General features: G+C 42.7%; 6 protein-coding genes across 20 annotated transcripts; 2 read left to right on the top strand and 4 right to left on the bottom strand.

The window, feature by feature from the left end:
- Nucleotides 1-56,277: 56,277 nt before the first annotated feature.
- npffr2a (neuropeptide FF receptor 2a) lies at nt 56,278-102,256 on the bottom strand. 2 transcript variants are annotated; one of them, XM_077000852.1, is made up of 4 exons: nt 101,872-102,256; nt 100,485-100,822; nt 75,918-76,017; nt 56,278-59,093 (listed from the first exon to the last, which is right to left on the bottom strand). In XM_077000852.1, exons 2-4 carry the CDS (start codon nt 100,813-100,815, stop codon nt 58,253-58,255), a joined length of 1,272 nt encoding a protein of 423 aa, XP_076856967.1. In that variant the 5' UTR covers nt 100,816-100,822; nt 101,872-102,256; the 3' UTR covers nt 56,278-58,252. The 2 variants fall into 2 exon arrangements, with proteins under 2 accessions (XP_076856967.1, XP_076856968.1); XM_077000853.1 differs by having other exon boundaries at nt 100,485-100,597.
- A 22,158-nt stretch (nt 102,257-124,414) lies between these two features.
- Nucleotides 124,415-168,426, top strand: gc (GC vitamin D binding protein). The gene is made up of 10 exons (XM_076998487.1): nt 124,415-124,543; nt 133,415-133,626; nt 159,324-159,456; nt 161,875-162,770; nt 163,531-163,657; nt 164,120-164,322; nt 166,039-166,174; nt 166,968-167,062; nt 167,639-167,750; nt 168,186-168,426. The coding sequence occupies exons 1-10, from the start codon at nt 124,415-124,417 to the stop codon at nt 168,225-168,227; spliced, it is 2,085 nt and encodes a 694-aa protein (XP_076854602.1). The 3' UTR covers nt 168,228-168,426.
- Nucleotides 168,427-170,279: 1,853 nt separating this feature from the next.
- On the bottom strand, nt 170,280-214,729 carry slc4a4a (solute carrier family 4 member 4a). 4 transcript variants are annotated; one of them, XM_077000851.1, is made up of 27 exons: nt 214,391-214,729; nt 214,066-214,175; nt 210,592-210,662; nt 206,545-206,709; nt 197,208-197,343; nt 195,641-195,801; nt 194,137-194,316; nt 191,241-191,317; nt 186,829-186,986; nt 186,466-186,553; nt 186,135-186,289; nt 185,456-185,569; nt 185,147-185,321; nt 184,232-184,365; nt 183,747-184,018; nt 181,608-181,675; nt 180,721-180,906; nt 180,449-180,562; nt 180,087-180,248; nt 179,049-179,227; nt 178,232-178,304; nt 177,762-177,830; nt 177,480-177,653; nt 174,750-174,914; nt 174,016-174,109; nt 172,917-172,990; nt 170,282-172,002 (listed from the first exon to the last, which is right to left on the bottom strand). In XM_077000851.1, exons 2-26 carry the CDS (start codon nt 214,083-214,085, stop codon nt 172,953-172,955), a joined length of 3,228 nt encoding a protein of 1,075 aa, XP_076856966.1. In that variant the 5' UTR covers nt 214,086-214,175; nt 214,391-214,729; the 3' UTR covers nt 170,282-172,002; nt 172,917-172,952. The 4 variants fall into 4 exon arrangements, with proteins under 4 accessions (XP_076856965.1, XP_076856966.1, XP_076856963.1 ...); XM_077000849.1 differs by having other exon boundaries at nt 170,284-172,002; nt 194,164-194,316; nt 214,391-214,726; XM_077000848.1 differs by lacking the exons at nt 214,066-214,175; nt 214,391-214,729 and adding an exon at nt 192,377-192,472 and having other exon boundaries at nt 210,592-210,677.
- A 6,225-nt stretch (nt 214,730-220,954) lies between these two features.
- mob1ba (MOB kinase activator 1Ba) lies at nt 220,955-228,350 on the bottom strand. Its single transcript, XM_077000847.1, has 6 exons — nt 227,992-228,350; nt 225,065-225,231; nt 223,544-223,637; nt 223,203-223,336; nt 222,955-223,118; nt 220,955-222,653 (listed from the first exon to the last, which is right to left on the bottom strand). The coding sequence occupies exons 1-6, from the start codon at nt 228,003-228,005 to the stop codon at nt 222,576-222,578; spliced, it is 651 nt and encodes a 216-aa protein (XP_076856962.1). The 5' UTR covers nt 228,006-228,350; the 3' UTR covers nt 220,955-222,575.
- A 1,004-nt stretch (nt 228,351-229,354) lies between these two features.
- Nucleotides 229,355-232,125, top strand: grsf1 (G-rich RNA sequence binding factor 1). Its single transcript, XM_077000846.1, has 10 exons — nt 229,355-229,694; nt 229,970-230,111; nt 230,225-230,380; nt 230,508-230,642; nt 230,729-230,867; nt 231,081-231,178; nt 231,290-231,369; nt 231,520-231,655; nt 231,900-231,957; nt 232,040-232,125. The coding sequence occupies exons 1-9, from the start codon at nt 229,458-229,460 to the stop codon at nt 231,953-231,955; spliced, it is 1,179 nt and encodes a 392-aa protein (XP_076856961.1). The 5' UTR covers nt 229,355-229,457; the 3' UTR covers nt 231,956-231,957; nt 232,040-232,125.
- A 396-nt stretch (nt 232,126-232,521) lies between these two features.
- Nucleotides 232,522-249,310, bottom strand: rufy3 (RUN and FYVE domain containing 3). 11 transcript variants are annotated; one of them, XM_077000834.1, is made up of 18 exons: nt 248,856-249,310; nt 241,036-241,209; nt 240,833-240,950; nt 240,639-240,740; nt 239,322-239,445; nt 239,135-239,199; nt 238,959-239,024; nt 238,781-238,850; nt 238,476-238,568; nt 238,193-238,276; nt 237,832-237,999; nt 237,543-237,640; nt 235,676-235,795; nt 235,299-235,453; nt 235,071-235,146; nt 234,932-234,956; nt 234,668-234,745; nt 232,522-234,274 (listed from the first exon to the last, which is right to left on the bottom strand). In XM_077000834.1, exons 1-18 carry the CDS (start codon nt 249,133-249,135, stop codon nt 234,131-234,133), a joined length of 2,040 nt encoding a protein of 679 aa, XP_076856949.1. In that variant the 5' UTR covers nt 249,136-249,310; the 3' UTR covers nt 232,522-234,130. The 11 variants fall into 11 exon arrangements, with proteins under 11 accessions (XP_076856949.1, XP_076856948.1, XP_076856951.1 ...); XM_077000833.1 differs by having other exon boundaries at nt 235,071-235,144; nt 235,270-235,453; nt 248,856-249,309; XM_077000836.1 differs by lacking the exon at nt 248,856-249,310 and adding an exon at nt 246,297-247,061 and having other exon boundaries at nt 235,071-235,144; nt 235,270-235,453.
- Nucleotides 249,311-250,404: the final 1,094 nt, after the last annotated feature.

Raw genomic sequence — 250,404 nt, 5'->3', positions numbered from 1 at the left:
ACCATTGTCATGATTTGACAACTAAGTGATTGCATAATTTGTTCATATTGTTTTTATATTTAAGTTATTGTGTAGTGTATTGTGTAGTATCCCACCAAAGCCGCACTCCCCTCCGGATGTGCGGCTTACAGCGGCAGCACACAAAACACAACAAAGGGGCGGGAGGGTGGGGACAAGACAGGGACCTGTTCCCTGCCGTCCTAGAGCTGAAACACAAAACACATAAAAGCTCATCGTCGCAGGACGCAGACCAGGCAGGGACCCATTCCCTGCAGTCCTGGAGCTGAAACACAAAAAGGACAAACACATTAGCTCGCCTCCTGGACGGGACCCTGGACCGACTAGGCCATCAACAAGACGATAACCACGCCCCGGTCGGTCACAGTGCCCTCGCGCCCTAACCGGCCATTAGGCCGCTTAAGCTCCACCGCTGTGTGCGGACCGGGAGCACATGGCCCAACATACGTCATAGGTGTGGATGTGTGCAGGCCGCCACACTGGGGTGCGGCCACCTCCCAAACCTACCTCTTCGCTCGGAGCTGACCCCTGCCTTTTTCGCTAGGGGTCACCCCAGACTCCTGGGGAGTGAACCCCTCCCGGGGCCCCTCATCTCAAAGTGGACTCCTCCACCCAACCCAGGAGCGCCAGAGACCAGGGCCCTGGCAATGCGCATCAGGGACACACTGGTCACCCCGAGCTCAAAGGAGAGGGTCTCCTCCTGGAGACCCCACTAGGTCCGGGAGTCCACCACCAGGAGCGACCTGCAACACATCACACACACACGCACACAGACAACACATAACACAAAACGCGCACTGCTCTGACCACTGACCCCCCTTTTACACAGGGGGGAAGGGACCCCTTCTTGGCATGAGGAGACACCCTGTCCATACACCCCAGGCATCTTCAGCCTACAAAGGGGTACAGGGGCTCCTCCCTGCTCAGGGGTCCCTCCCAAAGGTCAGGTCTCTCTATGGAGCAGTGCCTTCTGAGCCACCTGTCGTGGCTCAGGAACCCCATAGCTCCCCCCCAAAAACATATTTAGGGGGGGCCCTCCGGGGAATAACAAAACAAAAAACACAGACACAAAATATAACACACACACACCTAGGATGCCCAGGTGGCACGGGACCTCAAATGGGCCCCTCCCCACACACAGTGAAGAGGGGTGCAAGAGAGGAATTACATAAAACAAAGCACGCTACACTCTAGGACAAAACGAACACGCAAAGACAGAGAACACAAACAAACGGACAGGACCCACCAATGTGCGCGCTCTGTAGAGCGTGACGCGCCTACTCCAGCTCTCTCTCTCTCTCACCATGTTCACCATGGGATCCGCAGACCTTTGGAGAGAGAGAGAGCTATCCACGAGTGGCTTACGCGTCACGCCCACAGCGATGCGTCTCTCGGGCTTGCGAGGCGAAAGGAGCCGAGAGACTCTCGCGTCTAACGCGGTCTAGCGTGCGGCACGCATCGGTGGACCCGTCTACATACACACACGAGCACCACCAGTGAAACACACACACCACGGCACACTCACACACTCGCTCCCATCCGCGTCGTTATTAAAACAAAAACACAACGTACACACACACACACCGACGATAATGAACAACGGACGAGCGTACTGTGAGGTACCGGTGGTCTCGCTGGGCGAGAGCGGAGTCTACTGGTCCCCAACTCTAGTCACCACCGTGTGATTTTACGGGTCTTACACAAAACATTTAAACATGGCGGGACGAGTGGGGACAGACTCAACACTCTCTCGGACAAAACACGACAAACACACAGCACGTAGACAAACACTTACCACGAGACATGACCACGAACGAAGGAGAAAGCAAAGAAGACTGGCGGCTTCCGAAAGGTGGCTGGTTATTCTGTGACGGGTAGTGTGAGCAACTAAAAAAGGAAGCGATCACGCCAAGTCTCAGGGAAAGAGGATGGTTTAATAGAAAGTGCGCAAACCAAATACCCGTGACATAGATCCAGATTAAGGAAATAATAACCAGCAGTCAACTGGTACAAAGACAAGACATAGATAGACGAACAAACGACCCTCAGGTGAGACGGATCACGGGTCCCGCCCACCTGAGGGACGAACATCACGTGACCAAAAACAGGACATCTGCCGCTGTAAACGGGGGCGACCGGCAGGGGGCCCCCCCACAACGTGACATAGTGGCTATAGCATCCCAATTTTGGTTCACCCCCACTCTCTTGACAAAATATGTACCCCTGTAAAGCAATGAACATATCATTATCAAAAATGAATAGCCTTATATATGCTTTAGTTAAGAATAGTTAAGAAAAGGGTTTTACGGTAGACTGGGGCGCTGGTGCTGTCATCCTGTCACTGTTCGAGGTCACTCAAGTTTGTTGACAGTGCAGTGGACAGATGCCATTGTCTCAGGATGCCCCCAAGCCTATGTTACCTTCTGGTTCTGCCTTTTTTTAGCTAGGCTGTAATAGTTTAACTTAATGCCGGAGTTGCTGCCACACTCCAGAAATGTTTATAATTTCACCTGTCCTGTATATGTCCCCATGCAGCGCTAATTTTCCCTTTCATTTCTCCACATGGCTGCCCGCCTGCTTGAGGAATAATGAGATGAGGAGACCAGCGATCCATCCTGGGCCAGCCACCTCCTGCCTAACCAGATGCCTACACCACAGAGGTGGGGACTCGAGTCACATGACTTGGACTCGAGTCAGACTCGAGTCATTAATATTAAGACTTTTGACTTTACTTGAAAAAATATTCAGAGACTTAGACTTGACTTGGACTTTTACACCAATAACTTGGGACTTGAATTGGACTTGAACCTGTTTACTTGCAAAGACTTGATTTTTTTTTACCTCAAATCTAAATTTTAAAACGCATATTAATATTTATAAAGTGCGCCCCATTAATTTCATTTCCATCCTTCTGACGCAGACCGGTGTTACACCAGATTCTGTGACCGTCAAGTTTTGTGACCACAGGGGGCGCTATTTCACAGTTTCTGTTCAGAGGCACAAACGCTTTACGAATGCTACGTAAACTACGCTGATGCACTTTCTTTACTCGTTTTATTGGTGTCCACGAGCCAAAATATGACAGATGTTTATGTAACCTTCCCAAGCTGGACGGACTACGTAAACCCCGACTACGCCACCTAGGAGGAAGAGAGCCCTAGGAACTCTTAATAAAATGTTTGCGTTTCACCCACAGGTCACGGCAAGAGTCTACCGGCAACCACCGGAGGGGACGGTCCACACAACACAATACGTGATTAAAAATAATTTAAAAATAATAAAAATCCAGGGGAGGAGGCGACGAGGATTCCACCACCAATCCAGTTGGACCCGCATCACTGTTTCGGTCACGGCTTTTCAACTCGCAGCAAATACTCACGCTTTGCCCGGGAGCAAGTAACGCCTACTCCCAGTGAAGCGGTACACAGCGCAGGTAGAACTCACTCCGGCTGTCTCAGCCAGCGGCATTACCCACGGACTCCTCGCTCAGGCGATGTCACTATGGTGTATCCTGATGCCCGCTGTCTGCCATTCCACAGTCAAACCGACGTGTCCCAGTAATAGCTCTTGTCACGGTTTTTTCAGTTAAAAACCACGGACGAAACTGCTTCCATGTCCTTTAAAAAGCGCGCTCCGCTCCATTTATCTTCTGTCCCCATTTATAGGGACAACGTCCAGACTCCTCCCCTCCTAACAGTCCACACCAGATAACAATCCCATCAATTATTACAACCAGAATTGCACTACCTAAAACAGTCACTCCTCACATTTATATTTACATTTATCGTCTCTTAATTACATAAATGTACTTAAACAAGATTTACCATCCCCTCACCATTGCAGCCAACAAAGAAATCATGAATGGGATGTACAGGTGAGCCTCTTTAACTGGGATCACCAATTCTGACGGCAGCCATCAGAATATGTGACCCCACTGAATCTCCAGGTAACAATAGTAGCCTACACCGTGACCCCACAATAACAGAAAACAATGAAAAAATAACCCTAACCTTTTATTAGTCTATATTTAAACATTTTATCCAAATGTTTAGAATAACCATTCGTAATGACAGCATCTTGCTTATGATGAAGCTTGCTATTTTCGTGTAAAATGATGTAACGAAACATTCTTGTTTATGTACATTTATGTAATTAAGAGAAGATAAAATGTAAATGATCTGTCATCTTTTGGCTGGCGGACACCAACAAAACGAGTAAAGAAATGCATCAGCGTAGCATTCATAAAGCGTTGGTGCCTGTAAAAAAAAAAAAGACTCGAAAGGACTTTGGGACTTGACTTGACGGTTGCTTGTCTTGACTCGAGACTTGACTTGAGTTGACTGTCTTTGCTTGAGACTTGACTCGGGACTTGAGGATAAAGACTTGGACTTACAAAACACTGACTTGGTCCCACCTCTGCTACACCATGATGGACATTATTACATCTTTTTCCTTTTCTTTCTCTTCTTTCTGTATAAATTGTTGTTGTCATGGTGAGCGGTGTCGGCCAGAGGAGGATGGGTTCCCCCCCCTGAGTCTTGGTTCCTCTCAAGGTTTCTTCCTCATGCAAAAAACTAGGGAGTTTTTCCTTGCCACTGTCGCCTTTGGCTTGTTCACTGGGGGCTAGGACTCGGCACTTGTAAAGCTGCTTTGTGACAACAACTGTTGTAAAAAGCGCTATATAAATAAAATTTGATTGATTGATTGATTGATTGATTGATTGATAGTCCTATTGCATTTTATTAGTAACTCTGTGCCCAGTACAATGAAGGTTAATTACAAGCTGGTGAGAATACTGTCACTGCAGCAAGCTCTTTTTCCTACGATGAAAATTGTTCCGATTATGTAAGTGAATACTTGGCATACACAGTTTCCTGAGGAGAAACATGAGTCACGATGTGTGGATGTTTGAGGGAGCATAAAGCTCTGCTACTTGGCACATCCAGTGCTTGGCATGTGGTTTCCTTAAAACAGTTATACAACAAAGCAGTTGAAATCCAACCATTAAACCAATTTCCAGCCCTTCCATCTGTCCTTTATCAAGTGTTTACTCAACCTTGCTCTTAAGCAGCCAAATGTATTCCAAGCTTCATTCACAGGTTCTTTTGATGAGAAGCTTTCAAGATCTAGATAGTGCCCTCTGCTGGACACAATGTACATGTCACATTAATTTGCTGCAGGCCCACTAATGCACATACAAATACCCGGTTGTCATAATTATCACCAATTATACAAGATTTCAGTTTCCCCATTAAAGGTGAAGTGGTACACAGTGCTGATACAGGATTATCAAAGGCATATGCAGGAAAAATGAGAACTGGGACGATGAGGGAAGAGGTGACTAAAGGAGAATTGTATGAGCAAGCAACAGTTAGGAAACTACTGAGGTCTACAGAGATGTGTGCTAATGAAATAACTGAATTAAGATGAAGTGCAGATGGTGATGAGTGGCTAAGTCAGAGAACTAGTGAAAATGTGAGGAAAAATTTCTTTGGGTGATACTCTGACATTGAGCGGAAGCAAAGGCCTGAGTGGATGCTTGTTGGTTTGGAGTACTGTGTACAGAAGCAGGGCATTGAGGAGTGTGACGGTAAGAGATCCAGGTAACACACACACACACACACACAAAGGAGTATACTTTAAGAGTTCTGTGATTTGATGATGACAGCAAATATTCATCTGTGATGGACTAGAATGTTTGGCGAACATAAGTTGTTGAGCGGGGGGGGTGGGTTGGCGAACGTAAGTTGTTGAGCGGGGGGGGTGGGTTGGCGAACGTAAGTTGTTGAGCGCGGGGGGGGGGGGGGTATGTCAGAGTCATACATGTGTAAGTGTTATACGTGCACTGTCTTCGCTATCTTTGTATTAAAATAAAGTTCGTCTGTGTTTGCAAGAGTGGACTATCCTTGTCCTTCTCGCCGCACCGATATATATACACTACCGTTCAAAAGTTTGGGGTCACCTAGACAATTTTGTGTTTTCCCTGAAATCGCATGCTTTTATTTATCAAATGAGTTGCAAAATGAATAGAAATATAGTCCAGACATTGACAAGGTAGAAATAATGTATTTTTTTTGTTTTTTTTTTTAATAATTTACTACTTTAAACTTTGCTTTCGTCAAAGAATGCTCCCTTAGCAGCAATTACAGCATTTGCAGACCTTTGGCATTCTAGCTGTTAATTTGCTGAGGTAATCTGGAGAAATTTCACCCCATGCTTCCAAAAGCCGCTCCCACAAGTTTGATTGGGTTGATGGGCACTTTTTTCGTACCATACAGTCAAGCTGCTCCCACAACAGCTCAATGGGGTTGAGATCTGGTGACTGCGCTGGCCACTCCATTACCGATAAAACACCAGCTGCCTGCTTCTTCTCTAAATAGTTTGTGCATAATTTGGAGGTGTGCTTTGGGTCATTGTCCTGTTGCAGGATGAAATTGGCTCCAATCAAGCACTGTCTACAGGGTATGGCATGGTGTTGCAAAATGGAGTGATAGCCTTCCTTGTTCAAAATCCCTTTTACCTTGTTCAAATCTCCCACTTTACCAGCACCAAAACAACCCCAGACCATCACATTACCTCCACCATGTTTGACAGATGGTGTCAGGCACTCTTCCAGCATCTTTTCAGTTGTTCTGCGTCTCACAAATGTCCATCTGTGTGATCCAAACACCTCAAACTTTGATTCGTCTGTCCATAACACTTTTTTCCAATCTTCCTCTGTCCAATGTCTGTGTTCTTTTGCCCATATTAATCTTTTTCTTTTATTAGCCAGATATGGCTTTTTCTTTGCCACTCTGCCCTGAAGGCCAGCATCCCGGAGTCGCCTCTTCACTGTAGACATTGACACTGGCGTTTTGCGGGTACTATTTAATGAAGCTGCCGGTTGAAGACCTGTGAGGCGTCGATTTCTCAAACTGGAGACACTAATGTACTTGTCTTCTTGCTCAGTTGTGCAGCGGGGCCTTCCACTTCACCTTCTACTCTGGTTAGAGCCTGTCTGTGCTCTCCTCTGAAGGGAGTAGTACACACCATTGTAGGAAATCTTCAGTTTCTTGGCAATGTCTCGCATGGAATAGCCTTCATTTCTCAGAACAAGAATAGACTGTCGAGTTTCAATTGAAAGTTGTCTTTTTCTGGCCATTTTGTGAGTTTAATCGAACCAACAATTGTAATGCTCCAGATTCTCAACTAGCTTAAAGGAAGATTCAAGATTCAAGATTCAAGAGATTTATTGTCATGTGCCCAGCAGAAACAGGCAGTTACACTGTGCATTGAAATTCTTACTTTGGTGTTCCTCCATTCACCATTAAAAAATTAAAATATTTAACAATACAATAGTAAGAAATAATACAAGATTAAATAAGTAATTAAATACAGAAAATAAAGTGAATTTGAATATTTCGCACGATGGCGAAATATTTAAAGTGTTTTGTGCAAAGTGTGTACAAATTCTGTGCAAAAGGACTGTGGACATGTGAACATTGGGAGTTACTGACGTAAAATATTCGAGATGTATGTGTAAACATTTCACATTAAGGGCATTTAAATGTGGTAAGGTGCAGGAACATGTAGAGCGTTGAGGGGGGCTTGAGAGGCGTTAACGAGCCTGATTGCCTGTGTGTAAAAACTGTTTGTCAGTCTTTTAGTCCTGGACTTCACACTCCTGTAGCGTCTGCCTGAAGGGAGGAGTGTAAAGAGTGAGTGCTGTGGGTGTGTACTGTCCTTGATTATGTTGCGTGATCTCTTGATTACTCTGGAGTGATAGATGTCCTGTAAGGGTGTGAAAGTAGTTCCTGAAATGGACTGTGCAGTTTTGATTACCCGCTGGAGAGCCTTCCTGTCCTGCACAGTGCAGTTTCCATACCAGACCGTGATGGAGCTGCTAAGGACACTCTGGATGGTGCTTCTGTAGAAGGTGCTGAGAATTGTAGATGGCATGCCAAACTTCCTCAGCCTTCTCAGAAAATACAGGCGCTGCTGGGACTTCCTGATAATGGTGTGTGTGTTGTGAGACCAGGTGAGATCCTCACTGATGTGGATACCAAGGAACTTGAAGGTTTTCACCCTCTCGACCTCAGTCTCACCGATGTACAGGGGTGAGTGTGGCTCCTGCTTTCTCCTGGGATCAATAACCATTTCTTTGCCCTTGTGAAAAAGTCGTATATTTAAATATAATAATAGTATACTTGAACTATATGCGGAATAATTAAAGTATACTTTTTCTTCTTATACTTACAATTTTACCTACTTAATCAGTCTTTCAGTATACTTTGAAAATGTATACTTTATTTGGCTGTGCTACTTTTGTACTGGCTATGTACTTAATAAAAATATACTTAGTATTAAACTGTGCTTTTTTATAATAAACCTATCATTTTACTAAATGTGTCCTATGAGCCTATATTTTTGCAATAGAACTTATTGTATTGTACTTCACTGAAAGTATCTATAAGTATTTACAATTTCAAATGAATATTCCATCACAAACGTTGTGATAATAGAATTTAACATCTTTAACAAAATGCAATTTATAACAAATGATTTGGAAATGTGAAAGCATATGTGTGAACTCATTTTTAATACAACACATATTTCATACATAAATACATATACATTAATATAAAAATAAAATTGAAAACTCAAAAGTACACTATAAGGTCAAAAGTATTACAACAAATATTCCTATTCTAATGGAAGTTGTGACGAACGGGGTGGAGCGAAGGACGAGACACGGAATCCTTGCTAATAGCGAATTAGCAAGGGAATCCTTAATAGCGCACGAGGAACATATAACGTACTCACAGAAACGTGTAGACTATAGACAACGACAAGCACAGGACACTGCGCGAGCGCACATTAAATAGACAAACCACATTAGCCCCACGTGATCACAAGACGATTCACAGGTGAGACTTATTAATCACATGACATAACCCCAACCACGAATATCCACTGACGCAGACAAAGCACGTGGACAACGTTGACACACGCCCAAAAGGGAGGGGCCGGGGTCCTCAACTTGACAGAAGTATATTACTTGGTCAGTATTTCTTTTCTTAAGTTGCTTTCTTGGAGTCGGACAGTCTTCTTCTAGGTCTTATATTGACCCCTATTTTTAGCCATCCTGAAATGAAAAAAACAAAACAAAAAAACAAAACAAAACATGCAATTATACAATTAATTGCTTGTTTTTAATTCTTTCTTTTCCTATTTGAGATTTGTAACAACACAAACTATATACTTCAGAAAGATATACCAATAGGGATCATGACTGAGATATATTCATTATTGTTCTCTCTGCTTCTGTTTCTGTGTCTCTAACACATACACTCACATGACCCCCCCAACACACACAAACAAACAAACAAACACACACAAACACACACACATGAAGGGATCTACATATTATTGGTCTTTGTATAACTGTATCAGAAAAATAGGCTATGACCTTTCAATTCTTGTAGGAGTACATTAATTATACTAGTTAGTGTATTAGAAGTATATTAATTCTAGTGTACTAGAATTACATAAATCACACTAAAGTAAGTGTATTAGAAGTACCTGACTTATCCTACAGAAAGTATACTAGGAGTACATTACTTGCACTAATAATAGTGTAATGACATCCTACAGAAAGTGTACGTCAATTATACTGCAGTATATTAGGATTACATTACCTATACTAAAGTAAGTATATCACAAGATTAATTTAATCACACTTAATGTTTTTAGTTTTCTGTTGGACAGCTCACACAAATATACTTAAATTATATTAAATAGTGGCGAAAATAACATATGTCTAGTATATTTAGTATACACTTAGTGCAGATTTATATCACTTTAATTACAAATAAGTAGTAATTAAGTACAAATTAGTAGTTCCAAAATAGCACAACTTAAGTACATATATATTTCAGCATAATTTTAGTATACTTTTTTTTCACAAGGGTGGTCTTGTCAGTATTCAGGGAAAGGTTGTTGTTGTGACACCAGGTCACCAGGTCAGCCACTTCCCTCCTGTAAGCCGTTTCTTCCCCTCCAGTGATCTGTCCAATGACTGTCGTATCATCAGCAAACTTTATGATGCTGGTGTTGTTCTGGGAGGCCACACAGTCATATGTGAAGAGTGTGTACAGAAGGGGGCTTAGCACACAGCCCTGGGGAACCCCTGTGTTCATTATTTTTGTGCCTGATGTGCAGCTGCCAACTCTGACAGTCTGCGGTCTGTCCGTGAGGAAGTTCAGCACCCAGCTGCAGAGGGCGGGTGTCAGTCCGAGGGTGATGAGCTTTTCTACGAGCTTGCATGGAACAACCGTGTTGAATGCCGAACTATAGTCAATGAACAGCATTCTAACATATGTATCCTTGCCCTCTAAGTGTGTCAGGGTTGTGTGAAGTGCGGTGTTGATTGCATCGTCAGTGGAGCGGTTTTGACGGTATGCAAACTGGAGAGGATCTATGGAGTTTGGAATGGTCTGCTGAATGTGAGTCATGACTATTCTTTCAAAGCACTTCATTGCAATTGGGGTGAGTGCTACAGGTCGATAGTCATTCAGGCAGGTCGCAGTATTTTTCTTTGGAATGGGAATGATGGTAGTGGTCTTAAAACAGGTTGGCACAACAGCTTGTGCGAGAGAGAGGTTAAAAATGTCAGTGAACACGTCTGCCAGTTCTGATGAACAGGCCCTGAGTGCACGTCCAGGGATGTTATCCGGGCCAGCTGCTCTCCGTGGTTTTATTTTCCTGAAGTTCTTGCGCACATCTGCTGAAGTCACTGTGAACTTTGAGTCCTGCATGCTCTCTTTGTCTGTAAGATCTTCCAGTTCCAGTTGTCCAGGGCACAAGTTGAAGTCCTCAAAGCGAGCATAGAACTGATTCAGTTCATCAGGTGATGTTTGTTGGCTGGTTGTGATCGCCCTGCTTGATTGCTGGTGGTTGGTGATATGCTGCAGTCCTTGCCACATGCGTCGAGAGTCTGTGGTGGTGTAGTAGCCCTCAAGTTTCAGCCTGTACTGTCTTTGGGTTCTCTGATGGATCTACGCAGATCATATCTGGACCTCTTGTAGTCTTCAGCACTGCCAGTGAGAAATGCAGTATGTCGGGCACGTAGCATGGACCGAACGTCGCCATTTACCCAGGGTTTCTGGTTGGGGTACGTTATGCAGTGCTTTGTGGGGACAGTGGCTTCGATGCAGCAGCTGATGTAACCCGTTACCCCAAAAGCATAGTCCTCTAAGTCCACAGATCCATCCTCTCTCATAGCAGCAGTTCTGAACACATCCCAGTTAGTACTATCAAAGCAGTCCTGAAGCACTAAGTCAGTCTCTTCATTCCACATTTTAATTATTTTACTCACAGGGGGTCCTTGCTTGAGAAGTTGTTTGTATGCTGGGTAGAGGAACATGGAAATGTGGTCGGACTGTCCGAAGTGCGGCCGAGGCACGGCTCTGTAGCCACCCTTCACGTTGCTGTAGACCTGGTCGAGTATGTTCCTCTCCCTGGTTGGAAAGCTCACGTGCTGATATTTGGGCAGCACAGTCTTCAGGTTGCAGTGGTTGAAATCGCCGGCCACAATGAACACGGCGTCTGGATGTGCGGTCTCTTGTTTATTAATGGCGTCATGCTGTGGCCGAGTTCGCGCGTGGTGGGTTATAAACAGCCAGAATAAACACAGCGCTGAACTCTCTCGGTAGATAGTGGGGTCTGCACTTCACCAGCAGAAATTCTAAATCCGCTGAACAGTGTTTCTCGACAGTCTTTACATCCAAACACCACTGTATGTTTACAAAAACACAGACACCGCCGCCTTTGTTCTTTCCCGACGCCTCCGTACGGTCTGCACGATGAACGGTGTGTGTTTCCAGCTGGATCGCTGATTCCGGTGCACTGTTTGAGAGCCAGGTTTCCGTGAAAATAAGCGCACAGCACTCTCTGGTCTCTCGCTGAGTTGTTGTTCTGGTTCTCAGCTCATCCAGCTTGTTTTCAAGGGAGCGGACGTTAGCTAGCAACAGGCTGGGCAGCGGTGGTCTAGTAGCCCTAGCCTTTAGCCTAGCATGTAGCCCACCTCTCTTGCCACGTTTACGCTTTGGCCACTCTGTTCGTCGGTTGCGCTGCTCACCTGAGGCCGGTGTTGTTGAGCTGGTGGTGGAGTCCAAGCATAAAAGAAAGCTAGGGTGTATATAATTAATATACATTTTTTTATATATTATTAATATATAATATAGTTTTATTAATGTTGAAACATCATAACATCATGGTTGTAAGTCTTTTCATGCACAGCAGACGCTACTGTTTACACAGAACGGTGCAAAAAGCATGAATGAAGAGGCATTTCAGATGTGGAACCTCCTAATGAAAGAGGTCAGGAGGGACTGTCCAGACTGATTTAAGCTGGCTGGAACAGTATTGCACACTTTATGATCATAGTGAGCAGCAAAGTAACTTAGAATGCGTAACATGAGATCTTGATGGGGGTGGGCTAAAGCAGCAGGAATCCATATCAGGCTTGGAATAGAATCATTCTCACTGAAACTGGACATATTAGAGAAAAAGCTTGTCTGGTCTGATAAATCTCAATATCTGCTGCACCATGCAGAGTTGTGTCAGAATTGTGCATAAATACCATGAACCTATGGACCCAACCTGTATTGTCAATATATCAAAGAGACATGAGGGATCAGGCAGGATGCCAAGAGAAGTGTACATTCAACAGCACTTTTAATAAGCACAAAAGCTACGCCAACCAAGCATAACATTGATGAGATAAGTCATCAGGTGAGATGGATGAACACGCGCACATTGAACCACACCCAAAGGAAATACATATATGTATATAAACAGACAAAGTCTATACACACACTCTCCAGAGGGGAGACCTCAGGGGCTGTACTGTGGCAGATCCCCCCTCTAGGGGCAGCTCCTCTTGGAGCGTGTAGCATAGCCATAGAGCCCTGGACCCACAATGATGTGCAGGCCTGGGGCTAAGGGAACCAGGAACTTTTGGGATTCACCCTCCCCCATGGGAGAATCTGCCAAGGAAGCAGCTCAGAATACCCTCCCTGGGTAGATGGGAGAACACATTAGGAACACACACAGGGACAGTCACAAACACACACACTGGTACATTTAACACAACAGGCACAAATGGGAATAGAGGGTAAGGGAAACACAGGGACAGAGAAACACATTGGCACAGACACAGGCACGCACATAAATGGATTCCCGTGGGGGTCAGCAGGTGGTGGTCTGGGGGTTGCAAGTGCTGCTGCGGTCAGCGACCCTTGGGATCCCAAGGTCGACCCTCTGGGACTTGCGTTGCTCCTTGGCACCACTGAGGGCATGCACTGGCATTGGATGCCTGGGGGCCTGCACCTCTCCTGGATGCCAATGTACTGTGACAATCACCCTACTGATACTCATGTAGTGGTTTTCCTACTCTATGGGCCCCTAATACAAATCGAGCATTATTAAAATTCCTCAGCATAATTGAATAGTGCTGTTGGCCATATGCATTTTTATGACCACAATATACTCATCTGATAATAACTTCCAACATGATAATGCATCTTTAGAACACATCTCAGTTGATTCTGTGATCATGGCATTGAGTGTACTTCAGTGGCCTTCCTGTCCTAGATCTGTAAAGCACCCAGTAGCTGACACAATGTGAGATTTGCATCATGAATGATACATGGTTACAAATTTGCAGCAACTACATCATGCCAACCATGTCAAAGTGGACCAAAGTTTCAAAGAAATATTTCTAATTCTTTGTGAAATCCATGTTGAAAGTGTTCTGAAATGCAACTGTGCTAACACTCACTCACACCATGTCAATAATCTAATAGCCTAATCTTTATTTGTATAGCACCTTTCATACATACATGCAACTCAAAGTGCTTTACAGAATAAATAAAAAACATAAAAAGTAATTAAAGATAAAAAGGAAACAAACATAAAATAAGGCAATAAAACAAACCTATTAAAACAAACCTATTAAAATAATTAGAACAGAAATAGAAGGTAATTAAGTAAATTAATGTGATAAATTATTAATAATTTACCATTAGAGTTTCTTAACTAAATGCAGACTCTTCTTGAAGCTCTACAGGGATGAAATGTCTGAGCTCCTCAGTAAGAGAGTTCCAGAGCTTTGGGCCATAGTGGCTGAAAGCACCCTTGCCAATCTTTAATCGGCTTTTAGGAATCACAAGTAGATTACTGTTTGAAGACCTGAGAGACCAGACTGGAATATAACTAACCATCATTTCAAATAGGTCAAGAGGAGCAAGGCCATGAAGACATTTTAAAAACCATCACCAGAACCTTAAAATCTATTCTAAAACTGACAGGTAACCAGTGCAGGAAGTGGAGTGCAGGTGTAATATGATCTCGGTAACACTTTACAATACAGTTCCTTAATTAATGTACTTATTAACTAAGCAATAGGTAATGGAGAATTATCATCATAGTTTTACCTTAATTACTCTTCACTATAATAAACTACTATGTTAGGTCACATGTAAGTAATTAATTAGTAGTCTTCATCAATTTTCATAACTACTTACTTTTGGTTCCTTAATTAATGTTTAAGTACTTATTAGCTAAGCAACAAGTAATAGAGAATTATCATCATAGTTTTCATTAATTACTCTTCACTTCACTGTTAGGTCACATATAAGTAATTAATATGTTTTCATCTATTTTTGTAACTACTCACTTAAACGCATCCTTACATACAGGCTACATTTTACTATTATACACTGCGCACTATAACACTTGCTCATTGTAATTACAGGTCATTACAATGAGAAGTACTTAGTGTTAAGTAAACCGTACTGTTAAGTAAATACGTGATTCCTTATTCTGAAGTTGCGAGCAGGCAGGATACCGAGATGGGAGCAGCGTTTAAAGCAGTGACGAAAACAAACACAACACTCAACAAAGGCCGAACAACCACTGATGAAGGACATGGACAGGACACACACTTACATATCTCAACAATAATACATAACGTGTGTAACGAGACCAGAGATAGATGAGACAAATTACAAAGACGATTGTCTAGACATCGCTAGACACACACACACACACACACACACACACACACACACACACACACACACACACACACACACACAGGGGCGTACCCAAACCAGCGCACATGCACACAAATTCACGCCGGAGTGGAGGTTGGAGAGGTTGGAGGGGACAGATAAAGCCCCATGGTGAAGTCAGCTGCCCTGGGCTTCTATACCCAGGAGGTCTCGTCAGACCTATAGCCTGTTCACCCATAGAGGGTTGCAGCATTGGTACATTGAAGCAATGAGCTGATAAGAAAAGATGTGGCACTATTACAGATAGCAGCTCAAACCAAATATGTCTCAGTATTCCAAAATAAATAATAATTTAGGTCAGTTCCATCTAAATTATTATTACAAATATTTTTTTTCTGCTGAGCTGGGAAACATAGATGTCAGAAACTATAATAAAAATTAGATGAGACTAAATGTTCAATGTAGTACAAAATAAATGTTAGGTAACTACATACAGTGTCTGTAATTAAACCTTGTCTAAGAATATAGATTAATTGCCATCTAGTGGTGTGTCTATAATTTTTTATTAAGTTAAATTAAGTTACTTAATTTTATATTGAACATTTGAAATGTGTTTTTAGAGCTTATTTAGCTACAAATTATATTATATGAAGCAATTTTACACCAGTGATGTGGAAGATTTTATAAGAAGTAGTGAAGTCCGTTAACTTTCTCTGTAAAAAATGTAATGCCATGAGTTAATTCAAATACTAATAATCAAATTTCTGCCTTAGAATACTTGCACATTTCTTTTTATGTAATTTTTGCATGCTCAATACAGCTGAACAGCTTGGTATGAATTGTGGATTATTTACTATTATTAATTTGTGTTAAAAGCAGGGGGGGGAGTGAGACTGCACATTCAGAGTGTCTTTATTCTCCATAATAAAGCAAATGCAAACCACAGCAGTGAGCTGGCTAAATGCAACCAAGAAGGCAAAGCACTTGGAGTAACTGGAGATGCTGGGACACAGGCCAGGTCAGACAATCACGAATCAACATGAAACACTGCACAAGGGTTAATGTGGGCTAAAATAGTGAGAGAACAAAATGTAAACAAGGGCAGGAATATGCAGTCAATAATCAGCAGACTGGGACTGGGGAAAGTGTGTGTGTGTCTGTGTGTGGGTGGCAAGCAATGGGCATGCCCTTCAAGCTGGTTACTTGGCACACCCTGACATTATTGATATTTCTAATTCTGAATTCACTGCACATAAAAAAACTGTACAGTGAAGTGACATCATACATTTCTGAAAGCTGATCAAACCTGTCAAACAACTGATCAGAGATTGTGCACCTAAACCATGGCTTTTATATATGTATGAATGAATGTTCAATATATATAGCACCTTTCAAGATACCGAAGATACCAAAATCCACAGCCCTCTTGGGGACTGCATGGGGTACAGGAAGGCAGGAAGGGGAGAGAAGACAGACCCTAGTGACAGAGCACCATTCACCACTGGGCATACAATCACACACACATTCATGCACACTCAGACAACAGTTTTTATTGAACATGAAGAGACACACAGTCACACACTCAGGGAGAATTTGTCAGGGACTGCCAATTTACCTAACCTCCATTTTTTTTGGACTGTGGAAGGAAACCAGAAAGCCCAGAGGAAACCCACACAGACACAGGGAGAACGTGAAAAGTCCTTTCAGATAGGGACTTGACCCCAAGTCCCCAGTGCTGAGAGGCAAACGTGATAACCACCAAACCACCCTGTTGTCCACCCACATACTGTGGATGATGATTAACAATTACGAAAGTATAAAAAGGAATACTACTTGTAATCTTTATATTTTCATTTTGAAACAGATTTTGTTAGGATTTAAGTAATGAACAGTGTGTTTACATTTTTCATTAAAGTAATCCAATCATGGCCAGTGTAAAGTAACTAGTAATTTGTAAGGGTATGATATTCTCTAAATGCTATTTGAGAGGTTATTTCTAGTGGGGTTTTAAAATATGAGAATTACTTATGAGAATGTGATATGATATGTAATATGAGAATTACAATCATTGCAATACTGTATAATGAAAACTGAAAATGTACAGGGGCAAGACACATGATATTAACAGTCTGCAGGCGACACTGGTGAATCTGGGTCACTGCACAAATAACAGAAGCAAACGAAGGATTAACACTGATGGAAGCCAGAAGGGAGCTCACACTGAGATGCGCACACAGGAATGAAGACGGCAAAGGTCAGGCTGCAACAGACTGGTACCTTTACAGGTCTTAATTATAGACACACAGATGCAGGTGATAACCGGCACTTCCAGGGCAGACCCATAGCAGAAGAGGCTGTGACAGGACCCGAAGAGACCATGTGCAGTCTTATAGGAAAAAACTTTGTCTGTAAAGCTGAAAATCAAATTTTTTTTACATGACACTAATTTTGGTACATAATTGCACAGTAGTGGACAAACTACCTTGAAAAAAATTGCTGGCATCTGAGCTTATGACATTATTCTACCTTTGAGTCTTAAAACCTTTCCTTTATGGAGACATAAAGTCAAGAACTGGTCCATGAGACAGCATTAGCCAGCCGAAGATAGTAAGAAGGAGTAAGGAGTAATGGAGTAAGGGATTAATGAGATATAAGGGAGTAATGAGGAGTAAGGGAGTACTGAGATGTCACATGCTGGGAGTGACCATCACACCCACCATATGAAATGAAATCTACATTGTAGCGAGCTCAAAGCAAACACAGCATAGAAGAGCACATTTTCTCTCCTCCTCTCTCCTGAGTTAATGTTCTCAGAACAAACTGTTCCACAGGTGGACTAGGATAAATAAGAAGGAAACTGAATAAAAGATTTAATTAAAAATCTAGATGCAGTGTCATGCCCTGTAGAAGTCTTTTGTTTTTGTGTCAGTTTAATTACCTTTAGAAGAGTACACTTCACAGAATACATCAGCATAATACACTATAGCCCCCATACTCAAATAGCGGCCCGCGAGCTGTTTTGAAAAGTGTTTTTTTTTTTTTAGGAATCTTTTTTTTCAATCGCGCTATCCGCTCTTATTTTGAAATCGCGCACCGCGATCTCAAGGTGATGCTGGGGATTGCAGGGTACCCGCGGGTCCTTAAAAAGTCTTAAATTTAGTTTTCCATATTCAAGGCCTAAAAATGTCTTAAAATGTCTGGAATTTTATGAGGGGAGGCATTAAATTATTATAAGTGTGTGTTGTTCAGTTGTTCTGGCGCGATGTGAACTTTGCCGAATCTAGCGCTAATGCAGAAAATAACCGCTCCAGGGTCCTAGTGCCATATTCCTAGCGTTGGAGTATACAGCCTCAACGTCAACAATTTTCGTTCGCCAACCCCCCCCCCCCCCCCCCCCCCGTCAACAATTCTCGTTCGCCACCGCATTTGTATATGCAGTATATATGTCACGGAATGGAGGACCCCCTACTGGTCGCCCCCGTCTACAGCGGCAGCTGTCCAGTCAAGTGTTGCGTTGTGTTCGTCCCTCGGGTGGGCGGACCCCGTGATCGGTCTCACCTGAGGGTCGTTTGTTTGCCTATATATGTCTTGTCTTTGGACCAGTTGACCACTGGTTATTATATCCTTATTCCGGATCATGTCACAGGTTTTTGGTTTGCGCACTTTCTATATTAAACCATCCTTTTTCCCTGAGACTTGGCATGATCGCTTCCATTTTATTTCGCTCACCCTGCCCATCACAATATATATTCACCTCCGCGCAAAAAAAGCGGAGGACAAATTTCGATTGTGGTTTTAAAACCACAATCGAAATTTGTCCTCCGCTTTTTACCCATCTGTGCAGTTATAACACAAACACACACACACACACACACACACACACACACAGTGGAGAGGTGACAGAGTGGTGGGCAGCCCTTGCCCAGCGCCCAGTTGGGGTTAGGTGCCTTGCTCAAGGGGACCTCAGTCATGGCCTCAGGTCTGGGAATCGAACCCACGACCCTCCGGTCACAAGACCAGTTCCCTACCACCAGGCCATGATTGGATGGCAGAGTCTGGTGTGGAAGAACCTGACTGGTCTGCACAGAGTCCTGGCCTCAACCCAAAAGAACACCTTTGGAATGAATTAGAGTGGAGACTGAATGCCAGACCTTCTCGTCCAACACCAGTATGTGACCTCACAAATGCGCTTCTGGAAGAATGGTCAAAAATCCCCATAAATACACTACTAAACCCTGTGGACAGCCTTCCCAGAAGGGATGAAGTTGTTCTAGCCGCAAAGGGTGGACCAATGTCATATTGAACCATATGGATTAGGAATGGGATGTATAGAAAATGGTCCCCAGGTCGTGTAAGCTCCAACTGCAAGGCCAAGATCTGCGCTTCAAGACTGCACATTGGGTCCAGTCCTCCTTTGAGGAGTCAGAGGAAGACTCAGAGGAGGAGGAGAGCTCCCCTCTGTCCGTATGCTCAGCCCCCACCGAGTATTACGGTGAGGGTGAGGAAGAAGAGGAAAGCCATCCTCCTTCCGTGTGCTCCGCCCCCACCGAGTACTACGGTGAAGGCGAGGAGGAAGAGGACGGCCAGCCCCCTTCGGTGTACTCTGCCCCCACCGAGTACTATGGCGAGGAAGAAGAGGAGAGCCATCCAGTCGTGCGGCAACCAGCGTGTCCGCCAATCACGCTGCACCCAGCGCGTCCACCAGCCGCGCTGCACCCAGAGGAGGGTTCGCGGCAAGGGCGGGGGAAGGACCGCCTACGATAGCGCCTGCAGCTCCGGGAGGGTTTCCCCTCCTGACAGCCTTTCTACAGGCGCGGAGCATGGCTCCGTTTATATGTGTGTCTGTGCCTGTGTTTGTGTCCATCCCTGTGTTTCTCCCAAATCCCCTTTTCCCTCTCATGCCTCTGTGTTCATGTTCCTGTCTGTGTGTCCGTGAATGTTCCAGTGTGTTTGTCTAACGTGTTTTCCCCTGTCTTCCCAGGGAGGGTGTTCTAAGCTGTTCGTGGCGGACTCTCCACCGAGGGCAGTCATCTCTCAGACGCAGGACTGAGCGCTCCCATCGGTGTGGGTTCGGGGCACTTAGTCCTGTTGGCACCCCGGGACGGGTAGTGCCCTTGGTGGTGGGGTCTGTCACGTTATGGCCCCTGACCCCTCCCTTTTGGGCGTGTGTTTACATTGTCTACGTCCAGTCGTCTGCGTCTTTGAATCTCCGTGGGTGCGGTTATGTCTTAATGTGTTAATCCGTATCACCTGTGGCTCGTCTCGTCATCACCACTGTGCTCCACTGTGTAGTGTCTTGGATCTTCTTCTACATGAAAAATTAACAGATAAACTGTAAAGTGAAGTACAGAAAAATATAAACTCATTCCTGTGGACATTTTTCAGTCAGAAGGAAATGAGGTTGAATGAAAGGAATGAGAGAAAAATAAGCCACACACCGGTAAGAACACGAAGCTTTGAGCAGCATTCTGACATTTGATTCTGACTATTTTGGTTTTCTTTTTCTTCATTTACAGGACATTCAGTCTTTTAGATCCATTTGAATGCCATCCCTTGAAACCACTCTATCCTAATGGGATGCAAATGTCCCCAGAACTGCCCCCTGGTGGAGGCCAGGTAGAAAAAGTTTGGAATTAAAATGCTGGGACTCCTAGTGTTAACAGAATGGACCTGCTGCTTGAAGAGTGTACATTTCTTAGGTCACTGTTATCACATTCTGCAAAACACTTGCCTCAAGACTTCAATGTTCTATGTTAACTGACAGAATGGCATAAAATATCATCAAGATAAGAAGAGCAACATTAGTCATGGAAACTCTCAGGGCAGCTTCCAAATTTCTTTGAAAAGCTCCTGGGGCATTTGTATGGCTGAATGTCTTAACGGTATGGCCGTTCTCAAAGGAATCTTTGTCACCTTGGATACAATGCTTGGGACATCAACAAGAGGAAGACATTAAAACCATTTGGGCTCTAGAGTCGCCCGTCTACCACCACCGGGGGAAGCTCACAAGCCAGTCCTCAGCTAAATCGTTGCAATCAGCGGTGATGATCTGCACCTGTCCTCCTTACTATAATAGGAAGATGAATGCAGAGATTCACTGCTGAGTTGTTGGTAGTCCTCTACTATGAGCAGACAGCCTTTTCCCCGGTCAGTATCAGATTGCATTTTGGTGTTTCGTCACCTCGTTTCTATCTCCTTTTTGAGATTTCTTGCTATCAGTTGTTTCGAGTACTCTCACTCCTGCGCTGCTCTCGCTGGCCTACAGGATTTACACATTCTGTCTCCTTCTCTGTCAGGGTTTTTGTTTCAGTTGGGAAAATTGATTCTGTTAATTATCTCATTAGCGAGAGGGCCTGTGTTTTCCCGTACCTGTTACGGAAGGTAAAGCACTCCTTTCTCCTGTGGGCTGGCATTTGGGTTTGCTCTACTATAAAAATCATTGTCAAATTTTAGAACCCATTGTGGCCCACAAGTCAAACAGTTTGCCCACCCCTGCTCTAGACTAAACAATGAAATACCACATACCAGTTTTAAAAAAACTGTGGCTTGATATCTATAAGACAAAAATAAGGAATCAAATTTTCCAGTAAATTATATATCAGAAAATTCAGATTAGATGCCAGTCGTGCCTTCTGCGCTCTCACGTGAACTGCAGTGTGCTACGTTCATGCATTATTTATGGAATACTTCAGCTTTTAGCTGCTGTTCAAGACAATGTTCCTCTCAAATTACTACCTGCCATCATATATCATCATATATTTTCAAATGTGAGAATTTTGATATGCAAATAGGATTTCCACCAAGAACTGGCTTTAAGCACTTATGCATACCTTGAATTCTCTTACCAATTACCTCATCACTTATACACAATGAGGGAAATGGCAGCATAAACAAGCAATAAAGTCAAATACAATTAAAAAAATGTTGATGAAGCGCTGGCATTAGTGCTGACAATTACGTTCTGATTCATACTACTTTAATCAAATAATACAATGAGTGGCCTTCCATTAGCACTGCTCTATAGTGGAATGGGTAATCATTTGCACCCAATTCTTCACAGATTGACAGCACCAGTTATGAATATGAATAAATGTAGATATTTTATGGTATTTTGACTAATTTCCTTTGTTTTTTATTTGATCATTCTTTTGCTGATGAAGAGCTAAATATGTGTTCCCTCCCGTTTACAAGTCATGACTAATCACTTAGCACTTTAGAAAAAATTAGTTACAAAAGAAATAGTAAATTGGAAAGTACAAAATGCTTTTGAGGGGTACTTAGGTCACACACCTTTTTGAGAAAAGGAACGTTTAATCAGGGTTTTTTTCATGAATAATTTCATCATAATGAAACATTAGACTTCTAACATATAGTCCAGATGAAGCTGTTAAATAATGTAGGGGGTGGCAGTATGTGATGTTCTTGTGGGAGATGTAGGATCTGGTGTTCCTACGTAAAACCATTGGAGTCAACAAATGGTGGCCTTTCCCTGGAGGTCGCAGATAGGCACAGTAGGGGAAGTGTGCCTCAAGAATTTCCCATAGGACTGGGATAAAACTGACAATTTGTATCTTGAATATATCAGTGTATTTGCCTGGCTTGTTTGGCCTGTTTCCCATTGGTTAACCTCGTTTTTATGACTGCTGTCCCTTTGATATGCTGGGGGAGGGTTTTGGTGTAAGGCTTCTTCTTTTTCGCTGGCTCTTGGGGCTGTTCTTTTCTTTCACCATGAGGCACCCAGCACGAGTCTGTTTTACAGTTTACATTGAGTATATTATTGTCATGGTTAGCCCCTCCCCCAGCTGTCAATCATGTATATTTTGTTTTCTTAGCCATGTGCATATTCATAGTCTCTCATAGTCTCTGTAGCTTGTTTTGTCTCTTGTATTTAAACCTTGCATTTGGTCTTTGTTGTTGCTGTTTGTTGTTGAAAGTTTGTTTTCTCATACAGCTCCGTTTTGCATATCGTGTTTTATGTTGGCGCTTCAGTATTGTCACGTTGCGGTCCCCGACCCCTCCGTATTGGGCGTGTGTTTACGTTGTCTGCGTCTAGTCATCTGCGTCAGTGGATCTCCGTGGGTGCAGTTACGTCTCATGATGATCCGTCTCCCCTGTGGCTCGTCTCATCACGTAGGATTTATGTGGTCTGTCTATTTAATATGCGTTCGTGCAGTGTCCTGTGCTCGTAGTTGTCTGAGTCATACACGTGTCTGTGTGTTTCCGTGTTCTATGTGCGCTGTCTGCGCTATTTGTTCAATTTAAAGTTACGTCCGTTCAAGTCCAGAAGGATTTTCTGTCTCGTTCTTCGCCACATTCCAGACGTGACAAGTATGATATTACGGTTTGTAGTACCTCAAGTTACAAATTTAGTTCATTTCAGAGCCATGTTTGTGAATAGAAAAGTTCGTAACTAATTTTCCCCTGTTAAATAATGGAAATGGAATTAATCCGCCCCAGCCATGAGTCCCCAAAATTTCCTAAATAATGAAACAAAAAACTTTTTAAATTAAGAAACACACGTAAAACTTCAAATTACTCAAAAAAATGTGTAAAATACAGTAAGAAAAATGTATAAAATACGGTGTAATCTTACCTTGGTGGCAGATGAGCCCGGCTAATGGAGAGTGGCTGAGAAGAGAGTGAGAGAGGAAGGGATACGTACTGTACAGGTAGACAACAGACTGGCACAGAACGAAGTGTAGCTACAGCACTTACTGTACACTTTACAAAACAATTGCACTTGCATGCTAACATGTAAGAAGAACATGATTCACGAATGAGAGGGCATTGTGGAAATGAGAGCGATGTGCCAACTACTGGCAGCATCTGGTAACTCAGTGTTTCATAACTCGAGCAAGATTCGTAACACGAGCAGAAGTTTTGTTTGAACCGATGTTCCTAACTTAAAAAAATTCGTAAGTGGAGCTGTTCGTAACTCGAGGTACCACTGTATGTCTTTGTGTATGGTTTATATTAGTATTACAGACTCATTTTCAGATTTGACCAGTGCCTGTCTTTAGGACCCTGAGTATGGAATGCCCTTCATTAAATCTTGCTCCTCTCAATGTTTGTGTCTGTCTTATTGTTATTTGACACCGCAAGCATCACAATTGTCATTTTAATTTATAATAGTTGTTCTCCCTTGGTTATAGCTGTAATGCAAGGAGTGAGAGGAGCAAGATTGACTAAAGGGCATTCCAAACTCTGGGACATATAAACAGGTCATTTCTGAAAGGGAGTCCGACAAAAAAATACAACACAACTAACACGCAAAGACGTATTCAAACAAGATGATAAACCATAGCTTCTTAAACACATTTCCAAACATGGCAGCACATCAAACAATGACCAGTAAATGACAAGACTATATAAATAAACCAAACTAAACAAGCAACACATTCATCCAATAACGAGGGGGCTGGGTTACAAACTGTGAGACTAGAACAGGGATGGGCAATAATAATTTAATAATTAAAAGAAAAAAAAAATGATAGAGCAGGACTTTTTTGTTCTTGTCACGTAGGGCTACGCCCCCCTCTCCCGTGTCGGTGTTGTTCCTTGCCCGGTTATCCCGCCCTGCGTGTCTGTTGTCCTGGTTTCCCTCTGTCTGCCATGCACGTGTCGTCATTGTGTTCAGTTGTGTCTAGTTTAGTCCTGTGTACTAGTATCTTTGTGTTTTGCCCGTTGTCGGTTATTTGTGATTTGTTCGGTTTTGTGGATTATCTGTCATCGCTGTTCTGGTATTTTCCGTCTCCGTTGTGTTTCTGTTACGACTCCTGCCTGTCCTGTTGACCACTTGGACGACTCTCCCGTTTTGACCCGTGCCTGTACAAACGACTTCGCCTATGGAATTCCCCTTATTAAATCTTGCTCTTCTCAGCGTTTGTATACGCCTCATCGCTCCGCAGCGCGCTACGCGTTACACTTCTTTGATATGAAGTTCAAATTCAGTTCAAATTCCTTTTTGCACTTTTTTATTAAGCAAATGTTTTGTCTTTGTTGCTTATTAAGGACATGTTAATGCATTTATATGCAGAAAATAGATGTATGTTGGTGCAATAAACATACAGATCTGAATTCATTTAAAATGTGTTCTTATTGAGAATAATTTGTAGTGTCTTTCATATCCAATTATTTGAAGTGCGTGGTCATGTGGCCCTCCAATAATAGTGCTGAAAAAATTTAGGCCCCCTTTGTCATGGAATTTGCCCATCCCTGGACTAGAACATGCACATGGTGAACAAAACATACATGGTTGACAGCTGGGGGAGCGGCTAACTGTGACAATAGCATTAATAGGCCAGATGAACTCATAATTAGAATCAGATAAAGATAAATGTATGCTAACACCAACTCCCTTTAAAGTATCTCATCTGCTACACATGTTTATGGTAAACCAGACAAAGCAGGCTACTGATTATAGCAAGGTATATCTTATAACATACACTGAGCCATTTGAGAAGCGAGTTCCATTAGATTTTTGAGTCAGTTAACTTATTACGTTTTCCTGCACATCAATCATTTGTTTGCATCTATTTCTGTCCTTGGTTGTAGAGAAGCTGGCAAACCTCTACAAAAAGTCTTCATTTCACAGTCTTCTATTATGAAAAGCATTGCATTCAATTCTAGAACCTTTCCATGAACCTTTAGAGGTTGTAAGTGATACATTCATTCTAAATGAGAAAGTCCAGGTTGCTAAAGCACACTCCATTCAGGCAGGCTAGTCTGCCTTTCTGTGATGATTGTGATGGCATGAACCTGATTGGTGGCCTGTTAAATAACCTTTCCCCCAGCCAGGTCCTGAGTCTGTGTGCTACCAGATTCCATAATTTGTGTAGGAGGCACTTGTTGACCCCGATATGTGAGACAGACTACATACCTGATTCACCTGTACCAAGACTCCAAGGACAAACACAGTCTCTGGTCACAAAGTTATGTAGTCATGCTGATATGCAATGCAGTCAAACCCACTGTTTTACTTACCATTAGCTGCAGCATCTGTGCCACATGTGTGTAGGAGTGGTAAGATTTGTTCCTGTGGGGGATGCAGCATCTGGTCTTCCTGCATAAATCCATGGGGGGAAATAAATGATGGTTTGCCCCAAGAAGTTCCCATAGCATTGGGATGAAACGGACCATTTGTGTATTGGTTATATGAATGTGTTTATATGGCATGTTTAGTCTCATTTTGCAGCATGTTGTGTAGTGGGAAAGGTTATGCTACAGGGTGTCATGCTACAAGAGTTATATCACTCAATGGGAATGATTGTAGACTTGTAGACTTTATTGTGGCAAGCCATTTCAGAAATGCATTTTGTATGCAAATGTACTCTTTTGTCTGTGCCATCAGTCTGATTCCCATTGTTTAAAGTGGTTTTTGTAACTGCTGTACCTTTTGACATGCTGTACCTTTTGACATGAGTTTTAAAGGGAGTATTGAGGGTATAGGACAGTGGTCACCAACAGGTCGCCCACAAGGACGTCATGAGTCGCCCGCGAGCCTGTTCAAAAGCTACATCTTTTTTTTTTTTTTGCTACTATTAGAGATTGTCTGCGGTTGCCATGTGGCTACTAGCTAGCGGGCTATGTAAATAATGTACTCGTGGTTGCCGTGTGATACTCAACGCCCCCCCCCCCCCCCCCCCCCCCCGCTCAACAATTGACACCACCCCCCCGCTCAACAATCATAATACGCCGCGTATGTATCAAACTGGTAGCCCTCCACAATAATTGGTATCCAAGAGGTAGCTCCCAGTTTGAAAAAGGTTGGTGACCCCTGGTATAGGGTATAAAGGGAGAGGAATGTGGGTGTAGGGTATAAAGAGAGAGGATTGTGGGAGTAGGTGCTCTTCTTCTGCCTCAGGTCATTCTACCTTGCACCATGGGGCAACCTGCACCGGATTGTATTTCTGTTTCCATTGGGTATTGTCCTGTTTGTTTAATTTAGAATAGTTGTTCTATTGTTTCATATTTAGTTGGTTGTTGAATAAATGGTAAATTGCAAAACCACGGTCACAATTACACACTATAGCTTGGTTATAGCTATAGTGGGCCGGGTGAGCTCATAATTAGTATCATATGGTAATATCATATACATGGTAAATGTATTCAAGCACCAATTCCCTATAAAGTTTATGATAATCCTCAGACAAAGCAGGCTATTGTTTATAGCAAAGAACTTCATAGAAATGGTTAGGTATATTCTACAACCCATACTGAGCTATTTAAGATGTTGGAGTCTTTTGGAGTCAGATACTAAGATATTAACATTTTAATGCACTTCTTCTGCACCTATTTCTGTCCTTGGTTGTAGGCAAGCAGGTAATATCATAACTAAAATTCCAACATGGGCCACATCAGCAAGGCTAGCACTAAAGGCTGGTAGCACACTCTGCTCTTCACATAGATGCTTTTTTATTGTTAGGCTGGTTTGGATGATGACTTTCAGCCACATTTCCTTTATGTTTTATGTTTATGGGAAGAGCCTTTTCTTACAAGGCCCCCCAAATATGAAATAACCTTCCAGAATTTGTCCGGGACTCTGACACTGTCTTGATCTTTAAGTCTAGGTTGAAAACTTACATATTTCGTTTAGCACTTGGTACTTAATGTGCCGCCTTAGATAAAGGTTACAGATCCAGGGGTTCATGGGCGAAGGGTTTTATGGTAAACTTAGATGCTGGTGCTGTCATCCTGTCACTGCATTTGATCACTCAAGTTTGTTGACAATGTAGTGGATGGATGCCAATGTCTCACGTTGCTCCCAAGTCTGTGGTAATGCTGGGTCTGCCCTTTTAGTTAGTCTGTAATAATTTAATGGTGGAGTTGCTGCCACACTTTCCTACTATCCACCCTGGGCCAGCCACCTCCTGCCTAACCAGCTATAGATGAAGCATCAACATACTGCCCTGCCCCCTCTCACCATCCTGAATTCTCCCCTGCTATGACTGTATCTCCACGGCCCGGGACTACTATTACTGACAATCAAGAAGTCTAGGACTCTTAAAAATAAGAAATACATAGAGACACATAGCTTGCTCACTGGGGGCCTGGACTTGGACATTTTGCATTTACATTCTTTTATTTTTCGTTGTACAAACCCACTGTTCCTTGGACTCTGGGAGCTGAGCTTGCCTCAGCATGGTATGCACGGTGAGTGAAATCCATTGTGCTATCCATTGTAGTGTATAAATGTCCATTACTCACTGAACCTTGCTCTAATTCAATTAATAACAAAACTGCACTTCCACTCTCCTCAGGCAGTCAGAATGGGTGTGCTGGAAATGGCAGTCTTGGAATCACATTTCCTTTCTTCAAAGGAAGGTGGGAACTGGGTTCTGATTTTACAGTCTTTTTTGTCTTTCATAGCAGGATCTTTCTACTCCATACTCCAACTTTTAATCACACGTGGCATACTATATAACGCCAACTCTGATGACTGATGTTTTCTTCCGGATAGATTAAGCTAAAGCTAAATAAAAAATGCACGTATCTGTGGAGTGGTTGGATGCTCTTAATTTACCTTCACACTTCCTCTCTTCAGTTATCCAATTCAAACAAGCAAATGAGCACACTCACACTCCTGAACACACACACACACACACACACACACACACACACACACACACACACACACACACACACACACACACACATACACTCCTGAGATGAAAAGAGCTCTGTGGAGTCTTCATTTCCCTTTGTACCACTGGGGCTTCAAGACTTCTGTAAAAGGCAACAACTACTAGTGAAACCTCCAAGCAAAGCAAACGAGAGGAAACCAAAGGGGAGACTCATGGTGTGAGACTAAAAGGAGTGGCATACTGAGCGGTAAAATTGGGTCACAGTAAGGAGACCCTAAAGAAGAGAGAGCTGCAGCAGATATCACCACAGGGCTAAAGAAGATGTCAGACATGGAGCTTGCTTAGCAACTGGCTCAGTGACAGTGCATCCAGCACTGCAATTTCAAAGAGCCATTACCCACTGTAATAATCTCTCACACATCAGCAAAGAAAAGCTTCTTTCATATAAATCAAATCACTTCCTTTTTCATTGCTGAGTCAGATGCTGTCTGTTGTATGGGTATTGTAAGTTACATTTCACTACATCTGTTTTTTTGTTTGTTTTTTTTATTTTTTTAAAATACATTACGCAATGAGTGCAATTTCTAGACACTTATTACTGTTGTTATCTTCTGATGGATAACCAACAAAATAAAACTGCATTCTTAGGTGATTTAGAGATAGGTAAGAAAAGAGGAAAAGAGATAAGACAGAGACACACAGAGAAAGGGTAACTGATTAAATATTTGTGAAAAGGCAACAGATTTATTTTTGGTTTGTTACATACAGAATCTAATGCTGGTAGTTGGCTAATGTAGCACCTTAAAACCCTTTGATATATCAGATATAGTATATCAGTTGATTATTTGTACTTCTGCAGTAATATGGAGTCCTGAAATAGTCATGTACATAAACATTTCAGAAGCAGTAGCATATAGCTATACCCAGAGTGGTAGCTGGAGTTTCATATAATCCAATCCAGATTCATAAAGCACTCCTGGAGCCTCCCCACCTCTTCAGTGCACTAAATGCATGGTCATTTGCTGTGTATTTGAGACGCGAGTGAGAAGGCTGGATGCCAAGACTTGCGTGCTCTCACAGATGTGTTTATTTATACAAATAATAGTGGAGATTGCTGTTCACACCTCTAACCCTTTGTCATGTCTTGCCTCCACTTGTCAACAGTGTTGCGAATAACACCGTTAAAAATAACGGCGTCATTTTGTCAGTAACGGGATAATATAATTAATTACTTTTCTTGTCGTTACAACGCCGTTGACGTTACTGGTCATTAAAAGTGGTGTGTTACTATATATCGATATACTAACAGTAATCCGAGCGGATCGCTGCCCAGGCTAGTGAGGAGTAACAGATCTCGATAGGTGACAGTTCTCGGTGTAACACCTGTTTAACTTAACAAGTCAGTAAGCGATTGGTAAAGGCAGCGTTATGGTAGCCAATCAGAGCCAGTGTTTTTACACGCGCGCCGAAGCACGCCAGTGACACGGAGAGACACGCGACACAAACGGAGAAGAGGCTGAAATGGCGAGTCGGGAGCAAGCCGAAAAAAAATGTGCATTTTCAAGGTGGCGATATAAACATTATTTAAGAAAATACTTGAAGTTCCTGAATGTCTACCAGACTGGGTATTTGATTTATTTAATTAAGAATAGAGGTTTTATTGTTAAGTTTACTTCTGTTGTGAACAAACCAGTTGTCTCAGGTTGAGAGAATTGAATTTAATTTGATAGATGTAAATGCACTTTATATAGTGTAACTGTTTTACTTTTGCTTTTTTTTTTTTTTTTTTTTTTTTTTTTTTACAAAGATTTGGGATTTTAAAGGATTTTTTCCTGCACTGGTCTGTGGATGTGCAATAAATATCAAAAGTTAAACTCCTTTCTGATCTACTCATTTCAACTGACTGTGAAAACTGCTTTTTAAAAAAAAAATCATTATTCATCGGCATATAACTTTTTTTTCACTGTAACGCAAATAGTTACTTTCCCTGGTAACAAGTTACTTTTATTATAGAGTAATTCAGTTACTAACTCAGTTACTTTTTTGAACAAGTAGTGAGTAACTATAACTAATTACTTTTTTAAAGTAATGTTCCCAACACTGCTTGTCAATGTTTTTGTAACACATTGGCTTGTTGGGACACCCCCCTGTTGATCATTTGTCACCGTGGTTTTTCCCCTCCTTGAAGATCACCTATCCTAGTTCAGCCCTTCTTATGTATAATCTGTTTCACCTGTGTCCTGTCTCTACCTTTGTTTGTCGGGTATTTAGACCCCTTGTCTCTTCAGTCGCTGTCAGTCTTTTGATGGTTGTTCCCTTGTGTATCTCTGCTACACTGAGTTTCCTTAGCCTGCATTTGCTCCTCGTCCTGTTTTATCGCTTCGGGGTTAATTTGTTCTTTATGTTCCTGTTATCGTTCTTCCCTTTTCCCTAGTAAACTTGACATTTTCTTGCGTTGGTTGTGCTTCTCTAGGTGGGTCTAATTATCTCTATGCATGTTTACAGGGTTGCCAACTCGACACATGCATTTGACCGTCTTCACACACACTCACGCCACACTTCCGACTTCTCACGCTGAAAAAAAAAAGTTTACTAAAATAAAAAGTTTATTTACCTCTGATCCATATCTATGATTCAATGAGTTACTAGTTCGCTCTGGCACCAACCACTGGCGATCGATCGATCGCGAAATAATACTTAATTTGTGTCCATTTTACACCGCCCCGGTAACAACTCTGTTGGTTGTTTCTGTGTCAGAACCTATGTTGGTCCTGAAAATCCATTGCACTGTAAAAGAAAAACATGGTGCAAACATGCAAAGCAAATGCATCAAAATGACAACACGTGCGCTACATTTCGGAAATGCGTTGAAAATTCAGAAACGCTGCAAATCAAATCAAATTTTATTTATATAGTGCTTCCCGCTTAGCAATTGACACTCGCACACGCAACTTTCGTTTGCCACCCACCCCCCCACCCCCGCTCAACAACTTTTGTTCGCCGCCACCCCCCCTCCCGGTAGCCCTCCGCAATAACTGGTATCCAAGAAGTAGCTCCCAGTTCCAAAAAGGTTGGAGACCCCTGCTCTATAGGTTTTTAGCCATAAACAGTTGATATACAGTTTGTCATTACGTTGAACAGAACTTAAATAGTAAATCTCTTTAAACGTAGCTAACTAGCTACATTTTAAGAACTTTATCAAATGCCCTAGCTAGCTATTTAGATAGATGTTGTTTTAAATGGGATTTTTTTTATCAGGGGTTCAAGCCTTTGTTTCACTCTAAATAGCTAGCTATCTTTAAAGAGCATTTACTTAGTGATAAATAAACAATTTTATTATAGGTGAGCTAAATGATGCAGTATGTTTCAAAACGATTCACCAAAATAGACAAAACATAACCTAGTAAGACAAAGGGAATAACACTTGTTTTTTAAAACTAGAAACAAGCGTTGTTAGACAGTAGGGGTGACCTGCTATAGTCGCTGATTCGACTATAGTCGACTATACCCCCTGGTCGACTATGAACGTCATAGTCGAATGTACCATTCTAACAGCATGGGGGTGCCCAAGGATGCTGCTAAGCATTAGTTGTTACATGAAATGTCTTTGCTTTCGTTATATATAGCCTTTTGTCAAATAAAATCATCCTAATTTCTGTTAATATTTTAAAAAGATGTGTGCGCATTAACAATAGGCATCTTCCTTACTACACATTAATAAATCACACCCTGCAGTTGCAAAATCCAAATGAACGGAGCTGAACACGCTACAGGATAGTCAGCAGCATCTGCCGAGATTATAATGGCTACTAAAAAAACTTAAAAAGTGTGGGAGTATTTTGAAAATGATAAAGAGGAATCAAACAATGTAAAGTGCAAGTTATGTCATCAACATTTTTCCTTTCACACGACAACAACCAACATGGTTGTAACGTATTGATCAGACAGACAAAGATCCAAATGCGGATAACAACCGCTTTTATTGAAACAGCAGTCACAGAGCACTTGAACAGGCGAGATACTCCGTTCAGGGTGTGTTGTGCAGGAGTGCTATAAACGTAGTCAGGACAGTCCAGAGTCACGCTGGTGAGACAGAAGCTGTTCCTGACAGTGGCATACCATTTAAAACGGGTAAGGCAAAAAAAGGAAAAAAAAAAAAAAAAAAAAACAGTTCAGCCGTTTGTTGTTTTGGTGTCGTCTCGTTGTTTATAGGCCTACTTGCCGAGACGCACCGCAACGAGACTCGTAGCGTCTCGGCAAGTAGGCCTATAAACATTTTTTTGTTGTTGTTTGCTTTTAAACCCCGTTACTTGAACCTTTATTTCAAATTTTTTGCTGTTTTGTGGCAATTTTTTTATATTTTTATGCAGGCATATTTTATTTAAAATATTTTTGCCATTTTGCACAGTGCCTGTCTGACAGTTCGATATGCACACTGCGCACTGACTTTTTTTTTGTTAATGTTCTCTAACATTTCATAAAAAAATAAACAAGTAAATAAATAAAAGCTGAATAAAGCCAACCTACCATGTTTATTCATGTAATGTGGCTTGCGCCACGGAGCGAGGAGACGGACACAAATGCGGAGATGAGCGAGATTTAATACAGGGAATACCAAAACCAGGGTCGATAAAACAGGCATGGGTCACAACGGGCAGGCAGTCCAGACATGAAATACGAACAGACATAATCGGACAGAGTACTAAACACGACGGGGAAACACGGAACAGGCAGGAATACTGGCAGCGGAAACAATACTCACAACAAACAGGTTGGAACAAAGCACAAGGCACAAAGTAGACAAAATCACGGATACTGGACTGGGGAAATACTGGGACTTTATACAGTTGTGATCAAATTTATTCAACCCCCAATGCTGCGAAGGGTTTTATGGAATTCAGTGCACATTTGTAATTGTGTTCATAATGAAATCTTACAAGGACTTGTTAAAGAACTAAATGCAACTAAGATAGCATCAATTTTTTTTGTCATAAAGTATTAAATGGCCTTTTTGTGATTTCTTCATTGACACAATTATTCAACCCCTTTACGACTACCACTCCTAAGAACAGAGGTTCATTCCAGTGTTTTCCATCAGGTATTGAAAACATCTGTGGATGTCAACGAGCAGCAATCAAGCATGATAAGCACCAATTAGGCAGATTTAAAAGGACTGTGATACTCAGCTCCTTCTAGACATCTACTGGTGTGATTCCAAGCATGGTGAAGGCAAGAGAATGGTCCCAGAAGACAAGAGAAGAGGTTATTGCTCTTCACAAGAATGGCAATGGATATAAAAAGATTGCGAAGTTGTTAAATATTCCAAGAGACACTATCGGAAGTATCATTCGCAAGTTCAAGTTAAAGGGCACAGTGGAAACGTTACCTGGTCGTGGCAGAAAGAAGATCCTGACCACGACTGCTGTGCACTACCTGAAGCGTAATGTGGAGAAAAATCCCTGCGTGACTGCTAAGGAACTGAAAAAAGACCTGTCAGATGTGGGCACTGAAGTTTCAGCTCAGACAATAAGGCGCGCACTGCATAACAAAGACCTCCATGCCAGAACGCCCAGACGCACCCCCTTGCTGACTCCAAAGAACAAGAAAAGTCGACTGCAGTATGCCAAAAGTCATGTGGACAAGCCACAAAGGTTTTGGGACAGTGTACTGTGGTCAGATGAAACTAAATTAGAACTGTTTGGGACAATGGACCAGCGCTATGTTTGGAGAAGGAAGAACCAGGCTTATGAACAAAAGAACACCTTGCCTACTGTGAAGCATGGCGGGGGGTCAATTATGCTTTGGGGCTGTTTTGCTTCTAATGGTACAGGAAAGCTTCAACGTGTGCAGGGCACCATGAATTCCCTTCAGTACCAGGAGATCTTGGAGGAAAATGTGATGGAGTCAGTCACAAACCTGCGGCTTGGGAGACGTTGGACCTTCCAACAGGACAATGATCCGAAGCACACATCCAAGTCCACTAGAGCATGGTTGAACATGAAAGGCTGGAATATTCTAGAGTGGCCATCGCAATCACCAGACTTAAATCCAATTGAGAACCTCTGGTGGGACCTAAAGAAGGCAGTTGCAGTGCGCAAGCCTAAGAATGTGACTGAACTGGAGGCTTTTGCCCATGAAGAATGGGCTAAGATACCCATAGGTCGCTGCAAGACACTTGTGTCAAGCTATGCTTCACGCTTGAAAGCTGTCATAACTGGAAAAGGATGTTGTACTAAGTACTAAAAAAGAATGTCACTAGGGGGTTGAATAAAACTGATAATAATGTGAGCACAGTAAAGACATTTGTGGTTATTCCATCATAAATATTATGTTATGTTTGTCTAATTTATAAGTGCCTCTTTGATATAATTGTAAATAAGATGACTGAAATGATCAAAATCAATGTCAAACTGGCCAAAACACTTTATTTCAGTGGGGGTTGAATAAATTTGATCACAACTGTACATAGAAACTAACTAGGGACAGGTGATGGCAATGACACTGGGGCGTGGCAACAAACAAGGAATAAACACAACAAACGAGCAGGGCGGGACAAACAGGCAGGGAACACGGACATGAGGGAACCCAGAGTGACAGCTACGAGAGGGGGCGTTGCCCTACGTGACAGAACCCCCCCTCAAAGCGTGCCATTCCGGGGCACGCAAGGGCAGACAGGACAGGGACAGCGGACACAGGACAGACCGGAGGAACAGACAAGGGGAAAGCAGGGCATGGAGACCAGGGCACGGCAGGGACAGGGGGACCAGAGACGGGCCAGGAGCCGTGCCGGGGCATGGCGATACAGGCAGGGACAGGGCAAGGCACGGGAGCAGGACTGGACAGGACAGGACTGGGGACAGACACGGGAGTCGGGCCAGGGGACAGGGCAGAGGAGAACACGGAGGCAAAGACAGCATGAACAACAGAGACAGGCACAGGCACAAGGTGGGTCACAACTTGGGGAACAGACATGGGAACGGGGACAGAGAGGACACCACTAGACACCGACACAGGAACGGGCACAAGGACACGAACAGGTACACACACAGGAACCGGGACCAACACAAAACCAGGGACGGAACAAGGGAGCAAGGGGAGCAGGGGCAACGAGACAGGAGTACAGGGCAGAGCAGGGGGCACAAAAAGTCCAGGCCCAATAGAGGGCAGCACAGTCTCTGGGGTTACAGGCACGGCCGGGCGGCGGGCACAGGCGCGGCCGGGCAGCGGGAACAGGCAGCGTCCGCTGGCGGGCAGCAGGAACGGGAGCCGGCGTGGACGACCTCTCCTGGGTCGCGGGGACAGGCACCGGCGTGGACGACCTCTCCTGGGTCGCGGGGACAGGAACCGGCGTGGACGACCTCTCCTGGGTCGCGGGGACAGGAACTGGCGTGGACTGCCGACGGGCAGCGGGAACTGGAACCTGAGGTGAGGAGATGCGCTCGGGGGGCGGAGCCACCAAGCCGACGTCCTCGGGGGGCGGAGCCACCAAGCCGACGTCCTCGGGGGGCGGAGCCACCAAGCCGACGTCCTCGGGGGCGGAGCCGCCATACTGACGTCCTCGGGGGCGGAGCCGCCATACTGACGTCCTCGGGGGGCGGAGCCACCGAGCCGACGTCCTCGGGGGGCGGAGCCACCGAGCCGACGTCCTCGGGGGGCGGAGCCGCCAAGCCGACGTCCTCGGGGGGCGGAGCCGCCATACTGACGTTATCGGGGGCGGGACCGCCATACCGACATGGCCAGTACTCCCTCCCAAAAAATACTTGGGGGTGTCGTGTGGAGTAACTGGCGGGATCAGAGGCGGTGGGTCGTCTTCCTCAGGGTCCTGGGTGAGCCTGGAAGAATACACAAACACACAAGCCCCTCAGTGGCTCTCTCTGTGACGGCTCCGCCTCCTCCGAGGCGTCGGGAGCTCGCAGAAGCCATTGAGAGCCGACCGAGGGTTAAGCAAACGCTTGTCTGTGCACTCAATCCGTTTGCCCGCAACTTGCACTACAGGTTTCTCCTCCCTGCAGTGATCACCAAGCCAGGCAGACACGTAGCGTTCAACAGGAGTCACGACGCGAAAGCTAGTCGAAACCGAAAGTGACTGAGCTGTCGTTGGTGCGTGTCGAGACTTCCGTGTTCCCACAGCGCCAGTGGAATTTCTGTCTCTGGTTCGTTCACGCTGTCTGTCTCTGGTTCGTTCATTAAACTCACCAGAGTCTCGCTCCCTCGCTGTGTCCTTGTAAGATCGGTCTTTATGTAACGATCTGCGCTGGGCAGAACAGGGAGGCGGACACAAACGCTGAGGAGAGCGAGATTTATTAAAGGAAATTCCAAAGGCAGTGTCGAAGACACGGGCATGGGTCATAACAGGCAGGCAGTCCAGACATGAAATACGAACAGACATGGCAACGGGCATGGAAAACAACAAGGCAGACTAACTAAGGGAGAACAGGCAAAACACACGGAAGACAGATAACACGAAGACGCAAACTTACAAGCAGGTGTGACAAGGCACGGGTTTAAACAAAAAGACCGATACAGACATGGGAGACACAGGGACTTTTATACACAGAACTAGACAAGGATCAGGTGCAAACAATGACGACAGGGGCGTGGCAGGCAATGGGAAATCACAGAGACAAAGAGCAGGGCGGGATGAACAGGCAAGTAAACGCAGACACAATGGAACCCAGAGTGACAGCTAGGAGAGGGGGCGTTGCCCTACGTGACATGCACCATCCTGACCAATGACAACACCTGGTCCTTTCCACTCTGGACAATCCACTCTCTTGTAGTACACTTTATCACCCATTACATATTTTTTATCAGTGTGACGAAGCTGTTTTCTCAGTGCCTCCGTATCCTTTCTGAACATTCTGCTTCAGTATAGGCCTTTCTACATGCATGTAAAGCAGAGATGTGTTTTGCCACCCATTCACTTCGTGTAGTTCCCTCTAAAGCAGGTGGCTTGTCAGTCAGCACAGAGGGTAGATTAGGATTCTGTCCAAACACCAACTGATGTGGACTGTAGCCATGTACATTTTGCATGGTGTTCTTTGCCGTAAGAACCCAACCCAGTGCAGTATCCCAGTCACAGCCATTACTTGTCTTTACTTTCATTAGAATCTCATTAAGTGTCTGGTTGTGGCGTTCTAAAAGTCCATTGCTCCATGGGCTGTATGCAGCTGTGGTCTTCACTTCTATATTAAACTTTTCTGCCATATCTCTCACTTCATCATTATTGAATTCTCTGAGGTGGACCATGCACACTAATCCAATCATGAACAGTGTTTCACAATTTCAGAGGATCTCTTTGTGGTAATAATGCTGCCTGCACTAAATCGTGAGAACTGGTCAATAATGTGAAGATACCAAACACCTGGTTCAAGTTCATGCAGATCTATTGCCACAGTTTCATTGTACTGTGATGCCAGAGGTAGTCCCACTGCTGGCTTTGGGCTTGTCTTACTGTATCTCTGACATGTTTCACATTCATTAACAATTTTTTGAAGAATTATGCTACATTCCACATCTTTATTGCCTGAGTTAACTAGAAGCCTCTGCAGTCTATCTACAGAAGCATGTCCGAACTGTCTATGAAGCTTCATCAAGATTTTGTGTTTTTCTGCAGAGTTAATTTTCTTTGAGACTGTTTGGATTTCATTGTCACAGTGAGATTGCAGGCCTTCATTCTCTTGTTTATTTAAAGCGATATCTTCACCAGTTGTTAAGACACTGTCCTGAGGTTGAATGTTACTCTTATCATTGTTCATAATATTCACACAATAATGACCAGAGCTTGTAAAATCTAGTTTTACAGGTTGATTGAACATCAATGCACTGTCATTCTCCATATCCAGTACTGTCCCTGTTTTTTTCATGGATGCTTTACTCAAAAGTAGTGGAATCTTTGCTGGCACAACTTCAGTTTCAATTTGACATTTAGTGTGCCCAATTTTAGCAGGAATTTTTAACCTTTTGGTGGAGTACACTACTCTTCCATCTCCAAATCTGAAGGGTCTTTGACTCTGTATTTCTGTCTTTAATAGATGCTTCATTTCATTTTGATTTGATACTGTTATATAGCTGTCTAGCCATTCTTGTCCACATACAGTTTGTGTACATGCAGTGTCGATTATAGCTGAACCAAAACACTTGGTCATAAAGATTTCTGCCTCCGTAGGTGTCTCTTTTGCATACAGAGCAATGTTGCACTCTTCTATTTCATTAGTTTTACAATCTTCTGTTAGTTTGATTTGCTCACCTCTATGTGGACAGTCCTTAGCTCAGTGGAAAGTGCTTTGACAAACTGCACATTTTGATCTGCAAACATACCTGTCCAGTGGATTGGTGCCAGGCAGTGGTGTTTTTTGTTGATCATTTTGGGACCAGGGCTTGCTCCTCTGTCGTCTTTGCTCTGTTAAATATGCGCTTTCCTGGTTAATACCCACTGTTACCGCAGATAACTTTCCTCCAAAAATCCTCTTTAGTGCTGACTTCATAGACGCAAAGGTCAACTCTGTACATGCAGTACACGCAGTGTCCAGTAGCTTGAATGCTAATACTGCATCTGGAAGTTCCATGTTGTATTTACGCATCCGTGAGGACCGCTGTTCAAAATCGATTATATAGTCCGTCATGGACGTGCTACTGTCTCTCATTATCTGATCGAAACTTGAATATGCCTCGTATGTCCGGTCTTTTTCTTCTCGGAGAAACATACTGTCCAGTTTCGCAAGTAGCGTGTTCATGCCAGTGTCTTTATCCAAGTCATCTACCGCTCTTTCCATTGCCGTCTCTCTCGCTCTTCCAGATAGCGCCAATGCCACTGCAAGCGCCTGTTTATTTTTCTCCAATTCAGTAACTCTGGTCCAAATAGCGACTTCATTCTTCCAGCTCTCGTAAGGATTCCCTTCATCAAATGTTGACGGGACTCTGTAGTTACTAACCATCCTCTGCTACCAATGTTACTCAAATAAAAACGAACTTCATAAACTCAGTAACGACCTCTTTATTCGTTCACCATTCTCAACTACAGCCTTTTCCCCATTCCCGCCAACCAAACTCTCCTCCCCCTTCTCCCCTCTTCTCACTTCATATTAAAAGTCTTCCTTTTAAATAAAGGTCCTAACCTTTAAGACTAAACATATCACAAACAATTAGGGCTGGGTATTGATTCAAATTCCAAGAATCGATCCGATTCTGAAGATTAAGAATCGATTTTTTTCGATTTAATCCGATTTAATCGATTCGATCCGATTCGATCCAATTCGGGGTTTAGTGTTATTAAAATGTATTTGAGCTGTTTCCTGACTGTGTACAGAAGCAACATGTTAAAACTAGTATTATATCGATATTAATCAGCAAATAGTTACTGGTAGTTGGTAGTTACTGATGGCTGGAAGACTGGTGAAAAGGGTCATCATAAATCTACCTTCAAGAAAGGTAATCCAGGACAATAAACAGAGGACATCTTTGAGGTGTCTATATCTGCAACAGTGGGCTCCTACTGGGACACTAACCAGTGCATTATTATTATGATTGAAATAATTAAGAATTCACCCAAAAGCTGTTGCTACCAAATGCATTTTTATTTTAAAAGTGCTCACACTTAATAAACTGAAAGTATAAAATGTAAACGTGTATTTTTCTTTAAAGTGAGAATATAAGAACAGAACTCTCACGTTACGGTCCCCGACCCCTCCGTTTTGGGCGTGTTAACATCGTCTGCGTCTAATCGTCTACGTCGGTGTATCTCAGTGGGTGCGGGTGCGTCTTGTGATAGTCCTCACCTGTGGCTCGTCTCGTAATCACGTGGGGTTTATGTGGTTTGTCTATTTAATTTGTGCTCGCGCAGCGTCCTGTCCTCGTCGTTGTTTGAGTCACACATGTTCTATGTAAACGTGTTTTATGTGCGCTGTCTGCGCTTCGGTAAATGTAATAAACGTAACGATTTGGAAAGTGCAAAGGATTCTGTCTCGTCCATCGCCTTGCGCCCAACGTTACAAGAACATTTTAAACTTTTTTTAAACTGTAAAAACACTGGGTAAACGGTCATTGACACGGACTAACTGTAAATAGTCACTGACACTGGATAAACTGTCCTTCTGTTTTTAGATTGCCGATTTGACTATCGTCGTTACCGGCACTGTCCGACGCCAAGTCGTTTTACAGTTAGTTAGACCGAGCACGCCTGCGTGAATTGAGGCGGGGGTAAAAGTTCACTAAAAAAATTGATCTTTGGACGTACGAATCGATAATCAGATCATCATATGCGAATCGATTCTGAATCGGAAAATCGATTTTTTCAACACAGGCCTACAAACAATGTTAGGTTATATGAATAAACAAATATTGCCTGTCTATTTACTAGACTTAACACAAATGACTGGCTAGAAGATTCAGTACCTCAACGGTATAGTGGCTGCAGGCTGCAGAACGCACTTGTTGTACACAACCTTGAATCTTTTCATCTGTGGTCAGTTTTTTAATGAAACCCGTTTTTATCTCATGTTATCTGGTTTCGTGATGTTTTGATCTCTCTTGATGTGTCTGGGTCTTTAACATGAGCAACCACCAATTTGCTAGTGGAGTAATCTTACGTTTTCCCTTTAACTTTTAAAACCATCTGACCCTTAGCAGTGCGAAAGCCATAGGTTTTTGGACCTCCACTGTCAAATTCCACGATATGCTCGCCATGGCTTAAGATGTTTCTATTTCATTTTTTTAATTCTATTTTTTATTGCACCAAGAGGGGGAGGGGGGTTGTGAATCCAATTTCGTTGTGCAATGTATAAGTACAATGTGTAATGACAATAAAGGTTCATTTTATTTCATTTCATCAGGGGTCTGAGTCGGCTACTCTTGAGGAGAGTGGCTACTACTCCCCAAATAATTTTTTGGATCAGAGGAGGGAGGTTTTATTCATTCCAGGTACTGACCTCTTGAGACGCTGGGGCGGCAGGGCTCAGCTTCGAGTGTGGTCTTTCTCACCTGGTCCTTTTTGAGCCTGGAAGAACATACAGACACAACCGCTTCTCGGTGGCTTTCGTTGTGACTTCGCCTTAACGGATGCATCGGGAGTTTATATTGGTTTTTGAAAGCCAACCGAGAGCCAAGCCATACTCATCTGTATATTCATTCTGCCTGTCCAGATCTCGCACTACAGGTCACTCTTCCCTGTTGTGTTTACCAGCTTATCAGGGAGCTCGTCTTTAAAGCTAGTACAAAAAGTAATCTCGTTTTGTACTTAAAGCGACGAGACACACCTGTACCCACAGCGCAAGGGGAATTCCTGACTCTGGTTCGTTTGCGCTGTAATATCGGAGAGATAAACTGACCAGAAACAAGAGCCAAAGTTGGCTCTTTCGCTGTAGGCAGCGAGACCAGGGAGGAAAATAAAGAACAGTCTATGCAGATAGGTCAGGCTCGATTAGACCCACAAGAAAGACAGTCACGCATGATAGAGGGCCGGTGTCTATATTGTGGCAAGGAGGGCCACAAATGCACTGCATGCCCTGACTTACAGGGAAAAGCGCAGGTCTGCCGGTAGACGGGAGGCCTCCGGCGGGCCCTTTGGATTCTCCCCACCCAAACGGTTTAACCCTTCATGCAACCCTGTCATGGCGGGGAACTACCGGACACAGACAGCTTGCGTTTGTTGATTCAGGGGCAGCTGGGAACTTCATCAACGCTGCTTTAGTCAAAACCCTCGGGGTGCCTTTGGTCCCACTGAGCACTCCTCTTGCTGTGGCCGCAGTGGACGGCAGGTCTAACCAGGCACTAACCAAACCATACCGTTAGTGATGACTATGGGGGGCACACCGAACACATAGCCCTCTACGTCATCAGGGCCCCCAAAACGTCAGTGATCCTTGGCCTTCACTGGCTTCAACGCCACAACCCTGAGATCGACTGGCTCAACCTGACTGTCGGCCAATGGGGCCCTATGTGCAAGTACTCCTGTCTCCTGACCCCCAGGACCGGCACTCCCGATAGGTCACCCGAAGTAATTGACCTAAGCCGGGTTCCTTCCAAGTACTACGACCTCAAAGAAGTATTCAGTAAATGCCAGGCAGGTTTCCTTTCACCTCACAGGTCATATGACATTGCAATCGACCTGCTACCAGGTACCTGCCCTCCCCGGGGTAGGCTCTTTTCCCTTGCTCTGCCCGAACGTAAGGCCATGGAGCAGTACATCCAGGAGTCCCTGGCTGCTGGTCTCATCCAGCCTTCCACCTCCTCTGCTGGGGCCGGCTTCTTCTTTGTTGGGAAGAAAGACGGTGGGTCAAGGCCGTGCATAGACTACCGGGGCCTCAATAAGATCACGGTTAAAGACCATCACCCGCTAGACCTGCGGAGCGTGTACAATTTGATTCGGGAAAGAGAGTGGGAAGAGTGGAAGACCACTTTTATCACCCCGTCCGGACACTACGAATACCTGGTCATGCCGTTCGGGCTCATGAACGCTCCTGCGGTCTTTCAGAGGTTTATTAATGAGGTTCTGCGAGAGGTCTTAGACTGCCACGTATACATCTACCTTGACGATATATTGTTTTATAGCCGGTCACAGCAGGAACATGTCAAACATGTACGTCGGGTTCTCCAACCACTTGTTCGTTAAGCTGGAGAAGTCAGTGTTCCAGGCCAGGGAGGTGTCCTTTCTTGACTATTGTTTGCCAGAATAAGCTGGCTATGGACCCTGCCAAGACTAAGGCCGTGGCTCAGTGGCCTGTCCCCACAACACTTCCCTAGGTTTAACACTTTTTAGGGTTTGCTAATTTCTATCGACACTTCATCAAAAACTACAGCAAACAGCCACCCCTCTTACCGCCCTAACCAGGAAGTCCCCTGGGCCATTCACCTGGACCCCTGAGGCACAGAAGGCTTTTGACACCCTTAAGGCACTTTTCGTGGCTGCCCCTGTTCTCAACATACCCGACCCTGAACTCCCGTTCATCGTAGAGGTTGACGCCACTGACGAAGGGGTCAGGGTTGTGCTGTCCCAAAGGACAGGGGAACCACCTAAGCTCCATCCCTGTGCCTTCTTCTTGAACCGTCTGATACCCACCGAGCGCAATTACGACATCGGGGACAAAGAGTTGCTAGCTGTTAAGATGGCCTTAGAGGAATGGTGGCATTGGTTAGAGGGGGCTAAGCACCCCTTCTTGATGTGGATGGATCACAAAAACCTGGCCTACCTCCAACAGGCAAAGCGACTGAACACCAGGCAGGCCAGGTGGTCCTTGTTTTTCAGCAGATTCGACTTCACCTTGTCCTATCACTCAGGGTCCAAGGACACCAAGCCTGATGCCTGAACTGCAGGCTGATCCCATGGTCTGCAGGAATACATGGACACCGTATTATTTTATATAAAGAACTGCATTGACACTGTCACCATCTACAAAAATGTCAGGGTGTTTCCTAACCAGAAACCCTGGATGAACAGCGAAGTCCAGTACCTCTTGAAAAGCCAAAACGCTGCCTTTAAATCAGGGGACAGGGTCCGGTATAGCGCAGCCAGAGCTGACCTGACGAAAGGCATAAGGGAGGCCAAGACGGTGTATAAAAGGAAGATAGAGGACCACTTAGCTGGAAATGACCACAGAATGATGTGGCAGGGCATAAACAACATCACTAACTACAGTCTGTCCTCAGGATTTCACCCCCAGTCCAATGGCCAGACCGAGAGAGTCAACCAGGACCTGGAACAAACCTTGCGTTGTCTGGCCTCCGCCTGTCCATCATCCTGGGCCGATCGCCTGGTTTGGGCTGAGTACGCCCACAACACGCTGTGGCACTTGTCCTGAGGATGTCTCCTTTTGAGTGTCTCAATGGGTACCCCCCTGCTATGTTCACTGACCAGGAGAGCGAGGTCGCAGTGCCTGGGGCTTGGGCCCTTGTCACCGGTGCCAGCTGGCCTGGAAGGGTGCTAGTCGGGCCCTGTTGTCTGCCTCGGCCGCCCAACGTCGTCAGGCCGACAGGCCTCCCCGCTCACTCGTTCCGTCCTGACCAGCGGGTCTGGTTGTCCGCTAAGGACCTACCTCTGTGGGGATATGCGGAAGCTAGCCTCATGTTACTTGGGGCCCTTTAAGGTGGTAAGGCGGGCTTACCACCTGGTGCTTCTCCCTTCTCTGCGGGTCCATCTGGTCTTCCACGTGTCGAAACTCCAGCTGGTCCTTTGTGGTCTTCCTCTGGCACTTGCGTCGCCGGCACCGCACATCATTGACGGGGGTCCCACCTACACGATTAACCACCTTCTGGATATCCATTGGGTCCATGGGCGGGAGCAGTTCCTGGTGGACTGGGAGGGGTACGGGCCGGAGAAACGCAGTTGGGTTATGACTACCAGAGGGCGCTCGCGATCTACGTCATATAGACGCAATCAGCAAACATGACCTGCAGCTGTCTTGCTCCCTTCTTAGGGAGGCTTGCTGCAGCATCTCTTTGCTGAGTTTGAGTTCTCTCGAGTAGTCAGCCGGTAACTCTTTCTAGGTACGCGTTTCATGGTTTTTTGCCCTCTCTCTCTCTCATCTTTCGCTACTTTTTCAAGTGTGTTCACTTCTGCGCCCTTTTGGGTCTTTCTTAAGTCCCCCCCCCGCCCGCTGTATTTTTCTCTAGTTTTTCTTTCTGATCTTTTAGGGAAGTTTTTTGTCTTTTTGCCGTTTAGATTGGTGAGCCGGTTCTTCCCCTGGCGGTTTTTGTAACTTACCTCGCATTGATTTTTTTCTTTTGTTTCATTGTTTTGTTTTTTCTTTTGTTAGTTACTTACATGGCGTTGATTCTTTCCACGTTCCTTTTGTTTGTACGTCGCATTTTCGAAGGCTACTTACCGCACATTGAGTTTATCCACATCTATCTTTTGTTTTCTTCTGTTTGTGGTTTTCCTTCGTGCTTCCTTCACAAAAATGTTTTTTCTTTTGTATCTTTTCCCACGATCGTTTTGGCAGGCTGAAAAGGATAAAGAGAGCTGAAAGGATAAAGAAGCAGAGAAGCCGCAAGGAGAAGGCAAGGACACGCTTCTTCCAGGACCCCTTCAAATTCGCCCACAGTCTCCTGGAGGAGAATAAGACCGGAAAACTACAGGTCACCAAGCAGGAGCTGGAACAACACATCTCAGACCAGCTGAGTGACAACCTGAGAGGAAAGCCCCTTGGATCACCAGGCTATGTACCCTGCCCACCTGAGCCCTCCACATAGTTTGACACCTCCCCACCCAGGTGGGCAGAAGTCAAACAGGTAGTAAAACGTGCAAGATCTGCGTCAGCACCTGGGCCAAACGGAGTGCCATACAAGGTATTTAAGAACTGCCCAGGTCTCCTGAAGGTGTTACGGAGGCTCATGGTTGCGGCTTGGAGAACTGAGTCCATCCCTTCGGCATGGTGTCCTGCAGTCACCACCTTCATCCCATAGGAGAAAGACTCCCAACACCTCAGTCAATTCAGAGGCATCACTCTGCTGAATGTGGAGGGGAAAGTATTTTTCTCTATCCTGGCCAGACGGATGACGAGCTACCTTCTAGCAAATCAGTACATCGACACCAGTTGCCAAAAGGCAGGAGACTCAGGATTCCCTGGCTGCGTTGAACATTCAGCAGTGATCTGGGACCAAATCCAAACAGCCAAACGACGCAAAGACCTGCACATATTTTGGCTTGACCTGGCAAATGCCTTCGGCTCTGTTCCTCACCAGCTCATTATGTAAGCCCTCAGTTTCTTCCACGTACCATCATGCGTCCAGAACCTGGTAGCCACCTACTTCGACAACCTGTACGCTTGCTACACAACCCGGGATATCTCAAACGACTGGCATTGGCTTGAGAAGGGGATATTATTTACATTACATATGCTACCATTGGGCACAGTTATAAACAAACATGGTGTCAATTTTCACTGCTATGCAGATGACACTCAACTTTACATATCAGCCAAACCTGATGACAAACTGAGTTTAGGAAAAATTGAGGCCTGTGTAAGAGATATTAAATGCTGGATGTCTCTAAACTTCCTCCAACTAAATGAGGACAAAACAGAAGTTCTCCTTGTGGGCCCTAAGGCCGCAAGACAAAAAATTCCAGATCTAATGCTTAATCTTGCAGACTACCCCATTACACCTGGCACAGTAGCCAAAAACCTAGGCGTCATACTCGACTCTGACCTATCATAGATAATACTACTAGGATAGCTTTTCTACATCTCCGCAACATTGCCAAATTAAGAAATGCATTATCACAGGATGATGCAGAAAAATTGGTGCATGCCTTTGTTAGCTCTAGATTAGACTACTGCAATGCACTACTGTCAGGATGTTCAAATAGGAATCTAAATAAACTTCAAATAGTTCAAAATGCCACAGCCAGAGTTCTGACCAGAACTAGAAAATTTCAGCATATTAGACCAGTCCTATCAGCCCTGCATTGGCTCCCAGTTAAATTCCATATTGATTTTAAAATTCTATTATTAACATATAAAGCACTGCATGGGCTTGCTCCTGAATACCTCCAGGAACTTATTTCCTACTATGAACCCCCACGTCAACTAAGATCACAGGGTGCTGGTCTTTTATTAGTTCCACAAATTAATAAGGTAACATTACCTTATTGCTGCCACACTCCAGAAATGTGTTTAATTTCATCTGTCCTGTATATGTCCTCATACAGAGCTAATTTTCCCTGTTTTATTTTTTCCACATGGCTGCCCACCTGCTTGAGGAAAAATGAGATGAGGAGAACCAAGCGATTCATCCAGTGCCAGCCACCTACTGCCTGACCGGATGAGCCTACACCATGATGGACATTACTACATCTTTTCCTTTTCTTTATTTCTTTCTGTTTAAATTGTTGTTGTTGTCATGGTGACCGATGTTGGCCAGAGGAGGATGGGTTCCCCCCCTGAGTCTTGGTTCCTCTCAAGGTTTCTTCCTCATGCAAAAAAAACTAGGGAGTTTTTCCTTGCCACTGTCACCCTTGGCTTGCTCACTGGGGGCTAGGACTCGGCACTTGTGAAGCTGCTTTGTGACAACAACTGTTTTAAAAAGCGCTATATAAATAAAATTTGATTGATGGATTGATTGATTGGATAACAATGGGATGCGCCATCTCTCCCATACTCTTCACTGTGGCTTTTGAGGTCCTCTTGATAGGCTGAAGACAGATGGTACGAGGGGCAGTAGCACCAAAGAGCTGGTCCAAAGATACCAGGAAGGAGAGGAAGGATCTTGTGATCTCTGAAGTTGCCAAAATGGAGGAGGAAACACAAGATTACAGCAGTGAGCCAGCAACAGCAAGGCAGATGGACTACTTGGGAGGGTGTGCTAAACAGAACCATCACTTAGGCTGATTTGTGGAGAACTCCCCAAGCCAGACTGAGCTTTTGGATTAGGGCCACATACGACACCTTACCGAGCCCCCGGAACCTTCTCCCGAAATACCTATATTTATTTTTTTCAATTGTTTTGTTCTGTTATATACTTTGATATGTGCTGATTATATAGTAGAAAATTGGAATGGCCAAATAGTCATGTATCAGGATTTTACCATTATGTTATTTCAAAATGCTACAGTAAAAACACTTGCAAATCACAGTATTGATACACTAGGAAGTGTACTTCAAGAATATGGTGGATTGATTTAATAACAATTTGATTTGTGTATGTTACAGAGCCCCAAATACTCAACATAAGCAACCAAATTGTCATGTATCAGGATTTTGCCATCATGTTATTCCAAAATGCTACAGTAAAAACACTTGCATCAATCACAGGAATGATACATTAGTAAGTGTACTTCAAGAATGTAGTGGAGTAATTTGATAACAATTTGATATGTGTATTTAATAGAGTCCCAAATAGTGAATAAAAGCAACCAAATCACCATTTAACATGAATTTGCCATCATGTTATTTCAAAACGCTACAGTAAAAACACTTGTAAATCACAGCATTAATGAAATGAGTACTTCAAGAATATAGTGGAGTATTTTATAGAGCTCCAAATAGTGAAAATAAGCAACCGAATCGTCATGTATCAGGATTTTGCCAGCCTCTTATTCCAAAATGCTACAGTAAAATCACTTGCAAATCACAGCAGTGATACACTAGGAAGGGTGCTTCAGAAATATAGTGGAATAATTTGATAACAATTTGATTTCTGTATTTTATAGAGCCCCAAATAGTGAATAAAAACAACCAAATCTCCATTTAACATGATTTTGCCATCATGTTATTTTAAAATGCTACAGTAAAAACACTTGCAAATCACAGTATTGATACACTAGGAAGAGTTGTTCAAGAATATGGTGGGGGAATTTGAGAACAATTTGATTTTTGCATTTTATTGAGCTCCAAATATTGAAAATAAGCAACCAAATCGTTATGTATTAGGAATTTGCCATCATGTGTTTTCAAAATGCTACAGTAAAAACACTTGCAAATCACAGGAATGATACAATAGGAAGTGTACTTTTAGAAAATGGTGGAGGAATTTGATAACAATTTGGTTTTTGTATTTTATTGAGCTCCAAAATTAAAATAAGTAACCGAGTCGTCATGTATCAGGAGTTTGCCATCATGTGTTTTCAAAATGCTACAGTAAAAACTCTTGCAAACCACGCCATTGATACACTAGGAAGTGTACTTCAAGAATATAATGGAGTAATTTGATAACAATTTGATTTGTGTATTTTATAGAGCCCCAAATATTGAATAAAAGCAACCAAATCGCCATTTAACATGATTTTGCCATCATGTTATTTCAAAATGCTACAGTAAAAACACTTGCAAATCACATTATTGATACACTAGGAAGTGTTGTTCAAGAATATGGTCGAGGAATTTGAGAACAATTTGATATGTGTATTTTATTGAGCTCCAAATAGTTAAAATAAGCAACCGAATCGTCATGTATCAGGAGTTTGCCATCATGTTATTCCAAAATGCTACAGTAAAAACACTTGTAAATCACAGGAATGATACATTAGTAAGTGTACTTCAAGAACATAGTGGAGTAATTTGATAACAATTTGATATGTGTATTTATTATAGCCCCAAATATTGAAAATAAGCAACCAAATCATCACGTATCAGGAATTTGCCATCTTCTTATTTGAGTTTGGTATCATGACTTAAAATGCCCAACAGTTAAAATAACTGAAAAGCAAATTATGAGCATTTATAGATATATTTAATTAAGGTTCAGAATATCATCAATTCATGGGTTTTCAATATCCTGCGTCGTTTCCCAAAGCGCTACCGTAATACCGCGTGTATTCGCGTTAGTGATTTTCAGTGTTGATAGCGCGACCGAGCTTTTGCGAAGTGCAGATGGCGTGACCGCAGTGTGAAATTCCCAGCAGAGATTACTATAACATCCTTATGCCCAGACATCGTGCTCTGGTCAGCACCTGCCAAAACCGTCATCATGGTAGAGCTGACAGTCCCATGGGAGGAGCACATGGAGTCCCTGTCCGAACAGAAGAAGGACCCTTCTATGCAGAGCTGGCAGCAATGTGCTCAAAAGCTGCGTGGAGACCATTCATCTTCCCAGTGGAGGTCGGATGCAGGGGCTTCACCGGGACATCCACACAGAGGCTACTGAAAACTCTGGGTGTCACAGGCCCTAACAGGAGGCAAGCTATTTGCAAACTTGCAGAGGAGGGGGAGGAAGGGAGCTTCTGGCTATGGCTCAGAAGGAAGAATGGCACATGGGGGAAAGAAGGGAGGGAGACATTCTGGTATGTGGTCAGTACTTGTGCTTCATTCAGGGAGATGGACGTCCCTGCCATGCACAGCCCTGACTACGATTATTAAATCTCGCTCTTCTCAGTATTTGTATCCACCTACTCGCTTTGCAATGCGTCAAGCGTTACACAGACACTTACATGCAGTCAGTATATTCAATAACCAGCATTGAATAAAATAAAGAACAGGGTTTAAATACACTGGAATAACAAGGGAAACAACTAGAAACAGGTGGGAATGATAATCATGGGTTGGGGTTACAGGAGAAACACATGGGGAACCAAAACAGACACATGGCTAGAAAAACAAAAGGTACACTTTACAGGAGGGGGTGGGGCTAGATGTGATGCTGGGGATAGCTGACATGCTGGGGAATGCTGACATGGTTCTTCTCACACCACTTCTTGTATCAGGAGGTCTATGATCAGATTTGCAATGCAATCCCTAATAAAAAAAATATTTTGCTGCAAAAAAAGTCGAGACTTCTTGCAATTGTAAATTAAGAGTTCTGATATGTATGTGGTTAACCAGTCTATGAACTGTGGGAACGGTCTTTATGATTGTTAATGAAGCTTGAAAACCAGATGCCTCCTTCCTGAATTGAACTGAAACTATTTCAACAACCACTTTGAGACCACTTCTCCGGCTCAGCTAACCACCTCTGCACTGCCCCCACCCCCATCAACATTTACAGAGAACTTCAACCTTTCCCTGGCACAATATACCATTCCTGCTTGCTTTAAAGCCACAGCTCTCATAACAGTCCCAAAAATCCATCAACTCATGCAAAAATGTCTACTGCTCTGTCACTCTTACACCCATAGTGATTGTAACGTACTAATCAGGCAGACAAGGATCCAAGTGCGGATAAGAGCCGCTTTTATTGAAACAGCAATAGCAGAGCAATTGAACAGGTGAGTTACTCCGTTCCAGGTGTTTTGTGCTGTAGTGTAGTAATCGTGGTCAGGACAGTCCAGGGTCACGCCGGTAAGACAGAAGCCAGGAGGTACAGAGGGACTAGGCAGGGAACGAGGTCTAGGAGGAGAGCAGAGATCGGTACACAGGAAAGCAGTAACACAGAGAGAACGCTTGGTACGTGGCATGGCAACAATACTTCGCAACCCGGAAGAGTGAGGGGGAAGCTTAAATAGTTGTGAAGGGGAGGGACAATGAGCGGCAGGTGAACCTCATCACACAGCGATCATGTGCTGGTCCTGACAGTACCCCCCCTCCAGCGAGCGTCTCCAGCCGCAACAGATCGGCCAGACGGGGAGCGGCCACGACGCCTGGAAGCAGGGAAGTTAGGATGAGCAGTGTGGAATTCAGCGATGAGAGTATGGTCCAATACATCCCGCGCAGGGACCCACGCCCCCTCCTCGGGACCTTAGCCCTCCATCCTTCTTCTCCACAAAGAAGAATCCCGCGGCTACGGGCGACATGGAGGGACGGATAAACCCCTTCTGAAGGGCCTCGTCTATATAATTTTCCATTGCTGAATCTTCAGGACGGGTCTGTGTGGTGGTAGGTGACTGGCACTTTCTTTACAGAAGACGTCTGTGTAACTCTGGTACTGAACTGGAACGGCAGTTTTGAGAGGGGAATCGGGGCTTTCTATGGACGAGGACCGGAGAAGTAAGTGCATACAATGCTTGAAGCAGTGAGAATCCCATTTCGTAATCTCTCTAGCCTTCCAGGAGATAACCGGGTTATGTAAAGACAGCCAGGGAAAACCGAGAACAACAGGATCACGGGGTGACGGAAGGAGCAGGAACTGAACGGTCTCGGTATGAAACAGTCCTATCTGGAGCGTGACAGGTACTGTACACTGAGTAATCAGTCCCTCACCTATAGGTTGGTGGAAGTGCATTGAGACATTGATTTTAGCTCTTATTAAAAGCAATCTTTCTGCTTTTAGTACCTTGGACAGTTTGACTATTGTACACTAATGCATTCCAGTGTCCACACTGCTGAGTGTCTCACTTGGCCACTACACACATCACACATCACAGAAAGACCCAGCAGTGCCTCCACTACTTCAGCAGCCTGGGAAGAGGCAACCTGCAACTGCTCTTTTGCAATTTCTAAAGGTCCACCATGAAAAGTGTATTCACTAGTTTCATCATGGTCTGGTATGACAGGTTTATAATAATCTCACAGATTTTGTCCAACTACAAATGACTTATTCATTAATGACCATGCATTACATGCACATGCTTATATTGCAACATATGATGGGGGATAATATATTTTTTAAAATAGTTTTTTAATATCTCTGCTGAATTTAACAGTAACTTAGGGCTTAAGCTTGGGACCATTTTTCTGACTCATGTGGTCATGTTATTGTATGTTATCTCATACAAGCAGGATATTAATGCCATGTAGCATAGTGTCCAGCTCATCAGATCTGTATGTTATCTCTCCCTCGCTGTCTTTTCCTTTATCCATTATGAGCAGGAATTGAGCAGTTCATTAATCTTCTCAGCTTTGTTTGACAGGTGATCTAATCAAGAGGCTTGGGGTTCTTTTGGTGGACATTGCCACTGGTTGTGTGTTTCATAAGAATGTGATGGATATAGATATAATATGTGATTGTGAAGCAGTGTTGCTGTCTGTAACGAGGGTCCTCAGGGTACAGAGGACCCACTGGGTTTTTGTTTGATGGACTCAGGAGCAAACTCAAAAGCACAAATAGCGAACTGAGACCTCCGCGAGGAGCGGGAAACGCAGAAAATAAAAACAGAGAAAAGTCTCTGAAAAACCAAACTGAAAACACACGGAGGCAACAACTCAACGTGTCGGTAAGAACTGGAGCACAAACGAACAAAATAATGAAACCTGAGAACCAAAAACACACGGAGGCAATAACTCAACGTGTCGGTAAGAACTGGAGCGCAAACGAACAAAATAATGAAACCTGAGAACCAAAAACACACGGAGGCAATAACTCAACGTGTCGGTAAGAACTGGAGCACAAATGAACAAAATAATGAAATGGTACAGGAAGCGTACAGCGAGGGAAAACTTGAGGTAGGCCAGGAAGGGCGCAGGAGAGAGACTCGAAGGGAACAGGGGAAAAAACGAGAGACCAAAGTACGAAAGACTTGAAGAATACCGGCTGGCAGTACGTGCGAGAGGCAACAAACAACTCAGCAGTGAGGCACTGCAACTGTGCCTGTTAAATAGGGGAAGGCACAGCTGCAGGTCCTTACTGCTGATTGCGTCTCGTTAGGTCGTGAAGGCGTGCACTCCTCCTAGTGGCGACAGGAGGGACGGTCCTGGACCCAGCCCTGATTGGAGTGGGCAGAGCACGCCCTCTGTTGGCGACAGGAGGGACGGTCCTGGACCCAGCCCTGACACTGTCAGCATTTGGGTCCAAGTGAAGTTCCAATAAAACCTGTCCTTTTAAAAAGCTCAATTCAAAAAGTTCACCCTGTACAATACACATACTAACTCAATCCAGGTGTCTTAAATAATCAGCCAGATATATTTATATCACTCTGAGAAACAAAATTGAGATTTGATTGATCTTTAATTCCTGTTCACAGAAGACTTTAGAACAGTGCATAACCTGTCCATAAACACTTTGAATTGCCTAAAAAGGACAGTCTATTATCCCAGAATAGGTATACATTGTTATAACCCTTGTCATTGTGGTTTGTTTTGTGGTTTGCTTTTGTGTTTGATACCTGATGGATCCTTCCACCTGGTTGTTTCTCCCACAGTCTTGTTCATTTGCTCCACCAAGTACCGTCTATACAGCCGGCTGCTGAATCTACAGATAGAAAGCTTAAATGTTGTTTGTGTAAGACCCGTAAAATCACACGGCGGTGACTAAAACTGGGGACCAGTAGACTCCGCTCTCGCCCAGCGAGACCACCGGTACCTCACAGTACGCTCGTCCGTTGTTCGTTATCGTCGGTGTATGTATGTGTGTGTGTGTGTACGTTGTTGTGTTTTTGTTTTAATAACGACGCAGATGGGAGCGAGTGTGAGTGTGCCGTGGTGTGTGTGTTTTGCTGGTGGTGTTCGTGTGTGTATGTAGACGGGTCCACCGGTGCGTGCCGCACGCTAGACCGCGTTAGACGCGAGAGTCTCTCGGCTCCTTTCGCCTCGCTCACCCGATATCCCGTGGTGACGGGGGTGAGCGACTGCGAGCCCGAGAGACGCGTCGCTGTGGGCGTGACGTGTAAGCCGCTCATGGATAGCTCTCTCTCTCTCCAAAGATCTGCGGATCCCATGGTGAACATGGTGAGAGAGAGAGAGAGCTGGAGTAGGCGCGTCACGTTCTACAGAGCGCGTGCATCGGTGGGTCTTGTCCATTTGTTTGTGTTCTCTGCCTTTGCGTGTTCGTTTTGTCCTAGAGTGTAGTGTGCTTTGTTTTATGTAATTCCTCTCTTGCACCCCTCTTCACTGTGTGTGGGGAGGGGCCCATTTGAGGTCCCATGCATCCTAGGTGCGTGTGTGTTATATGTTGTGTCTGTGTTTTTTGTTTTGTTATTCCCCGGAGGGCCCCCCCTAAATATGTTTTTGGGGGGGAGCTACGGGGTTCCTGAGCCACGACAGGTGGCTCAGAAGGCACTGCTCCATAGAGAGACCTGACCATTGGGAGGGGCCCCTGAGCAGGGAGGAGCCCCTGTACCACTTTGTAGGCTGAGGATGCCTGGGGTGTAAGGACAGGGTGCCTCCTCATGCCAAGAAGGGGTCCCTTCCCCCCTGTGTAAAAGGGGGTTCAGTGGTCAGAGCAGTGCGCGTTTTGTGTTATGTGTTGTCTGTGTGTGTGTGTGTGTGATGTGTTGCAGGTCGCTCCTGGTGGTGGACTGCGGCACTCCCGGACCTAGTGGGGTCTCCAGGCGGAGACCCTCCCCTTCAAGCTCGGGGTGACCAGCGTGTCCCTGATGCGGATTGCCAGGGCCCTGGTCTCTGGCGCTCCTGGGTTGGGTGGAGGAGTCCACCTTGAGATGAGGGGCCCCGGGAGGGGTTCACTCCCCAGGAGTCTAGCGAAAGGGCAGGGGTCAGCTCCGAGCGAAGAGGTAGGTTCGGGAGGTGTCGGTGGAAGCCGTGGCCGCACCCCAGTGTGGCGGCCTGCACACATCCACACCTGTGACGTGTGTTGGGCCATGTGCTCCTGGTCCGCACACAGCGGTGGGGCTTAAGCGGCCTAATGGCCGGTTAGGGCGCGAGGGCCCTGTGACCGACCGGGGCGTGGTTATCGTCTTGTTGACGGCCCAGTCGGTCCAGGGTCCCGCCCAGGAGGCGAGCTAATGTGTTTGTCCTTTTTGTGTTTCAGCTTCAGGACTGCAGGGAACGGGTCCCTGCCTGGTCTGCGTCCTGTGAAAAAAAAGCTTTTATGTGTTTTGTGTTTCAGCTCAGGACGGCAGGGAACGGGTCCCTGTCTTGTCCCCGCCCTCCCGCCCCTTTGTTGTGTTTTGTGTGCTGCCGCTGTAAGCCGCACATCCGGAGGGGACTGCGGCTTTGGTGGGGGGGTCTGTCACGTTGTGGGGGGGCCCCCTGCCGGTCGCCCCCGTTTACAGCGGCAGATGTCCTGTTTTTGGTCACGTGATGTTCGTCTCTCAGGTGGGCGGGACCCGTGATCCGTCTCACCTGAGGGTCATTTGTTCGTCTATATATGTCTTGTCTTTGTACCAGTTGACTGCTGGTTATTATTTCCTTAATCTGGATCTATGTCACGGGTATTTGGTTTGCGCACTTTCTATTAAACCATCCTCTTTCCCTGAGACTTGGCGTGATCGCTTCCTTTTTAGTTGCTCACACTGCCCGTCACAATATATACACACACACACACACACACACACACACATTCTGTGTAATAGACAGGACTGGCAAAAGCTACTTTTGTCACAGGTTTATTAATCCCACACTAATTAAATGGTGTATCCATGACATAAGCAGCACTTTGAAGTACAATTGTAAATAATTTTTATTTAGTTTTTAAAATTATGTATTATGTGTAAGCCTGTGATTGTGTATAAACTATATGTACAATTTTCCTTATTAGACAAATAATTGCCCATGTGTATACGTATATTAAACCTTCATAAGACTACACTTTGGTGGCCCCTACACTTCAACATCTGTTTACAGAGTGTACATATCATTTTAGACAACAGAAATAGTTTGAAAAATATATACAGAACATGTCCACATCATTATCACAAATATTACAAGGGCCAGATGCCTTACATCCTTACATTTAGTAGAGTGTAAGTCCTAAAAAGACAATGCAAACATCTTTAAATTGATAAAGAAATTAATAGTTGCCCTTAGTGATGTTTTCAAGCCATCCGAGAAAGCTTGGTGGTATTTTCCCACCTGCAACCTAATGCCTAGTTATGTGCTGACCTCGCTTCAGAAGGAAGATATTCCCTCAAATGTTTCTCTGTCTTAATGTTTAGAGACTTCACCAGTCTTTATGCTGCCATAGCAGCAGCCAATACGTATAGTAGCACTGAGTTTTCTTGCTTGTTTGAAAGGGAGAAAGCAAAACATTGTGCTTCTTTTTCCCTATCCGTTAACAGAAGTGCTGTGATACTGTGTAGTATGAGCTAGTGTAATTTTCCAGTTACTGAAGAGCCTTTGAGATACCTCCATATCAAAAAGAGTACCCTGCCAAATTTAATTACCCATCTTCTGCGAGTATCTGGAGGCATTATCCCATGAAAGACAAAGCTGTTTAAACGTATGTACCAGGCAAATATGGTCTCCTGTGTAATCATGACAAACTTGTGTCACAAAACTAAAAATATATTTATTTGATTTACCACTCAAAAATAATTACCAATACATTTCATGAGTGACTTTTAACTCTGTCCTTATGTCAAAAGCAGTTCAAGTTAGTATGTAGCTGAAACAGTATGTCTCGGGTGTCAAATTATTTTTGATGTTTATTCAAGAATCAATCAACCATCTAGCTCACCACCTGGACTGGTATGTAACAATTCAGTCCAGATGTTTCTGCATGTATATTATTACAATACTGAATGGACATGCCTGAATATTACATGGGAGAAAATTAATAAACATGAAGTCCCATATTGCACTATTTTCAGATTTCTCAATGTCTTTGCAAATAAATCCAGCATTTGATTTTGCATTGTGTTGTGATAAATATTTGTGCTACATCAATGTTTCAGTAAGTTTTTTGATTTAATGCCCTCCCGATTTTAGCAGATTCATGGCATATTCATAGCTGTCATCAGTATTTCTGAATCCAACACATTTTTAAATTGTATTCATGTGAAAACAAAAAACCTTAAAAATAAAATGCCTCTGGTGTATTGTAGTTATAAATGAACAAAATTTGAATTCACACCACTTGTGAGTTAGTTGTCATCAAGCATGTATAACAAACTGCATTGCTCATTAAAGCCTTTATCCAGTAACTTGAAGACTGAGTATTCCACAACTTAATGAACTGTGTTTTAAGAATGATTACATAAAATTCCCTTAGACTCTATGCAACCAAAATCAAAACATTGTTTTTGTCAGTAGTAAATATTGATTTCTCTAACAATAAGCATATTATTGCATCATCAACATAGCTAGACAGCATGATAGACTGAATAAATCAGACATTGAATACTTGGTACAGGATGACCAGTGTGACTGGCATGCTGTGTTTTCCCAGTTCCACATTCCCCATCACCTGACTACTTTAACTGCTACCTAAATGACAGTGCCTGACAGCTCACACACAATGGTGTGAATTCACTTCTTATTAGCAAGTAAACCAGAATACAAGTCAAATGGATACTTCACAAAACACAGCTAAATCATCATTTAACACTACGTAACGGCATATGGCTACATGGCTGCCACAAAGTCACAGATGGGCTGCCTTCATTCCAAAATCCTCTATTTAAAGAGAACCCCCCTCCACGCTGCTTTCAGATACCTTTTCGAGGTCTTCCATGACCAAGTCTTGCTCATTGACATGGTTGACCCTCCTTGAGCTGTTGTTGTCCACACTGTTAAGAGAAATCGGCTCTGTAGAAGGCAGCAGGGCTGGCAGCACAGAGTTGCCCTGCACCCTGTGTGAATAAGTCTTTCGCCGGTGCCCACCTGCTGCACATGGCCAGAACTTAAAAATGGCTTGGAATCCACGGCGGAAGTTCTCATTGAAGAACCCATAAATGATTGGGTTGACGCTGCTGTTGAAGAATGCCAGCCAATGAGCAAAAGGATAGATATAGATGTTTATAAGCCTGTACTGGTGCTCGGTGAGCCTCACATAGTCTGTCAGCATCATCAGCGTCCACAAAGGGAGCCAGGACAGGACGAAGAGCAGGGCCACAATGAGGAGCATCTTAATGACTCTTTGCTTCTTCTTGGACACGCTGTGGCGGTTGTCGTGGCCAGATTTCCCACCTGTTGGAACGGCAGTTTTGAACAGAGTGATACCAATCCTGGCATACATGACCACTATGAGGGAGAGAGGGGCCAGGTATATGTTGGCAAATAGGACAGTGGTGTATATCTTTCGCATCTCCTGATTGGGCCAGTTCTCCCGACACCAGTAGAAAGGACTTGTCCTGTTGCCACTCCCAAGAAACACACGAATGCTTTGCTCTTTGGTGACTTGAAGCATGACTCCAGAGGGACACATAATTGATATTGCTAGGACCCAGATAATTGCAATGATAAGCATGGCTGTCGATATTGTCAGTTTTTGCTTGAAGGGATAAACAATGCATCTGAATCTGCAAAAGACAACATATGTCAGTTACGACTGCATCCTTGAATAAAACAAAGGACAGTGTCACACAGAAAGAAAAAGGACAATGACACAGACACACATTACATTGTTATTCAGTACATATCTTGTTTGCATATTATATGTTGTGTTTTTGTAGATATGGAATATCTACACAAAAATTTTGCCCCATACTTTCTGCTATATCTGTAAATGCCTAAATAGTTATTAATAATAATAATAATAATAATAATAATAATAATAATAACTGTTAATAATAATAATAATAATAATAATAATAATAATAACAGCTAACATTTTTCATATCTTAGGCTATGTTCAGCTCTTTGTACTTATGGTGTTGTGACGATGGCAGAGCGGCGAAGGATGAGACACGGAATCCCTTGTTTCGCAACAGACGTCACTTTTAATTTACAGATATTGTAAATAAAGTTTACCACATACACACGAAACACGTGCAGACTCAGACAACGATGAACCCAGGACACTGCGCGAACGCACATTAAGTAGACAAACGACATAAGTCCCATGTGATTACGAGACGAGCCACAGGTAAGACAGATGATCACAAGACATAACCGCACCCACGGAGATCCACAGACGCAGACTAGGAAACGTAGACAACGTAAACACACGCCCAAAAGGGAGGGGCCGGGCAGGTGTTTCTTAGGACTCCCATTTAGAGAGCGATCTCCTACTCAACATGTGAACATTTTAAACTCTGTGTAGCCTGGTTTTCTATCTGTCTAATTTGTTTATTAAAACTCTATGCCCTGTTATAGGTCTGATTTCAGTCAGGAATAGAGAGTTTGTTGGTTTTTTTTTATGACTCAAATTTTATTGGTTTTCCATAAAGAAAAATATACAACAATTCCAGATTCATATAACAAACATTAGTATTGTCACGGTCACAGCTCCGGACCCTTCCCTGTGGGCATGCCGTTATGTCGTCTGCGTGCAGTCATGTCCATATTAGTAGTTCCGTGGGTGTGGGTTGTTTGTGAGCGTGTTCGTTGTCGCACCTGTGCCTTGTCTCGAGATCACAAGGGTATGAGTTAAACACCTATTTAATGTGCGTTCGCGCAGTGTCTTGAGCTCGTATTTGTCTAAAGCTTGTGTCAGTGTGAGTCGCGCTATTAGTGCAGCACTTTCACTTTCGAAATTAAAAGAAGCGTTTTATGTCACCGTGCCTACTTGTTGTGCCTTCCTCGTCCCACCGTAACATAAAGACGAGCCGACAAGATGCCGGGATACGCTCCTCGGAAGAAGAAGGGGAAGAAGAAGGGCAAGCGCCGCCCTTCGTCCGTCCCTGCACCTGCCCGAGGAGCGTTGATGGTGGAGGGGACCTCCCCCCCCCCGGGCAGACCTGGAGGAGGAGAGTCCTTCCCCTTCCGAAGACTCAGAGGAAGAGACGGAGAGAGAAGCCAGCTCCGCTCCGTCCGATCGCTCCGCTCCCCTCGCAACTGAAAATATCAGTCCCTCTCCGTCCGTTTACTCGGCACCAACCGAGTATTACGGAGAGGGAGATACAGACATCAGTCCTCCGCTATCCGTTTACTCGGCACCAACCGAGTATTACGGAGAAGAGAATCCAGACGTCAGTCCTCCACCATCCGTCTGCTCAGATCTAACCGAGTATTGTGCAGAGGAGCCTGACGTCAGCCCTCTGCCGTCCGTGTGCGCGCCCCTCGCCGAGTCCTACAGCGAGGGCGAGGAAGCGGCTAGATCTCCCCCCTCTGTGCGGTCCGAGGAGACCGTACGTTCCGAGAAGAGGGAGAGACCGGAGAAAGAGGCGCGTTCTGGCTCTGGGGTAAGCAGGATGGACTGCTCGCCCTACATCCCCTCCGAAGAGGCGATGTCCCAGAGCCCAGGAGTCTCGGAGGAGGAGATGGAGATGTCAGGGGGCGAGGAGGTGCTGCCCCGGAGAGTGCAAGAGACGCGTAGCCCGAGCTTGTGTTTCGGGGTGACCCCCGAGGCGCCTGGTACCCTGGCCAGTGAGCGGCGTCAGGCAGACCCTCCGCCAGCACCCAGGAAGAAGCCAGACGCGCACAGAACGAAGCCAGCGGGGCGCGCGTTCACCTGGGGCGCCAAGTAGCGCTGCGCGCGCGGGAGGATCAGTCCCGAGGACCGGGGTGACTTCGCCCCCGGTTTCGCCTGCAGCCCTGGGAGGGTTTGCGTCGCTGGTCGCGCTCATGCAAGCGGGGAGAGCGATCTCCTGGCTGCCAGTTCCTGTGTGTGTGTTAGTCCCGTTGTGTATTCCGAATCCCTTTTTCCCACTTGTGCCTCTTGTTGTCCATGTACCTGTGTGTGTGTCTATAAGCGTGCCCGTGTTCAATGTGTGTTCCCCTGTCTTCCCAGGGTGGGTGTTCTAGAGCTGTTCGCGGCGGTTCCCATCATCGGGGGAGACGGCTCTCGGAGGCTCGTGATCCCGGCAGCTCCGGACCTGCCCGTCGGTGTAGGTTCAGGGCTTTTCCAGCTGCGCGAGATGCTCTGGGAGTAGCGAGCCCCTGGTGGAGGGTTCTGTCACGGTCACAGCTCCGGACCCTTCCCTGTGGGTGTGCCATTATGTCGTCTGCGTGCTGTCATGTCCATATTAGTAGTTCCGTGGGTGTGGGTTGTTTACTAATACACCGTAACAAGTATTAGTAAACTTTCTGGATTCTCCATAGAATGTGCTACAATAATTATATTATTTAATTTAACAAGAGAGCTTGTTGCTTTTAATATTAATCAAGATTGGTATGCCATTTGGCACAATATTTACATACATTCATATATTTCAAAGTGAAGCACAGCATTTACAAGGCCATGCCACACATATTTGATGAAATTGTCTAGTGACAAAAATTGCAATAGGTGCAGACATGGTTGGACATTATATCCATATGATTTGGTAATGTACTGACAATGTAGTTTTAAAAATTCTGTATGTTGTGCATATCCTATCTAATTGTTATGATGTTGAACATTGTTTTGTTTCCTGCTGGGAGGTAACTCTACCGTAAATTTACAGCAAAAAGGAGTTTTATTGGCAGCTTCTAAAAAACATATTGAATAATACGCCACTGTATTTCTTGGAAATCCTTTGTGAGACTTTTGTGAGAACCAAGCTTCATAAGGCAAAGTACACATAAAGATTATACAGCACCAGTCTAGCATGGTAATGTGCACAATAAGATCATCGATACTTCACAGGTAGTAGTATAACCTATGGCTTAAATAGAAAGACTTATGGCTACTAATGAAAAACAGGTGAGTGTAATAAACCTCTGGTGGTCAGAAGTGGTAATGCTGAGAAGATACTTCACAGTTAGAAAAGAAAAAACAAGTTATAAAACACAATGAAGAAGATAATACCAATAAAGCAGTGACATATGTAGGGGTTTCACCTACTAATCCTTTAAAAGTAGATATAATTTGTTTTACCTTAATTATTAATCAGTCTCATTAATTTAGAATCAGTCTCATATTCTAATTATACCAGAACCACAAGTTTAGTTATCAACTAAAGGTAATTAATGGTTTGGTATCTGAAGGATTTAACTATGAATTCTTTGGAGGTTTTGGCAACAACCACTTTTGAATGACATCAACACAGACAATTTGGTGAAAATAAATGATACATTTATTTAAATCAACTATTCTAAAACACAAACAGCATCAACAGGTATCAGTATATTAACAGTGAAGACTGGGTATCTAGTGTGTGTGTGTGTGTGTGTGTAAAAAGGGGAGGAGAGTAATGTGTGCGCGCGCTTGTGCGCGTGTGAGGAGGCGGGGGTTGTAGTCTCAGTTCTCCTATGGAGAACAAATCAACTGAAATGGCGCCGACTTTAAACAGTAGGGCAGCGCGACTATGTTAATGAGCTCAGCTGGTTTATTCCAACGTGGTCAGAACAAAGGGTAATGGTGCTGGCTTAATAACTAAAAATTAATGTGGTGTGTCTGAAAATGGGGAAGACTACAAGTTGTTCATTAATTAGATAAATAAAAACATGGAGAGATTGCATGCAAGGTGGAGAACTTTGTGTGTACAAATCTTAATGAAGATTATGAAAATAAAGTTAAGGATTTTGGGTAGTGTCGTTGTCCTCCCTGAATTAGGAGGGAATTTCCACCACAGGCTCCTCGTTGATTAAGGCGACGTCATCCAGGTGTGCTGGGAATCGTCCTTCTGGTTCTGAAGTCCAGGAATGAGAGTCTCGTTCACAGCAGGGAATTGATCGCCTTTGTTTCAGTCCGTGTGGCCACGTTAACAAGCTTGATTGAAGTAGTTTGGTGAATCTGTTGTCGCGGTAACATTGATCGGTTGCTGGTTAGATTGCACCGTAACTCGGGCTCGTTAATGAAGTAATACGACTTTCAGCTGTTTGCTGTTAGTCGTAGCAAAGTTCGCGTGTTCTCAAAGAAAACCGGAGAGAGAGAAATGACGGAGCCTCTCTTTAATAGGTCTAACCTCGGTGTCAGTCAAACCAGAGAGAGAGAGATGAATGGCTGTTCAGGGTATTTAAACACCTGAACTGTAGACACACCCTTACTTCCGTCAAAGCAAGCTTGTTCAATGTGTTGCCAGTGGTACTGCCACCTGCTGGTTTAGCATGGTACCTACAAATAGAATTAGATACAATTTGAGAAAAATGTATCAATTTCAGAAAATTTGAGAGTGGTGGGTAATTCATTTCAAAGTCATGGTTCTAATCCACTTAAAGGCTCACTACCCCATGGTTGAAATGCTGCGTTGGTAATTCGTAATAGACTTAAAGGTCTGAGTGAGTGTGATGTCTCCTGGGGAAGATCAGTATTGTGGAGAGTGATAAAGATGCCAAAGCTTTGGTGGTCATCAATTTCTTAACAAGTGAATGTATTTTAAGATTAATTCACTGACTATGAAGGATTTTAGAACAAAAGTGACATTTGCAGTCCAACATGTTTTTGTAATTATTGTATTAGCACATTATTTGTCATACTGCAATTGCTGTATCTTATTGCTTTGGGTGTTCAGCCAACAGGACATTATAATATCTAACCTAAAAGTAATGAATGGACACAACAGTGTATCTACTGTACATCAGAAAATGAACCCTAAGACAATGAGCACTGATACATAATAAACAGGTCTTACAGAAGGTAACAGTATGAAAATAAAACGAACGTGATGAGTCCGTCATAATCCAAGATTCAAAATAAATGATAATAATAATAATGAGATAGCATGATCATAGTTTTGTCCATTTCAAATGGACCGACAATCTCAACAAACATGGCTGACTTCAGATTTTCTAATTTCAAACATTTTCAACCCAGCAATGCAACAAGCTGTGAATTTGTCTGTGTCCATAAAAGAAAATTGTGTATCATGGTATTAGAATGTTTCTGGGTGTAGTCTAAAATGTAAATCTAAGAAGGCCGAAGCTACAAACCCCTAAAAGAAAGGCTTTGCGAAGGCCATCATCTGTGCAAAAACATCATTTGCTGAACCTCTGCTGCTCTCACTGAATGTGTTCACATTTCTTGTACATGTGGATAGTACTGTCCCATAATCTAACACCACACCATGTGGTGTTCCTCAGGGTTTTAATCTAGATGTCATTATTAAAAGTATTTATAAATATGAACCCAACTGTGATGTCTCATGTGTATCAGCGTTTATTTATGCCTTGATGTTCAGGCTGCTTTCAGTGTCATCCAGAACTACATATAATTCAAACTAGAAATGGAGATAACCATAATTATCATGTCAAAATTAGAAATTGCAGAAGGACAATCCTAATTTCTTTATTCACAAATCATTGTGTTTAGAGCGCATTGCTGCTCAGCCTATTCTCTGCTCCCATTCCCCCGTCCTTCATCTGAGAGTGCTTTACTAATCTTATCTAACATCTGGAATCATGTACTTGGTATTTTTGGTATGTACATGTATGTTTGACTACTTATTTGAAGTCTATGTCAAAAATAACTGTTATGATGCAATTGCTGTGTCCACAAAGTATAAATTCTCATGTTATTATATATAAATTTACCTGAATGTGGAATCTGCTGGCTTTGGTGAGGAAGCCCTTAAAAAAAATTCTGTTCAAACAGGAGAGACCTACACACCTTAGTGATGAAGGTGAGTATGTGCACTGAGAACCACTACACTGGAGATGTGCTTTTAGGAGAGCAAACATTATCACTCAAGAAGTTGAGTTACTACACTGATTTAAATATAGATTGCCCTTGTAATGTAGACTACCCTTGAAGGCTCGAAATTTTACTTGGACCTTTCTGGCAATGTGTAATTTTCAATTCTATTTAAAGAATAAGGGGTCCTGATTTGTCTCTGATCTGTTATGGTCTCTGATTCATCGCATAAACATCATAGTCATACATGCTTATGTTTATTATGCCTTGACCACATGTTTTCTCTATGGTTTCTTTTTATTTTTCCTGTGTTTGTCTGCATTTATTTAAATCAAAATCACCCAATGAGCTGGTCTGTTTTTTTTTTTTTTGGAACAGATAACCAATTTCAAATAATAAATAACTCGATGCAGCATAAACTCTAAGATGTCAAAAGGGTTTCGTTATTTGAAAGGTCACCTTACAGTCTGAAAGAGCATCCTTTATTATTTAAATTTATAATGCAGTAAGGTGCAGTTTCTCTGGAGGCTTGTCTTCATTTAGTATTTCTAAATAGTTGATGTTTTGTAAAGTGACCTCAGTTATGAGAAAAACATTTTTCCTTTTCTTATTTTTGATAGTACAAGGCTAAAATGCTTAAGTAAATAAAATCCTGCAAAATTTAAAGGGAATGTATGATGAAAACAAAACTGTATTTTAGCCCATGTCTGTATCCCTTTGCCACACCAACATACCTTCTTTTTTATTATTTTTACCTTACAGTTTACTCAAGGTAGTAGCAATACAGGTTGATGTGCTACTGCAACCACAGAACTCCTTCACTTCTCCACCCACAGCCTCCTCCACCCACAGCCACTTTCCTCCACCTTCAACTATCCATCTAATTGAAAAGAGGAAGAGAGACACACCGCGAGGAAGTAAAACTAAACAAGGCCACACACACAAACGATAAGATATGACAAACCATTAAGCAGACTAATAATGTACCTTCTGTTTCCATTTTCCCCTCTGTCTGCATGCCGTAATAACAATTACAGATAACTGCCAAATTCCGTGTTTTAAACTTTCTAAAAAACAATGTAAAGAAAGGAGAAGGTAAGAAAAAGTAGCTCTCAATATATTCAAAAAATTTTGGTTTTGGTTCCGTGTAAGCTGTTAAATTGTAGTTTGTCTGTAAAGTTAATTGCTGGTCATAAAGAAAATATCATTACATATATTTTTTGCCAGTTGAGACAGCAAAACTCAAACCTTTATATATTTTAGTTCTTTCAATAGAACTTTGTTATTGCACTAGAAATCAAAACCTGCCTGAAGGTATGGTGACAGAAAGTCTCTAGTATATATTGAGTTTAGATAGATGTTTGGGGAGATTAATGAATTGTGTGGCATGTTTACAGAGCAAATTTTCCCTCTTCATTTCCCAAATGGCTTCCCTCCTACCCGAGAAATACTGAGGCGAGGGAAAACGAGCCTTTCCTGATATCCACCCTGGGCCTGCCACCTCCTGCCTAACTAGTAATGGATGAAGGATCAACCCACTGCTCTGGCCCCTCTCACCACCCCGATTTCTCCCCTGCTCTGCACTATTACCAAACATCAAGAAATTTAGGACTGAATAAGAATTACATATGTATATAAATACACACAAAGATGAGAATTATTTATCATTTCCATCTTTTCTTTTCATTTATGTACCTAATTGTTGTTATGGTGACCGGCGTCAACCAGAAGAGGATGGGTTCCCCCTGTGGCATGTCTGACTGAATATCTGAGCATTTATTGCACAGTCAGGACCAGCTAGCAGTTCAATGAGAAACAAAACAATAATGGTGATAAAACATATTTGTTGACACTCTCTGAAGCTGAAGGGTTTATATGTATATTTGTTGACACAGACAAAGAGGGTAAGCTGTATTATATTGTTATCAAATTGATAAAAACCAAGGCTGAATAAAAACTGTTTGAGAGTAGTAATGAGAAAGGACCACGCTACCTTTTCAGCTATATCGATGGATGCTACTACTCATGGTCCTTTATTTGAAGAAGCACTGATGTTGCACATGTGAAGCTGAATAATCTTCATGCATTTTCTGAAGAATGGTTCCTGTTTGAGTGTGGATTCCAAGCTGATTTTTGTCTCAATATATTTTTATAAATAGAGGACATATGGAAGTTATGCATACATATACATCCCCCTAATGTTTCTCTTCTCCTGGCCTTCATCTCAACCATTAACGTTAATTAACACTTAATTAAAACAATGTTCCACCAGAGGCACACAGAAAGACAGCTGCAGATTCAGTCTGAACACAGGACAGCTGCTGAGTTGAGAAACTGCCTTAGTCTCATCAAAGCTTATTTGCAGATGCCAGAAGATGAGAAGTCAAACGAATTGTTGACAATACTAACTCACAAAGGCTGTTACTGTGCTAGTATTGTTTAAAGAAGAGAGGCACACACAGAGATAGTGTATCGTCAGGTGTGTATTGCTCGAGTGCCGGTACAGTGCTGACTTCCGGTGTCATAATAACATCCTCCATCCCGTAACATCCTTCTTTACAAAAGTAAAGAAAACCCAAAATACACGATACACAAGAAGTACCTGAACTTATTTCAGAAAGTAGTGAAGTGGTTACCACTCTTAAAAATGTTAAATAAACTTAACCCAGTAAACCTATGAAGACATACAGTAAACCTGACAGTCCGATAAGGTGTCCAGAGCCATACCTATCAAACTTCAATACAATCAACAACTTTTTTTTTTTTAACATTTTGATTCTATGAGTCCCACTGTCACGTGACCCTTACATTCTGCAGTTCAGTTCACAAATTAAGCCTCTCAGGTGGCTTCGACAGCCTCCCTGCTTTGGTGTAAGTGCCTGAATGCGGTAACGGCTGCTGTACTGGATCTTGCAGAGCCACCGGGGCAGGCCTGACAGGGCTTGACACATCCTTTGATGTTTGAAGAACAGGCAGGCTGACCTCAGACGCAGGTGCATTTGTGGGATCATTACCATCTATGACCACTGCAGCGGAAGGCTCTGCCACCCTCAGATCTACCCTATTGCGCCGATATAGAGTACCATCCACATCCACCAGATACGAGCGTGGTGCAACCTGGTGAATGCAGGTACCAAGTCTCCAACACCCGGAGGCATCACCATGCATGGGCTTCATTCTGATACTCTCACCAATTTCAAGCTCCGGTAGATCTCTCGCTGTCCGGTCATAAAAGTGCTTTGCGATCTGTCGGCGGTGACGCAACCTCTCCGTAACACCTACCACCACACAGAAGTTTGTTAGTCACAGGAAGAGATGTTCTGAGCCTCCTTGACATAAGGCGCTGTGCAGGGCTGTTGTCCATGTTCTCCGTGGGCGTGTTTTTCCAGTGCAATATAGCTTTCCATGGATCTGTTCCATCTCGTGCTGCTCTGTGCAAGATGCTCTTTGCTATCTTGACCGCTGACTCTGCTTTGCCATTCACTTGTGGGTGTCGTGGTGAAGAGGTTACATGGTCAAATTCCCACTCAAGGGCAAAACGCTTGAACAGAGAGCTAAACTGCGGGCCATTGTCTGAGATAACTTTGTCAGGTTGGCCATGACGGGCAAACTGGGACTTGCAGCGCTTGATGACTGTGTCCGCTGACATGTCCGGTAGTAGCTCAATCTCCCAAAAATCAGAATAATGATCAACTATAAGCAGGTAGTCTTTCTGGCGGTGTGCAAACAAATCCATGCTGACAATTTGCCATGGCCGTGTTGGCAGTTCGTGTGAAAGCATGGACTCTTTCTGTTGTTTGTGAGCATATTCATTGCAGGTTGAGCATGCCCTGATAAAGTCTTTTATCTCTGCCTGCATATTGGGCCAGTAGAGGGTGTCTTTAGCTTGTCTATAGCAGGCATCTCCACCAATATGGCTTGAGTGTATGCAGGCTAGCATCTCTGGACCCATTAACTTGGGGATAATGACTTTTTGACCCCGAAAAAGAATGCCATTCTGCACACTGATCTCATCACGGAAGGGCCAGTATTCATGTATGCAAAGTGGCGTGATGTCTCTTACTTCTGGCCAACCAGCAAGCACTGTGGACTTGAGAGACTGCAGACTGTCATCCCTATCAGTATGCTTCCTGATTTGTTCGAGTCGCTGATCACTCACATTTAGGTACTCCGCCTGGTTGATGTACTGCACGTCCTCCTGTGCTCACTGCAATGAACAGATGTCGTGTCGTACATACTCTGTACCACGGCCTGAACAATTTGTCATAGCTCTGCTGAGTGTGTCACTAATAAACATCTCAGGCCCGGGCTTGTATGTGATTCCTAAGTTGTAGTTTTGCAGTGTCAAAAGCATGCTCTGGAGCCTCTTAGGTGCAGACAGTAAGGGCTTGCTGAATATCGAAATCAAGGGCTTGTGATCGGTCTCTACTGTGATAAGGTCACGTCCATACAGATAATGGTGAAACCTCTGGCATGCAAATACGATACTAAGACACTCCTTTTCAATCTGAGCATAATTTCTCTCCGTAGGAGTGAGTGCCCTTGATGCAAAAGAAACAGGCTGGCCGTCTTGCATGAGGCAACAACCCAATCCGCTCTGGCTGGAGTCGCTCTGCACCGTGACAGGCCTAGTAACATCGTAATAGCGCAACACTGGTGTGGACGATGCTAAGGATTTCAGTTCGGACACTGCTGCATCATGCTTGGGGAGCCAGTGCCAAGGGGTGTCTTTATCCAATAATCGTCGCAGTGGTTCACAGATGGCCGACAAGTGTGGCATGAACTTTGCTAGGTAGTTGGCAAAACCTATGAGTCGCTGCACACCTTTCGCATCTGCCGGGTTAGGCATGTCCAAAATTGCCTTCACTTCCAGTGGCTGTTAGAATGTGTCCATGAAAGCGGACATCTGACAACTTGAACTGCAGCTTTGTCAGGCTTAAGCGGAGCTTCACCTCTCTGCAGCGTTCCATCAGTGCTCTCAAGTTGATGTCATGGTCTCTCTCTGCCTTTTCATCAGTGTCTCCACAGCCTATGACTAAAATATCATCCGCAATAGGCTCAATACCCTTAAGCCCGGACAAAAGCTCATGTTGTTTGCGCTGATACACCTCGGGGGCCACAGAAACCCCAAACGGTAGCTTGGGGTTCTTCGATTTGACAGAAAGACCCGTGACCAAGGAATAGTCCTCAAACTCTGCACGGAATATTTCCCAGTTCGCATACCAGTCACCTGCGAAACTCATAGGTGATGGCGGTGAAATGTTAGCAGTTAAGGCTAGCCCCGCTACCTGCTGCTGAGCACCTGCTCCCAATTACATCCACTCCTGCACTTTTCCAGAGTGCAATGGATCAAGTCCTCAGTGGTCTGTCTGGTGTCCAATGTTACTGGATGACATTCTTGTAAGGGGAAAAACAGATGAAGAGCATCTGAGGTGCTCCTGGGTGCAATGTTACGTATTCAGGATTTTGGCTTTTGAGTCCAAAAAGACAAATGTTTACTTTAAGCAGTCTGTGGAGTACCTGGGGCATGCCACTGACTCTGAGGGCCTGCACAAAGCTCCATCAAAGGTGAAAGCCATTGTGGATGCCCCCACCTGACAAAATGTTAGTCAGCTTTGCTTAATTCTAGGACTCTTGAATTATTATATAAAATTCATTAAGAACCTGGCTACAACATTAAAATCATTGCATGACTTACTCTATCAGGGAAAGCAATGGAAATGAACAGAACTGTGCAATCAAGCATTTACTAAAGCTAAAGAAGCAGTGCTAAAATCGAAAGTGCTGACCCATTTCAATCCAAAACTACCATTACAGCTTGCGTGTGATGCTTTACCATACGGTGTGGGAGCTGTAATTTCCCACATTTTCCCTGCCTGCGGGCCCAGCATGAATTTGACGTCAAATCACGTATTAAAGTGTTGTCACGTATGGCCTCGCCCCCTCCCTTAGCTGTCACTCCGGGTTCCCTTGTGTCTGCCGTGCCTGTTTATCCCACCCCGCTCGTTTGTCTCTGTGATTCCTTGTTTGTTACCACGCCCCGTGTCATTGCCGTCACCTGTCCCTAGTTTAGTTTCATTGTATATAAGTCCCAGCATTTCCCCAGGCTAGTTATCCGTGGTTTTGTCTATTGGTTGTGCTTTGTGCTTCGTGCATTGTTTATCATGTCTCGTGAGTACTCCCCGTTTGCTGCCCAGTTGCCCTGTGTATTCTGTTGTTTCAGTCGTTCTGCGTTTTCCCGTGTTTCTGTTCATAGTGTTCAGTATGTCGCTCAGTGTTTCATGTTCTGACTCTCTATCGGACTTGACCCATGCATTTCTTCTCGACCCTGATTTTGGTATTCCCTTCATTAAATCTCGCTCATCTCAGCACTTGTGTCCGTCCTCTCGCTTCGCGAGCAACGATACATAACCACGGATCTACCAAGGACACAGCGAGAGAGCGAGACTCTGGTGAGTTCGTTCACTGTAACGAGATGTTGGCTGGTTTAATTCGGTTCGACTCTCCTGTGTTACAGCTCGAACAAACCAGAGACAGGAATACCCCTGGCGCTGTGGGAACAAGGAAGTCTCGTCGCAGATCGAAGAAAGCGCAGTCTCTCACAACTGGCTTTCGCGACGAGACTCCTATTGAGCGCTGTGAGTCTGCCCAGCTTGACGAACACCACAGGGATGAGCAACCTGTGGTGCAAGCAGCGGGCAGACGGAACGAGCGCACAGACAAGCGTTGGCTTAACCCTCGGTTGGCTCTCGATGGCTACTGCGAGCTCCCGACGCCTCAGAGGAGGCGGAGCCATCGCAGAGAGAGTCACCGAGGGGCTTGTGTGTCTGTGTGTTCTTCCAGGCTCAACCCGGACCCCGTGGAAGAGGACCTCCCTCCGCCGCTCCCCGAAGGCCCCCCAAGAATTTTTTGGGGGGACGCAGTAGCCACTCGCCCCAGGAGTGGCCGACTCGGAACCCGGAGGACGTCAGCGCGGCGGTCACGCCCCCGAGCGCATCTCCTCACCTCGGCGGCCTGTCCCAGTGACCCGGAGGAGGTCTACCACGGCTCCCGTCCCCGCGACCCAGGAGAGGTCGTCCACGCCGGCTCCCGTCCCCGCGACCCAGGAGAGGTCGTCCATACCGGCTCCCGTCCCCGCGACCCAGGAGAGGTCGTCCACGCCGGCTCCCGTCCCCGCGACCCAGGAGAGGTCGTCCACGCCGGCTCCCGTCCCCGCTGCCCGCCAGCGGACGCCGCCTGTTCCCGCTGCCCGCCTGCCGGCCATGCCTGTCACCCCAGAGACTGTGCTGCCCACATGTGGGCCTGGACTCAATCTGTTGTCTGTTCCACCCTGTGTTCCTGCCTCTATGCCCATGTTCCCCATGCTCCCCAGTCCTGTCCCTGGTTTTGTTTTGGTTCCTGTCCCCGTGGTTGTGTCTGTTCGTGTCCATGTTCCTGTTCCTGTGTCTGTTTCCCGTGGTGTCAACTCTGTCCCTGTCCCCATGTCTGTTCCCCAAGTCACGACCCACTTCGTTCCTGTCCCAGTCTCCGTCGTCCAAGCCGTGTTTGCCTCAGTGTACGCCTCTGCCCTGTCCCCTGACCCCACTACCGTGTCTGTCCCCAGTCCTGTCCTGTCCAGCCCTGCTCCTGTACCTCACCCTGGCCCTGTCCAGTCTCCCTGTGTCCCATGTCATGCCGTGTCCCAGTCCAGCTCTAGGCCAGTCTCCACGTCTCCTGTCTTTGTCCCTGCCATGCCCCAGGTCCCATGTCCTGTCCCTCTGGTCCGTCCTGTGTCTGCTGTCCCTGTCCCTCGCCATGTCCCGTGATTCCCTGTCCTGTCTGCCCTTGCGTGCCCCGGAGTGGCACGCCTTGAGGGGGGGTAATGTCACGTATGGCCTCATCCCCTCCCTTAGCTGTCACTCCGGGTTCCCTTGTGTCTGTGTTCCGTGCCTGTTTATCCCGCCCCGCTCGTTTGTCTCCGTGATTCCTTGTTTGTTACCACGCCCCCGTGTCATTGCCGTCACCTGTCCCTAGTTTAGTTTCTTTGTATATAAGTCCCAGCATTTCCCCAGTCTAGTTATCCGTGGTTTTGTCTATTTATTGGTTGTGCTTTGTGCGTTCTTTATCCTGTCTCGTGAGTACTCCCCGTTTGCTGCCCAGTTGCCCTGTGTATTCTGTTGTTTCAGTCGTTCTGCGTTTTCCCGTGTTTCTGTTCATAGTGTTCAGTATGTCGCTCAGTGTTTCATGTTCTGACTCTCTATCGAACTTGACCCATGCATTTCTTCTCGACCCTGATTTTGGTATTCCCTTCATTAAATCTCGCTCATCTCAGCACTTGTGTCCATCCTCTCGCTCCGCTGCGCAAGCAACGATACAAGTGTACTAGAACAAGAGGCTCAAAAATGTCTCAAAATGGGCTGAAAATGGCCTCTGCACAAAGGTTAACAGTCCATGTGGATCAGTACCATCCTGAGAAATCTCGAGTTACTGAAGGAGAAACTAGAAAAAACATCTTCTACTGAACAACATTACCCGGCAAGAGAATGGCATCCACCCACTAGACTGTGTGTGTTAAAAAAGAGTCTGGGGTAGAATAGGCAGGACATTTTAGGTAAGGGGGGGAGGTATGTGATGTATTTCATCGCTAATTAACTCTACCTGATGACTTGAGCCAATTAGAATATCTCCACAGTTGAAACAAAGCCCTCATGGGGACTTTTACTTTTTGAACTTGATCTCTGCCTCCATGCCCCCATACATCTTTCATCTCACCACCTCTTTTCACCTGTTCTTTCAACAGTTGCCATAATGGAATATTTCTCAAAGCTTTTTACAGCAAGTGTTCATGTAACTTTAATGTGACTTTTAAATCCTGTAATACACAGGAGAACCTTTCACAGAACCTTATGAAAAAAAATTAAAAAAAAATTTAATTTGTCAAGAAAACTTTCATTCAAATCATTATTTCTTTGGATTAAGTGAATAGTTTATGACTCTTTGTAAGATTTATGTGATATGGAAACATTTATAAAGGATGCAGTTGTTAGGATGTTTTGATAATTTATTGATAATGAAATTCCTTTACACTGAGACAAATATAAAGGCAGATCAAGGCGGCGAACGTAAGTTGTTGAGCGGGGGTGGGCGGTGAACGTAAAGCCTGGTTTATACTTGACGCGTCGCAAACGGCGCGAGGGTCCGCGTGGCGAAAATGATGTAATCGCTGTGGCTCCGCCCATGCGCGGTTTGCTTTTCCTACTAATATGTGAAAAGCGCATTCCTAAATTATTGTTTACATTGCAATCTCTTCCTTCTTGAGCAAAGGAGTTCATGTTCCATAATGGCGCACAGCTCCTTTGTTTGCATTGTTTTTGTTTGTGGTTCACAGAAAATTTAATCATGGGGGATTCCATCCATAAAGGGTCCTTTTAGTGAGAGGTAATAAACAGTAGACAGGACAGTGGTCAGGGCCACTGGACCCACACCAGCAGAACACGACCCCAGAACAGGACCCCTGACCAAGTATTGCGTGCATTTACTGTAAATACTTTACAGTATTTAATAAAAGGGCATAGTTACTTGAACTGCAGACTTATCTAAGTTTAACTAAAACCTTCTCAGTGTTTTGTGTTCAACTTTATTTAGATAGTCTTCATCAAGATTTGTATATACAAAGTTCTCTTTGCTGTGCATGCCACCATCTTTTATTTATCTGATTAATGGACAACTTGTAGTAGTAATAATAATAACTAGTAGTAATAATTTTTAGTTATTAAGCCAGCGCCATTAGCATTTTTTTCTGACCACGTTGGAATAAACCAGCTGAGCTCATTAACATAGTCGCGCTGCTCTACTGTTTAAAGTCGGCGCCATTTTAGTTGCTTTGTTCTCCATAGGAGAACTGAAACTACAACCCCCGCCTCCTCACACGCGCACAAGCGCGTGCACACATTACTCTCCTCCCCTTTTTACACACACACACTAGATACCCCGTCTTCACTGTTAAGATACTGATCCCTGTTGATGCTGTTTGTGTTTTAGAATAGTTGGTTTTAAATAAATGTATCATTTATTTTCATCAAATTGTCTGTGTTGATATCATTCAAAAGTGGTTGATGCCAAAACCTCCAAAGAATTCATAATTAAATCCTTCAGATACCAAACCATTAATTACCTTTAGTTGATAACTAAACTTGTGGTTCTGGTATAATTAGAATATGAGACTGATTCTAAATTAATGAGACTGATTAATAATTAAGGTAAAACAAATTATATCTACTTTTAAAAGATTAGTGGGTGAAACCCCTACACTTGAAATAGATCACTCTGTTTGGCATGAATCTACATCATATATGCATTTCACTTTTTGTTTTGAAGTACTCAAATAAATAGACTTTTTGATGATATTCCAATGAATTGAGATGCACCTGTACTTGAAAACATATTGCTTCATGATTATCTGTGCCATCAAAATGTATTACATAATTCTGATTTGAACATTTGTTTTTAGGAAATACATAAAAAGGCTTACATTTGAATACAATGTAATAAACATAACCCTAAATTTGAATGAAATGGTTATCCACAGCAAGGGGATTTCAGTGAACTTGTGAACTCTTTCAGTGAACAGTGACACACCAACTTAATATTTAAGAGCTTTTGATATTATTTGATATATTATACTGTGAGACAGAGGGTGGGAGAATATTACCTGTCAACTGCGATAGCCACCAGGGTGAAGACAGAGGCAGAGACGGATATGCCCTGCACCATCCCACTCATTTTGCAGACCATGCTTCCGAACGGCCAGCCTGTGAAGACATCACACAGGAAACATGCTTGAACCCAGGCACAGACATTTAAACTATATTTCTAATCTAAATATGTTGTGAGTCCTGCATGACTGGATACTTACTGATTGTAAACGATAACAAATGGAGCACAGCAATATCTTTCACTTAATCGATACAAAAATGACTAATAAACATGATCTGTGGGCATGTGACCCATTTGCATGCTGTTTTAACAGCACCAAGGTGAAAAGAGGAAATGAATGCTCCCACTTACAAGTGTATGGGTGGAATATGTTTATGTATGTCTTCTTATGTATGGCAGTAAGAATAGCATTAGCCAGAGTTAGTTACAGGTTAAAAGCATGTTTAATCATTCAGAATAAGAATGAAATGTTATATGTACCAATTATTGGTTACAATAAAAAAAATGTTTTTGCCCATTTGTTTATATTTACAGCAAATTTGGATAAGTGTTTTTTATTTACGAATGTATGGCATTGTATGCCATAGCATTTTGAGCTTATTAGCAGTATAATAGAACAGTGCCAAAAGAAATTAAATGGCTAAATTAATTAAAGGGCAGAGACAGTTCTTATTATCAACATGGATAAAACAAGATTACAAAAAAAAGGAGTAAAAAGAGTTTATCTGAGATATATTTCATAGATTTTTCCCCCAGTCAAGGCTGTTAGCCATAGGAAAGTAAAGAGTATCATAGTATCTTGTTATACCAGATGGAACTATGGAAATATTAGTCACAAAATAAAAAAGGTTTTGTTGTTTTTTGAGAACGTGGTAGTGGTGGGAGGATGTGGTGGGAGATGTGGTAGGCTGTGGTGGTGGGAGGACATGGTAGAGTGCATTCTGCAAGGCTGAGAGATGGTCTGTGTGGACCAGCATTTAATCAAATTGTGTGCACCTGTGCTTTTCATAGATAGTTTTTTAAACTGCATTTTATATGTAACCAGCTCAAACTAAGAAGTCAAAGGTTAAGAGTGTAAGTCTGAAAGTGGTACAATTAATAAGATTTAGAAGCACTTCTCTTTAGTATATGGATTCTCTTTCACAGTCCACTGTGTTTGCAGTGAACTCAGAGATCTGGAAGTCTGTGAACATCATATGTTTCAAAATTCCTTCAGTGAGCCAGTGTGCCTGTACTTACTTGAACAGGTCTTTGATGTTGTAAACAAACTATCACTTTCATTTTTTATTTAATAAAAAAAGCACTACTCTATATTAACATATGTACAAACCTTTTGTAAGATTATATCTTATTGCTTTTGTTCTTTTGTATTGAATTGCTTTCATGTGTTTTATTCTGTTATATGATATATCTTTGATATTAAAAGGGACTAAAATTGCAAAAAAGTTGCAGTATGTATGTCTTTAATGTTGAACAGTAAGTATATTGTACTGGTGGGGCGGGGTAGCAGGATGTCGAGACAAGAGCGGGTTATATTGCAGTTTTATTATAGATACTACAGTAATATACAAACACGGAACACTTGCAGAGCATTAGTCGTACAAGAACTGACAAAGACATAGACTAGCATGCACATTTAAATACACAAAGATAAACAAGATATTTGAGAAGAAATATAATGTGTGTAATGTCCTAGTCATTGAGTGCTGAGAGGACAAGTCCATGAGAAGGGTAACTTAAACAGACCAGGGTCATAACAGATGGGAACCGGGAACACACAAGTGTTAGAAAACACCAGGATTTGAAGACGGGGGCAACGCACAATGACCAGCAACTGGGAAGGAAGGACTAAACATGGGAACTAATCTAGACGCTGGTGAATACCTGTGGTAGTGGTGGGAGGATGTGGTGGGAGATGTGGTAGGCTGTGGTGGTGGGAGGACATGGTAGAGTGCATTCTGCAAGGCTGAGAGATGGTCTGTGTGGACCAGCATTTAATCAAATTGTGTGCACCTGTGCTTTTCATAGATAGTTTTTTAAACTGCATTTTATATGTAACCAGCTCAAACTAAGAAGTCAAAGGTTAAGAGTGTAAGTCTGAAAGTGGTACAATTAATAAGATTTAGAAGCACTTCTCTTTAGTAAATGGATTCTCTTTCACAGTCCACTGTCACATTTCTAAATGTGGTCCAGCTCCAACTGCTTTTCGCAAACTGTCTGCCTCTGTTATTTCTACTTGCACACCAGATTTATTTGGGTTTCTCATTAGATGATGTCCCACCTTCTCTCACAATAGCTGCTGCCAATCCCACACTAAAGAAATCTGGTTTAGACCTGATCTCATTGTCCAATTACAGACCTATCTTCAACCTTCTTTTCCTAGTTAAAATCATGGTGTGACATATGTGAAAATGAGGTTGCAGACGCTTGCAGAGTAGGGCAATCAAAATATGGTCTTAATTGCAGGGTGAAAAAATCCAAAAAACACCAAACCAGGCAGAGGTTTGAAAACCAGAAGGGCAGTCAGTGATACAACAGTACAAAAAACAGAATCCAAAAAGGCAGAGTGGAGACAGTCCAGGGTCAGTACACAGGAGAGCAGAAGAACCAGGCAGACAAACCAGAGGGGCAGAGACGACATTCAATGAAACAATGCAGGTAAGTATCCAAGCAGACAATAGAAAAGAAACGTTTGGTACACAGTCAATCTGAGAAAGCTGGCAATACTTTGCAAAGTTTGCAATAATTAACTGGGTTTATATACATCATGAAATGACAATTAATACTTAGCTGTCTGTGATCTGTAGCGTTTCATTGTGGCAATCTGGTTTTTTCACATTGTTAATCACTAAATCCGATTTTTGTTATCTGCGTATTTTGCACGCTTACAGCCCACCCTCATTTGTACTAGAATGCTGATTAATGTTTTCCTTTATTTATTTTTTACCATTCTATTTATTGGGTTAGCAAGATGGAAAAAAGGTTCAGAACAAAGATTGATTACAGTAATTTAGTACAATTGTTCCCATTAATTACCTAACTCTCCTATCCTCCCTCTCCCACCCTCACCCACCCACCCTGTCACTTGTTGCCCACACTCAAGACAAAACATTTCCATGGAAAACGACAATGGAAAATAATCAATAAACTCAATACAAAATACATTAAAAACTCTGAGAAAAAAGAAACAAAGGGGGCCCAAATCTAAGAGTATTTACGTGTATTACGTGTGTGTCTAATTTTTTACAAAAATAGAAATAAAGCAACATCATTAAGCCAGCGCTCAAATGATGGTGGAGTGGAGCTTTTACATTGAGTCATAAAAAGATGTCTAGCTAAAAGAATATACATCAGAATATATGGCTGGAAGAGTCTTTAGGTAATATACCAAACATAGCAGTCATGGGACAGGGTTTATTTTCGATTCTTATACAGTATAAAGGAAAAGCAGCGAAATATAGAATGCCTAAATGAGCAGGGCAGAGCTTGGGAGCATTGGTCAGAAAGGTTATTAGTGTTTGGGTTAAGCTTAACAAGTTTAACCTTTGTCCAGTAAACCTGAAGAACCAACTTTATTTGAATAAGGGTGTGTCTAGCACAAATCGAGGAAGAGTGAATACGGTGAGTTATCCCACTCAACCTCATGTGCAGGGGCTAAAGTAAATAACAAGTTAACACTCGTTATTTAGCATTTGCATCAATTTCCAAAATATCATCAAGGGGTGATTTTGAGGCCATGAGTCCATAAAAGCATTTCTAACATAGTTATGAATTTGCAAGAGTCTAAAAAAAAGATTTGTGGTCAGGAAATTGTGTACAGAGCTGTGTGAAACGTGCCATCAGCATACAAGTCCCGATTCTTCTTGATACCAGCTTTATGCCAATTAAGAAAGGCAGAGTGGTGGAAACAAGGGATTGGCTGTAACTGGCATATTAGTAGACAGGGACTGAAGACCAAAATTATGGCGCCAGATGCATAGTGAAGCATTTACAATTGGGTTGGAGGAGGGTGTGTTAACACTTGATGCTAGAAGAGCACATAATAAAGCCATCAGGGAGTTCCACTGCTGTCCACACATGGACCCAATTGCTCAGACTATAATGGCCCTCACACCAAAATATGAATGTTTACTGCCCAGTAATAAAAATGAAAATTAGGACTTTGAATGACCACATTATGAATTTTGGGAGGTTTCTTGTTCCAGATAAAATTTACCACACATCGGGCAATAGTTTAAAAGAATGATTTAAGCAAATGACAAAATTATATTTATAAACATCAGAGTATCTATGGGTCAAGGTAATACAGAGGTATTTGAAACCGTGAAGTATGGTAACATATTGGGAGCTGATGATGGAGTAAAATAAAGTAGACCAGTATACATGGAGTTGACAGTGGAGTCAGGTATTGAAGGTAAGGGGAGTGTTATAGGCCAGTGCAAAGAGATATGTTTTTAAGCTTGTTTTGGAAAGAGAAGCAGAATGTTTAACTGAAGAAGGGAGGGAGTTCCAGAGTCGAGGTGCCATTCGAGAGAAAGTTCGGTGACCAAAACCTTGGAGTTGGAATGTAGGGGTGGTTAGTAGTCCAGCAGAGGAATACCTGAGAGAGCAAGATGGTTTGTAGGGAAGAAGAAGATCAGATAGGTAAGAAGGTGCGAGATGATTAAGGGCTTTGTAGGTCAGAAGGAGTTTAAACTAGATAAGGTATTTGACAGGGAGCCAGTGGAGACTTTGAAGGACAGGGGTGATGTGATGACGTGCGCGAGTGTGGGTGAGGAGACGGGCCAGAGTTAGAGTTCTAAACTATCTGCAGTTTATGAATGGAGGAAGAACTGACACCCGATGTAAGTGAATTGCAGAAGTCGAGACAACTGGAAATGAAAGTGTGAATAAGAGCCTTAGCAGCAGACTGAGAGAGAGATGATCTGATTTTAGCAATATTACGAGGTGAAAAAATGAAATTCTAACAACAGAGTTAACGTGAGCAGTGAAAGGGTGGAATCAAAGATGACACCCAGATTTCGGATCAAAGGGGACGGGGAGATAGAAACATCATCAATGTGGAGGGTGAAAGGAGGCGTTTTATGCAGGGTTGATTTGGATCCGATAAGAATGAGTTCAGTTTTATCACTGTTGAGCATAAGAAAGTTATGTTTCATCCAGTTCTTGATTTCAGAGAGACTGGACTCTAAGAGAGAAAGGGGTGGATTTTGAAGTGATTTGGTGCTGAGGTAAATCTGGGTGTCATCTGCATGACGATGAAAGTCCAGTAGTATTTTAATTTATATCCAGAAAATAAACTATAACCATCAATGACGCAAAGAACCTGTGGCAAGGATGCGTCTGGTTCAGTTATAAATAAAACCTCATTATCCGCATAAAGAGACATTTTATGTTCAAGTCCTCCATGATAAATTCCTCAGATTCCAGGGTCTATATGTATAGCGGTTGCTAAAGGTTCCACTGCAATTGTGAAGATTAAAAGTAAAAGGGGGTCCCCCTGACATGCATCCCTATGAAGAGGGAAGAGTCCATTTGTCACGGAACAGCTCCGGACCCCTCCTTTTGGACGTGTGTTAATGTCGTGTGCGTCTGGTTATGTCCGTCTATGTATTTCAGTGGGTGTGGGTTGTCTGTGTCTGTGTTCATAGGTCTCACCTGTGGCTTGTCTCGTGATCACTGGGGGATTGAGTAGTGCGTCTATTTAATGTGCGTTCGCGCAGTGTCCTATGCTCGTCTTTGTCAGAGTCATTCACGTGTGTGTGAGTTCTATGTTTTACGTGCGCTGTATGTGCTTTGTCAAAATAAACAGACGAGTGAAGTCTGCAATTCTGTGCTGCCTTGTTTCCTTGATGCACACGCAGCGTCACACCATTAGTGTGCTAAAATACATCTGCTAAAATAGATGTATATAGAAGTTTAATCCATGATATGTATACAGGACCAAAATCAAATGTATGCAGTGTGTAAAAGATATTATTCCATTCAACACGGTCAAACGCTTTCTCAGCATCTAGCAAAGGCAGTGTAGGGCAGTGTTTTTCAAACTTTTTTTCTGGTGACTCACATTTTGTCCATGATTTTTCACGCGACCCAGCCAACCTAAAAAAATATATACTTGCACGGTGGCGAACGTAAGTTGTTAATGGGGGGGGAGGGTTTGGGGGGGTGGCGAGTGTAAGTTGTTGACGGGGGGGGGGGGGGGGGGGGGTGGCGAGCATAAGTTGTTGACGGGGGGGGAGCGTAAGTTGTTGACGGAGTTTAACTATTATATTGGGGATTGTATTATATAAGTATTAACGCCTCCGCCGTTCGCGCAGTCGCGCGCTATCAATATAATTTATTAAATATATTAACATTTATTTTTTAGCTTGCGACCCGTCCAAGGGTTGTGACCCATAGTTTGAAAAACCCTGGTGTAGGGGATGTTCCTCCTAGAACAGTCTCAGTCAAACTTTTGATAAGATTTTGATGTCTATGTTCAAGGGACTGATAGGGTGGTATGCACTGCGATTAAGAGGGTCCTTATCCTTCTTCAGAATCAGTGAAATAGTTGCTTGATGTAGGGTAGTAGAGCGTATAGCATTTTTTAGTGAAAGCTGGAGGGTTAAATTCACTAAGATAATGAAATTAATTATGCCACCAACGTTTCCAGCCATATCATAAAGAGGGTAAAAGGGACAGAGAGATGACTAGGTGGATAAGATGAAAGGGGGAAAAGAAAATGAGAAAAAAAGAAAAGAATAGGGTGAAGAAAAAAAACGAAAACCAAAGTAAACAAGGCAAACGTTTTAAGTGACTTGGAACACCAACGACACTCATGGATGTAATTTGGATTTCATAGGTGGGGGGAACACAAATAGCTTGAGAACTGGGGTGCCGGGTGCTGGTGTGTGTAAATCGTTGCCGGGGGGGTGCTAGTGTGTGTGTCGATCATTGACGAGGGAGGAGGGGGGGGGGGGGGGGGGGGGCAGAGCAAACTAATAATAAATAATAATGAAATTATTTTTTCAGCATGAGAACTAGGAGCGGTCGTTTTCTACGAGGTCTTGTAGTGCAATTGGCCCTACTGATAGAACAAGCGAAGAATCTCCTCTTTAGCCTGGAAGTAGAGAAAACGAACCAGCATCTTTTTGGGTTGAACAACTGGCTGAGGGTTCAGAATCAGAGCTCGGAGGGCTCGATCAATCTCCGATAGACTGGGGAGCTTTGAGGTGTCAAACAGCTCTGTGAAGAAGGACCCCATGAACAGGGCAGGTTGCGAGCCTTCCGCCCTGTCAGGAATGCCGATAATGCAGAGATTGTTCCTCCGGGACTGATTCTCTAGGTTGTCCATTTTCACTCTAAGCCGCCTTAGAGTGTCCAGAGTCCAGTGTTTTGCATGTTGTTTTTATTTCTGCAATTCACTTCTCCATGTCCGTGACAGCAATTTCAATGTCTTGAATTTTTGAGTTAAGAGAATTAATGCTGGTGGTAAAACTTGCATTAGATGACCGAAACTCAGTGATAAACTCTGAGTGTTGAAATGTCTTCCCAAGACATTTCAATGGTCCTCTAGGCCTAGGTGCAGGTCAATCAGGATGGGAGGTGTGAAAATCACGAATGAGGGACGGGGCCAGGATGTTCTCAGCATTCTCCCAGCTCCTCTCCTCCGGGCCGCACCCCTCCCAATCCACCAAATACTGCAACACTCTGCCTCGGTGACGAGAGTCCAGCATCATGGAGGTGCTACGAGTGGGGTATGTTCGTCCTTCAGTGTCCCCAGCTGCTGCTGGATTTTTCTTTGTTAGTAAGAAGGATGGGGGATTGCAACCCTGTATAGATTTTCATGGGCTTAATGCCTACACCACCAAGAACCACTATCCCCTGCCATTAATTCCTTCAGCCATAGAACAGCTTCGTAAGGGTACCATATATACCAGACTTGAGCTCAGGAGTGCTTACAATTTAATCTGGATTAAAGAGGGAGACGAAAAATTGCTTTCATTACTTTTCATTACTATGAATGGACATTACGAATATATGGTCATGCCCTATGCGTTGGCCAAAGCTCCTGCCGTTTTTCAGTCTTTTATGAATGAAACTTTTCGTGACATTCTGGACAAATATGTGATCATTTATATTGACAATATTTAGATTTATTCGGACAATGCCAAAGAACACCGGAGTCATGTACGCGCAGTTCTCTCCCGTTTGCGAGAGAACAGTTTATTGGTTAAGTTGTAAAAGTGTGCTTTTCACCAGACTAACTTGAACTTTCTAGGATATCATATTGGCCCACAGGGGGTGGCCATGGATGATAGTAATGTACGGGCAGTTGCCGACTGGCCACGGCCGCGTACCATTAAAGACCTCCAGCGTTTCCTGGGCTTTGCAAATTTTTATCACCGTTTTATCCGGAATTACAGCGTGATAGCAACGCCTCTCACCTCATTGCTAAGAGGTAAGGCTAAGACGCTATTATGGGATGTATGTGCTCAAAAGGTGTTCAGGGAATTAAAACAGAGGTTTTTCACAGCGCCCTCCTGTTTCTTGTCGAGGTCGATGCGTCGGATACTGGTGTGGGGACAGTTCTCTCCCAACGTCACGGGTCCCCTCCTAAATTACATCCGTGCGCTTTCTACTCCTGTAAACTCAAGCCTACTGAGCAGAATTACGATGTAACAAGGTAACAAGGAACTGCTGGCTATTAAGTCTGCTTTGGAGGCATGGAAACTTTGGTTAGCGGGTGCTGCTCACCCTTTTGTCATCTTGACCAACCACAAGAACCTAGAGTACATAAAGGCAGTGAGAAGATTGAATGCTAGACAAGCGAAGTGACATAGTGTCTGATAGGGGCCCACAATTGATCTCTTGTCGTTTTGCAAGATGCTTGATATATCTGTCAGTCTCACTTCAGGTTACCACCCTCAGAGTAATGGACAAGTGGAGCGTCTGAATCAAGAATTGGGTAGGTTCCTGCACTCCTATTGTAGCGACAGACAGGAGGACTGGAGTCGTTTCCTCCCCTGAGCGGAATATACCCAGAATTCTCTCATTCTCTCAGTCATTCAATGACTGGCCACCACCATTCAAGTGTGTTTTAGGCTTCCAGCCCCCATTGTTTCCCTGGTCGGGTGAACTTTCGGATGTCCCAGCCGTTGACGACTGGTCTCACCGCAGCGTGCAAGTTTGGGAGGAGGCTCATGTATACCTAGGGCGTGCCATCAGAAGGCAGAAGCTCCAGAAGCTCTACTAGAGCAGAAACCATACATGGTGCCAAACACCAGGTTAACTTAGCTGGTACAGTGAACTTCCTTGCATCAAACAGCGAACTGACACATGCACTCACCCGCAACACAGGTCGATCACTAGATATGTGTAGGGATTTCACCTACTAATCCTTTAAAGTAGATATAATTTGTTTTACCTTAATTATTAATCAGTCTCATTAATTTATAATCAGTCTCATATTCTAATTATACCAGAACCACAAGTTTAGTTATCAACTAAAGGTAATTAATGGTTTGGTATCTGAAGGATTTAATTATGAATTCTTTGGAGGTTTTGGCATCAACCACTTTTGAATGACATCAACACAGACAATTTGGTGAAAATAAATGATACATTTATTTAAAACCAACTATTCTAAAACAAACAGCATCAACACGGATCAGTATATTTACAGTTAAGACTGGGTATCTAGTGTGTGTGTGTGTGTGTGTGTAAAAGGGGGAGGAGAGTAAATGTGTGCACGCACTTGTGCGCGTGTGAGGAGGACGGAGTTGTAGTTTCAGTTCTCCTATAGAGAACAAAGCAACTAAACTGGCGCCGACTTTAAACAGTAGAGCATCGTGACTGTATGTTAATGAGCTCAGCTGGTTTATTCCAATGTGGTCAGAACAAAGAGTAATGGAGCTGGCTTAATAACTAAACATTAATGTGGTGTGTCTGAGAAAGGGGAAGACTACAAGTTGTCAATTAATCAGATAAATAAAAGATGGTGGCATGCACAGCAAAGAGAACTTTGTATATACAAATCTTGATGAAGACTATCTAAACAAAGTTGAACACAAAACACTGAGAAGGTTTTAGTTAAACTTAGATAAGTCTGCAGTTTAAGTAACGATGCCCTTTTATAAACTATGCCCAGCGGTTAAGACTCACGTGTTGAGGATTTTAGGTGGTTTGTCTTCCTCCCTGAATTCTCCTGGAATTAGGAGGGAATTTCCACCACGGGCTCCTCGTTGATAAAAGCGACGTCGTCCAGGTGTGCTGGCAATCGTCCTTCTGGTTATAGAGTCCAGGAATGCGAGTCTCGTTCACGGGTTACCGATAGGGAATTGATCGCCTTTGTTTCAGTCCGTGTGGCTGCGTTAACAAACTTGATTGAAGTAGTTTGGTGAATCTGTTGTCGCGATAACGTTGATTGGTTGCTGGTTAGATTGCACCGTAACTTGGGCTCGTTAATGAAGTAATACGACTTTCAGCTGTTTGCTGTTAGTCGTTGCAAAGTTCGCGTGCTCTCAATAAAGAAAACCGGAGAGAGAAATGGCGGAACCTCTCTTTAATAGGTCTAACCTCGTTGCAGGTCAAACCAGAGAGAGAGTGATGAATGGCTGTTCAGGGTATTTAAACACCTGGACTGTAGACACACCCTTACTTCCGTCAAAGCAAGCTTGTTCAATGTGTTGCCAGTGGTACTGCCACCTGCTGGTTTAGCATGGTACCTACATATGGCAAGACACTCAACCTTAAAATGTCCAACAATTCCACAGTACAAACAGAGAGTCTCCCGGATACGACGCTGTCGTTCCTCTAAAGTTAGGCGTGCGCGTCCTACTCCCATGGGCTCTGGTTGAGATGGGGGAGTCGGGGGAACTGGTGTGGGATGAACTAACCTCGTAGTCCTCCTTCGGGATCGAATGAGATTATCCAGCTTGACTGATAGTCGAATTAATTCCTTGAGGGAGACGTCCTCATCTTTACATGCCAATTCTGATTTCAGAGGGTCATTCAAACTCCTACGGTAGATGGCAAGGGCTTTTTCATCCCAACCCGTGACAGCCGAGAGAGTACGAAACCTCAGGGAATGTTCGGTAGCCGGAAACTCCCCCTGCTTTAACTGAAGCAGTTGCTCCCCCAGATAGTCTCCAGTACTAGAGTGATCAAATACCTCCGTAAAATACCTCACAAAAGAAACAAAGGTCTGTGCCACAGGGTCAGTATCGCTCTATACCGCGGTTGCCCACTGTAAGGCTCTCCCAGTGAGGAGAGATATAACGAAGGCGACTTTCGATACATCTGTGGGAAAAGCCGCCACTAATACTTGGAAGAATAGGGTACATTTAAGGAGAAACCCTTGACAGAAACCAGGAGAACCATCATATTTTTCAGGAACAGCCATACGTACTGAGGGGGTGATACTGGGAAGCGGTTCCGCAACCGGAGGAGGCGCAGGGTTTTCAGGCGCGGGAGTGGAGGCAGCAGGTAAGGGTAGTCCTTGAATGACCTGAGTCAATGCCTCCACCGTCTTGCTCAGTTGATGGAGGAGTTGGTCGTGACCAACAACCTACCCTGAGATTGAATGGCTGTCAGGAGAGGAGACAAACCTGCTGGATCCATAGAAGGCGAAGTATTTTGTAATGCTACAGACTCATGAGGCTGATTGGATCCATGTGCAGGTTTTAATAAAATATAGGACAATCCAGCGAACGTATTCGAATACACAGACAGAGGTCAAAATCCAAAAATCAGAACAGAGGTAGCAGAAGGGCTAGGCAAAGGCAAGGTCGGGAACAGAACATAGTCGAGACTGGGGAGTGCAGGACCTGACAACCATAATGTAATCTGACGAACATACTATGAAGACTACATAATATAAAGATAGAGAGAACAAACATAGCTACATACACCAGAAGAAGGGAAATAACCATACACGAGACACTACTGAAATAAGCCAACATCAAACAAGTGTTATTTTATTTTCTAGATAATTTCATTTTCAATATTATTTCATTTTCTAGATTTTCTTTTTGATAGTCCATTTCTCAGTGTAAAAATGAAGCTACCATAAAAATCATAGACTCTTTAATTATTTGTCACAAACTTTCAAAATCAGTGGGGGATCAAATACATATTTCCTCCACTTTAAATAGTTTTCAGATGTGATTTTTTGCCAAAATAAAGTTTTAATTTCATTCCATGATGGGAACTTACATTACAAACATGGAAGTGACCGATAATGGGGGACAGCCGACAATAGGAACTACCAAGGTAATAGTGTTGCACGGTATACCGATACTAGAGTAGTATCGCGATACTTCGTCACTAAAAACGGTACTATACCCCGTTTGCTTAGTATCGGTGCTATAGGACTAAGTGCGTTTTTTTTTTTTTTTAAGAGCAGTATTTCCAAAGAGTGCCACACGGGGGCAGTGTGCGCGTACAGCAGTGCAGCGCTTGCCTCCTCTCTGCAGAATAAGAAGAAACGGTGTACGATGGCTGATAATACAAGCAATATTGCGGACTGTCCTCAGCTTGTTGAAAAACTACACGCACTAAGCGAAATATGGAATTATTTGCATACATTTCAGACAGTCATGGCAACCCCGTGGACACATCAAAACCGGTCTGCAAACGGTGCTTTAAAGCTGTACCAACCAAAGGAGCCAATCGATTCTTTTTACATAAAATGCGCTTTCGTTTGACCCACCCAAGGTGCCGTAATGCACAGAACAGTTGGTAATGCTGAAATGGCAGCTAAAACAAACGCAGTGTGTTCGCAGCTCGTCTTAATTAAACAAAGCAGCAGAAGTGCTGTGTGGAAATACTTTGTATTCGAAGCAGATACAGATGGAAAACTGAAGGACATGAACAAGCCAGTTTGCAGGCAGTGCTTTCGGAACATTTCAACGAAGGGCGCTAAAGCCTGGTTTATACTTGACGCGCCGCGAGCAGCGCGAGGGTCCGCGCGGCGAAAATGATGTAATCGCGGTAGCCTCGCGCGCTGTCAATTCGCGAGGTCGTGCACCTCTAGAATTTTGTAACTTAGCGCGCGCCGCAGCGCAATGAACAGTCATGTTTGTAGGGTTCATACACCAACAAGGTGGAATTAAAGCACTTGTACGTCACTTTCAAGGTCCATTTCAATATTTCCCAGCACATTAAACTTTAGTTAAATATTTATACATATACTCGAAATAATTCGCTTTTTTATCACATTATTTAATGGTTGTTTATTTTCAAAACGCCCAATTTTAACGTCTTCGCGTTCTCTCATGTTTCGTCCTGGAATTACAAGAGGCTCGTATTTGTTAACGTAACACAAGAGAACGGTTCAGTCAGACACATATTTGTTTCAAGCATTTTCAAGCACGCGGACAAGGTGTGCGGACTCGCGCGCTACGGTCACTCGCGAAAGTTTAAACCTAGCTTAACACAACGAATCTGGCCAAACACCTGAAGGCACGCATATTTGTACAAAACATTCCAAGAGGTTGGTGATTATTCCCATTTCTAGTATTATAGCATACAAAATTATGTGTCCGATTATGGTATCCTAGCAAATGTCATATTCTTGGTTTAAGAGCCGTAAGTGCGACAGCATACAGGGAGAAAAAAAGAGTGACCGTACTACAATGGATCAATCATCTATGAATACTGAACTCTAATACTGAAGTTTTAGTTACTTAAAGAGTTAAAGTTGTTTAAAGTATACTTAAAATACACTTTTTGCACTAGCCTTTTTTAACTTCTAAATGTGAATTCCAGAGTGCACTACTATTATTTATGTTAATTTATATTAATGTGCAATTATTTATTTTACTGTTTTAATGTGGTAGGGACTACACCTTTTATTTATTTGACATTTGTGAAACAAAATACAATATTCATTTGTTTGTTTATAAAAAACAAATAAAAAGCCTTTAAAACGGAAATGAGCACAGTATCTGACTTTGGTATCGAAAATCGTATCGAATTTCAATACTTTTTAAAGTATCGTATTGAAGTTGTAATTCTTAGTATCGTGACAACACTACAAGGTAATATGTAAAATAGTTATTTTACACCTCCTGTTCCTAAGATTATCCTGGTACACCACACGCCGCATCCGCGAAGCCACCAGCATTGTGGAAGACCCATCCCACCCATCACACGGTCTCTTCACTCTTATGCCGTCCGGCAAAAGATACAGAAGCATCCAAGCCTCCACTTCCAGACTCTTCAACAGCTTCGTCCACCAGGCAGTCAGGCTCCTCAACTCTCAGAGACGAAACTGACACACACCAACACTGATCTGACCCCACACAAGCACAAAAAGACTGCACTGAACCCCACCTTCCACCCACCCACACACTCACACACACACAGCATACACACACACAGCATACAATAACTGAAATGTCTCCATCCCCACCAGAAATATTTGCTGCTCTCCCACAGGATCTACTAACTCTACCTCAGAACCGCTGTGTTCATGTATGTTCCATATGTCACAGTATGTCACCCATCTCTGACACCACTCACACTAGATTGAAGTGTACCAGCACTACACGTCTGTCACACGTCATGTCTGTCAATTGTCTCTGGTCTGTTGTATTTATTGTAGTGTTTTTGTTGTGAAATTATCCCATGCTGCACATTTTGCACATTGTATTGTTACCCTGCTGCACTTTATGTCATCTGTTGTATTGTTCATTTGTGTTGCACCACGGTTCCAGAGGAACGAAATTTCATTACACTGTGTACCTATACTCAGATGTAATGACAATAAAAAGCCTCTTGACCTTGACTTATTGACTTGAAACTTGACTTGGACTCTAGCCAAAAGACACATGATTTGACTTGGACTCCAGCCTAAAGACGCTTGACTTGGATTTGTATTTTACGACTTTTGAACATCTCTGATCTTACTATGAAACTCAACCATGGGTGGAGAGCCTTATAGGTGCAGATCCTCCTAAACTTTGTAACACTCCATCTCTCCAAAACTGCATGTTATTCCATCCTCAAATACTTATCGGTGTAGAATTTAACTGAAGCTAAGAATTCCATCAGCCAGCACATTAATTTTCATCATGTCTGATTCACTTGTTGCATGCGTTGAGTGTGGCATGTTTAACCAACCCTCCCCTCGGGCGTGTGTATGTGTAGTCTGCGTCTGTTCATGTTGATATATTTATCTTTCCGCTTATTTGTTGCACCCATCTTGTTATCGTAATGCGTCATCCTTGGGACGCTGCATTAATCAATATTGTGTTTGTATGAAGTGCAGACTAAGTGCAGACTAACGTGAACATGTTAGTTAACATGAACAACACATGAAGTAACAAATTAACAATAACTAATTTTAAGTAAACGTAATAATTGCATTCGTTAATTTGCACGTTTTTGAAGTGCAGAGTAATGAACATTAAGGGATGTGTTTGATTACATGATGAAGAACTACAGTACTTCATTATTCTTAACCAATATTAAGTAAACATGTTGCAACCCCTTAAGTTCATGTTCTTGCCTTTTTACTCACATGTGGCAGTGATACAGAATGTATGAGAAACCAGTGATTCTCATACATACATAAAGGCTTAATGGGCTGTAATGACACTTAAGCAGTGGTAGCTACTAACTTGTTTTATTTACTTACTTCCATTGACTGATGTAATGTTTTGTCCAATGTTTTAAACATTTTTATTTTTAAGCAATAACACATTTACTTCTGCCTACTGCTTCTCCCTCAGCTCCATTCACTCATTGACGTTTTGTTGCTTGTTGGGGTTTTATTGTGTTATCTTACTGAGGTGGATTGGCTCCTGTTTTGACTCTTTGTTGCTCGCACCTCGCGTTTTGGGGCTTTAGTGTTTTAGTTTGGAGCAAAAGGGAATAAAAAGCTAAAAACAGTATGGACACACTTCAGATTCTGGATATTTCCAAGTAGTATGTGAATTAGTGTCACGGTGAGGCGGCCCCCTACCGGCCGCCTCTGTCCACAGCGGCTGTTGTTGTTGTTGTTGTTGTTTGGTGACGTCATGTGCGTCCCTCAGGTGGGCGGAGCCCGTGATCTGTCTCACCTGAGGGTCGTTTGTTTGCCTATATATGTCTTGTCTTTGTACCAGTTGACCACTGGTCATTATATCCTTAATTTGGAGATAGTGCACGGGTTTTAGGTTTGCACACTTTCTATTAAACCATCCTTTTTCCCTGAGACTTGGCGTGATCGCTTCCTTTTTGTTGCTCACCCCCGCCCGTCACAATCAGTACAATGTAATACTGTATATACCAACAGTACCTGTTTGTTGAGTACTTAAATGAGCACTAACTTGGCAGGTAGCACTTGTTCTTAAACTGTATGTCTATGGTTATTTGTGCTTCTTGGTTTAAGTGAGCCTGTTCAATCAAAATAGGTAATGACATTGACATTGATTCCTGTTGTCTGATTCAAGGGTGTCTTGAATCCTGGCCTCTCTGTGCTACTATCAAGGATGAATTATGTGAACAGATGCAAAGCACTTGGTAAGTCGCTGTGGATAAGAGCGCCTGCTAAATGCCCTAAAGGTAAATATAAATGTAATGATTTATGCAAAACTAACATATATTAAACATTACTAAACATTTATAAGGTCTTGTTCAGTGAATTGAATGTACTTGATGTAAAGTGAAAACCAATGTTTTAGTAATGCATTACTAACATTCATTAAACATTACTTAACATTTATAAGGTCTTGAATATACCTTATATAACGAGTATAGAAATGAAGGATAAACCCATTAGAAAATAAGGCAGTCTGAGTGATCATCTAATACAGTGGTTCTCAAACTGTGGAGCACCCCGCGGTGGTACGCCAAATGAGCTCGGAAAATAAAAGATGCTTTGAGTTTTTTTTTTTTTTTTTACACAAAACATTTTTTTATTAAAACAGAATTATGACAAGTCCTGAAATTCAGAAATACACAATAAAGAATACAGCAACCCCAGTCTCCAAGGCACAGGAAGCCTCCTACCATGCTAGTTTGCAAATTGCTAAAGCGGGTAAGCCCCACACAATTGGTGAGGAACTTTTGTTTACCGTTGGCAAAAGGGATGACTCGTATTATGTGCGGAGAAAATGTCGCTAAACAGCTCGACCTGGTGCCTCTTTCAAACGACACAGTCACTCGCAGAATTGATGAAATGGCGGACAACGTCAGACAAACATTGAAATGAGTAAATGCTTCTCACTGCAGTTAGATGAATCCATAGATGTCACAGATTTAGCCAACTTGCTCGTTTATGTGCGATATGAGTATGAGGGCATGTCGCACGAAGACTTTTTGTTCTGTAAACCCCTACCAACACGAATTACAGGAGAACTACATTATAACTAGGGGTGGGCATAGATTAATTTTTAAAATCTAGATTAATCTCACTGAAATCTTGAAATTAATCTAGATTAATCTATATTAAAATGGCTCATATGCGTGCTACCCAAGTAATGACTAAATTACATTAGAGTCTCCAGTTTGAGAAATCGACGCCTCACAGGTTCTCAACTGGCAGCTTCATTAAATAGTACCCGCAAAACGCCAGTGTCAACGTTTACAGTGAAGAGGCGACTCCGGGATGCTGGCCTTCAGGGCAGAGTGGCAAAGAAAAAGCCATATCTGGCTAATAAAATAAAAAGATTAATATGGGCAAAAGAACACAGACATTGGACAGAGAAGATTGGAAAAAAGTGTTATGGACAGATGAATCAAAGTTTGAGGTGTTTGGATCACACAGACGAACACTTGTGAGATGCAAAACAACTGAAAAGGTGCTGGAAGAGTGCCTGACACCATCTGTCAAACATGGTGGAGGTAATGTGATGGTCTGGGGTTGCTTTGGTGCTGGTAAAGTGGGAGATTTGAACAAGGTAAAAGGGATTTTGAATAAGGAAGGCTATCACTCCATTTTGCAACAGCATGCCATACCCTGTGGACAGCGCTTGATTGGAGCCAATTTCATCCTGCAACAGGACAATGACCCAGAGCACACCTCCAAATTATGCACAAACTATTTAGAGAAGAAGCAGGCAGCTGGTGTTTTATCGGTAATGGAGTGGCCAGCGCAATCACCAGATCTCAACCCCATTGAGCTGTTGTGGGAGCAGCTTGACCGTATGGTACGAAAAAAGTGCCCATTAACCCAATCAAACTTGTGGGAGTGGCTTCTGGAAGCATGGGGTGAAATTTCTCCAGATTACCTCAGCAAATTAACAGCTAGAATGCCAAAGGTCAGCAATGCTGTAATTGCTGCTAAGGGAGCATTCTTTGACGAAAGCAAAGTTTAAAGTAGAAAATTATTTCAAATAAAAAAAAACATTTCTACCTTGTCAATGTCTGGACTATATTTCTATTCATTTTGCAACTCATTTGATAAATAAAAGTATGAGATCTCAGGGAAAACACAAAATTGTCTAGGTGACCCCAAACTTGGTGTATAGTGTATGTGCCTATACACTCACTGGTCACTTTATTAGGTACACCTTGCTAGTACAGGGTTGGACCCCCTTTTGCCTTCAGAAATGCCTTAATCCTTCATAGCATAGATTCAACAAGGTACTGGAAACATTCCTCAGAGTCTGGTCCATATTGACATAATAGCATCACGCAGTTGCTGCAGATTTGTTGGCTGCACATACATGATGTGAATCTCCTGTTCCACCACATCCAAAAGATAATCTATTGGATTAAGATATGGTATTGTGGAGGCCAATCGAGTACAGTGAACTCATTGTCGTGTTCAAGAAACCAGTCTGAGATGATTCACACTTAGTGACATGTCGCATTATCCTGCTGGAAGTAGCCATCAGAAGATGGGTACACTGTGGTCATAAAGGGATGGACATGGTCAGCAACAGTATTCAGGTAGGCTGTGGTGTTGTGGTGTTGAAACGATACAATTGGTATTAATGGGCCTAAAATGTGCCAGCCTGAACCGCTGATACAAGGCAGGATGGATCCATGCTTTCATGTTATTGACGCCATGCTTTCATGTTGTTGTCATTGTCTTTGTGTTCTTTTTTCTGTAGTTGGTGACCCTGTCGAGGTGATCCGAAGATATGAAAATGTGCTGGCCTTATATATGAAAGGAAATACAATGACCAGATATTTTCAAAAATACAGGGTAGACCGCAGCACAACTACACAGACTGCTTCCATTGCAGAGTTGGATTGAAAATACATTCATAGTACAGTTTTACAGTTTTGTTAAATGACTGAAAATATGGTCAAAGGTAAAAACCTTGTTAGTTCTACATGTTTCTGTATTTCTACTTTGTAGTTAAAGTAAACAATTGCTTATTATTTAACATTGAGTAATGCTTTCAGATTATAGCAATAAAGCGTGGTGTACCTTACTAATTGCATCAAGTGCATTAAACAAAAAGCATTTGAAATGTTTAGTAATGTTTAATAGATGTTAGTAATGCATTGCTAAAACTTTTTTGGTTTTCACTTTACATCAAGTATATTCAATTCACTGAACAAGACCTTATAAATGTTTAGTAATGTTTAATAGATGTTAGTTTTGCATAAATAATTACATTTATATTTACCTTAAGGGCATTTAGCAGGGGCTCTTATCCAGAGCAACTTACAAAGTGCTTTGCATCTGTTCACATAATTCATCCTTGATAGTAGCACAGATAAGCCAGGATTCAAGACACCCTTAAACTAGACTAGGGCCTACTACTAAACTACAGGAATCAATGTCATTAGCTAGTATTTCGATTAAACAGGCTCACTTAAACAGGAATTAAATTTATACCAAGAAGCACAAATAACCATAGACAGATGAGCATACAATTTAAGAACAAGGACAACAACTGCTGTCTGCTGAGTTAGTGCTCATTTAAGTACTTAACAAACAGGTGAGACTTCAGTCTTCATTTGAAGACAGCAAGAGACTCTGCAGTCCGAGCAGCTAATGGAAGATCGTTCCACCATCTTGGAGCCAGGACAGAGAATAGTCTTGAATGTTGTCTTCCGTGAGACTTTAAGCATGGAATCTCAAAAATCAAAAAGCATATTATGTTTTCTGTTAATTTTTACAATTTCTAAATGCATGATGACTTGCTAAAAGTGTCACACACATTTGCAAGACAGAAAGTAAGAAAAAACTGTTAGGTGAGTGCATGATTGCAGTGTGGAGAATGGTATGTGCAATTCCTTCTTGAAAGAAGCATGTCTAACATACATCAGAATGTAACATATTGGTGCGACCTTAAAGGAATATATTACATTGTACTGATTCACATACATAAGTAATGGGTAACTTGGAAATATCCAGAATCTATCAGCATAGGAACTGAAGTATGTTGATACTGTTTTAAGCGTTTTATTCCCTTTTGCTCCAAACTAAAACACTAAAGCTCCAAAATGGGAGGTGCAAGCAACAAAGAGCCAAAAACTGAGCTAATCCACCTCAGTAAGATCACACAATAAAACCCCAACAAGCAACAAAACATCAATGAGTGAATGGAGCTGAGGGAGAAGCAGCAGGCAGAAGTAAATATGTTATCGCTTAAAAATACAGTGGACAAAACATTACATTAGTCAATGGAAGTGAGTAAATAAAACAATTTAGTAGCTACCACTGCTTGTGACATTACAGCATTTATGTATGTATGAGAATCACTCATATATTCTGTATCATACATTTTGTATCACTGCCACATGTGAGTAAAAAGCAAAAACATGAACAAATGGGGTTGCTACATGTTTACTTAATATTGGTTAACAATTAATGTAGTACTGTAACTCTTCATCATGTAATCAAATACATCCCTTAAAGTTCATTACTCTGCACTTCAAAAACGTGCAAATTAACTAATGCAACTATTGCATGTTTACTTAAAATTATTTTTAATTTGTTACTTCATGTGTTGTTCATGTTAACTGATGCATTACTTCATGTTAATCAACACCTAATGTAAAGTGTTACCATGTGGTTTTGTATATAAATATTTCTAAGTTACCAACACAGCCACGACACAGCTTAGCATACCCTCCATGGGAAGACAGGGGAAAAAACGTTAGACATCCATGGGACAGTCACAAAAATACACACAGGCACATGAATCATGAAAGGTAGGGAGAAACACAGGGACAGACAAAAATTCAGGCACGAGAAAAACGGGAGGAAATTTCCCGGGCGCCCCCGCTTCTCCCGGCGACCAGGCGGGAGAGCATTCCTCTGACAGTTCCTCTGTCTGGAAGTCACTCTCCTCCTCCTCCTCCTCCTCCACCAAGGAGTAGAACTGGAAACCCAGCCCTAGCACCTCACTGTCTCAGCCAAGTACTCGGATGGCGCCTGACTGATATCTTTCCCCTCACCATAGTCTAGATCTTACTAGAACACAGACGGAGGGGGACTAGTTTCCTCCCCATACCACTCAGTGGACTCTAAATGAATAGACAGAGGGGGGCTGTCTTCCTCACCATACCGCTCGGTGGACTCTTGAGTACACGGAGGGGGTCTGCCTTCTTGATCCTGATAGTCCTGGGTCTCCTCTCAGAAAACCGAGGAGGGTGGACCCTCCTTGTCCTCCGAATCTTCCTCCCTGAACTCTTATTCAGGAGGGGTCGAACCCATCACTCCGGTGCTGAGCGATATAATCTCTTCTGTGCCTCTACACAACTTCTGTGCCTCTTCTGTTCCTCCTTTTGCACCTTGCTTGTAGCCAGGCATTCTTTATTCTCGTCTTTCTGTAATGTGTGAGGAAGGCAGGATGCAGACGAGTATGAATGGAACACGTAAACATTTAATTGGTTTCGAATGCGAGGATAGCGCATAACGAACATTGAACACACAAATGTGCAGACTCAGACAAAGACGAGCATGGGATATTGCGTGAGCGCTCATTAAACAGATAAACTAAACAAGACCCAAGTGGTGACGAGACGAGCCACAGGTGAGATGGATGAACACATGCACATAGGACAACACCCAAAGAAATACACATATGGACATAACTAGAAGTAGACTACACTTACACACACCCAAAGGGAGGGGCCAGGGGCTGTACCGTGACAATCAGACAACAGTAAGTCCAAGGAAACAAGACTTGCACTCCTGAACAATGCCAAAAAGAAATTACTTCTGAGTTGAAGGGTCAAATAATTATGTTGTACTAAAATGGGGGATTATGAGTGCTAGTGTGTTGCTTAAAATATTAAAATATTTAAAATATGAATGTATTTTTATACTGAAGCAAACGGTCTGTATTTAGTAACCCTTCATTGCCATGACACTTTCATGTAAAAATCATGAGGAATATGAAATGGTTGACAAATCGAAAGTTTCATAAGGTTTACCAAACAGACTGTAACCTTCACCATAGCAGCTGCAGCAGAAGAATTCATGATCAGTACAAACCTCTAACGTCTAGTCATTGACCCAAAATGATCTCATGTTGATTCCAATCTTAATAGCCCACTAGTGAGAAGCACCGGCTATTCAAGTTCTTTTCTCCTATTCTTATTCCTTGGGAATCAGTGTTTGCAAATAAATTGTTCAAATCTAAGTACAACAAAGTCAAGACATTGGATATGGCCGGATTTGTAATTAGAAAAATCTCAAATGTAACTAACTGGACGTAACTCAATTAACTGTAACGTAATTGAGGTTATCTAAAGCAAACTCTGGAATGCTTACCGGTATATACCTATACACTTGAGTACTGACTTATCCAGTTTTAACAAGCATTAACCTGGCCCTAACTATCAGTGAATCGTATGAACCATCTTGAAATTTATGTCTGTCTGTCTCTGTGTCATTGTTTCTAAACCTAGTTCCTGGAACCCAATAGGTGTTTTTGCTCTTACCTGGCTCCCAAATGATACCAGAACCAGGTTTTTAAAACATTCAATAACATATCAAGCCATGTAAGAGGTGAACAGAACAAAAATGTTGACTGTGTGGTGTTTCATGGACAGTGATGGCTAAGTTACCTTGAGAAAGTAATCCGATTACTGATTACTCCTTTTAAAAGTAACTTAGTTACGTTACATATTACTTGATTTTAAAAGTAACTACGTTAGATTACAAGTTACTTTAGTAGTTACATTCAGCAGCAAAATAAATTTTTCCAATACTCACTTTATTGGAAGTGCATTTTTAACAGTAACAATGTATTGAAGCAGGTTCGGTAACCGAGGCAGAAACTGCTTAATCCAAAAATCCCGAGGAGGGAAACTTTATTGATAACGCAACCCTGGCGCGCGCAGGCTCCGCCCCCCAGTGTCACTTAAAGGGCAAGACTCGCCGTGAGGAGTAGGAGTCGCTACAGTATCTCCTGACATTACATTTGTGTAGCTGCGCAGTATTATTTGTAAATTTATTTGTAAACGTAATACAAGCGAACTGGGGTGGGTTTCCCGAAACGTTCGTAGCGCCAAGTACTTCGTAACCTCGTATGAAACGTACGAGGTTAAGAAGTAGGCTACTTAGCGCTACGAACGTTTCGGGAAACTTGTGAAACGAAATACCATTACAATTTCAAGCATTTTAAAGTAGGCGACGTTAGTCAAAATTCCAGCACTTTTCAAACGTGGAACACAAAGCAACATTAAAATTGGTCAGGTAAATGTTCCTTCCCCTGTTTTTGAGGGGAGTTTCTTTACACTACCACATATCGTTACAGGAGGACACTGCACAGAATGACTTGTAAAACGTGCTCGCGCTCTCACAGGGTCGCGCGCAGCGTGCGGAGTCGAGCGCTACAGTCAGACGCAAAAGTAGAACTGAGCCAAGAAGAAAGCAAAAATATATATTTTACTAGGGAAAATATAAATAGTAACGCACAGTTATTTGGATAAGTAACTTTAATCTGATTACTGGACTGGAAATAGTAGCGCGTTATATTACTCGTTACCGAAAAAAGTGGTAAGTAACGCGTTACTGACATCACTGTTCATGGACTAGGTTGATAAACACTGGTCTATGCATTTTCCTCATCAGAAGTAGATTTTAAACTATGACTTTAAATCCATTTATTAATTATTTCAATTTATTCATAAATATTTCATTAAAGAATCAAATAGAATCATGAATGAATGAATGAATGAATGAATGTTTCAATTTATATAGCGCCTTATCTAGATACCCAAGGTGCTTTACAATTGTTAACACAGCTACGTTACAGACAACCAATCACACACCGGCGAGAAGCGGCAGCCAATTGCGCACAGCATACTCTCTACCGGGATCCACAGCCCCCATAAATCATAAATAGCACTTTTGTAAGTCGCTCTGGATAAGAGCGTCTGCTAAATGCCATAAATGTAAATGTAAATGGAACAGTTCAAAGAACTGAAGGCCAAGAATGTCCTGACACTGAATAACACAGTCAACACACACAGTCAACATGCACAGTCAACAATCAATGCTGTGAGGGACCACTTTGTTGAGCCCATTCGGGTTTAATATTCAAAGCATTTCCTTTTTTTTTCAATGGAACCTCAAACATTGACAAATGATGATCTTCTAGCTGAAAATGAATTAATGTAGAGCACTGACCTGTAATGATGTAGTAAACAAGGCCTGTAATGAAATTGCACTGACCTGTAATGATGTTGTCAAGAAGAGTTGTTGGCATGCAAAAAATCCCAACGAGGAGGTCACTGACAGCAAGGTTGAGGATAAACAGATTGGTGACAGTACGCATGTTCTTGCTCCTTAAGACAATAAAGCACACCACTCCATTGCCAACCATACAAACCAAAAATATGAGTAGGTAAGACACTATGAAGATAGCAGCTACTGAAGGCTGGTGCAAGTAAAATCCAACATATGTGACGTTGCTCCGGGGAACAGCATACTCTTCAGTTACATTAGGTAAAGTCCAGTTTTCATCATCTGTTAAGGAGAAGTTCAGCTCCATTCCACTGTTCATTTTTAATCTGGAGGAGAAGAACTTAAGTGAGTGAACAGTTTTATGTTTTCTGGTATGGATGATCTGTCTCGTGATGCTGATTTGATGCTGTTGATGCTGATGTTACCAGAGGTGGACATTTCAGGTTCAGAAAGTAAAACTCCTTCGCAGCATTTTACTCAAGCTTGCTGGATTTTCTAATTAGTGCAAGTCAGGTAAAATTAGTGGAATCAATACAATCCAGGAAGCCTGAGCAAAATCTTGATGAGGACTTTTATGTCCACTTCTCAGTTACTTTGCTGATGTTACTTTAATATAGGCTACGCATCTGGAAAGCTCTCTGCATGCCTGTCTCTGCAGACCTTGTATGAATTAGTCAAATCTCTTAGCCACAATTCAAATTAGTACATTTTCTGTTTTTTCTTAGTAACAGAAACTGTACATTGTTCTCAAGTCCTAATTGAAATGGTTGCTGCTCACATCTTGTATGCGTCCTGCTATGCTAATGTTATATTAGGCCTATAGAAGTTTCTATTCACCTCTGCAATCTTTCAGACTTTGGGGTCTAGATAGTCAATTTGTTAGTATTTTAATCTCGCATAACACCATCAGCTATGCGTATGTGTTATTGTACTATACCAGATGCGTCCACATACAGAAAAAATAGGAAATATAAATAGTGAGTTAAATCTATATGTGGAACGAAGTCTTCACCACTGTCTCTTTCAGTCTCGAAAACGGCGAGTATGACTAGTTTATAAGAATGCCAAGTGGACAATTATTACCCAAAGGTACGAAACGCAAAACGAATGAATGAACGATTGAATGAAGAAATATCTTATTTTAATATAAATCATGACTAACATTTGATCACAATAGATGTTCTAATGGGTATGTATTTGCAGCTACATTCTCAGAACTATTGGCTTAAAGTTTTGTTTGCAGTTATTTCGTGTACGTATGTAATGTTAAAGTTAAGAAACCCATTTCTTGGTCAGTTGGCAGCTTTGACAACTTCGTGCAACAACCCACTAGTATGCATTCATTTAGAACATTCCCCATGTGCATAATTCTTACCTTTAATCGTCTCTGAAACTCCAGCACAGAAGTGGTAACTTGATAAAATCAGCGAATATATAAAATGAACAAAAGCCCACACCTTATAAACGTACGATGTTCCGGAGAACCAATGTAGAATTTAAAACACGCCCTAACAAAAACATTATATAGGTGTTGGTTGTGTAGTTTCAAAAACTACACGTTTGTAAAAAAAGACGAAAAAATACAAAAATAATGCCATAATTTTCAGTCTCCAAAAGTTTTGAAGCCGAAAGCTTCACGCTTCTTCGAAAACGCACAAGCAGGAGTGACACAGACTGTGGACGGGAGAAATGATGATGCGCTCTTCACAGCGAAGACGGATCATAGTAACGAACACGCCTGTGCTTGAGGTTACGCCTGCGACAAATGATGCGGCCAGTCTTAGGGAAGGGGACATTTGCTTTCAAGACCAAATTTAAAAGTACGTGGTTTGAGCTAACTGTCCATGGACTATAGCGTTTAGTTATCTGTCTAAAGTCTACAGACGTTTTAACCCCGTAAATTAACAAGCTAATAAACCCGGTGCTGAATACTTTCACTACCTGAAAGGATTGGGCGAATTGGTTTTCCAATAGGGGGCACTAGTGACCAATATATTGTGGGGCGGTGTCGTTATTTTAACAAAAGGTTTATTTTATGTTGGAGATGGGCTTTAAAACATTTTGAAAGGAAGCTTTGCCAAAAAAATGTATGGCATAGATACAAGATGTAATGAACCTTTTCTTTTTGCAGTTGATCCAGCAATGTCAAACGTATTTTGAAAATCTTTGTGTTTCCTAAAGTTGATTTTGTATATGATCATCTATGCTCTTTGTGTTTATAAAAATACGTCAGCCACTGCTTTGAGATAGACTGTGACTCTCATAGAGAGCGTGTCTGTAGTACCGGTAGAGCACCCGCGCCGTGAGACGCATCCCCTTCTCGGGAACGCGCGCTGTAGGGCTTTCTTAAGAGAACGGATACAATCTGCTTCTATATCGCTAAAAATAAGTAGAGAAAAAGATCATACATTTCAGTCAGCGGTGATAAAAACCGCGGATATGATTACACGGGAAAAATTTAGCTGCGCATAATGTTACGTTGGAAAAAAATATGTACAAAAAACAATGGTTTCAGCGCTGTGACTACCAAAAGGTAGTGATTTTGGAATGATTTTGCAAAGCATTAACATATTCAAGAATTAAGTAAATAATGTTTTGATTGATTGACAGCATCAACAACAGCTGCAGTTAAGGCATGGATAGAGTTCTGCGTTCCACACATACTGTGTGCCTCTTTCAGTCTGTTAGAAAACCCATGTTGGCTTGCTCACTGGGGGCTAGGACTCGGCACTTGTAAAGCTGCTTTGTGACAAAAACTGTTGTAAAAAGCGCTATATAAATAAAATTTGATTGATTGATTGATTGATTGATTGATGTAATGACGATGCCTGGCAGTGCATCCTGTTAATATTGAGATAATTATAAAATTATTATTCAGTATTTTCCAACTGACATGCACTTTTTATATTAAAGTTAGGGTGTTTCATCTGTAAAACTGGTTTTTGTGTCTATATGGCTACAATTCTAAATTCATTCTAAAGTGATTTTGAGCTTGGATCAGCAGAGACTGAGTTACAAGAGGGCGTGCATTTCGCGGCAGGTGGCCTGCCATAAATAGCACCCCTTCTTAATTCTGGTGTTATATTCATGAAACTCATGGAGTCAACATGAATTGGTCTCAACTATATAATTCTAAAGTGATTTTGAGCTTGGATCAGCAGAGACTGAGTTACAGGGGGGTGCGTTTTACGAAATGCACCCCTCCCCCCCTAATTTTGCCTACACTGGTGTTACACCTGTGAAAGGGGGGGACTCAATATATATATATATATATATATATATATATATATAATTTATATTACTGTTATAAACTACTGACCTCAATTCTGTTTGAATCACATTTGTTGTATATGTAGTCTAGTGTCTAAGTGTGAGAATGCAGCGTTCAAGAGAGGAGATTCACATTGGCCCGAGACCTCTGACCTTCCCCTGTGGACCTCGGCAACGTGCCCACTACAACCTCAGAGCTGGAAACAGACCCCATCTGCGTGGGTCTGCTTAGATGCACTCGCGAGGCTAAGGAGAAGGTGGCAGAGTTCTACTTTGACCTCGCTCAAGAGGCCTGGATGAATCAACCCCACCAGCCAGTGAGGGACTCCTCCTCAGGGCCAGTGAAGGACGAGATGCCTAGATTCACAGAGAAACCAATAGCGCTCTGCAGTGGAGTTATGACTCCAACCCCACCTGAGTATGACTTTGGGAGCGAGGACTCGGAGGATAAGGAGGGTTCGCCCCCCCTCGTTACACTAGGCCGAAACAGAGTTTTATGGGGAGGAAGGTGACAGCCCTCCCCTGTCGGAATTTTCATTAGAATCCGAGTGCAACGGAAAGGAAGACACCAGCCCCCCCACCGTCAGAATACTCTGAGTAGTTTTCCCTTTTCCCCTCGGAGGGGTGGAGTATGGAGTGCCCAAAGGCCAGTAATGCCGAGGGCGTGAGCATCTTGACCTACGGCTCCTCGAGGGAGGGCGAGAGGGAGGAGATGGACACTGAGGGGGAGGCACCCGACCAGCCCCCTGAGGCTCCTCCTTAGAGGTCAGGGTTCGGGCCTGGAAACAATGAGTGCCCCCGAGTGGTGTGGCCCAGCCATGGGTCCACCGAGTACCCCCAGTGGTGCATAGGAGAACTACAAGCACTCCCAGGGAGCCTAACCCTAGTGTGTGCCCCCAGTGGTGGCGCCGAAAAGGACTATACAACATTCGGTGTCGTGGCAGGAGCCTGCACAAGCTCCTGCGGCTTCCACCACAGGGGAGCGTCCACAGGGTGCCGCGAGAGGACCGAGAGGGAGGGTGTCGGGGCCAACGGCAAGAGAATGAGGTGGTAAAAAACTGCAAATCATACAGATAATTAATTAACAGTTAATTAGCACATTAGAGTTTAAAGTAAAAAGGCCAGCTCCACATGACTTTGCATTTATCACTGTTAGTAGCAAACTGCATAATTAATGTAAGGGATGAAGAATTAAAACCAATAATGTAGGCCTAATTGGCATTTAAGTGAACACTCTATCATCCTCTTGGTAAGGCGGTACAACTGCATATTCAAGATTTCTGCAAATTCCACCAATTTACACAGAGCAAAGATGTCAAAACAGCAATGGACCCTGTGTTTGAAATGGTAAGGTAGAGTATTCAAACACACCACAACCATTTGGAGAAGGTGTGCATGTTTCATACAAAATGAAATGAAGCAGGAGGAAGCAAACGTATGTAGCAGACTTGTGCACGATAATCTGGAATGTAGACTAGCAAATTAGCAGCTCCTCCTATTGAAGTTTGCTTTGAGGCAGAGTGCAGTTGATCATTTGGCCACACTGCTCATCAATTCAGCATTATTTCTTACTGTGGTAATAAATACTGTGAAATACTTACTGTGTCTCAGAGTGCTCTACAGATCTCAAGTGAAGTTTTGGAATCTTCTCCCAAGAAGTCACCTTTGATTCAGTGATCCAAATGTTTCATGCAATCAAGCACCATTATGTACAGGGCAAATTAAGAATGGGTTCTCTACATGAGATTGAAGCAATCTGTCACACAGAATAGGGAACTGCTTCTCCTTACTCTCTGAGGTAAGGTTTAACAGTAGTCTAAGTGGACTGTCATGTTGGTCGTGTTCTGTGAGACCCCTCGATTACGCAATTAATTGCCTGCATTGTTCCCAGATTCCACTCAACTACTCAGTGTTGGCCTCAGTAATAACATAATCTTCTGCAACTGCCAAGGCCATCATTTTACAGTAGAATTCCGGAACTCGATGCCATTTCGTTCCAGAAGGAGCGTCGAGAAATGATGCAGTCAAGTTCCGAATCAATTGTCCCCATAAGAAATAACTGAACACTCTTTAATCCGTTCTCATCCATCAAGTTGAATTCCAATGCTAAGTCCGTCACACGAATGCCTTTTTCATACTTGTCTATGATCGCCTAACAGTACAAAAACCACAAAAAACAACAAAAATACAGTAAAAGCTTTGAGCACAGCTTCAAAATGGTTTAAAACCCATTAAACAACAACGGCAACTAACGCCAACTAGCGGCATGTGATCGTTGAGTACTGAGGCAGTCGAGTTCCAGGGTTCTACTGTACTTGGTACACACTATATATACTATATCCTAATAAAATAAACACTAAATGAAACATTACAATGATACTGTCATGGTTAGCGAGAGAGGCAGGATGCTGAGACAGGCATGCATGTACAAAATAGCTTTTATTGCTATTTGAGCTGTGCAGTTTGTGTTTTTAGAACATTTAACACTTCTCACAAACACGTAGCTGGACTCAACAAAGATTAGCAGCATTGACGACATTGACAGATGTCGTAAAATAAATAAGCCCCAAGTGTCTGGAATGACATTGACAAGACGAGACACAGGTGAGACGGATGAACGCATGCACATTGAATCACACCCAACAGAAAAACATATGGCCGATAAACATGCAGAACACACCTACACCTATCATCACACCTTCACATACAAAGATCAGAAACTGGGCTGTATCATCACAGCTCTCGTCCACAGCCAAGACAAAAAAAGTAAATATCTGCTTTGTTTTGCAGCTGAATGTTCAAATTCCCCTCAATCCATTTTGTCGTGGTTCGCCAAAAGGGGGATACATTTGCAAACGCTTACTTTTCCTCAGTCCAAATTAGCATTGCAAAGACCACCAAACATCCTTGGACAAACTCCCCATTAGAGAATGTCTTACTGCTTATATATAGTGGGATAATGATATAGTGGGATATCACAAAGCTGGTCCTGACTGCTGCATCCCTTGATGAGTGCAGCTCTGTAAAAAATCCTTGCTGCCTTTGCAGTATCGCAAGGAAATCTCCAGACGCCCATGCCGGTTCTGTATCAGTCAAGTTCTTGCATTTCTCTGCGTGCTTACTCTCGTAATAGTGATTCAAATTGTAATCCTTAAACACAGCTAACAGTTCTCCGCAAACTAAGCAAACTTCATTCATCCACAAACTTTATACATTTTCATTTAGTGTTTCTGTTGGAGACTCACATTATTCACAAACTTCTTCTCACTTGACAAACTGTGTCATATCAGTATTATGTCACATTGACATATCAAACAAATGTGGAGCTGTCAGTTGTCATAATGGCCAATGTCATTTCTGCCCACTTAGTGTTATGACACACCCTAATGTCATTAAAAAATTGCCATCGGACATAGTTATGTCAGCATGACATCAAAGTTGGCAAAATCAGCCTTTATGTCAGCTGATGCATGGAACAATTTTTGTTTATGTCAGTTGTCATTAAGGATTTATGTGAGTATAGTAGAATTCTAAACAGTGACCTTCAGTAATGTTACCAAAATGTCCTATCTACTCCATCAGATGAGCTCCACTATACCTGTTCAGCCATATAGCAGCAGTATTGAACATTGCCAGTCTGAATTGCCTCTGCTGGGCCCCAAAATTGTAGATAGGTATCCTTACTCTGCATGAGCATTACCATTTGAATCATATAGGCCTACTGTTTAAGCATGTAATATAGGGATGCTTCAAACTCTCTCTCTCTCTCTCTCTCTCTCTGTGTGTGTGTGTGTGTGTGTGTGTGAGAGAGAGAGAGAGAGAGAGAGAGAGAGAGAGAGAGAGAAAGAGAAATTAATTCTATAGTCAGCTCAGCAGTGAGAATACTCAGTGAGAATACTAAGGTAAAGATTGAAGCCTGATCAGAGGGGCCACACTACCCAGGCGTATCTTTACCTGGGGCTAGAGAGGTAAGTATATTTAAGCCTACTTACCTCTCTAGCCCCAGGTAAAGTTACCCAGACTGACAAAAACAGGAATTGTTTTTGTGCCAGATTACAGTGCTTTTTTAAGAGCCTAACCACAAAATGTATTTATATAGCGCTCTTTACAACAGTTTTTGTCACAAAGCAGCTTTACAAGTGTCTGAGTCTAAGCCCCCTGTGAGCAAGCCAAGGGCGACAGTGGCAAGGAAAAAACTCCTTAATTAAGAGCACGAGGAAGAAACCTTGAGAGGAAGAAAGATTCAAGGGGGGAACTCAACTTTCTCTCGCCAAGGCCAGTCACCATAACAATTAGAGAGATAAACAAAGAAAAGATGGGATTGATCATAAGCAGCTCATTTTACTACTATTAACTCCCATGCATGTCTGGAGAATAGCTAGAAGCAGGACATTTTGTCAGCCAGCAGTAGAATATTTGATGTTGATGGCAATTAATAAACCTTTATCCAAATAGTAATTAAATGGTAGCTTTTGGACACATTTATTTTTTAAGAAATCCAAGATGGCGTCCCCCCGCATCCCCCCCCACTACACCCCTGAAGACCCCTCAGTTATGGAACTGTCTTCCAGCTCCAATCTGAGATTCAGACACAGTTCCAATCTTTAAATCTAGGCTTGAGACTCACCTGTTTAATCAATTTAATCAAGTCTTGATGAGACAAAAGTGTGGACCAGTTTCTCTGCATCTGATAATGAAAGTAAATGTCAGCTTGGAAATATTACATAAATGGCAAAAGTCAACTTGACATTGCATATGTGTGTCAAATGAAAGATCAAAATTAGTATTGACACCTTAACTTTTTATGGTAGATTTAGGTGTTACTAAAAAAAACATTTAGGGTAAGTGGAATATTAGAGCAATTGCTTCTTGCAGCTTTGGGCCCAATAAGTATCACCTCAGTCTTATCGGAATTTAGAAGAAGAAAACTGGATGCCATCCAGTTTTTTATTTTCTGGATGCAGTTCTCAATTTTGGGAGTAAGATAATGATAATAATATAGGGCCCAATACAGATCCTTGTGGGACACCATATTTTACCTTTGTGCGTTCTGAGCATTCATTATTTACAAGGACAAATTGGTATCGATCTGTTATATAGGATTTGAACCAGGAGAGCATTTGACCTCTTATGCCAATGAGTGTCTCCAGCCTATCCAGTTGAATGTTGTTTTCCATGGTTTTGAAAGCAGCACTAAGGTCTAAGAGTATAAGGATAAGACAGTGTCATTGAAATTGTAACTGGGGTTATTTTGATATGTTTCTGTCCTTGGGTATTACCATGTATTGTCTCATGTTGATTTTGATTGGCCTTCACCTTAAACACAGGTGAATTTACCAGAGAATATGACACTGGTGCACTAATTATAACCATGGTAACTGAATAGAAAATAAATACACATTTAGGGTGACATAAGGGAGTTATCATTAAGTTAGATCTAGGCCTGAGGCTAAAACAAGACCACCCTAGTAAAGTTCTAAGACTTTCTTACTCTTGTATTTATATGACCAGAGCATCAACTACTGAAAGATTGAATGTCTCCTAAGGGACATCCATAAGTAATTTCTTTCAGAGATCTGTAACTTTGTGCTCTAATGGACATCTTTGCTACTATACAGAGTACCATTAATGGTGGGGGGGGGCTCCTTACCCTACCAAACAAAGCATGAAGTGAAAGTGTAACAGGGTTCATTAAATTGTCCTCTAGTTAACACATTCTGTTGTGTCATTTGTCTGCTTTTTTCATTTATATCCTGAAAGGAAGGTGCATGTCATTTTTAATGGCATGTAATTTAGGAAAAAAAATAAAAGCCTGCCCAACTGAGGAAAAATTGTCCTCTGAATTCTGCTTTTTTGTGTTATGGATTTACTTTGTAGCAATTTGATAGACGTATACACCTATACCTTATGTTAGATTTAATTGTTACAGGCATTTAACTAGAAATTACTTGAATGGGCTTGTACACATAGTGAACTGATTACTATATCTTTGAAACATATTTTATCCAAACACTTTGTTCATTTAAATTATTATTTTGCATGTTTCCGTGATGTCATGGAAGCAGCAGGAGGCACAATGGGAGGTGTGATGTCTTTAATGTTCATAACAAAATAAGCATTTTGTTATGGATATTTTACAGTAATATCTTACAATTGGTATGTCTATAAAAAGCAATCACCTTTTGTAAGATGAGTGAGACATAACGAGGAAGACCAAAAATAGCTGGCTATAAATGACCATTTAACACATGCTGTCCCTGCTTTGCACATGTCCATTTATCAATAAGTTAAATAGTGGTCAGGTATGATTTGACAGAGTAAATGAGACATGACAAATGAGTTCACATCAAATGCAGCTCAAAGGTCTGCCACATATCTGTGTGAGCTCACACCTGATGATATAACCAACACATGGAAATTCAAAGGAGCCATCAATAGAAGTCGCAAAGGAACATTAGAGAGCAGAAGGTCAAAAAAGTCAAATTAACTCTCAAATAAGCTTTTGATATCAGCACAGAATAATTATATTTCATTATATCAACGTGCCCCTCTTAATTGATGCTAGATTGCTTGCGCTTTCTCTCTCCAAATCTACCTATCTGTTTCACTTTTCCTAATGAAATCTGCATTATGTTGCCATCTGTTGTCCTCACTGTGTATATGATTTGAAATGCTTAAGTGTTTCAGTTTGTAAAAGAACATTTAATGACTGTTTACAACAAATCATGTGTTCGTGCATTTTCCTTTACTGAACCTACAATTTACAACTGCTCTATATGTGTGAATTTAGATTTTCTTGCAGTGAATTTGTAAATCTGGTCACACAAATATAGTGGATTTGTGAACAGGATATATGTAAATTTTGCAATTTTTCTTACTTCTCTAAATATATTTTTAGGATATAAAATTGTATGAACTCTATTTTAATGCCTATGCCACTTCCTGCTTTTGTCCCTCCTGTCTCGTGGGCTCAGTGTCATCCTTTAGTATGCTCAAGTAGTTTGAGGAGCTTCTCACACAGAATACCTACATCATTTAGCTCTGTTAAGCTGTATAACTGTTCCTGTGCCACCCTTCACTGTTATTTCTATTGTTTTGCCTTTGCCAGTGTCTTTACTTGCTGCTCCTCGACTTGCAGAGGGAGCAGCTCCTATGGGCTCCTATGGGCCCCAATGGGCTCCTATAGCAAGTCCTATCAGGTCCTGCCACCCCACCCCCACAGCCACTTTTGACAATGCTGCAAAGGTGATATGTCAGGGTAACCCAGAGAAATATATCGAGCTGTTTTGACTGGTGCCACTGCATGCGGCTGGCCTCCAAACAGTTGAGAAATTCACTTGCTGTCACTACTCATTGGAGGTGCAGCTCAATATCACAACAGTTTCCAGTGGACTCCCACCTAGACTGTGATGGGCTGCACCAGAAGGCAATCTTACAATGAATCGACTGGACACTCTGTAGAGGGCTTCTTCCTGGTCTCTGAAGAATCTTGGCCAGCTATTTGTGTTTGAGAAGTAATGCAGAGACAGCTGCAGAGGAGTGCACAAGCACATTTCTTTGTGTTAGTCCTAGTGGACTATGCAACACAGTATCTTGAAGCAGTGCCTCTTGATCTAGGCATCTGATTGATCAGAGCAACACATTTATGCTATGCAATAAACATGAACTATGTGATGTTTTGGGTATTAAAGTTTGTTTGTACCAAAGAATACCATTGGTAAGAGATTGGCTGGTCAAACACTAACAAAGCCCTGAAGCATATTACCTTTTAATAGCAAAAGCACCAGGTAACTTAATACAAGAGAATTTGCAACAGGCACAGCCCACACTTATAATCCCACACTTATAATCTGGGCACCTAACTGTGTAGCTTGACCCTGTGAGACAAAGTTCTCATACTACTCTGTCAAGCAAGCTCCAAAATGTGTGACAAGAACCTTTTGAATTCACACAGGTTACAACCTAAGTAACTGGTGAATTGAAATATTCCTTTATTATATGCTTGTGTGAAAATGAGGAATTCATTGAATTAAATAATTAAATGAATTAAAAATATATATATAATTCAAGCCCATAGAAAACTAAGTGAGCACAACATTATACTGGATAGCACAACATTATACTGGATAGGCTGGAGACACTCATTGGCATAAGAGATCAAGCACTCTCCTGGTTCAAATCCTACCTGACTGATCGTTACCAATTTGTTCTAGTAAATAATGAATGCTCAGAGGTCTGGATTTGGAGGCCACACACACTACTGAGTCTCATTTTAACTGGTCTTGAGGAATTTCCACTGAAGTTGGATAAACCTGTCATTTGATTGTCCACTTTGATTTTGAGTATGATTCCAAATCCAGACCTCCATGGGATAATAATTTTGATTTACATTCTTCATTTTTGTTATTTTGTTCTCAATGCATTCCACTATGTAAGAAATAAAGATTTTCAACTGGAGAATTACTATATACCGTATATATTTCCTAGACCAGAGTTGTATTTTTAATGTTTTATTATTATTTTAATGTGGCAAAACTTCTCCCTGTTCACTTTCCTTGTGTTTAATCATTATAACTCAAAAAATACATTTGGACATTGGGTTCATGTTCTTAGTAAGACAAACATATCACTTCATGTTCTCTAAGTGTTTGAGTTCTTCACCTCCAGTCTCAATTCAACAGGGTCCCCAAAAGGCACTCGGCCTGGGTCTACTTCTTTCATTGATTTGGAGTACATCTGTTAAAATGTGACTCATAGCCTCTAATATGACTGTCCTGCCCTTGCATATTTGTAATGATGACGAGCATAGGTGATTTAGACATACAAGAATTAAACTATTGTATGTGCTATATTAACATTTAATCTTCCATCATATATGTCAGCCAAAGGTGCAAAGGACATGAGTTTTTCTTAGAAAGATGGAACTTCATGTTCCTGAATTTCAGGCATTTGTGTGTGTTGTTGGACCCAGGCAGATCTTGGCACTCGACTCTGTCTGCCATACAAGGTCAACTCTCCATTAAACATTGCATTCATTTCTAGGTGTGTGTGTGTGTGTGTGTGATTCAGCAATACCCTTGGGTGAATTTGAAAAATACAGCAATGTTGCTCCTTGAAACACAGTTGTGCACTTTGGGACAGGGGCATTTTGTCCCACCAGCATATGACATTTGATTAAAACGTAGTTATAACAGAGCAATGTAATCCATGACCCCAACAAAGTGGTTGTTTCCTTCCAACGAATCGATCAATGTTTTTGTCATTGCAGAAATGACTGTCATTGCAGAAATACGTTTCTCCACTTTGAAGGGCCCCAAGCAGCGAGGGGCTAGCTTCGTGGTGCCACCCCGGACCGGGACGTCCTTGGTGGACAACCAGACACGTTGCTCCAGGTGGAAGGGCAAGTCAGGAAGATGGTGCTTGTCTGTGTTACGGCGATAAACAAAACAGAGCCTTATGGGCCTTGCGCCTTGCCAACTGGCACCACTGTACCAAGGCGCAAGCCCTTGAAACAGCCACCTCCTTTTCCTGGTCGGTGAACACAGGAGACGTGTAACCGTAGAGGCACTTGAAGGGCGACATGCCAATGCCAGAGTGCCATAAGTTGTTGTGGGCATATTCCGCCCAAAGGAGCTGGTCGGACCAGGAGGCTGGGTTAGAGGATGCCAGGCACCTGAGCATTTGGTTAGTCCTCTCTGTCTGCCCATTGGTCTGAGGGTGAAAACCCGAGGAGAGACTGGCTTTGGCGCCCAGAAGTCTCAGGAACGCCCCCCAGAACTGACTAGTAAATTGCGGCCCCTTATAGGACACCACATCCACAGGAAAGCCATGATACCTCACGATGTTATGGAGAACCAGCGATGCAGTATCACGGGCTGAGAGGAGCTTAGGCAATGCCAGGAACCTAGCAGATTTAGAAAATCAGTCGACAATGACCAAGATGGCAGTGTTGCCCCGTGAGGGGGGCAATCAGGTGACAAAATCGTGAGCCACGTGGGTCCAAGGCCTGGACAGAATAAGAAGAGGATGTAGGAGACCAGGTGGTTTGGTGTGGGGGACCTTATTGTGGGCACACATTCCACAGGCCGACACGTAAGTCCCCACCTCTTTCTCCATCCCAGGCCACCAGAAACAACATGAGCAGCGAACGGGTGAGCAGCGAAAGAGGAGTTATGTCCCCAATCCATCACCTTCTGTCTCAAGGTAGGATTAATGTACAGGCGGCCAGGAGGTCCCCCCGCTAGGACCAGGACTGCGGGTAAGTGACCGCTTGATGGCAGCCTCAACGTCCCACTGAATGGGCGCCACAATTTTAGCGGTCGGTGTTGGAGTCGGCATGCTCGGGTGACAAGTCCCACTGACAAGACAAATCGTCAGGTTTAACATTTTTGGAACCTGGTCGATAGGAGAGGGTAAAGTCAAACCGACTAAAGAATAGCGATCACCTAGCCTGTCTAGAATTCAATGGTTTGGCCTGCTGGACATAGGCACGATTTTTATGGTCAGTCCATACCAGAAATGGAAGACAGGCCCCCTCCAGCCAGTGCCTCCACTCTTCTAACGCCAGTTTGACAGTGAGCAACTCTTTGCCGCCAACATCGTAGTTGTCCACAATAAATGGATGGTCAGGATCAGGCATACATACGCAGGATGGGTTCTGATGTGAATTGTTTCTAAATTCTATCAAAGGATTGTTGAGCTTCTAATGACCATACAAAAGGACCTACTAGGAACCACTAGAGTACTAAACCCTTTTATAAATCTGCAGTAGAAATTAGCAAACCCCAAGAACCTCTGGACCTGATGTAGTGAGGCAGGAGTCGGCCACTGGGCGACTGCTCGAATTTTAGATGGATCCATGGCCAGGGTGTTGGGGGCTATCCTGTACCCCAAAAAAACTACCTCATGGACATGGAAGAGCGACTTTTCCAACTTAATGTACAGGTGGTTTTCCTGTGCTTGATGTGTTCAGACTCAGAGTAACTATAAATGAGTATGTCATCCAGGTAGATGAAAGCATACCGATTGAGAGCCTCTCTGAGCACTTGAAAAGCGTTGAAAAACAGCTGGGTCATTCATCAAACCACATGGCATAACTAAATACTCGTAGTGACCTAAGGGGGTGATAAACGTGGTTTTCCATTCGTCTCCTTCTCTGACTAACCAGATTATAAGCTACGAAGGTCTAATTTTGTGAATATGGTGGCCTGTTGTAATGCTTTGAAGGCCGTGGCCATGAGTAGTAAAGGATGATGGTCTTTGAGTGTAACCTTATTGAGCCCACGGTAGTCTATACAGGTCTTTAACCCCCTGTCTTTCTTCCCAACGAAGAAAAAACCCGCTCCGGCGGGTGAGTTAGAGGGATGGATGAAACCTGCGGTCAGGGTCTCCTTTATATACTCTTCTATAGCCTTGCGTTCAGGAGCAGCCAGGGAGAAGAGTCGGCCCCTAGGAGGACTAGCACCGGGCAGCAGGTCAATGGCCATATTGTAGGCTCTGTGAGGGGGAAGGAAGCCTGCCTTTTGCTTACTGAAATCTTCAGCTAAGTTGTGGTATTCAGTGGCAACCTGAGTGAGGTCTACGGGTTTGTGTGAACAAATAATAGAAGAACAGTGGCTGTTCTTTAAACATGTCTCCTTACAGAGCAGTCCACAATTCCTGACAGTGCGGGATAACCAATCGACATCGGGGTTATGTCGCTGTAATTAAGGAAACCCTAAGATGAGCTGCATCTGGGGAGCACTAAGGACATAAAGAGTGACCTGCTCATAATGCCCTCCAATGCTCATCTCAGTGGGCACAATCTGCTTGGCCACCTCACCTGAACTCAAGGACCGACCATCAACGGTGGCCACCATGAGAGGCCTGTCAAAAGTGATCAGGGGAATGCCTAAGTCTTTGATGAGGGAGGCATCAATGAAACTGGTGGCAGCTCCTGAATCTATGAAGGCCATCATAAGTTTTCTCTCTGACCCCCTCCAAGACAAAGACACGTGTCTTCTACGTTCATGGCATCAGTTGTCAAGACGTACGGTAAGTGTTATGAGTGCGTCGAGATCGGCCGGAGGGTCCCAAAGAGCTAACTCTTCCTTCAATTCCTCACACAGTTCCTCTTGGTAGACCGTCATGAGGGCATCCTGACCCCATCCGCTCTCAGCAGCCAGCATTCTGAAGTCTAGTGAGTACTCTGCCACCGTGGATCTTCCCTGGCGCAATCGTAACAGACGAGGACCAACAACGCTGCCTGACGCCGGGTGATAAAACACACTTTTCATAGCTTGAACGTGGTGCATACTTCTGATTGTCTCTCCCAAATGGGCATAGCCCATGCTAATGCTTAATCGGTTAACAGAGCCATCACATAGGCTATTTTGGAGTGTTCAGTTGGGAAGCGTGAGGGTTGTTGTTCAAATATCAATGTGCATTGTAAAAAAAACCCTATATCCTTCAGGATCCCCTGTGTAATGCGATGGGGTGGTAACGCGAGTTCAGACTGGACTACAGCAGTGGGAGTTACTACAGGGTTAACAGGAGTAGGTACATAACGAGTGGGGAATGCAGCGCTCAATGCCTGTAATGTTGTAGTCACGCTATTAAGTTGTTCCATGATCTGGTGGTGTATCTTATCATGGCTGCCTAATAGTTGCCCTACTGCAGTTTTAAGTGCTGCTGCTTCATGTGAAATAGCTGGGTCCATTTTAGGCTGATTCTTTCTGTGACGACGGGTGTACATACCGCGTCAGAAAATACAGAGAGAGGTAGACCCAAGTCCCGTCTAAAGCAGGCAGGAAACAATGGCTGTAAACTTAAGACTGCGTGCATGCAATGAACACACACGCTGGTCAACAGAAACCGTGAAAAAGAAATCCCACAGTGTGCATGTAAACACACACACACACTGTAGAAAAACGAAACTCAAAAGACGTGGAAAACTCAAAAGACGTGGAAAACTCAACGCGCAAAATAAACTCCACCGTAACCACACAGGAAAAAATACCAACAGAAAACAACGTGGAATACTCAACACGTAAAAACCAAGGGTGCCAGGGGAAGTAACTGGCAGCAGGCAAACGCCGCAACAAAACAAAACTCTTCCCAAAAATAAAAGATAAACTGATAGGAAGATAAATAGCTGGTGGAAAACTTGAGAGGCCAGTAGGCGGTGCAGGAGATAGACTCTAGAATAAGTAAAAGCGAAAAGTCAGAGAATAGAGAGAGAAAGAGAGAAAACAAGGTGGCTAGACACCTTAAACGTGAGATCTCAACTTCGAGACAAGAGAAAGGGCTGAGAACGTAACGGGCAAACCAAAACAACAAGCTTCCTTAAGAAGCCATGGCAACAGCTGTGATGAATCACTGCTGATTACGCTTGTTTTTTTTTTTGTTTTTTTAATGGCCCACCTCCACCCCCCCATCTTTGGAGGACAACTTTGTTTTTATGTACAGTTCAAATGACAATTATAACAATTATGTATAATATAGTGATAACAATATGCAAAGTGATAATTATTGGGGTTAGGTGGACCAAGAAAAGAGGCGGAGAGAAAGAATAAAAAGAGAAAAGACAGAAGGGCAGGGGAAAAAAACAATAAAATAAATAAATAAATAAATAAAAAATAAAAATAAATAAAAAACACAACCAGCTCGAATGACCACAGCAAAGTAAAGCAGAAAGTGTACCCAAGACATATAGCACAAATGACTGTGATGTATATGTATGTGTGAGTGTGTGTTTATGTGTAACCTAATAGTGCAACATAGGATAAATGTACAGAATGTACTTACCAGCAAGGGTAGAAAGCTGTGACAACATTCCCCCAGAGGCCAGAGGTAGGCAGAGAAAGTGTATAAGTTTGTAGTGCATAAGAAGGTGCATAAGTTTGGGCACTGTTGTCATTTTATTGATTTCAAAACCTTTAAAACTAATTATTGGAACTCAAATTTGGTTTGGTAAGTTCAGTGACCCTTGACCTCCATAAAGAGGGGACTCCAATTATGAGAAAGGGTAGTTAAGGGTGGCAATTGTATGTTTTTCTCCTCTTTGCATCTTCTCTGAAGAGTCGCAGCATGGGAGATTCAAAACAACTTTCACTTGACCTGAAATCAAAGATTGTTCACAGTCATGGTTTAGGGGAAGGATACAAAAAGCTATGTCAGAGATTTCAGCTTTCAGTCTCCAGTGTGAGAAACATTGTGAGAAAATGGAAGAAGACAGGTACAGTTCAAGTCAAGGCTTGAAGTGGCAGACCAAGCAAAATCTCGAATAAACAGAAGCGAAGGATGTTGAGAACAATCAAGAGTCAGACCACAGACCAGCACCAAAGACCTACAACATCATCTTGCTACTGATGGAGTCACTGTGCATCAATCAACTATTCGGCGCACTTTACACAAGGAGATGCTGTATGGAAGAATGAAGCAGAGGAAGCCTTTTCTCCAACCACATCACAAACAGAGCTGCTTGAGGTATGCTAAAGCACATTTGGATGAGCCAGCTTCATTTTGGAGTAAGGTGCTGTGGATTGATGAAACTAAAATAAAGTTATTTGGCCATAACAAGGGCTGTTATGCATGGAGGAAAAAGAACAAATCACTCCAAGAAAAACACCTGCTACCTACAGTAAAATTTGGTGGTGGTTCCATCATGCTGTGGGGCTGTGTGGCCAGTAAAGGGACTGGGAATCTTGTTAAAGTTGAGAGATGGATTCCAATCAATATCAGCAGATTCTGGAGACCAATGTGCAAGAATCAGTGAAGAAGCTGAAGCTGCACCGGGATTGGATCTTCCAACAGGACAATGGCCCTAAACACTGCTCAAAATCTACTAAGGCATTCATGCAGAGGAACAAGTATAACATTCTGGAATGGCCATCTCAGTGCCCAGACCTGAATATTATTGAAAAGCTGTGGTGTCGCTTAATTAAAGAGAGCTGTCCATGCTCGGAAACCATCAAACCTGAATGAACTAGAGATGTTTTGTAAAGAAGAAGGGTCTAAAATACCTTCAGCCACAATCCAGACTCTCATTAGAAGCTATAGGAAGTGTTTAGAGGCTGTTATTTCTGCGAAAGGGGGATCTACAAAATATTAAGTTAAGGGTTTTTTGGGGGGGTTCCCAAACTTATGCACCTGCCTATTTTTGTTTAGACAATTATTGCACACTTTCTGTAAATCATATAAACTTCATTTCACTTCTCAAATATCACTGTGTTTGTCCCCTATATATTTAACTGATTTTTTAATCCAAACATTCAATGATTTATAAAGGTAAATCAGGAAAATTAACAAGGGTGCCCAAACTTTCGCATCCCACTGTATGATGTCATTTGCCATAAGAAAAGATATCAGAGGTCCTCTGACTGCAAGGGATGTTTTCAGGAAGGAACAGGACTGGACTAGCCTCATCATCAAGGAAGGCTCTACCCCAGGTTCACATTTCAACATACTTTGTTATGTTATCAGAGGTTCAATGAAAAGTAACTTCTTTTTCAAAAGACACTATAGAGGAATCTGATGGGCCATTGTAAAGCAAAATGACAGGCAAGTAAGATTTACATGATACTACAATGCTCTCTGTTGGAAAGGAACAGATACCTTACATCCTAATGGACCAGTCACATCTGCTAAAGTGCAGCTGTGGTGGAGCAGCTCATCTCATACTGTGGCTTGCTGGGCACAATACATATACTGAGGCATTGGGCATATTTTTTTTAGCAATTTCCATTGCTTGGCTGCTTGGTTCATGTGAATGTTCTATTAAAAGTATGCTGACAGGTCCACTTCTGCTCACTGCAGATGCACCGCAAATAATCACTACAGACAGTAGTTATTTCAAACTGCCCTCGCAGGCTCTGGGTAAGGTTAATGGAGCCAAAACAGTCAGGTCTTATTTCTATCAGCACATCAAGGAAAGAACTCTGACCAAATATTAAAGGGCAATTTTCTTCTCAGAAACACCTTGGCTTTCTTCATATTGAAACTGTATTTGTTGCAATTGGTTGCATTTGTTCATGACCTGATTTGATAGTATTTTATGATTGATGACAATATTATATGCTAATGCTGTTAATAAGTAAGTATATCATTAAATACATAAAACAGATTATATTAAAATTTGTACTATTGACTCCAACAGAAGAAAGCAAGATGATTTCAATGATGTAATGGATTTGCAATTAGCAGGAAGCTGCTGTAAATATCTTTAGAGGTCTTTAGAAGTCAATTCCCAATTATTTTCTCACTGTCTGTCCTGTTTTAGATCAGAGATACAGCCACAGTTCAAACTGTTTTGTGTCTGTCTGTGCTAAAGTTCTGTTTGCACTGAAGCGTTTGCTTAGCTGTCAGCTTCTGAGTTAATTTTTGACAATTTCATATATACCTATTGAAAATTACCTAAACAGTGGAGCACCAGTCGAAAGATTGACATCTTTATAAACTGCCTCAGAAACCAAAAATGAGGACTTTCAGTTTAATTTCTGCCATCATTGTTCTAAGTGTTACAGTGAACAAAGGTATGGAAAACAATTATTCACATATGTACTTAGAAATTGCTAAAACTGCAATGATTTTCAGGGCTTGACATATGGTTATATTTGGAAAATATGGCTTCTTGCATTGGATTATTGTCAAAATTCTATTGGCCTTTGCACATTTTCCTTTTATGACTAAAACAATTACACAAATATGTTTATTAAACACACTTTAAAGAACAAAAGCACTTAGGAATGGGTTTCTCAAACCAAACTACCTCTGGTGTTTAATCTTTACAGGCAAGAATTGTGCACATGGATATATGTGTGAAGAGCTGCAAGCCATTGGAGTTAACAACTTCAGATTTATGTATGTATACACATTAGTAAAGTGTGCTTCCCCTTAGATAACATTTACAAATATAAATTCTACTGAATAGGTTAAAAGAGAATAAGGTTAACAGTGTTTGTTGTGAATGTTTAGATAAATTTTTAAATTTCTGAATTCTTAAGGTTAATACTTCCTGCTTTTAATTATTGCAAAAACATTTGCCTAAACAGGGTTAAAAATTTTTTTCTAAATAATATTTCAGAATTTAGCTTAATATCCCAAACGAGGGTTTAGTTTTCTTCATGTCCAAAAACATAGGAAACCAGTTATATTGATCTTTTAGCTTTATCTGATGACAAAACACACAATTATATTGGTATCTTATGTCCAAACACAGTTATATTGATCTCTTATCTTTATCAGATAAGCAAACACACAGTTATTTACATTTACATTTTAGAGGAATTCAGCAGACGCTCTTATCCAGTGCCACTTAGGAAGTACACACTAGTGATCACTAGGGGCCAGTGGTACACACATGCTCTAGCCCAGTGCCAAGGGAGCAGTTGGGTTAAATGTCTTGCTCAAGAGAAAATTACAGCAAGGGTAAAGATATTATTAGCAGTCCGGGAAACGGCGCCATGGATGGAGACCCCAAAGCTGCTAGGGCTGATCCCAAAGGGTGTGCAACAAATGTGGGGGACGCTGGGATGTGGGCCCCGCACCTGCTGCTTCACCAGGAGCCTGGGTGCCTGGTCCATGGTGCAACGAACCTGGCTTCACCTCCTTGCCTTTAGTGCTGGAGATCTTACCTGTCTCGTGGGCAGCAGATGGGTATTCCACTGCCTTTCGGGGGGACTGTCTGACCTTGATAGTTGGTGGGTGCACACCTGAGGTGGCGCAGTAATGATCCTGGTTGGAGGGAATAGTGTCCTTGGCTGGTCGGTGTGTGCTTGCGGTGGTGCAAGGACGTGCACGGATGGACGCCTGCTCCTCATCAAAAAGAGTCACCAAGCTTCCCCCCAGATGGCTTGGTGAGGACTGGGTGGAACACTTCCCAACTTTAGCAGAGCACACTCTCCTGTGACACACTCAATCTATGAGCGAGCATGCAGCACCGCAGCTTCCCTCCTCTACCTCCATTTTGGATGTTAAAGAGAGTGCCTCCATTTCCCCACCATCCTCTGACCACTCCAGCTCCTATCGGGAGTAGGGTGCCCTGTAGCGGTGCCGAATCCCAGCACTGTAGCCTCTGAACTCTCTTCAGTGTACCAGACCAGTTCATTCTCCTCTTCAGACTCAGGTGGGGAGTATAGTCCCGGTGTGGCAACCCCCCTACACATCAAGTTCAGACCACACTTTGGGGTTTCAGGCTCACTGTCCCCATCTGAAAGGGATGACAGGGAAAGGTTATACCAGTCTCTGTAAACCCCTCCATAACTGGGGGAGTCCCCCTCAACAAAGAGCCCCCCAGGAGGTTTTGGGTCAGGTTAGAGAACCCTTGGCTTACTGGACACTCCTCCCCCAAATTGCCCAGTGTGAGAGGTCTGTCCAGGATCCCTCCAGCTGGTCTTCCTCCACAAAGTGGACAGACTTAACTTGCACAGGTTCGCTCCTTTTACTTAATTTGGCAGGAGGGAAAATTTTTAGGCAAAAAACATCTATGTAAACCCAGAGATGTAGGGGGACTAGCTTTACCCTGTTTTCAGTATTATTACTGGGCAGCAAATGCTAGGGTACTAATTTACTGGAATAATGCTTACGCGGTTGAGACCCAAGCTGATACCCCAGCGTGGTTTGCCAGAGCAGAATATTACAGGTGCTTCTCTTCCATCTTTGTTATTTGCAGGTAGAAAGCAAGAGGGATTATTACTTTAGAAAAATTGTATGTTGATGGTACTTTTGCCTCATTTTCTCAACTTCAACTCAAGTTTGACCGGCCCGCATCTAATTTTTTTCGATATCTACAACTACGTAGTTATGTCAGAGCCAACATTGACGGTTTTGAAAAATATTGCCCTCAGAATAGATTTATTCATTTTTGACATTAGACCCAGACAGTAGGGGTTTGGTTTCAAGGTTTGTTTACCATAAAAAAAAATTGACACTCCGTCCACTCAAACCTTGAAAGAGTGGTGGGAAGAGGATTTGGGAATAGGGCTATCAGAGCACCTTTGGACAAAATCATTGCAGAGTATTAAATCATGTTCTGTAAATTCAAGTTATCAGTTAATTCAGTACAAAGTATTGCATAGATTACACTACTTCCAAACAAAATTACATTCTATATATTCAGATGTGTCTCCTCTACGTACTAAATGCAAGACGCAAGAAGGTATCCTAGCCCATTTATATTGGTCCTGTTCTAAATTACATAATTTTTGGTTTCAAGTGGTTTATTGCTATGCCAAGGCATATAAAATCCCCCCCTCTCCAGATCCAGTTGTTGCCATCTTAGGCTAGTCGTCAGATATAGAGCTGTATTACTATTTTACAATACAAGCAATCCAATATGGTATGGTGCTACCCAGGAAGACAATTTTACTGGTTTGGAATAAAGAAACTCTACCCAAATATGAAACTTGGCTTAGTGAGTTATTTAGTACACTGCATATGGAGAAGATCAGATATGAACGTGAGGGGAAACTTGAAAAATGTGGAAAAATCTGAAATCCCCTTCTCGCATACATAGATGACCAAAAAGACCAAACTAGCAATGCCTAAAGGATAAACAATGATAAACAGTTAACAAGTGTGCTGCCCTTTTTAATTATTATTTATTTATTTATTTAATGATTAAAGTTTTTTTTATTACTATAATTTTTTTATTATTATTATTGTTGTTACTAATTTGTTTATTTATTTTTGCTTTCTAAGAGTTTGTGGGTGGGTGGGTGTTATATGGCTTATTTGTATGTAAAGTTGTAAAATTTAAATAAAATATATAATATTTATATAAAATATTATATTATAAATATAATATAATATATATATATATATATAGCCGACAACAAGCAACAGGTGCGACACATAGTATCAACAAGAGACAAGAGACATGTGATACAAATAACAGACACACACACTGGAGTAGACATGGAAGTATATGTATGGGCATAGATGATGTAATCATACACACAAGGAAATGCCTGAAAGAAGGAATCAGGGGCTGTATCATGACAGAAGGCAAACTCAGATCTTTTGTCACCTGGATTATTTTAATGGAATACACTTTTTTGTGTTCTGGAATGCTTTTTAAAGATGATGTTGGTAAAGAAGGCTTAAATATTGTGACGCTGGCGTGTGGGAGGAAGGAGGAGACACGACGAGCGTCTTGCGATGCACATAAAACGTTTAATTACAGAAAACACGCAAAAGCCCCGCACAGACGGTGCAAGCACGCTGACGCGGATGCTTACACGGGCATGAACTTTAGACAAAGACGAGCACAAGACACTGCGCGAACGCACATTAAATAGGTGAATTACACAGACCCACGTAACCTCGGGACAAGGCACAGGTGATACCACGAACACGCTCACAGATGACCCACGCCCACGGAAGTACAAACATGGACATAACGACACGCAGATAACGTAACGGCACGCCCACAGGGAAGGGTCCGGAGCTGTCACCGTGACAAATATAAAAAAATTATTGGAAGGAAAAATTCCAAAAAAAGGAAAAACACTTGTGTTCCTTGGGTCTGAAACCATCCCATGATTGGTTAATATTCCCTTAGTTTATTAACACTGAAGTTCATTGTTAATGTCAACCTGTGCTATGAATGATGTTATTTAAGGGAACCTAAGTGTAAAATGTAACTGGAATATCTATAACCTTTCAGAATCATGACTGCATACACTCAGAAATTCCCCAATGGGACATTTGAGGAGGTGAGCAGTGTGGTTAATGACATCACTGAGTTAGCAGAGGAATGCTGCCGAAACGACACAGATCCAACCTGTTTCAGTAAAAGAGTGAGTAAATGGCACAATGAGGCACAGAAAAAAGTCTGTATAATACCTGTGTAATGATGATTAGCCTTTTTTTCTGTTGAAATTAGTCAAGTGAATGACATCAATTTCCCTTTTAATGCTACATTTCGTTATAATTATAATGCTTTTAATTGAAAGAAAATTCAATAAAAATTAATAAACAGTTGCTTCAATTTTTACTTCATTCTTTTTTTATTTTCAGACTCAGAAGTTTAACATCTACAAATAACTTTACAAATGCACTAATTTGTAGTAATTTTCCTCATAGCAAAGTATTATTTGAAAACAATATTTCAAAATAATTTTTGTAATTGTATAAAAAATGCAGGGGCAACCTTTCCTGTTTCCTTTGGTTACATTAGGATAACCATATGTACAGCTGTCACGTCCAGCCCCTCCCTCCTCCCTGGTCCCGCCTAGCTCCCCGCTCCCATTCGTTCCTCCCTCTGTCTGTCACGCCCCCTCATTAGTGCCCACACACCTGAGTCTCGTTTCACCGTCTTGTCTCTGTGTATAAAGAACCCCGAGTGTTTCATTCCCTTGTCGGTCATTCCCTGTACGTGAGTCCCTTGCTGTTCCTCTGTTCTGCCTGATGGTCTGTTCGTGTTATGGTTCTTGCTCCCTCTCTGTTTTGTTTTAGCCTTGCTTGTTTTGATATTCCATGTTCAGCGCCTATGTCTTCCTTGTATGTATCCCTAGTCTTTTGTAATCTTTAGTAGTTTTACGTCTCATTGGTTACTCAGTTAAAGTGGTACTGTTGTGCTTTAGGTTTTCTTGTGTCTCGTTGCCCCGATACTCTTTACTGCTTGTGTGTTTATGGTTTGTTAGTTGTGTATTCTCATGTATGCATGTTCCTAGTTGTGTAGCGCACCCTTTAAGTTAATGTTCCTCTCCCCGGTAGTTTGCATAACTCCCTCTGTCTTCTGTGTCTTTATCGTGTCTGTTAACCCCTCTTATTAAAATATCCGAATCTTCTGCACTTGCGTCATGCCTGCCCGTCACAAACGTTACAGAATGACCGACCAGTTTAACGCGACGCAGCAGAACGACAACACGGTGGTTCTGTCAACACAACCGTTCGACCGAGACGCTTTCAACGAGCGGTTGGATTCTATCCAAGCTATGCTTGGAAAGGACGCTGAGGGGAAACCGGTGGCGCTACCCTCACTCTGTCTCGTCCCTGAGGTGTACGACGGGGAGAAAGGATTAGTCAGGAGCTTTCTCCTCCAATGTGAGGGTTACTTGCGATTCCTCACAGTACCCACACCACCCGAGAGCATACAGGTCGTATTCATGCGGTCACTATTAAAGGGAAAAGCCCTAGAGTGGGCTAACATTGTCCTAACGCACCGGGTTACGGATGCATGGACTGTGAAGGGATTTTGCCGGTCGTTATGTGAAAGGTTTGGTGGAGGTGTATATGAGTCTGCCCCTGAGTGTCGACGGGAGATACCTGCTGACCTGTTGGTCAGTAGTGGGATCGAGACCTCCACACCTCACGACGACGCCTGCACAGCCGCCCGGCCTCACGACGACGCCTGCACAGCCGCCCGGCCTCACGACGACGCTGCCACGGCCTTCCCAGCCTACGATGACCGCATCCTGGAAGCCACTCCCCAACAGCCCCCCAAGAATTTTTTGGGGGGTCGCAGTGGCCACTCACCCCAGGAGTGGCCAGCTCGGGCCCGTGATGACGTCAGCCCGGCGGTCACGCCCCCAGATGACGTCAGCCCGGCGGTCACGCCCCCCGATGACGTCGGCTCGGCGAACACGCCCCCCGATGACGTCGGCTCGGCGAACACGCCCCCCGATGACGTCGGCTCGGCGGTCACGCCCCCCGATGACGTCTGCACGGCGACCTCGCCCCCCGATGACGTCTGCACGGCGACCTCGCCCCCCGGTGGCGTCTGCACGGCGACCTCGCCCCCCGGTGGCGTCTGCACGGCGACCTCGCCCCCCGGTGGCGTCTGCACGGCGACCTCGCCCTCCGGTGGCGTCTTCACGGCGACGCCACCTGTTCCCGCTCCCCGCCAGCGGGCCCCGCCTGTTCCCGCTCCCCGCCAGCGGGCCCCGCCTGTTCCCGCTCCCCGCCAGCGGACCCCGCCTGTTCCCGCTCCCCGCCAGCGGACCCCGCCTGTTCCCTCTGCCCGCCAGCGGACCCCGCCTGTTCCCGCTCCCCGCCAGCGGACCCCGCATGTTCCCTCTGCCCGCCAGCGGACCCCGCATGTTCCCTCTGCCCGCCAACAGGTCCTGCCGGTCCCTGCGGCCCGTCGCCTGGCCTCCCAGGCCCCTGCAGCCCCTCCGCCGGCCTCCCCGTTTTCCGCTGTCCCTCAGCTGAACCCGCCAGTACCCATGAACCCTTCCCCGGCTCCCCTGGACCCTCCTCCGGCTCTGCTGGTTCCCCAGGACACTCCTCAGCTTACGCCAGCCCCCACAGTGACTGCCTTGCCCGCCTGTGGGCCTGGGGCTGGTCCCATGCTGAACTGTTCAGACACTGACACTCATGTTAACCCTGTTTTACACTCGCCTGTGTTCCCTCTTTTGCCCTGTCCCCTCCCTGGTTTCCTGTTGGTCCCCGTTCCTGTGTGCGTCTCTGTCCGCGTCCACGTGCCTGTCCCTGTGTCCGTCCGTGGTAGTGTCCTCCATGTCCCTGTTCCCGTCTCTGTTCCGCAGATTGTCACCCACTTTGTTCCCGTCCCTGTCTCTGTCGTCCTCCACCTGTTTGCCTCTGCAACTCAGTCCTCCCTGGTGTCCGGTCCTGTGCCCTTGACCCCATCTTGTCCAGCTCCCTTGGTCCCGCCTCCTGTGTCGACCCCCTGTCCTGTGCCGTCTGGTCCCTTTCCCACGTCACCGCCCAGTCCTTGTCCCGGTCCTCCCATACGTCTGGAGTCCGGGCCATTGTCTCCATCCTGCCCCGTGTCTGTTGTCCCTGCCCCGGCCTCGCCCGTTCGTTTCCCTCTGTGTCATGGTGTCTCTGTCCCCAGCGTCTGTCCGGCCCTCCCTGGTTGGCGTGCCCCGGAGTTGCACGCCTTGAGGGGGGGTTATGTCACGTCCAGCCCCTCCCTCCTCCCTGGTCCCGCCTAGCTCCCCGCTCCCATTCGTTCCTCCCTCTGTCTGTCACGCCCCCTCATTAGTGCCCACACACCTGAGTCTCGTTTCACCGTCTTGTCTCTGTGTATAAAGAACCCCGAGTGTTTCATTCCCTTGTCGGTCATTCCCTGTACGTGAGTCCCTTGCTGTTCCTCTGTTCTGCCTGATGGTCTGTTCGTGTTATGGTTCTTGCTCCCTCTCTGTTTTGTTTTAGCCTTGCTTGTTTTGATATTCCATGTTCAGCGCCTATGTCTTCCTTGTATGTATCCCTAGTCTTTTGTAATCTTTAGTAGTTTTACGTCTCATTGGTTACTCAGTTAAAGTGGTACTGTTGTGCTTTAGGTTTTCTTGTGTCTCGTTGCCCCGATACTCTTTACTGCTTGTGTGTTTATGGTTTGTTAGTTGTGTATTCTCATGTATGCATGTTCCTAGTTGTGTAGCGCACCCTTTAAGTTAATGTTCCTCTCCCCGGTAGTTTGCATAACTCCCTCTGTCTTCTGTGTCTTTATCGTGTCTGTTAACCCCTCTTATTAAAATATCCGAATCTTCTGCACTTGCGTCATGCCTGCCCGTCACAAACGTTACAGAATGACCGACCAGTTTAACGCGACGCAGCAGAACGACAACACGGTGGTTCTGTCAACACAACCGTTCGACCGAGACGCTTTCAACGAGCGTTTGGATTCTATCCAAGCTATGCTTGGAAAGGACGCTGAGGGGAAACCGGTGGCGCTACCCTCACTCTGTCTCGTCCCTGAGGTGTACGACGGGGAGAAAGGATTAGTCAGGAGCTTTCTCCTCCAATGTGAGGGTTACTTGCGATTCCTCACAGTACCCACACCACCCGAGAGCATACAGGTCGTATTCATGCGGTCACTATTAAAGGGAAAAGCCCTAGAGTGGGCTAACATTGTCCTAACGCACCGGGTTACGGATGCATGGACTGTGAAGGGATTTTGCCGGTCGTTATGTGAAAGGTTTGGTGGAGGTGTATATGAGTCTGCCCCTGAGTGTCGACGGGAGATACCTGCTGACCTGTTGGTCAGTAGTGGGATCGAGACCTCCACACCTCACGACGACGCCTGCACAGCCGCCCGGCCTCACGACGACGCCTGCACAGCCGCCCGGCCTCACGACGACGCTGCCACGGCCTTCCCAGCCTACGATGACCGCATCCTGGAAGCCACTCCCCAACGGCCCCCCAAGAATTTTTTGGGGGGTCGCAGTGGCCACTCACCCCAGGAGTGGCCAGCTCGGGCCCGTGATGACGTCAGCCCGGCGGTCACGCCCCCAGATGACGTCAGCCCGGCGGTCACGCCCCCAGATGACGTCGGCTCGGCGAACACGCCCCCCGATGACGTCGGCTCGGCGAACACGCCCCCCGATGACGTCGGCTCGGCGGTCACGCCCCCCGATGACGTCTGCACGGCGACCTCGCCCCCCGATGACGTCTGCACGGCGACCTCGCCCCCCGATGACGTCTGCACGGCGACCTCGCCCCCCGGTGGCGTCTGCACGGCGACCTCGCCCCCCGGTGGCGTCTGCACGGCGACCTCGCCCCCCGGTGGCGTCTGCACGGCGACCTCGCCCCCCGGTGGCGTCTGCACGGCGACCTCGCCCCCCGGTGGCGTCTGCACGGCGACGCCACCTGTTCCCACTCCCCGCCAGCGGGCCCCGCCTGTTCCCGCTCCCCGCCAGCGGGCCCCGCCTGTTCCCGCTCCCCGCCAGCGGACCCCGCCTGTTCCCGCTCCCCGCCAGCGGACCCCGCCTGTTCCCTCTGCCCGCCAGCGGACCCCGCCTGTTCCCGCTCCCCGCCAGCGGACCCCGCATGTTCCCTCTGCCCGCCAGCGGACCCCGCATGTTCCCTCTGCCCGCCAACAGGTCCTGCCGGTCCCTGCGGCCCGTTGCCTGGCCTCCCAGGCCCCTGCAGCCCCTCCGCCGGCCTCCCCGTTTTCCGCTGTCCCTCAGCTGAACCCGCCAGTACCCATGAACCCTTCCCCGGCTCCCCTGGACCCTCCTCCGGCTCTGCTGGTTCCCCAGGACACTCCTCAGCTTACGCCAGCCCCCACAGTGACTGCCTTGCCCGCCTGTGGGCCTGGGGCTGGTCCCATGCTGAACTGTTCAGACACTGACACTCATGTTAACCCTGTTTTACACTCGCCTGTGTTCCCTCTTTTGCCCTGTCCCCTCCCTGGTTTCCTGTTGGTCCCCGTTCCTGTGTGCGTCTCTGTCCGCGTCCACGTGCCTGTCCCTGTGTCCGTCTGTGGTAGTGTCCTCCATGTCCCTGTTCCCGTCTCTGTTCCGCAGATTGTCACCCACTTTGTTCCCGTCCCTGTCTCTGTCGTCCTCCACCTGTTTGCCTCTGCAACTCAGTCCTCCCTGGTGTCCGGTCCTGTGCCCTTGACCCCATCTTGTCCAGCTCCCTTGGTCCCGCCTCCTGTGTCGACCCCCTGTCCTGTGCCGTCTGGTCCCTTTCCCACGTCACCGCCCAGTCCTTGTCCCGGTCCTCCCATACGTCTGGAGTCCGGGCCATTGTCTCCATCCTGCCCCGTGTCTGTTGTCCCTGCCCCGGCCTCGCCCGTTCGTTTCCCTCTGTGTCATGGTGTCTCTGTCCCCAGCGTCTGTCCGGCCCTCCCTGGTTGGCGTGCCCCGGAGTTGCACGCCTTGAGGGGGGGTTATGTCACGTCCAGCCCCTCCCTCCTCCCTGGTCCCGCCTAGCTCCCCGCTCCCATTCGTTCCTCCCTCTGTCTGTCACGCCCCCTCATTAGTGCCCACACACCTGAGTCTCGTTTCACCGTCTTGTCTCTGTGTATAAAGAACCCCGAGTGTTTCATTCCCTTGTCGGTCATTCCCTGTACGTGAGTCCCTTGCTGTTCCTCTGTTCTGCCTGATGGTCTGTTCGTGTTATGGTTCTTGCTCCCTCTCTGTTTTGTTTTAGCCTTGCTTGTTTTGATATTCCATGTTCAGCGCCTATGTCTTCCTTGTATGTATCCCTAGTCTTTTGTAATCTTTAGTAGTTTTACGTCTCATTGGTTACTCAGTTAAAGTGGTACTGTTGTGCTTTAGGTTTTCTTGTGTCTCGTTGCCCCGATACTCTTTACTGCTTGTGTGTTTATGGTTTGTTAGTTGTGTATTCTCATGTATGCATGTTCCTAGTTGTGTAGCGTACCCTTTAAGTTAATGTTCCTCTCCCCGGTAGTTTGCATAACTCCCTCTGTCTTCTGTGTCTTTATCGTGTCTGTTTACCCCTCTTATTAAAATATCCGAATCTTCTGCACTTGCGTCATGCCTGCCCGTCACAAACGTTACAACAGCATTTTAACTTCATGGGGCAGGAAACAAATCATAACTGTCAATAATAGTATTTTCTTATAACGAGAAAAATTGACAAAATCAATAGAAGCATTCATCATATTTAATAGTGCAAATGCTGAGACTAAGTGTCTAGGTTCTAGACCATCTAAACTAGTGGGGCAGACTGCGACCTCCGGGGGCGGGGGGTACCTAGATTCTTCTAGATGTCTTGTCATGTCTGGAGTACTACCAGGATTTTATCCTTTATAAACTTGTATTTTCAGAGGATAGCTTGATTTTAGTTTCACAGGCACCTAGTATCTTTATCCTATACTTGAAAGGATTGGTGGGCATATCCTGGCAAAAGGGGAATTTTCCTTTAAAATCAACAAGGCATTCATCAACATTGATGCATGAATAAGGGTTGATATGATGCATGATACAGGAAGAGGACTAGGGAAAGGACATGTGAGAGGACAGAGGGAGAGGACATGTGAGAGGACAGAGGGAGAGGATGCAGGGAGAGGATAAGGGAAAGGACGAAGGGAGAGGACATGGGAGAAGATGCAGAATATCTTACACGACATTGTAGCTGCACAGTTTGTCCTACATGTATAAACATTCCAAATGTCACTACCTGTCAATTCCCGCCAGAATTAGGAGCCCAAGTAAGGGCTGCTGGAGGGTCACAATTACATGGTCTGTCTTTCCATTTGTCTCTATACACTTGCCTCAACTTTATGTCTGCAACATAGCTGCCAGCATGTCTGAGGCTGGATGCATTTTGATTGTGTTATGCAGAGTGCAGTTGTCCTGACTCTCAAGTGGGGACACAGGCCATTCGATGGGATGCGCTACATAACTAATTAACAGGCTGTCGATGGGTTGAGAGGCTTCAGAAGGTTCAGCCTAAAAATATAATGGCTCTCATTAGAAGAGGAGCTTTCATTTATAAAGTCCTCCACATTGTCACCAGTCCCAGATACATCCTCATTACTCTCAACATTACAAAGACATTTCCAGACCGTCAACAGAAGAAAATCTATTTTTGCCTGTCATTCTTGCCTGAGGAAATATAAGCAGTACAAGGGAAATATACAAGATTTGTTCAACTCTAAATTACAACTATGCTTCGCAGGGTGGACATATAACGAGGAACATCTCCCACTTTCCCTCAAGAAAGCAAGCAACATATTGTGTGTGTGTGTGTGTGTGTGTGTGTGTGTGTGTGTGTGTGTGTGTGTGTGTCTGAGCGTGCGTGTGTTTGTGTGTGTATTTGTTTTGTCTGCATGAAAGAGCAAGACAAAAAGGGAGGAGGAGAGAGAGATGTGGGATTGCACAAGGTGTGCGTATGTGCAGTGTGTATAGTATGTGTGCAGTGTGTATTCTTACTCTCCCTAAGGGGAAAATGCTAGGAATTTAAAATTGAGTTTTGTGGACATGACCTCGTGTATTTTCTCAAGCGCACAAAGCTGACACTAAATGACAAATACAAAAGGGCAAGCAAAGAGCACACACGTATGTAAACATGGTAAACGAAGGAAGGAAAAAATGGTGAATTCTAACTGCTGCGTTTACTATTGGTTGTGTTTCTATTCTTCAGAGGGCCATGTGAAAGTTCCCCGCATTGTCAGCTTGTGTGTTAATCATAATGGAAAAGACATCAATATATGCTATTTGCATTTGAACTGTCATTACCTGTCTTGGTGGCATTACAAGACACATTTTTAGTGTTAGCAAAACTGACGTGAACCTATATCTCCTGAAGTGACAAGTTTAAAAAATTAAAATAAAATTAATTAGTTAAATATAATTCCATTCATTTTCTGTAATGAATATACTGCCTTAACATATTATGTGCAATTGTCAGTTCGGATCACAATTCTCAATCAAATGTGAACTTTTGATTGATCTGGCTTCCTTGTTGTTTCACCTGAAGAATTCTCATAACAGTACAAAACCCTTCCAGACTGTCATCGCTATACCTCGGCCATCAGTCTTTCCAGTTTCAGTATCTTTGTGAGAGATCCAGGGTGTCAGTGTGTGTCCTATAGCGCAGAGAACACTTACCTTAAAGTACGCTAAGCATCACTGTCAGTGAAGCAGAAATAAGTAGTTATGAGGCTACATAATGTATGTGATTGACAAACATCAAGTCGCAAATCTGTAACAGGTTTTATATTTTTATATGATTAAAATAAATGTTTTTTTTATAATTACATCTTTACATCATAATTACATCTTTGGCACCAATAAAAGTAATGATTCCCATTTGTTTTCAACACTTTTGTGTGATGTGTGATGTGAATGTAGTAACTGGGTATAGTAACTTTTTATTAATACATTAAATTATACATATCGAGATTTCTTGCACTACACTTGCTTAATGTAACCATCTAGAAAAATTTGCAGGTTTTCAATAATTCAATATTACATTGACCCTTATGTTGAATATTTATCCCCTATAAGGAAAGTGCTATCTCACAGAGGCCCTGTGAGAAGGTCTCTCTACTGCACTGGCACCCAGACATGAAGCAGTGTTGCTCCCTCCATGTGAATGAGAGGACGCGTTGCCTGCTCAGACTGCAGTACTCAGAGGAGCAGCTGCCCTCACTCCTGGAACTCTCCAACGAGGAGATCTGTGCTGAATACAAGCAGGACCCCAACAGCTTCACACTGAGGTAGGCCATGTTAGGGCAGCAACCTTTTGTGGAGGTAACGGTCTGCTAACAGACATTACATTTGTTTTTTGGGGGGTTGGAAGTGTTTTACTACTCCTGGCCACAAGGGGGCAGGAATTAAGAAAGGTGAGTCCTGATACCAAGTGGTCAAAGGGTGTGCAGAGTTGGTTCAACTCTGGTAGTAGCTGTTGCCTTGTTTTAAATCCCTCCATTTGTTGCCTGTATGGGATATTAAATACATATTTACATATTTGCATGTTTTTTTTTTTTGTTGAACCATAGTTCTTCCTTTGATACAGTGTTTCTTTCATGCAGTCATTCTCTACTGTATGGAATGGTTTGGCATAACTACCTTGTTCTTGTTAGGTAGGAACAAGACGCCCTGTAAGAGTTTGCCAAGGTGGAGGATCAGTTCTTAGGTTATTACTGTCTAATATTTATATTTTAGATTTTGGGCACATTATGCTTGAGGTTTCATTTTTATGCTGATATCCAAAATTATATTAACACCTTATATTTAATTAAATTATATTAGTACCCTATTTGAAATTCAATTATATTAGCACCTTGGCATTTGCTTGTGTTCTAACCTTTGACTGTCCCAATCAAATAAAAACCTGTATGCACAGGCATTTTCTGTAGAAGTACTTAACAAGATTTCTTTGTTATATAGTTCACGTTTGACATCCACATCACCATGAAGAGCATTAAAATCATGTACATAATACTGCCATGCAGGAACCTTTCTCACACTTTATCCTCTCATAGTTCTCTCACTCTCTACACTCTCATAGTTCTCTCACTCTACCCTCTCATGCCCACACACATCCATACACCCTCCCCACACCTGTACACCCCCACACATGCCCACACACCTCCATACACCCTCCCCACACCAGTACACCCCACACATGCCCACACACACGCATACACCCCTCCCACACACACACCCATACACCCCACACACGTGCCCACACACCCATACACCCCCACACACATGCCCACCCACTCATACACCCCCCACACATGCCCACACAGCCATACACCCCCCACACACACCCATACACCCCCCACACACACCCATACACCCCCCACACACACCCATACACCCCCCCACACACACCCACATACCCCACACACACACACCCATATACCACACACACACACACCCATATACCCCACACACCCATACACCCCCACACATGCCCACATGCCATGCGCCTCCTCCACTCTCAATCACCCACTTCTTCTCATCTGGCTCATAATGACAATAATAATTATTCTATATTTTGATTCTCACACTATAAACTGAATTATTATTATTATTACGTGTTCATATGAACAAGGTTTTGGGGAGTGTTGTGTAGAGGCCCAGGATCAGTGATTCACCTGGGTCATCTGTCCAGGCGTCTCAAGCTCTGACCACTGGTTGGTAGTGATCCAAGTATACCACCTGGGCAATGAAGGTGGTCTTCAGTAAAGCACTGGGGTTCAGATAATAAGAGGCAGACCCAAGACTAATATCAGTAAAGAAAATACCAGGTCTCTTTTTGACATTGAACAGGTTACTTCAAGCACCTGAAAGCAATATGAACAGTAACCTGTCTAATGAACGCTGTCGTGCTTTTTGAGCAGCAGTTTTCTGATAACGATATACAGATTGATTTTGCATCAGTAAGTGCCATGAAATTGTCCCCAGTCGCTGCTTTCTGTGGCTTCAGTCTTCCAACTGACAATCACATTATTGAACTAATTACTAAGCTGAAGGGTCCATGTGCTAATTGGATCCGGTCCCTGCAACCCTAGTTATAGTGTGCCTTCTATAATTTCCCTGCTAACATTATTAAATTCCTGTTAGATTTCTAATACAGTTCCTCTATGACTGAAATTTGCTATAATCAGACCACCTTTGAAAAACCTGGTTCAAAACCTTAAGCTCTGATGAATAGACTCTTTTTTCCAATCTAACATTCATTTCTGAAATGCTTGAGTAAAATTCTTCAGATTCTAAAATGGCTCCCTAGTGCAGAGCTGGTTTGTTGCAGAATGAGTAATGCTTGATTGAGCAAGTTAGGGATGATGATATTAGCTTCCTTAGTCTTTTTTCAGGGTCCACAAAGAGCAAATGTCATCCAACTGCACTTTCAGTTATGTGCACATGTCCCCTTATCCTCACTGTACAGTTCCAATCCCCCATCTCTAAATGTCAAATTACTATCACGGTTAATGTTGACCTCCTCAACCTGCTACTGACTGGCTTGATGTCAGAAGCACCATCTTTGGTTAAACAGCTAAAGTTAAACCTGAACACTCAAGACTCTCTCCTGCCCCTACCTTTCTTCTCAAGCATCGCTCTCCATATTTTAGTTGCCAAAACTTTACAGTGACATGACAGGAAATAATATATCATTAAATAAGCCAAGAGTTTGAATGCAGTATAAACATTATATATTTTAACCTGTAATCATAGGAACGGCAGGACAAATACATATTAGTAAGTGCTGTCTGAATTATGAAATTAACCCCTTCTACTTTCACAGTTCCCACACCACTTCACCATGGCCCCCATCATCCCCCTTGCTTGTCTTGTAAAGCTTTGGGAACTCTTGCTATTGTTTAATGTAATTAAGAAATTTTATATATTCATAGTGAGCTACAATGGCTGCAGGCTGATGTCTGAAGATATTTTTATTTGCAGTAATATTACTTGTAAAATTGATACCCAGAATTCCTTTTCATTTGAAGCTGTTCAGATGAATTGGGATTCAGCAGTGCTCCTTCTCTTTGTCCTGATCTGAGCTGGTCTCCAGGTATTCTGAGTCCGCTTCCTCTTCCTTCTCCCCAAGCTCCCTGCTGTCTGCCTTCCCTGATAAATACGTGGGGTTTTCTACTGGCTCAGGAGAAGTCTTCCTCTGCACTTCCTCTGTGTTGCCTTTCTAATGGGAACCGCTCTGCGTGATGCAGTCAAAGTGCTTCTCACAAGACCCTGTACTAAAGAAAAGGGCCAATGATGCCAAAGCTCAGTGGCTTTCTAGGGAACAGTGATATCTCAGTGATTATGGTACTTAAATAATCAGAAGGTTTACACACACACACAGACACATCATTTACCAGCCACTTTAGGTTTCCTATTCTTAATGGCACCCGGTGTGGTCTTCTGCTGCTATAGCCCATCCAGCTCCAGGATCAACATAGTGTGCATTCAGAGATGCTCTTCTGCATGCCTTGGTTGTAACGACTGGTTATCTGAGTTACTGTTGCCGTTCTATCAGCTCAAACCAGTCTCGTCATTCTCCTCTGACCTCTGGCACCAAAAAGGCATTTGTGCCCACTGAACTGCCGCTCACTGGATATTTTCTCTTTGTCAGACCATTCTCTGTAAACCCTAGAGATGGTTGTGCATGAAAATGTCAGTAGATCAGTTTCTGAAATACTCAGACCAGCCCGTCTGGCACCAACAACCATGCCACATTCAAAGTCACTTAAATCATCTTTCTTCTCCATTCTGATGCTCAGTTTGAACTGCAGCAATTTTGTCTTGGACATGTCTACATGCCTATTTGCATTGAGTTGCTGCCATGTTATTGGCTGATTACACATTTACGTCAAAGTCAAATTTATTTATTTAGCACTTTTTACAACACATGTTGTCACAAAGCAGCTTTACAATCGTATGAGTCCAGTTCCCAAATGATCAAGCCAAAGGCAACAGTGACAAGGTAAAACTCCCTATGATGGTGGGAATTAGGAAGAAACCTCAGGAACCCTGCGGAACACCACAGGACAAAAGAACATAATTTTCCATAGTAACAGCAAAGCGTCTTTCAGTTAAATAAGATGTAAACCATTTCAATGCTGTACCGGATAAACCTACTCAATCTCTCAGTCTCTTAATTAAGATCTGATGGTCTACAGTATCGAATGCAGAACTGAGGTCAAGCAATACTAAAACTGAACAATCACCAGAAGACATAAGCAGGTCATTAGAAACCCTCAGCAGAGCCGTTTCTATAGACTGATGTTTACGAAAGCCAGACTGGTAGTTATCATATATATTATATTTTTCCAGAGCAGCAGTGAGTTGATTGGCTACCACCTTCTCTAAGATTTTAGACAAAAATGGAAGTTTAGATATTGGTCTATAGTTTTTGAGCTCTGCAGGATCAAGGTTCGGTTTTTTAATCACTGGCTGGACAGATGCATGTTTAAAATAAGTAGGAACACAACCTGTCAACAAGGAAGAATTTATAAGAGTTAAGACTGCAGAGCCTATATCTGGTAAAACTTTAAAAAATAGTGAAGGTGGAATTATATTCAAGGAACTAAATGAAGGTTTAGTTTTTGCAATAATGTCCATCAGATCTCCTAAGCTAATGGTTTGGAACATGTCTCCACTCCCGCCTTCTTCCTGTCTAGTCTCCTTGACCTAAAGGGTGATCTCAAACTTCCTCATTTGGTCACACACTATGTTTTAAAAATACTTCTCTGGGAAAGCAGATTTTCCGCATTTCTATCACAGATACCATATTTTACTTTTGTACGTTCTGAGCATTAGTTATTTACTAGTACAAATTGGTAATGATCTGTCAGGTAGGACCTGAACCAGGAGAGTGCTTGACCTCTTATGCCAGTGAGTGTCTCCAGCCTATTTAGTAGAATGTTGTGATCAATGGTGTCAAAAGCAGCACTGAGGTCTAACAGTATAAGAAAAGAACCATATCCTTTATCAGAGGATATTAAGAGATAATTGAATACTTTAGTCACTGCAGTTTTAGTGCTGTGATGGGGTCTAAATCCAGACTTGAATAACCCTAAGACATGTTGTGTCTGTAAGAAGGAAGAGAGTTGTGAAGAAACTACTTGTGACGCGGGAACAGAGGCGGCCGAAGGCGAGGGTTGCACTGAATGGTCTTTATTATCCATTCAAACCAACATGCAAACAGAGAAGCTTCTATAACACAAAATAAGGTCCAGACTACTGTAATGACAGAGAGGTCCAGTATAGAGTTCCAACGGGGCAATGTGCAGCACTGGACCGAACGACCTGCGGGGTATAAAAGGTGCACAACATAATTAATGACAGGTGCTAGTAATGTGGTGACTGGGACCGAGGGAGTGGTTTGGTGCTCGGGGGCGTGCGCTGTGAGGTGGTGCGAGCTGTGGCCTGCGCCCTCTGGAGGCGACCCGGCCTCCCCAACCCTCAAGGGCCCCTCCCGCCGACCACCATGGGGCCGCCCTGGTCTCCTTGGGGCCGGCCGGTCCGGATGCTCTCTGTGGAAGTCGGCGATGAGGCCGGGATCCAAGAACGTTCCTCGGGACCGTAGCCAACCCAGTCCACCACTGCATCTTTCCCTTGCGACATCTGGAATCAACCAGCCACTCCACGAGGTAGGCAGGGCCATCAGACAGCTGCAACGGAGAGGCAGCTGTTCTCACCATCAGTGTTGGGGAGTAACGAATTACATGTAACGACGTTACGTAATTTAATTACAAAAAAAGTGTAACTGTAATTCATTACAGTTACAATGAGAAAATATGTAATTCAGTTACAGTTACTTCTGGAAAAATTAAGAATTACAATTTTGATTACATTTTTAAAATATAAACAAAAACCTTTGCGAAATATTTAAAGATATTTTTATTGCTTTGCGCCCTATATCGCCGTTTCCTGCTTGTTTCTGTGCTGGAGCAGTAAGCGCGCGGTTCAGTTTCAGCTCAAGCAGCAATAATGACAGTGCCTTCAAGCACTGGACATTTAAGGAGCATTTGTTTTGTTTTCGTGTTGTCAATAAATGTGAACCACAGGGCTCTCAAGTTTTGGATTCATGTCAGAGTGTGAGAGTTGTTGACGGGGGGGTGGCGAACGTTAATTGTTGAGCGGGGGGGGGGGGTGTGGCGAACGTGAGTTGTCGAGCGGGGGGGGGGGGGGGGGGGTATCGCGAACGTGAGTTGTTGAGCGGGGGGGGGGGGGGGGGGGGGGGGGGCAGTGTCGAACGTAAGTTGTTGAGCGGGGTGGGGGTTTGTATATCGCGATCGATCGCCAGTGGAGGGCAACATAGATATGGATCGGAGGTAAATAAACTAGATTTTTTTTTCTCGCCGTGTGAAATCGGAAGTGTGGCGTGTGAGCGTGTGAAGACGGTCAAATGCGTGTGTCACACGCTCAATGCGTGAGACTTGAGAGCCCTGGTGAACCATGTGCCACCATCGGCAACTATTTGTGATTATGCCAAGCCTTTGTGTAAATTTTGGAGTTTGGAGGTTTATTTCCAATCAGAAGCCAACCACTATTGAGGTTGTAAGCGAGCTAACAGCAGGGTATGCTGACCGTCACACACACAGTGGTTTCCATTGTTACCTGCTGGGCTAGCTACTACCATTCACTTGAATGTGTTTGTCCTTTAGCATGCTAGCTTGATTTACAGGCTAACCAAATTAGCTGTTTAAAGTCCTAAACAGGTATTCGCTGGAATCATACATGACTATTAGAGACAATGACAGACAGTATCAAATGAATATTTATGACTGTTTGGTGTTGGAAAAACGTTTGTCGATGTCTATGACACAACCTAGCCTACCCAATTATCATTGGACCAATCTTAGACCTACCGTTCAACAAGCAATACATTTGAATTAAATTTGTATGAAGTAATGAAATGCAGTTTGGTATCTAATCAAGTGCAACACGTGCAGATTGTATAGAATGCAGTATTTAGAGATACAATGCAGTTAGTTACAGCTAGTGTAAGTAAAGATGGTTAATAAATATGTGCAGAGTAGATAAATTACCTAGGGAAATGCATGTGTGTGTAATGTAGTTATGGTAGTACAATGCACAGGGCAAAGAAAAATATATGTTATAAATGTGATAAATACAGATGGAATCATACAGATAATATACAGATTATCCTATACCACTGTAGATATGGCTATACAGATGTGGATTGAAGAGGAACACTGTACAGATGTTGTGCGGATGGTAAGATATGGATAGAGGGGAAGGAAAGTATGGTCTTTGGGAAGAGTTCAATAAGGTGACCGCTGTGGGAAAGAAGTGGTTTCTGAACCTGCTTGTGTTAGTCTGCAAACTGAAAATGGTAGAGCCTGGGGGAGGAGCAGAAAAGAGTATGGCCCGATGACAGTAGTCTGAGAATCTTACATGCCTGGTGCAGGCATCTCTTCTTGTGGACCTCCTGTGATTGCCTGTCAGCAATTCCCTCTCAGCTTAGTACTCTTTTAAGTTTCACACTGTCAGTTCTCAAAAATTAAATGTTGATCATGGGTCAATACTCATTTCAATCAATCAGTCAATCAAATTTAATTTAACAGTTGTTGTCACAAAGCAGCTTTACAAGTGCCGAGTCCTAGCCCCCAGTGAGCAAGCCAAAGGCGACAGTGGCAAGGAAAAACTCCCTAGTTTTTTGCATGAGGAAGAAACCTTGAGAGGAACCAAGACTCAGGGGGGGAGCCCATCCTCCTCTGGCCGACACCGGTCACCATGACAACAACAACAATATAGACAGAATGTAGACAGAATGTAAAAGATGCAATAATGTCCATTTAGACCGAAAAAGATGTAATAATACCCATCATGGTGTAGGCATCCGGTTAGGCAGGAGGTGGCCGGCCAGGATGGATCGCTTGTCTCTCCTCATCTCATTATTCCTCAAGCAGGCGGGCAGCCATGTGGAGAAATGAAACAGGGAAAATTAGCTCTGTATGAGGACATATACAGGACAGGTAAAATTATAAACATTTCTGGAGTGTGGCAGCAACTCCGGCACTAAGTTAAATTATTACAGCCTAGCTAAAAAAAAAAAAAAACCTTTTTAACCTTAAAGTAATCAAAAAGTAATAAAAAAGTAATTAGTTACATTACTTTTCAAAAGTAATCAGAAAAGTTACACTACAATTACATTTTAAACAAGGTAACTTGTAACTGTAACGAATTACCGTTAACGAATTAACGAATTAAGTAACTTACCCAACACTGGTCACCATGTCCTCCAAGGGCCCCTCTCTGTATGGCTTCAAGGCGGACACATGGAATGCGTGGGAAGCGCGTCGATCTTTGGGCAGGCTGATCTTGTACGTTACCGGGTTAACGCGCTTGAGGATAACGTAGGGGCCCGCGTACTTCTCCCCTAGCTTACCTCTCCTGCCCAGGCGTCCATCTCCGGTGGACACCCACACCTTGTCACCCACCTGGTAGGAGGGGGCCTCGCTCCTTCTGGGGTCCGCCTTGTGTTTGAACCGTCTGATAGCTTCCCTCAGGCGCCGATGGGTGTCCTCCCACACCTTCTCGCTCCGTCTGCACCACTCCTCTACGATAGGCTGATCAGAGGAGGCAACGTTCCAGGGGTACAGAGGTGGTTGATGGCCGAACACGCACTCGAATGGCGTTTTCCCCGTGCTGAAATGGGTACGGTAGTTTTGTGCGTATTCAGCCCATGGCAGCAGAGCGCACCACGTGTCTGCATGCTCACTGCAGTATGCGCCCAGGAACCGTCCTACTTCCTGGTTGGCGCGCTCCATCTGTCCGTTGGCCTGAGGGTGATATCCAGATGTTAGGCTGACCGTCACATTCAGTTTAGACAGGAACTTGCGCCACACACGCGAGGTAAACTGCGGGCCCCTGTCTGACATGATATCCTCCGGCAGACCGAACTGCCGGAATATGTGCCGAAACAGAAGATCCGCCGTCTCCCACGCGGTGGCCAGGCTAGGCAGAGGGAGGAACCGAACCATCTTCGAGAACCTGTCTATTACCACCAAAATGACTGTGTTACCTTCAGATGGAGGGAGATCGGTGATGAAGTCAAGAGCGATGTGCGTCCACGGCTGTTCTGGCACAGGGAGAGGAAGGAGCTTGTCCGCTGGAGGCGTCCTCGGCACCTTGCTTCGCGCACACACAGCGCAGGAGGCTACGTGGTTCAACACGTCACGGTGTAACTCAGGCCACCAATACCTGGCTCCCAATAACTGGGCTGTCTTGGAGGCCCCGGGGTGTCCTGTTCCCACCGACGTGTGTGCCCAGTTGATAAGGGCAGTGCGCTGTGCGGGAGGCACGTACCTGCGGTGCGGTGGACAGCTCGGATGTGGATTCGCTGCAGCAATCGCCCTGTCAATCTCCCAATCCACGGTTCCTAGGAAACACTCAATTCTTATCACAGGCTCATCACTGGTGGAGTCCCTACTGCCCGGGAAGGACCTGGATAGTGCATCCGCCCGCTGGTTCTTCTCCCCAGGCCGGTACGTAACCTGGAAGCGGAATCTGGAGAAGAATAGTGACCACCGAGCTTGGCGAGCGTTCATGCGTTTGGTGGTTTTTATGTACTCGAGGTTCTTATGGTCGGTAACGACTGTAAAAGGATGTCTTGCCCCCTCGAGCCAGTGACGCTACTCGCTGAAAGCCTTGCGCATAGCTTGCAGCTCACGGTCGCCCACACCGTAGTTACATTCCGCTGCGGTTAGCTTTTTGGAATAGAAAGTTATCGGTCTGAACGAGCTGTTTTTCTTCAGGCGTTGAGACATTACAGCACCTACACCAATGTTGGAGGCGTCTATCTCCACTATGAATGGCTTGTTGGGATCTGGTTGGTGTAGTACGGGCGCTTGTATAAAACGCCAAATGCCTTTGTAGCCTCTGTTGTCCAGCTCAACTTTTTTCTTCCCCCCGTAACAGATCAGTAAGTGGCCTCGCGATTTGGCTATACGCACGAATGAACCGCCTGTAAAAATTTGCGAAGCCCAGAAACCTCTGAAGCTCGCATCGTGTGTGAGGCTGAGTCCATTTCACGACCGCATCCACCTTACCTGACTGCATGTGAACGGAGCCTGGCCTGATGGTGTAACCCAGGAAGTTCACCTCGCCAAGGTGGAACTCGCACTTCTCCAGCTTGCGATATAGATTATTGCGCAAGAGCGTGCCCAGGACAGCCCGTACATCACGCACATGTTGGTCCGGGGTTTGTGAATAGATTAAAATGTCATCAATATAAGCGACAACACATCTATTCAGATATTCCCTCAGGTCCTCATTAATAAATGCCTGGAAGAACGACGGAGCCGACGTCAAGCCGTAAGGCAAGACGCGGTACTCGTAGTGCCCGGTCCCAGTTAAACGAACTGGGAATGTTGCCCAGGCTCAGAGAATAGTTAATTATAGTAAGCAATGGTTTTACACTGCTGTGCTGTAATTCTTTCAGTAGATGGGTTGGTATTGCATCTAGTAGGCATATGGAGGGCTTGGCAGATTTTACCAATGAAATAAGCTCCTCACGACCAATTGGGGAAAAGGACTCCCAAACAGCATCAGATAGTATGACTAATCTTTTCCCTAATAATCATTAAAGAATTTCAGAAAATTGTTACTGCTGCACTCTAGTGGGCTATTTGATTTGTTCATGACTCCTCGTTAGGCTAGTTTTGAATTGTTTTTATGATTTTCTATTAAAGCCGATAAGTATGAGGATTTTGCTGTATGGAGGACGTGCTTATATTTAATAAGGTTGCTTTTCCATGATAATCTATATACTTCTAACTTAGATTTTTGCCATTTACAGGGTTGCCAACTCTCACGCAATGAGCGTGAGACACACGCATTTGACTGTCTTCACACGCCATTCATCCGATTTCTCATGCTGAAAAAAATCTAGTTTATTTATCTCTGATCTACATCTATAATTCAATGAGTTACTAGTTCGCTCTGGCGCCAACCACTGGTGATCAATCGCTTTAGGCGCAGCACAGAGGAAACATATAAACATATATTAATTAATGTGTCCATTTGACGACACAACCCCCCCGGCCAACATTTGACACACACAACACCACCCCCCCCAAAGCCCCCGAAGTCCGAAAACTCCTGCAAAAACTCAAGAGTATGAACCAGAGAGACGGTAAATAGTAATCGACTGTGACGCTTTGTTGGTTGATAAATTTGATACAGTGAGGATGAGATGTTCAAAAGAATTAAAACTGAGGCCGGATTTTTGAGAGAGGCCTATATCGGAGTCATATATTGTGGCGACACCACCTCCTCGGCCATTTGGACGGGGGTGTTAGAAATTCGGCCTTCAGGAATCAGATTCAGGAGTCAGGAGACTGGACGGCTTCAGTGTTGACAAGTTTATTGACACACAGAGCATGTAACATAAGGTGGAGCATGACCAGATCTACTGGGGTCAATGTGGGAAGCCTTTTATACATTGTGGAGGAAGACGAGGAGTTTAAGGGGGGGTAAATTGGGGATGAAGGTGCAATCTACATTTGGTTGGGTAGTTGCACCTTAGGGTTAAGACATCAAAGGATATACAACAAAGGACAAAGGATATACAAACAAAGGACAGAGGTGTTGGGCATGCAAATGTGGGCAACCATCACACTGGTTGCCCCACCAGGGGTTGACAGACAGGAGATGATTAAGACAAAGGGGTGAGATCTCTCAGGGGTTATAAACATATGCTTAGAGATGCTTAATTTAGGGCCATATAGTCGTCTGGCTTTTTGTCAAGCAAAGCATGCATAGATTATGATCAGTAATCATTTCATTAACAAGTAATGCTTTAGATGACAGGGATCTATTTAGCAGTCCTAGTTTCAGAATTAAATTATTTTCAGAGGCAGCATAATTGAATTGTACATTGATTAAATTTTGTTTACAAATTTTGTGAGAATAGTATTTTGGTACTCGAGGAACAGACACAGTTTCAATCCGGTGTGACTTGGGTGATGTCTCCCTGCAGCTCGCAGACAGTCGGTCTAGCCTGTTTGTCTGCTGCCTGGCCTCGGCTCTAGTTTGTCAATCCCCATTAACTACTCCTACACTACCACTATTAAGCCTAGCAGATATGCTACTAGAAATGAGAGCAGCACCCTCCCAAGAGGGGTGAATGTGGTCCCGCTTCAAAAGGCCAGGCCTGCCATCAAAACGTGTCCAATTGTCTATATAACCCACTTTGTTTTCTGAGCAACATTTAAACATCCATCAGTGTAGCGCCCATAACCTGCTGTAGGTTTCAGGGCCACGCCGAACTGGAATGGGGCCAGAGCATATTACAGCGTCTGACATCGTCCACCTTAACTCACACACCTCTTTAACATTATCCTTTGTAATCTCTGACTGCCTTAACCCCACATCATTGGTGAAGACATGTATGACTATCTTGGAGTATTTATGTCTAGCCAGCACCTTTAGATTAGCCCTGATGTCAGGTGCTCTAGCCCCCGGGATACACTTGACTATGGCCCCTGGTGTCTCTACAGGGGTCGCTACATTCATGTGTCGGAGCTGTGAGTCTCCTATCACCAGAGCTCTTTTAACAGGTCGCTCAGTCGGTGTATCACTGAGTCGGGCAAAACTATTTCACACGGGAACCTGAGACAAACGGTGCTCAGCCCTACGGCTATGCCACCGAGATGTCACCCATTCGCCCCACTGCGAGGGCTCTAATGCCGGAGCTGGGGGCTCGCTAGCTACGGCTGTACCAACTGGGCCTGCTACACTAGGTGCTACCGACTCTCTAGGACTTTCTAAAGCCTGGATGCGCTCCTCTAAATGCGAAATCTTCTCCATCAGGTTAATAATTAATCTACACTTCTCGCAAATAAAATGATCACTATTGTAACTACAGTATATATGCCATACTCAGCACAAGCAACAAGTGTCTCAGACATGTTGAGATACTTAGCTTCTGTTAAGGTGAACGTCAATGTTTTTTGAAAGTCGAAAAGGTCTTTTGATGGCTTGTGGAGGTTGTTGCAGTCTGAGTTATGTGTAGATATATCCAGAAAGTATTTGTAGATATATCAGATGTAAACAAAACATGACCATGGAAACAAAAAAAATTACTATGGAAACTCATTCCATGAAGCTCTCTGCCACGTTGAATTTGAAAGCCACATGAAGTTTGGATGTCTGTAGTGATTGACTAGAAATTTGGTGACCACTTCACACTATGCACTTCAGCATCCGCTGACCCCACTCCATCAGTTTATGTGGCCTACTTCATGGCGGAGTTGCTGTCATTCCCAAACACTTCCATTTTCTTATAATACAGTTCCACGCTGAAATTCTCTGAGCTCCTCAGAGCGACCCAGTCTAGCCTGACTGCTGCCTGTGTGGGTTTCTGGAGACTCCAGTTTCCAGGTGTTAACTGACTGGCATCTCTAAACTGACCCTTTGTGAGTGAGTGGCTACATGTGCACTGCAATGGACTTTCCTCTCCACTGCTGGCTCATACCTCGTGCCAAATGAATGAAAGGCATGTGTTGGCTTGCTCACTGGGGGCTAGGACTCGGCACTTGTGAAGCTGCTTTGTGACAACAACTGTTGTAAAAAGCGCTATATAAATAAAATTTGATTGATTGATTGATTGTGTTAAAGGGGTGGAGAGATGTAGCTCTCTCACTGCTGAAAAGCCTTAATATAGCAGCTTATACATACAAACTCGAGCTCATGCACACCACACTTTTACTGTCAGGTACTTCTTTCTGTATTAGTGTCTCAATATGTCAGGCATCCAAAACAAAACTCAAGCAACAGTGAAAATGTACAGTTGGAACTGAACTGAACTGAACTGAACTGTCATCTTCCCTCAGGGCCTCTGATGTTGGTAAATAAGACAAGTACAAAATTAAACCATGGCAAACAACAGCTAGCAGAGAACAGTAACTTTCTATCTTATAAACTTAGTTGATAGAGCCTCGAACAATACTAATATAGCATGTAGAGGATCACAGTGAGCAGTCCCAAGATTGGTGTGGGTGCACGTTTTCCACCCACCTCTTGTTAATTAGTATTATGTAGTGTGGTCTCTTTCATCAAGTCCTTTTCCTTTTAGTCTAAATAGCAATTGGGAATTTTTTTTTTTACTCTTTGTGATGTGTGATTTTTATTTTACAGCCCCCCTTTATCCCTGCTGAGGTAGACCATTTGGTTACATTCTTTAATAAAAAATGAAAATGTTCAATGAAAGAGAAGACGTGTTTTGTGATCTTTTTTCTCTGGCAAAATTACAATAGCTATTACAAAATGACAAAAGAGATTACAGAACAACAGATTACACTCATACGACCTGGCAAGTCAATAAGAATAAAGCAATAGCCATTGACCCAATGAAACACAATATTATACTTTTATTCCTTCAGTGTTTTTTTTTTACCATTATTGACTACATCCACAGGGGCACCTCATATACAAACACACAAACGCAGCCTCCATCTGTGTGTGCAGACAAAGGCACAGGGCATCTACTAATCTGCACCACGCTGACCATGCGGTGGTTGATACTCTTTGCACAAATTCACGCCCTGCCCACACCATCAGCTGTTGGCAGGGAGTGACTTCACCCTGTGTACAGCAAATTTCAGCTTATCCTGTAGACAAGTATCCTGCACTGATGCATCACCCAGAGCCACTGACCCGTGAGCATTGACGAATCCTTACATGCAGCGTGCAACAGGTGCTATGGGCGCCATGTGCTACATGGAACAGGAGTTTAATAGTCCCTTTCACATGTCCATAGAGCACAGATTTCAAGTACTGCCATGAGCCACGGGGACGGAAGACATCAAACCGGGCATTGCACATTGTGTATCTCCCACATAAACAAACCTGAGAAACAATCTGACAGCATGCTCGACAGCATATTGAACAGTTGAAGATGCAATTTTCTGGGTTGGCCATAAAGTTGTAAAGAAACTGTTCAAGCAGTTTTGGTAGCACCAAACTAGAACCTGAGGGACAGTTTTGTAGATGTGCTATGTAAAGGTGGTTACACATGGAATACTTTTCCATGAAGATTTTGATAGCTCAGCGGGACAAAATCAGTGGTTAGAAAAAAAACATCTGTCCGCTATTCAAAAAATTTGAAGAATCAGGGTGTTTCAGTTACATTTTGCTGCATTTACAAACTGTTTTACATTGTGTTCATGACGAGCCGTGATAGGTTTACTGCGTCTGGCGCTCGCAGTAGCTTGTGCTGCCTGCTTGCTGATATGACTGAACTCCACTCACTCACAGGATAATATCAATTTTTCCGCTGCACGCTGACATCAACAAGCAGCTTTGCACCACTGTTCGCCACTGTCGGTTCTATATACTCAACCTATTACACCACTAGTTAAGGGCAAAAAGGTACATGCACAAAAATATCTTATTAAAACCTGCTAGCTAGACATACATAAAATATTCACAACTACCTAACAGCTAAAGTGCTCTCGTATAAAATCTAGATGTGAGATTAGTAGCTTAAACAATTAGGTTCTCTTTTTATTCCAGTAAGAGTGTCACAACAAGGAGAGAGTTTAGAGACTAATGACACCTGAATCAGAACGTCTGCAGCTGTACAGCCATGAATAGATCGTTGATTAGCATGTGCTGACAGGGAAAATGCTCAAAGCAGTTCAGCTGAAAAATGTCACAGCAATTTGTTTGTTGGATAACAGCTAGCAAAAAAAAAGGCTTTCTTTACTTCCTGAGGAGGCTTGGGTTTTTTGGTCTTTGTATGTCAGTCCTGCGGGTCTTTTAACAGTGTACTAACAGTTGATAGTGCCATCTTCTGGCCAGTAGTCTACTGGAGCAAGGGTTTTAGAATAGGTGATGTCAGTAAACTCAATAAGTGGATTAAGAATGCTGGATTTTTTTCGGATGCAGTGACTTGAACAATGACCCTCATGTTCTAAAGGCCACTTGGCTAAATAGTGGCACATTTTCCACCTTCCACAGTAATAGACTGAGACAATGCCTAGTTCCTTCCCAAAGCTATTATACTAAAAATGGGTACCCACACTGCAGCATTGCTTTACGTATTTATTCTAAAGGTTTCTTCATTTGCCCCAACATTTCCTGAGAACAAATATGTTATAATTCAACCTACTACATTATTTATTATGGATATCTCTTTGCTGCTGTAACCTTGCAATTTAAAACATTCTCTGTCCATCCATCTACCCAGCCATCCAAAGGGCACATTTAACATTAGTTCCCATATTTCATGAACATCATTACATTTTATGTAATATGTAAAATACACCTAAATATTACATTAGTAATCCAATCACAGGCTACACATCAGATAGCCCTTCCTTGAATTCATTTTAGAGTCAAAAGCTTAACTGGGGACACGCACTGACATATTGAAGCATTTATGTCGACAGCTGTATTTCTCCAGACACAGAGAAAGAGAATAATAATAATAATAATAATAATAATAATCCCAGGTTAACATCAGAATTTGGTTACACTTATCAGGCAGCTATCAATAGTTGAAAACAGGACTCATAAAAATGGCCAAGGACAGACCAGACAAACATATACCCAAAATTTCCTACATCACTCAACTGCTGTGTTCACATCACTGGCCTATCATAGCTACCCACATCAGAACTTGATGTTTGCCTATAAATGCCAATAATGGACTACCTCAAGCTGCTTGAAAAAGTGGTTAAACGCTGCACATTAACTTGATGTGAACCCCACCCTTCAAAAGGACAGGAACATGACCCACCACCCTTCAAAAGGACAGGGACATGAACCACCACCCTTCAAAGGACAGGGACATGAACCATCACCCTTCAAAGGACAGGGATGTGAACCACCACCCTTCAAAAGCACAGGGATGTGAACCACCACCCTTCAAAGGACAGGGACATGAACCACCACCCTTCAAAGGACAGGGACATGAACCATCACCCTTCAAAAGGACAGGGACATGAACCACCACCCTTCAAAGGACAGGGACATGAACCATCACCCTTCAAAGGACAGGGATGTGAACCACCACCCTTCAAAAGGACAGGGATGTGAACCACCACCCTTCAAAAGGACAGGGATGTGAACCACTACCCTTCAAAGGACAGGGAAGGCAATCCTCTAGGATGTACTAGCACCTTGGTGGTGGTATAATTTTCCATTGTCTGTATGAATACCTGAGTATTCAAACTTCAGACTGAAGACCCACTTTCACAACATTTTTTCTGTATTCACTCTTTATCTTTATCTTTATCTTGGGCAGGGATTCAGCTTGATAGTGTGTTTGTACTATCATAATGATACACCTCTGTAAGTTGCTCTGGACAATATAACCTTTCAAAGGCTATCTATATGTAAATAAAACTTGTATCCTAAAAGGCAGAGATACTCTAAAAATCTGAAAAGCCGCTATCACATGAATGCCAGTCTGGAAAGATATGGAGGAACTCAACAATGTAAAGAAGAGGATACCTTGTTCCACAGATGATGACTGACAATAAATTCAACAAAGAAAGATTTGATCAACCTAACCCTCATAATTTGCCTAATTCACATCTTACCCCCAGCCGCCAGGCTATCAAATGAATACTAATCAATCAGTCAAATCAATCAAAATGTATTTATATAGCGCTTTTTACAACAGTTGTCACAAAGCAGCGTTACAAGTGTCTGAGTCCAAGCCCCCAGTGAGCAAGCCAATGGCGACAGTGGCAAGGAAAAACTCCTAAAGAGCATGAGGAAGAAACCTTGAGAGGAACCCTCAGGGGGGAAACCCATCCTCCTCTGGCCGATGCCAGTCACCATAACAACAAATTAGAGATGGCATTAGAGATAAAGATGGGAATGATAAATAATTCTCATCTTTGTGTGTATTTATATACATGTGTTCTCTATGTAATTCTTAAAGGCTTGTCTCTCCTCGTCTCAGTATTTCTCGGGTAGGCGGGCAGCCATTTAGAAACAGAAAACAGGGAAAATTAGTTCTGTATGGGACAGATGAAATTTAAACATTTCTGGAGTGTGGCAGCAACTCTGGCATTAAATTATTACAGCCTAGCTAAAAGGGCAGAACCAGAAGGTAACACAGACTTGGGAGCATCCTGAGACATTGGTGTCCTTCCACTGCACTGTGAACAAGCTTGAGTGATCACGTGCAGTGACAAGATGACAGCACCAGTGCCCCAGTTTACCATAAAACCCTTCACCCATGAACCCCAGGATCTGTACCTTTATCTAAGGGGGTACATTAATTACCAAACGCTAAACTAAACAAGTGATTTTTCAACCTAGACTTAAAGATTGAGACTTTGTCAGAGTCCCAAACACATTCTGGAAGGTTATTCCATTGTTGGGGGGGGCTCAAAAAAGATCACCCTGTAATCTTAGTGGATCTGGGGGTTCATAATAGGAGATAACTAATGGAAGTTGAGTATTCCTAAAGATGGATGGCAGAGCAGCTGAGACGTCAGAATATCTGCTTTCATTCATTTCCAGAGGCTCAGTTGTAATCAGTAATCAGTTGTTGTTTTAATCCCCATAGTTTTATTCAAATGCTACAGAAATGTGGTCTTTCAGGATATCAACTGCAAGAAACACATCCGTTCCATCATAAAGAAGATTAAAGAATCTGCTTCCTAGTTTTTTAATTATTATTTATTTATATAATATTTTTTTGCTACACCTATACATTCTGATGCATAGATCATTATGTATATACAGTGTAATACACAAGTAAAATACACAAGTATTTTCTTTGTTTTAGTTATTTAGTTTTCAGTTTTCTGCCTATATTAAATATTCTCATACCATTCTCATTCCATTTATTCCCTGGGAATTTCCCAGGGAATGACTTCGCTAATAACTGCTAAAGGCCCATGTGGTCCAGTGCTTTAAAAATAAATAAACCACATTACAATTGTTAATTTTCCACCCATAATATTGTATATTGTAATGGATAAGTCAAGTGTATAAGTCAAGAGGTTCAGTCACAACTGGTAAAACCTCTTATGAATTATGTCTAATGTGCAAGTAGTACAATTTAACGATGAAATTATTTTCTCCAATTCTGTGTCTGGGAGTGAATGGAAAGCTTCAAGCGTTTCTTCTAATGCAAAATTTTGTTCAATATCAACCAAGCCAGATGGATTACCCATAAAATGTTTTATATTTAGTCTAATATTCTTAATTTTATTATCAAAGAAATCCATAAATACATTACTAGTTAGGTTTCCTGGAATCTGAGGTTCAGTGCCTGCTTGATTTTTTTGTAAGTTTAGAAATAGTATTAAAATATAGTTTTTATTCTCAATGAGACTAAGTATGCTGAGCGTGCTTTAGTGAGAGCCCTTTTGTATTCAATAATGCTATCCTTCCAGGCACAGTGGAATACTTCCAGCTTAGTAGATCACCATTTCCGCTCTAATTTATGTGCTATTTGTTTTAAGTTTCATGTTTGGTTAGTGTACCACGGGCGAGCTTTTAAAATGTACTCTGGAGGAGTTATCTCAAGAATCACTCAAGATAGGCAGTTTGAGTCAGAGCTCCAATTCCTTTGGTAATATTAGCCTCTTGAAGCAAATCTATTCATCCTATATTTAGCCTCCTACATTTACTGGTTAAATAAAGGGTTTATTAGGACATTCTGAAATTATATTGTATAGCCTTGTCATATGGCTGCATACACAGTTTGCCCACTGTCAACCCAGAAATACACCTGAGCACTTTATATTTTAATATGCTGAAGCACCCAAAGAGCATACAAAATTCAGACTAAGATTGCATTGCAGTCAAAATGTTTATTAGTTTTAATCCCCCAGTGTCGTGGTCCACCCTTGACTCCTCCCTTGAATCTATGTGTGTGTGTGTGTGTGTGTGTGTGTGTGTGTGTGTGTGTGTGTGTGTGTGTGTGTGTGTGTGTGTGTGTGTGTGTGTGTGTCTGTGTTAATTCGTTGCACTTGTTGCTTGTCTCATTACCGTTAGGTGTTGTACTTGTTCCTCATTCATGTTGGAGAATGTTTGTCGATGCTATGCTTGTGGCTCATCTTTGTCTAGCCCAGTCCCTGCATGTCTGTCAAAGTCTAGCTTTGTTAAATGTTGCTTAGCCCTAATGCACAGTTTGAATAAACATATTCGTTGTACACATCATCACCTCAGTCTCAGTGATCTACCAAACCCTCACTACACCCAGTAACAACTTTAATGTTTGCAAATGTCAGAAATAATACAGAAAATAGTACAGAATTTGCTATTTCTGTAAATAAAAAAATAAATAGCGCATTTCTGCGACATCAGTTCTGACAAGCTGCTAGTGATGATTTGGAAAGAAAAAATACATTCACCGGCCTCTTTCTTACAGATCATTAACACAAATGTCGAATCATCCAATCACAAGGCAACTCAATGCATTTAGGCATTTAGACATGGCCAAAATGATCTGCTGCAGTCCATACCGAGAATCAGAATTTAAGTGGCTTTGAACGTGCCATGGTTGTTGGTGCCAGACGGGCTGGTCTGAGTATTTCAGAAACTTCTGATCTACTGGGATTTTCATGCACAACCATCTCTAGGGTTTACAGAGAAAGGTCCGAAAAAGAGAAAATATCCAGTGAGTGGCAGCTCTGTGGGTGCATATGCCTTGTTGATGCCAGAGGTCAGTGGAGACTGGCCAGATTGATTTGAGCTGATAGAACAGCAACAGTAACTCAAATAACCAATCATTTCAACTGAGGCATGCAGAAGAGCGTCTCTGAATGCACAGCACGTCATACATTGAACTGGATGGGCTACAGCAGCAGAAGACCACACCAGTTTAGATTAGATTAGATTAGATTCAACTTTATTGTCATTGTACAAGTACAAGTATGCACCAATGAAATGTATTTGGCATCTAACCAGAAGTGCAATAAAAAACATTATTTACAGAAAGTGCGGTAGTGCTGATTCATAAATATAAATGTACAATTGAATATGTAATACAGCATATAATATACAGTATATACAGTAATATAGTCTGTATAATATACCGCAGAACAGTACTATGACTAGATTATTGTATACATGTGGAAATGTAGGCATGTGAATATAATAGATATTGTACAGATAATGTTTTGTATATGTCCTGGGAGCATATTACCAGTGCGTAGGAGGTGCAGAGAGAAGGTTTGCAATGTTGTGTGATGTTTAAAGTGACTGTACAGTGTTCATGAGGATGACCGCTTCAGGAAAGAAACTCTTCCTAAGCCTGCCGGAGGTTCCGGTAACGTCTGCCAGATGGTAAGAGGCTGAAGAGTCTATGGTTTGGGTGGGTAACATCCTTGATGATGTTTCGAATGGTAGGGTCAGAATTTCCCATCAACCACATGAAAACATGGATCCATTCTGCCTTGTATAAATGGTTCAGGCTGGTGTTGGTGGTGTAATGGTGTGGTGATATTTTGCTCGCACACTTTGGGCCCATTAGTACCAATTGAGCATTGTGTCAACACCACAGCCTACCTCAGTATTGTTGCTGACCATGTCCATCCCTTTATGACCACAGAGTACCCATCTTCTGATGGCTACTTCCAGCAGGAAAATATGCCATGTCATAATGCGCAAATCATCTCAGAGATTTACATATGGATGTACAGCCGACAAATCTGCAGCGACTGCATGATGCTATAATGTCAATATGGACCAGACTCTCTGAGGAATGTTTCCAGTACCTTGTTGAATCTATGCTATGACGGATTAAGGCATTTCTGAAGGCAAAAGGGGGTCCAACCTAGTACTAGCAAGGAGTAACTAATAAAGTGGCCAGTGAGTGTAGTTAAGATATGTTAAAAAATATGCTACATAAAAATACTATGAAGAGGATCATTTAAGTAGAAAGTAGGGAGAGGGTTGCTGAGATCTAAAAAGGTCAGTAATCTTATGTGTGTTTTTGTTAGGTTACCCTAACCAAATCTAGAGTAGTACCCAGATTATCCTACTCTGCATACTCACCTCTTTCAAAAAAGAACCAAAGGGCAATGAAGGTGTGATAATTTAATAAACAAATTTATATGACTCTACAGAGAGTCTACAGAGAATTCTACAGAGATTAGCTATGCTATAATTATTCTAGCCTCATTAGTGTGGATACACTCCGCCATGAGGCCTTTCATAAGGTCAAATCAGGGTGCTTACACAAAGTGTTTTTGTCTTTCACACAATAGACTCTCCCACTTCAACTGTATATGATTACCTCCCACCAATTCTTACTGATGTCAACTGTTGGATTAAAGTGCTCATAACAGATAACAACACTAATTAAAGCTGTAGCTATGGTGTGTTAAAAAAGTTAAATCATGCTGAGTGAATGTGTAGAGCCAATCTGTTTTCCAAACCAAAGTTACAAAGTAACTAGTATACAAATGGTATGTATGACAGTGTAGGATGGATTGAATACAATCCTGCAAAAAAACACCATGCTTTACTTGTATACCCTTTTAGGAGTTCCAGAGACCAAGAGAACCAAAGTTTAGTGGAATTTGAGACTCTGAATGAATGAATGAATGAATGAATGAATGTTCAATTCAATTTTTGAATGTTCAATTTATATAGCGCCTTTCTAGGTACTCAAGGTCGCTTTTACAATTTTAACACAGGTACAACTCTTACACTACCATTCACACACCGGCGAGAAGCGGCAGCCAATTGCGCACAGTGTACTCTCTACCGGGATCCACAGCCCCCTGGGGGACTGAATGGGGTGCAGGAAGGGGAGAGAGGACAGACCCTAGTGACGGAGCACCATCCACCACTGGGCATACAAACACATTCAAGCGCAGACACAGTTGCTTGGGATGACATTTAATTAAGAGCTAATTCACCCTACATCTTCAGAGCTACAGCAACATACATAAACATAAGCCCCACTAACCAGTAACAAATGAAGCTTAATGTAAAGATATGTTGCAATGTTGGTCCTAATTTAGTAAGCATGACATTACATTGGTTATACTAAATTAGGAAAGTGCCAATAGAATAAAGCAATAAATATTCCAACATAGCGATAAGTAATCAAGAGGTTTCAAATATCAATCCATATTTTTCCATACCATTCCAATCTGTTCTACCACATTCCAGCTTTCCTGTAGCATCAGACATATTGTCACTGTTAGCCCCGCCCCCACCTGTCACTCATGCCTTTGTTTTGTTTATGTAGCCATGTGGTTCTGTCATTCGTGATCTCTCCTTGTGTTTTGTAATCCCAGCCCCCTCGTTATTGTATGCAGGTGCTTCGTCTTTAGTCTTGTGTATTTAAGCCTGGTGTTTAGTCTATGTCTTTGCTGATTATTGTCTTGTCAGAGATCCCTGTTCGCTATCGTTATTGTTGTCTTTTTACGGTTTGTTCTTTTTGCTATGTGTATCTGTGTTGGCTATCTTTCGTGTACGGACTCTTTAATAGATGTGACCAATGCTTGTTCATTCAGCACCAGTTCTACAAAAGTTCTAGCAGTTCTAAAACACTTCTACCATTTCTACAAAGGGGGCAGTGGGTCACTGAGGCATTTAATTTTGCTCACGTGCAGTAAGATCCATTACCAAGACCATCTCATGTAGACAATTACTAATCATCCATTTTATCAAATGTGAGAAACGAAAGGGAAAAAGTGGCATAATCATTCGGTCATAGTAAGTAGGTGTGCAGACATGTCTGGGTGCATTGCATCATTGGTCCAATGACCTTTTCGTCAAGGCTGAAGTAACTCATACCAAATCTATCAGAGAAGAGAAGGAACACATGATGTGTCTGAGTCATCTAACCCAGATATGTGCCTTCAGACATAACATTCCTTTAACATTAAACCGTGAACTTCCTCATGCTCATTCCTTATTACTGTCAGAATTAATGAAAAAGCCTCAACATTTGAACAAGGGGCTGACATGGCATTGTAACCTAGCAACCATTGTGCTTGGCAACTATTTTCTATTTGATGGCAGTGCTAGTAAGGATGTATCTGGTGTGCCACATGCAAATGTGTGAGCTTGCCTCTTACTCTAACCGTCAACAAGCACTGGCATTCAGCTTTGAATCTCCACACAGTTTCAAATTCACTGACTGCATTACAGTGTTTCTTATAGTTTTTTTTATGTGTCGATGTTGGGCTTGTCGCTTGTATCTGTTTGACTGGAGTCTTATTGTCGTGCATGTTCTGTGTTTGCTAAAGCACTAATTCCCTATACTTATATATACTTCTATACTTCTAAAGACCTTTATTATATCATTTCCTATATATGAACAGAGTATTTGAACTATAGGGTGGGTGCTATAGTTGCCAAGCCAACATGAACTCTAAATCATGTTGGATAATCTGGCTACCACTGGGAAGGCTCAGATTCAGAACCAGCCATCTTGTCAATGAGAAAGGTCAACCAGCTGCAGTCTGTATCCCTAAGCAGTCCCACCAGGATTTCGCGGGCCTTTTTTGTGATTGTTGCGGGCTAAAATGTTTGATGTTGCGGGTGTTTTTCAAAAAAATTGCGATGGAAGTTGCGGTGTGTTTTTGCTTTTTTGTGAGTACATTACAATAGGGAGTAAATGTTGTATGGTTTCCTCTATTTAGTAGTCCATTTTAATTATCTATTTACCTATTTATTCAGGGTTGCCAACTTTTCAAGATCGCTTGAAGTGAGATTTGAATCTGGAGGGGGTGGCGAACATTAATTGTTGACGGGGGGGGGGCGGGGTTAGCGAACGTAAGTTGTTACCGGGCGGCCTGTAAAATGGACACAAATTAAGTATTATATCGAGATCGATCGCCAGTGGTTGGCGCCAGAGCGAACTAGTAACTCATAGATATGGATCAGAGATAAATAAACTTTATCTCAGTTTAAAGTTTAAACTTATAAACTTTATCTCAGACCCTCGCCACTTGCGTGCGCTGCAGTGACTTCGCGGGCTACCGTTGCATTGTGGGGAATGTAGTGTTTGTGCGTGCAAAACACCATCGGGCGGCTGTGGCCTGCGGGCCGGTTCTAATAGTAATTAAATATCATCCAGGGGGCCATAGATAATCAATTCGCGGGTCGGATCTGGACAGTTTATCCCCGCTTTCATGTAGTGTACCGGGATACTGCTTTTCCCGTTCTTTTTGCCGTTATTTTCGTCGATCATGCTGCTTTCAGTCTGCTCCTCTTGAACGTATATACGGAAGTAAGGCGGGAGTTTGTCGACGTCACATCAATACGACATCAGTGATTGGTCAAATTTGCGGGAAAGTTGCGGTGATTGGCTGAAGTTGCAACACCGCCCTGAATTCGCGGGGTTTGCTTGAAGTTGCGTTGAAGTTGCAAATCGCAACATCGCGACTTTCTGGAGGGTCTGCCTAAGTGCCATTCTCAACAATTTTCATTTTACTCTACCATCACTATCTTCAAGCTCCAATTTCAGATCCTGTATCTAAAACAGAGAACCTGTGACTGGTTATTGGTTGGTCCATTACAATAACACTATTACATGTAATAATACATTCTGACCTGTATTTCTATATTATTGAAATGCTTCACATCAGCATTTTTAGCAGGATTGATGTCTGAATCGGAACTGACAACTCAGAGTAAAGGTCCAGGACTGGAGGCTAAGATCTGTGGGCTTAAGAAGGGCACACTGATGAGGGTGAGATGAACAACCAGTGTCAGTAGGGCAGGTGAATGAAAGAGAGGGAGTGGACTAGAATGAGTGGGCATGTCCATGGGCATCTTCCTCACAGCCTGGGACTGACTTACCAAGACTAACTAGCTAACTAACTAACTAAATACTAGCTAGATACTATAAATAGAATAGACTAGACTAGACTAGACTAGACTAGAATAGAACAGAATAGAATAGAATACCATTCAGTTCCCAATTCTCTAGATGGAAAGCTTTGCTGTGGGTCTTCTTAACTCTGCTCTATATCCACTGTCTGTCTGACAGGTATGTCTATGAGTTTGCCCGGAGACATCGGAGTGTCCCAGCAGGCTTCATGCTCAACGTGACCCTGGATCATGCCAGGATGGCTAAGAACTGCTGCAGCCCAAAAGTCTCCACCCCTTGCTTCCTCCAAGAGGTACGCCATTCCTGCTGGAGATGAGCAAAGAGAACGTAACGGAAATGATGAACAAAATAAATAACTGTGAACTGATACTTCTTCATTAGCCACGTGGGAGCTAAACGCTCACAATCCATAGCAGACCATTATTCTGAAGAACGAATGGGCATTACTCATTCATGAAATAACACTGACAAAGGTTACCATTAAAAATTCAGCATGTTCAGCGTTATTCTTGATATGTGCATATAATGAGAAAAGAGGTCATAAAGATAGTATTCTGTTGGTAGTGTCCCCAATTTCTAGGAGAAAATGAAAATGAAAAGCTGTGACAACAACACACACACACACACACACACACACACACACACACACACACACACACACACACACACACACACACACACAGCCCACGTGTACACAAAAATTCAAATTGCACAAATGTAAAATGTACAGAATACTGTGTAAAACCTTGACATAATATTTCTTAGTAGTATCAGAACACAATGTCCACAATATCAAGTTCCATCTATTGCCAACATCATGACAAATAAGTTAATGTACAATATGCACAAAAATATAATGATCTAATCACTACAAACATTAATGTGATGAATACTATTATTCATTCTACTGTACTAAGTGTCTAATCTGTGAGGTCTTAAAAAATCCAAATCCTCACAGCTGAAAGGAAAATGAATTTAGTTGATATATGATAACATTATTTTGTTAAATGTGTTTGTAGAGTGACTCATTTTATAGGAGTACACATGAACCAGATCAAACTGTACCTTTGTGGTTCATCATGTGCACATTAAAGGGAGCCTTTGGTTAAGCTCCATTATAGCACATAAAAAGCTGCCTCCAGTTTAAATGCACCATTTCTGGAATAAGTGAACCAAATCATGTATTAAACATGCATGTCGCACCATGTGGCGATGAGCAACTTGATTGAGGGCAATTCATGTTCAATGTCATTATAGTGATCGGTGGTTACAGATGAATATGAGGGAAACAAGACAGGTGCAAATAATGAAGGGCAGACGGCGCAAGGATATTTGGAGCCATTCCCCAACACACACACACACACACACACACACACACACACACACACACACACACACACACACACACACAAATAAATTTGGTACATCATGCTGCTTTGTTCATTTTTTATTTTGGCCAAATGAGAACATGCACTGCTTTCCCCCTGGCTGCCAGTCACTGGCGACGTGAGACAAAAGTGGCCCAGATTCAGACATTAATGACCTGAACTGGATCTGCTGGTTAACCAAGTTTTTCTCTTAGCCTGATTGATACGTAGGGGAGAGTACATTGGAATTGGTTTGAATACAAAGCAATAACCAAGCAATTGTGTTCCATTGATAATTTGAAAGATATCAATACACAGCAAGCGTATTGTATGTGTTAGGCGGCATAAGTTTGTGTGTGTGTGTGTGTGTGTGTGTGTGTGTGTGTGTGTGTGTGTGTGTGTGTAAATATTAGTGAAGTCTTGCTGTCTTATCTTTGCAAAAGGTGAATCTGTGGACCATATCCTTGTGGACAGGCACGTGGCCTCCAGAGCTGAGGACATTTTATGTTGTTTTTTTTAATTAATTGTTTGACTTTGTCGTCTAGTGCCTCACTTGCCCCATAGCCCTGGTCAGAAATCCATTCCCTGAGCAGGGGCGGGAGACAAGACTGTTGGGAATGTGATGCTGATCAGTGACTATGTCCTGCATGGTCTAGAGACCAGACAGTTCAAATCTCAATTAAATCTTTGCCCACACACACTATGAAATTCATATGAATATCTGCCACATTGGCTAATGTGTGGTACTTAAGTCACCATTTAACCCTAATGCTGATTCATCTGACTTGTCTAAGAAAAAGATTATTACATTTTTAACATTTGCTTTTCTTATGCTTATATTCTCAGATCTTAGTAATAACATTTGCACTTTTAGACTGAACATGAGAGGGAGCCAGATTTGGGACAAGTTAAAAATAAGTAAAAATAATTACAATAGCATAGGTATAAGAGGGAAAAACCTTTACCACAAACCGGCACCGCCTACACCAAGTAAAAAATGACCCCTTGTTCCCTTGCTATTCAGAGGCAGTTCAAAGACCAAGCAGCCAACATACGATAGCATTTACATATGATATGTTTTGGATGTTGTAGAAAGGGTTGTAATCACTACATCCACATGACAGCAAATGCTGTAATTACTTCATGAACACCAGATGCAGTTATGTGTTTACATTGACGAAAAATATTCGTCACCAACCAGCCAACTGGCAAAACTAAGTACGTGTGCATAAATTACTCATAAAAATAGACATAGACTCATAATTACATCTATAATAATTACATTTATAATAATTACTTATATAATGTCACCTAAAACGGATGACAGTTGTTATATTTTCTAGACAATGGAAATAATGCATAATCTGCTAGCAGTGGAGACAAAGCTGGTGGTAGAGTCAAATGAAAGAGAGGACTTGTGTGGTCAGTCTGGACACCACATGCCACCCAGCATGCTTGACACAGCTGATGTAAAGGCACTGCTCTGTGGAGGGTGTGGAGGTCACTGCTCTGTGGAGGGTGCGGAGGTCACTGCTCTGTGGAGAGTGCGGAGGTCACTGCTCTGTGGAGGGTGCGGAGGTCACTGCTCTGTGGAAGGTGTGGAGGTCATGGCTCTGTGGAAGGTGTGGAGGTCATGGCTCTGTGGAGAGTGCGGAGGTCACTGCTCTGTGGAGAGTGCGGAGGTCACTGCTCTGTGGAGAGTGCGGAGGTCACTGCTCTGTGGAAGGTGTGGAGGTCACGGCTCTGTGGAAGGTGTGGAGGTCACGGCTCTGTGGAAGGTGTGGAGGTCACGGCTCTGTGGAAGGTGTGGAGGTCACTGCTCTGTGGAGAGTGCGGAGGTCACTGCTCTGTGGAAGGTGTGGAGGTCACGGCTCTGTGGAAGGTGTGGAGGTCACGGCTCTGTGGAAGGTGTGGAGGTCACGGCTCTGTGGAAGGTGTGGAGGTCACTGCTCTGTGGAGAGTGCGGAGGTCACTGCTCTGTGGAGGGTGTGAAAGTCACTGCTCTGTGGAGGGTGTGGAGGTCACTGCTCTGTGGAGGGTGTGGAGGTCACTGCTCTGTGGAAGGTGTGAAAGTCACTGCTCTGTGGGGGGTGTGGAGGTCACTGCTCTGTGGAGGGTGTGGAGGTCACTGCTCTGTGGAGGGTGTGGAGGTCACTGCTCTGTGGAGGGTGTGGAGGCCATTGCTCTGTGGAGGGTGTGAAGGCCATTGCTCTGTGGAGGGTGTGGAGGTCACTGCTCTGTGAAGAGTGTGGAGGTCACTTTAGTGTTCAAATGTTTACATATATAAATTGTTAAGGGTGTTTATATATTTAAGTGTTTAGTAGGTTCAGATGTTTGTATAAAACACATCAGTTTAACATTTAGATTTTCACACAACAAATAAAAAATAACTATACTGGAATACAGTGGAGGTGATGAATATGATAATAATGGTGATAATGGAGGAAATGATGATGATGATGATGAGAATGAGGAGTAAAGGGAAGCAACAATGAGTATTTAAAACATCATAAAACTGGGTAAATGCCCTTTGGTTGTTGTATAATTGCTGAGTAAGACAATAAGAAGAACTTAAACTGAACATGAGGGGGAGCCAAATTTGGGACACAAAGTAGAAATTATTTTTATGCACTTTCATAGTGATGACGGTGTCATTATTTTTGTTCCTCCACTTAGAAATCATCAGTGCTGATATTGATAGTAACTGATAGTAATGGCAAAGTCTCATTTAATCTGAAACTCAATGCTTACACTGTTTACACTTGATCTGTCTCTTGATTTAATCTGGACTGCTAACATCAACAGGTTTAATTTATCTGATGGATTTGATGTGCTTAATAGATCTAATTATTTCATAAATTAATTAATCTATTACATAACGACAACACATTTCTGTTATTTGGTTCAATTTTAATTTGTACAGGTGCAGTATGTCATTCAAACCACAAGCACATTATTACAATCCTGCCTGATAAATGTCACCTTACTGTTAATTGCAGGTTAACTGCATATTATGGAAGTCTCCTGCAAGTACAGTTTGAAGAGGCATCAGTGATTTCTCATCATTTCCAGTCTGGGCTTGCTAAATGCTGTTTTCAGGGAAGGCCTAAATGTATCATTGAAGAGGTAAGGATCAAATCAAATCAGGATCATATTCATGCAATTGCAGTCCCTGATACATGGTCCTGACTCCTTCTGGACCACATGGTCAGATATTGGTTAGACCTTACCTATACAGTATTTTTCTGCAGAACTGAACGTGTTGTAATTTCCTTAATGTGGCTTAAACGTACACGTACATGTGATTTAATTCAAACCATGGAAGAAATGTGTTATATTTTTCTTTCTGAGATTTAGGGATTACACTAAGCACCTGAGGTAGACAGAACAGAGGTGAAAGTAAAAAGAGACAGAAGGGTGAATTTCTGAAACAGAGAAAAGTCCTATAACCACATCACAATCAATAAGCCTTGGCTGCTTTCTTCTTGACTGAAACTCTTCCTCAGCTCAGATCACAGACACATGACTAATTAAATTACTCCCATTGGTAAATCTCATTCCTCTTTGTGCTGTTTTAATTTGTGGTAGTTTACCAGCTTCCTAAAGGTCCTGTGCAAGGAATCAATACTATCCTCCATGCCTAATGAATTCAAGATGTGCTGTGGCAAAGGACTACTTGATAGCCTCACCTGCATGGATAACCTGAAAAGACAACCACTGGCATCTGGGAACACAACTGAGATCACTGGGACACAGCTCTGTGAGAACCACCAACCAGACAGTCTGGACAGGTGCTCAGTTCACCATCCATTACAAAGAATAAACATGTGTTCTTAAAACGTTATTTAAAAACATTCTCTTTTGATCACAGCTTTGTGTCAAAGCAGAGCAAAGCAGATTTTGTGCCATTTCTGTGTGGCATTTGTCATAAAACATATCGCCCACCATCCAATGCTGCAACTCCAATACCAGAAGCTACATGAATAATGTTGATATATATTGTGTTTTCTTGATGCGTTGTTGTACTAAATCCTACCTGTGGTTTTAACTGTCAAATGTTATAGTCATAATGCAACATTGGTCAAATTAACGGTAGGTAAGTCACTTTATAAATGTAAACATTATAATCACAGTTTAAATACAGTAACTGATTTGGATGAACATAACGTTCTCATTCAGGTGTTTACATAATCAACTTGCTGCGGTGATGAAGCCACCAGAATAAATATCCACCCTCAATTACATTCTATCCCCCCAGCTTAATAAAACACCAAGCACTCATTCTCGCTGCATACTACAATTATTCATTTGCATTTCCTATGCATTCTATATACAGATTTTAGTAAAGTAGGGTGCCTTTGCATTTATCTCCAGGCAACCTTCAAATAATAATAACCATTTTGTTGCCTCTCTGTTGCATAATGAAGCCCCACGGCAGAACTTAATATATTACTTATAAGGGTCATTTCTGAACACTGATTGAAGATCAGTTTCATGCACATAATACATTGGTCAGCCAGCAGTACCGGAGATTGGCTGCTATAGTTTCAGTTAAGCTTTGCATAAACTATCTGGTGCAAGCTAACGCAGTAGGCTGTGATGCACTGTACACAGCTGATAAAGCTCCCTGTGGACATGGGTAGACAGGAAAAGTGGAGTCCATGCCGAGATGCTGACAGGCTCACAGAGAAGCCGTGATTAATTCACCCCAGACTGTAATTAGTGGAACTCCTCTGCCTGGTGTACCTTCTATAGTGGGAAGGGAGGAACATCCTGAAGCCCTGGTGTCATTTATTTATTTTTATTCTCATGTCTCAAAAAAGATTATATAAGCCTCCTTAGATGAGATTGCTCTCACAAAGCAGATTGATGTTTTACAAAACCATTCCCTATGTGGTCTTACAGTCTAGATGGTGTCATGGTAAGGGTTCATTTATTTAATGTGATTCAGGGTAACAAAGGCTGAACTCAACAATGGCGATCAAGTTTCTTTTTTCTCACATTTTTTTTTTCTCTCATTATTGTGCCGATTCCCTTTCTAGCTTTACTGTCTAGCTGCTGGCCAAAGAGTGGACAACTATTATGTGTTTTAGCTGTTTATTTTTCTCTCTCTCTTAATATCCACTGTGACCCAAAATGTCCTGGAGTTTGTTATTATCGTTCTGGTGCACTGAGTCAGAGGTATTAGGACTGTCATCCTCCTGCACTCTGTTAGAATGGGCTGGAAGCTAAATGCCTAAAAAAGATAACAGCTTCTATTCAAGACAGTACTGATCATTTTATGACCTTTTTTATGTTTAAAACCTTTAAGATGGACTAGCAACAGACTCTTATTTCATCCTATAATTACTGCAATCAGTAAATTATGCAAATAGTATGATGAGTAGCAAAAATTTTCAAGAATTTTATTGCCATGTGCACAGAAAACTGGCAGTTAGACTGTGCAATGAAATTCTTACTTTTGCATAATAATGTGAAGTGGATTAATTCAACATGTTTGTGTCCAGATATTTGTTCCAGATTGGAGTTAAGCACACATCGGTCTCGCTGCCGGTGTTAACAACTATCCAAAATCACCTTAGAAACACAGTGGAGGCCTGCTGCTCAGAGGCGAATGACACCAAAGCATGTTTAGAGGAAAAGGTAGGAATGTGTCACCAGTGAATGGCATTAGCACTCTCATCAGGACTGCGCGGTGATGAATGGCTGTAAGTCATACGCAATAGGTGGCTTGAAGAGATTCTACTTTGGATCCTTTCATTAGGTTCTCAGCCCAGTGACAAATTGTGTTGAAATCACAGTTGCCCACAGCCTGTTTGGAAAGGAGACGCTTATACCACAGTAAATATTAGAAAGGGTTTTGATGGACAGAAGTGCTTCCGTGCGACCAGTGGTCCGTGCATTCATTTATAATCACTGTAAGATAAACATGGCACTGATACAAATGACTCCAGGTTTATTGCATAATTGTAACAAACTATATTAAACAGCTTTAATTGAATATAGCACAAAACGGTCCACAACAAAATATCCACCTGAAGTCAAGGTCACTACCTTGACTATAATTACACGTTGATTGTTCTTTGGAAAATCTCCAGTTACTATAAGTACGTTTAGGTCAATCAGAGCCCCGGTACAACACTCAGTCATTAGTACCTGCTCCAGGCTAATTAAATCTTAGCACTATGGGGCCCTGGCGCGTATTGAATGAAGTTCTACTTACCGTAAATTGATTTCTAGAAATCACGACCTCTCACTTATGAGTTCTTTGAGTTGTGAAGGCTGCTGGGTTAAGAACTGTCAAGAAATTTTGCAGCCTTTAATCTTTTTGTCAACGTGTGATAAAAACGATTTAGAAGAATGCATTGTTTCCTTTTGAGATTCCATCCTGTCAGCCAGTGAATACATTTACTCTCTCAACCTTTTTAACATACAGGAGAACAGCCTAGAAAAGAAGGCAGCTCTGTTGACCAAGGCGGATGGCTTCTGCTCACAATACTTTAAACTTGACCTACCTGCATTCAAAACAATGTAAGCTCTTTATGAATATTCATCACCATAAAATGCAGTTAATTTTTTACTCAATGTTCCACTCAATATATAACTTCATGGGAGTACAAGCCCACTTCACAGATATGCTGCTTCTGTAATTTTAAGCAAATGAGAAGTGCCAATTGTTTGTGTATGAACAAGATGGGAGTCCAACATAGGAGACCTAATATAGGTCATCTAACCCTGTGTCCTCATAAGGACTCGAAAGTAAGCTAGACTTTACCACTGATCTCTGTGTAGGAGTGAGTCTGAGATGGGGAGGCACATCACAGCCCATAATTTTTGGTAGGGACAAATGCAGCTGTTTTCTATTTTGAGGGTGACCGTCCACATCTTCCGCGCTTCCTACGCAATGCAGTGTTGCACCTCTTATTAGAACTGTAGAAGTGTTTTTCGCGTTGCTAAAACCGAATGTATTTCCCCAGGATCTCCAGTTAGCGTTTAAAAGCTAAACCACACCAGATCCATTACTCATTAACCACATTAGCACTAGAACCCTGTCTGCACGGGTAAAGCCCAATCGCTTCCGCACATTTATACGTTTCTGTGTTGCAGGGTTGAGCGCGAGGTCCAGGGAGAGGGGGCCGAGGCGCGAGCCCAGGCGTGGGTGGAGCTCGTCACGTCCTGCTGCTTCCAGCACTCTCCCGCGCAGCTGTGCCAAAATCTGGTGAGCACTCCACTGACGCCAACCGGTCCTATATTACGGAGAGCGTGGCATCACTAGGCTGACTAATCGGAGCCCAGTGGAGCGTGATGGTGTGTGTTGACAGGAAAGGGGGGTGTGTAAGACAACAATGTGGCAACCTCCTTTAGACCAGAGATTTAGTGACGGATTACAGGTTTCACATTACATGGTAATTATAATTTTGGATATGTATGCGTTTTAAAGGCCCACACAGTGTCATACAATTAGAAATAATATGTGATGGGGCGGTATCAGCTTCCACAGATACTGTTTTTATATTACAGAGATTCAGATGTAAAGCAGTAAATGTCAGCACCTCTCTAAAAGCAGTACCATCTAATCATTAACATTTAGCAGGAGCGTCATCTCCACGTAATCTCCCTGTTCATTAACTGCCACTGTTGTTGCCTTTCACAGACAGAGGCGATCGTTAAATCAGAGGATGGCTCTACAGCTTGAATACTTGCGGAAGCTTCCTGTCGGAGACTCTGAAATTAAGTGTTGTGAACATTTTACGTTAATTCATTTTAAGAGCGCAAACTTCTCGCGATCTCACATTGTATGCATAAATAAACCTGAACGGCCATGCGCATTGTGGACTTACATCATTTTACCTCGTGACTGATGATGTTAAACATTCAAAAAATTAAAGACCATTAAAAATGCAACCACTCTTTCGAAACCAGCTTGCTGTTTTGACAAAACCAGATACTTTTATCTCAGCGACAGAAGTATGTAAATGTACACGCTATAGGCTAACAAATCGATTCATTTCAAATTATACATTTGGACTTCACGGACGTGAACTTTTGCTATAGCTTTAGAAGTGGTTTTCTATCCAGCCGAACAGCCCGTCTGCGATTTCATACTTGTGCACATTTTTCTCCGTGTATTATTGTTACGTTTCACGCGCAATTGTAAGCTAATGGTTACCATTGGTTACCAATGACTACTTCATCTTTAACACGATCTATCGAATATTTTGATTTTTAATGATCAAAACACCATCATTACCGTTTATTTAAAGAAATACTGGTAAACATCTTTCCGAGCTTCTGCACTGTGATTGTTTTGAAGTGAGCTGCTAATGCAAATTTTAGAAAGAACTATAATGATTTGGACCATTGTTAGCAAGTCACTGTGCTCAGATAATTTAACTATTTTGTATGTGTGATGTGGTAATGAGAAATTCTGCGGTAATGAGTGGGACGGAAATGTCTGTTTGGTGTTCTCATTCTCTAAATGTATTATTCTAACAGACCACACGCTCAGAACGTTCAATATCATGAATATATATTTCCTAAAACTACTTGAATGATGTGTGTAATGTGTGTGAAATATCTTTTTTTCATAACTGTACACAAGATATAAATTGGCTTGTTGGTTTAACATGCCAACCACTTTTGTCAACTGCTAAAGCATCACCATTCCCCCAGGTGTGGAAATGTGGTCAAGGCCCTAGCATTTAATACCTCGAACTATTCAGATTTACAGTTTAACTTGTCAGTCATATGTGTGTATAAAGATTCTCTCTCTCACTCTCTCTCTCACACACACACACACTCTCTCTCTCTCTCTCTCTCTTTTTTGACTAGATTTTAAAAATCTTGAATCTATTTTACTTCCCAAAGTTCACCAAAATGTACCAAAGTGTACCAAAATATTTCCTGATTTATTATATGAAATTGTATGACATTGCAAACATTGGGCAGGCAGTATTTTAGGGAAAAATTCAAAGGTTCCTAGAGGGCTAATAATTGTTTACCATAACTGTATATATAATGCAAGTATTTGTGTATCATTTGTGATCTATTAGACGATGAAACAGAATCAGTTTTAATGTAATTGTGCAAGACTGACTTTTGAACACCAGATGGCAGAATTGTATAATCTATAAACAAAGGAACATGTGAGTTATAAGAACTGTTAGGGCAGTGGTTCCCAAACTTTTTCTACCCCCCCCCCCCCCTTAGTAGATGAGAATATTTTGCCCCCCCCCCCCCCCCAACCCCACACACACACCCCCCCATATTGACACGTTTTACTTCCAAGCTCCGTGCCCCCTCTGTAATAGCTCCTCGCCCCACCTACGGGGCGCGCCCCGCACTTTGGGAACCACTGTGTTAGGGTCTCACCATTTGCCAAGCTGGTTTTGTATACACCCTTACACTTATGTATATGTACGTGTAATTCAATTTAGCAAAACATTAGTTGCTCTTCTGTACTTAAAAACTGTCACATATTGTTACATTCATCTAAGAGCATTAACCATACTAAAATACCCCCTACTAATATAATTTGTGAAGACACTTCTTGTATACATTCTTATTTTATGTTTCATAAAAGTACATTCACTGATCCAGTGGCACCTAAAGTGATGTTTCAGTACTGTTTCAGTAGGCTACTAATCCCATTATAACATAAGAACTATGGTTCATCACGAGCTCAGTCTGTGGCTGCTTGAGCAGTTTTAGATAAGAAATATGGATACAAATAAATTCAGTTTATTTTTTAATATTCATTTATTTCAAAAAATATAAATTCTAAAATCACTTCAGCTGTGTGCTCTTAAGTCACAAAATTGTGATTTCAAATGTTATCTGTTTAAAACACACTAGTATTAATATAGGCTTAATTTAAACAATGTGAAATTTACTCCAACATGCCTTCTGCAAAATTCATCAGTTTGCACTACATAATCTCTCAAAACACAAGTTACAAATTAATTCAATTATATTGTTAAAAGGATGAAGGATTGCTGACAGACAGGCCACAGACAAGAACATGGCAGCGCAACATGGCAGTGCAACTGTGAAATCTCCTGTACAATTCTGCAATCATCTTGGATTCCAGTGCTGGTATCACGTGTGCAAATCATTTGAAATTTAATGACATTCACACATAAAAAGTGTTCTGCTCAACAAGCATGGAGTTCCAGAATATTTAAAGCTTGTGAGTAACTTAGAAGACCGACTGATGAGTAGAAAACGCTCAAATAATGCACATGAATATAAAAGTGTATTGAGCAGCATTAACGCCACTAAACAACTTTAGTGTGTCTCAGGTATTACTGTACCCTTAGTTAGGTCACTTAGGTCATTTGTGCGGGATAAACACTTCAAAGAGAAGAAGCAGGAATCCGTTAACGGCTGTGATATAATTAGGTGTGACAGCAGAAATCTACAGTATGGATGTAACATACAATTAAAGCAGCCTTAGTGCAAAATGCAAATAATTAGAGTGGATCCTTAGAGAGGAGCTTTAGTTAGATTACGTTAGAACCTTTTGCTTTTTCAACATATGTGATCACTTGTAAAGGGATACAAATATTTTATAATACTGTAATAAGTGTATTATATTTATGATTATAAAGCTAAGCATGATCAACATTAAACATTACTAAAAGATTAAGAACAGCTATATATAACAATATATTATTTTAAAATCTCATGTTTTGTCCTCCATTTTAATAATACATTTTTCACTCAAAATTTTGTTCAGGAGGCACACTAAAGAGACAGGAGATGCACTAAAGAGAATATTAATATTAAAATCCATGCTGAGCAAAAAAAAAAAAAAAAAATTTGTCAATGTTTGCTTTTTTCGATGCCTGTCATCTAAAACAAGAGGTAGAGCTACAAAAACATATCAAAATATTATTTTCCTGCTACAGGAAAATGCAATTACAGTAATTCCTTATATAAAAAAAAAGTCAGGTGTAAAATACGCAGAGGGGTTAGGGTGGGGAGTGTCTCCCAGGGCAGGTGAGAAACAGCTACAGCATTTTCTGTTGATCAGCAAAACAGTGAAATGATGACTTGCATAGTAGTAGGAGATGATGAGGTGGCAGCCAGGGCTTTTGGGAAAGAAGAAACAAACAGACGATACGATACATGCAGGGACGACCTCAGACGGGAGGTCAGATATTCTGCTCCTGGCTGGTACCATCTATTCAGGGAATGCATCACTCCAATGGGGAAGTCTTTTTTTGAGTCCCTTTAAGAATATCCCTTGACCGAATTGCTTTCCACACAGAGAAAAAGATTCCTTTAGAATTCACAGATGAACCACTTGAAATTATAGCTCATTTTGTAGGCTGCTGATTGGCTGCATGAGGAGGAGGGACTATAGTGATGTCTCAGACCCTTGACGCTTCCAGAAGTATTTGTAGTCATCATCATCTGAGTCCATGTCAATTCTAATCTGAGGCACGTTTAACGGGATTCGCTCTGGACTGAAAAACAGATTAAATATAGAATTTAATTTCATTGATCATTTAAGAGAAGGATGGATTCAACACAGTAGACATAACAGAGTTGTGGAGTTTCAGGTCAACAGTTTCCTTTATAGCTACACATAATGCATTATCAGTCCAGTTTGTATTCATCACTGAACTTTATTAGTTCATTTTTAATTATATTTGGAGTATTTGGAGAATTTGGAATCGCAACAGAAATTGCCTTCATTATGTTGCTTTGACAATAGTTTCTAGGCTCCATAATCAATATCAACTTTGCTTTTATCAGCACAACCCTGGCATTAGTATATCAATGCCACTGTAGCTGCACAGTATGACCCGTGTTACTGAGACCAAAGCCTTCATCAGAGGAAGGGCATTCATCTCTCTCAACGGGTGTAACAGGGAAGGAAAACAAGATTCCTCAGAAGTACTCAGTGATGTTTGTCTAGACAGCTCATCAGTACTTGTATGTGTAGTCATCATTGTCACTAATCTCGGCTTTTCTCTGGTACACTGCTCACGCTACCTGGAGTCGCACAATGCAATCTGCCTTGATCCTCCATCTGGTTCAGGCTATCCATAAGCCTTCCAGGCACTACTGCGCCAAATGTGCAATGGACATGCGCACACACGCATGAATACACATACGCAAACACACATGCACACACACAAGTGCACACACATCTGCATACACGCATGTTCAAGCACACACACACACACACACACACACACACACACACACACACACACACACACGTGCACACACACACTAGCACACACACACACAAACATGCACACAGGGTCATGCGTACACATGCACACACTCCCCCAGACATTTAAATATGCTACATTCAAACAGATCTTCCCTCACTCACTCAAGTGCTGGTCTCTCACACCCCCCGACTCACCTCGACACCAGGCTGTCCTGACAGCAGTGCAGGTTCTCAGCAGGATGTGTATCGGTCATGAAGGGGCTTCTCTCCTGCGGGACAGGATGAGTGGGGAGTGTGGAACACAAAGAAATCCTGCATTTAGCACATGCATGGCTGCATTCAGCACCTTCCTGTACACACAAATGCCTCGCACACACATTTTGATATCCACTGGGATTTCCGGAACCCAGATCTTGAGGGTAGTTATTGCATATCAGTTGCAGTGAATGAAGAAGTAATGCTGAACCTGAGCATATGTTGGCATGTGCTGTTAGAAAGTACCATCATAGTTAATATCATATCGTGCAAGCATAGAGGACTTTATGCACATCATGCATGTCAATTTGGGCCATACCTGTCAAGTTTTTGATTTAAAAATAAGGGAAATTTGCGCTGGTTGCTGTGAGTATTCCCAGCAGCCCAACCAAGGTCCAGGACCCCTTACATTTTACATGAAGTCTTCACTTTTTTGGTAGGAACACCTTCTCTCTCATTACATTCATCCATCTGATTTGTTTTTCTTGTTTGTTGTTCCCGCTGTCAGCAATAACCTTGCTAGAACTGACACTTGGTCTACCGCAGGTTGCTATTCTCGCGAGGCTAGCAACATAATTCATGACGACGGAAAAGAGGGGTAAAATACGGTAGTTTCCTGGCCAAAACGGGAGACATGACAGGTACGATTTGGGCCCATTTGCTTACATATGCAAATATAAATAAGCTTTAACACCCACATTTCCCACAAGGTCATGGTCAACATGTTACTACTGCCAGATCATTCTGCAATGCATCGACTAAACAAATCGACTAATTTGCTGCTGAAATATGTTGACAAGAGAAATTGAGCTAAAAGCAAAGTGGTGTTCTGCACTACGAGCCTGTTCCTGCCCACACTGGAGCATGCTGAAGTAAAAGTGTGCCTTGAAAATTCAGGAGGTAAAAAGAAGGGTTTAAAGTCAGGGATGGGAAAGGAGACAGGGATGGAGGAGGCATTAGCACGGACGGCCAGTGTGTTGGAAGAAACACCCGAGAGACCGAGGGTCAGCGGTGCCGGCGCCGTTCGGCTCCTACTTACTGTCGGAGACCTTCTCCCCCAAGAAAGGTTCCTGCTCCATCATGTCCAGGGGAATTTTTATGCTGGGGACGGTCTCGTTGAAGGGGCAGTCCGACTGAGGGGGAGGGAAAAGGGTTCACTGAGTGCATAAGAGGCCAGAGCAGGTGGGGGCCGGGCAGCGTTCAGTGTGCACATTTTATGATTTATTAACAGCATGCTGTGAAATTTCTATTGAAAATTAGGAGATGCAACTGCATTCTCAAAGATAATAAATGACAATAGTAATAATGACAAAAGGTTTATTTTAAACTACTGAATCCCACTCCACTGAATGACCAATTTCCCTGCCAAAATGTGAATCTTTTGCATTTTTTAATGCTAAAAATTATTCAATCTATATATTCAACAGCTGATGTTCTGACATTTTCTGAAGCATAGTTCCTGGTTAGGCCCAATATTGACACTTGGTTCTCAAGAGACACAGATGGGTAAACCAGGAGAGACCAAAGGTTGCATAAGCACACTTTTAACAGGAGGCCTGACAGGACATGACACCTGCCTGTCTCCCTGCACTGGCCTGTCTGACAGCCACTGAACTGGGAGAGACAGACAAAAGGAGCTACACGCAGGACGAGGAGAACAACTGAAAAAGCATCTGAGCCATGATAATGACATCACTAGTCTTTAGAATTATTTGTATCTGTGAGGATATGATCTCCACCAGCGGTGAAGAGAGCAGTGTTTGGCCGACTCACATCTTCCGCCTCACTGTCTATGCTGCCACTTTTCTTCTTCTTCGTCCTTTTCTCGTCTTCCTTCTTCTTCTTGTCCTTCTCTGGGATGACGTCGTCCAGGAAGCTGAGATCATGCTGAGAGAAGACGTAGTCCATGGCCTTCCTCACGGCAACCAAAGCCAAGATCTGGCCAATAATATCGCAGGTGACGTGTTAGACATTGGATTAGGTCATGGGTTAAAGCAAGAAATTTTCATTTGACTGAAAATTTTTCCTGAAAAAGACAATGCCAGCAGTTACTGAAAATGTGGTGTAGCCTCTTTTGTCTAATTCTACACAATAAACACATTTATAAAGTATATTTATCTAAACAGCCTGTGTAATGAGAGAAGAGAGAATCTATGAAGCGACAAAATGCAACACCTGAGCTATAAATGTACATAAATGTTTTTATAATGGAGTTATCTGGGGGTCCTCTTCCAGAACATTGTTTAAAGATCAAGTCAAATTTAGTGAATCCTGGTGAGTTTTAAAATGGTATGAAGCTCTCTTGTTTTTATCAGATTCACTATCGCAAAAACATAAGCAGTAAGATTACCTGGTTTATCTTACAAAAAAATGTAATGTCCAAAAATTGCAAATTAAATCGCACCACTGGATGGAGCTTTTAAATACAAACAGAACAACACCATCCATGTTAAACTGGCTTAGAAATAAAAAAGTTGACATTTCAAATGGAAGAAATGCGCCTTTTTTCTTCGACTATTAAAGCTAAACGAAGAAAAGTCTGTGATCGGTGGAGAGATTCTTCAGTATAAATAACCATAACTTCTATATTTCACTACAAATTCAAATAAAATTTGAAATGTAGTCACTTTATAGTATGGACATGACAGTATGATATTCAAAATGAATGAACAAATGAATATTTACTGATTAATCTTTAAATTAATTAATAAATAAGTCAGGTAATCATTATGGTGAAATAAAAAAAACTACATTTCTATTAATATTCTGAGAAAACGCTGTAACCTAAAGATTCTGTTAACACAATTAAGACACAATATGATAAAAACAGGCGTGTAGGCATGATTAATTCATTATTTATTTATTACTGTTATAAAAATTATCTGATACAAGACAACTCAAAGAAATTATGTCAATAAAGTTTAAAAGTATTGCAACTATTATGATTATAGTTAGTTTAAATATATAAAATATTTTATAAATATTTCGTGTTGGTTTATTAGGACATAAATTATGTGATTTTGTATTACGCCTTACGGTCTGACCACCTGTACCGGCTCAAAAAAAAACACTTATATTTCTGATAAAAATTTAACTTTATCAGAATAAGGATAAAATACTGAATTTATCTTACATCTACCTCTGAAGCTCTTCGGATGTCTGAAATACAAGCGGTCCCCGGGTTATTACGACGTCGTGCGTCGTACACGGAACTTGGTGTTTGGTGTGCGCGGCGGAAGAATACACAGTTATGCGGCTCGAGACCGAGGAGGACGGCGTCAGGATAGGATAACTGCGTGCAGTACGTTATTCGCGTACAGTATGTACCTTTGTTCCGACAAAGCCTGGTTAAAGCAAGCACCCACACTACGCAAAGTAAAGCCTGTATACTTGACGAGTCGCCCTCGCGCCGAAAATGGCGTAATCGCGGTGGCTCCACCCGTGCGCGAGAGCCTCGCGCGCTGGCGATTCGCGAGGTCGTGCACCTCTCGAATTTTGTAACTTCACTTCGCCCGCGCCGCGCTTCAGCACAATGAACTAAGTCATGTTTGCAGGGTTCATACACCTTTACAAGGTGGAATTAAAACACTTGTACGTCACTTTCAAGGTTCATTTCAATATTTCCCAGCACGTTAAACTTAATAAAGTTAAATATTTATACATATACTCGAAACGATTCGAAATAATTCGCGTTTTATTCACATTATTTAGGGGTTGTTTATTTTCAAAACGCCCGATCTTAACGTCTTCTCTCATGTTTCGTCCTGGAATTACAAGAGGCTCGTATTTGTTAACGTAATACAAGAGAATTGTTCAGTCAGACAGATATTTGTTGTGAAACGAAGTAGATACAATTTCAAGCATGTTCATTTAGCCTAAATTCCAGCACTTTTTTTCCTGAAACACAAAGCAACATTAAAATTGGTCAGGTGAATGTTCCCTCCCCAGTTTTTGAGGGCTGTTTCTTTATACTACCACATATCGTTTCGGACAACACTGCAAAGAATGCGACGCGCCAAGTAGCCTCCGCCGTTTGCTCAGGTGTGCGGAGTCGCGCGCTACGGTCACTCGCGAAAGTATAATCACCCAGGCAGGAGGAAGGTAACTTTTCTACGTAATGTCCGAAAATCAGAAGGCGGGAAGTCAATCAAATGACACCGCCGTCATTCATCCAGCGCTGACGATCCAGTGAGAGGATCATATTTCGGACACAAAACAGATAGCACGCCTGTGTGGTTTATTATGATTTGACGGATTTTTTCCCCAAAAAATTCAAATGACGGAAATCCGTCGTAGTGACGGAGAACTTTAACCCATGGATTAGGTTCATTCATTGTAATGCTGATGAGCATGGAACTGTGGTGATGTTTCATCTACCACCAAAATGCTTGGCCTGCATGTTAACCTTCCACTGATATCAACACAACAGCTGACTTTGATGAACAAAGAGGTTCATCAAACCCCTTTGTGCGGGGTTGCTGGGGCAGGAAGTGGCAAACTCACCATGACCGGGAAGACGATGGCGGCCACGGTGGATTTGAGGATCCAGAGGAGGGCGAGGCACAGCATCTGGATGAAGGTGAAGAGGTGCACCTTACGCAGGGGCACGTGCCGCAGGTAGATCAGGTCTGGCTGGTGCTTTGCAGGCATGAGGAGCAGCTGCAGGCGATCCATGAACTGGACGAGAGACGGAGCGTGTGAGTCAGACGTATGACAGCAATGTCACGGGCAGCACTCATGCGGGAGGGACTGTAGGATGGGGAGAGAGACACAGGACCAACTCACCTGGACTCCATTGAGTGAAGCCACTCCCATGTAGAGGAAGACACCATACAAAACAGGCATGGGAATGAACTGCAGAGAATTACAGACATATATATTTGAGGAAAAAACTGATGACTTAATCATTATCTCTGCAAGTCTAAATATGTGACTGCATAGTGACAGGCCTGTTAATAGAGTGCAGATACACATACCATCAAACAAACATTGACTGTGCACTAGTGTTAACCTTATGACATTTTACAGTGCCTCATAGTGTGGTAATCTCATAGCAATTCATTTTAAATTCAATATGCTGGAGAAGAGAGCCAACAAAACACTATTCACATCACTGCACAGAACCGCACCGTATAAATATGTTCATGGTGAAAAAAGAAATAACAATCTGGCAAGCAAAATGCAATGCATCAGGATGAACACAGTAGTTTAGATCTGATTGTGAATTGCACTCTTTTGTATAAAAGATGTGTTACCTTAAGGATGGGAGACATGAAAACGGACAGGCCGGTGAGAAGGAACACGCAGACACCAGTCACCCTCTGCTCCCTGCAGAGGAATCACACTGCCCCTTAGTACCACAAATCCCACTGCCCCTTAATTCCACCAATCACACTGCCCCTTAATATCACCAATCACGTGGCCCCATGGTACCACCAAGCTTTGATGATCAAAATGCCTGGCTTGACAATAATATTGCCTGGCTGGTACAACCAAAGCAGAAGTAAACAAGTCATTATTGGGTGCTACTGACATTGTTCTGTTCAGTGATGCATGTGAAAAGCTCTCGCGTTGGATTTTCCACTGCTAGAAAAGTGCTGATGTTTGTGCAGCTTACAGCTGCACCAATATGGCCTCTCCAAGTGTAACCAAATAAGCCACCTTCTAAACACGGCCCCCCCACCCCCGCAGTGTGTGGAGTCCTGAAGCGAAACGGCAAATAAGGTCCCCACCTGGAACACAGGCCATTACCAGCACATACAGAGAGCATATAAAAATAGCAGTTCTTCCTTATGGTTTGCATTTATGGTTTTCGACCTCATGGCTCATCGTAAACAGGTACAAGCGTGGAGCGAGAGACACAAACGAGAACACAAAGGGGGTAAAGGAGTTATGGACTTCTGCTCTGCTGAAGAGGTCAAAAATGATTGTGAGTTAATGGAGAATTAGGAGAGTTTCATACAAGGACTTTCTTCCAATTTTGAGTTATTGCATAACTCCATTTAAGTGCCACTACAAGGTACAAGGTTTCTATGGTCCCCACTGCCACAAATAAGGATTTGTCTCACTCACCTGACGCCCAAAAACTTGGGCTGCTCCCCAGGAGCTGAGGTCTCCGTCTCCATCTTCAGGCTGTCTATGTGCGCAATAGAGATGACTGTGGCAGCGACGTACCAGGGCAGGCCCATGAATGAGCACACAGCAATCAGCACCCCCACCCAGAACAGGTCCAGATGGTACCCTGCACCTTTCTACACCACACAAACCAGAGACAGAGGACTGCTTAGACGGGGCCGTTACTGAGCCTCTCAACATCCTGGCCCAAAGGTCCTAAAGGATGCTGACAGCCCTCAAAATCAAAATATGCAAGTCAGCAACTGTACTTGAGGTTTATTAACCCAGGGTTTGCGCTGTTGATCCTAGTTGGCTATTAATTACAATCAGTGGATCAGATTGGCATTTTGACCATGATACAGCAGTCCAGACTCTGGTCTTGTGCATCAGCAATAAAGCAGCTTTTTCTTATTAGCATGGCTTTTAAAGGTAATGGACAGAGAGGCACGCAGTGTTACAGAGAAAGTATCATGTTATGTTACTCAAAGGCAAATGAAAGGGTTTCTTTTTTCTGCTGCTTCACAATCATTTCTTTGTCGGGCTCCTCCGAATCTGTTCACACCATGAGCAACAAAAGGCCCAGTTGTTACAACTGCTGACCAAGCAGCGCAGGAACATCCTGAATGGAAGGGAAATCATCTCAAATGCAAATGAGCATATGGTTGGTGGTTTGTTGTGTCAAACACGAGGTGTACTTGCAACAGACTGATTCAGAGGTTACACGTGGTGCTCTCACAATGGAAACTCTGCATCGGGCATCTGATCTAAATTTGGGGAGTGATAAATTTATATTCTGGACCAATTTTCTGCCCTGATCATCCATGCTTGCCATCATCTGTGACTCAAAGGACCTGACACAAGCTATTTTTACATAAAAGCATTATCATTATCTCACCACCCAGGAACAAAGCCCACCGTATATGACACCTCTAAATATGGAGGTACAGGCACGTTTCCTGGTTTCCTGGCCACTGTCTTGGCCTTGGCGATGGCTACCTTCAGTTTGTGTTCCTTGCGGTTGATGATGACGGCTGTGATTTGCTGGTCCATGAAGAGCAGGATGGTGACCAGAAGGGCTGGCAGAGCCGATGCCAGGTACACCCACCATGGGTTGCCCCCAAACGGCGGTACGAACCAGCCACGGTGCGGACTCGTAGGCTGTGGGATGGGGGACAGAGTGAGAATAGGACCAGATGGCTTGCTCAATGATGGCATATAACTTGATGAAAGTAAACATTTAGTAATGACTGATAGAAAAACTGAGAATGGGTATTGAACAATATATACTATAGACATATTTCAGGTAGAAATAAAAGAATATGAAAAATGTTTAAAAACCAAAAGGACTTGAAGCCTACCTTAAACTCACTTGGCACAATGAGTTTGGGCGTGTCAACTCCCACCAAAGCATCAACACAGCAGAAAATGAGGATTGCCAAAATAATGGCAAAGTCACTGATGAGTTTCCTCACCTAGTGACAGGAAGAACTGTGATTAGTCCAACCAAATGACAGTATGATGATTTGTTGATGTGACTAACAGAAAAGACGTGGTCCTCTTAACACATAGCTTTGGTGAACAAACTGAGGTGCCAAAGGGGAACGGTGAAGGGGAATTCACTGTGGATTACCGTGGTGGGGAAGAACGGGGTGGTCTTGAACTTTTTGAGACCCATGGAGCAGGCGTATGTGCCAAAGAACAGGATGAAGGACATGAGGGCAATGTCAGGGACAAATTCACAGGCATTGCCCACCAGTTCACCTCCATACTTCAGGCATTCCTTCTTCGTCAGCGAGGACCAGGTAGTGTTGAAAGGCTTTTGGAGATAAAGCAGACACCTTAGGTAAAACACAGGGAAACCATACCTGGGTAAAATGTGTTCAAATGTGATTTTATAACTGAATATGTGTGGAGGGAGTATGATTTTCCTGAAAAGTCTTGATGTTTCAGTGGAAAACCTGATCTCATTGTTCAGCTTGATCTGTTTGCACCATCTCGCCCTACTTACAGATGCAATCCCAGATGCACCTTGAGTTTTTCTGATCACAATATGCTGAAAGTGAACAACTGGTGTAGCTGACTGAAATGTGCCTGATATGTTGCCCTGGGTTACACAAAGGGTGCAGGACGGGAGACGAGATGCCCTGCAGGGGACCCGAGCATGTGGCAGCAGGATTGTGATTGGGCGTTGTATTCCAGTGAGCTCAGAGGAGGCAGGCTTAAAGAACCCATTGTGACCATGGCTATTTTCCACGTACTGATACCACAGGACATTAAGACAATAATGAGCCTGAAGGCAATATTCAAAAATAGGCAATTTTGTTTAGATTAGAATGCTACTTAGCTCTGGGCTATTTTCACTGAAGCAAGTGCAAATTTAATTTAGAACACGCCATGTCACTAACACCAAAAGGGAGTCTGAGTCTGTGTGCCATAAACATACACCATAAACATGAGACACGGGAAACATGAAGTCAACTTAAAAGTCTTCAGGGCTGATAGAAAAGCTGAACTTACTACATCAGTATCGTTGTCTAACAAGATGGATGTTTCCTCAGGATTGTTGTACACATCTGAGCTATTTACTGAAAAATATAAAAGCAGGTTAAATGCTGACCCACATAGCAAAAACATGCAACACTATCCTGGAGGATTCTACATGGTAACACTTATTCTTGATTAATTAGCACATATCCTGACATTATTTATGCCTATAGAGAACAGGAGCCAGTACTCAATGCTGATACTGCTATCACCTCAACATGCTTGTTAGGTAGAGAATGAGATCCACCAGCTGCAATATGACATACATCCCATTGTAATTCTGATCACCAGCAGTGTTCAAATATATACAATTGCTATTAGGTATTAATAAAAGTAAAAAAAAGTAAATAAAAAGGTATTAAATTACCATCATAGTTATGCAATAATAAGAGCACTTCACAATGTCTCTCTCTTTGTCCATTTTAATCACCCCTGATAGAAATAGCATCTAGCTAAGCCTTCATTTCCGTTCACTGGCGGTGAGCTGCCCGCTACAGCTGTGGCATCCTGGGGTGTGTACCGCCAGCGCTCAATACATTCCCCCTGCCATTAATCTTTAAAGACCCTCTCATACTCAGCTCCTCATCAGGGGCAGAGTTCCCCCTATCTGCAGTTCCTCCTGCTTCCCACAGGGGAGGCGATATAGGAGGCGTTCATAGGTGCTTCAGAGGAAGGGTGCAGGTGGAGGATGACTAACTGGTGGTGGGTGGGAACACGTGACCCCACACACACGGACACAACAAAGCAAAATATACACAACAAAGCACAAACAAACACCATGTGATTGATGGTGAGCGCTACACGGACGCAACTGCATCAGAGGAAAAAGAGTCTCTGAAATACATATTTTCATTTTGATCTATAGATTGTTGATGTGTAACAGCATTCGTAAACATATTAATACTGGAGTATTCTAAGAAGCAATATCCAATTCTTTTTAGCATCAATGTTATCGATGCTGCTACAGAATGTGCAACACTATGTCTACTGTAACATGATATAGGATAAGTTGTGCATTTATGACGGATCACATAGACATAAACAAGAAAGGTGTTTTAATCCTAGCTGGGCTTGCTTACATAGTCCTGCTCGTTACAGCTGTTTCGCCCACATTTTCAGATGCTGCAATATATATCGTGAAATTCAACCTGTTACAGCAATAAACTTGCCTGACAGACTGTAAACGTTTTAATGAACACCACAAAACTGCAGCTCCCTGCCACTTCATGTGTAGTGCCAGGAAAAGGGAGAAGGGGCTCATCCGATATCATGCAGAGTAGATCCTACTTCCTTGGCAAAGATTAGATTATAACTTAAATATCACATGCCACTAACAATGATATATTTCCTCAGTCCAACAGAACCGGCATTGCATGTATGTAATGGCTGAGCCTTGTGACACTGAACTAAAGAGAACAATATTAATATTATGGATAGAATTGTTGTATACCCCTTGTAACACCTACCTTGCATCTACACTCACAGGCTACTTTATTAAGAGAGCAATCTTATAGGTGCACTACACAAGCACAGCTTAGCAGGTTTTATTTGCATGGCCAACCAATCTCAGCACAGCAATGACACCGACATGGCATGGTGTATCAGGCACAACAGTGTTTTCTACACAGCAGTGAGATGTTTTATTTTATAACATGTGCCAGTGTCCCAGCTGGGTTGAAATCAGTCCAATAATCCAATAATTCATAGCCAACAGGGGTCATAAACTGATCTTGGATGAAGAGTCTGGATGGCTGATTTCATGGACCTCGCTTCATCTTTTGGACACATCCTGATTCTGAATTAACCTCCTTATATAAACCTACTGCACTGCCACCACACAGTCAATCACTACCTACACCGTAAGATCCACAGTGGCCTCCTCTGCGAATAAGGCCACGCGTACCTCAATTGGCACCATTACTGCATACTCTGTGCCACCAGTTCCATACAGATTTTACGCACTATTCCATCACCCCATAACATACATAGCCACTTATAAAGGACCCATTTACCAACACTGACCAAAGACTAACTAACCCAGTCTGAACTTACTTCAGATCTCCCAAAAGCTGAAGCAGCACTAGGTTAATGCACAGACACCACAGTTCCTACCTGTTCTAGGCGCCATGCATGTGCAACCGTATTGCGTGACATAGTTGGCCTTGAAGTCAGAGTTGATTGGGTAGTAGTGGGCCAGCTTGAGCATCTTCTTGAAGGCGTCGTAGATGAAGATGAAGCTGATGAGCGAGGAGAAGCCTTCCTCCGTGAAGCGCGTGAAGTACTGCACGAGGAAGCTGGCGTCCGTTGCCACCAGTACCAGGCAGAAGAAGGCTGACCACAGGCCGATCCAGAGCCGGAACTCCAGGTAGTCAAACTGGTTGTCCCTGCAAAAGCAGAATTTGACTTATGTGGCTTCACAGAGTTTGGAATGGTGCATATACTCTCTATATTTTTTTTATAAACTGTGAAAATGAAATCTTATTGTAATATGTTTATGTATGTATGTATCTATTCCCAAGTCTGCTGAGGCTTCTACTGCGATGTCTATTTATTTGTTTTTGATTAGATGATGAAGGATGAAGGAGGGGACGAGGAACCTGCTGAAGTTGAAGAGGAGTCTCTCGAAGACGAGCACCGGCCCTGTGCTGCTCAGAATGGTGAGGGGCTGGCCAGCCAGGAGACAGAAGACAGCACCAGAGACTGCCGTGCCCAGGAAGCTCTCCAGCACGCCCTGTGTGTAGGTGAGCCAGAGAGGCCAGAGTTATGGAGGCCTGAGGGCCGTGTGTGTGTGTGTGTGTGTGTGTGTGTGTGTGTGTGTGTGTGTGTGTGTGTCAGTCTACATGTGCACAACGGATGGTAAAGAGCAGATTAGGAATGGGGCTAGTGTCCAAACACGAGGACATCATGTGCATGGTGTGTACAGTATATCTGGTGTCTGTGAATGCGTCTGTGCGTGTGGGTGTGTGTGTGTGTTTAAGTGTGCACATGCAATTGCTAAGTGGAGGTTAGGAATGCAGCAGTGTCTGAACGTGAGGACATCGTGTACATGCTGTGCAAGTTATATCTGGTGTGTGTGAGTACAAGTGTGTCTCGTGCCTATAGGTGTGTCTGTAAGGAGCAGGGGGAGGGGACATGGAGCACTACACACCTACTCAATGAGGACGTCTCTAACAGATAAATATTCAACTGGCTAATATTCACGAAGTCTTAATGCGTCTTAGTAACAAAACATCGCAATGTATCTTATCTGCAATGTTTAGCAGTCATCAGGAAATACAGGATCCAGTCTGTACTGCAGGCAGAGGTCTGAAAGCTCAACGAGTTAAAACTGATGCTATCACCTGGTTGATTCACAAATGTAATTCTCTACCTGCTGGTTTAAACTAACTGGCCAAGCCAGGCAGTGGGACGAAAGACCTGGGGACTAGTTTTATTTTCTGAACTGCACACTGAGGATAGTGAAGATAAAGAAAGTATTACATGTAGCACCAAAGCCACATTTTGGTGTTCACCTGCATGTTGTCGGTGGCGTCCCCGAGCAGCCCACCAAACGTGATGGCATTCGTGACAGTCCCCAAATAGATGAACAAGATGGCCGACAAAGACTGGATGTGCAGCGCATCATAGAAATCGCTGGCGAAGAATGGGGCTTTCCTTTTAATGTCAAGTATAAGACCTCCGCAGAACCTGGGATAAGAGTTAGATACTGTGAGCTCTCGACTGGCCAATGGTCTCCTTCACAGATGTGGCAAACACAGCTGCTACGAGGGAACTCGTATGGAGAGGAACTCCGTCAACACTGCGGTCACTTAGGGACTCACCGTCCGGTCTTTTTCAGCTCTTCGCCGATGGCATGTCCGCCACCCGCATGCCCACCATCACGGGGGGTGTCCCCATTCATATGTATGCCCTCTCCTCCAGAATACATGTTCTTCCTGGACAGCAGATGTGAATAGCACAGACAGTGAACAGCACGGTCAATGTAAACAGTTAAGACTTTCAATTGTCTAGATAGTTTGTGTAGGTTGATCAAGTTTCCTTGGAAAGAATGAGGCAATCTTAAGTGTAAATATTATTTTTTTTAAATCATGTTTTATAGTGTGGATCACAATGAACATAACATAATAAATATATATTAAACATAATAAAGAACTAACGAATCCTTATTCATCATCTGCCTTCAAAGCAAGGTCAATAACATCGTCAGTTCCACAAACATTTCCACCTAGCTCCTCAACCAAACAGGGACCAAAGGAGGTCCTGGAGTTTCTCACAATTATACTCCTTTCATTCTTTCTCAAATGAGAAAAAAGTGGGTTACTGAAGCTCTTTTGTTCATTTTACAGAGGACTGTAAACAAAAAGTGGGACCAAACAAGTTCATTTATCTGGGAATATTAATTTAATTATCAGGTCTGGGGAAAAGGAGTATCAAAGAACGGTAGAATAATGCTTCCCAATAAATGGCTCTGTAATACTAATGTAAGGTTGATGACTGCACCTTTTGTCTGATGAGGGGAGAGACTTTGGGGGCTCTATCCTGATGGCGGGGTCCCATTCACCAGGGGGGAGGACAATGACCTCATCTAAGAACTCGTCAATGCCAGCTAGGAGGTCTTGTCTGTCCTTGGCTTTGTACGCGATGTCATGGAAAACCTTCGCAATGAGCATGCTGATTAATTGTGGACTTTCACCAAACAAGCCATATCAAAACAGAGGATTTGAGATAGCACCACAGCAAAGGCACACGACAATTCATGCACAGTTTGATTACCCTGCAGATATGGTATGATTTGACCCCCATTCCTGACTATAAACTCAGCCTTGCTTACCTCATCAGACATTAGGGTGGCGATGGCTCGACCGATTTCATGATACGACTTGGCTTTGCCTTTCGGCCCAAGAAGAATAAACAGAAACCTGTATATGAAAATGACACATAGATTTTAATATTGCAGCTCATGGCAAGATTTGAAATAGTTAACAGAATTTGTTCATCACAGTCTCCAGAAATGCAATAAGCATATATAATATAAACAATTGTGTTTAAGACCTGCTTATGAGGTGTAGTTCTAGCTTTAATTTAAAAACATTTAATCTGGCTAACCACACAGTCACATAAATGATAGAGCCCATAATAATAGATGGGGACATATATGGTGGAGGTGTGGATGGAGGTGTGGTAGTGGTCGCACCTGGTGGGAACTGGCACTTCAGTTAGGGCCCCCAGCATGACGGCCTGCTGAAGCCGGACCAAAGCCACGAATGGTGAATCCAGGAAGTCCACCTCCCCCACCAGCACGTTGGATGCCTCGGCGTCTCTGGGCAACTTCTTCATGAACTTGTTCTTCAGCTGGACACATACAGGAGCAGCTTAATGATTGGCCAAAAGACAAAGGGGTGATGGTGAAGACCTCGGCACCCCTCAGACGGTCAGAGAGGCAGTCCCTCCACACGTCTGCTTGATCTGTGTGCCAAGGCACTAACGCAGGGAGACGTAATCCAGGGAACAACCACAACTGTCCTTGTGATGAGAGTTATGAGGATGGACGACTGGCCGGGGCGCTGCTGATCAGCAAGCGCCTTGTGTTGGGGTTGCATGCCTTTCTTGGCTGTGCACAGGTGCTGGTGGTAACCTGGACATGTGCACTAAATTAAGTAGCTACTTAAGGGGCACTGGGGCCAGTCCCACTGGGAAGCTGGAGGGAAGCTTCACAGCTAACTCAGTTAGGTGACACACCGCCTTTGCATCAGTGCCAAACGTAAAATTTACAAGGGCAGAGATAATTAGCACTCCCTCAACTCCCGTCTTCATAATCTGGCACTGGATAAGTAAGCCTCAGTCATGGCTTTCAATGTCATCACCACTCTTGAATCTTTTGTGAGGAGGTAATTCAACACTACAGGGACTGAAAGTTTTATTAGTATTTAAGCATAACAAGCTCAATGTTATTCAAGTGTCTCTGTTTAAGTTTAGTTTTAACAATACCAACTTTTATCAGGAGCATAAACCTCAATCTGGTTATTTGATTATAAGGATAAAAACAATCTAATAAAATGTATTTATAAAACAAGCAAACATATCCTTTAGTGTATATAAAAAAAACTGGCAGGTGTCAGGTTGAGTTTTCAGTGAATGGGAACTACTGGGTTATTCATTGACAACAGAAAATTTCACTAGAAAACTTTACCTTAAAGCACATTCTGTAAAAGAACACAAGAGCTACTAATAGACCAAAGGGTAGGCTGAGTTTTTAAAGCTGGCATGACATTTAAGGATTTTGATTAAGTCATAGAGAAATTATGATTTTCCTAAATTAAAGATTTCAGTTTGTTTCTTTGTTTTATAATAATGTGCAAACAGATATTCCAGGTCACATATTAGACCACAGCAAAAAATGATGTGAATTCTAAGGATTGTTACCTAGGACACAGAGGGAACATTAATTCACAGTTGCCAACTTAACAAGACTGGTTTAATGATTAAGACAAGCTTAATGGTTTTTGTGTCCCACTGGAAAGGGTAGTAAGTGTAGGCAATTGCAAATGTCATGGAAAACCTTCAGACTCAAACCTTCAGTTTTGTAATCACAATCACGTCATAGCACAACACAGGGTTTGAGGTAGCATTACACAGGGTTTGACATAGCACTACACAGGGTTTGAGACAGTACAACACAGGTTTTGAGATATCACTACACAGGGTTTGAGGTATCACTACACAGGGTTTGAGATATCACTATGTTACAGGCTAACATTTACAGGCTGTAGCAGTTTCTCAACCGAGTCCTCTGGGTCAACTAACCTTCCAATATATCTGCACCAGGCCATTAAGAACACCAAATACCTAGGACAGGTGTCCTATGACCAGAATTGGGTGCCTTTGAGAGTTCCATCACTTTTTATGGATCTTAACACCATAGTTCTAGGAAAACCCTAAACAACTCAAAGTGCCTTTCAAACAACAAAACATCATGGCTAAGGTGGTGTAAATGGTGAGTGGTGAACCTATAGAAGAAGTTTTGAGTCAAGCTTGGCTCGACTCGAAACTTCATGTATAAAGTCTCATGGAAGACAAAGCTCCAGACTATTCATCGTCCTGGCTCCAAGATGGTGGAACGATCTTCCATTAGCTGCTAGGACTGCAGAGTCTATTGCTATCTTCAAGTGTAGACTGAAGACTCACCTGTTTGTTGAGTTCTTACCAGAGCACTAACTCAGCTGGTACCACTTGCCGTTGTTCTTAAATTGTATGTCTGTCTATGGTTATTTGTGCTTCTTGGCAAACGTCTAACTTGCAAAACACTAGGTAATGATATTGACTCCTGTAGTTTAGTAGTAGTCTGACTCAATGGTGTCTTGAATTCTGGCCTATCCGTACTATTACCTAGGATGTATTCTGTGATCAGAAGCAAAGCACTTTGTAAGTCGCTCTGGATAAGAGAGTCTGCTAAATGCCGAAAATGTAAATGTAAGTTTTACTTTGCTTTTATATTTCTTACTGCAGATTCTTTTGTAAATACTGTCTATGTTTGCATTCTCCTACAATTTTAAAATTTGACTACAAATCAAAATCTGACTCACCAATACATTCTATGTGCAAGTAACACTTACAGACCTGCAGTGATGTTACACTTTTGGATCTGTGCTAACGGTCATATTCACAGTAAAAAAAAAAAAAAAAAAAAAAACAAGTTAGGAAGAGGCATTCATTAACTTGTCTATTTCTCAACACAGCACTTTAAACCATAGTATACTCTTCAATTCACATCCCTCAACTGAATGGTGTATGGTGGTTTGTGAGATTAATAAATAATAATTTAAATTTTAGGATTATTATTATTAATAGTAGTAGTATTAATGTTAATGTTAGTAGTGTTCCATCTCTGTAATATTAATCCAACATCAGGTTTGACCATTCAGGCATTCTTGCGTGTGTGTGTATACTTTAAAGCTTAAGGAGCAGATGGCAATCTTTGCAAATGAACATGAGAGATAATTCCAATGCAACTACTTAACACAGCCGACAGACAGCAAATCCAATAAACTCTGTGGAAATTATTTTAATAGTCTACTATAATACCTATTCCTTTTTACCATATGATCTGCAATGCTAAATGCTGTCTTACAAGAATGTTGGAAGGCTCTGGTTTTGAGGAGGCAGCGATTAATGCCAACTCTACATCAGCGGTCCCCAACCACCGAGCCGCGGAACGGTACCGGCCCGTGGGTGATTTGGTACCGGGCCGCACCGAAAAAAAAATGTAAAAATTATGTTTTATCGACAATCAGAGTCTGAGTGATGTTTTATTTTGAAAAATATATAAAAAATTGGGATTCTCTCCCAATTACATCCTCGGTGCATCTGTGCCTCTTGACAGGTTAATTCAGGTCAAGACACTCGTCCCGGTCACGTGAAATGTTACCCCAGTTGAACCCACAAAGTTAGCAAAAATGAGTAAAAAACAGACATGTTTGGAAAGCTTCTTTGGAAAGGGGAAAAGGCCCAATGAGGAGACAGAAGAGGCTACAACTTCCAAGAAAAAAGAGCTGTATTAAAAAGACAATATCAAGAGTCCTACTTAAAATATGGATTTATAGCCACAGGTGATTCTCATGCGCCAAGTCTACTCTGCATATTATGTTGCGACAGGCTAGCAAACAAGGCAATGAAGCCTTCAAAACCGAGTCCAAGCATCCTGCATTAAAAAGACCCCCCCCCCCCCCCCCCCCCCAACTTTAAAGACTGGTCCGTGAAAATATTGTCTTTGTAATCGGTCGGTGGCACAAAAAAAGGTTGGGGACCGCTGTTCTACGTCACACCCTCTGGGCAGGGGAAAGCCTGTCTGTGACCCCACTGTACGTCACATGCATGCTTATCTGGCCATGCATCTGCCGGGGCACTTAAAACCCCTCCACCCAGCCTGGGGCTCCTCCTGGCTCCTAATTAGCGTCAGCAAGAACCTCGCGGGAGGTCCCATAATTATTGCCACTTCACTTAAGACCCACCACACAGACAGCTGTATCACTGCTTTGGCCAGTGATGGTCCATGCTGAGCTAAGGCTCAGTACAACCCACTTTATCAGGTGACAGAAGAACTTAACACATGCTGTGTCAGAGTGGAGTTTCTCCTCTGCACTCCCCCAGGAGAGTATTTCCTGTTGAGTTTGTAGCCTGGCGAGCCTTATCTCTCAGGGTATGTCCTTGCGTGCTACTTTGTGGCTCCATTTGTTTATGTTTGTGACGCGTCAAATTTTCCTAGTGGGTCCAAGTACGACTGCAGTGTGCACTGATGCCATCTTATCTGTTTCCCATGAGCGAGAAGCCATCTGCGATCTGTGAGCTGTGCAGACATGGTGTGCATGCAGAGAACAAATGGAGTTGCTGCAGGAAAGCAGGAAAGGAACCGGATGGATCCTGGCCTTCTGGAGGAGACACTGTACTTTGGACCAGTGAACAAGCCGGCTTGCTAGCTAACTGAGATGCATGCCATCTCAGACTTGTCACTGTGCAAACAGTTTCTGTGCAAACAGTTTCTGTGCAAACATTCGGTGATTAAGCCGGCATAAAACTGATGTCTCAACGATGCTTTGAAGGCGGACATACCTGATCCTTCTCTGGTTTGTCCGAGATGTCGTTCAAGCTGGTTGACGTTAAATTCCGGTGCGCTGTGGTGGGGCTACCTGAGGAGAAATGCACAGCCAGAATGTGGTTAGACAGGCGACCGCAACTTTCAGTGCCAAAGCCATGAAAGCAAGTTCAGCGGCCCGGTCCACTCTGCATGCATGGCTTAAGAAGAGGAAGCGTATTCCAGACTGCAGCGCAAAGGCACACCTGGTCTGTTACTACCAACATGGTGAATAAAAAGCTAAAAGATGAATAAACTATGTAATAAAATTCCAAGGGTTGTATTAACTCATTAACTATCTTAACATTACAGGTGTGGCTTGAGGGTAGAGATACCATTACTAGATTTTACTAGATTTTTTGAAAAAAATGAAATCAGTGGTTACAATATACTGGACTCCATACTGAGTCCTGGGAAGATAGTCAGACCCTAGGGCAGACGAACTACGCTGTCTAAACAAACTCATGATCCAAAAAATTTGCAATGCTGCAAATTGCGCAGTCAGGAAAAGAAAGAAGTACCAAACAGCAGAGTACACCCAACACCACTATTTACATACTAATAGTTTCCCAATACTAGCAAACTCAATATTCCATAATGAAGTGGGCGTGTCAGTTTGATGCAGTTGATGGGACATGTTCTCCCAGCCTTAAAAATTGCTGGTAGGACAAAAAGGCGCTCAGCCTATTAGGGATTTTATCATTTGCTATTTTATTGAGGGCAACAGATCCCCCTACTTATATTACCACACCTATAATAATACTCCTGACTGAAGTTGATTGGAGTCTTTGTATATGCCAGGGTTAAGTGGAAATCTCTGCAAAGGCATGAAAAAGGCCAATGGAAGAACTCCTGCTAGGGTACAGTGCACCACTGAGGCACAGCTGAACCATGATCTCCTATTACTTCACACTGGCTACTGTTGAATGTATATGATGAACGGGAAGGCCACACACAGTCAGTTTGACTGGCAGGATGTAGTTGTGGGTAGACGACGTTAAGTACCTGTAGCCGTATGCATCATGGGGCTTTAGGTATGACATTTATGACACCGCTGGGTCAAACAGGGAGGTGCACATGCGGATCTAGCCGGGGCTAGCATCACTGGACTTACTAAGGCATCCTGTGCAAGGGCTTCCAGGGACTTGTAGTTCCTCCTCGGAGGCGTGAACTGTTAGGCAAGGCACTGAGCTCTCGAGTGGACTACGGGCTGTTTTAGCAGCAGAAGAAGCAGGGCATCCAAGAGAAGAAGAGACGCCAGGCAGGGGGTGGAGGGAGGGGGGAGAAAGGAAAGGGTTGAAGGAAGAAAGATGCCCCCCAAGAAAAGCCAGAGCATTGCTGTTAAGAGTTAGTTTTTGCGAAAGGCTGTTAAAGAGTTTCGAGTTGCATCCCGTGAGACATTAAAGGAAGTCGCTTGTTTGACAGGCTAATCAGACTGAATACTGAGTGCTGAGTCACTCTGAGAATATACCACTAAAGTACACTAAAGGGGCACTAAACAGAACACTTCATTACAAGGTACAGTTGTTCTTCATTTCCTGCTGTGCTTTCTTAGGACATTAGAAGTTGCCCACCTGGCTAGAAAAGGTCGGTACATAGCAGATTATGTGTAGGATTACAACACAACAATAAAAGTAACTTTCAAATTTTACTCTTAATAGGAGGGGCCTTCTGACGGCAGAATAATCTACCACATCAAAAGGTCCAAAGCTCAATGAAGTAATATATAGCCAAGTTAATACAGTTTATAGCTGCAATATATCAACTCATAAATGTTTTCTTCACAGAGCACTATAGACAATATTTATTTGTTGCATGAGGTAACTCTTCAGATACCACAGCGTATCAGTCCCGTGTGCTCTCGGCCATTGCCTTAATGATATTACAGCTATTAGTGTTGTCTAAATGATTTGAGATTAGCCTGTACATAGCAACTTCCTTCCCCCACAACAACATGAAGCATCACATTGTATGCATCATTTACAAACATGAATCCACATACAAAGATATTTTATTAAGGAAAATAAAACACAATTAATACATATGATAATGTTAAGTTCCCCAGTTAAGGTAAGTAATCGATTTTAAAAAGACAAACATGAGGATGTAGCTCAGTACAAGAACTAATGTAGGTGCAATTGTTTACTAAGTTTACTAAGGTTAGTGAGTCATTTTGAGAGATTGAGAGATATTAATACTTTGTCATTAGAATTATTAGACTGAAACAACATTTTCTGCATGTGTCAATTAATTTATATGATTTATTATAAATTATACTGAGGTCTTATGATGTTGCCCTAAAACCAAAACAGACAGGACGACATTAACAAATTTTAAATGAAACCATTATCAATATCAATGGATGTCATTACAAATTCTTGTTTCACTTATAAAATAAGAACTTTTGTTATAAAAGTTCTCGTTTGACTTATGGTTGCAGTGGAATAAGCAAATCTCTGTTATGATCATGCTTTGTGTGATATACACAGGATTTCAGTTATCAAGCTGAGTTGCCAAATTGCTAGTAGATTTGGAAAATAAATAAATGCAATGTGTTTTGCAAAAGTAAAAATAAAGTTACAAATGTTAGAATTTGAATTTGTTGTGTAAATTAGGATTTGCATTCTGGTAAAACTGGGTGGTGTTCAAATTGAGCTTGGCTGTTTATTGAACTCTGTCATGTAAATCAGACTCACTGTTTTGTTAGCATTCTTGAACGCAACAAAAACAACAAAAATTTCAGATGACCATGAAGTTAAAAAAATTACTTAAAAAAAAAATACCAAAAAAATACCAAGAAAGTCTTTTTAAGGAGGGGACAAAATGACAAATGGGCTGAGAAAGAGAACTGCACCAAACTGGCACCTGTATTACCATTATCCGTGTTGGAAAACAGCCTACTTGCACTTGAGACCGTCTTGCCGATGTCAGCCAGGGAGCGCAGGTTGGACTTCTTGGTCTGGTGACGGTGCTTCCTTAGCAACGTGAACATGACCTTGTCCTTCAGTTCTGGCTTCAGCAGGCCAGTCTCTATCTGACTGTCTGTGATCATCTCTAGAAACAAGGCAGAGAAGGAGAATGGCATTCTCATCATTTATTTTGGCATTTGTGTTCATGATCAGATGGTATAAGCAGTGAGCAGGTGTGGCTTTTTTGCAACTGAGAAGACCTTTTATTCCTTTACGTCAAAACTTTTCAATGAGCTTAAGCAACAGGCAACAATAATTCAAAAGATCATCAAAGTGCTAACTGCAACTTCATAAGCCAGAACTTGAAATGTCTGACTGATGATTCATGATCTATTTTAAGCCATAAAAAAAATCAGTTTGGTGGTTTTTGTTAAGTTCTATTTTTACAAAGAAGGCCAGATGCCAAGTGCCGGGGCTGGGGACCCTCTGGCCTTTTTCTGAATGGTCCAGTTCTTAATGGCTAAAACCTCCGTTCAGTTCAAGCTAAAAAAAATCTCTGTAAAAGAGACCTGGCTTAAAATATCTGCATTCAAAGGATCACCTGAATAATGACAGAACACAATCTCTCGTTCTCAGAGAAAACTGGTACTGAAACAGGAGAAGCCCATTTTAAAAGGTCTAACTTGAGTAATTAAATAGACCCAGTCTTGGACCAAACAAACCTCATCCAGTCTAACACAAAAGCATGGTAAACATGTGACACTGCTTTTCTGAATAATGCACTAAATAAACGCAATAAATAAAGTCATTTATTGGGTATTTACAAGTTTGCAACTTTTTAGGAAGCAGATTCTTGAATGAAGATTCTTTCTTGGCAAATACACACCATAACAGTGTAACTCTGCATCAGCTGTGACGTATTAGGTGATCTAGTGAGGTCTAAAGCAATAAGCCTGACCTTCCACTTACTTTAGCACAAGTAGACATAAAAAAAATAAAATGGGAGTGGGATGAAGGGAGGATGCACTGCCTTGAATGGATGCACCCACCCGGAACGTCGGGGTTGCACGCACACTGGGAGCTGAAAGCGGAGTGTATTAAATGGATCTATAAATATGTCTTGACACAGCAGTGGCTGGAAAGCAACTAAATAGGCAGCCTGTTAACTGTGATGGAGCGTGCATCATATTTGCAGCTCAGCCTGAAGATGCATCTCTGTCTCTGCCATATGTACTGCTGCACATGTATGTGCTCTTACTTGGCACCTTGTGATGTCTGTAAACTGTAAATGGATTTTAGACAACATGGCGGCTGGAACTGCAGGTCTCAGGATGAATCTGAATGTGGACCCAAAAAGGTCTGATGGTAAAGCAGCTACTTTATGTTGATAAAACCGAGGTTTCGATAACAAAAAAGCACTTCCAGTTGTCCTCTGGTTCCAGATCCAGTGTAAAGAAATGTTCACTCACCAACGACCTGGGGCAGGGTGGTGGCCTCTAGATCCAGCATGATGGTACCCTTCTCTATGCAGGTCCTGAGCTCAAAGAGGCTATGCAAGGAGAGGGTGGCCACGTGGGGCTTGCTCCACCGCTCGCCACCCTTCTCCACCTTTTCTTCAAATTTGATCCACCTGGGAAGACATGAGGAAAAACACAGAGGTCAAGTAAAAGGAGTCCCAGAAGTATCCCAGCATGCTCCACATTGTGCAAGGCACAAGCAAGATTATATGAATCATGACTTCATTGGAATGAAAGGTGCTGCACGTTCAGCATGGTGCTGAAACAGGTTTTTGTGGGTATGCTAAATTGCAGGTGCCTTCATTCAGGTCCCAGCCTAAATAACAGTTGCAGACTTGGCAACTCAGCAAAGAAAACAACACTTAACACTTAAACAAAACCCTCAATACACACACACACACACACACACACACACACACACACACACACACACACACACACACACACACACACACACACACACACACACACACACACACACACACACACACACAGAGCCCTGACAGTCAAACAGTCAATTATAAATGTCAAAATATTTAAACAGTAAAAATAATAGATATATGCTTAATCCCACATAATAACTGCTTCTTTGCAAAAAGTTGAATTGTCGCCATCAAAAACCAACATTGTGATCCTCATTCTTATGAACTATTTAAGTGACCAGTTTTTGGTGTGTGTTAATGGCTGGGTGACTGGGGTGTATGAGGTAGGGGGCCCTGTAAGGATGATCAAACACTGCTCTCTAACAAGCAGCTGAACGCGGCGGTGTAACGGTGTGGAGATGTAACAGTACAGAATTTCATAACACATTATGGATTATAATCCCATTTACAGGATTCCACAAGTATTTACAGGAATACTTCACGCTCACTTCTCACTTTGGAGATGATCAAGCTGATTGAAGCAATGGAAGTGCTTTATTACTATAAGTGCTGAGTGGTGTATTTGAGAGGCACTCGATCACCATCAAATGACTGTATCTTCCCTGTTTAATGCTGGAAATGATGTTCTTATGGGCAGGAGGGCATAGCTTAGCATATTGGCACAAAGCTGGCCGTGGCATTGTGCCAGAGACGCCGGATGGTTTATTCATGAATTGATCAGAGCTTTGCAAGTGCTGCTCTACACAGCACATTTATCAAGTCATGCCTTTTCATGAGTAATTCATCTAGATGTAACATACTGGTATTCATTGCCTCTTTTTTGCTCAAAACGTAGGTGTCATTAACATTTCAGATTAATGTAAAAACTGTGATGTGAAAAAACTTTTAATCTGAAATATTTTTTCACAAAATCATCATTATGAATGTATACCATGTTCACACTTTTTACACAGTTAAACTTTTGGTAAACACAATCAAGAAAAAAGAAGGCAACAAAGGAACCATCCAACCTGTGCTCAACTCCGTAATAGTGCCATTTAATGGCATTTCTCCCTTGAGCTGAAACTGAAGTCTTCACCTCCCTATTCCCAGCCTCCCATGTAGGAGCAGAACGTCCTGGGCCACACTGCTCTTACCTGGCCGTCTCCTTCCACTCCATCTCCTGACCGTCCACAGACAGGAGCTCGTCCAGCTCCGTGAAGAGCTGAGGAGGTGCTGGCCCATCGTCCTCCTCACCCAGGATGAAGCGGATGCGCTCGGCCGCGGGAGAGACTGTGAAGGGGAAAATGCTGCGGGTCAGGAGCTGAGACACGCGACTGGACATCGGAAGCTGGCCACCATCCCCTAAACCGTTGGGCCTGAGCTCGGTGTTAATGGGTGGAGAGGGCTCAGGTGGGGAGGGGACCTCCTGGCTGGACTCTGGCTCCCTTGTCTCCTCGTCGTCCTTGTCCTTTTCCACGTTGTTATTGTCCGACACGATCTCCGGCTTGTTCTCCATCCTGAAGCCCTCGCAGGAAAGAGAGGTTTGGTTGCCCCAGAGAGTTAACTACGTGTGACTTTGGCTGCGTGAGGGTAAGCGGAGAGGAGGATGGAGGTCAGCTTCACAAACCCCCCCAATGGACGAGCAGTGCTCAGATCTTCATTAGAGTCTGGGTGAGTTTGCCCACTGTCCTCTGTACCCTACTCTAATGCAATGACACCCAGGTAGCTAAAAAAAGGGGGTCCCCCCATCCCCTGACATCAAGAGCCTGCCCCTCCACCACTCCACCAGAAGCCCACTCTCTATTGGCCTTCACACTCTGGCAACCTGCCCTCGGCCCCTCATTAACAATTAGGAGATGTTTCACAAACTGTTCCTTCTTTGCAAGAGGGCTTTGCTTTCCTTTCTCCTCAAGTTCTAATTTGAATATTTGTCAGGCATCCATACTGGCAAAGTAAAATAGCCTGGCAACATTCAGTACAGATGAAATATAAAATACAGCACAAGCAGGGACGAGGAGGTGGGCTGGCGGCGAACTGTTTGACAGACATTAAGCTCCTGACACAATACATTTTTATATTTCTCCACAGTCACAGCAACGAACTCTGATTAACAGGTTTTTTATACTTAAGATTCTCTCAAATCCATATGGAAGTGTCTATAGGTGTAAATACACAATAAATTCAAGGTTCCTATAACAAAATCAACTTCAAAATACTGACTTGAAATGAGGCTGGTGTTTTATTATGTTTTGGAAACATTTCAAACATTAACTCAAGTTTGAACTTAGCCTTGCTCCAAGAGGAACTGAAGAAGAAACATTTTGTATAAGGTATTCATCTCTATTATCTTGTCCAGTCCACACTGTTGTTCTTTTCCAACTTCCAGTGTATACAAGCCAGGTAGTCGTCCAGCCGGGACGCCTTACAACCAGGCAGCCATTGGTCCTGTAGTTCATGATTACCCAGCTCACATAGGACTTACATTTCAACCTGTCAACCAGAAAGAGACTCACTGGAGGAAAAACTACTGCTCTTCATGTCACTGTGTTCTTTTTGTTCAACTAGTCCAATCTCTTGCTGTGGAATTTGCAAGTAAATCTGTATAAACCTTAGATATACCTACATCACGCTAGAAAAAGGAACTTGTCAAGCACCAAATTGCTCGTTATTGTAAAGCTTTGTTATTGTCAAAACTGGTCAGTCATCACAGGTTTACAGCTACATATAAATGAAGGAGCTTGAATTTAATTTAAAAGCAATGGACTAGAACTAGGTCAGGGGCTACACACAGGGGCTAAGTGTATGATTCTGAATCTGTGTCAAGTTCCAAGTCTGGATTTTCAGAATGCAGAACCAGGACAAGAGATAGTTGAAATCATGGAAAATATGGTGCTCTGGTTTACACTATGAAATAGTTCATGGACACTATCTTTCCTCTCATTTTGCTAAAATAAACAAAACATTCTAAATGTTTTAGTGCCTCACTGAGATTTAACAAACAGCTGAGTAGGAGGGGCCTTTCACAGTTTAGTTGTCCCCAGTCTGTCCCCGAGTCCCCCACACAGAGTGTCCCAGAGTCCCCCACACAGCGTGTCCCCGAGTCCCCCACACAGCGTGTCCCCGAGTCCCCCACACAGCGTGTCCCCGAGTCCCCCACACAGCGTGTCCCCGAGTCCCCCACACAGCGTGTCCCCGAGTCCCCCACACAGCGTGTCCCCGAGTCCCCCACACAGAGTGTCCCCGAGTCCCCCACACAGAGTGTCCCCGAGTCCCCCACACAGAGTGTCCCCGAGTCCCCCACACAGAGTGTCCCTGAGCTGCATGCAGGAAGGCACTTCCTAGTCACTTAGTATAGGGAGCAACGCTGAACAGGGGAGGGTTTGAGGGGGGCACAACACTGCCGTTTCTCTTACATTGCCTCTAATGAGAGAATGGGGCATTTATATTTACTGTTAGTTACATTTTATAGTGCAGCTCAAAAACTTATCTTCTTAAAATAAAAATTTTAAAAAGTAAGGGGCACAATACCGGCGAGCAAACAGGGAGAGCGAACGCAGAGGCGGAGAAGGAGGAGGCGAGCATTTCAAAGCCACAGGCTCGGTTGCCAAGAGCCCAGCGCCTGCACAAAGGGGACTGTGTCCCTGCAACAGGGGTGCTCATGGGAAAGGAGGGGGGTGGGTGGGAGGGGGATGCCCTTGTCCGAAAAAGAGCTTAGTGGAGCTGCCACTCCAAGCTGACGTCTCGCACTCACTAGCCCAACTACAGCATACAGTTATACGGCCTACACCAGAGAGCTTTCAGTGAGCACTGATTTGTGCTGCTGCTCTAAACGGCAGGACTTTTATTATGAATGTACAGTTTGTTGCATTTTTGACAGTTTGTGGAAATGTTTGCAGATCTCACAGCATGTGAACACTGGGAAGCACTTCTCATAATACATTCTACGTTTAGTTTATATTTTAAGAATTGTTCTAGCAGATATGATAAGGCAAGGCAAGGTCGGTTATTTATACATTTCTTACACAGTGACAGTAAGCTTTCTATAAACCTCATTAGGCAGCATTTGCTACAGTGAGATGGGGGTGACATTTGAGTGAATCTGAGTAAAAGATGCTGTGTTACAAGATCATATTATATAATAACAGCTTTGGTCAGAAGAAGTGTGAAAACAACATCCAGTATGACCATGCAAACCCTGAACAAGGAAGTCCTTGCCTCCACCACATGTGAAATTCCCAATGTACGGTGTAGCACACTGATCCACAGCAAATCATTAACATGGATGGAAAACAAAACCAAGCATGCTAGCATTGCAGTGAACGATACTGGCAATTCAGCATTTTTCTAATCCATCATCATTTTGCAGAAAGAGAGAGGAAAGGTCTATTCCCATTAGTTGTAGCTTACAACTCCTTTGGAAGCTAGTAGCACAAGGACCCTGGTGTTGTATCACCTGGCAACGAACACTGGGGAGAAGTAGCCAATACACCACATATCAAAACACAAAGAGAAGTCGAAATTCGCTTCTGATAGCGTTCACATTCACAGCCTGCATTGTGAATAGAGTGAGGATTCACCTAATGAAATAAGGCCCAAGATTTAAGTTGTAGTCCATTGAGGCCCACATGGCTTTTTGCTGAATACTTGCTATAAAATGCTACAAAGTCATCCCTATGTGTTCTGGATGCTTGTACGTGCATAAGGAGATGTTTGCCTGCAGCAACCCAACCCCATGCCTAGGTTAGACTGGTTTCCCATGACTCACTCAACACAAACCCATGCCTAGGTTAGACTGGTTTCCCATGACTCATAGTCAATATCAGCCTAATGATACTGAAATGAACTCAGTAAAGTCTCGAGGCAAACCTGTGCACCTGTTGGTAGAGGAGCACAGTTACACCCATCATCTTAGGAGAACTGCTGTGAGATCCTGCTGCTCTTCCCGCTATGCAGCGAACAGATGGGGCGTTCGGTCGGCGCCCTCGTCGCCACGCAGACGAGGGGATGGAAAACACACCGGAGGGGTCACATGCCTGGACCAGTGGCTCTTGTCTTTTGTTCGCTGCACAATGGGCGCTTCGTTGAGAACGGCCATTGTTCTCCCCGCACGCCCACCCCGATCACCACTGGTTCACTAGCCAACAATGGCAAACACTCAAAGTTCTGCACAAAACAGAGTGATGAAATATGCTCCTGTTGGGGTGACACTCGCCATGACCTCCAGCACTTCACAGCTGGTTTCTCAAAATGAATGACATTTATTCAATTCCCTTGTAAATATTTATTTTATTCATTACTTTATAGTATTGCTTCACTATTAACAGTATTGCCCACAGCAAGCCAGAGTACAGACATATTGAAAATAATAATGCTAATTATGTCCTTACACCTACTTCAGTTGTGTTTGAAATGGCATGTCATGTTACATTAATTTACGTGCATAGAATATAACAGAATATAAATTAGCTGTACAGATACAGGCTAAGCTATTCAATTTGGGGACAATTTGATTTTTACATTGCCACTAATGAGAGATTTAGGGTTAGGGTTAGGGTTAGTGCTTATAGATTGAGTGCTTTTGTATCTTGGTCTAATTAAATTATCAGCAGGGATTGAAAAGTTACGAACAGTTATGTAGCTGTTAATGTCATGCTTTGGTTACTTGAAGTTGAGTATGGTGCATCAGATGATGCTTGCTGTCTTATGAACAGACGTCTCCCCAGCGCAGTATTGGTTCAAGGACAGAAAGTAGTGTTAAGCAGCTGTTAGAATAAAGTGTTAATTTAATGTTATTACAATGAACCATGACCAAGTCTAGTAATCACAGTATGTCTGTTGTGGAAAAGGTTATACAGTTTGTATGTGAATAAAGATTAACCAGCCAGCTTGCAGACCTCATCTCATCTCAATATGGAAATCTGTATTGCCAAATTAAGATGATTATAACAGGCAACTAAATCTACATTTAGATTGTAGAAGGCATTATTCATGTGGTCTTATAACACACCACACAGCCAGATCTCTGAATAACATGTGCCAATGACCGTATCTTACCATTTGTCCATTTGCAAAAGAGTAGTCTCTTCTCAGTAGTTGTGTTGCTTTTAATTTAAGGTGTTAAATTCCATATCTTAGTCATGCTTTTTTGAGAAAGGGATACGCCCATGTGTCCTCCACGCCCATGTCATGTCCATGTGTCCTCCACACCCATGTGTCCTCTATGCCCATATGTCCTCCATGTCCCTACCCCACCTTTTTGATGGCCCCGCCCCATGTGTTATTTGCCCGGCAAGCAAAGCAGCCCATGGTAATCCTGTCTTAGGCAGTTGGTCACTCCTTATACTGCAGGTTATACTTAGTTAATCTAACCTTCTTTCTCAGCCCAGGGCTGCACCTACTCGTGAGCTGACTAACACAAGTGCTGTGGTGAAAACGTATCTCCTAATTAGCTTAAAGTTGTTGTTTTGCAACATTTTTTGGAATTGGGGGATTTACCAATGTACAAAATGAGAGTAATATGAGCCATGTATGAAGTTTAATAAAGAGTGAGAAAAACGTGATTCAGGACAACCTGATGACCTCAAGTCTCAAGTTTGCATTGGGTGCTGACACTGGCCAACACATGTTCACCCTTGAAAGGAAATCTTCATGAGTGCAGTTGCAGTGTATTTGGACACTCGCACAAACGGGACTAGGCATTTTGGCCAGTAACCTAGTGTCAACCAACAGCTTTTGATCAAGGAGACTTTTAAGTTTCTCTCTCTTTCTCTCTCTCTCTCTCTCTCTCCCTCTCTCCATTTCTCCATTCACCACTTATTACTTTCTCCAGGATACCAATATGGAATCTTTGTTCAAATGTCAGATGTTAGCTGGGCAGCATTAGCTGTGATCGTACTGTTGCCTGTTCCTGCCTGGGGGTGAAAGAGTTTTGGTTTGATCAGTAGAAAGTTTGGATATTCTCCTTGTGTGTTCAGTTACTTTTGAGTATACATTACATTTCCAGGCAAGGCGGTGGGTACATGACCCACTCTTTATGGGTTTAAAAGTCTACCTCAGTTGGACTGAGAAGTAAAAATGGTGGTAAGTGAACCATGCATGTAAGGAAGCCTTGTATGTAAGGAAGTTTTGCATGTAAGGAATTACATGTAAGGAAGTCTTGCATGTAAGTATGTCTTACATGTAAGGAAGTATTGCATGTATGTATGTCTTACATGTAAGGAAGTCATGTATGTAAGGTTTGATCAGGGGACTTACCTGCCCTATTCTCTCATTAGATTTAGTATATAAAAAATACAGGGTCCACAGCAGGAATTCAATGCAATAAAAATCAGTGCACTAAAAGTACACCTTTCATTACCTATAGCAAGACTGAAATCAATAACTTCTTCAGTACTTCAGCTTTGGATTCAACTTGGACGACATACTTAGTCAGGACAGTTTTCAATTTTTTTTTCATCTTCAGAAACTCTTACATTGGCATTGTGCTTTGGATTGGTATCATTCTGGAATATCCATTTTCTGCCAAATGTCTGGAGACTGGGAATCAGTATTTTGTTATATCCACGGTCCTCATGGTCCTATCTGTAAATCCCATATCAGCTTCTCTCATATGATCATAGCATCATTTCAGGATTACTGGTAGATTATTATAATATTTGACTTAGTGAGTTAAACTAATCAGAATCAGGGGATTTTTGGAATGTTAAAAGTTATATGTAATTTTTATGTTAAAATTTAAATGTTTTTCTTTAAAATACTTCAGATCTGTAAAACCATAAATCCTTGACGGCACTTTGCCATTCATTCAGTATATACTATATGTATGGTTCACAAGCCTGTTCCATTAATAATGATAATGCTTGCCATCGCCATAACTCATGTTCATTCACAACTGTATCCCATGCTACAGCACTGATCTGAGATAATATACACATAGTTTGGACTAAACAATTATTCAGTTATACATGGTGGGCATCCATTGACAATCTGACATGAAAAGCAAACAGTTCTAGCACAGGAAATAACCGCTCCCTTATCTTATCTGTAAACACTGTTTTAAACATGAACCATGCGTACACGTCTCAGCACATTGCCTTGGGGTTGAACTTTTTTATCGTGAAGTTCAGATTTGTGGCTTTAAGCAAAATGAACTCAACAATTCAAACTACAGAAGTGAACCACTGAGAGTGTATTTGATATTGCTTGAGTAAGGAAGGAAGGAAGGAAAAGCATTTAATCTGTAAAGTTCAAAAGCCACAGATCTGGAAGCATTTGCTTCCACTCAGGCCCTAACAGAAGACACTGAATAAGGGAATGTGTAATTCTGGTCTCAGATCAGCAACTGTGGCACCTTCCAAAGATCACGAATGGCTTCCCACAAATCTTGTCCAAGTTCCAGAATGTAAATTAATCCTCCATAGGGCCCCAGCAAGGGCACAATGGCACACTTTTGTTGGAGCAAGAGAAGAAAAACCAAGACAAGTGGTCTTCTTTATATTCAAAAATTCAAACAGGGGGTGCTGAAAGCTGCCAGAAACATCAGAAACTACACTGACAATGACAAACACAAAGACTTTATACACTCATTGGCTACTTTATTAGGTACACCTGTCCAACTGCTCATTAATGCAAATGTTGAATCAGCCAATCACATGGCAGCAACTCAATGCATTTAGGCATGTAGACATGATAGAATGGCAACAGTAACTCAAATAACCAGTCGTTACAACTGAGGCATGCAGAAGAGCATCTATAAATGCACAACACGTCAAATCTTGAGGCAGATGGGCTACAGCAGCAGCAGACCACACCAAGTGCCACTCCTGTCAGCTAAGAACAAGAAACTGAGTCTACAATTCGCACAGGCTATTGTTGCTGACCATGTCCATCCTTTTATGACTGAGTGGACCCATCTTCTGATGGTTACTTCCAGCAGTATAACGTGTCACATCATAAAGCACAAATCATCCCATATCATGTCAATATGGACCAGATTCTCTGAGGAATGTTCCCAGTACCTTGTTGAATTTATGTCACGAAGGATTAAGCAGTTAAGGCAGTTCTGAAGGCAAAAAGGGGTCCAACCTGGTACAAGCAAGGTGTACCTAATAAAGTGGCCGGTGAGTGTAGATGTGCAATACACATGCTTATTTTTGTTGTTAATTTGACAGGTAGCTACTTCTCAATAGTTACATCAGTGTATGTACAACTTGTATGTCTAAGCATTTATACAGTCATTATGGGGCAGTCATGGCCTGGTGGTAGGGAACTGGTCTTGTGACCGGAGGGTCATGGGTTCGATTCCCAGACCTGAGGCCATGACTGAGGTGCCCTTGAGCAAGGCACCTAACCCCAACTGCTCCCTGGGCGCCGGGCTAGGGCTGCCCACCGCTCTGGGCACATGTGATCCACAGCCCCCTAGTAATCACTAGTGTGTGTGTGTATTCTAACTGCACAGATGGGTTAAAAGCGGAGGACAAATTTCGATTGCGGTGTAGAAATCACAATTGACAAAATATGGCACATTTACATACAAACTTACATTAACAAATGGAAACTGATGAGTGCACCTCATTTTTAAAAGCACTCTGGTTCTGACAGTGCTGTCAGATTTGAAGTGTCATCTTTGTTATATCCATGGTCATATATTGTTCTGAAACTTGACTGTAGCTACAAAGTATTTCTAATACTATTTAACCAGATTCACCACTTTATTGGTGGTAGTCATTTTGAGAATGACAGATAACAGCAAAAAAGTATCTGGGTCAAGGATAACAATCAAAGCAATCCATCTAAAAACAAAAGGTCACTGTTTCCTTCATAGACCACCCAGGGCAAATGGCCAAAAGCCAGGGCATTGTTACCCCTAATCTTGCTTCATCTTCTCCCTCCCAATATCAATTTCCTGCAGAAAATCTATTACATATACAAAGAGAGATATGGGGGCAGCAGTGTATATCCAGGGTTAATGTTGGGCTCTGTGTGACGAGCTCTGGTGTTTATATAAAGAAAACAGTGGTATTAAACTGTGTCAAATTGAATGAACATGTCCAGTCCAAACAGGACTCAGACAGGGAAGTGATGAGGGTCAACAGCGAGCAGGGTCTGACAGGAACCAAGAGTCCTGCACAGCCTGCCTGCCCTACACAGTCTGACTGCCCTCCCAGCCCGAAGCAAGTTTCCATTAACAGCTGTGCACAGCAAGGGGCAATGAAGGAGCGATCTTGGTGTCCAAATTGGGAGCAGCGACTCCCCCCAGGGCAGAAGGAGCCTCTGCCATTATATACCTTAGCCACATGTACACCCCCCCATGACATCACATCACTGCTGACATATTTTACTTGACAGCTATTACACAAAGGGACATTGTGCCAGCGTCTGGGTTCACATCAGAGCAGCTCTGGATGTACGTGTGTGTGTGTGTGTGTGTGTGTGTGTGTGTGTGTGTGTGTGTGTGTGTGTGTGTCCGACAGCTCCATGGCAGCCACTTACTGAGCGGTTTGAGGATGCCACTGCCGGTTTCTTCTGCGTTCTCTCCATCTGAGGTGTTCTCCGTCACCCGCTCCCTCCGCTCCCTGGGGGCGCCACGCCGACGATGCCGCCGTCGCCGACGGTAACTCTTGGGCACATGCACACCAATGTATACGGTATGGTGGCCTGGCAGAGACAAGGTGAGAACTGTAACAGAGAGTCTGGTTTCTGTCAGAAACCACACACAATCCAAAAGTCTACTCATTACATTCTTACTGCACACAGCATCATCAAAAATGACCTATTTCATATCACAGCAGTGGAGTGAACCTGTAAGCTTCACATCAGCCTGCACTGGCTAGTAATGAAACTAAATGAAGTACAATAAACACCAGCATAATGAGGACAGGCATAATAAGCATTTCAGTGGCAGGTCAATGGCGTAGGATGTGATACGAGGCCCTATCTTCCCAAACATACCATATATATACATATGTGAGTCAGGTAGATTAGGAAAAACAACATCTGATCCTTAGTTGATTACCCTAAAAGGACCAGAGCTTATGAGTCCTCATGCAGATCTTCCGCCAGCTTTAAAGACCAGCTGGGCCACCTGGCCACAACATCTTACCAACGTACTAAAGCTTAACAAAGAACTCCTACAGCAAGCCATTGGCTGATTCTGAGTAAGGATATGTTGTACAGGACATTGAGGTCAGGACTTGAGTGTCAATTGTTTCCTTGGGGACCACTGGGAGTGACATTTGGTGTTCTCACTAAAGTAAGGATGTAAATAAATGCCAACCACTTCCTTAACAGAATTTATACAGGAAATGGTCTAGGCATTTAAGACCAAGAAAAATTGCTTTTTCCACACCAGAAGGGTTTGCAGCAGACCGTCAATGCAAATATTTTGTCTGAGGGGTGAACAGGTAGAAGTTATCTTTCAAGTTTAAGCCTTTCTCATGGTCATGTGTTTCATAGTCTCACATGTCCACCTGTTTGCAGTTTTTCAAAAAGCTGCAGGCTTCGTTTTTGGCATTTGGATTAAAGCTGGAACAAAGATAGGACTGTTTGACCTCAGTGCAAATTAATCTCAGGAATGCTAGTACACACTGACTGAAAGATGAGATTATTTAAGAAAACATACTGCCTCTAATTTTTCCTGGGTTTTAGAGCTCCTGTGCAGCAGATTAGCTTACTACAATAAATATCAGCCCCTCGACAAGGCTTTGCTATATTACCAGTACGAAATTAAGCCACATTAATTTACAAAGTGGGAAATTAGAAAATGCTCAAGTTATCAAGGGTCATAATCAGCTAGAAGCTCATTTCTGTTCTTCTGGTCGCAATGCTCAAGTTAAGTTAGGTATATATTAACCTATGAAACCAACAGAATCCTCATGAAGTGGACATCAAAACGGCTACAAACATGTTAGTCACGAAGACCTGTTGTGTCACCTGACTGCAAAACAGCCTGGGCCCTCATTATTAACACTCTTGGGGTGTCACTAAAGGACAGAGTCATACTCCACAGCATTGATGTACATCTCTTCTCTGTCAGCCAATCACATGGAGAGACAACAAGATCCCTAACCAGGCAAGAAAACACCAGATATGACCTGTTACAGACTGGCATCTGTAAATGCTCCCTAAAAGTTCTCTAATGAGTCATTTGTCATCAGTTTGTTAATCAGTGCAGACACTGTGACCGGAAGAACAGAACTAAGCTTCAAGCTGATTATGACTGATTATGGCCCTTGCCAGAGCAGGTTGTCCTAAACTCAGCACTCTGGTTTAGCTCTACTGGCTCTTCGTCTGCTGCTTAAACATTTATAGACACCTTGTGATCTTATAGAAACTGTCGACTCTCCAAACCACAGAAACGCAAGGTACTGGTACCTAGAAAGACTAGAAAAAGTATTTAAACCAAGAGGGAAGATCCTATAAAGACTAGAAAACAACTCTTAATATCAGGAGGGGAGGTCCTAGAAAACAACTGTTTAAACCAGGAGGGGAGGTCTAAGCCTCACATGTCTTGTTATCAAGGTGAAGGTTCTATGGGGATAATTACCTAATTACTTGACTTTTTAATATAATCTATCCACATTCCACTATTAGCAAAGACTACTTTTGTTTATGTCTTCATTGGCAAACAGAGAGCAAAACAAAACTATTTCAATGTCTGATACACTCACTGCTAGATAAGAAAAAGAAATTATGAACAAGTACACATATAATTATTCAGTATGAGAGGCATAACCTGTTTTGAAAAATTGCAAAGTACTTTAAAAGTCAGTCTGGATAAGACCATCTGCTAATGCCCAAAATCTATTTAATCTCTGTAATGTAAATGTATTGTAGATCTAAAATTTTAATGTAAATGTTTTGTTTTTGTAACTTTGTAAATTTTGGGACAAAACAGCAATTTTTTGCATATTTAATCTAAATTTATGTTACAGTCCAAGTTTAGGTCACAAGCTACATTTAGAGTGACATGCCATGACTTCTAATTTAGCTTTTTTCCCTATGGAATACCTTACAGCATTTGCAAATAGCTCCTGCACATTCAGACGTGAAAAGAAATTGGATGCTGGTTAAAAATGAGACATATCTCAGCATGGACAGCATAACATAAGTGTAGCATGATGGAACTGGAAGGTACTTGAGGATGAAAAAAAGAAACGAAAGAAGGAATGAAAGAAAGACAGAAAGAGGGAGGGAGCTAGGGAGTAACCATGCTGAAAGGATGGTACAACAAGAAAAAGGGAGTGAATGTAAAAAGCTTTAAAAAAAAAAAAAGCGTAGAAGGAAAAGCGGAGGTGAAGGGAGGGCTGGTCGGCCCGGCTTTGTAGCAGGCTTCCTGTGCTTTTGGAGCAAGCTGTTTCTGGAAGGGCACAGAAAGAGGCCTGAATCAGAGTGGCACACTGTTTGTCAGTGGGTGAAGTGAATGCCCTGCACCCGGCCAAGGCCCTGTGGACTGCCAGAGCTTGGCACCTCCAGTTACCCCAGTAACAGTGTTGCTGGGACAGTGGGTTCCAGGGCAGAATGAGGCCAGGCAACTGCCAGCATGCTAATACAGTCAGTAAGCACATAAATAAATAAAAACCTGACACATGCTAGGTCATAAATTCACAAATACTGTTTCTCGTAACATACTGTTCAGTACTAGGAATAACGTGCTATTTCATCTTTCTATTTTTTTTTCTATTTTTTCAAAACTATATTTTACTGCCAGTCATGGAGGGGACGAGGTCACGTGGTCCAGGGCGCATGCAGCTGAATAATGCATCTTCTCATGCTGAGCCTCGTGTGACGTCAGGATCACACTCGCAGGATGGCAATCTCCGCCCGCTTCTGATGCGTGAGCCCACAGACACCAATGCTTGGCCTGTGTTACTCTAATGCAGGGGTGCTCATTACGTCGACATTTTAGACTCCATTACGTCGAAGGACGTGTCGGTCGATCGCGAAGGAATGTGCGTAGATCGCGTCACATAAAATAGTAGTAGATGAATCGCACATCTGCACTGACGGTTGTATTTTGATTGACATTCATGGTAGCCAATCTGCAATCCACTGGATGGGGGGGGTATGAGACTTACCACAATGGAATATAGCAAGTAGAAACTAGCATGTAACCCTATTAAAAGTCTTCTGTGAATTGGTGACTCTTAATTGGGTCTGCAACACGTAAGGACCTTTGAGCGGAGGGTGTATGTACTTTCTCTTCATAGGAAAAACTGTCCAGAAAACATAGTGCACCTAGGATGTATTTTAAGGACAGTATAATGATGGATATATACATAAATTATTATAATGTAATTTTAAAACATTTTTTAATAAAATAAAAACACATAAAACACAAAACCTGTGCCTGAAGAAGTCAGTTCATTGTTCATTTGCTAATTCACTTTAAGAAAATATGCAGTGGCAACAAACATTCTTGGAAAAAGAAGCACATTCTAAGGGAGGATGTAATATGGAAGTTGTCCAGCTCAGGTGTACTTGGCGTTGACCAAGTACAACCCAGTAGGTAACTCCTGTTCATGAAGGGACCGGTCTTACCTTCGACTTCTTCATCACATACGCGCTTGAGGAAGGAAGCCCCTCTGTCCAATACCGCCTCGTCCTCCATCCTGTAATAGTAGAAAAGGAAGAAAGACTTTTCACATTTGTCCTCCAGAGACAGCATCGAGCCGTAGTGTCTTGGCTCATTCACCTGCAGGACACTGCTGGTAGCACCTGCCATCTTCCTGTTAACACGGGATGCAAACAACTGTGGCAGTCATTTTCTGACAAAGCTGCTGCCCTTGAAGTAGACACAGGACAGCCGGCAGGTAGATGCTAGCAGGTTAATCCAGCCGCATGAGGGCGGGTGGAGGGCCCGCAGAGAGTCCCTGGCAGATAGAGTGTAGAAGAGTAATCCAGCCCCATGGGGGCGGGTGCAGGGCCTGTGAAGCGTCCCTGGTGGGTAGACGCCAGAAGGGTAATCCAGCCCCGTGAGGGTGGGTGTGGGTGGGGGTGGGTAGGTACAGGGTTGGCTGACTGTCCCTGCTAGTTGTTAATTGGCTTTGATGGGCTATGAAGTGAAAGGAGGGAGGAAGGGTGGCTGTGCACAGATCCCAGATCAGCTGCAGGGGGTTGTGGTGGCCTGCGCAACAGGTTTCCATGCAGCTGATATGCACGTTAAGCACGCAGTTTTACTCCCCCATACCGCGTGCAGGATATGTGCTCCAGCTGATCTAATTAAGCACATGGAGACACACACACACACACACACACACACACACACACACACACACACACACACAAACTAATATACAGGTAGGGCATTATGTAGCTGCAGGCTCAGTCATGTGCCCTTTGAGGATTAGGTGAGCTTCTCTTTGCAGAGTATAATGTAGGACCTAATAACAATACTAAAACAAACTCATTTCCTGTTTGAAGGTCTTTTATAAAGGAAAATATCAATTTAACCACAAAACGTATTCTCCTGAGCAAGATTGTATAACAGTCTGTGACACCAAATTTATACATGGAGTTAGAATAACATTTAAAGTGATCTTCCAATCATTGTTTTATACCAGATTGAATTTTTGCATTTAAACGGTGCTGACCTATAAAAACAGAGTACTCTGCTAAGTCCAATATGAGCAAGTATTCAATAATTGAATCCAAGTCAATTGAATTCAAGTATTCAATCTTCAAAATTCAATCTTTCTAGCTAGTTTAATTGTAGGGAGTCTTGTAATCTCTAGAATAAATGAGGAAAAAAATGCTTTTCCTCACAGTCCTGCTCTGATCGGCTCCAGCTGAACAGATACCATAAGCTTCTGGCAAAAGGCTTTTTAGGGTTCATTCATTAATGCCTATTCAAGGTTAGCAGCACAATATGCATATAGATGTCTTGGCACTAACCTCCAGCTGAGTGGAAAGTATTGCGGTGGTAGGTGGGAGTACAGCCATTTGCTCTCAACAGACAAAGCCAAAGGTTACTGCTAGGTGTGACAGACAGCATGTGGGCTTTCCCTCACTCATGAAACTTTCTCAGGTATAAGATAGGAGATGTCCAAAGACCAAACTGAACAAAAGTGGAACGGTCCAGAAGTCAAAGTTCCTGCATTTTTGCCATGGTTTCGGACATACTTTTGTGTCGTGTACTCAAGTGTTTGTCGTCATCTTCATCAATCATTGCAAATAAACAAGGAGCAAGGTGTTGAAGCACTATTATTTGGTGCAGCTTATAATAGTAACCAACACAAACTAAATGCAAAATGAAGAACAAAAAGTGAGCTGAAATGATTTCACCGCTGATGACATCATACATGCTTGAGGCTTGACTTCTTCTCATGACTGTGTGTTTGTAAAAATTGCAAATACAAACTAAAGAAATCAACAGAAACAGGAAGGAGCAGATCCATCTGATAGTGGTGACCCCCTCCCCCCAAGACACACGGTGTCACAACAGCTTGAGCAGACTGAGAAGTTGCCAACTCCAACCCCAGCAAAACAAATAGTAAGCTGTTGTGGTATGCCAGTCAAAGAGTCTAGCCTGTTTCGTGACCTGACCTGACCCCTGAAGAAGTTTGATGTTTTGACCTTTTTTGAGGTACAAAATGGTCAGTAGCTATTAGCAAAATCAAACATTATAAAAGTGTGTACATGTATTTAAAATCTAAATAGACATGCTTACGTTTTGAATTTTACAGCTCTCTATTCACAAAAATGTTAAATCCAGAATTCTTTCATACCAAACGCCACTTGTACAGATGTAGTTACTAGTTACTTAATAACTCAATGTGTACCTTGTAACATCAGTGAAGGTTCATTATGTTAGACAGCATTTAAGAAATCACAAAGTTTATGACTAAAGGCTTGTGATAGAGGTCCACTCTAGAAGAGGCCATGTGTCCTATCTCTACCTACAGTGCACATCTACTTCAGAGTGGCATGCACATTCAAGGACAGAATGGAAATGATAAAGTGAGGGAGAAATAGACAGACAGAGAGAGACAGACACACAAAGTCAGGAAAAAGAGTGAGAGTGACTGAATGAAAGATAGAGAAGAAGGTCTGAGCAGTTCACATTCTCGCTGTCAATTAGCTAGAACTGAAGTCAGGTGAGAGTAACTAATATCAGAACACATACGCAAAATGTCAATTTTCGGAATTCACATGAAACTTCATAAATGTGATCATTTCATGGTACAGTATCAGAGAGGCATGAAATCTTTTGAGAAAAGCATGAGATCCAAGGATTTTAATTAACAAAGTGAGGCATGCAGTATTGGTCTCCCCAAAACTCCAATGCCACCTATGGACGAACACATAAACCACAGGCATTTGGAAGTTTTGCTCGAAACAGAACCGTTGGGTTCCTGCTACATGTCTACTGATGTCCAAAACAATAGTTATGGAACCTGATGAATATCTGACATGCACCATTGTGAAATATTTTGCACTAGGTCAAAATCTGACCTAGTCATTCCTTTACATGTTTATAATTCCAGATTATCTCAAGGAACTTTACATTGCTTATGTGAAAACAAGATTGTATATTAAGGTTTCTTTCTGAATGAGTCTATGCAGATGCATTACACCTGAAACTGTGGTTTGGGGGTTTATGAAATGAAAAGTGGATGAAAGTCTTTTTTGTTTTTGTTTTTTAATGGCAACTGCTTCAATTAAATCAGTGGTTCAAACAAGACTTTCAAATAAATCCTTTTGATGTATTGAATTCGTTAGTTATTTATACATTTTAGAGTATTTTAGAGTATTGAGACATTTTAGACTCCATGTTCCTATTTTTTAATTCGCCAATTTAAAATTTAGACTTTAAATACATACTCACAACACATACGTATATCGCTTTTTATATACTATGCTTTGAAGTCAGAAAATACAATGTTGGCAGAGAGGAAGTTAAGTTCTGTAGTGATCTAATGAAGCCTGTAGTATCATGTCAACTATCCATGACTCGGTATTATTCTAACAGTACAAGCGACTTTCTTTACTCTGCAAAATCCTTTAGTGACTTACTTGTTCTTCGCGCCGCTCATATCTGAGGCTGTAACGCCGGTAGTGTTATTCACTTCAGCAGATCTGGTGTAGGCTGCTCCAACACAATCCGGAGACGTCGCCGCAACAACCTTTGAGTTTTGTAGAGATTTTGAGATTCATTTATTTTTATTTAAGCAGCGCCCTGCTTAAATGAACCCTACTTGTAAAAAACCAACAAAACATAGCAAGTGGTTCCAGATTAAACTACCAGAATTCTGATAACTGTTCCTCACAGAAAGTGGCTGGTGTGAAAGAAAACAACGTGTAAAGAATCTGTAGAGGGAGAAACCCTAAAGGGAAATACCTTCAGTTTAGTTTTTCTTTGGTTGTCCTTTAGTTCGACATGTGAAAACGTGCTGTACTATTGAAGCACAGTACAAGCACTTAAAAACCTCACCGTCTCCGTTTCATATTTTAAGAGTCATCCGTTCGATAACGTCACGGCAAAAGTGGGAGGTCAGAAAAAGTTGGAGGTGCGCTTCAAACGTGCGGTTTACCTGTGGTAATGATACCAAGTCTTGAACAACGAGGAGATGTTTTGAACTGAATAACAATTGAAATAATTAGTGAAACAACTTGCTGTACACTTCACTGTGAAAGGCCTGTGTAGTCTTAAATTTGCCTTGGAATTTTTACCTTTCACTTCCAAACTGACTTCCGTCTATATTAAATCCTGAGCTACATATTTCGCCGTGGTTACGCTACACACGTAACACGCGCTACACGTTGTTCATCGTCCCTACATTTCACATACGAGGCAGCGCCCCCTATTGACAAAACAATAGGTCTGACGTCACTTTCAGCGGCGTTTCTTTTATTAGATATGCAATGCATATTTTTACAACCAAATGGAAAATTAAAGTTGATATTTTTGTACATGGACTGGGGATTCTAAAATAAACGTATACAATATACACATATACACTATATAGCCTACACTATATACAGACACACACACAAACACACACACATACAGCTCTTGCACATCTGTGCCTTGATCTCAGCAGGTTTCTTGCTCTAATCTAGTATATGGCAAGGTTTAATTCACACAGGGAGAGTTGAGTTGGTCCCTCTGAAGGTCAGCCATTCGTTAGGCTTGTCTTCCCCATGGGAACATGCACCATATGTGCAGTGACAATAGCACATAGATGACAACATCATGCCTTCATAAACACAAATCCATAAAAGCCACAGGAAATTAATAATTTAATAGGCAATCATATCCACCATTTTATGAGCACTATTTGATTTTTTATGTTTGATGTAACAGGCATAATGCATTAAGCATTTGCTTTTTAAACTGGTGTTTTGTTTTGAGCCTGTGTTTTATCTTATTTTTGGTTTATGTTTAAAGTAAGCTATTCAGATATAATAAAACATTTGGTGGTCAAACCAGCACATTATACTTATTCTAGTTTATTTCTGAAAGAAAGTGAGAGAACAAAATAGAGGAAGTGTGTGTGTGTGTGTGTGTGTGTGTGTGTGTGTGTGTGTGTGTGTTTAAAAAAAACAAATAATTAGTAGGTCAATGCTGCATTTAATTAGGATCTGAAGCTCATATTACTGTCGGCCACTGGGATTTGAAATTAAATAACTGACATCATCCATATTATAATCACTTTAAAGTATAGCTATAAGTGAACCTGTGCAGACACAGTTTAAATATTTTTAAAGCAACAAACAATGGCTTATGAATTCACCCATTTCTTATCACATTAATTACAAAAACTATTTTATGTTAATTAATTCACAACAGTGCTACACATGTTCAAAAGTAACATGACATAAGCTAAACTTTAGAATAAACTTATAACCACCTTACTTCTTGTGGCATCAACATAAATGTCCATGAAGGTTTGTTCTGGTGTTTCAATGTTCTGAACTAATATTAGTTCTAAAGTGATGTTTTAATGTTCTGAGCATACGTTAGTTCTAAAGTGGTGTAATAATGTTCTGAACGTATGTTAGTTCTAAAGTGGTGTTTTGATGCTCTGAACATACGTTAGTTCTAAATATTGAATCATAATAACTTTTAAATATAAAATGCTTATATTTCTTAGAACATTGCATTCAAATTAGGGAATGAGACACAATGAAAACTAGCGTGAACTTCACTACCACCTTTTATTCACTACTGTTAGTGTAGTGTTCCATAACAAAGTGCTCTATCCAGTTGTGCAGTAAGCAGATGGAACATGTGCTGTTTGTCCTTTAAAAGGTTGATAATGATGTGAGATACACAATTTCCAAACAAACATACCGAAAGCATTACCAACAGCTCAGACACCATTTCTCTAATCCATTATGGACATTAAACCATAGGCTCCACATATGCTCCCTGCCCCATAAAGAACTCTCACTTATTTGTTAGTGCAAGAGGACACTGTTGACTATGGACAATATGCTTTGTGCAAGTCTGGCAGACACTGAGCAGGATGTTGTGTTTACAGGTGCATGATTGTGTACAGATCCATATACCCCCATATGCTGCAAGGGCCTCTAATAGGTCTGTCTGGCTTTCATAATCAATCAATCAATCAATCAATCAATCAATCAATCAATCAATCAAGCGAGCAGTAACTGATAAATTACACACTACCTTACTCCTTTTTACTTAAAAAGGCATTCCTTCAATAATGGCAACAGAGTGTTTAGAAGCCAGCACAACAGTATGTATGTATGGTACCCTAGGTCACGAGGGAGAAGGTGGCCACTGAGGAGTAACAAAATGAAAAAACAAAATGTTTGAACACCAGATGACAGCTGGTCTTGCCCTCAGTGCACTTACCAACTGAACAAGATGGAAACCTATCAACCAAAAGTTATTTTTGCATCATTAAAATGGCAGCCTAAGCTAAAGAGGAAAACACCTAGTTTTGATTGAATATACTGTATGGTCAAAGCTATGTGGACACCCATAATTATTGAGCTCAGGTGTTTCACTGGGAAGTGGTAGCATCTTGTGGCAACAACAGCTCAGCCACAAAATGAATTCCAAACTGCTTCTGGAAGCAACAACAGCATAAGAACTGTGTGTCGGGAGCTTCACGAAAATGAGATTGCATGGCCGAGCACCTGTACACATACCTAAGATCTCCATGTACAGTTCAAGGTGCTGATTGGAGTTGTGTTAAATAAGCCACCACTGGACTCTGCAGGAAAAAGATGCCCAAAGGTTTATAGGATTTCCAGTATCAGAGTTTGATTTCCACACCAAAGTCAAAGTCAATTTTATTTATATAGCGTTTCTTACCAAATGTTGTCACAAAGCAATGCATAGGATCAGATCCCTAATGAGCAAGCCAGGGGTGACAGTGAGAAGGAAAACCCAACTGGCAAGCTGGAGGATTTCTGGGTTTTTTGTGAAACCCAGTGCGCATTCCATGAGCTAAGGATCCAGGAAAAGCTTATGGTCAGTCTGCATTGGAGCTTGACTTTTGAGCAAATGTCCAGTTCAGTATACCTGGGGTGTCAGCAAAAACTGAGGAGTCTCCCTTCATCATCCCTTCTACCAGATTTTCACAGCATACATCAACAGCAATGTTTAGAAACAAGGAAAGAAGCACAGAAATAAATCTAAAGCAACACTTTTCCTCAATAGAGATGTTCCGTAGAACATTTATGTCTCAGCCTTTACCATGCTGATCAATGACTTAAAGCAACCACAACAAGATCAATCAGAACCTGTACCACAACAGAACAAGAACAATCACATCCTGTACCTCAACAGAACAAGAACAATCACATCCTGTACCTCAACAGTACAAGAACAATCACACCTCAAAAGTACAAGAACAATCACATCCTGTACCTCAACAGAACAAGAACAATCACATCCTGTACCTCAGCAGTACAAGAACAATCACATTCTGCACCTCAACAGTACAAGAACAATCAGACCCTGTATCTCAGCAAAATTGGACTCAGCGGATTCAGTTGGAGTGGTTGTTTCCGAAGTTACTAGAAACAAGGTAATGGAATACTGTGTTAAAAATTAAAATGTCTAATAATGGTAAAGTAGTTTTGAGTCAAACACCAAGGGCAGCAAATTGACATGCTTTCTGCAGTATCAGTCAATATTCGACCAGTGACGCATGTACCAGCACGGTTCCTGTGAAAAATTCTAGATTGTGGGACCATGGGCGAACAAATGGCCAAGGTTTTGGCCAAGGTTAACTCACACTCACAAATTTCTGCATTGACAGTTTAGCAGATCCTGTGATGTAGTAATTGGTAATCAACCATTACCTTGAAGGTCACTGTTATCCCACACTAGGGCCTGTGACTCCTCAGCTGATTCCCCATTCAGCCTATACTTAGTACTTGCCTACACCAAGTTAAAACATTACTTGAAAGATGAGACAGCCAAGTTCTAAGAGGTCTCCATTAGATGCTGCAAAGACACCTGATTAGAGCAATAAATTTAGGATTTGGACAGGGTTATGAGAAAAGGAAAAGCTAAAGAGTGTCTATGTGTGCAAATATGCAATCTGCAAAAGTTAAGAAGATAAACACTTGGCATTGAACACCAAACATTTCTTTCTGTATGACTCCCTAGACCGCCTACCCCCCACTGCTAAAACACCTGTCTTCTCAGGACTATTTCCGTCACCCCAGTGCCTCGAGGAAGGTCCATAGGGAGACGTTTTTCATAACATTTCACAGCTGGTGATCTTTGAAGCAAAGACGAGGAAGAAGAGTAAGGGCCTGTTAGACCGTTCCCTGTCACGTTCAAAGCCATGGGAAACACCACGGGTACATTCCAAAGCTCAGGGCAAAGCAGAGAACATTATGAAGCAAAAGAATCAGAACCAAGCATTACCCAAGCACCAAACCACCACCCACTCACCACCCCCAACAGAAATGGGTGGCTCAGCTTTAGTAAAGGGTGGGAATTCAAGTCATCAGCCAAATATCAGGTAGAGCTGACCAGCCCTACAGGCTCTTAATTCAAATCCTCTCAGCTAGTACACAGCTCACCTGATCCAGAAAATTAAGTGCTGTAGAAGGCATGGTTTAGGAGCTAGAAACAACACATGCACATACATTCATAGACTATAGAATGGTCCATAAAAGCATCTGGATGCCAGTTCATACTTATTTAACATGCTTGTTAAAAAATTATTTCCAGCAAATGAAAACTATGAACACCTTTAATACCAGGTGTTAAAGATATACATAGGCATTTTTTAGGATTTCAAAATAATTTTTCACTATAAATATTTGTTGTTCTCATATTGTTATATTTTAAGTTGGACTGTTGAGTTATTTAGGACGAACTGATGCCCTCATGTGGCCAAAGTAAAATTGTTGTTTGCCATATACACCAACATTTTTTTTAACTAATTTACTAAAAGTAATTGTAACTGCTATCCATCAAGATTGCAAATATTATACTGTATTTGAAATATGAATAAAGACCTGCTTCTCTAAATATACACATTTCTGGACTACAGTAAAAATCAATCAAGAAAAGAAAACGTTGACTCATGGGTCATGAGGTTCATTGATATCTAAAACAAGTGCAAAAGCATTTACCAAGCTGCAGGGAGTCTGTTCTGCTCCGCCAGGGAAGACCAGCAGTGCACACTTAGACGTGTGAAGCTGCGAATTGACATTCATCAGGTCGCCACCTGCTGGGCTTGTGCTGTCGGTACAGTGAAGCCAGTCACTGGTATGCCTGAAAGGCTCTACTTGTGACCTTGAAGACAGTGAATGCTTTCAGTTTCCTTTATGCCATGCTTGTGATGTAGGATGGCTTGATGTTCTGAATATACACATCCCAGGTCCTTGGAACACCTACCATGGATAAGTTGTGAGGCAGCTTAAATTTGCAGTACCTATTTTGTAGGTCAACCCACGTCCTAGAGAACTGACTGTAGAATGACTCCACTGACCTTTCTTTAATGGTCTTTTTGAACTGTACAGATGCTAACTGGATGTTTTAGGCATTTAAAATGGGTAGATTTGCAGCTATGTATCCATGCAAGTAGAAATCTCTATCATATCTGTATAATTCACAACAAGATTCATGACAGCAATAATCAAATAAGGAACTCACCTCATTATACTATTACATGTAAACACACTCATTGTGAGAAGTGTGCTTAATAAACTGTTGGCTGGTATTTTAAAAGCCAGCGAGGACTGAATTAGGCCAATCTAGAATGCCCAGACTGGAGGTCATATGTCTGCATGCACAGCAGGAAATGCTTACCACAACGCTAATTATCCCAAAGGACAAACCAAGTGCAGCAAATTCAAATGGTATTCTCCAAACCCAACTCAAGATGAGGAACCACCTCCTGAAGGGTGGGACTGAAATCAGACTGACACACTCCTTTCTGGGGTGTACAGCCTGTGATTTAAATAAGTAACATATTTCATTAGTTAGTCACATATGGTTCGTGAGCATTAGAGACACTGAACACTCGGTGCCGTGAACCTTTGGAAAGGTGACCACAGCCTTCAAATAGGTCATCATTGCAAGACAGAAAGGGAGTGTGGTTTGCAGGCTCAGCTGTCCAGCAGGAGGTCACGTGTGGAGCCACTGTAGTAAAGGACAGTAGCAGCTGCCCACAGGGTAAAGCCCAGCAGACATCACCTACTGGCCTTCATCTTTCAGCACCAGCCTTGGAAAGGTGGGCTTCGGCACAGGCAGTAGGCACTGTTGGGTTCAACACAGCAGAAATGCTGCTCCACCATTCAACATGGGATTCATTATCAAGTGGTGACCCTTTGAAAACAATGGCAAGTGCTGAAGCTCTCACAGGGGACATTTAAAACTTTTTACCAAAATGTGAGGCTGGAATACTTGATCATGGTACAAAAATGGTATACAAATAAATCTCAAATAAAAGGGGGAGTGTCTTGGTCAAACCAATTTTATTAGACTATAAACAGCATTCAATATTGTACCACAAAAAGTCCTGCAAGTTAAGCATTTCATCTTATTCCCACTGTTTATCTAATCTGTGTACAGTATTTACAAGTTTCTCATCCAAAAAAGAAATAGTGTATTCGATCAATGCTGACAGGATCTCTTTATATTGTTTTAAAACAAGGTCTTGTGAAAAGGTCAAGCAATTAGAACCATCACAAAGTCCTATCCACTGGTTAACATTCATAGAAATTGACATTCATGAAGTGAAACCAAATCAAATAAACTATTCTCTATATTGCAGTAGAGATATACTTTACATAAACTGATAAAATCTTAATTTTGCAACAAAGCATCATTAACACAAATCTTAGAAGAGGTAGCTTTAGTGGAACACAACCTCTTAAAATGCTAATTCAAAGTGCAGACAACAAAAACCAGCTAAGTAAAATCAAGATATTCATATGATTTATGTTTAAAATGTTTACACATATATTCCATTTATGTATTTCTCTGCTTTAAATCTGTGTTCCCACAATTTTGATGGTAGATGTCACCACACAACCAATTTGCAGGGGGGAAACAAACAAAAACGAAAACACACTGGCAAATCAGGTAATGAGGAAAGTTATGTTCTCTTTGTTACTGTCTGCTGCTCCATTGGTTTCACTTACACAACAAACCCGTAGTGGTTAGAATATTGGCACTAGCTGCATTTTCAGTGCCAAAACAACTTGGGGTCTACAAGCCTGGTCAACGAGGCAAAATAAAAAGATAGAAAAAAAAGAGGACATTGCATAGTAAGCTTATTACTTCAGGCCCCACCCACCTTTAGCTTTAAGTAGAGCCTATATGTAAATTCAAATTAATCAATATATTTAACTGTTCATATAACTCTACTGGTATAAAGGTCGTGTTAGGCAATAAGAGGCCCAGTGCAAATTAGATTTGTTTTTGTGCAGCACCTCAATGACTAGAAGAAATGATACAGGGTTCAATGGGGGGGGTGGGGGGGGGTATGACAAAGACAAAAAAAAAGGTTTACCTGTGATTGAATAATGGGAATATTCTAAGAAATGATCAGACCTCAGGATCAGTGCCTGTAAATGCTAAACTATACTGTAGAAAGTGACTAATTTTAAATGTCTCATGAAAGTGTCTACATGCTTTGTTTAGTCTATCCGGCCTATCTTTTCCATATTCAGCAAGTCACAAACACCCCCCCCCCCCCCCCCCCCCCCCCCAGCAACAACTACAAACAAGACCTTAGTTAGTAGCATGTTAGCAGTGATGAAGACTGCCATTTAACTACAGTGGAACTTTTATAATTTGCAAGTGGACGTACTTCAGGCACTTCCGAAGATATGGTCAGCTTTGAGAGAAAATGTCACAACGGCAACACAAATAGTACTCAGTGCCCTAGTTAAAACTGTGGAGAACCACATGCGAAAATGCTAGAGGACCTGTTTGGTGAAGAGGCAGCTGTTTTCCCGCTGTTTCAGGAGCCGGTCCTGAAAAACGGTTAAATATTGGAGAGGACAAAGACAGGCTGCTTGTGCACAGAAATGAGAAAAATCCTGATGCTAGGTGAAATACACTCAATTTCTTTTTATCTGTCCTTAGACGTCAGCTTTTCGATCAGCTCCTGAAGAGGTGCCAGCTCTTTCCTGTCAATCAAGTTGAATTCCTGCAACAAAACACAAAAGGAGCATATCGTAGGAATAAAAAAATGTAGATCCCCCATACTCAAATAGCGGCCCACGAGCCGCCCACGAGCTGTTTTGAAAAGTGTTTTTTTTTAGGAATTTTTTTTTTCAATCGCGCTAACTGCTCTTATTTTGAAATCGCGCATTTCGATCTCAAGACGATGCCGGGGATTGCCTTTATGGCAACAACAAACAGGTAGCAGACGCCCAAATGCGTTCGCCGCAGCCCCCCGCCGCAGCTTTATTAAGCCTTCATTCGTACTAGCAGAACCAGGCACGCACCTGTACGAAGAAGATGAAGTGTTTGAAGGAGGTGTTGAGGTGAGCCTCCTCCTGTAGCTGGATGACAGAGTCAAAGTGCTGATGGTAGATGTGGGCGTAGACCCGGAACAGCCGCTTCAGGATGGTCTTGGCCACCGACATGAAGTTCTTTGGGAAGGGGACACCTGACAGAACAGAGTACAAGGAAGACACTGGCCTTTAATGACACGTCATACCTGTCAATCATTTAGGAAAGGAGGAGATTCTACCTATTTTGGAGGGGAATAGTGTTTCATCATCAAGCTGGTCCTGAACCCACGTCATCAGGTAATCAATGTATTTGGGAGCCGAGCATTTGATTGGCTTTTTAATGTTGGTTCCATCAGCCCAGTGATATTCATACCTGTAACAGTTCAAGCATGACAAAGCAAAAATTTATAAAACATTCTCCACAGAGCATTTATGTATTCATTGCTACAGAACTACTGATCTGGGATCATTTTGAACATTCAACACAATTACAGGATAAAGTTCCATATTCCATATCCAGCATTCCATATACAAGGACTCATTTTTCTAAAGGAAAAAAGGGAGAAGAGCCACCGCTTACTTGGGTCCAGCAGACATGAGAGGGCAGCTTTCCTCTGTGCAGAAATCAGTGATGGTTCCATACAGCATATTGATCTGGTTAAAGAAGTCCACAGCTGGGGGGAACAGTTCAGAGCAAAAAAAGTAATTACACAGAACAATTATCTGTAATTATTCACTTTCAGCAGCAATGGCAGAACTCAGTAAAGGGAGGGGCGTCTCTACTCCTGCCTGCCCTCGAGGCTGTTTCACTCCCCTTGAGTTGATATAATAAAGGGTAAAAAAAATATCAAAGATGTTCAAATCTAGTGATTACAATATAAAGTGAAAGAACAAAGTGTTCCTTGAGGTCATGTTTCAATAGAGTCGATGCATCAATCGCCATACTGACTATACTGACTCATTGTTCTCGAGGTTGTACAAACGTGAGTCTAGAACACACCTGCATTTCAGCACCTGAACTCTAAAGAGGGAATTTCTCATGTTTGGGCAAGTCGATCTTGTATTATTTTCTGCAAATCTCTTTCAAGCTGACTGGGCTGTTGGGCAAGAGGACACACCCACCTGCTGGTGGTCCTGGTTACAATTAGTTACAATATTGCACCTTGGGCATCGGAAACAAAGCTGAGCCACCACAAACCACCCTTCCCTGAGGGTGACACAGGCTGCAGTCCTACCTCCACTTCTATATCCCCATTGTTAAAAATAGGCTGTAGCCAAAGGAAACAGAGCTGAGTAAACGCCTTGGGGATAATTAGTTTACAAAATGGGAGGCACTCAAGAAACAGGCCAACGCTATGCAGATATGTATAGCGAGAAAGAGAGTGGCTAGAACAACTACACAATAGAACTAGGATGCAACACAACGCTGGTTTTGTGTGTATGTGTGGAGGGGGTGCACTTTGTAGATGTATTGTTTCAGGTCAGAGTACATGCTGGGATCCCCATGTCTACCTTAAGCTGAGTGTCTAGTATAAATGGCCCAATCAGCACCAGAACTGCATGGAACATCAAATGAAGCTGAAAATCCATATAAAAAGGCACAATGACCCACGCCACCATACATGCTCACAGCTGCTAATAAACCCATAGCTGCTAATAAACCCATAAAACCCACCCAAAGGGTGAAGAGGGATACAGATTAGTGGCCAGCAAGTTCCTGTGCAATTTTACCAACAACTGATGCTGAAGAGAATTCCATGCACATGTGGAAGCACGTGTCTGCTGTGTTTTACAATAAAAATGTGACCTGCATTTTGGAAGCCAAGTCGAAAATAAGGTGATGCAACCTTGAGCCAGACACTGTGTTCACAAAGTGCTGCCTGACTATTTGAGCTTTGCAGTTTCATCATCAGATGTAAAACTGTATTATGCTGCTTCTCTTCCTCATAACTGCTTGCATGAGCAACTTCATAAAGGTTGCAAAAATATATATGGCTACAGTTACCAAAAATATTATATTCTGAGTATTCTGAGGGAGTGAGGGAACCCTGGGCCCAGCACACATGGGCCCGGCACACGGGCGAGCTCACGCATGGCTTACTGTTGACTGCCACCCATTCATTGAGGTCCTCTCCATCTGGCAGCATGACGGCCATGCGCAGATTCCCACTGCCCAGCGTGGCTTCAGCATGCTTTAGCAGCTCGTACTGGTGCGAGCCCTCCGGAATGTTCTTCTTTGGCTTGAACGTCTTCGATGAGCGGCTCCCACTGCACAAATGTGGACAATGAAGCAGAAATGACAATGAGAACACCATTTCCAGCTGGGTGGCCCTTTTTGTGTTGCTACAAATTCATTGAAGCCTCCTCTGATGCAGGATCTACTTTTTTGGACCTGAAACCCAACAAGCCTCTTAGGACAGCTTCAAATACAGACCTTCAGACTTAAGGTGGCTAAGTGCAGCATTATCTGACCAGGCTGCAGAGAACACAGAGCACAGACAGCTAAAAAGTATCAATGCAGCATGACCTCTTCTGCTACAACTGAATGAAACCACCAAGTGGTCTCATCCGAGGTCTTCTGATATGGAGACACTTGATTGGCCCATCTGTGGGGGTCCTTGAGCAGAAACATATAAATAAAATCAAACAAGAGTCCAGTAAGGGTTAGGAGACCTGGAGGCCTTCACTTTGATTCATTAGTAGTAGTGCCATTTTCCCCTTTGTGAACCTTTTAAGAACCAGTCTAAAAATGTCATAGTAATGACATACACAATTAAGGTCCTCTTTTCTGCTTTGAAAAATATTCCGAAGGGGATGATAGCCTATTGCTATGAATTCATGGCTTCTGGCAAGTTACAGAGTTTGGCCCTCTGCATTTAACATCCCACACAATAGAGAAGACGGGCTCTTTTGGTCACTCACAGACAAGCAAGCACTCACTGGACTGCACATACCACTAGCCCAAAGTCTCCCTGGTTACAGGACTGCTACAGGCTATGCAACATGTCTAAGCCCAAATATGCAGTCCCAGTAACCGAAAGAAGGGTGTGTACAAGTGGCAATTGAATCACATACTCGGATGATAACCTGCTAAAAATAAAATAGCGAGAATTGTCAATAAAGTGTTGCATTATTCATTATTTGTCAATTTCTTAATGACCCTTATTTACTTCATTGTGTATTCTTTTGTACTGTAAAACTATTTGAGCTTCACTATCAATGTATTAAAGGAGCTTTGTAAATTATTTATTATTATTAGGAATTGAGGCTGAAATGAAACAAGTGCCAAATCCAGTTTGTATTCAGCGTGAAATTACAAGCAGACCAGTGCTTAACATTTGGCTGCATTCTCTCAGCACCAAACGCTACTGATATCAGACACCATGGTCCCTGCCTACATACAGCTGGGCGTGGCTTTTGAAGGCAAGACCTTTTGATGGCGAGTGCTGTCAAATGACTCATTGCTCAGTTGTTTGGGTGTGAAAGCAGACAGACAACCACATAAAATGTAGTCCAGAAGAGTCCTGAAATTGGCTGTAAAGTGAAGCATCTCACTTGTCCATCTCAGAGAAAATGTTTTAAAAGCTTGGAAACAACTGATCAAAGAACAATGACAGGATCTGCGGTGAAGGCCTTCTGTGTAGGTAAATACTAAACTGAGCATCTACATGGCAAAATATTTCTTGCACTACAAGTGAGATGTAGTCACATGTGCTGTGAAGGTGAACTGATTACTTATGACGGACCTCACAATTTCACAAGACAAGTGACTTGCAACATGCCCTAAGAACGGTGTGTAATAGCTGGATGAGAAACTGCAGTTCCATAAAACAAAAGCGAGGTCATAGAGGAAATTGCCACAAATTGCAAAAACTTTCTTTATCCTGAAATACTGTTTGGTCTTTCTTAGTGTGCTTCTGACCCAACTACTCAATGCGGGCTACATACATCACAGGGGAACCTAAAAACAGCATACGGCCCAACTGTACGCAATGTAACAGGCAAATTCAATTACAATGAAGGTTTCATTAAATAATATTGTCACTTGAAGGAAACTTTAGGCACACGGATGCAGACACATACTGTTTTAAAAAACAAGGCCTGACTCACGACATAGTTAAATCTTACACACTAAAAAGAGCAGAAGAGAGAAAGGACCTGAGTACAAAAACAGTAAGCTTAGTAAGACACATGAGAGCATGCTTCCTATCTAGGTTACTGAAAAACAGAAGCAAATACGAACACATTTCCATACATTTCATCTCCACCCAATACTAGACTCAACATTTATTCAACATCTTAATTGACAAATGATACTAGTAGTCATTAGTGGAGGGGTTGTTTGGACTCCTAGTTAGTGGTGCAGTGGTACTAGTAGTACTAACAAAATTGACCAAACCGTCTTCCATCAGCTAGGCCTATGAATTGTGGCTGATTCTTGTAAACCACTAGGTTAGCACAAAGCGTAGTCATATCAGACATACCATATCAGACTGTGAAAATACTGAACACTACCACATGGCAGTCAGCTACTCCAACATTAGGTTTACTGGAGGATGGGTCACCAACATCAGATATGGCCCACTATAGCAACACCACCACACAGGAAGCAGCCACCCAGGAGAACAGGCTAGCTAACCTAGCTGCCAGGGATGCTTAAATTCGGCGTTTGACATCTTAGTAGCCAGCTAGATTACTTTAAACGCGAAAATCATTTGATCACGTCTTCCTGGATCAACCACGACAGTTCGCTAGATTGGCTGAATTATCGGACAGAGCTACAAAGTTCAGATATAAGCATTTGTTTAGTATTAGCGAGCGACGATTACATATCGCAGATGAAAATAATAAATAGATAATGTATTCACATCAGCACTTTTGAGGTTACATGGCCAGTCTCCACCAGAACACACAGTCTCTGTACAGTGGGAGTCGAGCAGCTAACCAGCAGTATTTCTGTACGAGTGCCCAGTAACTAGCAGTAGCGTAAAGGGGAAAAATAAAAACAAATACACGCCCCATACTTACAATAGAAAGCTCATATCTATCACTGAGGTTATCAAATTACGGTGCCAAAAATATATCCGTGCTTACAACCAGAAAGGCTCAAAATACAAAATATTATAGGGTGATGTTTCCAAACATGGACACTAATCCAGCAGCTATTCCGTGTGGGCAACAAAACTTCTCCTTGCTACTCAAAGTCCCGATATCACCACGTTGTCGCGAGATTTCATAGAGAAACGAGAATTTAAACGTTTCAATTAATGCTATTAATTATTTCTGGTGGCAATGTTGGTAAAATTGCATTGCTTACGCAGCCGGTTTTATAATCAATTCTAAAATGTGCACATTTCATAATAAAAACAAAGATTACTTTCGTGCATATAATAACTAGCAGGTCACACCATAAAACTGTTTTAGCGAATGTGCGTGAAGCCACGAACGACAGTAGCGTCAGAAAACGGAACTAGTTACGGGTTTGTTGTTTTTGTTTTCAAAATAAAAGTAATAAAAAGCACGTGAACTAAGAACAAGCGTGTAAGCGTGTATGTAGTTGAATTGATTTGCACTCTACATGCATTTATCGGACATAAAATTTAAACTACAGTAACACAAATCATATCATTACAAACGTGCTTGGAACAGCAAGTACTTGGATCTGAGTAACTTTGACATGTGTCAAATTTTGATGTCTTTAAAACTGAGTCAGAGCATTTATGTGGACATTACTTTTACATCTATTATTACAGACCATGCACACCACTTATTGGCAGTGGTATTCCATAATGGCTCTTTTGGCAGCATAATCTGCCCTGGACTTACACAACATATGGCTGATCAATAGGACTGATATCTTATTCCAATATCATGCATATTCATAATATGAATAACACATTGGTTGATTTCAGCACTGAAAGCTTACCGGGCATCAGATTATATGAACACGGTTCAAGTAAAGTGTACGGTATAACAATTAATAATATATAAATTGAAGCACAATAAGACATTAATAACTAGATTACAACACACATTTACATTATTCTGGAAATATACTTTGTTTTATGTGCTTATTGTTTACAAAACCATTCATACCTAATATAATTTATGTAAACTGTGTAATAAACGATATGTAATTTATACAATGCAATCTTTATACAAACAAATCTAAAATTACATTTCTGACACCCTGAAATTTTCTTCATGAGATTCTATGATAATGTAATCTATTTCGAACCAGATGTTTGATTACATTGTTTAATTAAATTTTACTTTTCTGTGTTTTGAGAATTAATTCGTTAATTTACTCGTGACACAGAGTACTGTAAGAACTAGTATTTTGAAGCATTTTCTTGCAACCAACTTCACTAATCATGCGTCGTGACCCTATTCTGTACTCACTTAGGTCAACGTGTTTTCGGCATAAGGTGCATTAACTCTTTTCGTAATACTGTTTCTCACCGAAAAGCTATAGCAATTTTGTTTTCAGTATAATGGCTATAAATGCAAGGACAGCGTTTGTCTCCTCACTCATCCGTTGTGTCGGGGGAAGACAATCCTCATGCGTTAAGAAGATCTTTGAGCAAAATAGAATCAAATATTTGTCTATGTGTAGCGCTACAGGAAACTGTGGACTTCTAAAAGAAAGGCCTACTTGGTCAGCGAATAATGTACGAAGTCTTAAAGTCAGAGTAACCTGGTCATTACCTCTGAGAACTTTGACAACAGATGTAAGTGGGTTTTAATTTGGTTAAATGAACGTAAGTTAGCTAACTTGCTCTCCCAAGGTTTAAAGAAAGGATGCTCGCGAGGTCATTTAGCAAGTGTCATGGGAGGTACTAGAAAACGAAACTACTGGCACTGTCGTAGATAAGAAGTTAAGTTAGATGGATACATCTGTGCTAAATTTAAATAATGGAATTTGGCTGTGTTGGTAGCCCGCCATCCTATGCAGTGGCACCTATATTAAGTGTTCTATGCAAACATAATATGTTGTTTGTCGTAGGCACCATGCAAAGATGATGAGTACCCCCCTCTTCCCGAGTACACTCCCTCTCAGGAGCTCAACGCAAAGGAAGTGTTTATTATCCATGTCAAAGGTCTGCCATGGTCATGCAGTCCTGATGACCTGATGACGTTTTTCTCAGGTATATATTGGCTGCTTTAATTTAAGGTTTTCTTTTCCTTTTTTGTTAGTTTAATACATCATGTTCTTACATTATGAAGTTTGTCCTTGTAATGTATGTTTGACTTAATGCAGAATGTCAGATTCGAGGGGGCGTAAAAGGAATCCATCTAATGACAACCAGATACGGAAAGCCAAACGGGCAAGCATTCATTGAGCTGGAGCACGAGGAGGACGTCAGTAAGGCCTTGGAGAGACACAGGCAATACCTCGGGCCCCGTTATGTAGAAGGCAGGTGCAATGAATGAATTGTTTTCAGTCCAAAGCATAGAATAAAAAAGATGGCCCATTTTACTGAATCTGAATTGACCAACTGTTCCACCTCCCTCTCCTCTGACGTTTCATTTCATGGCTGCAGTGTATGAGGTGACGAACAAAGATGCAGAGGCTATGCTGAAGGGCGCAGAAGAAAACAAGGGCAATGATGGAGTGGTTCTGCTCCGTGGTCTCCCCTTCCACTGCACAGAGAAGGAAGTCATTCAGTTCTTTTCGGGTGAGGATCTTGCAGATTCAGGACTTTCGAATCAGCCCTGTTTTCCGATGCCTCGGATTCAGTACATGCTGACCAAACCATTTCAGGGCTGGACATCGTAAAAGACGGGGTCACCCTGGTGACAGGCCGACGAGGTCGAAGTTCAGGAGAGGCCTACGTGCAGTTTGCCACTCAGGAAATGGCGGATCAAGCCCTGCAGAGGAATAGAGATTTCATTGGGAACAGGTCAGGCCCCTTACTTAAGAGTTGAGGGAACTAACCAGGCCATAGTGAGGTCTGAGGGTGTTTAAGCACAATTTGGACTGCTGTTGATTGAACAGGGAACAACGATGGTCACAACGGACCATTTGCTAAAGGTTACTAATAGTGAAATATATGATGATGCGTTCTTAGCCTACTGTGAGGTGTTTCTAAATGTTCAACTTCCTGATTGTGCAGGTACATAGAAGTGTTTCCTAGCAAGAAGAGTGAGATTCTAGCCAGTTCTGGCAGTGCACGAGTAGACTCTTCAGTCACTTCGTCCCGTCCAAACAGGAGTGAGTTCCATCTCACCTTGCATATTATGAAATTAAGTCTAATTCAGTCTAATTAAGGAATTTATTTTAAATATTATGCAAATATGGTTAATTCTTTATTCTCCCTTACAGCAAACAGTTTCTCTGTGACTTCACATTGTGTCCATATGAGAGGCCTACCTTTTCAAGCCACAGCTGCAGACATTGTAAATGTAAGATTTATTTAAAAGGATTCACTTTAGATTATTCTGCCCTCTGTAATTCTAGAAAAAATGTTATTAATTCTTGGCAATTTGGATTGCATTATGTTAGCATTACATATATATAGAAAGCATTTACTTTGTTTCTGGCTTTTGTCTCAGTTCTTCTCCCCCATCAGACCGGTGAAGGTACTGATGGAGTTTGGCCCTGACGGGCGGACGAGCGGAGAGGCACAGGCTCACTTTGCATCGCACCATGATGCTGTGGCAGCCATGGACAAAGACAAGGAGTATATACGTGAGTCCTCGTGAGGCAGCTGTATGTCGTGTTTCCAGTGACTATTCTTCACAGTATGCAGCAGCCATTATACTGACACCCAGTGGCCTGGATGTATCAGAAAATCTATTTTAAACATGGCCTCCTCCATATGTAGGACTTGCTATGTGAAACATTACAAAGTAATTAAATTCTTTCTCACATGAGCTGCATTTAGAGAAAAATAGAAAGTGTCTGAGTGACTTTTTTCCTTTTTCAAACCCAGAGGACAGATACATTGAGTTGTTCCTTAATTCATCAGCAGCAAAGGAAGAACACTAAATGTGAGTTTTGATTTTCAGCTTTGATTTTCATATTAATACTAATACAGATTTTTACTATAATACTATGTTCTTCTCTCTCTAGGTGTTCTGGGAAAATTTACATTTCTAAATCTAATGTACATTATTAAATAATGTCATATTGTCATTAAATCTGCTTGCAAGAAAGCACATTCATGTCATAGACCGACTTCTTTTTTAGACTTGGCAAGCAAGAAAAGCAGATGACCTCCATTAAAACACAAGCAGTCAACACAATAGCATTTCACAGTGATGTAAGATCATTAGTCTATGGTTTGTTAAGAGGGTTTGCATCTCAGATGTTTTTATAAACCAGTAGTTTTATAAAGATCACTTCAGATTTAATACAAGACTGTGGTGTGTATATAATAGTGATTTAAATCAAAATTTGAATGCAAACATAACATGCAACACTGGTCATACAATTCTAGTTCTTAGAGACTGATTTGTGGCACCCATAGTGCTGGGCAGTTAAAATGTCAACATATTTGTGATCATTTACAAAGAAGCAGTTTTATGACAGAGACCAATGACGAGTTTAAGAGATACACTTGGCAAACCAATTTAATTCTTTCAGTAAAATGCTTATAATGCTTATAAAGTACTTATTTGTGAATGCGTCCATGTATTGCACAGAGGCTGTCCACAATTTAAATACAATGGGATTAACCCATTTCTCAGTTTTCAAATACTTTGGTATAGTACCCACTACTGGGGGAAAATGCACCAAAATAGTCAGGCTTTAAGGGGTCCATTGAAACTTGACATTCACATTTCATGGGAATTACACAGTTGCTGACTGCAGCTGTACTGTTGAATCAAAAAACAAAGAAGGCTTGAATAGCATGTACAGGTCATTTAGTGTAAGGCAATAAAATAATATATAAAATGTAGATAAAGAAGAGCTAAGCTCAGAAGTGTCCAAACAGCAAGGAAGCAGGAAGTGTACACATGCTAACGTTTATGATCATTTTGAGATTCTGTCTCCTGTGAAAATGTAAGTCAAACTATTTTGGTAATTGATATTGGAAGTTCTGATCGTTTCTAGATCCTCATTGAAACAATTTAATGAAAATCCAAAAAAATTGAAAAGTCCAATTAAGGTTTGAAACAAAGCTGTGAATAATCAAGTTGTGTAAGAGTGCCACACAGAATATTGCACTGTTAAAATGTAATTAAAAGGGAATTCTTGGTTTCAAAATGCATATTTGTTAAATTGCCCCCTACTTATGAAACACTACCTGTATGGTCCTGTCAAATTTCATGAGAATTACTCAAGGGATTCACAAGGGACATGTGAAGGCATGCACATATGTTAACGTTTCAGTCTCTTGCACATATGGAGATCATATTTATGAAGCCTGGTGATAAAAAAAAAAATCTTAGGACTAGTTTCTCCCACTGACTAAACTTTGGTTAGGCACATCATCAATGGCGACATCTTTTAAGTCATATATTTTTATTGATAAGCTATTAGAACAAAGAGGAATACATGAACATTCTGCAGTATGTTAAATATTTCCATTTTTTCAGCATGACAGATCAGCATAACTTTGCACAGCCCCGGAAGCTTGATAATTATGTGGAGGTCATTCAGTTAAACATGCTTACTTTAAAAGTAAGTTGTAATAACAAAAGCGCTTAAAGAAAAACCTCATGTAAACACCATTGCTTTGGCTCAATAAAACGTAAGCTATGATCATGTTCCCCAGACAAAAAACATAAGGCAGCTCAAGCTGTAAAGATATAATGCTAAAATTGTTTATTCTGTCTAAAACATGGTAAAAATAATTTGTAGAATTAAATATATTTTGCCCTGGAGAGCAGACTAGAGATGCATTTGTCTTGGTGTCTACTAAAGCATAATCTTTAAAGAGAATCACATGACACATGCACAACAATTTTGTGCACACCTCAAGAACAGCTTAAGTCCACTTGGTGGACAGAATTAAGTCTTTTAACTGAATTCAAAGAAAATATGACTCAAGTCACACAAATTGCATGTAAAACTATCCCTTTTCAGTGAGCAAATACAAACAAACAAAAAAATCAAATAAAAAGCTACTTGTGTATTTGGTGCAAACATTCAAAGTGTGAGATGCAAGTTAGGTCCTTCGTTTGGCACTATCCTGATGCCACGGTCAGGATCAGATGTTCAGGAAGGGCTGGAGGCGTACTGCTGCAGGAGGAGGGCGTGGCAGCCCTCGCACACCTGCTGCAGGTCGATGGAGGAGGGGAGCGGCAGTTCGTTGGTCACGCAGCTTTCACAGAACATGCCACCGCAGTTCTTGCACTCCCGCTGAAACGGAAAAGGCTTCTCGTCAGTGACCGTTCAGTGTTGGTAACTGGGACAAGATCCATATCACTAAGTGAATTCTTTTTGGAATGGGTTTTACAGTTGAAGTTAAATGGCACTGCTTGTTAAAAAAAACAAAAGACTCTACAGCTGTAATAATATTATCAGGCTGATATGACCATATTTAGCACCTTCTTGTAGCGGATACTAATATTAGTATCAGCTAATGCATAATTGTCCATATAATATATCGCAAGCACATATAATGTGCACCCTCTTAACTGTTCCTGGATAAATTAAACAAAAAAAAAAAACCATAAAAAAATAAAAGTATCAATAAATCAAAATGAAACCCTCTCCCTTCATCCTTGTCCTGAGCTGTGTACAGATGAATACCTTAGGCCTGGTTAGGGATTCCTCACATTTGCACATTAGGCAGATGGAAGGCTCTGGGTCTTCATAAAAAGACTGACCCTTTTAAAACAGATAATAATGAACATTATGACAGGGCTGGCCAGTATGCTATATTGTTACTGAGCTGGAATGCAGATTAATTTTTTAAGATGGTAGAGGTTAATTAGACAAACTGGCTAATACTACACTGGCATAATATTTAGTTACTTTGTTTTTGATAGGTGCTAAAAATGAAATGCAATATACCTGTTCATCTTCATGAGAAAGTGACCTAGGAATCAAATACAGATAAACAGTGTTTTAATAACCTTGTGAATAAGCTTTTTTTAAAATGATTGTATTTATTAGTTTGTGTCTAAGTAACTGCAAAGACGGTATGACCTACAAACTTGAGCTGAGACTTTTCTCTTCCAGTGCATTTTGGAGTGCATCTCTCTCTTTTATCACTGCCTCCAGCTCCTGCACAAAAAATGTAATAAATTGCTGAACCAAGTAATACATCACCCACAATGCCATCTAATAGCTCAGGGTGCCGAAGCATCATGTAGTTCAGTTCTGAAGAGGAAGCGTGATGGGGTGGACACCTTTCGGATGTCCTCGGTGTGCGGACCCTTTCGGATGTCCTCGGCGTGCGGACCCTTTCGGATGTCCTCGGCATGCTGCCTCGCGTCTTTTGGCGGTGGTGAAGGGGTTTTCCCCAGTGGAGCTTCGGAGTGCTGGCCTCCTCGTTTCTCACGCTCCCTTTTCAGCTCCTGATCCAAGCCATTCCTGTACACCCCCCCCCCCCCCCCAAAACCCCCAAACAAACAAAAAACACAAACAACACAGACTATTTAAAACTGTGACTTAGAAGAATGTGGCGAAAGTGCAGGACCCATACTGTAGGGTCACCAATGTAAGGGATGTCGTCATCCTGGCAAGAAGATAATGAGCTAGCTAGCACAGTGAGAATAAAAGCCAGTGATGTGTCGGTGTATGAGCAGTGCATACCTCTGCTTCTGCAACAGCTCCACCTCCTGCTGCAGACTCTCGATCTTGTCCCCAAACTCCTGCTTGAAGAGCCTGGTGGCCTGCTCAGCCAGGTCCCTCTGGCGCTCCACCTGTTTACATCTGGAGTTGGGCCAGATGAACTCAATGAGGTAAAAAAATGAAAACTAAAAAGCCATGGCAGGGAGAAGTGCAATAAATGTAAAACCACAGCGAGGAACTGGGAGAAGACCAGACTGAGGGAAAGGAGTAGTGAGAGGGGGAGGGGGAAAATAAAGCTGAGGTGTCACAGGGGTGAACATGGCCAATGAAGGCGCTAAAGAAAGCAAGGACGTCCAAGTGTTTGAGTTGTGTTTTATTATGCTACGGTACTACAGTTTACATCTATTGTTAAAGTCCACATACACGTTTCATCATTCCATTGCAACAGAGGACAAGCTCATCCGTGGAAGTTATGACCAGGCTTACACAACATTGCAGCCTTTCGCATTTGGCATATGCTACCACCTCGAGCATCACATTTGGATTCAGTCAGACTTTAATCCGGTTAAATGCTGCTTTATGTAATTCAGGCACATGGTCATACACAAAATAGCAAACTAAAACCAGAACCTAAAACCAGAGTATATGTATGCAATTCAGAGTTGATCACGTTTTTTGCCATTAACATGGGAGAGGATTTAATGTTCAGCAGAATGAATATCATCAGATATTCTTGAACCTGGTTAACTGGTTGCTTTTTTAATGTCCATTTCACTTGGGATGTATTATAAAACCGCAATATTGTGAGCTTTTAAACTTAACATTTACCAAATAAAGATGAAAATTAATTTCATACTTTCCTACTGCAAATTTTGGATTGTACATTTTTGTTTAACCAGATTCAGTTGTATGGTTTTTAATTTTGCTGTATGTTTTACTAAGTTAGGCAGTCCATAGCCAGAGGTTTCATTTTGTTAACAACAATATTTTATAATATCCTACCATTCAGTCTTTTATACAGCATGGAAATATACTGCAGATACAAGAGAGATGCATTGCTTTATTGCCAATGCTTTCAAACTGCTCACCCAAGAATTTTTCAAAGCCAATACAAAAAACAGTGACAGTTTTTATCAGTTCTAAGCAGCTCACTAGCCATTCACATGGTCTGAAAATGCTGCGCTTTGTATCTGGAAAAACAAGGACAGGGAGACTAGAAGAGCTGGGTTAGGGTACGCTATCAAAGTAGAGGCAAACAAACAAACAAAAGATGGCATCCCATATGAGAAAGGAGCTGTGATGGATCTTGAACCCAACAGAACCCTAGTTGTTTCTAGAATATGCAAAGACAAATTTAGGATTTAGGGTCTGTGTTGACAGAGCTGCTATAGAGCATCAGTGAGTGACCTATTGTTGGTTTTGCAGCAGTTTTCCCGCGGCCATGTTCAAGGTTCGTGCCTGTTTAACTACATCTTTCTCACTGGCCAGCGCAATGGGGGAGGAGCAGAGAAATGAGGAAGGGAGGGAGGGAATGCAAAATGAATGGACATGAGTAAAGTAGGAGACAGGAGGGAGAGAGGAGTTATTCCACAACACCATCACACCTGTCCAGAGAAAGAACATAGGCTAGTCCAGAGCTTAGTGCTTAGAGAAAGGAAAGAGAAGATTTATGGTTCATTAATGTGTTGAGGCCAAACCGGGAATACAAACAGGGTCATTAATGAAATGAAATTTATTGAAAATAAAAATGTAATTGAAAAAATGAAAATGAAATTTATTCAAATACAGTTTGAGAGCTAACCTAATCAAAATGTCCAATACAGAATGCATCAATGTGTGTTCGTCCAAGAAATCTTTGTATGGGAGTGTTCAGCAAGCAATCAACTACCTGTTCTCCAGCTGTTTGATAGTGGCTGCCATCTGGTTCGTTTTCTCTTCCAAGCGACTAACAATCTCATTCTTCTGTTTCACACTGGCCTCTGAGCTCTGTAGGTAGCATGCACGTGCGCACACACACGCACACACACATCACTGAATGCACAAAATCTATTTAGTTTATCCGGTTTATCGGTCTATGCAATGACATGGATCTACACAGGGAGTGTATACACATATAGGCAACATATACTGGTTGAACACACAGTTATAACCAACCTAGATCCAGTACAGACTGGTACCTGTGACTTGTGGGAGAGCTCGTGGTTGAGTCTGCGCATGTCGTCTAGCTGCTGGCGGAGTTCTACCAGCGCATCGTGCTTCTCACAAATGTCCTTCTCCAGCATCTTCATGGACAGCTCCATCTCCTGCCTCATGCCTATCTGCACTTCCAGCTCCTTCTCGACATCCTACAAATAAGGCAGCTGAGTGAATCCAAAGCTGTCTAATGAAAGTGCAATTTTCTTGTCTCAAAATCTTTTGAGACAAAAATTTCTATCAACCAAAAAGCAACTCTGAAAATTGGCTGAATGAAAACATGTTACATTTTTCCAGACCCCACACTGCACACAGACACATGTACACGTTGAAGACCTAACTGACCAGCCGGAGCTGAGTCTCCTCTTTCAGCTGCTTTCGAGTCTCTCCAAGTACTTGACCGTCCGCAGTTCCTTCTGGCCTCGGTGCCTTCAACAAATACACAAACGTCCCACATCACTCTTGCAACTACATCAGTTACAACAATTGTCACGTTTACGATCCTTGGAAATAACACGTTTTGGTTGTAAGCAGATTTTGCACTGGTGTGCAGACACGCTCTCTGGCACATGCACACTGGAGATGCAAGTAAGTCACACGTACTGGACAGCCAGTCATTCTTGTGTACCTTGCGACTGGACTCCACAAGGTAAGAGCTTTCTTCTTTCACCCTCTCCACATCCTCTTGCAAAGTGATGATTCTGTTGTTTGCAACTGCAAGCTGTGATATCAGTGAACAGATGCAGTTAATGGTGGCGACGACCTTTCACACACATTTACCTCTTGAATTCATAAAATCTTCAAAGAGACAATGTCAAGGGAACATACATGGACAGTTAGACTAGTGAAAATTTAACTGGTCTTATTTGTTACTTGCCATCACAGTTTAAAGTCCAGATATTGGCTTTTAAATTTAGATTTAGAAAGACGCACCTCCTCCGTTAGTTTTGTGTTAGACTTTTCTAGAGCATCCACTTTGGCTTGTAGGTTATTCACAGACGCACTGTGAAAGGGAAAGAAGGTATGACCTGAGTCACTTTGTTCTCCAAGTAAGCCAGAAATTAGGAACACGCTCCACAAACCAGAAAGACATCTGGAGAAGTGACTGCACCTTAAATGTCTGTTGAGTTCTTCGACATAATTCTTCTGGTCAAGGATAGCAGTGATCTGGCCATCACTGAAACAACAGAAACAAATTTAGAAAAACGAACTTATGAAATACTGGTAATTTGATGAACAATGGTCGTAGTGCAGGTGATATGTGGTGGAAGGTCAACTCAAGATTACCCCTCTGTGCTCTTGCTGCTGTGACCTCCATCTTTAAGATACATGGAAAAGTCTATCACCCCAACCTACAGAAATGTGTCATATTAACAAAATGATCAAATTAACCACACAATCCAAGATGAATCTGATTGATAATTAAATGATATAGATTATATACATTCAATTTACTAATCTGTAAATAAAGTACCTGTGAATCAAGGTCTTCTCCCTTCATGCACAAATTTGCATCAATGACATTGAGTCCCACCAACAATCCAGCGATTACGGCTCCCTCTTCTTCCATCATCAAAGCATTGGGCTCATAGAACTCACTGAAGGAGAGAAGACCAAAAACTAAGCACAGTCTAGAAGCAGTCATGGCCTGGTGGTTAGGGAACTGGTCTTGTGACTGGAGGGTCGTGGGTTCGATTCCCGGACCTGAGGCCATGACTGAGGTGCCCCTGAGTAGAGGTCTGCACTCCCGCGGTAATCCCGCGGGACCCGACAGAATATCTTGCGGCGCGGGACAGAATTTAATTGTTATTGGCGGGAGCGGGAGTTTAATTAGTCCAGGTGATGCGGGAGCGGGACCACATGTACATGTAGAAAAATCCCGCAACTTAATAGTCTAGAAAATTATAATAATAACAACGCAATGATTTCCATGCATAAGGAACAGGACGATAACAAATCATTCAGTAAGTAAGCAATAAACTAATTAAAAATATTGGCTAAGCAACTGATCACGTGAACATGAAGTGTGCGTCATTTTGTCATTTTGATACCGAAATGGCAGAGACTGTAGATGGTCAACCAGTTTCAGCTGTGGAAAATTCAATTAAAACAGGCGAATACACCACAATTAAGCCAACTACAGGAAAGTCTGATGTATGGAAGTCATATTCCATTGTAATTAATGCAGATGGAAATCGTCTACCATTTGCTTGTTGTGATAGATGTCAGAAAGTGTTGGTGTACACCTGACATGTGTTTGGACTGTGGTAAAAAATGGGACAGCGCGATCCATCAATATATTGCCGTTTTAATAAATACATAAGAAAATTTCAAGTACTAAATCTAATTAATTCAATTCATATTAAGATTGCGGCCGTGGGCGACAGAAACATGTATGTGGCGGGCGGGTGCGGGATTAAAACAAACGATTTTTTGGCCCGTGCGGGCGGGAGCGGGATTAAAACAAGCGATTTATTGGCCCGTGCGGGCGGGAGCGGTACTAAAATATGCAAGTGCGGGCGGGAGCGGGATTAAAACAAGCGATTTATTGGCGGGAGCGGGATTAAAAAAGCAGTCCCGCGCAGACCTCTGCCCCTGAGCAAGGCCCTTAACCCTCAATTGCTCACTTGTATAAAAATGAGATAAAAATGTAAGTCGCTCTGGATAAGGGCGTCTGCCAAATGCCATAAATGTAAATGTAGAAGTAGGGGGGCCCCTCATAGGATTTAGTGCCCTTCATCTGCTCAGTAAAACCAAAATGCAGAAGGGTCAGTTGCTGGTGAGTAGCCACCTTAAAAGGTCCTTTCTGTTGATAATGGTCTTCATGTAGTCTGAGAGTTTCTTCTGCATCAGGGCCAGTCGTAACCATGCTCTGCCTCTTCCTAAAGGAGTTCTGAAAGGAGGAAACAGTTAGGAGTCAAAACCACAGGGAACATGTGAGAGAAAGATGTGCTCGGTGACGACAAGAGGAAAGGCTCTTCTTACTTGAGCCCTGGAAGGTCTTTGACACTGGCTGTGATCTCTCCAGCTTCTGGAGTCAGCTTCTCCACCAGCTCCAGAGGGCCCCAGAAGGATTTGTTCTGACCTAAGAACGTCTTCTTACCTTTAATACACAAAACATTGGGGCGCCATGTGAGAACACCGGACAGACGAAGCTGAAAGAGGAAGCTGAAACAGTGTGCATGTACTTTTGAGTCCGTGCTTCAGGCAGTGCTCCATCACCACAAAAAACTGCTGTAGGGGGGCGTAGTCGGAGTCCAGTGTGCGGCCCAGGTTGAGGGCAGACTCGATGAGGCCCTTGATGCTCAGCTTGGCCATGTTCATGAGGTTCAGCCTCTCGATGGCAATAGGGTCCTTGGGATCTGAGGGCACATGAAAGACCATGCAATATTACACGAAGTGACACCATCAAGGTTTTGGCATATAACCCATAGTTCTCTTCTGACAACCATAACATCCTATTTCTTTTACAAATATGGTACTGATGAATTACCACAAGCTTGTAGCTTATCACAGGACAACCCGATAAGTAAAAAACAAATCATAGGCCATCATGATAGGATTTGTACATCATAGGCCATTTTTAACATTTCTACAATTGCAGAGTGCATTTGTATATATGCAGAGCACAGATTTCCTGTTCCCTAGCCATCATAAAACATCTTATCCTATAACTGCCATGTTTGAGCATGAGTAGCTGCATTGTGGGATATACGACCATACACACTTGCCAAATGAGTGCCAAAGTGAGTCAGGTTTTTCATTGACGTCATCAAAGATGGGAGTTTCCTTATAATTGTAGATATTAGACAGCTCTACAGCTCAGAAAACAAACAGCTGTCTGACATGTTAAGGCCAAGTGATGCTGTTCAGGCTATGCTGTATCATGCATATATTCAAGAAAATATTTCACAGCATTAAGATGTACTCATTGCATTAAGCGTGTCTAATCCATCATCAGTTCATAAATATCAATTCCAGAATGTTCTGAAATAACTGATATAACTGTGCTGGTAGATCCATTAGCAAAGTTATAAAACAATATTTTATATAAGATCTCTAGTAAGGTACTATATACACACTAGTAAAGGGGTGATAACCAACTTCTGTAGTCTATTAAGACACAAATGTAACATCATAACCTCAAATTATGGGTTACTTGAGCTCTACAGCACAGTACCCCAAGTGCTGATTATGTGGAAATAATCTGCTGAAATGACATATCTGAAAGGAGATGTTAAATATTTTTTTTAAGGTGTCTGCAATGTCTAAATGAAGGGGAAAAGGCAGTTAATTACATCTGACGTACATTTACTAGTAATTACACAATACACAGCACAAACAACCCTCATTAGCTTTTGTGGTGGTGTGAGAGGGAAAATCCTTCCAGTAGCAGACAAGTCATTGCTCACCACTGAGAGTGAAAGGGAAAATGCTGTTATATTCAATACTGATTCTAAGCACGACATTTTATTTCCTCAGTTTAAAACTGAAAATGTCTGGGAACAAGAGAAGACATCCAAGGACTCGGTTGTCTTCACCTTGGTTTCTATTGGCAGTAAGGGGGTGAGGTGTAGACATACTGATCAGGTGCAACACTGCTGCAGAATTAGTGGGCTGTGCATAATATGTGGACAGCAATGTGCCAACAGCACATCTGCTCCTATTCCATCCTGTTTCTATTTGCTGCACCACTAAGGGTGAAACGAGGTGATATGAGGGTTTCTTTTCATTCAAAATACATAAATCCCAGTTGGGCGTCTCAGGCCTGAGAGACTAAATGAAGGCGCAGAAACACAAAGAGGAGGAGCGAATGTGAAATGCCTGTAAGGACATGCAGTTGCCAGCAGAAATCAGCCCTAGAGGATGGGGTGGGGCAAACAATCAGGGCAAAAAGAGCAGACACCAAAGACAAAAAGGAAACCAGCTCTTCTAGCTAGCCAGTTGGGCAGCTATGCCCATGTTGCTGTACCTAGCAAACTAGAAAGCTGGATACCCATGACTAAGACTTTTAGCACGAGGTCCAAAATACCAGAACCAAAAACAGGGTGTGTGTGAGCAAGAAAACAAGCATGAGACACAGTGGGTGAAAATCAGCCTCTGGAGTGTCTGTACTGTGCGGTTCGGAGGAGCCGTGGCTGTTGTATGATGGGGACAGAGCTGGACGGCCACTTTGGATGGTGCCTGGGGTGAGAATGGGGAAAGCAACGCTGCCATACGCACCTTTGAACTCATCAAGCATTTGCATATGCTCCACCAATTCAGTCAAATCCTCCCATGAGTCTTTGCACAGAGCAATGGAAAGGAATAATAATAGGAAAAACAAAAACAAACAAAAAAAAGAAATTGTTTCATTGTTTCATGCATATCATGAGTGTACACAAAAAGCAATGCTTTTCATAACTTTGCACTGTGGAGGTTTCTCTTAAATGTATGATGCTGAGTTTAATTTTACTATATATTTTAATATCATTAAACGGTTTATCAATGTTTGTATCATGTCTCGTAAGATAAATTCCCTCTGGCATTGCCTAAAATCTCCGCAATGTTTACACCCCAGCAGCTGATCTTAAATCAGCCACTAGCACATATGACAAAAGCCCACTGAGCCCAAACGCTCGTCAATTTTTGCCCAGCCACAGCAGGTAAATGAAACCAGTCGTAATCCAAACGGAAGACGCTTGTATATCCCCCCCATAGTGGTGGTCTTATGGCTTCAGAATCATCATGAGAAAATGGCAGTAGCTTTGAGAGCCAGGGACATGGATGGGGACATATGTACCACAAGCACCCTACCGCTCACTTCATAAGGGAAAACTGCCCACAATGACAGTCTGCTCTCTGAAGCAAGTGTGTGTTGTTTTATTAAAGCGTGTAGCTAAATGTCTGGATTATGGGTTCAGGGTTATGTAGACAGGAATATCTGTTTACTGGAGAAGCATGGCTAATAATATGAGGGTCATGTGATGCCATTATGACTTTATATGACATACTGTATCTGTTACATGAAGTTTCCTGTTCTGCAAGTTGTGGAATTGAGGAACAGTTGCATTATACTGTAGCTTAATGTGTATTAGACTAAGTTTACACAGTGAGAGAGACAGACCTATAGACAAATTACTGTCAGCCATCTCTGGCGTCTTCATATGGGCAGTACTGCAGTTCAAATGGCAATGTCACCTGATTTCCTGTTTTTATTATAGCATATCATTATTGTAAAAGCCTTAATCATAATTATTTAGGCTAAACTACCACAAATTCACTCATTACTCTCATCACTATAAAAAAAAATATTTTGCATAAGTCACTACTAATATTTCTCTAACGCACTCTCCACACTACTGGTAGTAATGGTCCTTTTGCAAAAAATGTAACAAATTCAAATAAATGCCAACAAACCAAACAACAAACTAGAAGTGTTCTGGTGCCGCCAGCCCAGAGTGGCTCTGGCGTAGAGCCAAAGCGTAAGAAGAGTCCCGTGAGGAACTGCTGAGTCAGGCACATTCAGACAGGCACTTCGGGCCACAGCTGTACACAGCAGGACGGGCCACAGCTGCACACAGCAGGACGGGCCACAGCTGCACACAGCAGGACGGGCCACGGGCTGCACACAGCCGGATGGGCCACAGCTGCACACAGCAGACAGGCACACAGCAGGATGGGCCACAGCTGTACACAGCAGGACGGGCCACAGCTGCACACAGCAGGACGGGCCACGGGCTGCACACAGCCGGATGGGCCACAGCTGCACACAGCAGGACGGGGGACACAGCAGGATGGGCCACAGCTGCACACAGCAGGACGGGCCACGGGCTGCACACAGCAGGATGGGCCACAGCTGCACACAGCAGGACGGGGGACACAGCAGGACGGGCCACAGCTGCACACAGCCGGATGGGGACACAGCAGGACGGGGGACACAGCAGGATGGGCCGCGACTGCACACAGGTTCACTGGTTGAGGTGTAAACTAAACTGGCTTCTCTCATGGCATTACGCATCTCCATCGATAACCTTGGAAGGCGCAAAATAAAAAAATATTTTTAAATAAAAAAAAACTAGCTTGGTTAAGATTAATGTACTTTTAACATAAGATTGTGAAAATGTAAAATAAATGGCAGTACATACAGTAAAATAAACAAATTCAACACAAAAGAATAAAATCATCTTCAGTCTCTTAAAATGGGAAGCAGCTTTGTTTCCCGCAACAGTCCTGGGTTGCCTAGGATAACAAAAGCTGTAATTTACCCTAAGGCTATTGCTCACGCCTCAACACAACACACGGAGTGGCAGTCGCCGCCTCGTCTCCAGGGTGACGGCACTACTCTGTCAGACTCTCATCGTTTCATGCTAATACAGAGCTGGAGACCTTGACTCTCCAGGGACACACTTGCTACAATGAACGCATCACAAATTACTTGTATGAGCTCCAGCATGGGACATTATTATTTTATTATATGATTTCCCCCTACATATCTGATATCATACCTGCCAGACATTCATTGTTGCCTTTTTATTCTTATTCTTGGGCCTCATTGCTTTCAGATAATGCCTGATAGGTCATCTAGGAATACAAATCTAGACTGAGTAACATACAAGATCTGATGTAAATCAGTGAAATTGCTATGTGAGAGTGATCAATACACTTGCAGTCTGATTTACATATTGTGATTCTCAAATCAGAACAAAATTGTTATTCCTAATGAGTGAACTAGTTAAATATCTTATTTGTCTTATGCCTGGATCCCCCAACAAAAAATAACTAACAACAACAAGGCAACACATAAATAGGAACCATGAGCAATCAACTGCTAATATGACAAAGCCCTGGGACTTCCACAGTGCATCTACAGAAAGTATTGTTCACAACAGACATAGGGAGCCCAGGCGAAATTTGTTCAATGTGACCATAATCTCCCCTGGATTCGATTAAAAAGACAGTGCATGGCCCACCAATACTAAATTATGCTGTCCTCAGTCTTGATACAAAAACACCAAGAGAAAAGCTGACAAAAAAGATAACTATTTTACAAGTCATTTAAAGATGTATAAAAAAAAAACTGTCAACAGAACCAGGAAAATGTTGCTAATGACATAAAGAATCACATGAACAGGAATAAATAAATAAATATATAATTAAATTTCTCCTAAAAAATGTTTAATCAAATCCTTCAGCTGCATGCTAATTTGTATTTACTTAGCTTCTTAACTCAGCATTACACTAATCTTCCTCCGCAAGGCTCTACAGCTGACACGCCTTAAACGATAAACAAGCATCCTACACCTGCTCTGGCAAGAAGTCATCTTTCAAATGGGTCCAAATCTAAGGGGGAGGAGGGTGGGGTGCTTCTCTCAAAACTCGTTAAAAACTGCACTTCCAGGCTGGCAGGAAGCCCCAGCAGGGAGCCTGGGGCAGGGGGCCAGCGGAGGGGAGGCACTGGCCCACCTACCTTCGTGTGCCGGCTCAGGGTCGGGCGTGAGTGAGATGTCGTTGAGCTCGCGCAGGCACAGCCACTCGCCGTCCACCGACACACGGAAGTTGCACAGGTAGATGGTCTCCCGAGCCGCCTGCGTGATCTTGTCCGTGGTGGGGGTGGGGGCCTCGCTCTGGGGCGTCAGATCGGCCATAGTGACTCAGCTGATAGAAGAGGGATCGAGGATGACGACGATGACAACAACGCCGCCGGCGAAGGTGATGGCCCTCGTGGACGGCCCAGACGCCGGGCGGAACGCCGATTGAGCGGGCGTGAGGTCGGGGGTGGAGAAGCACAGCCCTGATTGTAGTCCTCACAAACACAGTGGAAAGCAAGAGGCAAGACGAGTGCGAGCAACACAATGGGCCCGAGCAGGAACGGAGCACTGAAAGGCAGAGGCAGGGGCTGCTGCAGCCTGCGAGGCTTTTCTTCTCCAGCGTGAGCGGGCGGGATTGCCCCCTCGTCTCCCACCCCCCCCACCCCGAAGCGAGTAGAGAAAATCCGGATAAAGGCTGCACTGCCCTTTGGTTTGGCTCTCAGCGCAGACAGAGGATTGAGATGCTATGAGAGGCTCAGCGGCAGAGGAACAATCCCAATGGACCTCTTTCTCTCCTTCTCCGTCTCTCTCTTTCTGCACAGCCCCCTACTAAGGCTAATTGGCTGTGCTCACTGCAACCAAGTGGGTGTTGACCAAGATGGCCGCTGTGATGCTGAGCAGGAATTGTGGGAGTCACGTGAGCAGATGGTGCAAGCGTAAAGAGATGAATTCCCCAGGGGCGGGCTGATGCAGGAGTGCGCTCATCTGTGATCTATTTCTCTTAGATCTGAGAGGCTGCCTGAGAAAAGGGCACAGGCAAGACTAATCAAGTTGTGAGAAGAACCTATTCACAGCACCAAGCTAGTGATCCAAACTGGTGGGTAACAAATCAGGACACATATTTAGGGCTGTCAAATAAGGACAGTATTTTTTCTTTTAAAGGACCAATCAGTGCTCATAAAAAAACAAAAAACAAACAAACAAACAAAAAAAGAATAATTACACAACATTAAAAGAGATCCTAAATGACAAATACTGGATGATTTATAATAAATCAACAGATCAATGACACAAAAAAAAAACTTTCTGGTTCTTAAGCATCACCCAAACAACCAAAGGCTCACAAATGATTTTGTGTTGTCTTAGTAGGAAACAAATCACCCTGTTTACACTCATCTGACTTGTGTAGGAATTCTAAGACCAAAGCAGTATCAGGCAGAAAACTGCTCACCATCAGACTTTAGACAATCAATAGACAATCTTTCACAAGTGTCAATTTGTTGTTTTAAGCCATGGAAAGAAAAAAAAGTATACATGATATACATAAAATTAATAAATATATATGAAAATAAGAAAATATGGTATTAATAGTTTAATTTGGGAAATTCTGACCTGACTGAAAATGTTTAAAAGAAAATTATAGGCAATGTAAGTTTGTCTTGAATTTATTGACATAATGCTGAACGGTAATGCTGAGAGTTTCAAAAGAAAAGTGAGTGAAATATAAACAACAGCTTAAGCAAGAGATTTTCGCTCAGCTCTTTGCAATTCATGTCTCAATAACCATTAAACTGCTGACAGTACCTGCACAAATCATGGCACAAAAATGCATATGATTGATCAAATACATCTAGGCTATTGGAAGCCTACTCAAAGAAATGTGAGCCTAATACAAACGCGTGGCATGCATTTCACTTGGAATGGGTCTTAAAAATTCAGCTCTGTAGACCATTATCATGATCAACCTGAGATGAAGGTACTATTGTGTTTACATATCCGAGCTGCTGAGACATCGACTGGTGACACATGCACGGTAAACAACTGCATTTCACTGGTTTCACTGCATTTCACTGGTACATTCACAGACGAGAATCGAAAGCACAGCTGGATATTCAAAAGAGTCCCTCAGGTTTCCCTCGGTTTTACTGACTAAAATAATTTTTAGTTACATGGCACTAAGGAACTTCACAAAATGTCAAATGTCATTCATACTTTTTTATTCACCGAGTTTTACAAGGAGACGATTATAGCAGTAAATATAGATAGTTGGGTAGTCAGCCACCCTCTACGCCTATTTCTACTTTGCAAAACTTTAATACTTGGAAAAAATTTGGATGACAGGCGGGTATTATGAAGCGAACCACGTTAGCTAGCTAGGAACGTCGCCACAAGAAAGTATGGCTGGACATTACCAAGAGCAGCATTAACAGCATTAATAAGAGTATTATTCCAAAACCCAAACACTACGTTACAAACGTTCACTTTCTGGTTAAGATGAAGCCATTAGAGCTCCAGAGAGGACATGCTAGCTACTGCCACCTCCCAGCTCAGCCTTGTTGACATTGAAACATAATCCAGCGTTGCACTGACAGCAGCTTGCTGACCAGTTGTGTGGAAATAGTTGGCCAACTAGCTAGTTAATGTTACAAAGCACTCGGTGCACAAGCCGATTTATGTACCACAAACGCAATTTATAAGGAACCGAGTAAAATACTCACTCTTAGTTTTGCTCCTTTCAATGCGGAATTCATATTGCACTGCTGCTGGTACTTGTGCTGTAACACACGAGCCTTTCTTTCTCTCAAACTGTATGTTGCTGGATTTCAGGGCCTCTTTGAAGTAAATAACCGAGGTTGGGGAAAACGATTCCTCCGGACTGCTGGCAAAATGTCCATTATTGTCCTGAAACTGAGGTCGCACCAATTCTGCAGAAGATTCAAAACTTTGGGAAACTTCTGTGCACTGGTGCTCCGCTACATCTGGGTGCTGGTTCGCCATTTTCAGTTCAAATTCACGTGACACTTGGTAGCAGACAATTCTGGCAGCGGTGGTCTGGATGTTCTGTGCCCCTCCCTCTCTCAGTACATTATAAAACTGGTTGTAATTACCCGTGTTCAGTAATGCGACAGAGACGGGACGTTCTTTTCCTGTCCAAAACCAGCTGAAAAACTAAGCAATCACGTTACAGGGCGTGACGTTTGACAACGCAAGCTATTAAAGGAGCAGCAGACCATCTAGACATCTGAGTCTTTCAATTTTTTTCAATTTTTGGATTTTTTTGTTTGGACAGTTGTAATTTATGATGAATCAATTGAATGTACTGCAAGCACTGGGGGTCCTGCGCTCTGAGCGTCAAATCTTTGAGGACAATATTTGTGTCATAGTTGAGTCCAAAATATTCTGGATTTTAATCCTTTTCTCTCAAACAGAGCTATGGCACCCCCATAATGTTTCACAGGGGTGGTCAGATGAGGTCAGTGAAAACGATATCACCCCTGGTTGGAGTGTGAAACCGATGCTGCAGAGATGGTAGCTGGCTACTTGCATTTGTTATTTTCTTTCAAATGAACTATTGTAAAAATATACCTTATTGATTGAAATGGACATGAGGTATTACACTACCTAATGGAATATATCAAACAGAAGTCTCTTTTGCAGGATATTATGCATATGTGGGTCAGGTATCTGAGGTAGGGCTTCTGGAGGGGATAGTATTTTTTTAATAGTGGTGGCTGGGCCACCTGCCTGCTCCCCTTGATAGCATCCTGACGACAGACTCCATGTTTAGGATCCCAGGAATAACAGAATTAATCCTTTGTTTTCTGCCTTCTTGACCTACACAGTTGCCCCATTATGCCTGTGAGTTCTGTAATAAAGTAAGCCTATTTATATCATGTGAGGCAGCTTATGCTTCCAGAGCAGTCCATCTTATCCTTTTTCTTATATTGTTATTTAGGTCAAAACAGCATGCGTTCCTGCTTTTTGCTAAGATATCAGATATATCCAGCCAATAATCATGAATTGTAAATTAATTCTAAAATTACTATTATAAAACTACTGTATAATTGCACTTAATTCTTATTAATAATATTATTAAAGTAATTCTGCAAGGAAGGATTTGTGTATGACCTTTATTTTTTTTCCCTGTGTAAAAGACTTTGAATTACTGGTGTGTATGAAAGGTGCTATATAATGAATCTGCCTTGCCTATAATCCAGTCTGCTTTTCTTTTCTTTTTTTTTTGCTAAGGTTATCGGGGAGAAAATT

This window comes from Brachyhypopomus gauderio, chromosome 3 (assembly GCF_052324685.1).
Source record: "Brachyhypopomus gauderio isolate BG-103 chromosome 3, BGAUD_0.2, whole genome shotgun sequence".
Classification (NCBI taxonomy): Eukaryota; Metazoa; Chordata; class Actinopteri; order Gymnotiformes; family Hypopomidae; genus Brachyhypopomus; species Brachyhypopomus gauderio.
The sequence above is the reverse complement of the archived record's forward strand: the minus strand, read 5'-3'. Positions and strand labels throughout refer to the sequence as shown.

What these genes read in the sequence shown, in the direction of transcription:
- npffr2a (XM_077000852.1), bottom strand. Translation starts at nt 100,815, where the DNA reads ATGAACAGTGGAATGGAGCTGAACTTCTCCTTAACAGATGATGAAAAC. An exon ending in TCTTGACAACATCATTACAG is followed by an intron (nt 76,018 to 100,484) that starts GTCAGTGCAATT and finishes ATGTCTTCACAG; the next exon opens with GCTGGCCGTTCGGAAGCATG. An exon ending in GTGGCTATCGCAGTTGACAG is followed by an intron (nt 59,094 to 75,917) that starts GTAATATTCTCC and finishes TGTCTTTTGCAG; the next exon opens with ATTCAGATGCATTGTTTATC.
- gc (XM_076998487.1), top strand. Translation starts at nt 124,415, where the DNA reads ATGACTGCATACACTCAGAAATTCCCCAATGGGACATTTGAGGAGGTG. An exon ending in CCCCTTGCTTCCTCCAAGAG is followed by an intron (nt 159,457 to 161,874) that starts GTACGCCATTCC and finishes TATATTTTCTAG; the next exon opens with ACAATGGAAATAATGCATAA. An exon ending in CTAAATGTATCATTGAAGAG is followed by an intron (nt 163,658 to 164,119) that starts GTAAGGATCAAA and finishes AATTTGTGGTAG; the next exon opens with TTTACCAGCTTCCTAAAGGT.
- slc4a4a (XM_077000850.1), bottom strand. Translation starts at nt 210,661, where the DNA reads ATGGAGGACGAGGCGGTATTGGACAGAGGGGCTTCCTTCCTCAAGCGC. An exon ending in CTTCACTCAATGGAGTCCAG is followed by an intron (nt 177,654 to 177,761) that starts GTGAGTTGGTCC and finishes TCTCTCGTCCAG; the next exon opens with TTCATGGATCGCCTGCAGCT. An exon ending in CCATCGTCTTCCCGGTCATG is followed by an intron (nt 174,915 to 177,479) that starts GTGAGTTTGCCA and finishes ATTATTGGCCAG; the next exon opens with ATCTTGGCTTTGGTTGCCGT.
- mob1ba (XM_077000847.1), bottom strand. An exon ending in TGAATGGGTGGCAGTCAACA is followed by an intron (nt 223,638 to 225,064) that starts GTAAGCCATGCG and finishes TGTTCCCCCCAG; the next exon opens with CTGTGGACTTCTTTAACCAG. An exon ending in ACTTCATCTTCTTCGTACAG is followed by an intron (nt 222,654 to 222,954) that starts GTGCGTGCCTGG and finishes GTTTTGTTGCAG; the next exon opens with GAATTCAACTTGATTGACAG.
- grsf1 (XM_077000846.1), top strand. Translation starts at nt 229,458, where the DNA reads ATGGCTATAAATGCAAGGACAGCGTTTGTCTCCTCACTCATCCGTTGT. An exon ending in AGAGATTTCATTGGGAACAG is followed by an intron (nt 230,868 to 231,080) that starts GTCAGGCCCCTT and finishes CTGATTGTGCAG; the next exon opens with GTACATAGAAGTGTTTCCTA. An exon ending in CAGCTGCAGACATTGTAAAT is followed by an intron (nt 231,370 to 231,519) that starts GTAAGATTTATT and finishes CTTTTGTCTCAG; the next exon opens with TTCTTCTCCCCCATCAGACC.
- rufy3 (XM_077000833.1), bottom strand. Translation starts at nt 249,135, where the DNA reads ATGGCGAACCAGCACCCAGATGTAGCGGAGCACCAGTGCACAGAAGTT. An exon ending in GAGCTGTTGCAGAAGCAGAG is followed by an intron (nt 235,454 to 235,675) that starts GTATGCACTGCT and finishes GGGGGTGTACAG; the next exon opens with GAATGGCTTGGATCAGGAGC. An exon ending in AATCCCTAACCAGGCCTAAG is followed by an intron (nt 234,275 to 234,667) that starts GTATTCATCTGT and finishes TTTCCGTTTCAG; the next exon opens with CGGGAGTGCAAGAACTGCGG.